General features: G+C 43.8%; 3 protein-coding genes across 7 annotated transcripts; 1 reads left to right on the top strand and 2 right to left on the bottom strand.

The window, feature by feature from the left end:
* Positions 1 to 69796: 69796 nt before the first annotated feature.
* Positions 69797 to 133909, bottom strand: SETD3 (SET domain containing 3, actin N3(tau)-histidine methyltransferase). 2 transcript variants are annotated; one of them, XM_082317532.1, is made up of 13 exons: positions 133805 to 133909; positions 108873 to 108982; positions 107128 to 107220; positions 103731 to 103879; positions 102581 to 102653; positions 101774 to 102030; positions 84915 to 84973; positions 82893 to 83007; positions 78451 to 78525; positions 75568 to 75734; positions 74842 to 74927; positions 72949 to 73109; positions 69797 to 72321 (listed from the first exon to the last, which is right to left on the bottom strand). In XM_082317532.1, exons 2-13 carry the CDS (start codon positions 108973 to 108975, stop codon positions 71878 to 71880), a joined length of 1782 nt encoding a protein of 593 aa, XP_082173658.1. In that variant the 5' UTR covers positions 108976 to 108982; positions 133805 to 133909; the 3' UTR covers positions 69797 to 71877. The 2 variants fall into 2 exon arrangements, with proteins under 2 accessions (XP_082173658.1, XP_082173659.1); XM_082317533.1 differs by lacking the exons at positions 69797 to 72321; positions 72949 to 73109; positions 74842 to 74927; positions 75568 to 75734; positions 78451 to 78525 and adding an exon at positions 78998 to 80099.
* A 347-nt stretch (positions 133910 to 134256) lies between these two features.
* On the top strand, positions 134257 to 152850 carry CCNK (cyclin K). 4 transcript variants are annotated; one of them, XM_082317674.1, is made up of 11 exons: positions 134258 to 134463; positions 136310 to 136576; positions 137638 to 137719; positions 138325 to 138456; positions 139286 to 139391; positions 139531 to 139588; positions 141932 to 142101; positions 143717 to 144003; positions 148035 to 148068; positions 149155 to 149229; positions 151522 to 152850. In XM_082317674.1, exons 2-11 carry the CDS (start codon positions 136380 to 136382, stop codon positions 152142 to 152144), a joined length of 1764 nt encoding a protein of 587 aa, XP_082173800.1. In that variant the 5' UTR covers positions 134258 to 134463; positions 136310 to 136379; the 3' UTR covers positions 152145 to 152850. The 4 variants fall into 4 exon arrangements, with proteins under 4 accessions (XP_082173803.1, XP_082173800.1, XP_082173801.1 ...); XM_082317675.1 differs by lacking the exon at positions 134258 to 134463 and adding an exon at positions 134583 to 134784; XM_082317676.1 differs by lacking the exon at positions 134258 to 134463 and adding an exon at positions 135961 to 136097.
* A 3750-nt stretch (positions 152851 to 156600) lies between these two features.
* On the bottom strand, positions 156601 to 267657 carry CCDC85C (coiled-coil domain containing 85C; the record flags this gene model as incomplete). The annotated part of the gene is made up of 6 exons (XM_082316919.1): positions 156601 to 156690; positions 158353 to 158451; positions 165257 to 165352; positions 181712 to 181816; positions 198265 to 198341; positions 266946 to 267657. 6 exons carry the CDS (start codon positions 267655 to 267657, stop codon positions 156601 to 156603), a joined length of 1179 nt encoding a protein of 392 aa, XP_082173045.1.
* Positions 267658 to 276723: the final 9066 nt, after the last annotated feature.

Here is a 276723-nt window from a genome sequence, read left to right as displayed (position 1 = left end):
GCCTCTGCATCCCCTCTGTGAAGCACCGTACGGTAGCAGTAGCAGCAGCAGGAGCACGCTGCCAGTCCCTGCCTAATCATCCCCCACCGTGCCATCCGGGAAGACCTGCTCACCCCCTCAGCCTCCTGTCCCACCGACCATCACACAACTAATTGGGGGAAGTCAGGCGCTAGCGCCGCAGCCAGGGCGCTCGGGCGCCTTCTGGACTCGCTGTGGTTGAGGACACAAGCGTTAGGCAGCGGATGGATAATCTCCTCCCCCAAAGACCCCACCAAGGCTGTTGTTGCTGCCACACCTGCGATTTATTGGGCGATCTGGAAGGGAATCTCAAACAGCCTCCATGAGGCACTTGGACCTACTATCCCCTGTGCTCTGCAGCACCTCGCTGGGATATTGAACTGCTCTGTGCCCTTTTTCAGGGTGAAACCTCACAGACACATTCTTCAGGGTGGATTTCACTGTGGTTAACCCCGTGCCGGTCACTCATAGTGACAGCTGTTGCTTTATCACCCTCTATCACAGCCGCACAACTCGGGCAGTTCTTGGTGGTGGTGGGTGAACTTTGCTGAACTTCCCTTTGGCTGTGGGGAAGGTCAGAGGAGGAGCCGTGGGACTAGCAGGAGGGGAGGTGGGGTGCTCCGGACCGCAGCTAACACCACTGATAATACTTTTATCACTCTGACAAACCAAGAGACGCCTTATCTCTGAACTTAAGTACAGCCTATCCAATTGCTGCAGGCTGGACGTTGTTCTGAGATGACCAACCCATGCAAATCAACTTACAGTGTCAGCGTGCTACATTCTGCTGATATTATAAAGGATATAAAATATGAACACAGTAAAACCATCGTGCCTAAAAGCCTCTGTGTACATCAGCTTTCCACAGACAAAGCCTGCAAATAATCTCACCCCTGTATACACACCTTCCTCGTGTTTGCAGAAGGGCATTCAAACACGCTGACGAGGGCTGGGCATGTCTGTGGGCTCTGCACAGGCAGCTTCTGCCTGTAGGCAGCCGTGGTGGGCAAGCACTGCTCTTCCCAACACAGGGCTGGACAGTCCTACTGGAGAGGCAGGGCTTACCAGCTCAGCCACGGACCCTTCTAGACCCAAACTGCCAAGTTGTGAGACCTTACAAACTCAGCTTAGCAGTGGGCTGGGGATCTCTTCATTGTATGATGCAAACCTGCCCTAGAAGCTGTAACCATAGCCTTGCTACTGTTTCATTGCTGCCACCTTCAGATTTTATTAAGATTTGGGCATTTTTTTTTGTGGAAAAAAGTTCACAGTTAAAAAAAGAGTTTTTCCTAGCTGCAGAGGGAAAAAAAAATTAAATGTGCCAAAAGCCCAAACTGTGCCAACCAAAAGGCTCAGCATTCCAGAGAAAAAAAGGACACTTTACTAAACACAATAAAAGGAACTAAAACAGCAAATGCTTCTTCAGTCACATGCACAGCGCTGAGGCTTACCTCGTGAATCCCAAGTGCCTGTGGTTACCATCTTGCTCTTCTGTATCAGCTCAGGCTTCGTGTGCTTGTGAGAGTATGAACCCTGAAACCATTCCCCAGCTGGCCAGCATCCACCAAGACAGAAACCTGCAGAGTTGGGGGGCTTTGGCTGACCAGAAACCATCTTCTGGGGCACAGCAATTAAGAGGACAGTAACGAAGCTGCAGTAAAAGCAGACTTTCATGGGTCGCGTGAGAGGTCAAACTTCAGCAGTGCTCCTCTCGCCTTGTGGAGTTCAGTGGGTGAGCTTTGATGCAGGAAAGCAGATTGGAGGCCCAAGGCTGGCCTGGTGCAGCCTGGCATTGACCTGACTTTGGCTTTTCCAGCCGTTTGCATTGCATGGTGTGGTGCAGAAGTGTCTGCTGCTCCCTGACACAGCGTACGTGCGCTTGTACGCTGCTGGGTACTGCTCGGATTTAACCATACATCACCACAGGCACATTCCTGTACGCTTGAGGTCTTAATTTTTCTGATGAATATGGTGAAACATTTGGATTCCCCAAGGAGGCTCATTTTGTGGCCATTTGGGACATTTGGTATTCAAATCGCATGTCTCTGGGGCATGTGCAATTCAACCCTTTCAACTTTCGGAGCTCTGCCCATTGCTCTGGAGTGCTTGGATTAGTTGGTTTGAAGGCCACTTACATAATGCAGGCAGCAAAACCTCACCCAGGCTTTTGAGCAACCAAACCCAGAGCTCCTGTTTGAATTGTAGAAAGCCACCCAGTCTTGACTTAAGGACAAGTCCACAACAACCCTAAGTGAACTGTTTCCATAACATATTGCTTCCCCTATTAAAAAGCCAATGCACCTTATTGCCAACCTGACTTTGTCCAGCTTCAGCTTCCAACCAACTGATCTCAGTAACTGATCTGTGCTAGGACAGAGAACGGAGTCCTTTTCCCAATACCAGTCGTTCCCAATTTCTGGTCATGAAATTTCTGAACTTTCTCACCAATAAATCAGTTGTGGTCCCTCAATAAAAGGTGCAGAATCCAGAATCCAAATCATCTCCTTACCTCTTTTCTAAACTTTTTCCAGCACACACAAAATTACACAAGACTTCCTTTACAGTGCTAAAAAGAAACAAAACTGGTGTTCTCACCTCATTCACAGAGCCAAAGAAATCAGTCATCAGGAACTAAAATAGACTTATTGTGCATAACAGACCTAGAGAGCTGCTTGTATTTATTTAAATGGACCAGTGAAGGAAGGACATTCAACACCCATTTTAGAACCAGAGCTGTGCTATAACCAGTCTGCATCAAAGGCAGATTTACTGAGGAGGATAAAAAGGCTCAAGCCTCATCCTCCCTAATTAGCTCTAATCAGTGAGAGATATTCCCGCCACAGGCTAAGGGAATTGCCACATCACTGCAGAGCCCCCATATCCTTATCACTGCTGTCTCCATCCTGGTGGTTCCACTGTATTTACCCTTGTCCTCCCTCTCCTTTGGTTATTATCTCCACTTCACTTCAAACCAGAGGATGCCCAGTATTTTTCTGTTTCTATTGAAACAGATATCAACCAGGAACTTCTGCCCTTTGAAGACTCCACTGAGGTGTTAATTACATTTTTAAGGGACACATATATCTTTCAAAATCCTGCTGGCCAGAGCATGAGGCTGGGACTCATGAAGGGCAGGTGCACTTAGTAACAACCGCTATTGGCATCAACATCCAGCTTAACAAACTTCTCTTTTTTTTTTTTTTTTTTTCCATTAGATTCTAGCCTAAATATTACTTAGAGCAGAATGAAGTGACTGTCCTCGGTACACAAGAAACTGATTTGTGCTGTGTAAGCACTTTCTGCAAAGGATTGTCTTCTTGGATCTTGCTTGTACCTTGCCAGCACAAAAAAATCCGCAATTCCTCGTTGAAGAATATTGTGAAGCATAACTTTTCAAAGAGAATTAAATACTGTATTTTTATCTACCATTGTTGCAAAGATGTCTTATCTCAAGTTGTGCTTCAAAATTTGTATTTACAAAAGAAATACAGGCTTAAATATATGTTTGATGCTTTACCTAGTATGTATTGGAATAAAAAAGCAGATGTTCAATGAGGCTGTGTTTTAAAGGTTGGTCATCTGTGCTGTCTTACATCTATTGGAGAGAATGTCCAGCTTAAAATCTCTGCCTATACCTGTCCTGTTATTTCTCGACCATTCGTACACAGTCTTCAACACAGGTCAGCTGAGCTATTTTGAGAGTGAGAGACAAACTTCACATAGGTAAGGTTTTGTTACTCATTCTCATTAAAAGAAGGGCAGAGCTGATTCCTCTGAAATTTCAGCTGTCAGGATGTGATGATTATTGTGTAAGTTATCTTTTGTTTATTGATAATTCTCACATGTCAGTTACTTTGAAATATATAGATACCTGCATAGGAAGTGTCAGATATTTATACGTCCTGATGCCAAACAAAGAGGCAGTTGGTCCCACTGTGACTGCACTTGAGCTCACGTAGACGGAATTGCTTCAGCTGTAGGATGGCACCACTGGTTTTAGAATTTGACCCCATAGTCTGCAAGATGTGTGAAAGCACGTGGCCATGTACCAGGCTCTTGGCACAGTGGGCAAACCACAAATTTAGCCATCTCTTAAAAATACAAGCTGAAGAAATAATTTTTGATGATTATATAAATCAGCAGTGTAAGATCTATTGTAAAGTATATAACGCGCTTTCTGAAACAGGAACATATAAGGTCTGGACCTGATTCATCTCTGTCTGGTACCTTGTGTAGGCATTCAGACATGTCCAAAAATGAGTGCCCAAAGCTACCAGGTCAGGATAGAATATTTTATCCCCCCTTTACCCTTTGTACACGATGCACAGGGACATGCAGTCAGGAGGTCTCTGATCACAATGCAGACAGTGTCTTGGCCAGATTCTCTGGGCGATGCTATCTTTTCTGACGTGGCACAGGAAGCAGAGCTATGCCCTTTAGTCCTGTTCGAATCCTGGACGTGGCCCACAGAGACTGTCTGTCTCCTCGTACAAGCTGAGGGTACCGAGGGTTTGTACTGTGACCGGAGGAAGGCCGTGCACTGCCCTGGTGCTCTGCCCTGGGTGGTGATCTTGAATGTCAACTATTATAAACTCTGAGCGATAACATCTCTTGTTTCATGGATTTATTACCAACAGCCTGCATTGCCCGTTGACCTCAAAGTGGTTTTATTGTACATCACCATGATGTGGTCACATTTCTCCTGGTTAGAATTGCTGCTTATTGCTTCTTTCAACGACATCGCAGCTTCATGACCCAGCTGGCTCTGACCTGGCTGTTGATGTAAGGGCAGATGCAGGTCCCGAAGGCTGGTGGCCATGCTTCACCGGGTGTGCGGACCCCCAAGGTCCCTCCTGCTGCTGAAGCCACGCTGCGGGTATCTGAAAGGCATTCCGCTTTTTAATTCCCCAGGGAGTTGCAGTATTGAGGCAAACATTTTGTTTCTCCACTTGTCTTGCATCTTTGCCCTTGCCAGGCATTTTTCTTTCACCTTTTGTTGTTGTTTCACTACAGAGCTCCTACACTGGCCTCTGCTGCCTGCGTTATTGGTAGGCTGTTCCCTCCTGGTTGCTGCCTTCCTTTGCTGTATTGGTTTGACCTTTTCCTGGCATAGCTAGCTGTTCCCTTGCTATCTGGAGGTGTTTCTCTAGGGCTAGATCTCCTCTTTTTATACTTTTCTGTAAGAGGGACTCATGTGTCCTACAGATGATCTTGGCTCCATTTAGGGAGTGTTTAACATCTTCAGAGCTATAGATTTTGCAGCTCTGCAAGGCGGGTGTCTATCTCAGCTCCTGCTTCTTGGGGTGGGGTAAAAGATACAGTATTTCTCCAGAGTCTTATTCTGTCTGCAGGGTCATGATTCTAATCAAACACCTTTATCAGCTATTCCAGTGTTTCAGGCATTATTCCTGGCAACAGCATCTCACTTGCTTCTTGTCCTTTAATTCCCAGTGAGACAGTAAAAATCTTTACCTTCATTTTCTCATCTTTATCTCTCATGGTCAGCTCTGCATACAGACTTGGTTCTGGCTTCCCTGCTGCTATATGGGGTTTTTTTTGTTTCCCTTCACGTTACTTGTTTGCTCTTCTTCTAGCTGCTGCTCTATAAAATTGCTCTTCCTTGCTTGCTGTGGGTTCACTACCTGGGTTCACATCCCACATGTTGTGTGATCCCATGAGAGGACTGTAACACTTCTAGGTGTGGCTCTCTATTAAGACAATTTCTTTGTTTATGCTGATTGGCTTCCTGGTGCCAATAAACTCTTCAGTCCTGCAACTTGTGTCTCCCTGCCGTGTTCCCAGGAGGCAGCTGGAATTGTCCAGCAAGGCATCGTCAGTCACAGTACCCTGAGCTGCTGCCAGAGTGGTGGCGTGGGACTTGCAGGGACAGCGACTGCTTTGCTGTTTCATTCTGTGCTTGAACCCAATAAGGGGTCAAGATCTTTACCAGACAGCAGGATAAAACTGGCCAAACATGATGGGACTGCCCAGATGAAATGGTCAGGGCTTGTACAGTCACACACACACACATTTGCAGGGTTTGTACTCTATCATACCTGGAGAGAAACAGGCACTTTCCAGTGCAATTCATCTCAGCCTAAAATGCATCCAAAAAATTACTCCCCAAAAAAACCTTGTTTCCCTCCTTCCTTCATCAAAGGAGCAGAATATCTCCAGAATGGAGGTAGCATAAGGTGAGAGTGTCTGGGAAAGAAGGAAGCTTAGATAAATGACCCAGGGAAGATTATTGATTTTGCTCTGTTTTGCTTGGAGAAGAAGGATAATAATTCCTTTTCTTTTGTACTTAAAAAAGAAGAAAACTCCTGCTGCTGTTTGCTGCAAGTACTCAGGGTCCAACTCTTCTTTGCTGCAGCTTTTGATGTAGTTGCTACTTCCCTGACTCAGTACAGCTATCCCAGTATAAGACCAGCAACAGAACAGAGAACCAGGCCATGTATTTTTTTAAAAATAGGTGAAAAAAATAGATGAATGAAAAGCCCTGCTCTCCTGGTGTTAATGGAAGGCTTCTTTGTATTTAATACTGTGGAGAAAATTTGTCCAGGAGCAGTTCAACCAAATGTAAATACTGTCCCCTACTAGTACTGCCAAGATCAATGAGAAGCTGGATTATCTGCCTCATAAGTGCTACCATTTACGTTAGATCAATGCTGGGGCTGGTTACATGTATGCACCTGATTTTCCAGTACTTTTCTTTTGTGATTCTTTTTTTTGTAATTTCTTCTCAGTGAATGCAATGCTGATGAAAGCTCTCAGGTTGAGATCTCTGGAAACTGAAGTCATCTGGTTATCAGCAGAGCAGCCTCAGGTGTGGCACCAACCTCTCCCTGGGGTGTTTCCAGGAGACACCCCCAGGTAGCTCCAGCCTGATGCCCTCTGGACAATTGGTCAGTCTGACAAAGACACTTATATGAGTGCAAACTGCAGGACATGTCCATACCCCAAGGTTTCCTGACTCAGGTTAACAGACTGCAGAGCTCATTCCTCACTGTTCATGTAAGCTTAGGTCCTTATTGCTATGTTGAGTTGTGTGGTGAACACAATAAAGAAGTGGAAATTCATTTTCATTGCATACGCACACATTTTTATTAATTTTCCACAAACATTTATAGAGGAAATGTCTTTGTTTCCTCCTTCCAAGAGCATTCCCAGAAAGTGAAAGTCTTGCAGTAACTACCAAGAAAGTTGCACCCCAATCCAGCAAAGCAATTAAGCATGTGCTTAAAATTATAAACTATCCCACTGACTGAAGGGCTCTGCCAGAACCAGGACATCTTTCTCCAGGCCTGAATTTTCATTTTGTGGTTATAAATCATCAAAGTAACAGAAGACAAGGTAGTGGCACAGGGTAAGCTTACACCACAAGTGCACAAGTGTCATCCCACACAACCAAATCCAGGACTAGCTAGTCGGGGCCTGGAAAGCACATTTGTGCTTTACGTCACTTCCAGATCCAAACTCTTGTGTCCACTTAGCACTGCCCCCTCCAGCCTCCAGCTGGACCCATGGAGCTTTGCCCAAGCACCCCTGGACGTCACAGACCCCATGCAGGTGCTCACAAGCTCCCTATACCACCAGGACTTTCCCTGCAGGGGTTCCTACACATAGACTAGAGGGAGATCAGTGCCAGTTCTTTGGGAAAATACCTGTGAGGCTGGGTGCCTACGACTCGGCCATGGCCACAGCAACATTTTCGAGCAGCTCAGGACACAATTGGCAGTGCCAAAGCTTTACAGGAAATCTGCACTACGTGGAGCAAAAATGGTTCAGGACACCCTGAGGAGCCTTAAAGCAATATGACATTTTGTCAAATTTAATCCAATTCCACATATTTTGCCAGTGCTTTCCAAACTTCGTTGTCCTATGAATTTGGCAACCCTTCCTTGTCTACCCTTACAAAACAGGATCAGCTTTCAAAGAGAAATGTGCCCAAGCAAAATCTGCATCTTCCTTGCCAGCAATTATGTGAACATTTTCCATCTCCTTTGGTTGTCTGTAAGAGCCTTCTCCCTGCCATTCAGAATAGCCTTTATAGGACATGCAGTCCTTCACCCTGATCTCCTCCAGAAGGACTTACTAGCTAAGGAATTTCCTGAGCTTTCTCTTTTGGAAGCTGAATATCCTTCAAGAAAAGGAACACAGTTTGGAAAATGAGTTTTTACTTATTGCTGAGACAAAATATCCATCTTCCATAACAGTGCTGAAAAGGTGGTATCTCTGATAAGGTAAAAGAACCAAATTACCCTCATACAGTCCAATAATAACTGAAAGAGCAGTGGGCTATGTATGTGCGCTCTCACAGGTGCATTCATACCTTGCCATCTGCTGAACAGAACCTGAACTGGCAAGTTGTGTTGCCTAAAAGTGCTAAGAATTAAAGGAAATTTTCCTTTGGCTCATGTTGACTAAGTGTTTGTCCTGAGAATCGGAGAACTAGGACCACTGTTGTCACAGTATAGCAGCAACTCTGAAGATTCAGTGAGCCAATACTCTTGCAATAGTTTGTATTTTTAGTGCTTTTTCTTGCAGAGGTTTTTTTTGTTTGTTTGTTTTAAATCCCATCAGTGAAGGGATTAGGTGGGGGTGAGGGGAGAGATAACTATCCAAGAAAGTAAGAATATACATCTGTGAGTCATCACTTGTCTTAACAGACCAGTCCTGAGAGCAGAGTGCTATAGAAATGTCTATTTTAGTCCAATAGAAAAAAAAAGTTTGGAGAAGTGAACATTTCTGCACAGATTGTCACTACTTTGTGAATACTCACTGAAAAAGCCATGAATCTGGTACAGCTCTACAGCAGACAACTTTGGAGGAAAGCTTATTCTCCGGCCGTGAATTATGCACAGATAATTATACTGTTCTTTTTTGGCAGCCCACTCTGTGGTTCCCATCTTGGCACATCATCTTCTGTTCCAAGTCGTACACCCATTAGCTCAAGCCTGAGAGCCCTTCCCCGGGTCACACGCACAACACCCTCTGAAGGAGTGGAACCATGATGACAATTTGTCAGATATGATAACTAACAAATTAATGCCTCGCATCGCCGTCAACGTTTGGGGTTTCTGATACAGTGCATGTAGAGCTATTCATTAGGCATGTTTGACAGAGGGTGGGAGTGGAGAGGTTGTTTTGTCTTCCTTCACTTTTAATTCTGACAATTGCAAATATGCTGCAGGCTTCTCAGCTCAAACGCTCATTGCACTATCCTGGCTAAATCCTAGTGAGGAGAAGAAATGAGCTCTCTTGGGTGACCACTCCAGTGTGTAGGAGTGAAGCATCCTTTTCATATTCTGTCAGCGCTACAGTAAAAGCAAAAATCTTTCAAAACATCCTTCATATATATATTCAGATTCCTCATACTTTTATTCCACTTTAGGAACATAAGATCATTGGAGACGTCCTAGTTCTAACAAGTATTGTGGAAATACATTGTCAAAACCTTTTAAAATGTTCCCTTAGATACCTCATCTTAAGAGGCAGCTGAGCTTTCAACAGCTGTGAGGTACTGTAGTTAGATACAACTGCTACAATTTGTTGCAGCTCAGCCTCCTGGAATAAGTCCTGTCAATGAATCATTATGGATTAGGCCATACTTAAAAGGTTAATTTATATACAACTGCTGGAGCTTGTATTGACCCTTCTTACACTGGTCTAAGGCGCTGAATGTTTTATTGCCTCTCTGTATAAACAAAAGTTCCAGATAACTGCATGTCCTTGACAAGATATTCTTAACTCTTTCAGCTATGGGCAGCCTTTCTGAGACAGCTCTGCCCATGAGGACACCAGGAACAGTGCGTTCGGGACATATTAAGACCTCCTATTTGGGGTTCCCACTGTGCTTGCAAAGACCATCCCATTACATCACGAGACTGCTAAACTGGATTTTGTAGTTTTGTGTCCCTGATAAAAATCTAAGAAAGGAAAGGTGTGCAGGGAGAGCTAAAATCTTTCATTAGAGGAAATTATGTGATTTAAGGGATATACTTATTGTTTGTTGCTCTTGCTTCTGCCTGGAGGAAAGAGTTGTGTGCCTGGGAGGTTGTCCATTTCTTTCCAAGTCTATCACCTTTCTAATAAAAATATGACTCATCCTTACAAACCTCATGTCACCTGATGCATGGGTAGCCTCAGCACAGGTAGGTGTTAGAACCTTAAGTGTTATTCATGAATAAAATTAACCATATGTCCTGGTTATTTCTCCACACCGTAGCCACAAGACGACAGGTAGTGTTCAGGTACCCAAGGTATGCTTTAATGCCCAAGCACGCATGGTGCTAGTATGGCTTGGGAAAACAGTAAAAACACGCACTGCAATAAAAGCTCAACAGTGGTTTAAATGTCTACAGTTGCTCTGTGCAGTAGAGATGATTGTGTTTGCAATCCTTCATGGCCCAACCATATGTTATGGGAACACAGGCTGATCTCAGCCATCTTCTCTGTGCGTCAGCTGCTACAGCACTGCAACCCGATCCTCCCTGCAGAAACGCCTGTCGGTACTGCGGCCAGGACCTCCACCATCCTGAAATGATTGTGGTGGAAAAATCAGATGAGAGACTCCCTGGGCTGCATTCATGGGATCTAGATGCAGCATTTCAAGTTTCCAAATGCTCAGATGCTTACTGGAACCTGCAACCTCATCCCAGCTGGAGTAGCCCTTGTTGTAACGGCTGTCCTGCAGCTTTCTGTGCTACACAGATCAGGATGCTTGAGCACACCCTAGACATCATGTGCCTCATATGCCACCTGATTTCATTGTACGTATAGCGCCAATCCACCATACATGCTCTCAGCCATCCATTACTAAAGTACCCACTACCCACGTGTGAAAGCATCCTCCTTGCTGTTGCTCCTCTTCCGAAGGTTTGAGAGGCAAAGAAATGGGATGCAATTCCCATGTCAAGTCTTTCCTAGATGGAGAGATCTAGCCCTTCTGGAGCCATTTCAGACCATGTTTGCCAGGATGTTTCCATCATCTCTTCCTTCTGATATGGACCAGGATCACAACTATGGTGTACAACTTTTTTAAAACTTTGGATGTTTTTGGTGGGAAAAGGCCATCACCTTTTCTTCCCAAAGGGATACCAGCCATCACAGTGTCAGGGTACAGAGAATACGGTTTCTGCTGGGTGCTAAGGTCCCCGAACTCCTGTGAGACAGGTGTTTCAAGGCTAGTCCAAGGAGCTTGTAAGCCAGTCCGTATCCATCTCTGCATACCTGGGCAGTACCACCACAGCCTGGTTTCCTGGGGTGGCAGGCAATGTGCACAGCCATCTGCACACGTATGGCTCAGAGCTAAAACCAAAATAGTCTTAACATACAACGCCTTGGGCTACTCAGGTTAAACTGAGCTACCTTATCAGTACTCATAAACCCTACCCTCACATATCTAACAGTAGTCCTCCCTTCTCCCAAGACAGTAGAGCATTGTTCTCCTCCAGGTACAAAGGATATAAGCAAGACCTCTGTCTCCCCTTCCCAGGTACCCAGAAAGCACAAGCATACAGGGCCCTGCTCTAAAATATAAACACCATCCCTCACACAGACCCTGTCCTCTTCTCCCCACAAACATCCTGAAGATATAGAGAAAGTTTTTTGTCTCTCCCAAAGAAACATTTTTCCCAAGTCTCATGCTAAGAAGTTTCCCTCCTTCATCTATGAGATTACCAGAGGGCTAAGGGCCCTTTTCTACAAAAGCCATGTATTGGTCCCATGCAGTGGAAGGCCTCTGTCAAGCCCAGCACCAAACCTCCCTGGTCAGGTTATCAGGACCTCTTTGCCGCTGTTTGCCCCCGTATCTCTCCCCTATGTAGAGATCCTGTGTCTCCCCCAGGCTCAAGTGAGGCTGCAGCCCAATGCTGTCCTTCCTAGGGGTATTCACTCATGTAAACGAGGAAATTAAGAAACAAAAGCAACCTCCCCAGGTCCTCAGAGGTAGGGAGGTGGCACACCACTTTATACCAAAATGTACATTTAATATCAACTGTTCACTTAGATCAGATAAAAACTGCCAGCGTGGCTTAAACATAAATGCAATGTCAATCTGGACAAGAACAAAAACAACTCAGTGTGCCCAGGGTGCCCTGTTGTGGCACCTTGCTGCTGTCAGACCCCTAGCAGGGCTGGATGGGCTGGTGGCTGGCACAAGTGTTGCAGAGGTTTTGTCATGGGAGCATGACTGAGCAAGCACAGAAGTGCCTCTTGCTCCTGCTCCTATTGCTGCATCTCCTGCTCTGGATGGTGGGGACAGGAGATGCCTGTTGGGGTCAGTTTTGCTTAGGGACGGTTCACTCACTGCTTATTGCCATGTCCATGCCCAGCTCTTGGCTGCCAGGAGTGATTTGTGATGTGGTGGGTTATTTTTTCTGAAAGCAGGTATTTCTGCTAGGAAAAAAAAAATGGACCTAACTCCTGCCTCACAAAAGCAGATAAGGATCCATCTCTCTTTGAAAATGGGAGCTGCTTTAGAAGCCTAAAGCAGGTCAGCCTTTTCTCATAAAAACCATGTGGAGAGAAAAAAAAATCTCCCATATCCCCTGGATAGAGATGCAACACAGAAGGGGAGGCTTGCTTTCCCCTTACCATCCTGCCTGAGCTCAAGGCCAGGTTCCCCCCGAGAAGAGGCCCAATCCATCGTACACTGTCTTCAGCAGCGAGACATCTCTTGCAGAAACCCTTCCACTTGTTGTAGATAATAAAATATTTATTTGCCCAGAGACTTGGACCTCTCTCTTCCTTATTTCACATTAGTGCGCTAATCTCTGGCAGCAGAGCAAGTCTCTCTCCCCCTCACATGTGCACAAGTGCTCTCCTCCTCCGGTTCAATGGATATTTATTTTTCATATAAAGTAGACTAACTGGAAGAACAGAGCATCTGATTACCTGGGGGCAGAGCATGACGCTGAGGTGACATGCAGTGAGCAGGCAAAGAGTTTAAAAGGTGGTCTCCACATCCCATTTTAAATGGTGTGGTTGCCATGGGGTAAAATGGGATACCTGTATGTCTTAGCAGTCTTCTCAGGCCCAAATACAGTGGGCATCTAAATAGTTTCAGATGTAACTCTGCTCCTCTGAAAGGACTTCCTCTAATGTAAAGTGTACTGCTCTGATGGGACTGAAGTCACATTTGGCTACTATCCAATCTTTTTCCTTAAAAATGGCATGGAGCTTAGGGATGATGAAAACCCAAAGCCACAATGACCTCCTTATCTTTCTTGGCTTAGATAATGCCTCTCTTCAAAACAGAGAAATTTCTAGCACATTTTTGGTTCTGACACAGACCTCTTTCTAGGGGATTGCAGGTTTTTTATCTGAGAATTTGTGTCATTGAATTTTGAGTCCAAGGTTGGCACAAAAAGAAGTTCTCAAAGACCTTTCTGAAATTGCTCTGCATTTGTAGACTTGAAAATCTCAACTGTATCATGAATGCTGTGTTCTCCTTCATACCCAATAATCTTAGAAAGTCTCATGGGACCACCTACATGAGTGGACAATTAGAAATGCAAGCAAGAACACCACAGTTTGTCCCCTAGAAAATCTTTCAAACTTCAACAGAGGGCAAGTCCTACCCCTTATCACCCTTCCCCAAAGAAATCAGCCATTGTAACTACCTTGAAAGTTGGCTGTACCTAGAATGCTACTGAGAGCATTTTTCCAACATTGCAAAAAAAATTGTCATGACAACATATTATTAATAACTAAACCTGCTGCTGTTCTTCCTGTGTGGCACCAAAATGCTAGAAACTACTTAAAGCAGGAAAGATAATAATCTGTTTAATAAACATGTTTGATTGTAGAAGACAGGGCTTCTAAAGCTTTTCTAGTTGAAGAATCACCTAATCTGTATTAAAAACAAAGAACAACAGGGGAAATCTAAGAACTTTTGGAAATCAAGTTCATTTATTCTTGTCAAACTCTGTTGTTAGTTTATTTGTGAATGAGAGAAAACATATATTCAAGACTTTATGTTTATTTTTGCAGTATGCCTACAGTATGCCTCTGACCAGGGTGGAGCATGGGTGTTGGCTCCTGGGCTGGATAGTGAACATTATGTGGCTTGGGCGATAGGATGCTTTGGTGATGAGAATTACTGATGCTTTTTGCCTCAGTTACTGGTTCCAACACAGCCCTGGTTTGCAACTGCCCACCTCTCATGGCTGCCCTCAATAAACTGATTGCTATCTCAGCCATGACTAACACTAGGATTTGGCTTAGTTGAAGCTCCACAAACTGCTATGGCTGTAAGGTGCTTATTTTCAGTGTAGACCAGCAAAGCCATGACTACTGTTAATGACTGACCACCTATGCAAATCTTGCCTAATCTTGGTCTCTGCTCCAGGAAGTGTGCTGATGGCCACCTGCAGCGGCAACCTCTAACGTACACAGGACACGAGGGCACTACCGCCTGCGTAAGCATCCCTGTCGCTAACCCTAGTAGCTGCAGCAGGCATGCTGGGGCTTACACAGAGAGGGGCTCTTCTCCCCCCACCAGGCACCCTTTCAGAATAGGACTGAAGCAAGCTGGCAGGGTGTGAGAGAGCAGTTTGCACGGTTATCGTTCAACCTGCACCTATGTTGTGACTGAATATATGGCCTCAGGTCTACAGGGAGCAATACACAGCCTTTCTTTAAAAAATATGTTATACTGGAAAGCATTTAGTGTACTACAAAGCCAGTAACTGGGTGTGTCCGTTGAAACTCTGAGTCATTTCTCAAGTCCACTCCAAAGCCAAATCATTTGTGTCCTAACGGTCAAAAGAGCAGTTAAGCAATTACTGCAGCTCTGCAGTCCACCCTGCTGCTAAAAGAGAAGGGCTCAGGTTGTTGTCAAAGCTCAGAGAAATGGCCATCCCCATTTTGATATTAATCAACAGGGCTAAGGTTTTAATTCACACCCTTGTGAATTTTGCTGCAGTAGGGTGTAAAATAAAATTGGATACAGATTAATTCCAGTCAACCCCAGTTATAATTATTGGTCAAAAGTCACAACACCAGACACATTTATTGTTAGTTATCTCAGTAATCTTTAACCTTCCATGGCAAAAGATCTCCAAAGAGGAATAGAAAACAAACAAGGGTTGGGCATTAAAACATAATGACTCAACTGAACCTGCACTAGCTTAAGGCACTATTTTCTCTTCTTTTGTTTTAAATGTCCCTCCAAGCTTGTAAAGCAAGCTTGACATCTGTATCAGGACACAAGAGGTGTTAGCTTAATAATGATCTTGTTCATGGAGCATCTGTGAAAGCATTAAGTTATCTGAAATTCATGGGTCTGGTCAATCAAAAACAAAAGCATCCCCTACTGCTGTGTGATAACTTCACACATTGCTTAAAAGTCTAGTTTGAACTGAAGATGTTCATTAAGTCTGTGCATAAGTTCCAGCCTCTTTGTTAGGTACTGAAAGGGTACTTCAGATACCGTGCAAAAAGCTCTGAAAAAGTGCATATCACTGTGCTGAATTCATATGCCACTTGGTGTTATGTGCACCAGAGCACATAAGGTATGTCCAGAGAGAGATCACTCGCCTATTCTTTAAATATGCAAACTGAATCATGAAATGTCATTGGCACAAACAGAACTAGACAGCGCTTCTGCCAGCAAGGCAGATGAGCCTGAGTTTAAAGCTCCAAGGAGACCTGGGTTCAAACCTTAGTACTGACTTTCGGTTTGACCACACATCAATTAATTACTCAGATAATCTTTGCAGAGTGATGTGAGATCTTTGAATGAGGGATGGTGTAAGAGCAAGGTGATAGAAACTTTTGTTGGTCCATGGTGTCTCTAAACACAATACTGAAAAGAAGAACTGTGTGAAACTATGATTTCATTTCACAGGGATTCATTTCACTTTTGTCTGCAAAGGAATTACACCCCCATGTTTCGTTTTGACTTTTGGGGTTCAAAAAGTCCAGCTTTGGCCCTAATACTACGACAATTAGTAGGATTACTGAGACGCTTTCAAAGATGTTCAAGCCCTTGATGAACCAAGTCTGTGGTTCACAAATGTGCAGGAACTTACAGAATGTTAGTTGGCTGTTGGGTTGGGTTTTTTTTTTTCTTGGAATGAATCACCTATTTTCACCTGGTTTTGAATTGACACCATGAGAGAGTACTTTTGGCAGGTTTTTTAATCCAAACCTGTGAGTCCTCCTAGCTCCTAAACACTGTGGAAATAGTTTTAAAAATTCAGGCAGATTAGAGAGAGAAAGAGAGAAAAGGAGCGTGCAAGGGAAAGAAAGAGAAATTTCTCAAAGGGCTAGCAAATCTCAGTAACCTTTTGACAAACGTGGCCTGAGTTCCAAGTTTGCGATGAAACCTGAAGCCAGGCAAGTTTCTTGTGATTTGGGGCTCTGCTATGAACATTTTGCACAGCTCTAGCTAAAAGGATCTGTCCTGCTGTGCTGCACTCTGTGCCCTGTGTGCAGTGCATTTGTCACTGTGCAGAACAGAGGAGGGGAGTACAGATCAAAGGCGGCAGAGAAAGATGGGCTCAGCAGCATCCAAGGATCAAGGTGCCCCTTAAAGTTTTTGTGTTTTTCTATTTGTTGTTAAATATTTTTATTTGGGGGTGGAGGGGGGGGGATGCAGAGAGGAATCTGCAGCCCTCTAGTTTTATGTTTTACTGATCATTTCTGTCCTTGCCCACTGAGCCTTCTCATCAATTAATGACCTGACTCCCATATAGCAGTACATTTGTGACCTTCACATACAGCAAATCAGTCTGATTCCTTTCTGGATAAACCCTTGTCTCCCAGAGCAGGCCAGCTCTAGAAGCCCTTTTCCAAAACAGTGTTTGTGATGCTGCAAAGGAAGGATTTGGATTAATTTCTGTTGCCCTGCTTATGTGCAGAGATCTTCAGGCAATCAGAAACATCACCTGCAAATCTTCCTGACAGTACAATTTTGCCTGTAGCTATGAGGTTCAGTCATACACAACATGTCTTCCTTCTAGTCTCATTGCTCTTAGAACAGTGCCGGGCACATTTTTTGCTTGCATTATGCTTAATTCATAGACTCAGCATTTGGCATTGTTTGTAAGTCTATCATTATCTTTGTTCATATTGACATCAAAAGCTTCCCTTCATGTGTGTGTCTATGAGCTCGGTGGAGCCTCTCTATCAATCAATCAAGCACGCAGGCAATCAATCAGCATACAAGTATCTGAAGCTGCTAAATACAACAAGAGAGCATGTCAGGCAGATACCTGGCTTCTAATTAGGACTAGGTATTATTCTAATTTCTCTGACTTGTTCTGTGCTTCATAGGACCTGGGGAAGTACTTTGTCATTAACATGTCAATAAAGCAATACAAATGAGGCTGGAGGGAAATACCAGCTCCCAGCACCACAATGTCAGCCCTGGTCTCTGATGCATTCTTTTGCTGGGGGGCGGGAGGGGGGAATGCACTTTCAGACGTAGTTGATCAAAGAAATATCATATACAATAGATTTTCTTTTCTTCACTCTAGTGGCTGGGTGGCCCATTGCGATTGATTGAATTTTATGAATTAAGTGAATAAGTGAGCACACAATGACAAGGAGGTTGTGTTACAAAAGCTAGGATGCCAGATTCTGCATCCCTTAAGCCAGTGTCAGTTGGGAATAATTCCACCGACAGCAATGGAGTTACACTAGATTTCTTCTGAGGCAGCCTGGATCTGGCCTGCCTTGTTTTTTGATGGCTGTAATTTAGTTTAATTATTTATGCTAACCCTTTATGCCATACTTTAAATGTACTATGATATATTTTCTCAAGGTAGAGAAAATTTAGTATTATAGGTCATTACTGCAACATTAACACTACTAAATCTTTGCAGAGAAGAGATCCCACTGCTGATGGTGTGAAAATGATGAGGTATGTAGATTAGCATAGAGTAAGATAAAAACATTCCACTGTAAGAGCAGGGAAAAAACCAATTCCCTTTAACATCTTCTGCTATTTGGAAATATCAAAACCATCTTATTTCTTTTTTTCCTTATGTGATATTTGTAAAATAGAACAAAAAATAAGGAAGAAAGTTTAGGGATCCTGAAAACATATGTCTGGAATTAAAAGTATCCATCTAAAAACTCTTCCCATGACAATGTGCTTCCCCCTGCCCCCTGAAAATTTCTGCACTGCACTGATGACAACGAAAAAAAAAGCAAAAGAATATGAGAAATAATAGCTTTGATGACCGTAGAACCCAGGTAAGCAAAATTATTTTGCTTAGTAAATTATAAATCTTTATTCTTAGGTGGTTGCATAACACAAATAACTTTAAGGAAGAGCTGTTCTGTTCATGAGATTTAGGGATTGTTTAATGCATGAATGAACTGCTGCCATCTTCTGACTTTTCTGAGTTCTGCAAATTAAAAAGACAATTTTCTACTGTAATGAAGTGCCCTGGGGAAAATACTTGTAGTGTTAGAACTTGGAGGCATCAAGGGCTTTTTAAATAATTTTTCAAGATGATGAAGTCCTTCGGGTGTCTTTTACGAGTATATAAAGAAAGACTAAAATTGGGGTATGGATACAGTGGTGGGTTACCACGAAGAGAAGCAGATGAGAACACTTTCATTGTGCCTTATCACAAAGTTAGACCCTAGTTTGCTTCTTTACAGCCATATGGACAACTCTACTAAACCACTGGGCAATGCCCATGTGTAAATGGGGTGAAAACATGACTTAATGACCTGGAGGTGATACCGACATTAGGATGCCAATGCAGGCTCTAAGGGAAGGCTCATACCTTGCCCTTCCAAAAAAAAAAAAAAAAAAAACAGGAGCAAATGAAACGTCTGGCTGAGAAAAGCCTTGAATTTAAGCAATTCCGTTTCAAATTTTTCATGTGATTCTTCAGCTTTACAGGAGGCCAAGCTGGAATCTCAGTTCTAAGCATCCACAGCCTCGGGGGCATTTGAAATGAGAAGCCAAATTCTGCACTTGGAGCCCTTTTGAATATCAGTGCCTTTTTTGTTCTTGTTGTTTTGGGTTTTTTTTGTTGCAGTGTTTGCTCATACAGGCTGGATATGTAATCCTATTCATTTATCTATCAGTCTCTCATCTACCATCAGGGACATTCAGGGCTCTGTTAAATTTAATAGTTGGTGAGAAATAAAGACATTATGGGCTACTTTAAGTGAACTGTGGCTACTGCCTGCCATATTAACTGCTTTTGAATTCCCTTGTCCTTCCACGTGGACGCTACTCAAGTAGGCTCTGCGCTGAGTCCAAAGACTGGCTATTCACGTGCGTCAGGAGGAGATGTGAGGATATGCCTGGGGAGAAAAAAGGTTTTGAGAAGGAAACTTTAGGTCCAACAGTAGGACATTTTTGGCTGCCGCCTCTCAGTTGTGCTCAGCACCAGCTGTTCCCAATGTTTACAGCTGATTTTGGAGAGGTCCCTGCACTCAGCCCATAGGTCTGGGTATCTGGACACTGATTTGGTACTTGACGGGGCTAAGCCCCACCAGGCAGCTCCTGCTATCACACCCTGCCAGTGGAGACACCCGGCCAGGGCAAGCACATTCTGCAAGTGGTCATCCTGCTTTGGGAAACAGCTGTTTAAAGGAAGTTCCCCTGGAGCTCAACATGCATCCAAAAGGGAACTGCTTTGGATAATTTAATAAACCAGAAATTCACTGGGACTGTGCATATAGTCATAAGGAGCAAATTACATGTCAAGAATCACAGATACAAACATTACCTGGTGAGAGCGCCTTCCTCTACTTCCCTGGGAGGCGTACCTCTGCCTTCTTTAATTTCTTTGGCTCTGAGGAAGAAGAACAAGTTGACAAAGTACATTCTGATCTGCAAACCAACAAGAGTCAAAGGACATAACATAGCTCTTTCCCATATGCTCCTTTCCTCTCTAGCAGCTGCCCAAATCATGCAGAGATGACGTGGCTTTCAGTGGGACTCCCATACCCACCCTGGTGCATATTCCCAAGTGAGATGGGGTGAAAATGGAAGATTCCCTTTGCCATGTGAATAGGTAGGTAGACCAGGCACCAGAGCAGGTACAGGACAGCAGATACGCAAGGGTACTTCTGTCAGGGCAGGGAGAAACCCCAGGCCAGACAGTGCCTCTTGAGTGTGGAGCTTTTCATGGTCACAACCACAGGCAGCTCCTTGCTCCAGTGAAGTAGCAAAGCCCCAAAGTCTTCTGAGATGCATCTCCACTCCCAGCAGCATCTGTCTTTGTCAGGCCAGACCTGATTCAACATCTCAGTTACCCACCCTGCCCTTTTCCCTTCACTTCAGTTAAAAAACAGCAAAGCACTCTTTATCGTGCCTTCCTGCGGGTGGCTAGGAGCCCCTTGAGGCATGGTGACCCGCTCTCACCCTGGCAGCTTGCACCATCATGCCTACACAGTATTTACAGCTCTCCTGTGCCAGCCCCACTGCCAGCTGTGAGACTGCCAACATACTTCCTTTCTATTGCCTGTGGAGAGCCACGAGACGAGAAGGCTTCTGCCTGTGTGCTGAACCGGTGTTGGCTTATGAAGCGTATTTAACATCCAAAGGCCAGCTGTGCTCCGTTCCATCCCTGAAATCTCAAGCCGGTGAATAAAATGAATGAAATGTAAGCGCTGCTTTATTAGCTTCTTTTATGTAGTCACCTCAGGCTGCACAGGTGTGCTAGGAGCTGTTGGGATGTTAGATGTATGCGCTCGGTACGTGGTTAAATGATGCGGAGGCATTTCAACTCGGAATCACACGACGAGGGAGAGAAGAGCTCCCCAGTTCATCTGCCTGTTCAGAGAGACTGTTGACCCAGGCCTTTAGGAGGTATAAGGCTGAAATACTGACCGTATGTGGCTGTCAAAAATACTCTCTTCTTAGCCCTGGCTAAATTCCAGAGTGGGTAAATATATTTTATAAATTCACATTCTTTCTGTATGTTCCAAAAGAATACAGTATCTTCTTCTTCCTGTCTTAAACTATTGGCAGTTCTGCCTGAAACACCTGTGCCCTCCTGTCCCAGGGATGCCTGCAGCTTTTCTGTGCAGCTTCGCTGTTTGGAAAGACCTTCCAAATACCTTAGCAGGTTTCCACGTTATCTTTGGTTAGGAAAGGTGTTTCTGCCATGTTATAAATCCCAACCCCAAGAATCCTGGAGGAGAATTTTGTGTTATTAGCTGATACTGCTAAGGGATGGAAGTGACAGTTTTTCCATATGCTGTTTCCCCCCCCATCTTGTGCCATTAAACTGAAGATCCAACTTTTTGTCATTCTCCCCAGGAACATGCACAGCTGCAGTCATCTCCACAGCTTCAGAAAGTGCCTTCTTGGTTGATGAGGAAAGCTCAGATTCCCTAGGACCCCCTTGAAAATTTGTCTCCACTTGCCCAACAAATTTACTTTTCATGATACCTCCTGCATTTATTGACTGTGAAAGAAAAGAAACCAAGATTTTAGAAGGAAAGTACGTTAAAAGTTGATGTTTTTTCCCCAGCCTTATGAAGGTTCACTGCAAAATATTTTGAATCTTGCCCATTGCTTTAATATATTGAGCCTTCCTCAAGAAATCTGGCAAGACCTTCTGGTGATTTACAGCCCTTGTTTGTAGATGTCTAAACTCTGGTCTGTTAGACTAAGGAATAGCTGTACAACCTTGGGTCTTAGAGCTTCCATGCTTACAGCCTCCACCAGTGACCGAGCTTGGCACAACATCTGATGAGCGTAGTCATATGAAGCCTGTGTGGAGCAGAGACCCAGGAGCCCAGGGTGGCCACAGGTCTCAGCTGGGCCAGTTCAGAAGCAGATGCTGCCTAGGAGAGTGCAGTGACATGTCTAAAAATTACAAGTCCCAACTTTGCTTTCCTCGTTCTCATCTCCAAGAGTAATTCTGATACCAGGACAAATTCCTTCCCCTGGTGAAGGGGGAGGAAAAGGAAAATTTAAATAGCTCTCAAGTTCATGCATTGTGCCTTTCTACCAAACTCCTATTGCTGTTCACCCGGGGAAAAAAAATAAAAATTCTACTTTCTCTACTCAGAATGGAAAATGGTTGGTCTTTAATCGACCCCAGATGCAGCTGCTTTCCAAACACAGCAGTCACTGCCACATCTAGCTGCAAACTGTTTGTCCTGAACTTCAGTGCTCAGGGCACTTTGGGTACTCAGGGTCCTGTCGTTGAGGAGCAGGAGTGAGAACTGTGACAAAGCTTTGCACAAACTCTCTGTCCCAGCTCCAGACTGACAGAAGTTTCATCAGGAGAAAGCTCTTTGCCCCCATGTGTTTGCAGATAGGGGTGGGAGGTAACACGGACAGTTTCATTTGCATAGACTTTCAGTGCAGAATTCATTTGGTGACATTTTAGGAATTGCTATGAATAAATGCTAATTCAGTATTGTCAAAGTAGTAAAACTGGAAAATGCGGAGACATTGCATAGTGCAGCAGGAAATTTTTTTAAGTAAGTGTTCAATTGCTTATTCCGTTCCTTGAGAAAGTCTTTTACTGAAAGGGAGGTTGACTTACATGTGATTGAATAAGCCTGGGTGATATATATATCTCTCTGTGTGTATACTATAAATAAACACCTCAAAGATTAATATGTGTTTCTTTTTCCAGAAGATATTCCACAGTTGATGTCTCTTTTCACAGATCCCACCTACACCATAGTGTCACTCACTTATTTACCTCCATTTGGAATGAACGTGTCTTTGGAACATCTTCAAACGTAACTTATATAGAAGGTTGTCCAGCAGAGACAGACTGAATGTTCATTGTAATAATTTGGGTTTGATGACTACAACTCAATTAGTATGTTAAATGCCGTGGAAGGTGGAAAGGAATTCCATACTCCCAAGCACAAAGTACTTCACTAGAATTGGCTTGAACCTACATGGTGCAGCGTTGGTGTTAGAAGTGTGTTGAGTCAAATTTAATTCTTATCTTTGAAATCCAGAGAAATTCAGGCTTTACCCACTCTTACTTTCCATGGAAGTAAGCAAAAGTGCATTAAGGTTCTGACTAACATCTCTCATGGGCAGTTTGTTCTAGAATAAATTGAGTCTGCTGTATTGCTTTTTAACTCAAGGATCTCTTCCTTCATAATGCTGATAAGAGGACAGCAAAGAGGTGCATGGTGCCCAGGCAGCAGAGGACCATCTTGATCTTGATGGTCTTGGCTCTGTCTTCCATGACTGAGCAAGAGCTCAGCCCCTCCTCAGTCCAGTTTCAGTCTTACAAAAGCACAAGCCAGGGAGCCCAAGGCTCAGAGTTGCCAGCCAGTCTTTATCTAGGAGGTAGAAACAATAGTCTGGATTTTTTGGAGAGCAGTAATTTGAGAAAGTAGCTGAGGCTTGACATTTCCCTTGATGTAGAAAGTCAAAGATCATGGAGGACTTGATGTATTTTTGATAATCTGTGCACTGCTGTGGAGTTTCATACCAACTGCTTTGTCTTGACTGGGCTTTTAACTAGACTCAAGCTGTATATTATAAATTGATTTGTCAAAGGACATGGGGGAGACTGTAAACATCAGGAGTGGTAACCCTGGACCAACAAACATACATGCAGTTCTCTAGCTTTGCCTGGAGTTTCACAGTCCTCTGGGTGAGCAAAGTGATCTGCTTACCAACGACCCCAAACAGATTGTGAAAAGACACAATAGGACTGAAATGCTTTCTGCACACGGGAAATAATTAAGACATTAAAAAATTGTTCTCTACATGTTATGTGAGAATGATTCCTCCCCCTCACTTTCCAGTGCACCAGGGAGATAGTAGCTGTAAGAGAAAGCCAATGTTTTTTTGTTGTTTGTGTTTGCTTTCAAATTGCAGCCTGAAATGTTTCTTTAATTAAATCCAAAGGAAAGAAGTTGCATTATTGATTTCCCCAGAGATGTTTCTGGTTGATACAAAGGTGGTACAAGCCTTCTCACCTCTTCAGAGGCTAACTTCAGGCACCTTCTCTGTGTGATCTTCTTACATTGCTGGACACGGACACAAGCTATGAAGTAGATAGCAAAAAGTTGTGGAGCTCTAAGTGTTCTGGCAAATAGCAACACAAACCACTGGCCTAAACAAACCTTAAATCCAAGCAAATGTACCAGTGCAGTACTGAAACTTTTAGCACTTTCCTGCCTGCCCCGTCTTTTGCCACCTGCTTTGTCTGTCCCTGAGGGCATCGCCACTCCTTGCCTGGCATTTGTCTTTTAATTATTGTTTTCTGAATCTCTCTCCTGATCCTGACCAGTACTGGAGGGGCAGAGTTGTAAAGCGAGTGAGTCTCAGTGCCAGAAAATCACCTGAGAAACAACTGTTCTTACAGGGCTTCTGACAGGATAAAAAGCAGAAAAAGTAGATATTTTCAGATTAATTTTGCAGTCCCTGTTGTTGCAGGCCAAAGCTACTTGGACAGCCCACATAGCCATCTGCGTTTCAGAGTGCTTACCTGAACTGTCTTTTTTTATTATTTTATTTCAGGTTTATCATTAGCTTTGAACAGAACTTTGTCAGGTCTAGGCAGGGAAGGCAAGGACATAGCTGTTGGCCGAGCCTGTCTCCCGCCACCTTCAACAGAAGGGATGAATCTGTCAGGGGCTGATTTGCCTCAAGGTATCCTGTGGCAGTTATTTGTTAGTCCTGTTACCATTGACCCACTGGCAGTGACTCCGGCTCCTGGTTATGGTCATACAGAAATTATAAATTAGGCACTGGAAATCCAGAGACAATGATTATTTTGCAAAGACCCAGCTTCCCGAGTATGTGTTTCCACACACGCTTGTGATTTTGCAGTGAAGGCTTTCTCTGCCCGTCATTCCTACAGACGACGAACCCCAGTTGTCGATGAATCTCTCAAAGATCTGAAACTAATCTTTCAGAGACCTGCTCTGGGGCCTCCTGTATTAGAAGAGAATTTACAAAGGAATACGTTAGAAGATCTTACAGCCAGAAATGACTTACAAGGAATCATGATTTAAAAGCAAAAATATTGTTTAATGGTGCCAAAATTCATTCATTCTTGCAAAGCCTCAGATTTTCTTGCTGCAGCACATTCATTCTTAAATGTCAGACTCCATGCACACAGCCCAATTTGGTATTTATATGATGAACGCTGCAAACCAATGCTCCTTAATATAGTTGCAGCCTTGTGATGGGATTATTTCCCTTGTGAAAAAGCAGGATATTAAGTCCATTAAAAGATATGTGAAGTATGGCAGGTGCACAGCAATTTTGCGAGACGGAGGGAAAAAATGATACCTTGATATGCTGAGTTGAGGCCTTTTCTAATTTTTGACAGTTTACATTTCTGAGCTATCTGGTAAAAATCCTCTTTGGTTAGCACCACTGGAGCAAATTCAACTCTCAGCAATGTGGGTGTAGATCTGGAGTAATTCCATTCTGAACAACAGAGCTACTTCAGGCGTACTCTAGACCCACTGTTACACAGGTGACACAATGGAAAAAGACTAAGAGAGGAATCCAGCTCATGAAATGATGATTACCAATGGCTTGAGCATCGCTTGTGTTTATCCCCAGGGAAATTACAACTGGTGAGGCGAGGGACCCATCCTCTGAGAGGAAAGCGCCTTATTTCAGACTCGTTTTGTAAGAAACAATTTGAAACAGAGACCTTGCTCAGAGCCATACAACTCTGCGTCTCATGCGGGTTTGTGTCACTGGTCCCACTCTGCCTGGTGGGGAACTGGGGCGCAGAGACAGAAATTGCTCCAGGGCACTGGGAAGCCACAAGCAGAGGGAGGACCAGAGTCTGGTTTGGAGGGTGAGGCAGGTGCATCAGCTGTATTGGAAGGAAGCACTGAGGTAAAGGTAGGTGTGTACAAAACAACCAGTTGGGCTTTTGCATATGGTTGGACAAAATCTTTGCAGGACAGGAAGAGTGTATGTGTGTGGGGATCAAGAAATGATTGTTTCATGCCAAGTTTCAGGCTGCCATTCAGCCAAGTTTCCATTCTTCTTCCACCCCCCCCTCCCAAAACAGTCAGTTTAACAACAGGGTGATGCAACTTCCCACTTGCCAGGGCCGGATTCTGCAGGCCCGTCCATCGAGGCAGCCACTGGCTTCCACAGGGGCCATAGAGGCAATGTGAGTGTGTTTTGGGAAGGGGAGGAGAGATGCTCATCTGGAAGGGGGCCAAGGCCAGCTGCCCGATGGCAGGTGTCCCCTCCGCCCCACCTTCCCCATTCCTTCCCTTCCCTTGCTGTGGACCTGCTTGTCAGTCAAGCTGTGATTTTGCCTTCACAGGCAGGGCTGGAGTGTGATGTTGCTGTATGCCCTCTCCAGCTCATGATAGCTGCCTCTCATGATTGCCATGTTGCTAAGGCTTTCGTGACTCTTGTCCAAGCCTAGCCGCTGGATTTTGGCAGCCTTCCAGGCACTTCCACTAATGTAACTCAAACTTACTGCAGGTTTTCTCAGGAGGTTCAGGATGCTGCCGGACTCTTAGGGATGCTCGCTTTTCCTGGCTGCCTTTCTCCAAGGCTTTAGCTTTAATTCTGGGTAGTTTACATCTCTGGAGTCGTTAGAAACGGGACCCGTGTGCTTCTCCCTAATTATGTATCACACCAACATTTCATCAGAGCAAGGCGCAGCTCTGGTGATGTATGACACTAGTGCATCATCAGTCAGCCATCGCAATAATGATGCATTAGCGTAATATGCCTTCAGGATGGAGTTGTACTGATGATATATTTTCAAAAAGACGGAGTCCCAGAGAAAAGAAACAGTCTGGAGCTAATTCAGTATGAACATGGCCACCGAGAGCACACAGTGTGCAGCTGATTGGGATAAGAAGGATGACTTTACATTACCCACTCTGACCCTGATCCTTTCTTTTTCCCTTTTAATCTTTCCTTCTTCTTTCCCCCCTCCTTGCTTCCTTTCTCCTCCACTAGCACTTTTCCCCTCTTACTCTTTGTTCCTCTTTCTCTTCTTCTTTCTTTTTTTTTTCCCACTGGTGACTCTCATGGCCACTGGCTTTATTCATATATTCTTGTCTCTCACAGCCTGACCTTGTGTCATGCTGTATAACTTAATATTATCCCGCTAGAAACTTTTTCCCGCCTCTGAGTGAGATAATATTAAGGTGACCTGTAAGTGCAATAGATAAAAATCTCCAGGCCATCTAGGCAGTGACATTAAAAATCATCACAACCCTTAAGTGATAGAGGGGGGGAAATCTTATGGGATCTTTCCTTGGCAAAGGCAGCAAATGTGGGCTGAGGAGTGGCTACCCCTGGGATTTCTCATAGCCTTCAGCTTCTGGAAGATGAGAAGTGTGTTAACCCATTCACACAGCTAACAATATTAAAACAACAAACAGTGCTCAATCAAACCCAGATTGTCATCTTTCATTGGATAAAAAGTAACCTTTCTAATAAACATTTCAACTAATAAAGACTACAAAAGTAATTATACTATTAGCTCGCTAGCCCCTGACACCCAGACATTCATTTCAAAGTAACTTTCCTGCAGTGTTTAGACCCAGACAATTGAATGACGGGAAGATATTATACCAAGACGAAACATAAATAAAATTGGCTTCAGTCTCCTCTGGAATTCAGGCTATACATGGAACTCAGATAATGCCCTCAGTCTAGTACTAACATGTTGTTAGCATCCACCTCAAGAACAGATGAATTCTAGGAATTTGATCTTTCAACACTTTCAAATGTATATGCTGTGAAATAAAGTATTTCACAATACCTCACAATACCAAAGCGTTTTGGAATAAATATCCACCACAGGAAATGCAAAAGACCTTTCGTGACATTTACAGTTATTTTCAATTTTTGTTTTTACTTTACCTCCTGGTTTATTAGTACTGTTATTTATTCAGATTATATTAATAGTCAGAGATTCCAATCAGGACACGGCAACCCGTTGTGAAAGGACCAGGGCGCACACACATAAAAGGGCAGTTCTTGCTTGGGCACTTAATCACTACATCCTACACAGTGCAGAATTTCTCTTTATGTTTAGAGTGAGTTAAAAATCTTCTGAAAAATGCAGGGGCTTGTAGCCCTGGTGGCTGAAATCATCTGTTTATTCATGTATAACTCAGGCACATCAGTGTGCCTCAGCACTGAGCTGAACTGACACAACAAGTGTTGATTTTCCATGTCTAGCTTGTGGCCTCTCTGCTATAAAAGCTACTAAGCAGGTCAGCTGTGGAGACATGCAGAAAATGGACTGAAGCCCCCTCTGCTCATTTTCCATAGCCTACCACGCTCACTGCAGTCAGGACAGGGAAGCAGTGACCTGCAAGCTTGATGTAGTTCTGCTCTTGTTGCTCCAAATTCATTTCCAGTTAAATTGTTCAGGTGGGAAACTGTGGTATCGCTGGAACGGATGTCTTGCTTTTCATTTACTTCCAGCATGAACTAATTCATCCTCAGCTCATCCAGATGGAAAACCAGGTAGTTTTATTCCCGTTTTACAGGTAGTGAAATTGAAGCAAATTTAATTGACACACTCCGAGTCATGAAAAGAAGGAAGAACATGAAGTGGCTTAGAAGTAGGAGTCTGCTATTCTTAAGCACCAATTCTGCTTCAGCCCAGGAAAGCCAATTCCGCATTTAGCTTTTACGCCTTCTGAAATACAACTTCTAAATATCTATTCATTAAGTATCAGCATGAATAATCTTGCAATTCTTTGATGTTCTTTTCCCATAAACTGTCATGAGTTCCTCTACCAGTATTAGGTCATAAAGGTTTGGCTTGGACTATAAATGCTGCCATATATAGCTAAGAGATGATCTCTGTTGCTCTCTAGCACCAAAGCTCTAATTGGCTGGTGAGATTGATTAACATGTGAAGCAAAGCTAAGGTCTTTAATCAATCTTAGAAGTCATTTATTGAGAGGATATGACAAAGCCATAAAGGTTATTGCAAATGACATATTTTAATATTAAAACCAGAACCTTCTGCCTTTGTAGAGGTTTGAATATGCTTTTTTCCCTGTTTATAATAAATTAAGATTAAAATTAAACAGATAGATACAAAATAAAAGGATGAGTTCAGGAATGTAAGCCTCTTTATCATTAGTCAGTAATATCCAGAGCACTGAAATTCCTTGCCCCAGAATGCCTCAGAGCCCAGCCCAAGGTTCATTCACCCCAGCTAACACCTACTATCACTCCAAAGTGGTTACTTATCATGTCTAATCTTGATGAGAAATTGGAAAGCACTATGCACACTACTCTCATTTCTCTCTTTGTAGAAGTAAGGTTGAATAAAGTATAGGCGGTTACACAAAATGTCGGTCTCAGTGTATAAAGAAGTCATATGCTGAGGGCTGATCCCCTGCTCTGCAAGGCAGAAGGGAGCATTTATCCTGCATAGATATCAGATTCAGAATGGATCCTCGGGGAAGGCTGGGGGTTGTAAAGATAAACCTGTTCCTAAATCTGAAAGCTCAGCCTGAGACTACACTTCTATGTAAGGAAGGCCTGTGCCAAGGAATTGCATAAGCAAGCATCTGACAGCTTGCTAGCTGGATGAAACAGAGAGAGACACCTCTTGGGTGATCTAACATATAGATAGTTATAATTATGTTTTTCTATTTCTATCCACCTGTCTTGAAATTGAGTAACTATGCTGTTAAATTTGGATTGCAATAAAAACAGTCGTCTTTGCATTTACCTTAACATTTGCCTTATGGTAAGAGTGACTTTGGAGTAACTGGAAGTCATCCCATTGTAAGGACTTGACAAGCCTCAAAATCAGAGCCCTGGACCAACACCTAGAATTATCTCATAGGTAGAGCTGCACGGGACTGCTTAGTGACTTGTAGTTCAGGTCCTCAAGGACACCCAAAGAAGGTGCCCATTGCTCCTCTTGGCCCAGGAGCTTCTCCAAAGGACCAGAGCAGAAAGCAACAGCTAGGATAAGAATTTACTGGTAGTTATCAGTTTTCCAAATATCACATTTTCAGTCTTGCTCTGACTACAGATTTCTTACCACATACTTTTTTGTTTGTTCAGCTGCTCTTCAGCTCCTTTTCAGTCACCTCAGGTGAAATGAAAGGCCAGTCACATTCAAGAGCAAGCAAAACTGTCATAACGAGGATTTCCAGGATGGTTCAGGATAAGCCTGAATTCATCCCCTAATGCAGATAATATGATACAGGGAGCAGCCAAGTGTGATTTTCAGATACCTTGCAAAGAAGAAGGAATTTAATTCCACAAAATTTGCAACCTAGATTGTCAGATGACGAAACTGAGGCACAGAGAAATCTACATTTTTTTTTCCTGTGACCACACAAAATAGCAAAGGAAATCCAAATGTCTGAAATGCAATTCCAAAACCTTGACCGTGAGACCAACCTCCTTTTTATTTTTTGACTATTCCCAGTCATTGACATGCAGAAGAAGCAACTCTAAATGCATGTCCTCAGCACTGAAGCCATGTGCATAAGAAGTGAGGATTTCCATGGGCCATTGAGTGACCTGGCACAAAAAGACTAAAGTGAAAGACCCTACTGTTGATTGCCAGAAAGCCAGTGCTTGACCTAAGAAGAGTAAAACCCATACCTTTGGTTTTGCTGTCCAATGTAAAAGTCTCCTAAAAGAGGAAAAGGCCAGCAACAGATAAGAAAGGAGATGTGCGATTTTGTTTCTAATGATGGAGTCTGTACGACCCTTAATGACCTCCTCCCATCTTTGGGCTCTCAGTGGCCTGAAGAGCAACAGATGCATAGCTCCTAAGGCTAAATCAGGGCCAACAGCACAGCAAGATGGCTAGGGGAAAAAAGAACATTTTTTCCAGATGCTAAGCCTGATCCTCTGCCTTTTATTGTACAGGAGTGTCGTAATGAGGAAAGTGTGCATAGAGAAATTAGAGATGGGAAAGGCTATCAGGTCATCTTGTCCCTCCTCCTTACAATGAGAGAGGTTCTGAAAGAAATATAGTATTAATGTGGGGCCAAAGAACAGAAGAAAAGGCAGGAATTAAGTGAAATAAGTTCCAAAAGCATTAGTGGCTGTTATAGGTAATACAAGTTAATAAGTAACATTAAGGCAGATGTGGACATTAATTGGCCATTTAGATTTGCGTATGTGTGCGTGTGTGTGTGTGACGTTATTAATGACAGACAAGTTCTAATATATCCTGTCCATGTCCACAGTAAAAGCCAGAAAGAGTCCTCATTCAATAGGATAATGAGGCAGTTAATGGATGATCCAGCTATTTGATCTGTATTTTTAGTGCATTTAAATAGAATAACTATAATATGGTAACTACAGCTGATATCCAGCAAGTAAAGAGAGAGAGAAAGAGGAAGATGACATTTCTTTGCAGGAAAAAGGGCTGGAAGCATTACTTCAAAGTTCATGCTATGCTCCAGAGTGGCAGGAAACACGGAGGAGAGGATGTATCACATGAAATACTGCACTCCGGGAACCTCTATCGCGGCACAACCTTGGTCGCGAATATCACCAGGGAAGAATTATGCCCTCATCTAGTTCATTTTACCAGGGTTCACTGCAAGGCAAGGCTATCTGTTGTGGAACAGGGGGTTGCTGGTTGCTGTAGTTTAGATGAGTCGGGGGCTCTATGCCTGAAACACCCTCAAACCTGCATCACAGCGGTTGTATCATAAGCAGAGAACAATTTGTGACAGCTAAGGAGCATCCTACAGATCTGTCTGGCTCTTACAAGCTCTCAGAAACCTCCTCAATACAAAAAACAAAATATAAAACCGAAACTTGGTCATAACATTGCCTCTACACACAGTCTATGACTGTAGGTGACACAGCCTATAGTCTTTGTAAACATAGAAGCTAACAACAGTCCTGATGCTTGATGGTCTTAGAAATTCTGCGTGGGGCTCATTTGCAGAGGTGATGCTGTCACTACCTGAGTAGCAGATTGCAAGTAACTATATGGTCGCAAAGTGCTCTGTCCCAGCAGATGGCCCAACCTCCTTGGCAGGCACCAAGATAGCCTGAGCTCAGCGGGGCAGGATCAACTCCACTGGCACAACTGGGCTTGTGAGACAGGAAGGCAAATCTCGTGGTGTGTGAACACAGCCCATAGTCATTGGAAGCAAATAGCATGGGTATAAAATGTGGCCAGACTTTTTGTGTGACTGGGGCCAGAAAAAATGTGCACATGGAAGAAAGATGGAGATTGTCAGCTACTAGGAGAGACACAAAATGGTTCTGTAATGAAAAAAAATTGGCCCTACAGCTTAAGTAGACTGTCCAGTCCTTTTTTGAATTCAACCTCCTGGATGATGAGTGTTTCTCGTACCATTGTTTACAAAGGGTTTGGGGGAAAGGAGGTGGTTTAGTCTCATGACCGACCTTTACAAAGTATTTACATACACAAATATTTAAAATGTGCATAGCACCAGTTTGCCAATTTGTCTGGCTCAGTAAGCTCCCCCTGAAGTGCCCTTTGCACCTGCAGCAGTCCTGATTCCCCCCCCATCTCCGCTGGCCTGCCAGTGGGACATGGGTGTCTTCCTGGGATGCTGACCCACCGGGGTGATTGGGCTGCATCATCGTGTGGGGCGATGCCAGTGCTGGGGTGTCTAAAGAGGGAGGTCAGTGCAGCCTGAGCACTGGGGCTTATTCTGAGGCACCGATCTCAGCTTCTGAACAAGGGGATGGGAATCTCTCCAAAGAAGGAGTTAAGTAAGGTAAATCCCAGGTAAATCCCAAGATGCCCATATCTATGCATCTGAAGAGAAGGCTCACAGTACAGATATTAAAAATGTGGTTTTTAAGAAGGCAATTAGTGTCATGTGACTTCCTCGTGGGGTGTTTCGCTCTCCCAGAGGTTGTAGGTGAGGGACTGAAAAGCAGTATTCCCAACCTTTTTTCCCAGACAGCCAAGCTATCGTATTTCCCACCCTCCCGCAAGGGTTAACGAGAAACCTTTTCCGTGCCCCTGACTTTGTCTCCCCCCCTTTCTATATTCTTGCTTCCCTTGCCGAATCCATTTGCAAATGATATCACTTGTCTGCATATTGTCACTTGCCGCCTGCCCACCCATTTATCAAGTGTCTGCAGCTCGGCGCAGGCTTGCCCTGTCCTCCCTGCTCCATTGTTCCTCTTGACCCAGGGGAAGGTGTGTGCGTGTGAGCCGGGGAGGGAAGATGGGTCTCTCCCACAGCACCGGGAGCCGGGGCCCGGGCAGCGGGGCAGCGGCAGGCAGGCAGTGCAGCTGGGAAGACACAATTACAGGAGGAGACTGACAGCTCCCCCTCCCCGTCTGGCATTGACAGATGACCTTGCAGGGACAGCAGCCCTGGGCCTCCCCACAGACATTAGCTGATATAATGGGCTAGACTGGACATGCCATACTGAGAACGTAGGAGGTAGGTAAATCATCCCAGCTCGGTGGAAATAAACTCCGCCATTTACTTTCACAATAGGTTTCCCCTCAAACTCATAAACTTGTTTCTCAGTAACCCTAAAGCAAAATGATCATGGAATTTGAACACAACATTTACCAAGTCCTAATGAATAACATAATTATCACTTTATGCAAATCAAAGCTCATTTGCATCTGTGAATATTTAACTATTAAAAACAACCCTTTGATCTTGAATAAAAATATGTATATCACATAATCATAGCCTTATGGAACATGGAAAATATCTTTTTTTCTTTCTTTTTTTTAACTGTACAGTTTTGCTGTGCTTGGGTTTGCTGTTTGAACCTTCTCGGCAGGGACTCCATCTATGGAGCTTCTTCCCCGAGGATGTCCACTGGGGTCTCTCGGTGGCTGTCATCCCAGCTGGGCACGTCAGGCCTTTCTCTTCAGGTCACTTCATCGTTGAGCATGGCAGCCTTCCTTCAGTTCGCTTTTTTCTCCCTTGGTACTGTCCACTTTGGTGTCAGGAGCAAATCCCAGTTCTGGAGCCCAGGTGGGCTGAGTCCTAGTGCGTTACACACCACAGAGATATTGCTAAGAGACGGGTACTTTATACATTAATTAGAAAGTAAGGGAAGAAGTCAAACTCTGCTTGCATATTTAAATCAAGCCACAGTGATGCAGATTTTTCTCTTAGGGAAAGATTACCACGGATGACAGAGGAAGCACGAGTCTTTCACGGGACATTGCCCCACTGAAAGCTCTGAACTTGGTTCACAGGATAGCCCAGTCACTTTGGGCCAAGGATCTAGAAGTATCTAGGTGCCCAACACAGACTGACATCACCTTAAAATTGCTAAGAAGCAGCTCTTTGTGCCACTCTGGAGATTCAAGCCATGCGCAGTGAGAAGTTAAATGATAAAGCTTCTGTTTTCATATGCTGGAGCTATTATCACTAGCTGTTGTCCTTGCGTTATGCTTCATTCACAATAAAAATCAGATTTAAAGAAACCCTCCACTTCACCAAATAATTCCTTGTCTGCAAAGATCTTCATCTGTTATTAAACCAAATGAATTAATAATGTGTATCTGGCCATCCAAAATTCCCCCAAAGGCTGTTGTTGATCAGCCCCTGATCAACGAGGTTATCTAGTAAGTGGTCTCAAATGTGCCTACCAGACTGGGGTGGGTAAAGAATATCAGGGCATTAATTGCCCTCTTCTATCTGGTGGCTTAATGTGCCTCACCCAGGATGTGAAAGAGTGGCCCCTCCTGCACTGATGGAGACATCCCTTCTCTGCTCCCCTGCCCGCCATCGCCTCCAAGCTATCGGTAACTGCTCTGCCCTGCCCTGCCCTGCCCTGCCTGCAGTAATCCTGCACGCTAACAGAGCCAGACAGGGACACAAAGCATGTGCTTGACACTAACTTAGCGAGGACGTAGGTGTTCACCTAGGAGAAAAAAACATTGGTTCCAGCTCTTAGCTCCAACCTCTGCTGAAGTATTTTGCCCTAAGAAAGTTTTTCCTGGGGCAAGGCTTGGTACCCATGTCTTCTTTTTCCAGGTAATCTTTCCTGGGATAAAAAAAATCATGCTCAAATTCCCTTCTTTTTTTTTTTTTCCTTAATCTGGCATTTGATTATTACTCTACAAAATGGTGTAAACACCTTTAACAGGACTGACTGAAGGAGTCCCTCCTGAGGATACCCTGGGAGTCTGTGGGTTCAAATGCTTTTCCGTCTTTCCAGAAACGGAACTCGGGTCATCCCCATCCTGGCGGAGCACAGTAACCGCTGAGCTGTTGCAAAAACTGGGAGTGGTGAGGAAGGAAACAGGTGGTAGCACTTGCACCTCTTCTGATATTTTGTAAGCAAAGGCTGGTGTAGAAATTTAACTCCAGGACTGCTTGTAGTGCCATGATTCCCAGTTGGACTTCAGTGACTTTAAAGTCTGCGCTGTTTAGAATTTGAGTGTTGGTTTGAACTTTGCAGTTTGGGCTTCAGTCTAGCAAGTGCATATTTTAAACAAAGAAAACATTTGGCAAATAGTTGATTCTGCATGCAGGCAATGTCCCTCTGCTCCACACGATTTATTTTTACAAGGGTCTAAGGGAGACACGTTTCTCTAAAAATAAAAGGCATCCACATGAGGCTGAATTATTCCTTCCCAAACACAAACTGATCTTTTGCTTGTTTCCAAGCTCTCTATCAAATTATAACAACAAAGCCGCACTGTACTCCTAAAGTTAATGAGTCTACGACTGCACCTTTCAGTCTTACCCTTTCCAGCCCCAAGACACACGCATTGCTCCTCTAATGCTTTTGTCCATCAGAATTGATATCATGACCCCTGGCCTTTGAAACTTTACAAGTTACTGATGGGATTTCCTACACACTATGTAACACAGTAAAGTCAGCAGCTGATGCAAAAGCAAATGATTGGAGAAGAGTAAAATACTAAGGACCTTAATTATTTTTTAACTATGGAACTTCCCTTTGCAACAAGCACAGGAAGATGATTTTCTTCAAATCACCCAAGGCTTCTTAATGTGCATAGCTTACAGTTTAGTGATGCGTAAGAGAAAAACCCTTGTAGATCTGTGAAAGGGACTAGAGAAAACACAACTCAGATACCAGCACTGATTTGGTATTTTTAATAGAGTGCCAAAAATCTTCCAGCACATTTTGAATAAGTGACTCTTCTGTTTACCTGCCCAACACAAAGCAGCACGCCAGTGCTGTATGCACAAAATCACTCTGCTGGGTTGTCTCCCTCCTTCGCACTGGGGGCTGCCCCTTAGGAGGGCATCCAGAAATGCCCAGCAGAGATTTACACTTGAGCATCTTGATTCAAAACTTGTAGAAAACCAGGTGAAAGAGGATGTGAATGCAAAGTGTGTTTGTCATTGCCCCCCTTTTTTCCAAGATATAGAACAATGAGGCCCAGATGTTACAATTGCAGGAATGCTAAAAATTTCATAAGTTATTCTGCAGGCAAGAAAAGCCACAGAAGGTCAGGCCAAACAGGCTTAGGGTTTGTGTGGGGAAGGAGCTGTTCAGAATGAGCCTTTTTAGTGTGCAGTATCCATTACCAATTGATGTCAGAGATCCTCTTATAGATGGATCATCTAATGTTTTTTCTTAGAAGGCAGAAAAATATCCATCGCAAAGTTTCAACACATGTATTTGAAGGGAAAGTTGGAGTTACAGAGACAGAACTTCTGTTTTGACCAGCTAAGAATGGCAAGTTCAAGTTTTATCCTGCTGTCTTTCATTCCCATGGTAGGATGGTTACCATTAAAAAAAAAAAAAAAGTTGGAAACTTCTGTGCTGTGTAAGAAAAATCTTCTGGAGCTCTCTATTTCTGGATGATAAGTGAACCAACCCTGCTTTCATCTAGTAGCCCGCTGTCAAGTAAGCGGGTTTGAACAGGCTTGGGTTTATTAGTACATAAAGTGCAGCATGTGTCGGTCTGTGTTTCTAGGACAGAACCCCAGTTTAAGTAAAGTTCAAGGTTATACCCAAGGCAGAACCATGTGGATAGTTTGCAAAGAACCACTAGCCTCCAGCAGCTCCCAAAAAACTGCTGGGTTTGCTCAAAATGATAGCCAAACTACAGGCATACTGCTGTCTCCTGGCTCAAGCATGAGCTGCAGCTTCTTTGCCAGGATGTTTCCCGTATCACAGGGGTTTCCCACATTAATGTACCTACATGCCAGCATCTGCAGGGGTGGCTGCAGGAGCTCCTACTGCCCCAGGCCACATCTGAATCAGAACCCCACCTATGCCCTCTGCTTTAACCCCTCTTGCAACCTCCCCAGAAAAGTTTCCTATCCCTTTTCCCTTACATCCAGCACAGTTTTAGGAAAAGACCGCAGGCCTGATGGTCTGAGATAAAGATGCAAGGGTCAGCACAACTCTGGCCTCCTCCAGGAGTGGGAACCTGGACCCACCCCCGGACTTTGGTGGCTTTCCTGCAGCACCCACCTCTGCCTCGGCCATCCCACTCAGAATGCAGCCATCGGTGGCACATCAGCCCCGGTCCCCGAGGGCAGAGGGACCATACACCCCAGGAATTTCCCCGGCTCCTCCCCTTTAGTGCCAGCACACCTGTAAATGTCCCTTCCTCCAAGCAATGTTTCCCCATTCAGAGCTCTCATTTCCAGTCCATCCCGCCCTGCTCATCTGTGAGGGCCACCCTCACACCCACACCTCACACTCTCAATTACCCACTGTCAGAAGAAACTACTGACATAGAGAAGATGAACCAAAGACAAAGAGCCAATTAATGTCTTGTTCCCATTCAAAACAAAGCAGAGTGCAGGAGCAGAGGGTTTTCTTCTTGGCTAACTGGGATCATACACTCAGCATTTGCACCATTTGCAACCAGCCCTATCTCTTTACCTTTCCTATGGCACCTCTGCAACAAGGGCTGGAAACAGGTCATTCTCTGCACCAGCAAAGCCAGCCTCTGAATGGAGAAAGGCAAAGTTTCCCCAGTGCAAACACCTTCCCCTGGCTTCAGTACAAGCATGTACCTCTTGCTAATGAAGAGCCTTTGCTGGCCACAACCTTTGGAAGCACCAAAATCAGGGTTTCATTTACTCACACTTCCTAGGATTTCTCTTTAGGTTGTCCATAATTTCATGTAGGCATTAAGCTTTCTTTGCTATATATATCTCAAGTAGAAATTCTTTCAACCAGAATTCCCTTAATAAAGGTTAAAAGATTTGCAGTGAAGAAATGTCAAAATATACTAGCTTATAATTGCCCTCAAATATGCAGTTTTATATATTTACTTCATGGAGAGGAACCTTGGCATATATTTAATTAAAGAAATGGAGCCTGCAGGAGGTCTTGGAATGGAGCTCATTGTATTTTGGTTTGGAGTGAATTTCACAATCTACTCTATAGTTTTATTAATCTCCCCAAGCATGAACAAACTCCAGCTATTTCTGTAGAAAATGGGAAGGAAATAAAACTTAGAAGCCTTTGGAAGTGGTTTTAAACATAGCAGGAGAAATTACAGTATTTAATGTCAGAATCTAGAAAATTATTACAGAATAAATGGCTGCATGCAAGAGAAATAAACTTTGAACGAAGACTGCTAATTGATACTTCAACAAAGGAGACATTTTTATGAAACAGAAATTCTGAAACAGACTTTTAGCACTTTTGTCAATTAAGCAACAATAAAGGTTACAATCAGCACCAGTAAAGCCTACAATAAGATTCCTGTTGACATCATCTTTTTTGATTAAAGCTAGGAGGGTTAACCTGAAGACCTGCAGAATGGGAACCCAAGAGGTGAAGCTCTAGTGAGCTTCCTACCACCAGCTACTGGATCTAGGAAAGAATGCAGAAATACGTCACTGAAAAGGTTAGTTGGTGGATGATATATAGCCATAGCTCAGCACCACAGAAAATGGTGCCATGCCAACTGGAAGGTCACAACACTTGTGGACTGCCTTTGGCAAGAGGTGGGAAACCTGATCTTGTGATGCAAGTAAAAATGGGAAATGCACACATGCGATGCTATGTGTGCCAGGACCAGGGACATCAGCGTGTGGGGAGCACCACTGTGAACTTTGAGTCTGAAGACGTGTCACATCGTCAGTGAAAATTACCCTCCCTTCTTCTGAAGGGAGAGAGTTTTAAGACCTCAGTGGGGCCAGCAAGGGACGGGCCTGGGGTATTTATGGGGGAATCTGTGACAGGAGCAGGCTGCTATAACCTTTGACTTGGGTAAGGGAAAAGGGGGACTCTGTCCTGAAACAAAGACTAACACTTCCCTCCTTCTCTTTCTTCTTCCTGAAATGCCAAGGCTAGAAGAAGAGTGACCAGAGTGAAAACAGTGAAATAAAATGTTACAAAATGTGACTAACTCTGTTTGTCAAGTAGGCTCAGGTTTCAGAGAGTTACAGGTCTAAAAACCAAGCCAACCCTGTTATTTTTCACTGCTTTACTCCTCCTCACTTCTACTTTTTCTCATAGGAAAGACAGTGGAGGTTAAAATGTGTGGGAATGGGGGTATTTTCCACTGAAGTAAATGTAATTTAAGTGTAAGAAGGGAGAATATAAATTTCCATGGCAAAGCAAAGAATCTGAGAAGCATCCCTTACAAAACCAACCTGTTCATTAAGAAGAAAAAAACTTTAAGAAATATATTTATCTTTCCCTGGCTGGTAACTGAAAAACTTCTTGATCTATAAAACCAGAGTCATGCACCAGTAGGAGTACAAGCATTATATCTCACCAGCTCCCTTCAAGTCCCATACACATGGCAGGAAGTATAAAGTAGACCGAGTTTAATAGCACAAAGACCTTAAGCATATAATTTTAGCCAAAGGGAACTCCTTACACAAGATCTGAGACAAACAGCTCTGTGTCATAGGATCACAAGGCTTGATTAATTGTGTGCATGCTTCAGCCAGAAGTACTGCTTTCCTCACTGTTCAACATGCTCATAGTTGAGGTAAAAGGAGATTTCACACTAAAAGAGGAAAACCACACTGTTGTAATACCAACTTGCACCTACCCCAGTGCATACTGGAATCCTCAGCCCTGGGTTAGAGACACAGGCATCCCAGGGTGCCAGGTCTGGCGTAGGGAAGAGAGTAAATCTGATACCTCAGGATGGGATTAGAGAAGCTGGAGAGGAGAAAAAGAAGCTATCCAAGCTGACGGATAAGAAATGTCTACAAGAGACCTTGTGGTGTGAGGTATTTAGCGGTGAGGCAATTAAGCAGAGGCAGTTACATAGCTACCGCTGGGAGAGAAGGTGGCACCTATCTCCTTTGGGAGTCCTGGCTGTAAATCCTTTCCTGGAGATAAGAAAAATACTAAAAACTAACTAACAGTCATCTCCCCCATATTTTTCCCTTAGCCACATAAGAGGTAGGAAATCTGCTTTCAAGTCTTGCTCCTCTCTCCTCGCCCACACACCTGATTAGAAAGCAGAGATTCAAACCTCGGTCTCCCATTGAGGAGACTGGCCTCACCACTACCCTCCCAGGTATTTGGGAACAGGACTTTCCTTATACCCTCTGCTGAATCTGATCTACTTTGCTGTAGCTAATTAAATACTTGCATTCAATTATAAACCAAACCTGACTCTCCCACCTTTCTCTGTAAGGCCAAAGGATGAGGATATTCCCCCAGGATGTGAGAGACTCAAGTTTAAATAACTGCTCCTGAGGAGATGGGCTCAGATGGCTGAGTTTTAAAGGATTTTAAAGGTTCCCAGAAGACCTTAAGGCATTTCCCACTCCACTAAGCGTGTTCAGAGTATGCCAGGAGGTGATCCCGTGTGCTTTCCTGCACCACTGTAGTATCAGCTATACATGGAGCATCCCTTGTAGGTTCTTAAAATCTCTGGGGATACAGAGATGTCCCCAAGCAATCCAGTCCAGTGGTCCCCTTGGGGCAGCTTTGAGCAAGGCCATCTCAGTGACACCTGAACACCAGGCATAAATACCCTTTGTACAACTGACCCCTGGCTCAATCCAAGGTACCCCATTTTCAGAGGTGGCTGTTACCTATTGATGCTCTCAGTGGATGTCTGATGGCTCACGTACCTGCCCAGGAAATCTAGCTGGAGCATTGCTCCTCTTCCTGGATCACTGCAACAGTGAGGGTGCTTGTGCTCATTGCTCCACAATAAGTAACAGCGCCGGAGAAACATTTTGCCAAGGATAGGAAAGACTGGCTGTTCCTCCACCTACTTTCAGTAGCAAGGGGAAGTATTAGAGTCCTCTTAAAGAGGAGAAAATGCATGGACATGAAAATAGGGTGGGAGGATGAAACCTGTCTGCATCAGGCATCCTCCTCCCTCCGGTACTACAGATGCCCTATCAAGAGGAAAAGGTTACGTAATGAAAGAAGTCTGCCTACAAAGCCTGCTGCTACAAGAGTTTGCCAAGAAAAGAGACTCGAGAGAGAGCGCCTTACAACAGCCTTAAAGCAAGACATTGCAAGCTAGAACCTCAAAGCAGGATCTCTGACTAGTAACCTAGAAGGGATTAAAAGGATAGAAAGACCACTGGATCAACCAAAAAAACCCACATAACAGGGCATCTCTGGAGATTCTCGCTCATTAATGTTACTGCTATTGCAAATAATAATACTGTTTCTTTTCGGTTACTGTAGAGTGTGGAGGCCTGAGTGACTGGGGCTGGTTGTATTTGGAATTCAACAAGCAAGGAGAGAATTTGAATCTAACAGGATGATGGACAAATTATCACACCAAACTTCTCCAGTGTTCAGTGCCATCTCCTTAGGCCCATCTAACAATGAATACTATGTGACTCATATGACTGATACGACCATGACTCATGTAATAAATATGATTGATGTGACCAATAAATCAAGAGAAATAGTGTTGCTGCCCACTACCTCCATGTTGTCCAGGTAGTTTTGTCTTGCTCTGTTTTATTTCACTTCTGTTATTCTTGCAGCCAGGACCTGGATATGCATTGGCACGAAGGAAGGAAAATGGAGGTGTTTAAATACTTAGCTGCCCAGTGAACCATGAAATAAAATACTCAGTCCTGGTTTGATTCAAATTTTGGTTAACCGTTTGATATTGCCAGAGACAGATGACAGTAAGACTCTTACTGTTCCCAAAAGTGGCCAACTTCTGATACTTCACTGATACTTCTGGAACCATTCATCGTTTGTACACCCATGTATTAAGTACACATTGTTCTCTTCCCTTGAGCGTTGTGATTCACATGCTGATGGTATCAAGAGATCCTCAGCAAGATGAAGGCCCACATGGGTTAGGGGGCACCAGTGCACTTGCTCTGTCTGACTGAAAGAAAAACTAGGAGCTAGAAAGCTCTGTGCCCCCTTTTTACGCACAAAGAGTGGAGGTACAAGTGAACAGACCTACTCAAGATGCCACAGGCAATCTATGGTGGGGCTGGGAACCGAATCCAGATTTCCTGTATCCTATCCAGTATCTTAACCTCAAAAGCATCCTTTCTCACTAATCAGGTATATCAGACAAGTCATCAGACACCTATATGTATATCTGCTTACCCTCAGATTTGTATACCTCTGTGGTCCTGAAAACTAGTTTGTTCTCTCCTGCCTCACCCATAGAGGTTTGATAAGGTGGTAAAACCAGCTTAAAGACTTCCTTTGTTCTAATGACAGGTGCTGCAAACAGCAACTCTGCCCAAGCCTCTGACCTTGGTTGTGAGGTCCTGAGAGACAAAACAGCTGTTGGATGGGCTAAATCCATATGGAAACTTCCTCCCGGTTTGTGCTGTGTTAGGTGTCTGTTGGAGTATCAGTAGCCAAACATGTTGTCCTAATGAAGGCACTGTAGGCAAACTGCTGAAAGAGGCTCATCAGCAGTTCTCCAAAACCACCTTACCTGTAGACAGAAGGTAGGAAGGACAAGGTCTGCGAGACAGAAAGTGCACAGGTCTCAAAGAGAAGCCAAACAGTCTGGAAGCTGCCAGAAATCACTGCTAACATCTGCAACTGAGGATCCTGTTACCTTACCCTCAGAAATCCTACTGGATTAGAGAAGCACAGACTCAAGAGCCATATGAAAACTCCAGGTGAATTCGTTAGCCGTGGCTCCATTACCTAGTCAATCTTCATGAGCAGAAGATGTGTCTTTCCATTTCCTTTGAGAGCAGGTGCCGCAGACCCTGTCTCTAGGCACAATTGAAGTCTGCTGTGTTGAAAAGAAAGTTGACAGAGGTAGAAATAGGCATGAGAGGAGCATATGAGACTCCTTAAGCTAATCATTAAAGCCCAGGATCAAGAAAGCAAGTGCTTACATGTGCCTCTGACAGTCTTGTCAAGCCAAGAGAAAAAGAGAAGATGGGGGATGAACTCCTGAAAAAGTAACAGCTGAAAAGTGAGGCTGGTGTGATAAGATGGCAATTCCCAAAAAAGATGGTTCAGGCAGTAATATATGCTGGTATTAGCTAAAAACATGAAAAGCGCATAAGGAAAATGTTGTGAACTGGCAAACCTTATGGAATTTAAGAAGAAATCAACAGTTTTGAGAGATTAGCCCATTATGACTGGAAAAACACTTTGACTGGAAAAATAAACAGGGAATAAAGTTTTAGAACTGCTGTAGCTGGTGGCAAAACTTCTACAGATCTCAGTAGCACCAACACTTCATCCCAGGAGCCTTGTTGTAGGAAAAGAAAACACTGCTATTTTGACCAACTGAAAATCTTGAGTGGGGAGACCCCAAGCTTCTCAGCTTTTCCACTGTTCCCACCACCTGTGGATTTCCTGAGCTCCCCGTAATACCAGCGTCATTCCCAAAGACTAGTATAGCACGTGGGTACATGTGCACTGCACATTACGGTGCTAAGTGAGTTAGCTCTAAAAGAACTAGCTTGAGGACGAGAAGCAATCCAGACTTATTAGCATGGTGCTCTACCCATGTTAATTTATTGTATTAATGTAGCTATACCACTTCTAGGTATCCCTGAACAACACAGTGTTGTGAGATCCAGATCTGCCAAGAACACAGATGTGTCAGTAGGTTGAATGAGGAAGGTCTGAGACTAACAGGTTGGTTGGTAATGTGAGGTACACCGAAGGAGGCTATTACTTTGTGCTGCTTTAATGCCTTCTAATTTTTTTAATTAAAGCTCGGTTACAATATCCCGTAGGAAAAAATCCCTTGCTGGCAAAAAGACTAGGCCAAAAAACCTCACAAGCTCTTTTCTGGCACTAACGTCTATTACTCTAAGTAGCAATCCAGCCCAAACTTGTAGGAGAATAAAGCTACCACACTCCTACCACAAAGACTGTTGCCCTTTGCCAGTAATTGCTGTTTTTCCATATACAAGGACCAGATCATCTACTTTCATTCAAAATGACTTCTTTTAGATTAAGGGAAAACAGGAGTGAGAAGACGGAGGGGGAGGGGAATTAAAATAAAATGCAAGGTCTCCAAGAGAGATCAGCGCGCGTTCGCTTCCGCGACAGGCTGGAGCAGGCAAGAGGAAAATGGCTGCTGCCTCTGCACACACACAGAATTTCTTTGAAATTCCACGTGTTGCTGGCAGGCTTAAATGTTTCCTTTATTACATCGGCCTTTCAGGGCTCCCAGTCATTTGGCTGAGCTGATATCAAGCCTCGCAAATGGCTGAGGTCCAGTAAGGTAGCAATCGGATGCATCTTTGTACTTGCGATCAAGACAGGCGCCCGGCTACATAAAGGTTTGGTTCCAGAAGACCAGCAATGCTGCTGCCACCGGTGCTGTCTCCATGAGCACCCTCCAACACGGTTAGGTCTGAACTTCCCCACCTGCCCGTGGCCAGGCGCTACCTCGTGTTGCGCACTGAAGGAGCACATCGTGGGGGGAAGAAAAGCAGCATCTTCTTAATTGTGTCTGTACCGTCTCAGCAGTGGTCTATGGCTGGATCCTATTGGTGTTACTGTAATACAGCACTAATAACAACAATCCAGAGAAATAATGCAATCGTAGTAAAACTTTTGCTGGGGTTAGTCCGGGGGCGAGCTGGCCCCAGTGAAGGCAGCGGGGCAGGGCTGCCAGCAGCTGCCTGCTCACCCCGCCGGAGGGGGATGGCAGCACCGTGAGAAAGCGATTGATCTGTGAGGCTCAACACGAGAGCAACAACCTGATTTATGGTTATGTAGCTGCATTAGATAAAGGAGCTGTGGCCTTTTCCTTTCAGCATAGGTGTGGTCATCACTTAATTATCCCCGAGAAGGTGGAAAGCATTAAAACCTCAGGAAACTCTTGTGTCTGTGAGTGTTAGAGTGTAAGTGTTAGGCAGCTAAAATTACCTGCTAAGAATTAATTTTACTTTCTCTGAGGCTCTGCTCTTGTTTCCACCCCACACGCACGTACGCTCTGGCACGCACAGACAAATACATGCACGCATATACTAAGCAAATACGTTCACCTTGAGAGCATTATTGACTATTTGATATAGTCGGATTGCTTAAGTTAAAAACTCTCCAAAGAAAAGAGTTTGCAGATTTCTGTCAGCCAGAGATCTATTACTCATGCTCAACCATCTGGTATTTAATGAGAATATGACAAGCTGATTGTTATTTTTTTTTCACATGGCAAATTGAAAAATGCGACTTTTTGATCTGTATTTTAATTACACCCCCTCTGATCTCTCTCCCTTGCACTTTCTTAGTAATAGGAATTTGGAGAGTAAACACACTCTGACTTTCCCTATTAGTCCTGCCTCTTGAATGGCTAAAAAAAAATTCATTTCTTGACATTTCTCTGATTCACCTCTGGTCTATGGAGGTTTAAAGAAAACTCTTTTCCTCCCAGCTGAAGAACCAGGGAAGGGCTTCCAATGAGAGGTGAGACTGCTTGGCTCTGCAACCACCCTCGGTCCAGCGCGGCTCCCTGGCACCCTGCTTTTGCCATGTCATTGCAGCTCGCATGAAGGGGAGTTATTTCATGTTACATTTCATGTTACAGGCGTTGCTATTATTGAACAGGCTCATAGTTTTGCTCAAATGCTGGAAACATAACTAAAAAAAAAAAAAAAACCAACAAAACACTTTTGCCACAAAAAGAGGGGAAGATGTTACAAGCCCTAGAAATCGGTATTTTTATCACACTGACCCCGTTCAGTTCATGACAGGTTGCTGCCTGCTTAGTCGGGCCTCGTGCCTATAGCTGCAGCTAAATCAGACTATATATGAAAGCATGACTTTAAAGGGACCGGACCCAATCACATGACACGTTTTTGTCCAAGTTCCACTATCATGTGACAATCTACAGTAGATTTATGAAATTAAGCACAGATGGCTACTTTGTTTTTGTTCTTTGAACTGACAGCTGCTGGTGTAAAAATAAATTAAATTAAATTTCATATAAGTCAGACTTTGAGATATTTTTTTTTGGTTAAATAATCTTTAAGGTCCCCCCCCCGCACACACACATACATTTTAATGTTTTACTAGTTCTCGCCTCTCACCCCACGCTCCTGGCATACCCCCAGGAGCCTTCCCCAGTCGCCCTGGCAGTGACCTCCCTCCTCATCTGGGCACACACCTCCCAAGGGACACCGCACATCCAGCCCCCGTCCCCAAACAGGCACCAAGTGACAGTGGGGACAACCTGTGCCAAGCCTGGCCAGTGGGCATAGCTGAAGGAGGGCCATTTAAAGCCACTTTCCATCAGGAAATCCAGCTAAAAGAAGGGAAAACCCCATGAATTCTCCACCCTTCAAGCCTGCGGGAGAGTATTCCTAAACCCTTAGGAACTGTCAGCTCTGAAAGGCTGCATCTGCCAACAAAAGTGGGAGGATTGTTATTAACTTAGCTGCTAATAATCCAATATATAGGGAAAAATGAAGGAAGCCACTTCTAGGTAAGGAAAGTGTAATGGCAGGTGCATAAAAGAGAATGAGCTGACTTTTTAAGAAACCAATGTTTCAGGATTAGCCAAAGGGTTCTCCTGTATTCACAAATCTCCATGGAGCACTTTAAAGTCTTCTGTGTTTGTATCACTTAAAGTGCTGCTATTTTAGGTCAGTGTAAATAAGTCATGTGTGCCGTCAGCCTTGTACAAGTGCTTTCTGCTGCTTAATAATACATGTGCTTGTCCATTATAGGGGCTACACGGGTATGTGCTGGGATCTAGGGGCAGTCATGCAAAGATCCTGTCTTTGGCATGGCTGCTTAATGCTTTGAGTGAGGACATAGGGTATATACTTGTGATGACCCAGAGCAGGGCAGAGGCTAAACCTAGCTCTGATCACAGTGCCCAATAAATAATTCATAAGAAACCATCCCATGGTATCACTGCTTTCCTCCCCAGCTATGCCAACAATCCAGCACTATTACCTTTTATTTTATTTATACAGATATCAAGGTTTGAGGTAGCAGGGGGTTAACTGACCACATCAGAATTCTGCCATTTCAATTGCATTGCAGCAGTTTGCTGGGATTTGGTGGGTGTTTGGGAAGTATAACATCTCAGGTTCCCTCACGGAGATGCTTGGCAGAAATGATGCTGCTTAGATGCAGCATCCTACAGGACACAGGCAGCAGAGCATCTCAGGCCTGACGTTCCCTTTGAATACACGTAGATGCTGAGCTCCAGTCTCAGCTGTGGCTTGGGCATCCAACAGACTCCCACTCCCGTGAAAGCTATTCAGATGATTGGCCTCAAGTGGGAGCAGGACACTGAAGCTGAGATCCACTCTGACCTGATAGCCACGGCTCCTGTACTGTTCACTCCCTTTTGTGTCCCCGCTCTCTCTGGGTCTCTTTTTCCATTTATATAATGGTTTCATCAGTACGGGAACTCTCATTATGTGCTTATCGAGAAATTAGCACAACAGGGTCCTGTTCTTGTGACCTTCTAGGCAGGACAGCAGCAAACACAATTAGTTTCACTAACGATTTAAATTGCACAATAGTGTCATGCAATAGTCTGAATACAGGATAGAGAGCGTAAACTTTCTAGATCTCAATCATTTGATCATTTTGCCAAGTTATAGTGAAATGTAGAAGTGATGGTGAAAAAGTAGGCCTGTCCATGTTGCATAATTACTGAGTTAGTGCTGAAAAAGCACTCAGGTGTTGGGAACCGTGAAGTCCTGTTAGGAAGCCGCTGTGCCACATTTTCTTCAATCCATCTGCATGTTGCTGCATCCAGCCAGGTAGCCATCACTGTGAATTAGATGAAGGTTCTCATATTCTGAACTAGTTGCTTTACCTTGGAGTTTCTGGGGAGAAAATGGGTTGAAGTGCCCGTTTTTCCTGATGGGTGTCTGCAAGTGTTAGTCAGCAGATATTTGTAAAGGATTTTGCCTTGTGCTCCTGTGATTTTGCTCCCTGAGAAGTCAATTCAGATTTGTCGTTCCTCCAACAGAAGGAAAATTCAACCAATAAAAGAGCAAACTATCGTACTGGAAAAGCCGAATGTCTGAGTCTGACTTGCTGAGAGGGAGATGCCAAAATACCTTTACAAATCTGCGCCTCGGTACCAGTATCAGGTTTGCGAGGTGCAAACGCTGTGCTTCTGAGAAAAAAATGAAGAGGGTTTTGCTAGCAAAAGGCTTGCCCAATCACACCTCAACAGACCTCTGCAGGCTACTGAAACAGCACAATGTCTGCGAAATTAATAGCTGAAGAGTAATTTGGTAAAAGAAAATGGTGAAAAGAAATAAATAAATTTAGTTTAAAATGGTACTTTTCTTTCCCCTTCAAATGTTACAGATCTGATTTCTTTGACAGAAAAATAAGTATGTGCGTGCAGCTATATGGTGAGTTTTAAGGAGAGGTTTAGAAACAAGATTTTTAATAGAAAACAAAGGCACGTCAGTTAATAAGCATGCATTAATGTTGAAAAAGCCCTGTAATAGTGTTTCTTGTGCATATGTGGGAGTGAGGGATTGTAAGAACAAGTGGTGGCTGGTTGCCTGGGTTTATCAAAGCCCAGTAGGGCAGGATCACCTCTTTGTCTTTGCCGTGCTCAGAGTCATCGATCCCTCCTGTTTCTTCCAGAGCTGTGAAAATGTCAAGGGAGAAACTCCTCCTCCTCTAACAAAACCCAAGTGCCACAAAAGCCCCAGCTTCAGGCAAACACCCACCGTGCTGCACGGCTTGGCAGGGCCTGGGGGGAGGCCAGCCAGCCGGGTCCCACCGGCTCTGCGGGGCAGAGAAGGTGGGCAGAGCTCCTGCGGATGGGATCCCACAGCCCAGTGGCTGCGCTCCCTCCAGGGCTGCGCTCCCTCCAGGGCTGTGCTCCCTCCAGGGCTCGCAGCCCTCTGCAGAGCAAGTAGGGGCAGGCCTGGCTTGGGTGCCATGGGAAGAAGAGGGACTTTATGTTACCCCTGAGCAGGGGCTGGCCACATTTCCATGCCCTGACAGGTCAGTGCTGGAGGCAGTTTTGCTTTATGATTGAGCTCACACCTGAAACCACAGCTCCCAAACAGCCTCAAGCCTCGAGCGCACCCTGCTCCTCAGGGTTCCTGCCCCTTGCTCCCCTTCCCACCGCCTCATCCACTCAGTCACAGACCCCCAAAGTCTACCCCTTTTTAACAAGGCAACCCCCAACCTGCCTGCCCTCCCTCCCTAACCCTGAAACAAAACCCTGCTGGGGGGACGCACTGCTAAAATCTGCCTCCCTGAGACTGCTCTAGTGCTCATGGAGCCCCGGGAGGGTTACAAGCCACCTCAAATACAGCAGGAGGGAAACGGCCCTTGTTGCCTGCTGGGGATCAGCGCCCCATGGAGAGCTGTAGGTGACTGCCCCAGTCCATCCGTAGAAAGGCACGGTCTGTTAGATGGTGCGGTTGGAGACAAACAGGGCAGACAGAGAGGAATGCAGACAGGGAGCGGGGATGGCTGGAGGGGCGGCAAGGCAGCAGCAGGGTAGCCAAGGGCAGGAGGGGAGAGGAAAGGCTGGAGGACAGGGAGGAGGGTGGAGAGGGTGATGAGGTGCGGGATAACGTGGGAGATGTAATCTAAGGCAGAGCTGTCCAGAGCCTCCAGGCTGGGAACCAGGTGACTGAACATGATCTGGGGGAAGCAGATGCCTTCACAGCACCTGCAGCGCAGCCCCCACCCAGAGGTAACAGAGCTCATTAGCTCGCCGCCAAAGCGCTCTGAATCAATGCAACCCACGTGTGAAAGGCTGAACACCAAAGGAAGTTCACACAAGCATTGCTCCATACAGTAGTGTTGACGAGCTGGAAACAGAGACTTTCTCTTCTTTCTTTACCTGGTGCGATGCTGGGACAGCATGGCGGGGGTTATGCTGCTGGTTTCCCCAGCAGGACCAGAGGCCTGAGCTGGTGGCTGGGGGGATGCCAGTCCCTTGCCACAGTATGAATGAGTGATGGTTTGCAAAGGCATCTGTGCAGCTCTGTGGCCTTCTTCCCGCATTCAGGTAAGGACTGTGGGCAGAACAATATTTTCCCAAGTGTGCTCAGCCTGAGAGTCAAATACTTCTTTTTTCTCCATCATTTTTTTTTGCAAAATAATTCTACCAAAAACATCTAGCCCAGGAAGTGATTTCATGAGGAAACAGCCAAAGATGAGAATCTGAACCAGGTAAAACCCCAGATCAGTAGCACAGGATTAAGCATAGGATTTGCCCCAGCTTGATAGTGTTATTGTGCTTGTAATTAAAAGACTCTTTTCTTCTGATGGCAAAGATAGATAACCTTTTATGTGTGCCAACCATAATCCAAATCAGTCTCATATACTTAAGCTTGCATATATCCTGGAACAACAAATACCTCTGAGAAATGTATACCACCCTATGGCTGTCAACAAAGCAACATTGCTAGTGGCAACAGTTCACTGTTTAAGTGTTCAGCTCATGTTTTTTCTTTGCTGCTGCTGGACATCATGGCAGACACTGATGGTAACCTTTTCAGTGCGGTGGTGGCGGCTTTGCCAGGAGAGCTCATGACCCTCAAATATTTTAGATCATGTGAGATCATGTGTAAGGGATAGAGAAAAAGGAGATTCCTCCTTCTCTGTAAGTTCTACTTCTTAAAATTCAAAATCCGACATCATTACCTCCTACATCACCTACATTGCCCAGATCCCCTCCACCCCATCCAAAGCAACCAATAGCCCACAGTACCTCCCTCTTTGTCACTATGAGTATTGAGAGTATAGCTTAGGAAGAAACAGTATTTGCAAAGTAAAATATGAAGTTTCTACAATGGCAAGTGAGGAATCAGGTGGCTTAAATGAATCTCTTGAGGTGTGTCCCACACTAAAGGATGATGCCGTGTCATGCTTTCTTCCCAAAGGACACTGTTAGACAGTGCACCTGCTATGCTCAACATGGCACATCAGTCCTAAGGATCTCGTCTTTGGGAAAAAGAGCTGTATCACCATATTGCCTTCAGCATTTCTAGGGAGAGCAAAGAGGGAGCCACTCTGAGGGGCAAGTCAATAACTGCCTCACCGCACAAGCAGAGATAGGGGAGATAACCTTGGTGGGAGGCTCAACAACAGCCAGGGCTGGCCCACATCCCTTCTCTCTGCCCCGTGCATGCTCTTGGCTGCCTCTGTCAGCCCCTGTTTCCTCCTCTTGTGCCAACCACCTCTGAGCAGGCAGGGGAATAGGTCAACCCAGTTTCCTAGAATAGAGACATATACTTCTCCTTCTGCACCACAACTAGCTGCTGCTGCCTTTGGGAGTTGTTAGCCTCCCTGCACAGGAAAAATACAGTGAAGGGAAGAGGCTCACATCCCACACAGTTTTAGGAAAGAGCTATGTTCTAGTCCGGGGGAGCAGAATGTGAGCCCCACCGTCTCCAATGGCCACTCCAGTTCAAGAAAGCAAAACCTGTAAAGCTACCACAGATTTCATTGCCTTCAACAGCTACTGATAAGCAATTAAAAGCTACTTCAAATAAATCAAACTAAAAAATAGACCTAGATTGGCTCATGGCTTCAATACACATTAAGAATTTATGCCTGCCAGCCCAAAGTTTGTAGTAAGAGATGTTTCTTAGTGACCTGGGAGTAGGTATGTAAATAGTGAATTAGCAAAATGTCTGGATGACACAGAATTTTTTAGGTTACTCAAGACTATGGGGAGCTACGACGTGTTCCAGAAAGACTTGACCAGACAGCATGATGGAAGATGAAATTCAGCGTAGACATGTGCAAGCTAATGCACACTGCAGGAAATAATTTAAGCTTTCATACATGCCAAGGGACTGTGAATTAGTGATGAGAGGCATTATGGTGGACACACAATGCCTTCAGCGAAGCTGGCTGCTGAAAGTATAGGCCAGGTCAAAAAACAAATGAGGGAAAACTCAGCTATCTAAAGGTGAGTGGACTGGTACTTACATTGGAGAAACCTTCTGGGTCAGGCTGGAATATAATTTAAAGCTACCTGGGAGTGAGGCAGCTCTGGAATCAATTCCCTCTCTTTGCCTCAGCCAAGTCTTCCAGGGCTCACGTTTTACACATCGAGAAGGTCAGAATTAGTTGTCAAGCCTTGAAAAAGAACTGGACCTCACTGAATTCTTTATCCATCCATGAAATCCTTGAAAAGTGATAGATATCCTGACAAAGGCTCAAACCTGGCAATTAAATTCCCATGAGCTAGAATTAGAAAAGGTGTCCCACTTACATGAATAGATTGCATAAATTGTATTTGGCGATAGTTTCAACAAGACAGGTTCCCTGGGTTTTGCTGTGAATGAGCTAAATGCTCCTTCAACATAAGGCACTATTGCAGTATCACCAAAACCAAATCCCCCTTACAGTGTGGAGTGGGAAATAGACCTTTTTTTTTTCCCTTTAAAACAAGAGGCATAAAACAATGGCTGGGAATGAAAGCCCTGTAAATTAATTTGTATTATAATTTCTGCAACGCCTTTGTATATAAATGGAAGTTATGTACATAATTTATGGAGGATGGTATATGTGAATTGGAGTCTCAAACCCCTCAAACACAGTCGTTCAAGCATGATGTGTAGAACACTAACACTCTCAGACAGTGTGCAGATTGCAATAGTAAAAAAAAAAATCACTTTAATACTGTGCGTTACAATAATAAATGCAGGAATTAGAGGTTTTTACCTCTCTGTAAATAAATTATGCATATGTAGCTTTAAATTAACCAAATTAAATGATTAAAGACACTCCATTCCTTCATAAACTTGTCTCAGGAGTAAGGAATGCAGCATACAAGCAGAGGTCTCTGGTTCCTCTGAGCCTCGCTGTTTCATTGAAGCAATCATCTTAGATGCACTTCCCTTTCCTCCCAGCTTTGCAAGGATAGAAGGTGTTTTATTTTCCCTTCAGCTAATTATTTTCAGATAAATGCAAGTGTTGAGATTAGAAGCATCACTTTTGTTTGCATGCCCTTGGTGGGGTGTTGCTGATGCTGGAGAAGTACTGCATGGTTCCTCAGAAGTCAGCCTGCCCACAACTGCTGGTTCCAACATTTCTGCCTCTGGATTTAACCAAGGGAGTCACATAGGCGCAGCTCTTCAGGACTGGGCTGGCAGCGTAAGTGGACAACATTCCTGAAATGCAGGTCCATAGTGCCTTCTCTGTACAAAGTACTGTTGTGGTATTTTTTCAGTGATGACATGATTTGTTGTGGTATGTGGCACCATGGTACGTGGTACCATGATTCACACTTGGCTGCAGACATTGTTGCCCATTTTAATGTGGGAGGGAGTTTAGGCCATAGCTCAACAGACTCATTTCTTACTCATTTCATGAAATGGCACTGTAGCCTAAACCTGCCAGTCGCAAGGAGAAGAAACTGCAGAGATTTGAAGAGTGCTTCTTTCCCAGTATTACTAGTGCTGTCCTACCACCATATTACCAAACAGGGCTTGACTCTGCTACATCCCAGATACCAAATTAGTTTGGCTTTTCCAGGGAATCTCTGGATGGTATCTATTACTCTCAAAGCACTTAGCTCAAAATCCTGATCTTTTTATAGGTGGAAAAGCAGGCACAGAAAAACATAGCACCTTTCTCAAGGTCACAGGGTAGGGCAGTGGCAGAGGTGGGATGCTTGACTTTAGTGTGTGTCCCACTCCTGGGCAGCACCACCTCCGCACGCTGCAGTCATTTCATCAGCTGAGCCACTGCAAGATGTTGTTTAAACTTTGCTCAACAACCCCAAGTAACTTGGTCCATAGACAGATCAAGCATTTCCAGATGTTAAAACTTCCCAAAGCTGTATTACCAGAAGGGTCTACTGAAATCTGCACATTAAAAAAAAATCAGGAATGTCCACATAATATAGCTTTCAACTGGATTTTACACATATCTGCTAGAGAAGACTACACAAGCTTGTCACTCTGTGTAAAAATGTGTATTTTAGTGCAACTCTCTCCACACAAATCAGTTCAAATGCTGATGCTTGAAGCAGTGTGAAAGCAGAAGGAGTTTAAGTGAAGGCAGTGCAGGTACGTCACAGTTCACAGAGCTTGCTAATATTTCTTCTTTAATTGCATCTGTAACCAAAAAGTGTGCTGATATATGCTTTCATTCACTGCATTTTGACTGTGTTTTCCCTTCTTGCTATAAAACCAGCCTCAGCCTTAACGAGTTGCATGTAAAAGACAGCAATATCTCTTGAACCATCTTGGTGTTTTGCTGAAGAAGCCTGTTTTCAACAGCAGAAAAAACTGACTCTTCACATCTACATCAACAGGGCTTTGGGAAGCAACTCCTAAGTACAGGCAGTGGGATCAAGAAACATAACTGGTTTTAAACTGTAACTTTATGAGTTAATGAATGGGATTATAGATAAATATGAAAACCAGTAGCTTCAGGGAACCAGACTTACTAACACAGAGGTTTCTTCCTGTCCTCAGTACAATAAGCGTGCCACCCATCTTGGGAATGAGGGTAGCTGTTCCAAGGTAACTAAATACTAAGACTTCTATGATTCAGACACAAGGTAGTTACAATGGGCTGAAGTCAAAATTAAAAGAGTTATTTTGAACTTTAAAAAAAAAAAGGATTTATTCATTTGTTTAAGCTTTGGAGTAAAGTAGGGAGCAATTTTCATCTCAGAGTGCCAATAATGATTCTGCGCGATCCTAAGCAAACCAGGTTCAAACTTCTGCCAAGATATTTTTTAAATGCTATATAAATCTGTCATTGAGATCTTTACTCCAAGTTTCTGAGTACAAATAAACCCTCATGGTGAAATGATGATTATTAGCTCATTTTGTTCATAGCATGAAACAGGGGTTTTGGATATTAATGGGGCATATACACTGGAAAGAGTTGTGATCTTTCATTTAGAAATCTTCTCTTCCAGAGCTTTACACCTCTCACTAGGTGACTTTTCATTAGGATTTGGACCAGTGGAATGTAATGTTCACACGAAACAATGACAGGCCATTAGGCTACGAGCTCTTTGGAATTTTTTCTAGTGTGATGGGCCACCAGTCTGCCCCTGGCCTCCAGCATCAGTACAGTACAAATAATTAGAGTTACATTTTCCTTTTCCCAGCTGTTTGCAAAACTTACTAGTACACTTTTTCAACATCACAAGAAGCTGCTACAAACTGACATCCATGTGTGCACATCAAAATGTGAATCATATGGCTGTAAAAACTGGGAAATACTTCGTACTTTTAAATCACCTAGGTTTTTGGGTTTGTGTTTGGATTCTGTATGTGGAGGACATATGTGAAGGACAAAGACTACAGCATCTGTGACAGCAGGTACACAACTGGGTGGCTGGAAGAAAACACAGGAGGAACTGAGAAAAAATTGTCTGGAAAACAGAGGACATGAAAAGCATGGCCTAGGATGGAGAGGGGTGGCAGGCCTGCACCTCTGCTCCACGTGTGTGTTGTCTGACAGTATCCCACTCAGATCAGATCCCACTCTTACTTGTATGACTTCAGGTCACTCGTGGCCATGGTCTTTTCTGCAGGTGAGTTTCAATACAGCAACTCAGGCAACAGCACAGGGGTTGTCTACTGGAGTGAAAGAGGAACTAAATCTGTATGGGCTGAGCTTAACCCTCACCTTCAGTGGGAGGTGAACAGGGCCTAATCCCACTTTTTGTGTCACTTCTCAATGTGTTAGGAAGCATGGGAAACTGACAGCTGAAGGAAGGTAGATAATAATGAAGGCCAAGCTACTTTCAGCAGACACATATGAGAAAACATTTGTTTATAATTAATCTAAATATTCTATAACATTGATAGAAAACAGAGATTATAAAGACTTTCCTCACTCATCAGAGCTTTCCCATTCTCCTTTGCCTGGTCTCTACCCATTTCCCACTCTCCAGGGAGTACTTCTGCAGTGCAACTTCAGTCCTTAACTCCAGAAACCGCTTTAGGTGAGCAGTTCCTACTGCTCTTCCAGAAGTTCCCACTTGTTAAAAGGAGCTCTGACTTAGCCTTCCTCTGTCACCAAAGGCCTGCCACCCATCAGTCCTTCATATAAGCATGTCTAAAGCCTCCATACATTTTGAGATTTGTAAGTCAATTTGAAGGTGCAATTTGTCTTTGAGATTCCAATCGCTCTTCTCCGTTGTGAAGGCTTGTGCAGTCCCTGGTAAGAAACCATACAGCTCTGACACGGCTTGCAAACATCTCTGCCCTGACGCAGCCTGACTGAGCAGAGGCATTTCTTTCAGACCATTTCTAGGAGATGTCTGCCTCAAGTATTGCCTAGTGCAGATGATCCGTGTTCTTCCTTACTGAATGACCGTCCAAACTAACTGCTGAACATGAATATATTTAACAAGAGCCATAAACACCCATGCTGTATAGTCCTTGTCCACAGTAAAAAGTGAAAGTACCTGGAGAGACAAGTTCTGATTCAACCCACTGCTGGGAAAACTGAATTTGGAGCTGAACTTCACAAACTTTGCAAGCAGTTCTGTACTGTTTTTTTTCTAAAATTATGACTAAATGTGAAAAGTGTGGAGTTTAGCAATCTCTGTTCCAAAAAAATGTACTGGAGAACATGTCCCTATTTTTATCTACATAAGTAAAAATATTCCAGAAGACATTAAACTTGACTATAGAGCTTCTTGTCAGAATATGGCATGCAGCACACGAACTTAGGAAGATTAAAAAAACCCAACACTGGACTTATAGAAATAACAAAATTCATCTGAAAAAAGAATTGAAGAAGACATAACAATTTCAGGCACGATAAGTGAAGATAATCATGGAGCTTTTACATTCTGGTCCAATTGCTAAAATGGGAGCATGAAACCTGACACCTTTTCAATGCACCTGAACTCAAAAGCCAGATGTCTAGAAATCAGAATACAGGCTGCACCTGTGAACTGTGGAAACTGTATCATCGACAGTAGTGATTCAAATGATGAGCAAGGAACTCAATGGGATCTTCAAAGAAGCACTGAGACAAAGAGGACTACTGAAACACTTTGATATTTGACTAGGCAAAATGGCAATTAAAAACATAAATACCACCATAAACAGCCTTGGTGTTACAAGTACCAGCATATATTCCAGTGGAGGAATCTTTGAAGAGTGCTGAAAAATTAGAGGAACACAGAGGGGACACCCCAAAATGACACTCAGGCTGGAGGAAACAGCTTACAATGGGAGGCTTTCTTTGCCTATCTCATCAAAAGAAGAAGCCTGGGAGGTAAACTTGATTATTCCATACAAGTATATTCACAGAGGGAAATTTCCAGGGACTAGAAAGAGAGCTTTTGCATCCAGCAAAACAAACCAGTACAAAATCTACCATTAGGACCTGAAGCAATAGGAAAATTTTTTTTTGAAAGTGAGAGTGATCAAACGGTGAAACAAGCTGCCAAGAATAACAATGGTATCACCATCTTTTCCTATCTTTGTATCAACATTGGATACCTTTGTCTTAGCCAAATGTACATTAGGGACATGTAGCAGGTAACTGGATGCAATTGAGGAGGTCAGAGTCAGTGATCTAGTGGACACTTCCAGCCTCAAGGTATAAATCTAGAGTTGGATTGGTTATTCCTAGTGCATTCTAGGAAGGATATAATAACTTCTGCTTCAGGGCTTTCATCAATCTCTTTAAAGGATCAGGATAAGGGTCTTCACGGAAGCAGTTTCCCAAATCTGCAGGTTCCTGAGCTGCTTGTCCTACATTTCCATTAAGCATCAATAGTGTAGATTCTGCCTCCTTGTGCTTCATCTGTCTTTTTCATGGTCTTTTTGGCTGCCTGGACCATGTCTTTTCAGACATGTCCCTAGCTGAGAGCAACTGCTGGGTTATGTCTGCAAGACTTCTCATTCCTACAAACTTAACGAAGATTCACAGAGTTGAGCTTGTTTCCATAGGAGTTCCTCTGCAGTCCAGGGTTAGCTAATGAACACCTCGATTACAGCATTTTTGAGAGATGATTTACATTTTTTCATTAAAAATGTCACTGGAAGTCCAGTCTTCCCATGCTACAATATTTGAAGCCACTGCCAACAGCATACACGGCTGATATTAATTAAAGTAGAAGATGACAGCACTTGGAAAATGAACACTTTTCTCTAGTCGGATAAATGACCTTTAACAAGTGCTTGTTCTTTAGTTAGACTAGGTCATTACTAGAGATTACCAAGCATTTTCAATAAAACTGGAATCTCTGACTCATCTTCAGCCTTAAATTTGAACACTGAAAAGTGATGGAGACTCTTCTCCGTGTGGTACACAGTATTGTCTACCACTGTCACTAGCCTGCCCCACCACAACAGCCAGCCAGTAATCCCCGAATATCATTTTGCTCTGAACAGCAGAAGAAGGGCAGTGGTGAGCTTAATTTTCTCCCTCACAAGTAGAGCCTTTCGTTTGCTGTCAAGAATCAGGCTTGGGAAGACTGAAGACAACCATTCCCTGACACAGTTCCTTTTATCGTCAACGCACAGGTTGTGGTAAATGGAAGAAAAATAAGCTTGTAGTCTGTGTTGTCACAGGCTGCAGCCACATCCAAAATACAGGCAGAGTAAACTTCAAATAGCTGCACTGCTGCACGTAATCCCCGGGTAGTATCTGCTCTTCATTATGGCTTCACTCCTGGGCAGTGAAACTGCAGTTGGTTGTGATCCGAGCTCCTCATGCCATGGTTCTTCCTAGTTTCTTCTAGGGTGCCATCCTCCTTACAATGCTGGAGTTTCAGAGTGCTCTGCTGGAAGAAATCAATTTAGAGAGACTCCCTGTGCTCGTACCTCAGTTGCACACAAGATCTCATGGAACTGAGGACAAAGCTGCAAGCATGACACACACCATGCAGAAGAAAGGGCAGTCACTCTGTTCCAGTACTTCTGGACAAGATAGGGCAAGGGAAACAAAAATCTCCCACCCAATCTCTTTTTTTAGAGAGGAGGGCTTCCCACCACACCCCACAGCTAGTGGGCTCCATCAAATCCTGCAACTTGCTCCTTTCTGTGCGAGACATTAAATAGAGGTTCTGGGCATACATCGTGCTGAGAAATTATGCTGCAGTTTTAGACAGTCAGAACAGAGGGCCTGCTTAGGAAGCAGTTTGAAATTATTGAGAGCAGCACTTCACATTTCCACAGCAGAAGCCTTTATAAGCTGGAAGTCTCAAACCTTGATCAGTTCCAATTGAACCACTTATAAAAAATGTGCACTGCTGGAATATTTTAAATGACTGTGTGCAATGTGTACTGACTGAACATTAGGGGCTTCAATTAAATAACAGTTCAGAACATAATGAACTGAAAAATTTCACACTCTCTAAAGTGAGATAAGTATGAAGTGAAGGAGAATTAAGAAATAGTGCTCTGAATGTGGCACCAGCCACTGCCTGATGAGATTCAGCCAGAAAGACAACAGAACAGCTTGTGAATTAGGTTTTTTTTCCAGACCCTTCAGAGGGCACAGGAAATGGTCAGGTCCTTTTTTTAAAAAAACAGGTGACGCTACTTGTACGGAAATCAGGGATGCACCTACCCTGTGAGTTTGGCTCGGTCATGTCTGAAGTGCACATTTAGAGTCTGGATTCACATTTAGAGTCAGCTGTTCCCTGCTGTGGGCTGAACGGATAATCTGGAGCCCATATCTAAGGTTCTGGCCTGAGATTCAGCAAACACTGAGTCCTTCTGTGGTTCTTACATTTACTAATGAAATAATCTTCTCCTATGACCCATCTGAACCAGACAGAAGCAGTACAACATCTGAAACTCTGCTTACAGGTATGGAGAATGATGCAACAAAGACTGTCCATGCTGTAGTTTTCTCTGCATGTCAATGAAAGGAGAAGAGGGGCAGCAAAGGTAGAGTTCCTGCACTGCAGCACGAGGCGCTTGCTACAGAGTAGTGCAGCGTGCTTTCCAAAGGAAAAAACTGGCACTCAGAGTGCCAACATACTGCATTTTGGTAACCACTGACTTCAAACAAGGGCTATTCTCCCTTTGTTCCATGAGTGGTTTGTTAGCTTTGGAGGTAAATCCGTTTACAGACTTTCCATGATCTCTAAAGCACACTTATTTGGTTTGAAACAGAAAAAAATGAGATCTCATTCCAGTAAGTACCGTATTTATCCCTTTACCAGAGAGGGCACGGGTGTCTTTAGAGATCTTGCAAATACGAAAGATGTTTAAAAAAAACCCAACAAACCTAAACAAACAGGAAAATTGACACACACCAGATTTTTAGGCTTATTAGGCTTAACATTTCTGTGTTTGAGGCTACGCTTTCAACTGACTTATTACTATTGCTCTATCTGTATTATTTCATCCCAGCCTTTTCAACGACCTCAGTGGCACCTGCTCTATGCACATTCTCCTCCTTCATGTTAGTAACTGGTGAGGTCTTATAGCCAAATGCCAGCTGACCAAAGCAGCCGTGCTCTGTAGGAGCCTGTGAAGGCTGAAGATGATAGACAGCTCTATCAATCAATCTCTACTGATGCTGGTATACCACTTACGTGCTCCGTTTTGACTTGTAAGTAGACCAAAAAGGTCAGAAAGATGAAAAGCATGTGGATCTTATTTAGTGGCTATTTCAAGCGGTAGAGAGTTAACCCAACTTGCCAACAAGTGTTCACGGGGATATCGAGAATCAGGTGGGAGTCAGGAGCCTGCATTTATTCCAGTTTACCTGATATAAACCCAGCATATGAAAAAAGTGAAGCAGACTACAAAAGCCATTTATAAGCATATGCAGAAGGTTAATGATTTAGGAGTTCTATAAAAATTGTAAGCATGCTCTGATCTTCAAAAAAAGGTTGTCAAATAAAATAAAATAGAACAGAAACTTATGCACACTTCCTCAAGCTCCATATTGCCAAACTGATGAGTCTGTTATCAAAGACTCAGTCTGACTGGTCTTTCGAGGAATGTAGGAAATCCAGCTCAGACCACTGAACTTCCATTCTGCCATGCATAGAAAAAGCATCAAAAGCAATGCAAAAACCTTTCTGCTTAGACAACTGCGTAATTACCTGCCCATGGGATAAGATTCTACCTTCCCCCCTCAATTTGACTCTGCTTGTAATCTTAGGGCTGAGGGCTAATTATCTTCTTAATTATTGTCTATTTCCTTTAACAGAAATCTGAAGCATTAAGACCAATGTTTTGCCTTTTCAAACTCCTCCTGAGTGGTGGGTTTCTTATTTTCTTTTCTATAGCATGAAGTGTCAGTGGTCAGCTATGTTTTGTTGGGTCAGTTTGAAGTTGCCTGCCCTTCAGACATAGGGAAGGATGAATGGGACCGGGGCTGGACCAAAAAGCAACTTTCCAATCCAGATCCAAGTTTTTTCTTCCATTTGCAGCAAAATTCATTCTTGACCGCTTGCAGTGAAGGACAAGAAGTTATTAATCTATTGATCACTTTGAATCTTTGGCTTCAACATTTCAAAGAAAGGGGTTGAAGTCTTTAAATCATACTAGCTTACACTCTTAAATAAAAGGTCATTTCAAACTGAAATCAGAGGTTTTAAATTTAAGTGGCTTTTGTGAACAAGGCATGGTTTTCTTCTGGCTCTCATGGTTGACCACGAACTGTGATTGGGGCTGTCTCCACATGTTTTTTCTGTAGGCTAAGAACATATGACTTTATGAAGCGGGTCTGTCCTTTAAGCAGGGCATTACCTGGCTGGTGATTTTCATGGAACTCAGCAATCTCTGAGATTTCCACCATTTTGTCAAATTTGAAGCTGAGCAACAAATTATTAACACTTAAGAATCTTAAGTAACATGTAGGGAAATGAGAAGAGATCACATCACTGCTCAGGTTTTGTTTCTTTAACAGATCAGCCTTGAAACATCAAAATAGGGATGCTTTAACAGATCCAGTCTTTTCAGAAGTATTCTACATGAGGAAAACATACTAAATCTCACCCTTTCCTGCAGATGTGTGCAGTTTAGACCAATACCTTCCTGAGAGAACGTTTTGTCACTAAATCAACCAGCTGTGTCTTTCCCTACAGCACCTTTCATTGCTTCATATATCTGTATCACAACTACTCTTTACCTTAAAAAGCCTTTTTAGAGGCTCTTTCATATAGAACCTCCACCTTGACTTTGTTGTCTATATTTGGCTCTTTATATCTTCTTGGAAATAGGATGACCAGACCATATCATTATATGTTCTTCAGTGCTTTCCAAGCTAACACTTTATTTGAATTTGCCATCACTGAACCCAGAGAAGAAGTCTCGATCAGAACAGGTACAATTACAGCCGGGAATGCCAGCCTGTCCCTGGGGGAGGCTTAGCACTGGTGTTACAGCATTACTTTCTTCTCCCAATCCATGGCTAGGGAGGAAAAAACCCCAATGCTTAATGATCTTCTGTTCCTAAAGATGAACTGCTTATTTTAGTACACGTTTGTTCTAAACAAGTAGCAGGCATGCCTTTTTTTCCTCTTTCTAGAAAAAATCATGTAGTTTGTTCACAAAACTATTTCACATGGTCCTGAAAACATTTAACGAAGGCATCTCTTGTGACCAGAACCACAGATTCAGGCTTCGTCACCCTATTGTAGCCCCTTCTTCATCTCAGAAAAGTACTGCAAAAATTCAGCTTTGTGAGAGCTGCGAGGCATTTGGAAACCATTGGGAGAAAACGTGCCATGAAAGTGAATGTCTTCGCTGCGTGATGCAAATATATGTTAAGCAATAAAATCCTTGTTCCTAAATAGGCTTGTCTTGTTTTGATATTCAAGGATATGAAAAAAGACACACATACTTCTCATTTAATCCTGCCAAGATATAAAACTTGCCTATTTTTATATAGTTGCCCAATATGGACAACAAAAATAGCTTTCTTAATAAAGAGAAAGAAGAGGAAAAGGCTAGATAATTTATTGTGATGCAAAATCATGAGGTCCACCCCGAGACTGCACATCATTTTTAGCCTGAAGTTCTACCTGTTGAACCTCATTTCACTGAGGAAAAATGCTGCTGCTTCTTGAAACTCAGCTTAAGATGACCGAACTGTTCTGTCAGAGAATATTACTACTCCCAAAAGTAAAATCTGAAGAAAAGATTAATATACTTGGCTGAGAGTAAGCTTGATAACTATCATTGTGCTGCGTATTTGCTTCTCATGGAAGACGATATTTGATCATTTGAAATGATTACTGAGCTTTAGCTGAAAATCTTTTGAATCAAGTGGCTATAAATCATCTGTCCCACAAGTATTGCTACTAAATAGTGAGCATTTATACAGCATTAGCACAGGCTAATAACTCCTCTCAAAGGGAGAAGGGGCAGAGAGTACCTCAAGTGTGTGTGTGCGTGTGTGTAAAAACCTCTGGGGACACCACAAGAGTTTTTAAAGCAACAGCTAAACCTCTCCCCTGAAAAATAAGCCACATCAGTGCCAAACTGTATTGCAGTATTTTAAACTCAAAAGCCACACTTTTTTTTCCAGCGGGGAAATAATTTCATCTAATCTTGAGTAATGATATTAGAATATGAATGTTGTGCAATTACATTGGTGCATGTGTTAATAGTGCCAGATACTTCATACCTCTGTACTTGAAGTGAGCCTCTTCAGAGGCTTCAGAGCTGCAGCTTCCACAAAACAGGATTGAGAATTTTTGACAATATCTCCATTTCTAAGGTTTGGGTAATAGTACTTGTACCACTTCATGAAAAAATTATACAGGAAACACTATTATTTTCAATACACAGCATCTTATTCCTTGAAAGATTTGTGTGTCATTCCTGCTTTAAAGTGTTCAGCATCAACCTATAAAACTGCTGCAATAATACTCACAATCTTAGTCAATATCTAAAAACTATGCAAAAATGTATGTGAAAAATAGGTTTCCAAAAATCACTCAGCACTGACATAATACTAAAGGTGCGATGATTTTATTAACATAGAAAATTACTACTTCTTATTCATCTGCAAACACTTCCTCAATGGATGATGCAATTTAAAATTAATAAATATGCTTTTTAATGGAGACTTTTCAGAGGTTTCAAAAGTGACAACATACTTCAGTTCTAATTTTTAAGCGATAGCTTAAGAGACCCAACATACCAATGTATCCTTTAGGAACTGATGCCACTATGTAGAACCAAGGGTTTGTTTTTATCTGATCTTGTGGCTCATTGAAATCCAGGTATTATTAAAATGCAGCACAACTTGGCTTTGGTCATCTGAAAACACCACCACCATTTCCTTATTCACTTTGCTTGTTTATGCCTTTCAGCTGTGGTTAGATGCTGCTGTAGAGCTGTGGGAAAAATCACATGTATATTTGAAAAAAATTAAAGGGACAAATTATGGATTTGCATAATTAGAAGCTAAGGTAGTGTGAGTTAACAGGGATGTTAGTGGAAATTATTTTAAACAGCTTACTGTGATCTATACTTTTCCTGCAGTCTGTTTTAGGCTATTCCTTTTACTTCAAATCCATAGCAGTTCTGGTCCTTTTGTTGCTAACCGTTCAATAGTACCTTGACAGCAGAACTACATCTTCGTTCTCATTTAATAACTATTTATCATTCTGTATCTGCCCATTTTCAAGAAGGAATAAAGTTAAGTGTTCCAGAAATTGGAAAAAATTGAAACTTGACCTTTATTAAGTGGGTTAATTGTCACAATCTCAGCATGTATGAAATTAATGACCAAAAAGTGGAACTTCAGAGTTTCAGAAGACTAGGTTAATGTCCAAAAAAGTCTAAACTCTGACCTTCTTGACATATGCCAAAAGAAACAGCCACCCTAATAAATTACTACCTGTGTGCAATTATAATAAACCATTCCTAGCATCCAATCACTTGAATTAATTGCTGCAAGGCAGTAGGGCTTTCTTACAGATATTCAAGTTAATCTAAAAATTCCTTTGCAGTTCACAGGAGGCTGTTTGTGCGTGCCTGTTTCAGTACGGAGATTCAGTTTTAATATTTCATACCTTTGCACCACAAATCTGTATACAACCCCGCTTATTAGCGCTGAAATTAGGAGCCTTGGCTGAGTGACTAACAGCACAGAAAGTGGTGAACCGGCATGGAATAAAGCAAAGGGAGATGAATTTGCCTTAACCCATACCATAAAGCAATTGCTGGATGCAGGACACCTACACAGTTCCCAAATTTCAGCCTTACAGAGGAGAAACAGACAGCTTCTGTAAATGTGACAACAAACTGCAGAATATTTAAAACAAACGGCATTCACAAAAAGAAAGTTAAAAACAAAAATACTCCATTTGCACGGAACCAAGTCAGCAGCACAACGCGGAACCTGCCGACTTCCACATCGCCGTGCCCAGCACGGGTGGATCGGCCAGGAGGACAGCCGCCATCTCTCCTACGGATAGCGAGTGCATCGAGGGAATGGGTAGGTGGCCCCAGCCTGACACAAAGTAAGAAGTTACCTGGCCGGTAACATCTGCAAGCGAAACAAGGCACCGCACTGGAATTCGGCTACTGTTGGTCTTGCCATGCAGGGGAAGAGCAGTGGGATGCTGCAGGAAAACTTGGGTTTTGGCCCTGTTGATTCTATTTGGAGGACAAATGACTTGTGTGTTCAGGGCTGTCAAGTTGGCCCAGTTTTCAAGAAGAATATATGTTTAATATTAAATAAAATCCTAAATGTTTAAGTTCAGTTATCTAATTCTGCTGGTATCTGAATCTGTGCATAAGTAATGCTGATTCAGTTGGGAAATCAACATACCTCACACATGCAAGATTTTATTCCCTATCCTCATGCAGATTTTAAACACCTCTCTGAAGAAGTCTCAAAGGGCTACAGATCTTTTTCACGCCAGTTCATGTTAAGGTGCTTAATGGTACAAGTTGTGGTGGTCAGCATTGCTTATTTTGCCATGTCTGAACTGGATTTAATTGGAAAATGATTGTCTAGTTTCTTCAAATTAGGAAGTTAAAAAAAAAAAAATTTGCAGGGACATAACCAAAAATCTTTAAATAATAAAAAACAGAAAAACAGAAATAAAAGTTCCGAGCACTGTCAACAGAAGGAATCACCTGGAAGATGGAAGACTCAGGTTCAAAAGCCTCTTCTGTGCTTAATCAACTTTATATAATAAAATAGTCCTATACGCAAAAATATTATTTGAACAAAGGTCCCCAAGTCTAGTCACATCATATTTCAGGTGGGTGTCCTGAATACAACAGTATCTTCTGTTTTCATTTTGCACTCTGTGGCTTTGTCCAGTCCTTCCATGCTGGATTCCTAAAGCCTTTCCTTACCCCCTCGGTGCCGCGTGTTTCTCCCACGAGGGCAGAGGAGCGAGGCAATGGACAACAGTGACTCCAGCCCAGGCTTCACTCAGGCTGCCCTCAGCGCCGACAGCAAGGCAGGCAGCCACTTACGTCTGTTCTTCACTGCCAGTTTAACACATTACAACAGCTTTTAATTCATATGTTTTTACCTGTTCCTAGGGACAGTGAAGCCCTTGTCTAATTGTGAAATGTATGGCTTGCCTAAAAACCCACAGTAATTACAGTATTAATTGGAGATACTCTTTTTTTGAACACTCACTGAATTAATTCCTAAACTTATTCTTCAGGATAGCAACCACTGCCTCCGAGACAAGCTAGCTAGTGTTCAGTTGTCCAGCTTTTATTTTCCACTTAAGGACATCTCCTTGCTTTCCTCCCCTATCTAGCTTAATCTTTCATGATGAAAAATGGCAGAAGCTCCAGCTGCTAAGGCTTCCTAGCATGACAGATTGTGCTGGTTTTGGCTGGGATAGAGTTAATTTTCTTCACAGTAGCTGGTATGGGGCTATGTTTTGGATTTGTGCTGGCAAAAGAGTTGGTAACACAGGGATGTTTTCGTTACTGCTGAGCAGTGCTTACACAGAGTCAAGGCCTTTTCTGCTCCTCACTCCACCCCAGCAGCGAGCAGGCTGGGGGTGCACAAGAAGCTGGGAGGGGGCACAGCCGGGACAGCTGACCCCAACTGACCAAAGGGCCATTCCGTACCATATGACGCCATGCTCAGCATATAGAGCTGGGGGAAGAAGAAGGAAGGGGGGACGTTCAGAGTGATGGCATTTGTCTTCCCAAGTAACCGTTATGTGTGATGGAGCCCTGCTGTCCTGGCGATGGCTGAACACCTGCCTGCCCATGGGAAGCAGTGAATGAAGTCCTTGTTTTGCTTTGCTTATGCACATGGCTTTTGCTTTCCCTATTAAACTGTCTTTATCTCAACCCATGAGTTTTCTCTTTTACTTTTTGGATTCTCTCCCCCATCCCACTGGAGGGGGAGTGAGCGAGCGGCTGGGTGATGCTTAGTTGCTGGCTGGGGTTAAACCACAACTGAGACAAAGGCAGAAGTCAAGTGCTTTCTGGTTTCCAACTGTTCCAGTACTGACTGTGCAACACTTTCTGGGCAATGCAAACACTGACGACCAACTTGATTGCTTTTGTAAAGTGCCATGTCCAGTTCATGCTGCTACCAATGTAAAAAAAAAAAAAAAAAAAAAAAAAAAAAATTTAATTTGTAAGTGAAGTTTGATGTCTACGTACACTGAAAACAGAGATAATTGTTAATGACAAAAAACAGCATACAAGGCAAAAATCACATTTTGTTAGAAGTACATGGGTACCCTATACCACCCCATGTACACTGCTACACAAAACAGCTTATGCAAGCATATTTCAAAGCCTGTTACTGATAATTCAAGGAGTATAAGTACTAGAGCACTCCATATTCAGCAAAAGGTACAAAAAAAAAGGAAAAAAAAAGAAAAAAAGGGTGTTTTGGTTTCTGCTTGGTACCATAGGATAGGCGCTTTGGCATTTGGCAAAATCTCAGTTTGTGTTTTTCACTGAACAAGTTATCATAGATAGATTTCATTTGTAACTAAAGCTCAGGTTTATGTCATTTACACTAACTATACAGCAGTCTCTCATTCAGTTTTGAAATACACTGAATACACCAGTGAACCTAAGGAGACACAAACCCCAAAAGAATCCAGGACCATTTGTGGCTTTTTTTCTTAAGTATGGATTGAGATTTATTTATTTTAACTGAAAAATCCTCCGCATGGTTTCCAAACTTGTGGCATTCATTAGGAAATAGATGCAGAAACCGAGAAATGCTAAGGAAGCGCTTCTAACCGTGAGTCACCAATTTACATGCTGTACTTCGTACGGCAAGCAACGCACTCGAAGAAGGAAGCATGTTAGAAACTATTAAATATAGATGGTAATTATGTGAAAATCGTGGTCACAGCTGACTTCAACAAGGATCAGTTAAAAATCTTCTAGAGAAAAAGGAACGGGTGTTGCTTCATCCGATACGTTTGGTAGAGCAATGTTTTTTCTGAACGCTCCTGTTTGGCACAGAGGACGAGAAACAGCAAGGACTGACTTTCAGTCCATAAAATCAGAAGAGGCCAGTGGATTGTGGGAGCATCTTTTCTGTGTCAGACTAAAACACTTCAAATTACGTTTTATAATTACTTCACGTGCCTTTCTATAAAATAAGGGTGGTAGAAGTGGCAGCAGCAGATACTAAATATTGTTTCTAAACACGTGAACTAGAGAAGAATGGTTTGTGCAACCTAAATCCTCCAGTGTACCTTTGAAACATGCAAATTTCATGACTCCATGATGATCATTCCTCTCTAAAGGCAAATCAGCCTCCAGAATGCAGCTACTGTTGAGCTGCATAGATTTGCTGTACATACCGCCTTTTCACAATGTCCAAAGGCAGGAATACTTATTTTAGACAAGATGCTAAAACACAGCTTATTTTAGCCAAGATCCTAAACCATCTTACCTCCACAGCCAGAAGGCTCTAAGCTCCCATGTACTCGTGACAGCACTTAAGCTACGGTTGAGTTTATAGACTTTATAAGCATTTTTTCAGAGTGGAGGTTGTTGCTCAGCTTTGTATATTTGTTTTTATCAACAGGGCTATATGGACAACCTCTTGCAGTATAGAGCTAAAGAAGTCACAGGTTGTTAGGGAAACAATTTGTCAGTAGGTAGGTTCCTGCAAAATTCAAAAGGGCTTTTTATCCCCTCTTTTGTTTTTGGAGAACAGTCCGAGAAATCCAAGTGATGTCTTTCTTACAGGAATACTTCAGATAGCTAGCTAAACAGAAGCAAGATTTGGCATTTAGCCTGGGATTAGTGTGAACAGCCTCTTAACCAAACATTATGAAGAAAGTTAACTTTAAAATGCTTTGAAAGGTCTGTTTTCATGACAGATGGTAATAAGGGCTCATCAGTGCCAACTTTTTTTGTTTCCACCTCAGTTTTCAAGAGCTTAAAGTTTTAGGTTAGTGCTTCTGAGAAACCATTACATGCAGAGAGGAAAAATGCAAATTACAAAATTAGATTACTCACTATGTTTATTGTGTGCAACATATTTTTCTAAATAACACTAACATATGAAGAGTAAGAATTTGACCGTGTGCTTAATAGACCACTTTCCCTTTCTCTTTACTAGAATCCCTCTTCCCCCCCCCCCAGCTATTTCTTCTTTAATCTTTATCTGTACACCTGGACAGTTATTCCTCTCCTCACAGACCCCAAAAGACACAGCAGTCGGTAGCAGGTAGAGGTTTTGTTTGCATAATACACTCACTAGGGAAGACATGGTAGAACTATATTTTATTCAAGAAAACCCACACATTCTGTCCTGTGGTGACCACAGGCTTTGCTAAGCCATAGATATCAGCAAATACTGGAACAAAATACAGTGTATCAGATTGAATCAAAGCATTTAAATTCTGAATTACAGTTATAATTTTCAGGGAAGGCTAGTTTCAGAATTGCATCATAGTATCTAGTACAATGTTGTGCAATGTAAGTGGCGGAAAGAGAAATGGAATATTGGTCCTAATAAAAACCGAAATGTAATGACTTTTGTATGACATTTAAACTGTCAAGACAACAATTCATAACATTCTACCAAAGGCAGCATATAGTTACAAAAATACTGGTCCAGCATCTTGTTAGTGGTGAAGCAATATCCAAGGTGCAATGGCAACGTGCCATTCTTAGTGAAATATTTTTTAAAAAACTATTTTTTCTATTTTCCCCACACTGATGCTAGCTGAACACTGAAACTGCTATGACAACCTGAAAGTCACTACTTATCATGTGTATTGCACCAAAGATTTATGCAAAAACACATTTTCCAAGTTGCAGTATAAAAGAAGCAAAATCTAATAAAACTATGAATATGCGAAAAGACATTTTACTGCAACTGATTTTGGATGAGCAGGTTACAACATCTATTGAGCTTTAAACAATTGTCCAAGCTTGTCCATTCTATCCATTATCTTGAACTTAAGGATACAAAGGTAAAAGACAAAGTCCTTAATATTGAGAACAGAACTAAATCACTTCATACTCCTCTCCATTCACCCACCAAATAAAAATATTCCGCCCTCCTCTCCTCCCAATACCCAGGTAATTTCAAAGTCAAGCCTTGGAATTACCCTTGTTCTAATATTGCACTGTGCTAGGATTGTATTGTTTCCATCTAGAAGTTAAAACGTATAGTATGTGACCAAAACTGCTGGAGACAGTAGACCTGCTTAACTTGTGGAGGTATCCCAAGAAACGTGCATCAGATGGAGACATAACTTAAATGGCAAAGCGTACTGCAGGCTTGGCTGTGGTCTGGACTTGGGCCAAAAATAAATTAGCCTGCCTGCCATTTCCTTCAAGAAAACAGCATCAATTAATATCTTAACCAAAAGACGAAGTTGAGTAAGATCAGGTAACCGTGTCACATTCAATGTTACATCCAACAACACAGAAATGAAGGAGTAGCAGACAGGAATATTAATCATAGTTCCTTTTAATAATGGTTTAGTCAAAAGTGTAGCTTTGAAAATCTCTAGCTAGTTGTGAAAACCTGAAGAAGCTGGGAAGCGACCTCACTTTGAACAGTACAGTTTAAAGCTGTGGCTTGGCCTATCTGCTTTCAAACTCTCCAGTAGCACTGCCAACCTTCTAAATAAAAGGTACCGCCTGGAAATAAAACGAAGTCAGCTTTTAAAAGTTGGTGAATGTGGTATTGTAGCAGCCTAACTCTGACTGAAGAAGAAAGATGAGATATTTTTATACAGTAAACAAAAGACAAAGTAAACCGAAATCTTCAGAGATCACTTTAAGTGTATACAATTTGGATTCTCATCAACATTTAAAACTACCAATCATAAGGTTGCCACCTTACCTTTTCTGGACTGGCACACCTGATTTTAAACAGGTTTTCCTCCAGTCTCCCAAGTTTCTGATCCTCTTATCCAGTTTTCTGCTGTAGTGCTCTCCCACCTTCATGCTGAATACCGAGTCAGTCCTGCCTTCTGCTTTTCTTGGCAGGAGGCAGAGCAAGCTTTTAATTTCGGTAGTCAGAGTGACAGAACAACAAAAGCACAGCAGATAGAAGAGCTTAATTCTTCCCCAGGAAGAAAATACATTTGGTTCAACAAAGGGCTGCAAAATCTTCCAAAGGCACCTCTTTCCCCAGTTTTTGCCTGAAAGCAAGATGGCAATCTTAATTGAAAAGGGATGCTAAATCTTTTAAATAACTTAAAAATTCTTTTTTATATAAAGCAGCAAAAACATTTTTCTCTGCAGAAAGAGAAATGTTAACAAAGAAACACGCCAACATAAATGCACTGTTCATAAACTTCAGCTAATTTAATTTCACAAGAAAGTAAACTTTTAGGACTATTCTTTAACCTCATCAGTACTTTCTGAAGAAGATTCTTTGGCATCTTCAGTCTCTCTGTCGCTTTTCTCTTTATTTAGATTTTCACTTTCTGATTTGGTCCCATTAAATAGAGAGTTTTCACCATTTACAAACCCATTCTCTGTGACTTCAGCATCAATAGCTTCATCAATCTTTAAGTCCCCTTGCTCTTCCACATCTTCTAGGTTTCTCAAGACAATAGGGAGTCTAGAGTCTGCCACAGTGTTCTCCAACAAGGCAATATTGCTCTCTTCATATTTAGGAAGCGGAGCTCCATCTGCCATTTGTTTGGTATAATACTCTCGGCTAGCAGCTGCACTCTTTACTGCCTTCTCCAAGATCTCTTTTTCACCTAAGCGTAATTTGATAGCCATTATCGCATGTGAAGTAAGGTCATGGGTCTCCAAGAAGGACTTATCATCCTGTTAGAAAAGAAAAAGTGAGTTTGCTAGTAACAACCAACACAATAAAAAAAAAAATCCTTCAACTTCTCTCTCTATGAGTTAACAAAAAGCAATGCTAGGTTCTTCAGGCTGAGCCAAATGGACATATATGAATGAGGGGGTCTGCATGGAGTCCCAGTGAAATTTGACAAGAATTCATAAAGAAGCCAAAAATTTCCCCACATAGATCAGCCTGCATAACAAGCAAAGTCAGGAGACTTCACAAATATATGAAACACGTAGGTTCACAATGCTTGCAATAGTAGCACATTTCTTTGCAGCCTGGAGAATGCAACTACTAGACAACAAGTTGAAACTGATTCCCCATTTTACTTGCAGAGAAAAAGAAGATAGCCTGTATTTGGAGAATCAAAGAAAAAATACATTAACAACATTTCATTAACAAAATTTTCTTTTTTGCAATCTTATTTGATTTTCCCTAGATAATGCAAATCTGTTTCTACACTTTAAAAAAGTACAGAATGAATTATGTACTAACATTCAGATTAAAGTTTGTAAAAACAAGATGGGGGACAAAATATCTTTTCCTAGAATCATAACACAAAACTTTTCAGACATTTAAATTACATATAATGGTAATTTTACCTCCACAGTTGTTTTATAGGTTTTCAAAAGAAGGGATGCTCTGGCTTCTAGGAATGTCCAAAGTTTAACTTCATTGTCCCAGCTAACGGGAAACTCAGAGTTCCCCAGAGTGAAGATTTTGTCAATGGCATGCTCGCCTATCAAGTGTTCCTTCAGCTCTTCTGCAATAAGTATAAAACCAATCTGTTAAAAACAATCTCATCATTCACTATGTCAGTTGACAAACTGCAGAAAGATTTATTTTCAATAGTACAGCTTTGAGCAGCTAACAAAAAAAACCCTCTCCTCAAATAAGAATTATCAGATATGCTGGTTATTTCTAGGATTCTCCTCATAAGAGGCAACTGGAAGTTTTGAGGTTAGCAGAAAATGGACCTTCTGCTCCACTCTGAAATAAAGATACCTTATGTATCATAGCCTCTCATACACAGCGTAACTCTGACAGTGAGAGGGAATGTTTTGTGTAATACTTGATAAACAAAAGGCAGTAATTCTTTAAAGAGTTCAGTGAACTTTTTGGTAATAAAAGGAACAGGCCAGAGTATGCAAATAGCAATGGAATTATTTTTCCTGTTGTTTTCGTAATCTTTTTCAGTAGCAGAAACTCCCTACAGTTGGTCAAAAAAGACATCCATCAAGCAAACCTCACACAGAGTAGAAAATGTTTAATCAGGTCCTTGACATTACACAAATTCCATTAATCTTTTAATTACCAAATTTCACTCCTGCAAAGCAGCTATCACAAACTTCACAAACCACTTGCATGTAGTTTCTCAATAAACAGTTTTCTTATACAGTATTTAAGACATATAATCTGAGCACAATCATATATCAGAGTAATGCAATTAAAATGTTCACTAGCTATATTTTCTTCTCTGAGCCAGAAGTCACCCCCTCATCAGCATCCTAAAATTTTCTTTACTTGAATTTACTTCCCTGAAGTAGTCATGCAGTTGGACTGGCTGATCACTGTAGGTCCCTTCCAACTGAACTATTTATTCTATTCTAATTTCTTAATAAGTTCTAAAAGATAGATGACAGGACACAGTGAAGGCATGATACTAAATAAGGTAGGTTGTTTTTATTAAAGAAAGCAAATAGAGCACATGCAAAAACGTAACTTCAGTATTCCTACTGGTATTAAAATCCACATCATCTGCACAGCATCCCTAACTGCAAGGGAATTCTCTGTCATGAAAAACTGTCACATCTATAACCTCCAAAACTGCATCTAACCAGCAAGCAGCTATTGCAAACATTTAATCGGAAGTTTCACACGCACAAATTAGGTGAATATTTATTAATTGCACATATATTTTCCCCATAAAACTCCCTAACATAAGGGAAACACTACAAAGACAGTTTGCAAATACATAAGTTGGGTTTAGATTACAAACTACCAAAATATTGAAAATACTCAACTTTGAAATGTCTCTTCCATATTTCTCCTACAGTACAGAATATTCCAATTCCATACCTAAATGATTCTAGCAGTGATGGCTAATATGCTATGATTTTAAGCATGTAAACCCCTAGCTCTCACATGATCTTGTTCTGTGAACCATTTTTAAACCTAAGAGCTAAAGGTCAAGCTCCAAAGCTCACTCGTTCACAACAGCCTGGGAGATTAAAAAAAAAATAAAAACTGCATCACCCCATGCTTTAGGAGTTCCAGAAAGGCCTATATTACTGAAATATTCCCTCAGACAACACGGTCAAAGACTGGGTTTCTCACTAGCTTATACATCCCCTTTTAACCTCAAATCCTCAACTTTTCTGATTTTCTGGCTTAATGTCTTATATAAGTGTCTATCACGTTCCTGCATTAAAAAAAACCAAACAAACAAAACCCAAACCAAACGTAAATTAGGTTATCTTCATAAAACATCTTACCTTCACTCATACAAAACACTCGAAGGAAAGCCAAAAGCTGGGCAGAGATTGGAGGCTCAGTGGAGTGCAAGGCAAAAACACTAGAACTGATAAAAGAAACAATCAAACAGCAACAGTAAATGAAAGTTCTATTGTCATACCTTTGAACTTATTTCAACATAAAAGATCTTAAAGTATACAACAAATGCACTGTTACAAAAGTAACTTTTAAAAAATTAGGTAATACTAGTTCAAACTGAAGAAAAGCTTCCCTAACCTGTATCTGAAGAATTATCTCTACAATTTTACACTTACAATTATTTTTATATGGCTTTCATAATAAATTCATGAAAATGCAATGTTTCACGTCTGCTGCTCCTAACAGTACCCTCTGGACTGAAAAGACTAAAGGAAAATGCTGTGGTTCACATACTGAGCATTGGAATATGTCTGCAAGGGACAGGAAAGAAAGGAAAACCACAGATTGCTTCAAATTAATCCTTGCTCTGTTTTTGTTCAAATGGTTATTAAAGAAAAGGCTTTTTTCCTTATATATGGTCCAAATTAGATGATAATATAGCTCAGAGAACTTCTGTAAATATTATTACAATAGCTTTAATTTGCTATACAAACAGGAGAAATATTGCACCTAAGAGAACTACCATAGAACGGCTTTATATATGCTCTACTGGACACTATATACTTTGGAAACGTTTTAAAAAACCCATGGCATTGTGTTTTACTTACGTTGGGATACCAGCACGAGCTAAGACCTCTGCCTTCATAGCATACAGCCTGTCACTTTTACTCACGCCAAGCTTTATTTTCACTCTGTCATGTGAATTATTATCAAAGAAAAAACCACTGTGGATCACAAATTCAGCGTTTGACCGAGTGCCATAAAAAATGTAAATCTAGAAGGATGAAAAGAGAAGTGAAGGGACAGGAAAAAAGCTTAAGATCAGCTCGCAAAACTGACATAATTTAAAAATTATTTCCCGAAATAGTTACTATTCTGAGTACAAGGTATATTTGGTTATATAAAAAAAACACGCTTTGTTTTCTGGTATCAATTCAAATGCTGTATATGGTGTGGCAATATACTTTAGAGGTAGATGTAAACATACTCGTGTAACAGAGACTTTGAAAGGAGAGAAGAGATTCTTATTCTATACTTTAAAATAAAAACGCTTTTTTTTCCTCACACTGTCATAAAATACCAGTATGATCAGTAAGATCCTATGCCTTTTAAAAGCTAAAAAATCTGAGACAAGGAGGGCCCATTAAAAGAAACGGTGTTTCTGGGGTCATTTTCCCCCCCATCTGTCCACCCAAAAGAGTAACCTACACTGCTGATGGATCAACTTTGCTTTTGTTTTTATGTTACATTAAGGCATGGATATACCAAATATACAGAGAGATCTGATCTGTGTTCAGCCAGTATTTATTTTTGTGTTATACTCTGAACTCTTTATCTAAAGCAAATAGGTTACTTTAATTCACATTAAAAAAGAAGTTCCTAAATATAACCTCCAAAAAGTGTTTAATTTGGGGCTAGGCTGTATGAAGTACATGGGACAAGAGGTCAGAGTAGCTATTCTCTTCTCCCGTATTCAAGAGGATATTTTTCCCCTTTTGTTTGATAATGGAATTGTCAATCAGAAAAAAAGTTTCAACAGTTAGAGAACTCCCTTCTTAACCTTAGGGTACAGCAATGCTCTGGATACCTGTAAGCTCCCACTCCTCTCTAACTGACAGAGAAAGGCACAGTGTTCTCTTAAGGGCCCAACAACACTAACGATGCCATTTACTTTCTTTGTTTTCAATCTTAGGTTAGAACTGTTTATCCTAAGCACCAAATGCTTAAGCATTATATTAAATTATAGTAAACATTATACTGTAACACAGTCATATAATGAACAAGCGACCTGCTTAGGTACGTTAAGGTAGTAGTTAAGGAGACAGTTGCTAACCCTCTCAAATTTTAAAACTACTGCGATACACCTCATATTAAACTAAAAGTCACATATCATGTGTAGACTATACAGTATGCTCTTACACTCTAAGACTGTTTTACAAAAAAGCCAATTAAACAGAATGAGAAAGTTGCTTTATTCAAGGCCAGTGTTTGATAGATTCTGTGGACTTCTGCTGCCTCACATTTTTTAGTAGTAAAAGCAAGGGTCATATACTCTTCCTGCTGAAACTGTAAGAAATAACATCTGCACAGTATATTAAAAGACTGAAGCGTTATATAATTAAAGTGCTTTACTGACGTCGATAACAGTTAAAGTTTGCACAGAAATTCTAAAAACTCTGATAAATAGCAAAGTGAAACTACTAAAATAAAATCAAAATAGAGGAAGCCTCTATAGTTGAAATGGAGAGAGCAGCCAGAACAGCTATATGACACATCCATTGCCAGCTGTGGAAAATTATAAATTGGATCACTTCTGGAAAAACTGTGGACCCCTTTTAACTCCTCATACCGGTCTTGGGAAAAACAGCATATATTTGACTACCGTAACAAATTCTAAGTGCAACACAAAAAATGCACAATCACTGTAAACCCCAGCAGAGCAATGAAGATAAATATACCTCTGGAAAGACATACTTAAAAAAATTTTTCAGACACATCTTTCTTAAAAAAAGAAGGTAACAATACATAAGAAAAATGAAAATCAAAATATTAAGTGTAAGACTGGCAAAATAATACACACTAAAGGTAATAACTCAGAGACTGAGTTACAAAACATTTCAGGACGTTTCATAGGCAAAGTCTTTTTCTGGCCATGCCGACTACAGTTGCACAAGCAGTAGGAAAAAGAGAGCGCTACTACACTTGAGGGCTTAGGCTGGCTGCTGACACAGCACAGCAACCCTCCTACCAGGCATTTCCTACACTCCTGGAACCACTGTCTTCAATACATCACTAGTTTTAACACTCATTTTTGTTTCTTAGCAGTTCTGAACAAAATATTGGATTCTGAACTGTTCCACGCATCTTTGCAAGACTCGCCCTTTGGTACTCTCTGTTTCAGGATGACGGGGTGCGTACATGTGTGCGTGCCTGTGTGAAAGGGAGGGAGTATACTTTTACGTCCTTTCTCATTTTCACTAAGCATGGGAATGGCGACATAGGTAAAATGACTGGCAACTGTACTGCATTTAACTTCTTGTTAAATGACGACTAACAAGAAACAAACCATCAACCTTTTTAAAAAGACTCTACAATCTGCTGTTGCAGACAAAGTGACACCCCAAATCTAAAATATATTTATCTTAGTCCTTTGGATATGGCCTTTTATTAATCTTATCCACAATACCAAACTCAGTGTCTGTGTATGTCCATTTACCGGTGATTAAATATTTCAACTAGTTCTCTAAAATATGAGGAACCAAAACTCTCCTAAAGTTGCAGTCTACCAAGTGACAGAAAATATTTTATTCTGAAAAACGTGCACTTATTTAGTTTGGTGGTATTTTCACACAAAATTAGCTCAGCATAATAAAATTCAAATGTAGCAAGGCTTAATCCACACCACTCTGCTATTAAAATTTTGTAGGGAGTTACCAAGTGTCCACAAAACTTAATTAAAGAATAATTATGTAGATAGTTGTTCACACTACCTGTTCTCCAGCCTTGAAATCTTGAAGTGCTACACATTCACAGCGGTCATCTTCTAAATTGTAGCCTGTAGTGATCTATCCAAGGAAAAAGTTACAAAAGCACCTTTAGCATTTTATATTTATCTCCCCCACTGTTGACAAAACATTCTCCTACTGGAAATAGATACTAACAATAGCAATTGCATACATTTCTTTCTCTGCACAATATAATATAGCTGATAGTAATTGTTTTACGATTCCTGAGCAATCTCTTTTTAAAAAATCTCTACATTAAAGAAATCTAAGGGAAGAAATAACTTACCTGAAATGAACGGAAGGCTCTGAGGAAAGTACCCTCCACAGACCACAGACAGTCCCATGCTAAAGCTGGCAGCTTGTTACAAAGTTCTGGAGTTTTCAGTCACTCCCATGAGGCCCAAGGAAGCAAGGCACTGACAGCTCTATATGTTGTGCTTTATCCTTTCACTGCCAGCACATTTTTGATCTCTCAGTGAAAAAGGATTAGATAACTGTGGATCTTTAGGGGATACAATCTTCAGAGAATTATAATTTACTTGCAAATAATCCCTTTATCTAAAGTTAAGTAATACTCTTAAAATGCTAAAAGGATTTTTTTTTTTTATGGTAGCAGGCAATGGAAGAGGATCAAGTCTCTTAACAAACCTACACTTCTCCAAAAAAAATTAAAAAACCGTAAAGTGGTCACACTAACAAGTAAAGCTATTCTAAAAATGTAATACTTTTTTAAAGTGACAAACAGCATGTTCTTGAACAGCATCACGAAAGGTGCAGGCACAGATGCAGCCACAGGATGGACCATAAGCTGCTGAACCATCAGGAAGCAACTTTTATGGTATGTATTCTGCATTCAGTAGTGGCAGAGCTAACATGGAAAAATATGCTCTGGGCCTGGGGAAGACCTAGAAGAAGCTGAAGATTCTCTCTCAGCCTTTGTAAATGAAAACATACTTTTTTGTCAGATGACTTACATGTGAGTTGCGGTATACCCTGGTTCCCATTTTGGATGCAGTTTGTCCAAAGACAGAACTCCATGGATTATTTTGAAAGCTAGGTTGATGGTTTACATGTTAATAGTTTTACACTGCTTGCATCATCAAGCGCGCATTTGTCAGCCAAAACAGTGCTTTCAAAGTGAGCACAGGGAACTTGTCTACAATGCAGCAAATCCAAAACGGCAGCCACGAGCGCGGGCAGCCTGGCCCTGCGGAGGCTTGCAGAACTGCTCTGCATGCGGATGCCATCGCTTCAGGTCCATTAATGGGTTTGTGGCGTGTTGAGATGAGAACACAAGAGTCATGCAATACAGCCTACTGCAAAACACAGGCTGTAGTACTTGAACACAGAAATTCCTGTACATTCATGATGCTGGACTGAACAATTTTAACTAAGATCTCTCGTTTAGAAGGTTATTTAACCCTGAATTCCAGGTTGCAGGTGCTAGAGGATTTACCTTTGCTATGACAAATGTACCTTCCAAATTCAAATACAGTCATCTTGGGAAAAACTGCAACTTCCATTCAAAAAAGGGAACTCTTGACAGCACTTGACCCATCCTGAAATATTCTTAGTAGGTGAACTCAATGAAATACTTCTGAATGTGACAACTCCATTCCAGTTTCTTGAAATGCCTGTGGAACAGGAGGCTTTCAAGGACTGGGGAAACTCCGGTATGTTAAGAGAAGGATTCTGTCAGTTTAAGCGTGCTTCACTACAGTACTGTTCGGTTTTGGGATTGTTTTTTATTTTTGCCTTTTAAAAAAACAAACAAACAAACAAACAAAACCAAAAAACCCCCACAACACAAAAAAAACCCAGCAGTGCTTCTGAAAGGCTTTTCTATAAAGCATAATGGAGTGCTAGACTCTTATTTCCTCTTTCTTTTAATAGCAGTCATGTAAGAGAATTAACAGGGTGTTTACTTCTCTTCCCACATGATAGCTGACAAATTGCATCCCTTCAGTTTTATTTCTGAAGCAGACTGATACATGAATTTCAAGTTGTGTATAAAGCATGCAATAGTCTGCTTGGTCAGTGATTAAGGATGGACCCAGCCCAACAGGCAGAATGTAGCTTATTTAAAGCTCTGGCAGAACTGGTAATCAACCTCTGACTGTCAAAATACAATCCCACTAAAGAATAACAATGAGAAATGCATGAAGACAACCATTTTGATATAGTTCTTAGAGGCAGGTTGATCTAATTAATAGTGTCAGAAGCAAGAAAAGCTGGACTGACCTAGCTCCAGTTAAAACCCAAAGAGCATTTTATTATCTAGCTCACGGAAAGGGGCCCTGTGGAATAAAGCAAGAACAGGGATCTATAGTAGCTGACTGACTCAAGAAGTATTTCAGCACTACATTTGGAATAGACTAGACAGGAGCACATACAACGCCATCTTTTGTTTCTTACTTTCCTGCAATGAAGAACAACTCCCTTCATGTATTTTAAAGGGATGTGCTATGATTAGAGTGGAACCCACCCTCATCTCACTCTACAACAACATAAACTACAATACAGCCAGCTTACAGTTACGTTAGTAGCTTACAGTTACCTTAACAGTTTTTTTCCCCTATTTCTAACACTAGAAGGAAACTAACACACAACAGAAATAGGTTTAGTAGCTTTTCTTAGCCCATTATCAATATTACAGTTGTCTATCCTTCCTAAATCTAAAACGATCTAAACTAGTTTCTGGAGAGAGATGAAACAAACAAGTAAAGTCTGTATATACATACAAAATATTTAGTGTTCAGCACACACACAGACCTCCCCCTCCCCCCTTTAGGATACACTTCAGCATAAAAAAATGCTTCCAGCCCTGATATACTACTGCACTAGCAGGTTTGGCTCCAGAGGCTGGCTCCATATCAAACCCATTGTTAAAGAGCATAATAAAAATAAAAATTACTTTATCAATTTAAATAGAAGTTTGACTGATTAAAACAACATAACTAGCTGCTCTTTTAATATAGGCTACTTAATTTTTTCCCTCCCAGAACCTTAATTCTCTTCCTCTTTCCTCTAATCCCAACTTTGAAGACATTCATTAAGAGTTCTCTAATGAATACAAACAAGTCTCTGCAAAAGCATCTGAAAGAGATGCCCAGCAGGAAAAGGGTACAGGAAGTACTGATACTTGCAGCTAAGACTTATATTACAAAAATATACATTCCTGAATTTTAAGCAATTTTCTTTACATTGGAGACTCTCATACAAGCTTTACTGCTAAATCAAAGTTATGAGATTGTATAACAAATAGCAAAAGGCAAGAATCACTGTTAAAGAACAACGTGTAATCACCTTCTAATAGGGAAAAACAAATAAATAAAAAAACCCAAACACTTGCAACTCTGTAGCCTAGCCTACCGTGCTGTATCTGGTACAATCATAGTAACAAGGAATTAGCTAAACGTCGAGTGAAAACCAACTTGCTTTACAATTTGTTCATTTGAACCAGGCTTTTCTCATACCAACAGTACTAACACATGCTGCTGTCCTAATAGTCAGGTCAACTCTCCCACAGAAGACCCAGATGACTTGAATAGTATGGTCATATTCACTGCTTACAATAAATAATACTATCTACCAGAAACACAATTAGAGGGTATGAATTTTGGAGCATACATGAGACTGGCTAAACAACATTGATAAACCATCGTCTTACGGGTTTCCATTTCCTCACTTCAACATTAACTATGCTATTAATGAAATCAAGACCTCATCTTCTGAACTAGCTCATGTAAGCCAAAATGTCAGCAGGTCTGACTTTCTAGATACATATGTCACCTTTTAAATGTTTAATATGCCCTAAAGTAGTATTTTTGCATTTTGTTTCTTTGATGTAGTAACAGATGTACTGTTTTTGTTGAACTAGGCTTTGTTCTTGTTGTTGCTGTCTCCATAAACAAGGCTCTTTGGGCATGGTTAGGAGAGCAGGCAGTATTTCTTAGTTGCAAATTTCTAACCACTTTCCCCGGTGGTAGCTACAAGAGACAACCTTCATCATTGTCTGCTTTCCTATTCTCAGAACAAATCTGTCCAGTATTGTGACTCTTTTTCAGCCCGTCAGAAACAAAACTCCATGTCAGCAGAATATTCAAACTTGGCTGGAAAAAAGATATCATGTAAATGAAAACTTTTAAAGACACATTTTATGTATATGAGACATAACTGTATGCAACTATGCAATCACTTCTGAAGTTTTCTCTAGATGAAGGAAGTTCCCCCTGAGAAGCTATCATAATACATTTAAGAAACCGACAAATCTTTCCTTCAGATATTAGTTTTTTAAGGTCACTTGGGAAGATAAAATACCTGTGTTAAGAAGTATAATGAAAAGTGTTATTAAACTGTTCTACAGCAGTTCAAAGGCTTAATACGTAAGCCCTAAAGCCTTTCAGCAACACTGAAGAAATCCTTACCAGTCCATTAGTATGATTACACATGTCCCATAAAGGTATTAGAGCCAATGTAACTCTGGAACCATCTTCTGTTGGAATCTGGTTCTGCCGTGTCATAACAGAGGAAACCGCCCATCTACAAAAATTAAAAACATTAGATGGTCAATGTTCAAAACATTAATACACGATTGGCTGTAGTCCAACCTTAAGCAATCATTTAGGCTGGGAATTTCCAAACTAAGTTTTCTTAAAGATCACACTGACTACAGTAACAGTAGAAGGTAATGCCACTTGAAGGAAAAGCAGCAGCTCCTAGGTTTCCAAGACATGCACAGAGACCAATTCCCAAATCAGGATTGCAATCCCACCCCTCCTCTGCACCCTTTGCAACAGAACCTTCATACCTTCCATGACCTCAACCAGGACCCACTCCCACGTCACCTTCTGCTTCCCCAACACTTCACTGCACACATACCTCTCACCACACATCCCAAACCTGGGGTCAGCTATTCCTGCAGCTTCAGAGTAGTTCACAGCTGCTGCTTGGCAGCAGTAGCTCTTATCTACGTGTGCTCTTGTAAGAGCCAGGAGGTATTTTTCTCCTCGCTCCCTAAAAAGCCTATGTACTGCATGAACTGGAAACCAGTGTCATCACCTGACACATGCATGATATTTTGGCAAGGGCTTCTCTTCAGCTTGTGAACTTTTGGCTTAGATGAGTATTGCCACATTTTCCACTTAACAGAATAAAGAGGAAAAAGCACCTCAATACCCCAAACAGATATTCAGGTAAAAAGAATGAAGAAAGTATAACATAGTTTAGCACACAGACATCATTCAAAACCCTTCTAACTCAGGTTATGCAAAGGAAATGCCAGCTACCTACTCAAACTTAAGAATCTTTAGAAAAGCTTAACATTTCAGTATTTTCTAAAATTTCATTTTTATTTCAGACAAAAATGAATATTAAATACCAGAGGAAAAACAATAATCTTAGTTTCACTATGTTCTGGCCTTAATACATATATTTGTTGTGGGTTTTTTTGATGGCGGGGGGGGGGGGTGGGGTGGGGTGGAAGGGGGGGAACACCACCAGGACAAGGTCAAAATAATTTTAACACCTACTGACTCCAATACTAACAAGTATCTAATACACAGAATGAGACTTTCAGAAGGATTTTTTCAGAAGAACTAGAGATTGCTTAGAAAGATACCATCAAATTGAAATCTACTTAATTTCTAGAAAAGCAAGTTAGAATTGTGGACAATTCTGATATACATACACTGTTTGAAACATAATAGCAATATGTTTCTTTTTAATTGTTGTACTTTATTTGCAAAATTTTAGACCATTTCACATGGAAGTTGGCGTGTTCCTCTGTGACCCTATAAGTGAAGGAGGCGTGCTTTGGAAATCCCACTTTCATAGACTTACCCAGAAGTACAACTAGACTGAAAAAGAAATCCCTGTAAGACCTCATGAACGCCTTTTATTCGTGCTACTTTAATCACTTAACAGAATTAAAGGTCTTGTTATCTTCATTATTCTTATTTTTATCTTAATTATGTCACCCCCTATAGCACCTCCAAATGACACTCATGCTTCATATGTACAGCTTGAGTTCTCCATCTCTCCTGTTTAACAGCCACTGTAAATACTAGCTTTTACTACCGTGTGCTGGTAAAGCCTTTTATAAAAAAAAAAAATAATAAAAAAAACCAAACCCCAAACCCAAACCTCCCGAAACGTCAACTGAATTATTTTCTTAAGAAACATCGGATTACCTTAGTAATCTCAGACTATGTGTGCCAGTTGGCTAAATTAACAGCTCATAATGATTATTCCTTTGTAACAATTAAAATCTGCATATTTATTTTACTTTTTTCTTCATTAACAAAGTGTATTAGTATCAAATCCTATATTTAACGTTTCAATAACAATAGGGCTTTCCTACCAATGAAGCATTTCCAGGGTCCCACAGTTCACTATACTAAAAAAAAAAAAAAAAAAAAAAAAAAAAAAGAATTAAAATACAAACCAACCTGTAGTCGTCATAAGTGAAAGAATCCTTTAAGGGCAGTTTGCTGGCATTAGGATGGGTCTGGGAAATGCAAGTTTCAGAAAAAGGTGAAAAGAGAAAGAAAAATCAGAAATCAGTCAGCAGAATTTCATTATTTAGCTGCCTAACAGATCCTAACAAGAGCCAAATGAAGCAGGAGGCGTCCAGCCGCGCTACAGAGGGATCATCATGCTATTATGCTCTCATACATCACTGTCAACTTAATTTGTTGTGCCCAGCAGCCGCCATAAATCTGTTTCTTCATATTTCAAGACTGGAACCCACAGACATCGTACAAAAATAAGAAATTTAAGGTGGACTGAGTACATGAAGGTAAAACAAAACCCAGGCCGTGGTACAGGGTGGAGGAAAGAAACCAGACAATAAGCACATATTAGGTTTCACCAACTTCCACATTTTTCCTTTTCTCTGGGATATCAGTAAGGTATTTCACAAATGCAAGTAAAAATTATACATACAAGATTTTCAATTCTTCCTTGATACCTGTAAAGGTTTTGTTCAGTACAAGATGCACTACACCTCCGAAATAAAACGGATTAAAATATTTAAATAGTTTTGGTGACAAACAGCGATTACATAGTAGCTATATTAAGCCACCTCCACATATTCCCATCTAAAAGTGGAGCAACGCCACTTGAGAATGCATACTGTAATTGTCATTAACAAGTACAATATTTAGATTTTAAAAAGGCTTTAAGAAGTGGTGATACCTGTTACTTTTCTGATCAATTAACTTATTAAAAGTTTCAAAAATACAGGTAGCTTTAAGCCCACACTCGCAGGCTTTCTTTAGAACTTCGTCCCAATTCACAAATGGAAAGCCATAATAGCATAAATTTTAATCTTCAGGTTCAATTAGGTCTCAGAGACAAATTGAAGTAAATGATCAAACGGTTATTTCAGAAGATACAAATGATTTTTTTGCATAGCTCTATCTTTGCCACACTCTTAATGCATGAAGCTCCATGTAGCATGCCGTTTTTTACTCTTGATGCATTAGCATCACAAGTGCATGGTAATTTATCATTTCTCACTGTAATGTACTTGCTGGCACTGTGTGCAGGACAGTAGGGGATGAGGTAAAAGTGGCTCAAACCGTAAATCAATTAGAAAACAAAAGCTTGTGCTCAGTGCGCAATTTTAGGCAAATTACATGTTACAAAAGACTGCCAATTGGGTGTTAGGTCCCAGGTGTCTGTTCTCCCTCAGCCCCTCCGGTTAACCCTTTGGATGGGCTTTCTCTGAAACATGACAGAAGTTAACAATTCCAGCGACTGCTGCCCCTGCCCTCATTTTTTTCTGTTTTTCGTTTTAAAGCACTCTACATTTCCATGTAATTTCCATTCACATCGACGATATGGTCATTGCAGAACAAATTCCCTCGAGTTTAACTATAGACACACATTTTAGATAGTTATTTCTTCTCACAAAAATAATCACTACAAAACCAGAACCGAAACCTAAACCAATAGATTTCAGGAGGTCTCTTTGCTGCACGCAGAACAGTTCAGATTCGATTGCAGAAACCAACGTAGAAACTTAGCTTTCACCTCGAAATAACAATTCTTAAAAACAAACACTGCCCTGCTGTTCTTGATGTTGTTCTTCAATTTAATTTCAACTTTTACCGCTAGTGTTATTCATCTGTTTTACAGTAGCTTGACATAACAAACTAAGCAGGGGAAGTCGACACCGGCAGCGGGACACACCCGCCCATCGGTTTCACTTTTCCAACACGACAGTATTTGTGTCTGTTTCAGTTCTGTCGGTTGTGAAAAGCCGGGATCCCGTGCTGCACCTGAAGTCTGTAAAGAAGACGACGTTTTACACGACCAGAGCAGCTGGGACCGGTTACGAACCCGCACCTTCGCCGCTCCGCCCCTCTGCGGACCGAGCGCTGCCCCGGCCCGGCCCCGCCGCTCGCCGCCCCGCCCGGAGGCCCCGCCCCCGCCGCCCCCCGCGCGGGCCAGCACTGCCCCCTGCCGGTGGCGCCGCGTCCCGCCCGCCGCCGCCCGGCCCCGGCCGCGGCCCCGGCGGGGCCCCCCCCGGCCGCCGGCGGGCCCCGGGGCGCGGCCGCCCGCCTCCGCGGCTCGGCAGGGCGAGAAACGCAACGCGGCAATGGAGCCGCTGGGCAGCGGCCCTTCGATGGGACCGCAGCGTTCGGAGAGCCCGGGTTTGGGTAGCGTCCCCGCAGGGGAGATGCCTGCTGCCCCGCTTCGGCTGAGGGGCTGCCAGGAGAGACCCCGGGTACGCAAACAGGGAACCCCGGTCTCTCCTCTCTGCCCTTTCCTGCTCTCCTCCCTCTTCCCGAACAAGAGCTTCCAACGGAGTAAATTATTTCGCAAACGGCAATAACTGCCCCGGTCACGACGCACGAGCAGCCAAGAGCCATTACAGAGGGCACCAGGGGCTCGGCGGGGCAGAAGCGGCGGCTGCAGACCGGGCGCAGCGCACGCGCGCCCTGCCCACCCCCGCTCGGTGCGGGCAGCGCCCGCCAACGGCCTCGACTTGGAGCGCGCGCCGGCAGGGAGCAGGGTCCGCACGTGCTGCCGCTGTCCTCGCCGTGAGAAAAATCTGGATTCAACAGCAGATTGCCGGGAGGTTAATTGTTAATTGTTAATTGACATGAGTAGCCCCTCTGCAACGGGTCAGCTTCAACACGCAACCCGTGGGCAAAGATTCTGGATGCCACCGAACGCTCTGTAACCCTCCCCAGGTGTAGATCTGGGAAACTTGGGGACTGCCCCGATATGGAGACCATCCAGACACAAATCACATAAAATCACTGATAAATTACAATAAAAGACAAAATATATGGTCTTAAAAGACACAAGGCAGAATAAAATCCCAGTGTACATAATTACCATATTTATAACATTCCGTGGTACAATATCCTAGTAGCTATTTTAAAGTTAAGATACGTCAGCATATTTGATCACGTTAGATTTCTGACTTGGACTATTTTACTACGTAACTTAAAAACCCTATAGATTACAAGAATCTGAAGACACACAGAAAAGAACAATATTCTGATTAAAAAATTGATTTAGTATGCAGCTTCTCTTTACGGTCCCTTGGTAAAAATGAAATCTCCCTAACAAACACTTAATAAAACCTGTCAATATATCTAGAAAGAAAAATGACACAAATGCATTAAGTATTAAACACCCTTGAAAAAAGTCACATATTCCATGAATTTTTGATGTACTATCTTGACATTAATGTAAAACCTTGATATTTATAATTGACAGATATTTAATAAAGTATAGAAGATGACTGCTGCATAGCATGCAAATTGCTCAGGCTGATCAAAAAAGATACAGACATATTTAAACTAAACAAACACTTAATACGTAAAAAAAAAATCAGACCTAGCTTTTATAGGTTCATGCAGCTAGGTCTCTACAGATTAGCTTTGAAATGTGACAATATCCACTACACGAACCCTAATTTTAAGTTACCAAGTCTGTATGAAGTAGTTTCAGAAAGTTGGGAGGGGAAGCTTTAAATAAAAAATGGGAACATGAAAATGTGAATATATTCATTTAGATGCAGGTCCTGACATTCTACTGAAAGAGTTATTATAAAGAACAAATACCATCTATTTAGTTACCCTTTCTGTGAAAATATTGTCAGAGCTGGCAATCAGGGTGATGACCACTGCAAAAACAAATAGTGGCACGCTGAATTTCATTTTCCTCCTGATGCTGCTATTCCTAAAAAAAAAAAAAAAAAAAAAAAAAAAAGCTTCTTCCCCTTCAGCGTTCCAAGCCTTCTTTGAGACATTTGGAGGATATCTCAAAATAACCAGAAATATTAAAAAGTAACAGTGACTGCTGCCAGATTGTCTGCAGCCACTGCGGAAAGAGACAGACTGTTATTCTAGTCACCTAAAACACTATCAGACTAGAAGCCAGTTACTCAGTATGGCAACCAGAGAAAAGAGGGGGGGAAGGAGGAAAAAAAAAAAAAAAAAAAAAGGAAAAGACACTTTCAGACATTTTTCTGTTTCTGGGAAGCAGTAATATCCAGTGGTTCATGTCTCACGTTTAATGTTTCACAAGAAAGCACAACTCCTGATGCCCGCACAGGGGTCTTTGCGCTAATAATTTTTCCATTACATTTTTGGATGGACATCACAAGATAATGATTCTCAAGTCTTATAAACTAGATGTTAGAGGAGGACTCCACTTTTGAGAAGGCTTGTTTTTATTTGGACAGCGTGAAGGCTTCAATGTAGAAAGGGTGGGTGCCTTTCCAGCTGAGAAGCCATCACAACCTTCACTTCTGCTATCCAGCCTACGAGGGCATTAACCTCCTGTAAAAGAGTGGCCAGACTGTGAGAGGCAATAACTCCTTACCCCATTCAATCACAAAATGCCAAAGCTCACTTATCAGAGCTCCTGATCTTGACAAGGAATTTCCATTAAAATTACCTTAATATTTTCTTTTTTACCAAGTGATGCAAACTACAAGTCCTATTACTGTAACATGAAATAAAATGTCTGAGTAAAAGTTAAAATTTGAGTACAAAAGTTTACACAGTGTTAAATTTGTGTTCATATCCATGCTACTAGATGTCTTGAAAAGAACTGATGCATTTTGGTGTGAAGTCATATTGGCCAGTATATTCCTTTGTACCATTAGCCCTTGTATACTCCAAGTAAGAAAAAATTAATTGAATCATTGGATGTGATCAACATTAGTGGTTTGGGGTTTTTTTGTTTGGTTGGTTTTTGTTTCTGTGGGTTTTTTTGGGGGGGGGGGGTTGTTTGTTTGTTTGTTTGTTTTTTAAAGACACCACCTCTCAGCTGAGATAAGCTGACCATCGGAATCATCTACTACTCCACTATAATACATAACTGAAAAAAAAAAAAAAAAAAAAGCCTTGTTTTTGTTGGTTTCTTGAGTTTGTAGACGCAGAGATGGTTGCATTTCTGTGGAGAATATTTCAAGTACACACAAGTCCAAGGCAAAGTTGTGGGCAATCACTGCATCAATATTACTAAATCAGATTTCAATATTCTCTAAAACCTCTTGTGTACCGTTGAAGTAGAGACAGCTCCATTTCCATCTCAGGAAACCATCTTACTAAGTGTTGAGATTATACTGAGGCCATCACTTCACTCCCCTCCCCCCCCCCCAAAACACTAAGGGTACTTGAAACAGTTAAAGCCAAAACCAGTTTAAGCTTCTACCTTGTTAACTTTCATTCCTTTGAACGTAAAGCCCAAGGGTTTGTTTTTTTTGACCAAATAATTTTTTCCCTCTCCTTTGCAGATTCTCCCCTCTTTCCAATGTACTCATTAACATGGGGAGATTTTGTTATGAGCCTTGTTGGATGCTACTTGATGGTTTCAGGCCAATGTGTAGGTGTACAAAAACACAAACACACACCACACACACACACAATTTCAGGGCCAGAAGCAGGAAGATCTGTCAGCATTTGCTGGTTACTGTCCCTTTCCCAGCTCTAGAAATCCTTTGAAGCAGCAGCCTTGAAGAGAAACTCCTCTCTGTGGAGCTGCTGAGGCTTCAACTGCCCTAAAGCTAAGTAAAATAAAGAATTCAGAATGGAGGATCCTAGCGATCTACAGGGAAACAAGAATTCGCTTTTTCCATTGGACATATGCTGCCTAAACTAACGAGGGAAAGCCAGTTCACTGTACAGGACAGGAGACAAAGCCAAAGATTATTTTACTTTGTAATAACAGTTTATAACTACAGAGGCATGCTCTCGAATTTTCAAACAGCCCAATTCATGAAGCACTAGGAATTATGTCCACAAACCGGTGCAGTTATATGACTTCTCTAATGGAAGGAAGATCATACAACTTTGCAAAACCTAACAGAACAAATCTTAAAATTAAAAAGGTACCACAGGATTGAAACTTATTAAATCTAAATAACATTCTTGCTTATTCTTTATGTCAGCAATTTTTATTTACTTTCACCAATATACACAAGAAAGCACTGTTCCAGACTATTAGGGGATTCATGCAGCGGAAGCAGAGTGGAATGACTCCTTCTGGTGCAATGCAATTTAACTGCACAGTCCCTTTTTCTGTACCTTCTACCTGCAAAAATTGTTCTTAGTTAATGAGACAGCAGTGGCATAACAGACAACTCAAACCATGACATCAACTACTAACTCAAGGTTCTGAAGGACTGACAACCCACTTCACATGCAAAGGGGACATTAGCATTTGGCTGATGGAGTACACAGAAATAATTTTGAACTGACTGCAAACGAGTACCCTGCCTACAGTCCTGTGGCATCTCTTTTATTAAATAGAGGCAAGACAGTGATGGACTTTTTAACATCCACTTCTTGATCACTCCATTTACAGAATACTTCTTAACATACAGAATTCTAAACCAGTAATCTTTCCCAGAAAAGAAGGCACTCAGATATGACATTTAAATTAGTGACCAAGTTTTCTATACCTTTTCCTGTCCTTTCACAAAATCACTTAGAGCTGAATGCAGCCCCACTAAGGGCTGAAGGGATGAAGTGGGAGAGCAAGCTGGGCTGAGACTGGACATGTTTTGCAACAAGACAGCCTCCCCAGTCCCTCCCATCCTTGTTCATGTAACAGAAAGACACACTAAGTCCATTATCTCCTGTGGTAAATCTCACAAAATGTGAGTTAAGTGTTCATGTTGAGCCTTAGATTGATAGGTTCAGTCTGTAGCACTTCATTCACACAGGTACAATAAGATAGCTACAGTAAAGAGTTTCCTTGCAAAGGTCTATGCCTGCATACTGGGACCTATCATTTACTCTTCAGGCTGCTCCTGAGGTACAAGGTTTACCTTGTTAATTTTGTTTAGTGCAACACGCATGCACTATGTTCATGCACAAATTAATCACCCAACTCTACTATTAATTCAGTGAATCACAAGCCACAAATAAAATGCTGTGATGGAAAGCCTGAAGCTTTAAAAGGACAGGGACAATATTTCCTATTCACAACCACTTCACATCCAAAGAGTTTCCTAACAAGCATTAATATTATGCAGTATAGCCAAAGTTTTGTTACCTGTGAATCGACTACTCAAGTTTACAGATAAATCATATCAGGAGCCACGTAGGTGGAAGCTTGGATCACGATCCTCTTATATCCGAGGTACGGCGCTGCACAAGTGGCACGGCACGCGGGGCATGGTAAGTCCCAGAACCAGATGTACTGGGACAACAGTGCGCACACATCCAAAACTAAAAACTTATCACTTCCTCTTCAACTCGCATTCAAACCATAGTACAAGAAAATAAACTTTGGTTTACTTAGCAACATATCAATCTCCTACTGTGCAGAGTATTAGCATTGGGTCTGACTGAAGAGGATAATCCACTTTGTAATTTAGTTAAATTACTAATTTTAACAACGATAAGTCCCCTGTATAATTTTGCAGTGCTTAAAGAATACATCCTTTGAGTATTCCATTCTAAGAAACATCAGCTTGTTATCATATTTTAAATTTATGGAACATTTGTAACTGCTGTTATATCAGGAAAAATATTAAATCTGCACAATAAGTATAAACTTTATATGAGAAAGTATACTTCTAAGTGTGTGATGATCTCCTGATGTCTGCTGAGGCACTCACTTCCACAAAAGACACAGACAAAATCTCTGGGGATAAACTCAACTGCCCCAGAAAGTGCAACTCAGTTAAAAAATAAAAATAAAAGCAACTAACAGAAAAGCAAACAAAAAACCCTCTCCACTCTATTGGCTGTAAAAACAGATGCTTATCTGCATTCTCAACTAGGAGAGTGGTTGAGAACCCTGTCTTCCAAAAAAATGCTTTAAAAGCCCATAATACTAACAAGAGAACATATTACTCCTCCCAAACGTGGTTTAAACTGTGCAGAAACAAATTTTGTTTAGCACTGGCACATACGCTTTGAAGTACATCTCTGTTTCTCTAGAGGAAAGAGGGCGTTTAGGCTAGTGTAACAGAATCCAAACCATTCAGAATATAAAACAAATTAAAACCTACTGATTAGGAGATCTTAACAATGAATGTCCAAAGAAAGATAACATCTACATCTAAAAAGAAAGATATGTTTTATCCTGTCTGTCCTCCTCCAACTTTAAAATATTCTGACTGTAAGAAATAGCAGACACCAAGTGGGACGTGCCTGTATTTCGATCTAGGCCAGCATGGTCCAACTGGCGCCCATCGGCTGAATCTGGACCACAGGATGCCTCCATATGGCCTGCCACCTTTTCCTTGGAGGAGATAGGGAACAGCTGTTTGAGGAGCAAACGCTGCCCGAACAGCCAAACACCTCCTCCTGTGTCCGGCTGGCTCAAAGCCCAGAGCTGTCGCTGTGTTCCTGTGGAAGGCAAGGAAGGAACGGGGGAAGAAGGCAGCAGACCTCCTACCCACGCAAGGACTTGAGCTCTTCATTTGTCTGAGACGGACAGACGCAACCCAGCGAAGCCTGTAGCTGCTTCTGCTATGGAGAGAGGCAGCCACAGGAATGGCTCAACAAAGCCCCAGGATCTGCCGTTACCATCATCATAGCTGGGAGCGGGATATACCAGAAGTGACAGAAAAATCAGGAATTTGCCCCATGTTTGAAGTCTAACCCACCTTACAGCAGATACACTAAGTGGTACAGTACAAGCATACAGTCAATCCTCAGTTTGCTGCCAGCAAAACAGATTAATACAATATTTTGGCCCTCACAGAGAGGAAAAACACAGAAAGGTATAAATATATTCCATTATTAACTGCCTATTGATTTATTACTGATCAAGCAGAACAACTCAGGCGTTGAAATTCAGACAAAGCAAATTAAATAGCAACACTATTTTACCTTTGTAACTGCCCACTCATTGGAATTTTAAATCTCTCCTTAAGGTGACATGTATAGTAGACAAGTAAACAAAAGGGAAAGATTTTATAGGGCTTACAACTGTGCCATCTTTCTTCCACTCACTTTTTACAGTGTCACTGACATCACTTCTGAAAAAAGCTATTTGATTGGCATGCCAATATGTGTAAATCAAGTAGGGGGGAAAACTGAGAACCCTAAGGACCTACCTGGTACATGATCAAAACTGTATTCTGCTTCCAAATACATTTGCTTTTGACTGCATATTGGTTGAACTCTTTAGAAGCATTAAAATATCCTCTATTATATTAACTTAAAAATAATAAACAAATTCCAAATATTTGAATAGTATAGAGTATTTTAAAAGGCAGTATACTTGTCTGCATTCAACTCAAGCATTATTTAGCATATGAAAGTTAAATGGTGGTATCTTAAAGCCAAGTACAGAGAGACACCAGACGTTCTACTTCACGCTGACCTGGAAAATCATATGCTTATTGGAGTAGGATAGATTAGAAACAGTACAGAAAAATAACGTAAGAGCGGCATAAGTCATATTGAAAGTATCATCACAACTTCAAAAATCGGTGTCAAAATTAAGCTAGAGATGTGAAATCTCACCTAATACACCCAATATTGAAGAGTCAAATGTGATACCAGATTTTAAAGCTGCTGTAATATTATTTTGAGATCTAGAACTTAATGTGTTAAAACGTCCTAACTAAAATGATATTCCAGTGCCCAACAGCGAATAACTGGATTTTAGAATTTCATTCACGCTAAATCAATTAGTCAAATTTTTATGAATAATAAATCAAATTTAGTATCTGATCAAAAGGTATTACAGCCTCCAGGAAATTAAGTTCTCTGTCCAATAGCGCACACAAACAGATCAAAACAATTTTGGATAGATTACTGCAAGGATTGTATTCACAATGGGACTACAATAACACTTTCACAAGCACTGTCCAGGTATCAATACACACTAGTCAGAAAACTGGTATGAGAGTGTTTCTGTGGAACACTGGATACAAACCAGACTACAGATACTATCTAAAAGTATTAATGACTTCTACTAAATAGATTCTATTAAAAAAAAAAAAAAAGCGTGATTCATGGGGCAGCTTCTGCCTTCTTCAGTAACAGTAGCTTGACAGAAGGCGAAGAAAGCATTTGCAAGTATTTGCTCATTAACTTGGCAAAGAAACATAAAACTGAGTCAAAGAAAATTAAATTTACTTGCTAAAAATGTTACTTAAACAGGTGACTTTGCTTTCTCCGTTTGGTTTAATTCTAAAATTCTTACTTACCAATCTCTCTTGTACTGGGGAGCCCAACACCGGACACAGTACCCTGGGTGTGGCCTCACCAGTGCTGAGTAGGGGGGAAGGATCACCTCCTTCAACCTGCTGGCAACACTCCTAGTGCAGCCCAGGATGCCATTAGCCCTTTTTGCTGCAAGGGCACATTGCTGGCTCATGTTCAACTTGGCCCCCAACGTATTCATGGGATTATTCCACCTCAAGTGCAGGACTTTGTATTTCTTGTTGAACTTCATCAACTGTCAGCCCATTTCTCCAGCCTGCCAAGGTCCCACTGGATGGCATCTTCCCAGGGATCAAAGTGAAGCTGACAGGCTTGTAGTTCCCTGGGTCCTCCTTCCTGTCCTTGAGGACAGGAGTGGCATTTACTTTCCTGCAGTCCTCAGGCACCCTCCCAGTCATCATGATCGTTCAAAGATCATTGAGAATCACAGAATCATAGAATAGTTTGGGTTGGAAGGGACCTTTAAAGGTCATCTAGTCCAACCCCCCTGCAATGGGCAGGGACATCTTCAACTAGATCAGGTTGCTCAGAGCCCCATCCAGCCTGACCTTGAATGTTTCCAAGGATGCGGCATCTACCACCTCTCTGGGCAACCCCTTCCAGTGTTTTACCACCCTCATTGTAAAAAAATTTCTTCCTTATATCCAGTCTAAATCTACCCTCTTTTAGTTTAAAACCATTACCCCTTGTCCTATCGCTACAGGCCCTGCTGAAAAGTCTGTCCCCGTCTTTCTTATAGGCCCCCTTTAAGTACTGAAAGGCTGCAATAAGGTCTCCCTGGAGCATTCTCTTCTCCAGGCTAAACAACCCCAGCTCTCTCAGCCTTTCCTCATAGCAGAGGTGCTCCATCCCACTGATCATTTTTGTGTCCCTCCTCTGGACCTGCTCCAACAGGTCCATGTCCTTCCTGTGCTGAGGGCTCCAGAGCTGGACACAGTACTCCAGGTGGGGTCTCACCAGAGTGGAGTAGAGGGGCAGAATCACCTCCTTTGCCCTGCTGGCCACTCTGCATTTTTTGATGCAGCCCAGGATATGGTTGGCTTTCTGGGCTGCGAGTGCACATTGCCGGCTCATGTCCAGCTTTTCATCCCCCAGCACCCCCAAGTCCTTCTCCTCAGGGCTGCTCTCAATCCCTTCATCCCCCAGCCTGTACTGATACCGGGGGTTGCCCTGACCTAGGTGCAGGACCTCGTACTTGGCCTTGCTGAACCTCATGAGGTTCACATGGGCCCACTTCTCAAGCTTGTCCAGGTCCCTCTGGATGGCATCCTGTCCCTCAAGCGTGCGAGTCACCTCACAATAACATCAGCCAGCTCCCTCAGCACTTGTGTGTGCATCCCATCGGGGCCCACGGACTTGTGTATGTCCGGTTTGCTTAAGTATTCCCTGACTTGATCCTCTTCCACCAAGGGTACATCTTCCTTGCTTCAGCCTTTCTTCCTGGCATCTGGGACCTGGGATTCTTGAAGGCCGGTCTTGCTAGTAAAGACTGAGGCAAAGAAGGCATTTGGTACCTCAGCTTTTTCCATGTTCTGTGTCACCAGGTCCCCTGCCCCATTCAGCAGGGACTGATTGTCATCAATGCTCTCCACGAACCTCCTGGATTGCTTATACCTTGCTGTATTGTCCCTTTAACAGATATCGGGGTGGTTGAAGTCCCCAAGAGGACCAGGGCCTGCAAACACGAGGCTATTTCTAGCTGTCTGTAGAAGGCCTTATCCGCTCCCTCCTTCCCCCTGATCAGGCAGCCTATAGCAGATGCCCACTGTCAGGTTTTGGTTTTTTTTTTTCCCCCCCAGACAGCTAGCTTGCTGGTGCCCTTCAGGAAAATCTGCAGTCCCCAGCGGTCCAGAGACTACAGGCTGAAAACACTGTCTAAATCAATACCAAACTGCCACCCTGGACAGGCCTGCAAAACTTTTCCAGCGCGTGAGAGGCAGCTACATACAGATACTACTTACACATAGAGTGCCACTGAATGCATACAGCTGGCTACCATGGCAAAAGCTATGGCTAGCTGATGGGCTCTGCTGGTTTCAGACTCACCACTTCAAAGATGTTAAAAGTTAACTAAAATTATCATAAAATTGCCTGTTAGTAAAGCAGGTAATAACAGCCTTTACTACACCTGAGGAAAAGATACAATGCTGCTTCAGACTCGTAGTGTCCAAAATGTAAATAGAATTTGGGCACTTCCACCTTCTCTAAGGGCACTCCTTGTCTTGATGTCTTGTTTTGATTTACAAAAAATTCTCTGCAGTAGACTACAAGCAGGCACGCAGATGCAAGTGAAATTCAAACACGAAGACCACTGCATGTTCTTTTAAAAAAGGTTCAAACTTGGTTCTATTTTCTGTAGGAATTTTCTCACTGTGAATGTCTGTAAACTATATGGCTCCCTCTTGTGCCTATTATACCACATTTCAGTGTAGGAAAAAAAATTTAACATCAAGCCATAAATATTTGGGCTCTGTTCACCCTTCAGTAGGCATGCAATGCCCATAAATGTTAATGGAAGTCATACGCATACCTTCCAGGGGAAGAGAAAACCCTGCAGTTTACAAAATTTCTCTTTGGAACAAACTACAAAAACATCTTGCAAACTACGAGTCTGCTGCAATAAAAGTCCTCTTTTGACCATTCGCTGTATTTTGATAGCAATGCAGAGGCCAAATATGCCTTTAAAGTACATCTGTAAGAACTTTTAACTATTTTTTAGTTATCAAATTACATATGTTTAAAAAGGTGTCAGTGTGGTTTATAGAGCCTGGCTAACATGCTCAAAGGTTTATTTTTGTCTACTCAACATCCCACCTGTTTCTGCTTATCAAACCAGACTACAGCTTAGCTTGCAACAGCTGTGAAATTCATAAATCTGCCCATTCTTCATGTGTAGCCAGACTGAGCACTTGGAGAAAGAGTTAGGACTGCAGCCTTCTGAGAAAGCCACCCTTATGGAGAAGAGCTAGGGAAATAAAACAGACCAGCACTTGTCAAACAATGTTTAAACCCACACACCTATCAGAAAACAAATTATCTTAATAGCAGTCTAGCAATCCTATTTGGAAAGAAAATGAAGCATTTGAAGAAATTATTTGGTAACCCTTTTATTCCCCCAGACATTAGAAACATTTTGCAGACTAAAAACGCTGCAAAGGAATTCAAATATTTTGCCTGCAAAAATATTCCCTTTTTCAGTGCCTTCAAATACCAACAGAACGCCTTTTATTTCAAGATGCTACTAGTTTTACTTTCTGCAGTAGAATAGCTATCAAGAAAGTAAGTATAGTTATAAGATTTTTGTATTACAAAAAGTGTATTTGTGTATTTTAAAAAATATTAGTCTGCATACCTGAAGCAATATCAAAATTCCAGTCACACAGGACGGCTTTCATTAAAACGCTTATGCTAAAGCAGTAGTAGTACTGAATGAAATTACGGTATACAAAAATCTAACATTCACTTTCATAAAGTTTGCAGAGTACACTGCCTTTAATAGGAAAGTGGATTTGCTTTGCTTTTTTTCATTTATATGACAAATTTTTCTCTCCCCACCTCTTCTTCCCTTTTCCATATGCTCACGAATTACCCTTAGCACTAGTATTTTGTGGGTCAACTTTGTTCATAAAATGATATGAGTGCATGCAAGATGATATTAAAATTAATTTCAGCTTTTCTGAATAATGAAAAACGGTACTTTGTTTTAGGTAAGAAAGGTGCTTTTTTTTTTTCTATGAACTTTTTTTCTCCACGATTTCATAAATTACAAGCTCTTATTTTTGAGAGCAGAAACAGAAATCAAAAAGTTTTAAAACTTTTCAAAAGTTTTAAAAGTTTTCATCAAAAGCATTAATAAAAGGTACCCAGTACATTCACTTGGCACTCCTGGAGCCAGCTGAAATTATGTATCTTCCTAATGTGACATTTACTGAATACTGGTAAAGAAACATTCAGCTGAAATTTTGGTTATGTGGCAGCGCTGAAGCATGGCACCAAACCACCAGAACACACCTAAAATTTACCTAATATTTATTACCACTCATTCTCCAAAGAACAAGTAAATAAAGCAAATGATTCCTACCTGATCTACCTTCATGCCCACGTTCAACATGAAACAACAGCTATATTATACAAGAACATAATACAAGCAATAAAAGCATTTGTCAGGAGTATAAAAAAAAAATCTGGTCTAGATTTCTGACCACAACTGACCAGAACCTACATTTTAACAGTTCATACAAAAGCCAACAGTACAGTACTAAACACTTTTTCGGGTATACTAATATAAAGCTCAAAGAGAAGACAGCCATTTATTTAAACACTATTTCCACAAAAGTTTCCCATTGTTGCAGATCAAACCGAACAGAATCAATCTCAACAATATCAGACTGAGAAGTCTTCCTCCATGAGCTGCCATGTCAGCTTCCATAGAATTGCAAACGTAAAACAGAAAATAAAGCAGTGCAGGGTAGTAAAGGCTTGTTACCAGGTACAGCACATCACCATCACTGGGGTTCTAAAGACAGCCTGCCCCTTACGTCATCTCACATACATTATTTTCTTTGCTCAAACTGTAGCTTTTCTGATTTTTAATGGTCAACAGCATGGACTTTGATGTGGAACATAAATTATTTTTTAGTGAGACATTACTTTGCCCACATTAGCTTAAATGCTATACAAATGACTTTTGATTAGCTTTACGAGACAATAAGAGAAATAGCGTCTATTTGCCATCCTTAAGCAGATTATGTGCCACATGAAACTTTCATAAACAAAAAATGTTTTGTCAAACAGTTAAGCTGCTTTTCACATATTAGGTATGTCATGCTTCAACTGATGTTACAACACTGGATTTTATATACATTCTTCAGTTGTGCTTGCATCACTTTGATATCAGTCTACATGTATTCATCAATCACTGAGAAGCTGTTCTGAAATACTGGACACATGGCAGTCAAAATCCAGGGTTCCATTCCACATCTCATTTCTCTGTAAAACTGTATTTCAGTTTGGTTGTGACCACATAACCTCTCACATAATACTACTAGTGCAGGATTGGTCAATGAAAATAATGGAACTAGTCATAGTGAGAGTTAGCTATCTGATTAAGTACTGCAAGAGCATGAATAGCAGCTGGAAGAATTGGATAATGTTACACAATATTCTGCTAATAACTCTTTACAACTATTTAGGGGTAAAAAGATATTCTAAAGAAATAAAATTGAGGAATTCTGTTTGTTCAGGCAGCATACTTTGAGAAAAAAAGTGAAAAGCTGGAAGGTCAAGTGTGGACTGGCAGCCTACAATAGCACATGGCAAGAAAAGAGAGTTGGCTAAACTATCATTTCCTGAATTGTGACACCTGGAAGGAAGATTTTTATTCCTTCCTGATATTAAAGCCACTGTTCTTACTCTACTCCTTGCCTCAAAATGAAGTGCATCTTATTTGGTTTTCACCCACTATTTTCAATGACTTTAGTTTTCAAAATGTGTCCCTCTGCTCCTTATACTTGCTAAACTGACACTGTGTTTGAAACAAAGTTCTTCAAACACCAAACAGCTACGCAAAATAATTTAACTTTTGTTGACTTAAAACAGTTAATAGAAAAGCTTTGGAACTCTGACAACGTTAAAGGAAAACAGAATTGCTTTATGTCTTCTGGCCTCTCCTATGGCCAAAAAAAATGTCTCTAGATCACACAATTGTGGAAATCCAGTACATAGAGTCATATGCTTTTTTACACAGATTGTGCCACAAAAAGCTTTGGATGTTTGAACATTGAGCACTACCTTGACAACAACACATCACCATTCACTTACAACATCAATTAAGTCTAGACATCAGTCAGAGTAACAGTTCTATCTTAGAAACTCAATTTAAATCATTACTTCAGAACATGATGAAAAGTTCACCCATCTCAACCTTCCCCATACTCAAATTGTTACCAGATGGGTTTATCTTTATATTTGAAAGCAATCAAAATAATTACGTTAAATAGAATAGAAAACAACAGTTAATCCATGGTCATTGGAAATACAACATATGCAATGGTTTCATTCTATGTCAATTAACAATTATAGTTTTACTTTGCTTACTGCAAACTATACATTTTTCAGGGAGTCAGAGAGGCATAGGTTGTAGATCTCTGCAGGTCACCTAGTCCAACTTCCCACAGGTAAACTTCTGGAGTCTGGGTACCAGTAGCAAGTTGAAAGCAATAACTGGATCATCCCTTATCTCCTTTTCCCCAGAATAAACAAATCCAGGTCCCTCAATCTCTCCTTGTATGGATAAAGGGCTGAAGCAAATGACATCTTACTAGTCCTCCTCTGATCTCATTCCAGTTTGTCAATGTCTCTTGTACTGGTGGGCCCAAAACTGTATGGTATTCCAGATGAAGCCTCACCCAGTGCCAAACAAAAGGCAGTAATCACTCCTCTGAACCAACTAAATACATTCTTATATATTCATAAACCTACTGAACTGCGAAATTTTAACAGCAGTTCAAAAAACAGCAGGAAATTGCTTTAATGATTCAAACCTTTAAGAGCAATACCCTTGCTCTCTGATTTAGCATCACTGTTTTCACACCTTCCTCAATAATCATCATGAGAACAACATATACTACATTTAAGATGCTTACCTGAATAACTCTGTAGAAATAGGCATACTGTCGAGCTGTATTTTTATATTGGCTAAAAACATCATGTATGGCCTGAGTTGACTGAAGATACTGCACTTCATCTTCTTCAAAATAGAGAGGAGTGTCATATTCACTGGGGAGTGTCTGGATGTAGGGCAGCCAGAAAGAGTTGGGGTTGGCTCGCTCACAAAGAAGATGGAATGCCAATGTTATATTGCCCATGGCTTGAAGAATTCGATCTTGAGAATACAGGGATCCTGAATTAACCCAGAAAGGTGAGGCACTAAATCAATTGTCCATAGAAAATATCATCCTAGATTTACTTTAAATGAATATGATAACATGTAAGAATTTTCAACCAAAAAAAAAAAAAAAAAAAGCTTTTCAGGTTTCTAAAATACTTAGCTGCTCACATTGTATTATGCTGCAAATTATTTGACCCAGTAAATGCGTCATGTACAATTGCATGATGGAAGACATGAAGAAACTATAACAATACTCTCAGTACCTCAGAACATTTTTATCTCCAAGTGTTAAACAAGCTACATGATATGTGTTCAAAATAACACACACACTTCTGGAAGATATCTAGTGTGCTCAGCCAGAAACAAAGAGGAAAATTAAATTCTTGCCACTAACACTTCAGGCTTTTAGGTATTCCAAACCTGATGGTCAGCATGATAAGCAAGTCCTGTAATAAAGGAGATCAGCAAAAAAAAAAAAAAAAAAAAAAAAAAAAAAAAAGTCCCCTACTGAATGATCCCATACATTTCAACTTCTTGCTTAAGAACTTCCTTAAGCTCTTACCTAATACTGAATTTTTAGCTGACTCAACTGTCATCAACAATTTTCTAGGAACCCACAGAAACAACTCTTCAGCCTACAGAAAGGAAAAAATGCACAGAGGGTCAGTTAGCATTTATATGATATGCCAAGTGTCTCAAATATACATTGTCTTTAAATTACAGGTTGTTTTCATTTTTAAAAAAAAATCAAAATTATTCTGAAGCAAAATTCTTCCTTTTCTTCCACTGCAAATTAAACAAACATGCTATGTTTCATATTGTGGTAACCAAATGTTCCAATCTGCATTACACAAAGCTTAAAACAAAGACACTTAGTTTACAAAATAAAGTGCTTCAGTTTGGAACTGCTAACATGTAGATCGCCCACACCACCTCAAAGCTACCAGATACATTATATTGCTATTAATTACATGATCAAGTATTTTCTCCCAGCAGACGTCTTTTCACATTGCCCATTCTTATTTTAGAAGAACTGTCCAGGATTTTTATCAAGCAGTAGTGCTACCCTTATTAACTATGTGCTGCTAAACCCCTAAAATGAATAATATGCTCATTTTCTTATATTCTTTCTACGACAGCTGATTGTTCTTCAAAGCTGTTTCCCGTCTGTAAAATGGGAACAGACAGAGGCAATCTTAAATGCTTACCTTTTAACAGTTAGCTAACTGTGTGTGTCTATACTCCTTACCTGATGATCAAAAGATATTCTTTAAAATTATCAGGTAATTTTGGTTTTTTTTCATTTTCACTGGAAGTATTGCAAGTACCTCTTTCTGAGGCAAAAAAACCCAATGCTTTAAAAGAAGGGACATGAAAGAAGAGGAGAAGAGACGAAGTAGTTAGAAAACACAGAAGGGAGGGATGCATGAATGGGGTAGAGTACTCTGGTGATTAGGTAAAGAGTATAGGCAACAAAGAAGAAAAAAAAAAAAAAGACTGATAGTACTCACAGTACTATCCAACAGTCATCTAAAATAATACTCAATTTCATCAATAATTTTATTTCTCAAGTACTCTGAGTTGAGAGCATTTCAGAACAGCAGTTTCATAAGCAGTCAAAAGGGGAATGGGAAGGTGGTGAGTGTTTCAGAGCTCTGCAGCTACATTCCAAACACGATTTTCTAATCTAAGTCAAATGTTCACAGGCTCACCTTTATCTCTCTTGTTGCTTTCAATCCAAACCCCTCCTCTTCAAAGTTAGCTATTTCAAAACCCTCTGTGGATGCTCCATTTTCAGTTGCCCACTTTATCAATTCAGGGAAATAGTCATCTCTTTTTCCATCAAAGACAACAGACAAACCTATATACACAATTTGTTAAAAAACAAATGCAGAAATAAGAAGATCTAGAAAGATAAAGAAGTTCAATATAAAAGCACATGTAGAAAGCTATCTGCTATCCCACAGCAGTTCTACTTTGAAGTAGCTGAGTCAGAACTGGTCTTTGTTAAGCGTTACTCAATAGTATAAAAATGCCATACCCAATTTTCATCATCTTAAATATTCTGCCAAATTGGCTTACCAGTCATCTTAAAAAACACAACCACCTAAACTGAGCTGTGATGAAATATGAAGCTCCTCTTCTCTTTCCCTTTTAAATAAGCTGAGCGAAAATATTTCCCAGCTTAATATTGATGATAAATGCAATCACCACAACATGTTAATACAGACACAAGGAGGAATTTGAGAGGCAAGCTGCAATTTCATTAATTCAGCACTGGAAATGATAAGCAGATCTGAAGCTCCTTCTCTCACATACAAGGCAGTTAGCTTTTTCCTGTAGCATACAGATCTACTAAAATAAGGACTGATCATCCTCCTGACATCACAGAGCTTGTCCAAATTTTTACACTTGGCTTCTCCAACTGGCATGTGGTCCACCAGTGAAATTGCAACTCTCATTCATTTCCTCAGCTTTCCCCTTAACCTTCATCTGATTTGAACCTGTGCATTAAAGGTTCCCAGCTATATTCTGCCAGCTTTTTCTGTACCTCTTTGCCTCTATGTTCTCTTCAACCCAAACTCTAGTGTCAGATCACATAAAGTGTCCAAATGCCCCTGAAACGCTAAGGCCATTTTATGAGTGACAAAATGTCATCAGCAAGTTGCTTACATCCAAAGATGTTTTGGTTAAGCACAGGTGATAACTATATCTTTAGATTAAAAGGATTTTAAGAGAGTAGCATTAGTGTATTTGAAATCTTCCCCCCCACCTCCAAATCACACATTTCAAGCCCCAGAACCACTCAAATTTGCAGTTAACATAAAAGTGCAAGTATCATCTAAAATTTAGTCTTTGATGATGCAGTATAAAAACTCAATATTGATCAAGTGTTTTTTTTTGAATGCAATAAGAATGTGGTGCATAGTGGTTTGGCTTTTTTTTTTTTTTAAAAAGAAAAAAAAAGCTGGCATTTCTCCTTTATTTCATACTCCCTTCAGTATGCTGTTTTCTGTGGAATATATTTAGAGCTAGGCTTCACAAATCTAGTAAGACTAGTTACATAGCTTCTAAAGAACTTGATAGGTGTTTATACTGTCCAGGACTTTGCTCTCTTGATTTCCAACATTGAGTACTGTACAAGGATATTGGAAGCTTTTAATATCCAGCTTGTATTTGGAAACATTCTGTAAGCATCTCTGAAATTCTACCTCTGTTCCTCATATATGATGTGGTCCAATACGTCCCACATTTTTCCAAATTAAAGAGAAGAGCAGCTCCTTTAAATTACAAGCACTATCGGGGAACAATTTATTTCCATACTGAACAAAATATAGCTATATTGATGAAAACCTATATTGAAAAATTAGTTTTATTTAAAATTTTGCTAATGAGTCAAACAAGGAAAAATTTTAGAAAGTAAAAATACTCAGTTTTCAAATTAAGAGTTTTCTATAATCAAGATCATTTTAGCTCACATTCTGCAACCCAGTGTTCTATTCAAGAAAAGCACAAAGTATGACACTTTAGGCAATATATATTCATTTATACATCTCAGCGTTCCCAAAAGCAATTTATACTTCCTTTTCTAATTGTTTAGATTTTATTAAGCTAGAAAACTGTGCAGTATAAATTACTATGGTCCATTAAAAATAGTTTTGAAAGACATCATACTATTCATACTCACTATGTATGTAAAAATGTTACATTAAAAACCATTTGTATGTCAACAGTGCTGTGGTTAGTAGGTTTTGCATCTTTCAAGGAAAAAAAGATGTCCTATTAACATAATACTGTTATACTAATTCTACCACTTCTGCCAGCAGCCATTTTCCCCATGAATGTTTCGATCTTTCTGGCACAGAAGAAATCAGTGATTAGCCCAACCTAAGTGCTAACTCTGTTAACCTGAATTATGTTTTACCATAACACATGTATTACCTCATAAAAACCAGGACATGTACCATATGTTTATAGAAGTCACAGGACAGCAAAACAATGAATCAAGTTCACCTCTACAGAGCTACAGGATGCAGTCACTCAAACATCATCATTTATTCTTCTATATGCCCTCCACCAATAACTGACATTCAGAGGTTTGAAAGTCTTTTCATAACGTAGGATTCTTATGCGCTAAAAACAGGTGTGAAAAGGACATTTCAAGCCTTTAAGTACAGTCTTCTACTTTTTCAAGCAAGTACATGAACCACTCGAGCTCCATTTTAAATGCAGTCTGGCTTTTCTGCCATTACCATATAAATATCAGAGAAGAAAGAACTGTTATTTCTCTGCCATTAAAATACAACAGTCAAAAACCAGTTAATTTTACTAAAATTACACGAAAAGCATTTTTTAGAGCATACCTCCAAATAAAAATGAAGCTAATATGAAAATAAAGTATCAACAACAGTGAATTGTTGCAGAACATACTGGAAGAAAACTGTTCTAATCTGAAAAATAAGCATATCTTAAACTTAGGAAAATTGGCAATAAAGTTCCATATTAACTGTGGTACCATAAGCATATCTTTATTTCAATTATGTGCTTGATTTATAGCAGTTAGATTTATTAGCTGATGTATTTATTTTGTGCATTTATATATTTTTATGTTGTCATAATTTAATGTCATGAAGTTGAATTGCTGCAACTGTTTCCATGTCCAGTAAAGTGTTCAGGTTAAAATAAAATAGTTATAAAATTAAATTCAAAATGTTCAGATTTATAGAGGCAGAGGGCAGACTGTGCAATCAGGAATCCAAAAGGTCTATTATTCTCAAAGGATTTTGACTTCTAGTCCTTCAGATTGTCATCTCATCACAATCTCAAGGTCTTTTTTCTACTTATTGAACAGAATTATCACAGGATCACCTGTCTGTGATATTCATTCAGAATTACAAGTATTAAAATAGTTAATGCCAGTGGTCATGCCCACCAGAATATTTCAGAAAGCAACTGCATGTCAGAGAATTAAGATTTTTATCCCAAAATAATAGGATTGCATAATATTTATATAACAACAAAAAAATATTCCTTTTAGCTGTCAACAGACAATTCTTTAGGCAAATCAATACTCTGAGCCACCCTCATCTTACAGTCTTTCACATTTACCTTTTTGCTTTTTGCGAATTTTCTCAACAAGTGAACGAATCTGTACATATTCTTCCCATTCCTTACCAGGACCTGGGGTAGGACTGCTGCATTCTGGAAATAAAAACGCCAAATGAAAATGTTTTCTTTAATAAAGTGTGTATATATACATATATATATATATATGTATTTTAACATCAGAGAAAAGGTCATGGTTTCACATCAACTTTAACTGAACCTTAGTACTATCTGTCCTTCAAACATGTTTACATGGGAAACACTATAATCTCCATTGTTATAAATATCCGATTCTTTGAAATGTAATTAGTAGAAACTTTTAAAATTTTCACAGTATAACTTGCCTGAAGTTATTTTATTTTCTCTTTTTTAGTATTCTTTCAGATTTAAGAAATATCAAATATTTAAAAAGCTAGGAAGAAAAAAAGGTAAACAACCAGACCATTAAGTAGGTAGTCTCTCAGATAAGACAAAAAAAGTCTGTTTTCAATAATCCAAGCAAAACACTCTGTTTACATTAGCCTGCTTGCCATCATTCTTGCTGCAATGAAAGCAGATGATAATAGCACAGAGCTTACCTTAAGTAATCGAGAAATTTGCTGGTACATACATTTGACCTGCCTAGTCAATACTGTTCTCATAGATGCACGTGTACTGGAAGGACAAGCAAAGGAACACTTAGCCAAGCTTTAGCTTTAGATTATATCCACAGTGTCTCTGACAATATTCTAAATGCCAGGGTGTGGATTTCTTGATCTAAGCCGCATAAATCCAAGTGGACAGCTGAAGATTACCTTGCTCAACTGATCTGAAAAATCTTTGCATTGAATAAAATATGGAAGCTTGACAAAAAGAACAGCTGATACTTGTCTTTGCTTAGAAAATTAGATCTACGTTTTATTTTTGGTAGCAAAGCAAAGGCCAATTGTAGCATAAGCATCAAAATGCTCTGCCAACTCCTTGTCTCCTCTTTGTGAGCAATGCTAAAGAAAAATTCTAATTTTTCTAAGGCAACATTTAGATGTGTCTAGGATATGAAAATTTGGACTCGTGTTTCAACAAGAAGTGGAGCTCAGCACAGTTACTCATGACAGAAGAAAGAGCGAATAGTATTTTAGCATCATCGAATGAAATCATGCTCTGCTTTTCATATTTACCAGAAATAATGAATGAGTTCCAAGTTCCTCAACAAGTGGAACAACCTTTGGTCTATACACAAGAACTAAGCACTACAAAAAGTTTCCAATCAATAACTACAAAAAATTTTTTATTTAAGCAACAAAAATATCAGTGCAGTGGAAATGAGTTGTATTGCTGCTTTCCACAGTTAATTACTCTGGTATCAGTTCAAAATACTGTTCAAATGATAAACAGAAACAGTGCAGTTCTTGAGGTTGACAAGAAAAAACATTTTTGACAAAGCTTCAATGTCAAGTTATCTAGATTAGGGGTTTTTCTTGTTTAATCTAATCTCCCTCAGTATGTATGCTCATGTTGAGATGTAAAGCCAAAGGCTGCCAGAAGTATGGTATGTCCAATACACATACACGTATAAATAAGCCAATAATGGTATATACTGACAGAGACAAATACTATAAGATACATACTATTCTACCTTAAGCAGGCTGAAATAGCAAGCTTGGCCACTTGCATGAAATTAATAGAATTCACGGGCTTCAACAAGAGAAGGTTTTTGAGTGGTCTGCACATCATCCCTTTTCCCAGAGAGGCATAAAAACAAAACTTACTTTGCAATAACTCACTAATTAGATTCAACATTTCCTTTGGAGATACTGTCGCTGTGGCTCCTGTACCTGACTTCTGAGTTTTTACTCGGCTCTTCTTCCCCATCTTCCAACTAAAACAGATTAAGAAGGACACTGTCACCAATTACTAAGAAACAAAATACAATGATGATGAATGGACAAGATCTTCTCTTATTAGTCACTTAAAAAAAAAAAGAAAAAAGAGGATGAGTAGTTGTTTCTGGCACATATATATGTGCCAGTATTATTTATGTGGCCTGAATGTAAGACAACCATACAGTGCAATCTAAAACAATATTTCATGTAGTTGCACATTAATTACCTCAGGGTAATCAGAAACTAGAAATCTTAGAGACAAAGAAAAAACATTCAGATCACTTGCAAATTCATTAGTTGTGAACAAATATTATGGATACCAAAGTATCCATGCTATATAAAACCAGGTTATTTTACCTTATCAGCTGCACTGTGGACATCAGCTGAATTAGTATTTGTGACTGCACTAAAGTAGTAATTAAAAATGAATAGAAAATGAGTATTCCATTCCAAAATAAAAATCAAAATACCATAGTATATCTTTACAGCAGCTTCTTGTGGTTCAAGACAACTAGTTAAGGAAAATTTATTTTCAGTTGCCACAATAAATGGAACATCCTCCTAGGCTGGTTTTCCAATATTCAGAGCCCCTCATTCTCATGGAGTACTTAAATCACACAACATCTACTGGAAGGGCAGCATAGCTGAGCGTGAAATATCCAGGGAATTTCTCGCATGCACTAGGAGCAATTTTTGATGCTGGTGCTGAACAGGCTCCTAGAGGATGGGTTGTACAGGTCTGGTACTCATGAATAAGGAAGAACTGCTCATGCATATGATGGCCAACAGAAGCCTTGGATGGACTAATTGTGAAATAGTAGTGTAAGATCTTGAGGAAAGGAAGGAAGGAAAGAAGCAGACTAAAGACTCTGGACTCAGAACAGTAGAGTTGGGGCTTGCTCAGGAAATGGTAAGCAGAACGCCCTGGGAAGCTACAAGGGAGCCCATGACATCTTCCTGAACTCTCTTCTCGGAGCACAAAAAGTCGTCTTCCCAACGTGCAAGAAAATCAGCAGGCACAGCAGGCAGCCAGCTGACTGTACGTGGGACTCCTCACTGACTGAGCATAAACAAAACAGAACATATGTAAAGTGGAAGCAGGGACAGGGAACCGGAGGAGAATATAGATGCACTGTCTGGGCAAGCAGAGACTGAGTTAGGGAGGTAAAGCTTGTCTGGAGTTGATATTGAAGAGGGATGTGAAAGGCAAGAAAACACACTTCTACAGGTACACCATCAGCAAAAGACAGATTGGGGAAAGTGTAATTCAGCTGCTAAATAGGGAAGCAACCTAGTGGTGAAAGGTACAGAAAAAACTGAGGTACCCAGCAGCTTGGGCATGGTCTTTACCAGCAAGGTCTGCTATCAGGCTTCCCAGGTTTCTGCATCTGGTAGCAAAGCTTGAGGGAGAGGAGCTACCAAGTTAAAGACTATTTAGGTAAGCTGGACCTACACAAGTACCTAGGACCAGATGGGAAACATCCAAGATATTGAGAAAGCTAGCTGATGTCACTGCAAGGCTGCTGGCTATCACCTTTGAAAAGTCATGGTGATTTCCTATGATAGGAAACAGGAAACTTAAAACCAAACAAAACCCAACAGAAAAGCAAGTTGGGGGCAGGAGGGGATAGAGGATCCAGGGAACTAGATAGTAGTCAGTCTCACCTCATTTGCTGTACAAAACATAGAGCGAGTCCTAAAGGGAAGCTGTTTCCAGGCACGGTGGACATCAGTGTGACTGGGATCAGACAACAGACTTCCAAAGGCAAACCATATACAACCAACCTGACTGCCTTCTAAAGAAATAAGTGGCTCTCCACAGAGCCAGGGACAATCAGTGGTTGCGAGTTGCTTTGACTTAAGCAAGGTTTTTAATACTGTCTTCCACAGCATCCTAGTTGTCAAAGTGAGGAGACATGGACTGAATAGGTGGACAACAAGGGGGACAAAAAATTCCTTGGACCATGAGGTTTAAAGAGTTGTAGTCAATAATTCTAACTGCGAACTGGTTAGATGCAGTATTCCTCAGGAGTCAATACTGGTCAACATCTTCATCAGATCTGGCTGCTAGAACAGAAGGCATCCTCAGCAAATTTACAGATGATATAAAACAGGGAAAGCAGTCAACATATTGGAGGGCAGGGCCACCGTTCAGAGGGACCTCAACAAACTGGAGGAAGTGGCCAACAGGGACTTGATAAAGTTAAACAAAGACAAATATAAAGTGCCCTGCATTTGGGAAAGAAAAAACTCTATACAGCATTACAGCTGCAGACTGGACAGGCGGCAGCTCTGCAGAAAAGGACTTGGAGATTCTAGTGGACAGCAAGTTGAACATAAACCAGCAATGCACCCTTAAAGCAATGAAAACTAACTGTAGTTTGAGCTGCAAAAGCAAGAGCATAAACAGCCAGCCAAGGGAATGAATTATTCCCTTCTGCTTGGCACTGGTGAGGCCACATAGCGAAAGGGCTGACACATGAGATGAAAGACACGATGAGGGAGTTGGGTTTGTTCAGTCTGGAAAAGAAAAGGAGCGCGCTACTGCATTCACCTATGTAATGAGGAGTTACACAAAGGGTGTAGGCAGATTCTTCTCAGGCAGGCACAGCAAAAGGTCAACAGGCAACAGTCACATGATGCTGCAAGGGAAATTCCAAATAGATGTAAGGAAACTCCTCACCATGAGGGTGGTTAGGCAGGGGAACAGGATGGAGATCTAACAGCATCTCCAAGCAACCTTGGAGAATTTAAAAGTTTGACTGGGCAAGGCCCTAAGCAACCTGATTTAACTTTGAAGTTAAAGCAGAAAATTGAGCCTCTCAATCTCCAGAGGTCCCTTCCCATCTACATTTTTCTATGATTCTACATGTTACTGCAACTGATGTTTTCACCTCTATATGGGTAGCCTATGTAGTCTATACAGTATATAATATCTTCCTATACAGTATAGAAGATTCTATGTCCAGTTACTTCGCAGTGAGAGGGGAGCCAGACACATTCAGGTAACTTTGGACATCTGAAAGATTTCAACTGCCCGAGTCATCAAGATCACCTCAGCCATAGCAGCTTTAAGTTATCACACTCTGCACAGTAAAATCCATGAAAATGCTAAAACCCACTGTACAGAAGTAGTACTTTGGATTCCAGGTGTTCTGAGCCCTCTGTGTATATAAAAGGGATCTTTTTATCCTTGGTCAGCGTAGCTAGCTTACCCAAAAGGAAATGTTTCCTCTCATACTCTATCAAAAAGTTTTGTTCTTTGGCAGCTGGTATTAATACTGGAATGTATTGACCAGAAGCTGAAACGCTGCTTCTCCACACCAAGGCTGACCAAGGCTGAAACAATTGCAACCCATATGTTAAGTAACTGTATAGGGAAGATCTTTTAAATATAAATGCTATATGTTAAAAAACTTCTAGTGGGGAAGGTACATAATCTAGCTGCTTTAATTTTCCATTAACATTGCAGTGAACAAGAAACTGCCAAGCCCAAGGCTTATTTTAAATACTAACTTTGATCAGGAAGCAAATTAAGGTTAAGTGTTAACTTGTTGACTTATTAACTCAAAATTAAAGGAGCTCAAAACTGACTGAGAAGACAACACCTCGTAACAAAAGGGAAAAAAATCTAAGGCAAAACTATAAAGTGTTTTCAAAAAGGAAGGCAAACAAACCAAATTCTTTCATCTTCTGACATTAAACAGTGCAAGGAACAAGACTACCCCTGAGTACATGGAGGCTGAAGTCCTGGGGCATCCCTCCCCTCCCCCCAATTTTAGCACTTTCTAGCAGATATCAGAGGCTCAAACAACCCACCTGCGCTGCTTAATTTTACCAGTCCCCCTTGAGCTGCATAACTTACTTTTCCAATACAGCTTCTGCCATGAAAAGCCCTTCCATGCAGGCTGGCAGGGAGAGATCCCACAGGTTCAATGTAATCAGACCGGCTGGTCAGGCCCCGGGAAGTTTGTAAATGACCACTGGACACCCTCTTGACAGACACTGCTCTGCCACGAGCAATTACATTTGATATGAGATCTGATAACATTTTTCAACTCATATGAAGCAAGGAGTAACGCTCATTATGAGACCCATGTTTAATTTATAATAGTACAAATTGGAAATAGGATCAATATAAATGGCCAACCTGCCATAATATAGTGTAAGACAAGCCACAGAAGAACCAACAAAATACTAACAAAAAAAGAAACTTAGAAAAGGTTATTTTCATGGTCTTCCCATTATAAACTTTTTCCTTTTTTTTTTTTTTTTTCTAGTAATGCTCTCATACTTGCAAAAAGATAAACAGAGCTCTTGGTACAGGAGGGCACCTTCACAAAGACGTTATCTGCACATCACCTATTCACTTGAGTGTTCCACTCTCCCATATGCCATCCTGTTACATTTATTTTAGACCCTTCTGTTCTTAAGAGAAATCAAGTCAGACGGATCTGTAATGGATCCAACAGCAGGTTCAGGGACAGAGTCCAAAATATTCAGGGCAAGAACAATGCAGTTCTGTGTTGATTCATACAAATGGTTTTCTGCATTCCCTCTAAGCATAGTCCCCTGCATCTTTAGAATCATCAGAAAATTAAAGCACTCACACAGTGTATGCCATGTTACAAGTTATAAATTATGATGGCATACAGTTTATATCAGTAAAGATGCTCATAAATATTAAGGTAAATAAGTTGAACAACTGAAATTATTTTGAAGGATTTTGGTTTATCATTTCTAAGAACAAAGTATGTTTATCAACCAATAAATTGAGGAAAAGCAGTCTAAGTAAATGTTCTGTATACACTACTACCAAAATACTGTAGGCTTTTTTTTTTTTCCTTTTTTTAAGTTGTATTATTTATCTGCTTGGAATATAAACATCCATCAGTAGATTTGATAAGAAAAAACCCAAAGACAACTATGCACACATTATACATGGAGACATGAAAAGTGCCACCCTGCAATCAGAACAATGATACACCAGTACACGAAGCTCTATGAATATGGCACACGGTCAGCACTACATTTTAATTTTTCCCCGTATGAAACACATTAGCAGTGAGAATCTATTTTTGCAGTGAAAGCATTGCCAAGAGTTATGTCTAAAGATAAAGCTGATTTCAGAGTATGTGAACTTCAGCTTCCCAAATACGACAAAAAGACAAATTTGAACATTAAGTATTTGCATTACTATCATAGGTGAATATTGTTTTAGAGGCCAAAAAAATATTCTCTAGCTGAAATCTGCTCTACACAAGTAAGAAATTCAAGGCTAATATGAGATCTGTCTCAGCTCCTGCTGCTCAGATAACATGCAGCAAACATATCAGAGGAAAAAACAAGTTTGCGGAACACAACTCCTTAGATTGATGGCACTGTAATCAGAAATGCATTTTTTCAGTAGGATGCTAGCAGTATATGAACATGAAATAAGCTCTGTAAGTATCTTCGCTCTCTCCTTTGATGCATGTACCTTGTCTAAACTATTGCTTCTTAGTCATCAGAATTTCTATAGAGAAAATATTCTGCATGCATGATTAAATCAGCAAGTCTATCTCACGCAAAAAAGCAAAACCAGCAGACTGATATCTTGAGATACCTTGTTATGGAAGTATTTCCTTTTAAGGAATCATCTATCTTGATCAAAACTACTTTTTTATCTAATTCCCAATCAGAAAAATAGGTGTCCACTTCCTACATTACTTATCTCCATTCACTGTTCAGTTACATGAAACAGATATAACTATTTAAAATCTGTCTGATGTATTGTTTAGTAAAAGCTGTAATTTGAAAGGAATTGCTGCTATACATGGTTGTCCAGAAAACATATTCCAAATACCAGTCTAGCAGATCAGCCTACTATTAAAAAAAAATAAAAATCACATAATATATTTTATATAATATATAAAAATAGATTATGAAAGTTTTCTCAAAATTTTTGAAAACTAACACACAACACGTAATCCAATTTCACACTCGGCAAAAAAACAGTTTGGTTGAGCAATGCTCTCTGCGACATTTAACCAGCAAATAATGAGTTATACCGATAATGAGACCCAATATGGAGAAAGTAACTATGCCTCCTTTGTGAAACTACTTTTTGTAATTAAAATTACATTAATAAAATTACAGTTCATGAAACAGATTTGAGAGTTAGATTTCAATTCCACAGAAACCCCTGAAATTCCAAGAAGATTTTTAACTTCAGAAAAAAACAGTATTTTTAAATTTGAAATAAAATTTCAGCTAGGAAGCATCTTTTTTTTGCAAGTGACTAAAACTATTGTTTAGAAAGAAATAAAGTATAAGCCTGCTTCTCAACACAGCAGTGAAAGAACAGGCTGTTTGCCAGTACATGCATGACAACAGAAGAAGCAATATAAAAATATAGCTGCATGACATGCGGACAAAAACAAAACAAAACAAATCCTTCAGGACTGAGATAATCTGCAGACTTCATAAATATCTGAGGAAGCAGCAATACACATTTCAGTGGAAGAGTGGTTTGGGCTTTTTTTTTTTTTTTTTTTTTTCCCCAAGTTTGCTTTTCTGGTTGTCTTCTGGTGAATATTTGTTAAGTACTATGCCATGTTTCCTTCCAAGTAAATCTTGTTGAAAATTCCTGAAAGCATTCTGCAAAGAGAGAGTACGCTGACAGCAATGATGAATAAGCTTGGTAACACACAACACAGCCACATTTCCAAATATAGTGTATCAGCTGGCTTGGCAAGAAGAATCATGCCCAAACTGGCAGAAAGGGGCGTAAATGATCTACCTCCCCCCTCTAATACTGCTATCAAAGAGCAGTTGTGTTGTGTCAGACTTTGAACTTGTTTCCGCATCACACACAAATAATATTTTAATGAGTTGTAAAATATTCCACCCCCTTTCCACCAGCTTTAAAAAGTGAGCATGTTCACCTAACAGCTTTAGAAGGTAACCATGAGAAGTCTGTACAAAAATCCCAAAAGAAGTACTAAAGAATTGCTACTGAGCGTGTGTGTTTGGGTTTGTTTTTTTTTTAGGAAAAAAAAAACAAACATGACTGCTTAAACATTTTAAGAAAGCTGTTACTTATGGTATTAGAGAACTTGACCACATCACAGGACCACATTTCCATATGGAAGCAATGCCAAGCTTGGATGATAAAATTTGGATTTTCCCAAACCATACTTCAGAAAAAAATTAATCTGTTCAATCATTAACAACCCCCCCAAGTTTTCACATTCACATGACCACTAAGAAGTTCATTGCAGCACCATGTAGAGCTGCAGTTAAGTTTGACAGAAAAAAAAAAACCATCATAAGGAACTATAAAGATACCTAGTTCTCACTCACTGGGTAAAAATACAAGCTTGCAACCTTTGTCACAACACTGTGAATGTAATCATTGTGCTCAGCAAACACCATATTAATTTTTAAGTATTTAACTGTGTTAGGTTTAAAGAATTTATCCTACATGATGCAGAATACATGAATTCTGATTTCTTCTGGATGTGCACCTCCCTTTCTTACGCATGCCTTTTCCAATGGTCCCAGAATCCCTGCAGTGCTCCCAGTTACCCTCCTCATCTCTTCTGGGACTACACATCGCTTTCAGTTCCCTCCCTACGTGACCTTACTAGCAGCATCTTCATTTGCAGGTTTCGATATAACTGCGCATGTTGGGCAAAAATATCAGCAGACATGTTGACTGACTAACAGGCCAAGCAGATAAATTGTTCTCAACACAGCTTTTCCTCTAGCAAGCAGACCAACTTATGTTTGAGTTCTCCCACTCTGTCAAATTTGATTAAAAACGTCCAACAAGTTGATGGGTGAAGCGGGAAGACCTGACGAGCAGACAGACCTGACATGATCCTATAAGCCTTATTTGCTTCAGCTATAACTTTTTACTTTACAGAGTAGCAAACCAGCTTCTCAAAAACGCACGGAGCTTTTACAATAACAACCAAGTTAGGAATTCCCACAGCAAGAGTTATCAGTTCAAGTTTAACTTTGCTTCAAGGACTCAGTATATTTCCAATGCAGTATCTTAACATTGTATCTTCTTTAATTCAGATCCTTGTAGATGCTAATTACATTATGTTCTCATTACATAATAGTTCCCACCCCACGCAACTTCTTGGCATATACTAGCACAGAAGGCGAGAGGTGCAGATCTAGAATCAGTATTAGAAGGACAGATACGGGTCGACAAGGGCAGACAAGGAGAAGACAAGGGAATTCTCAAGCCATGCAAAGAGCACCAAGAGGTGAGTATAGTAGGTGGTTGTGGGATATGTTCCTTGGCTGCATGGAGAGGGAGGACAGATGCGTAGGATGTACACAAACCAGGCTTGCAATTTTTTTTTTCTAGTTTGATTGCCTAGACTAAGTAATTTTCCCCTCTACTTCAGAGAGGGAAGTGTATCATCTCTTGTATCAACATATGTTGAGCAGCCAGGGTCTTAATGCTTACAGGCAATTGACAGGAGTTCTCCAATCTGTATGTAGGAGAACACAATTTTACACTTGATATGACCAGGTTTACAAGGAATGTGATCTTTTGCTTCCACTGATCAAGTTTTTTTTCCTCCTAAACTTGAATCTTATGACTGCGAGTAAAAAGATAAATACATTTTATAGCAAAGAGAAAGCATGAAATCAAGAAGTGTAAGAACAGTGTGGGTGGAGGAAGAGATCTGTGATCTTTAAGAAAAATTCAGTTTATACATTTACAATGAACACTATGTTTGCTTGTGAAAACCACCTACATCATGTCACTTGGAAACCACATTAACACTCTCATCACTCCGAAGGTATTAATCTAGATGTTCCCACTAAATAAATGACTAATTAGTTACTGATTCAATCCCTTTCCCCCCCAGCTCTCAAGCTCTCACCTTTGCTGTACTCCACCCATTCTCTTCTTGCTATTAATTCTCCTCTCCCACCATTGCCCTTTCCTTTTTCTTCCATTTCTTCACTTCCTCTATAAACTTGCCCCCAAAGCTCTACTAAATGCAATGTCACTGCAGTTCACTGTGTTTGTGTACTTTCTTTCTCCAGCATGTTTCTGTTCTTCTGTTTAAGTTGTAAGCTCTTTTGGAAGTAGGACCTCCTGTGATTGTAGAGTGCTTATAACAAGGCAGCCTTTTTTTTTTTTTTAAACAGGATCTGAAGTATTCCCGTAACACTGATGAGAATGCTGACAAAAATAACCTACAGAAAACACTAATAAGATTAATGATAGAAAAGCCCATACTGTTTCCACTTAGGATTGCATTCCACTTAGAATACAATGTAAATTTATGTTTCCCAAGAACTCCCTTAGCCATAATCCACAGTATTTCCTTCTTTAAGAGCTAGGTTTGGTACACTTACTCCTTGTGACAAGATGCCGTACTCAGAAACAGTCCAATGCACAGTCCAACAAATACAGAGTGCCCTAGGTTCTTCTGCTCTTCCAAAACAAGTTGCACCCCTCAAATGTAGTTCCTTCCTGCTAGTTAAGAAACTGTAAACTCTCTCCTATAGAAAATATAAGGACTGCCATGCTTAGATTTTTCATTTGATCATCAAGTCAAGAATGCCATCTCCAGCAGCAACCCACAGCTCCAGACACACATATTCTGCGGGAAGAGGGAGATCCTGGCACACACATACATTGGTTACACACTGCAGTTTCTTTTTAAAGTCTACAGTTTTCATCCTCATCTTAGTCTTCTTTATTTCTCTTCTCCCCCCACTCCGTCTTTTACCAGAGGAAAAGTAACAGTGACAGCAAGCAAGAGCAGGTACTTAGAGAGCTACAGGAAAAGCACGGCAGAGGGATTTTTCTCCAGTATGTTCACCCAGCTTCGTGCAGCCCAAGCTGCAATGTAGTAAGCTTCCCTTCTTCTTGGGGTTACCCAGGTCAGCTTCTCCTAATTCATACAGAATTTCAGTTTTATTTTCTTTTCAAAGACCTGATGTAGCCACGTGACCCATTTGTAATGGGACTCTGCACATCTCCTCTGTCAGGTAAAGCAAATGAAATAGGTTGTCCCTGTCACTTCTTAACAAAAACAGTCTTCCTGAGATAAGCTCTCTGCAAGCCTCATGTTTTTAGATTCAGGTGTTCCTCCCCACACCTCTTCTCTTCTTTCACAATCAGTTAGCAGGTGGATTTTATCCCATCCAGGAGGGAGGTACCTTTTACCTCTGTCTGCACTCTCTGGGCTACTTGCTTCTCCCAGACATCTGTCTTCTTCAAGAAATCTACCAAGCCAGTGGTTGTAAGCCTCACTGTTCCTTAAAGCGGGCACAGTATCATATCAAAAGAACAATCATCTAACTGACTCAGAATAAATTCTTAAACACCAAATGAGCAAAAACAACCAGGGGCGGGGGGAAAGACCAATACTGAAAATGTTTCTTGCGTTTTCACTAATGAAAAGAACTTACTGGCAAAAAAAAATCGTTAGAAATATATGCCTATATTCTTAATGCTTCCAAATGAGTGCTTTATTTCTCTTCCTACAGGATGGGTTTGAGTACAGTTACAGTATATGCATTTGTCACTACTTTAAAAACAGTTAACGTCAACTGAGTACATCAAAAAACATTGAGATAACATTTTTGCTTTTGTACTTATACAGAAAAACACAGTTCATGCAAAGCATCTGTTTTTCAACAAAATCCTACTTCTACTTAATACTACAGCTGGGCTGTTTACTAAGGCATAGGACAGTTGCATGATTGACTTGCATTTCAATAAACCCAGGTGTAAAATACATTTTGATTGTTTGTGAGAACACTGCTTACATGTTTTATGCTGGAAGAGCTGTTTGCTATGACTGTGTAATCCCAAAAGCAACCCCCCGAACATATACAAGAAACTTTAAAAAGGTTTGGTCCACAAAAGGAATGAGATTAGTTGTTGTCAAGAGCTACCATCCCAATGCTCACACAAGAAAATTTCCCCAAACGGTAAAACCATAAATACAGAAATGTTAATACTGCCCCAAATCTTTATTAGCCAGTATGTCATAGCCATGCAAAACTTACAGTTAGAAAGTTACTTTGGTTTTACCTATTATCCTGTACACATACATCAGGAAATAACATACCATACAATGTTTAATTTCAAATGTTCATATGCTAAGACATGAACTAGTAACTACGTGCTACCTTTGCCTGTACTTAAACTGATTTGTGAAGATCCAAAAGTTACATAAATTTCCAAAATAGCTCCTGTGATGGCTTAACACAACCTGCTCTACTTCCCGTTGCAATGTGCCGACAATGCTCAAAATCACTTTAGTGCATCACAGACAGTGATTTCTTGAACCATGCTAGCATGCTCACAGTGTACTTACTTCACAGGGTAAATACAGGATAGTAACCAAAACTACTTTATGTAAACCTTAGCATCAATGATGACTTATGTGATCAAGAACTAGGACCTTTTATCACCGTTTCCAGTATTTTGCTTAGAGACAGCCTAAGTGACAATGGTAAGAAAATCAGTCACTGCTGATGACTATGAAGGCATGAGTAAGAGCTAAAATTCAGCATACTAAGTTAATAGAGGTGCAACAAAAATAGTATAGCATTCATTACACTGCTGCGAAGTGAACAACTAAAAGCAGAAGTTCAGTTCCCATTCAAGACAGCTGATACGCTTTGTAATTTTGACAAAGCCTTGGATGCAATTTAAACCTTTAGGATGATGGTATCTAAGCACACATCATTTCAATGGGAATTGTTTTTTTTAACCAAAAATGTACATTTCACATGGGTCAGCCCTCACTGCAACTGCTTCTTCTAGTTACTAAGAATCATCATAATTTTAACCACCAAAAAAGAGGCAGCACCTCTTTAAAGGGGTGGAAGAACTCCTAACAAGAAGTTAACCCATTCCTCCATGTGTTACTGGGGAAAAAATAAGTGTGTGTGTGCAACATCAGATACATATTTTGTATGTAAATTCTCTAGGATGCACAGAAAAGATTGGATGCATATTGGATATATATCACTATGTATTACTGCATCTGCTTCATGTAACAGCTAGAGCAGAAGAAACTGAGCCTGGCTGAACAGCAAAAAAAAATATTTCTTGGGTATCACTGCATAGATTTTTTTTTTTTTTTTGAAGTCCTTTTTTAATTGCATTATAGTCATTGGCATAAATAATACAAAACTAGGCAATAACATATATTCCAATTAACTGGACTGTCTCCAAGGAAGAGATTTAAAGCTGAAGATGCTTAACGCCAAGGACTACTGTTTAATTGCAACAATAATTCCCCTTAAGTGGAATGCCCTCAAGCAACCTAGTAGCAATTGGGCCCACGATTATTTCTATGCACTGAAAAATTCTCCTATCAGTTCTCTTTATTTTTTGTCTTAACACCTTTGCCTACCCTCTACTTTCTACACATATTGCAACTCCAGTATGATTTACTATTGCCTGCTCGGCTGCTCCTTTCCAATCAGGTAACTATGTAGGGCCATCATACTGACATCCCACATCTCCAGTCACGCCATAGGCAGCAGATCGCCACAGTTCCTGGGCCCTTCTAATGTCAGTAATCCACATGTCGAAGTTTCTCCCCCAAGCAGCTAGGTGATCTAGATGTAACCGTACATCAGATATGCCATGTCCCTTTCATTCAAAAGGAATTCCTACCCGTGCAGTCCTTGCAATACTTACATGAAGTGACAAAAAACATCTTTCAAATCTCCCTAACAAAAAGGAGGAAGGGAAGACAATATCCACAGCAGAAAACAAGTTTCTGCAAGCTTTAAGACCTGTTCTATGCTATGTGGCAGCATATCCAATTCTTGCCCTCAAAATGAGTTTCATTATACATTCATGTCTTGTAACAACTTAAATTGGCTGAACATTTCAATACCACTGCTGGAACCAAAAAAAAACGCTTAAGGACCTATATTTGGCCACTGAATTGACACTACCCAGTGTGCACAATTAAATTGTGCTTGAAGTTATAAATATCTGAATTCAGCTACAGTTTTGTGTTGTTTCCTGGAATACCCTGTCCTTCCAGAAGAGAATCTAAGCAGTTTTAAAATAACTGCTGTATTTTTCTCTAGCTAAGAGTGAAGCACAGCTGTTCCATCAAGCTTCTGCCCACAGCAGATTAACTCCCTAAAGGTGTGCTCAGAGACGGTACTGCTGGCACTTCACCCCAACCAGCAGTGCTTAGGATCACTATCAGACCACAATGAACAAAACACACCTGAACAGTACAGAAGTCTCTATTCAATGCATAATCAATGCCAAGGTCTTCCGGGCTGCGGCCAGGAACCACAGTACAAACTAGTGTGAATGAGGAAAAGATAACAGTATGGAGAATTCCAGTGGGTATCTGTGTGCCTTTTCTTAACCTTTCTAGGACATGTGGGAGTATCTACACCAGTTAACATGCTTGCTGTTAAAGGATGTTGTGTGCCTTGTACAATTCTGAAAGACACCAAACAGCTCATGTTGAAAGAGGATTGAGTTCATGGTAGTAGGGAGGAAAAAAGAAGTTTGGAGTGGCACTCCACCTCCGTGAGAGCGTGCTGCACTTTTTCACACCCAGATAGTACACTTGCCTGCTTTCCTGCTGTGGGTGCGGAGTGACAACAGCTAGTTGTATATTAAAAAAAAAAAATCACTGGTCATTCTTGGAAATAACAAATCAGCATTACTATCATTCATTCCATATGTACCCATGTGAAGTTTGAGAAAAATTGAGCTCTTCGTTATATGGTAAGGTCATGCAATGGTTGCCAACGTATAAATTGTAGCAGTGCACAGATTTACTGCTATGCAAGTGATAAAAAGAGCACCTCCAGAGTATTTCTTAATAGCTCAAAGGAAAACCTTTCCCAATAAAATTATTACAGACCTGCCCTGTAGCAGGTGCTAATGCTTAGGGGCTTTTTTTGCTGGGCAACCCTCACTGGGCTCGAGGGCTGTGATATCTCCAGTTACGATTACACTTCAAGATACTGTAATTTTAGTGTCCTTAGAAGAGACCCATGGCAGACCAAGCACTCAGCATTTCTAAATACCAAAAGAATACTATTTTGACAGTTTGGAGAGGAACTTCTGACAACATTTAAGTGCTATACACATTATAAAAAAAGAATTTAGGAAGCTTCTGCTATGAATGCCTGATAAGTGATGTAATTGAGGGCTTAATACCAGTTGGAAAGTCTTCCAAACCCACTTGCCTTAAACTCACTCCCTATCTAGTGGTTAAAATGGTGACTGTTCTAGAAAGTGTGACTAGAATTTTCAGGCGAAATACTGGCAGTTTTCCGATCTTTTTATTCTAGACCTTGAAAATAAAGGAGCAGGTTCCTCCAAGTCCATTTTTATCTTCCAGCATTCATAGTTGGCAACTTGAGCCCTTGAGAGTCTCCTCCAGGTTTACTCAAACTAGTGACACTGCAGTGGTTTGAAATAAGAAAGCTTTTAACATAGGCATTTACTAGGCTGTCAGGAACAAGAAAGATGCAGCAGTAGTATTACTTGGTTTCACCTCTAACCCTTCAGATGTTTGATAAAGTAATAACCAAAATGTATACAGACCACAAGGCACTGTAAACTGCCATCAGGTTCTCAGAATTTTAATCCTCACAATTCAGAAGAACTATGGTAGAACTGCTTGGTAGCACTTTTTTTTTTTTTGTATGTTTGCAGGTGATGAAACAGACCAAAGCAGAAATATTTTGAACATTTATTTTAGCACACACATTAGAGTAAATGCATTGCCCCCTCCAGTCCCAGAACACATCCAGAAAGTCCATACCACTTTCTGAACAAAGCCCTCTTCTCTGTATTAAGGGAGAACGATTGAATGGCATCTTTTCACAAGATAACTCTCAAGTATACTAATACACTGTTAACATACCTGCTGAAAATCAGTTTTCCCACCCTGCCTTATTTTGATGCAAACCGCTAGCCATGTCACCAACCTATCCCTCCGACCCCTAGGCAGGCCATGCACCAAAACCCAGAGTAGGGCTACCCAGACCCTACAAGCAATATTCCAAAGTGTTCAGATAAGGAGCTGCAACCATTTCTGTAGTCCCCCTAGGAAGCCTGGATATCACTTGCCTTTGACCCCTCCAAACTGACATGTCAATGTTCTTATTTCTAACTACCTACATTCCTATTTTCCTGGGGCTACCTCATTCCTGCACAGCCAGCAAAGAGAACAGACTTCCCTCAGATTCTCAGGGTTTGGACTTCCAGCAGTACCAGGTCTCTGGAGATCCAGCACCGTTCAATCTCATCTTAGGCCTGCATGGCTTCCTGAGCTGCAGCAAAGAGCCACAGCTCAAGAAACAGCTTGAAGGCCTGCTGCCACAGCTAGATCCCCATCTCCTTCACCAGGAATACTGCTGTTTCTTCTTCTCCAGTAAATGACCATGAACTGGACATTGCATTAACAAGCAAGCCACATCTGAAACACTTGCAAGATGAAATTTATATCCATGAGCCCGGAATGAAAATTTGTGTCTACCTAATATAATCTCAAGAACAAGAGAAAAAGCAGCAGAATGACTCCTGACAAGAGTGGCTGGTACTGTTAATATCCTGCTTCCCAGTTCTTGTAGCTGAGTTTCGTGCTTCCACAAATAGAACCACTATCTACTAGTCTGGCAAATTTCTAGATAGAGACACATGATGTCCACTCTGACCAGTTCTTCCTTACGGAACACAAAGGACAGAACTGAACATGAACACCGTGACTATTATCATAGAGAAGTCGTTCCTGACATCTTGCTGCAGGTGATATCGGTAAATAGCTATCCACCAGAGACAAATGTATTCTGGGAGCAGCAGTTCTTTCCAAAACTAGACTGCTCATGTCCTATGCCTTAGGCCAACGTGTCGCATACTGTCAGGGCAGTAGTCTGCAGAAATGTGCTCAAACCAGCTTTTTGTTATTAACCTGATCTGGCATTTCTGAGAGTTTTCTGGAAAAGATAAAAATTGTATCTTTACAGAAGATAAAATGTTCCTCAAAGTTGCAGAGAATTTTGCTTTCTTCAAGTACAACAGTAAACCCCCGCTGCATCACTACACTAACTTCCCACCTTCGAAGCAGGCATACACTGTACCTTTAAGACTATGACCTTTGTTTACCAGAGTTTACAAGTTTTTTGCTGTTCATATCACTACATGAAACTCTGCACTATACCTCCAAACCACCTGCAGAGACCACAAAATACAAGACCACCACAAGACACCACAAAATAAAGAGAGCAGTTATCACATTAGGCTATCGTTTCATTTTAGTCTTCTAAATGCCCGAACTCAAAGTGCAATGGGACAGTTTTTTATATTCAGGCATCAATTCAAAGATTTAATAAGCCAGAGAAACAGGCCGTACAAGCCAGGCATCCTACAGTGACAGAAGGAAATCACAACATTATCTGTCATTGTCCTGAAAGCAGGAATTCTATTTTTTAATAGAGCATTGAGAAATGCAAAAATTGTAATTTCATGAACCCTTATAGAGCTCACTATTATTCCCAAGCATCAGCTGGGAACAAAGTGAGAAATAACTCTTTGAATGCTGACTTTTAGAAAAAGGGGCAGAGAACAGATACGAATCTGAATCTGACAACCACATGAAAACCCAACAGTCATTTTCTGCAACTCTAAGCTTTACAGTTATATCAGCTTCTTCACTGTTTCAGCACACAAAGCCTCTCAAATTGGTCTGACAACATCCATTTTACTTACTCCTGACTGACAGAATCAGGTGCAGCATACTCCAGAGGGAATGGATGCTTCTCTATTTTAAGAAGAGTTAATATATTAATATGCTATCAATGCAACTCTGCTTAGCAAAGTGGAAGATTAAGCATTGTTGCTAGTCATCCAAAGTAGAGAGCCATTTTTCCTTCTTCACCAGACAACTCTTGCTACTTTCTGCAAGTCTGAAAATCCTATCTCAGCAAGCAAAGTTCATTGAGGAAAAAAATTCATCCATACACAGCTCAGCTTCCTGCTGAGACCCACTTTATTTGGAGAAGGCAGCTTCCAAAGAAAAGATTATCCAGTTGCAAGATGATAGATAAATATACAACAGCCTCCAAACATTAAGACATACCAGGAATATCCAAACCCAGGCAGTATTACCCTCCACAGTGAGCTGTAGTAGTTATAGAATTGTTGCTGGCTTAGAGAGGTTAACGATGGAGTACCACAAAAAGACTGTTGAAATGCGTTAGTCTCATCAAGTTCCTGAATCCTAGCAGCTCTAGCCATGCCACCTGAAAGCTCACAGACCACCCAGATGCCACAGCCTCTAGAAGGCAATGGAGCATTGACTCAGAAGGTTGTGAGCCTATTTTGAGAAGTCAGTTTTGTTTATGTAGAAAAAAAACCTTAGAAACTGGACAAATAGATCCCAGGCTTTTAGGCACACACCAGTAGCTGTTTCCTAGTAACATGTTCAACAAAAAAGAAGCTACGCAGACACAGGGTTCAACTGGTAGAACTTAATTTATTAACCTGTAAATAGGTGCAGGGCATCAGCAAAGACTGGAAGATCTGAACATTTTATCACCGGTTTTGAAGAATTAAGAAGCTCAACTTTGTGAACATTGATATCAACCTCTATTCCATTCCATTAATAGTCAATGGAAGAGCATATTGGCAATAATCCATTACATCCCAGTGAAAGTCTGGAAAACCAACTTAAGAAAACAGAATAAGGTGTAGTGTCTATCAAAGCAGTAAAACAGAACAATTTTTACAAACACTGAAATGCTGCCTATAAAGGTATTAAAAATGCAAAAAATCATCTATATGCCTAAACAGAACACTTCTACTTTTAGACAAAAGTTTTCAAAATGATAAATCATAGTCTGTTGTATTTATAGAAGAAAAAGTAGCATCAAATGCTCCAACAAATTTTACATAGCTTCCCAGAACCAGAGATTTGATACTAGAGGATAACTCGGTATCTGCTAACTTTGGCACCTGTTCTTAGTTTCACAAAATATGCTCTAGTGGCCTACTACTTTCACCTCTTCTAAGAGCATGCAGTAGAAAACTGAAGGATGGAAAGAAAGCTATTCTGCTACTACTCCATCATTTCTAAAAACTGTAAAGAGGTGATACTTTCAGTGATCACTTCCTCCAAGCTCAGGAATGGTCCATCCCTACATGCAGGATGTTAAGCAAAGGTGGCAGGAGGCCTGCATGAATGAACAAGATGCTCCTGAGAAAACTCCAACAACAAAACAGAAGAGGTAAACGTAGGGCCAAGTGACCCAGGATGAAGCAAGACGCGTTTGAGCATGCAGGGATGGGGTTAGGAAAGCCAAAGCTCACTTGGGAGTTCAATCTGGCAAAGGACATGAAGTACAATAAGACAGTAAGAATGGCTTCTACAGGTACATCAGGAGCTAAAGGAAGGTAAGACTAGGCAAGGTGTGAGCCTGCTGCTGAACAGGGCAGGGGACCTGGTGACAAAGGACACACACACACACAAAAAAAAAAGACGACTTCAGTACTCTATGCCTTCTTCACTGATAAGACCTGCCTTCAGGAATCCCAGGCCCTGAGACCTGGTGTAAGGAAGACTTATCCTCAGTGAAAGAGGATCAGGAAAAGAAACATTTAAAAAAAACTTAAAAAAAAATCTCACAGAATCTCACATTGGAAGTGTCCGCTGGGGGTCAACATGTCCAACTCCCCTGCTGAAGCAGGGCCACCTAGAGCCAGCTGCCCAGGACCATATCCATATGGCTTTTGAACATCTCAAAGAATGGATACTCAGTCACCAGCCAGTGCTCAGTCACCGTCACAGTTAAAAAAAAAAAAAAAAGTGTTTCCTGATGTTCAGAGGGAACCTCCTGTTTCAGCTTGTGCCCATTGCTTCTTGTCCTGTCACTGGGCACCACTGAGAAGAACCTGGTTCTGCCTTCTTTGCATCCTCCCTACAGGTATTTAGACACACTGAGGAGATCCTGAACAGTCCCAGCTCTCCCAGCCTTTCTTCGTATGAAGAAAGTCCCTTAATCATCTTAGTGGCCCTCCACCAGACTCTCTCCAGTAGCTCTCTCTCTCTTGTACTGGGAAGCCCAGAACTGGACACAGTCCTCCGGGTGTGGCCTCACTGGTGCTGAATGGAGGGAAGCTGTTGAAGCAAGTAAACTTGGAAACCATTCCCAAACATATCAAGGGGAAGGTGACTGGGGATAGTCATGCCTGACTAACCTCGTAACCTTGACAGGAGAGCAGTGGATGCTGATCATCTCTACTTTAGTAAGGCTTTTGACATTGTCTACCATCATATCCTCATAGACAAGCTGATGAAGTACCAACTAAATAAGGGGACAGCGAAATGGACTGAAAACTGGTTGGACTGCTGGGTTCAAGAGGTTGTGATGAATGGCACAAAGTCCAGCTGGAGGCCAGTCACAGTGGTGTACCCCAGGGATTAATACTGGGACCAACACTGTTTACCATCTTCACTGAAGACTTGGACAATGGGACAGAGTATACATACAGATTCACAAATTATATAATTGCAGACACTAGGACACTGTTCACTTTCATTACCTAGAAGCAAATCTGCAAAACTAGATCTTTCAGAAGTCCTTGTCAGAAATATTTCAATACAAGAGTTCTTAAACCCAAAAGCTCCTTCTCTCAGTACTTGAAGTTATTATTTGCCTACATCTATAAACTTTGTCATCAAGTAAAGATAACCAAATGGCTCCAAGAGTGGCCACAAAGACAATTAATCCAACCACCCAGAAGGCCTAACAGGGGCAGGAAACAGCCCGCACCTCATGCTTGGTTGCCACCATCCCCTCCTGCAAAGTAACTCATATTCCCTTAAATTATCATCAGTATGGGCACACTGGGCAAGACCCAACATATGGGAGGTACTGGACCATCAACACAGGTTCCATGGAAGTGGAAACCCACACGTTACATCTTCTTCCCACTCCACTAAAACAATACCACGTGAAAATTTCAGGTGCTAGTGCTATAAAGCATTAAAGACAAAGGAAGGTCCTGCTATTTCTATTAACTACTTGCTAAGAAATACAGGCAGCATTTGCAATGTAAGAGACTTAGTTTTATTGAGTTGCATAGTTCCATCACTGTATATCATATCCTAAAATATATACAAATATATACAAAAAGTAAAACCTAAAAATCGATCCATGTGCAAAAGGCTAGAATCAGACTGCTAACACAAGAGCCACAGAGAAGGACTCCCCTCCTTTCAGTGCAGGTTGATCGCACTCTTAACAGAAACAACTGAAAAGCAACATATTAGAACTAATACGGTTTACAGACTATCTTCAGCTACAAAGACAATTTTGGCCTACGTTAACACCCTGGCTGAAAACCATGGTGGTTCAAGCACTGCTGTTGAAGCACTTGGAGGACAGGTCAGCCAATTCCATCAGAGATATTGGGAAGACATCCAAGAATAAAACAAAACAGGAAGTAGATACTAATCTGTCATCCCCTAATATAACAGCCTTTAACTTTGGGCTCAAAAAACCCTTCTGAAAAGTAAAAGAAATCTCTCACATTAGAAGTTATATTCTATTTTGATTCTTAATAGGATATTAGCAGCTGCAGTCTCAGAAACATGCCTTTTGCTTTATGTCTGCCTTATGTATTACTTAGATGTGTCCAGCTTCAGAGCATGTAACCACCTGTTCGTAAATACTCACTTGAGATAAAACTGATTTCAAGCACAGTCATTCACATCTCAGCATGCTTCAGCCCATGGCTAGAAAGACAGGTGGAATCCTCCCTGCACCTGACAGGTCTGCTCCTCTAGCCTGGTAACATATCCCAGAACTGAAATGCAAGACTTTGGTGCTAATTCTTCCTTACTTCAAAGAAAGAAAAAGCATTAGCAGACTTGCTGAACAGTATGGGAAGCGGTGAAGGACAGACAGGGATAGACGGAGCAACTGGAATAGTCATTTGGTGGAAGAGATGCAGGCAAGAGCTAATGTAGGGCAGAGCAGCTAAAAACAGAAAAAGGGACCAAAGAAGGTTACAGCAGAGGAAGGGCAAGAGCAAGAATGCAAAGCAATGTTAAAACACTCTTGGGCACTGAACTTGCCTTTTAATTACTACAACACAAGACTCTTCAAAGTCTAGCTCCAAATACAGAAGACTAAAGCCAGACACCACTACCAAGCCATTTTTTTTATGGTACAACGAAGAACTCCTAGTGTACTTTATTTAGTATTCAGAGGTCCTTTCTCATAGTTTACACTTAGTAGTCTTGGTTAAAACATTATTAAACATCTAAAACCAGGCCCAGGAAGCTGAAGTGTCTCTAAGAAGTTAGCTGGCAAAGGATGGCCAGAATTAAATTAATAATCCCCTGTTTGCTATAAAAAGCTGTACCATCACAGGTTTGCCAACATTAGCACGAGCCTAAAGCATCTGGAAAAGAAGAAAGATTGAACCACTGCTATATACACTGCATGCATCTACCCTGCAAAGAAAAAACTTTATTAATCCCATTTTGGTTTCAGGTTAAGGAAAGAATGATAGTATATAAATATTACTGTGGTACTAGGAAGAAGCAACTCTGCAGAATAATATAAAAAGAAGTTACTAAAAATCAACTAAATGTTTATTTGATGCACTTACAAAAAAACACCAAATCCAACAAATTTAGCTAACTGTTGGAAAGCAACTTCCAAAGACATTTAGTCTTATAATTAGAATCCAAGAGAACACATCTTGACAATATTCTGACTTGGGATGCTCAAGATACTCCTAGGTCTACTAAAAAAACAAGTAAGTACCATCAGTTTGACATTATTCTCCCCCCCCCCCCCCCCCCCCATTGCAGTTGAGCCTAGTTAGATACCAAATACAAGACTGCCTCATAAATTAAATATAAACTTCTGGTAAGAAATTATTAATTTGAAGGCAACACAAAATGCTAAAGGGCAAAGAAGAATGGATACATCCAAGACAACATCCAAAATAAAAGTATTTATTTCATAACTACTATCACTTTTGTCAGCTTGCTAATTCTGAACTATTACATTAGTAACTATAGGATTGTCCCTACGTCCCCCCACCTTCCATTGCAGCTTTCTTAGGCAGAAGGAGTGCTTCTTACTATGAACACCTCGCTGATCTTCTAGGGAAGATAGCTTACTTACTGCCCTACAGGAAACAACTCAAGCTCTTTCGTAATGATTAATAACCCCCTTGCCTCTCTTTTGAACCAACTCCTCATACAACTATTTGACTGGAAAAGAAAAAGTATTTACTCTCTGCAGAAAAGAGGCAATAAATGGACTGTTAAACTCTACCACTTTGCCAACCTACTTATTTCATTTCTTTGCTTCAGTTTAGCTCTTCCTGAAGACTCCCACACTTCTTGTTCCAAATTCCTTTTGAGCAGAATTAATTAAAAAAACCCTAATGTACTGTTTTTATTTGCATGTTTCTAAATATGTTCTTAGTTTAGAAAATATTAACCTCACTTTGTAAAATATGACTCCTAATTGAGAATGAAGCAAGTCACTCTGACTTCAGTCATCAGCATGGGCAGAACACAACAGCCCAGGCCTCCAAAAAAACTTGATGCTTAAGCCACAGGCATCATGATGTGTCCTTTAACAAGCACTGAACACTGTGACATTCTGGTAGTAAAGATACAGAACCTCTGAGATCTCCAGTACCCTTAAACTGCCTCTTTCTTTCCAAGAGCAACCACTAGAACACTTATTTGCTGAAAACTGCCCAATACATCAGTTTAACTGTATAATCAGCACCACTATGATAAAGTATGTAATACTTTAGATACAGTAGACATGTCTAAGCTCATTATATTTATTACAATAAAAATATGATCAAGATGTACATTTTTCCATGCAGAGAGGCACAATATGGCTTATTTTTAAGTTATGTACAAAATTGAAATTAGAAGTGTATTTCAAGACTCAGATCTGACTTCAGCTACAGATCAGGCCATGTCTAACTGGGAACGTTAACATAGAGGTTACAAATGATTTCAGGGTTTGTGGCATTTCTTCCCCCAACACCCCAAATCTATTTCGAGGCACACCATGCTACGGATGTATTTTCAACTCTGCTTCAGCATATACTTCAATCCAGCTTGCTAAACATAACTGAAAGCTCTATTAAAGCGCTAGCTGGCATGCATGCTTGAGTCTCTACCGTATTAAATTACTTAACTGAGCAAAAATATCTGGAAACACCCCCGCCTTTGTGCCCATTGCGCCATTCCCTCCAACAACTTGTACACAGGCTTACTATTTTATACCAGGAACCAGATACCGGACGTGCAGAATGCTACAGCTGTTTACTCCCCTACAAAATACTATGTTTCACTTTATAGTGACAAGCTTACAACAACTGAAAGCAGAAAACACTTGTGAGACATTAAGCTAACATTAGTAGCAATCTTCACAGAACAAAGCTGTCACCTGAAGAGACAGGTGCTTACGGTACATGCTCTTAGAAGGGACAAACGCAATTTGCTTTCAACTTTATCTCCTGAGCAAGTTTAGGTTCTAAGGAGGAGTCCATCCAAAAGAGCAGATACCATGCTTGGGAGAAGAGCAGCCTTGAACTCTTGAAGCTGTGAGGGACAGCTTCTGAAAGGAAGAACCAAGCTTGTCCTGACAGCTAAATATTGCCTTTGGGTAAAAGCCCGAATGCCACTTTAATTCAAAATTTAGGAAGTTGCTAAGAATTCAAGACAAATGCAAAGCACAGCCCCAGCTTAAGCAACTCTAAGCAAGTGTTGCTGGGTAAGAAGGAAGATGAGGAAGGGTTCACGAGAAGTTCCGTCTCAGCAGCTGCTGTAGTAACAGGGGGAGGCTGAAGCGCCTAGGCTGTTTCAGGAGTAGCACCCCTGTAGATAGACAGTTTGCACGATTTACTCTCATTTTAAAACCCACCTTTTTTCCTCCAAAGGTTTAACCCCTTTACTAAAGCAGGTTGCAGACTGGGTGAGAAAAGCAAAGAAACCAGAGCACTCTTCTCCCGCCAGAGGAGGACCCCGAGGAGCCCCATACCAGCAGAAAGGCTCCTGCGCCAGACCCCGAGAGCCGGAGGCACGGCAGGCTCTCCGGAACGCTGAAAAAGTAGGAGCAGGGAGTATTCAAAGTGTGTCACGCACAAAAAAAAGGAATTACATCACGGGGAAAGCAGTTTTAAGCCATTTGTTTCCTCTGGTTTCTGATCAGCCTCTCGGGGATGGGGGGGATGGGACAAGGGAAGCGAGCGTGAGGACGCGAGTGTCACCGCCTCGCTCCCCCGACACCCGCGCAGCGCGGGGCGAAACGCGACCGGCCCGCCCACGGCGGCGCAGGGGAGCGAGGCGGCGGCGGAGCCGCACGCCGCGGCCGGTGGGCGAGTAGGCGCCGGCAGCCGGGCCCGCGCCCCCGCCGGGGGAGGGGGCGGCGCTGGGCGGGCGCGGCGCGGCCCGGCACGCGGAGGGGCGTGGCGCGTGGGCGCCCCGCGCGTGGGGTAACGGCCGCTCGGGCCGGGGAGGAGGCCGGGGCCGGGGCCGGGGCCGGCGACGCGGGGCGGGGGCGGGGGGGGAAGGAGGGGGCGGCGAGGCCTGGGCCCGCGGAGCGCGCCCCGGGGCGGCGCGGGAGGGGGTGTCCGAAAAGAGCGGCGCCTCCCGCGGGAAGGGAGGCGGCGGGGCCGGCCGAGGCCCCCGGGAGGGCTGAGGCGAGGGGCCCGGGACCCGCCGGGGCGGGTGGGGGCCTGGCCGAGGGGGCCCCGGGCTGAGGCGGGAGAGGGGGCCTGGGGCAAGGCCCCGCCTTACCTCCCGCGCGGCGGCAGCTCCGGCCTCGCCTGCTGGGAGCGGCGCGGAGCCCCAGCCCCTCACGCCGGACGCCGCTGCCCGCGGGTGGGGAGGCGGCGGCCGAGCCCGCCCCAGCCCCGCACTCCCGGCCCGGCCCCGCCCGCCGCCGGCCACGCCCCCTCCCTGGCCCCGCCGCCGCCATTGGCCCAGCCGCCTCCAGCCGGAAGGCCCCACCCCCTTCGGGGCCCGTGGCGGCCAATCCCTAGCGACCGCCCCTTCGCCTTCGCTACCGGTCTTAAAAAAGGGCATGGCAGCGCTCCCATTGGTCGGGATTTAACCCACGCCTTCAGGTTTCTACTGGCTCCCACGGCTTGTAATCTTCTCCCTCCGGCTTTCTGATTGGCCTGCTCCAGGACGACGGGAGCACGTCGCCCGCCTGCTTCTCGCGCTGCGTAGCTGCTGAAGGAGACGGGATTGGCCGGGGGGTGGGGGTTGCCGCTTCTCATTGGCCGCCAGGCGGCAGGGGCTCCGTCCTCGCGCGCTATGCCCTTGTGATGCCGACGTGATGACGCACGAGCGGCCTGGCCTGGTTCCCAAGATGGCGGCGCGCAGGGCGCGGAGGCCGCGCTGTCGTTAGAGGCTCCGCGCTCCGGTGGAGTTTCCTCTCCCGCGCCCGGCCTGTGAGTGCGCCGCGCCCGCCTGGGGCCGCGGGGCGCCGGCGGCCGGGGCCGCCCGCCCTCCCGGGCCGGCCGCTGGCGGGAGCCGGGGCCTGGGGAAGAGGGGAAGGGAGCGGGGAGGCCGGGGCGGGGAGCGAGCGCCTCCCCGGGCACCGGCAGCCTCGTCTGCGGCGGGCGGGCGGGCCGGGTCTGGGAGGAGCTGAACACCCCCGCCGGTTTGGGGGCTGCGGGGGACGGAGCTGGGCTGTCGGTCGGCCGGTTCTCCTGAAGTAGGGTGTAAAAAAGCCGGGATCGAGCTCCCGAAATCTTCTCCCTACTAACGGGGTGCGTAAAAAGGCAGAAGAAAAACTTCCATTATTGCCTTCGGTCGGTACGGTTTGCGTTGGGCTGCTCGAGGTGGTTCGGTCAGGATGGTTTCGGGTTGGTGGTTTTAATTCCTGGCTTTGTGTTCGGCAATGCTTCTGCTGCTGATAGAAGCAAGTCTCGTCGTTTCGGGCGATTTTAATGTTAATTGGGTTTTAAACTGTTCGGAACGTTAGGAAGCGAAATAGCTTGTAGGGAAGAAGAACCCTAACACTTGTAAAAAATAACGCTTTCTTGGTAAATACGATGGGAACGTGTGGTCGTGGCACAGCGCTCTTTTGTTGGTTCTGGAAATAGCTTTAAGTAGGCATTCGCTTATTTGTGGCGGAGTTTGGATTGGGCTGTGACCGGCAGTATTAGTTGTGAAGGTTCTTCCAAAACCAGCGTGGAACCAAGACGGTTTCCTTTATTCTGAAAATGAGAAACTTTTTGAAGTTGAGCGAGACACTGATGGCAGGCATCGTTTTTCTGGCAGTTCATATGATCTTCTTCCGTTTTCAGAAGGGAAACATCTGGAAAATTAACAGCTTAATTTTAAGAGCTTTAAGTTTGGGTCTTCCTCTGGCTGTTTTGCTTAAAGCAAATATATTGCATCATATGTTAATCATTATTTGTTATGCAAACCTGTGCAGGTGACTGCGGTAATTTGTGCACAATGTGTGTAGGGTATTGAATTACAGTAAGAGTAGTTTTGTGCCTGAAAGAAAGGCAGCAAGACAGTCTTCGTTTTGGCTTTAAATTGAGGCATGGCTGAACATCAGTCATAACTCAGACACCAGAGAGTTGCCCGCGGAGCTTTGTGATGTAAATATACATACGCTAAGTGCTGGTAAACACGAAAGCAGCGCGCTCCTTGAGTGTAATGAACTGCCTCGTTTTGGGGACGATTTTAGATGCCACCATACCATACAGACTCGCATCAGTTGTCTTGATCTTGGTATGTGAAAGAACACTACTTTTGTTACCTTTTTTTCCTTCAAGTAGTACAAGTACAGACCACTTTACAAAGCTTTTTGCCAAGTGGTTGCTGCTATCTTACCACCCAGGGATATTCGGGAGACCAAGTGGGTATTTAAGTTGCCATTCACACTGACCTAATGAATGTGTTTCCTAGTTATGAATAGTGAGTTGATCCCCGCCCCCAGGTTTTCAAGTCTTGCTGCTACCCTCACGGAATTGCTCTTTATTTTGTGGACAAAGTAGGTGAATGCTGTTCCAGTAAGACGTAGCAGACATTGTTGATAATGCATTCTTGAAGTTTCTTTATTAAACAGGTAATAGCAAAGATAAGCTATATCTACATCTTTGAATTGAATTTGTAGTATATGGGGAGGATAAGGGCAAGGTTAAATATTACTTGTCTTTGAGTGTAGAAAAAGTCCCTTCCAACGGGCAAGGTTAAACACTATTCCTCTTTACTCATCTTTGAGCTGGGGTGGGGAAGTCCCCTCCATTTTTAAAGAAATCCTTTTGTCTTTTCTTAAAGGTTCTGAATCGACTATCTGAAGACTTCCTTTTTGAAAACTTAAAAAGCAAGAACAATTCTGTTTTAATAAATGAAGGAGAATAAAGAAAATTCCAGCCCTTCTGTAAACTTGGCAAACCTGGACCATACAAAGCCATGTTGGTACTGGGATAAGAAAGATTTGGCACATACACCGTCACAGCTAGAAGGGCTTGATCCAGCTACTGAGGCACGATACCGCAGGGAGGGGGCCAGATTCATATTTGATGTGGGAACACGTTTAGGGCTGTATCCTTTAAACTTGTGTTGGTATGAAATGTCTTTGTGAATGGGGATTTTCAGAATAAAATGTACAAGAAATGTCGTGCTTAGTTAGCAGTCCAAATGTTTCTTAATCATTAATCAAAAATCTTTTTGAGTTTACTTGCCTTTTGATGTAACGTGTTCCTACACAATTTTTATCCATTCATTGGGTAAAAAAGGTTTCAACTGAACCATTTTGGCAATACGGAAGATGATACAGATTTGCCGATTAAGGATAACTTTTGGCAGTTACAAAACTTGGTCTCTTACTGCATGAATCTACGTAACTTCTCAAATTTGAACTTTGCATTCATTTTTCTACATATTTTGCCTCTGAGGCTTCTAAACTCTGCCCCCCCACTCTTGGGTTTTTGTTTGTTTGTTTTGGTTGGTTGGGTTTTTTGTTTGTTTTTTTTGTTGTTGTTTAGGTTGGGATTTACAACTTTGTGTATATTAGTAAGTTCTCCTCACTGTCCTATAGACTGCTACTTAAACTTTTTGCTTCCTATATTCCTATGCTTCTTTTAATCTCCTGAGTTCTTTGTTTATCTTCACCTGGTGAAGGTGAAATCTTACTCTTCTCCTTAAAGAGAAGACTAGGGAGGATGTTTAGATTTTACTTGCATTGGTAGGTGTGAATGGTTAGTAACTTGCCTCCACACCAACAGTTTAATGTGAAGCGATAATTGTTCTGGTCCTTCATATGCCTACTGCTGGTTTTGACCTTCTCTGAAGCAGGTATGGTTTAACACAAGGATGACCTTGTGTGGATCCTTCTAGAAACGTGATCGGGACTTTGCACACTTTGAATAAATGCTTTAGGTATCAGCTGCATCTGTGCTCAATCACAGTATTTACAGAGCGTCAAGGGCTTTTGTGGCTTTTCTTTCTAAAGCTCCTGTTTTACTTGCAATGTTTTCTAACTGGTCACTGAACAGACAATTACTGGAGGTACTTGATACAGCAGAATGTATCTTTTCCTTTGTGCATGTTTGTTTCTAAATTCGTTTTATGCCCTGTTTGAAAGTCCTTATTCTGCACCACAGACATTATGATACTCTAGCAACCGGAATAATTTATTTCCATCGGTTTTATATGTTCCATTCCTTCAAACAGTTCCCAAGATATGTAAGTATTTACAATATTGATGACTTAATACAGTGATTGCACTAGGCATGGACTATTTGAAATGGTGATAAGTCACTTGGGTACTACTGCTGGCCACCACTCTGAATGATGGAAAATAAGCATTTTATGTTTTAATCATTACAGCTTAAAATACACTGTTCTTGCTTGTTTACATATTTCTGTTTATGCTTAGAAACATTTATATTGACATTGCAGTTATGTCTTGCTGATAATACTGTTCTTTAGAAAGAGTAACAGCTATAGTTCTGGCACTCCTGTATTGGCTAAAAGAAAAAAAAGAAGTGTAATACCATCTTAAAACTGCCTGACAGACAATGCTGAACCAGGACAAATTCTGCTTTGAGTTTCTGACCTTGAAATAAGGTTGTATAAAATGGGCAGTCCTTCAAATTCTGTATTTTTTCCTTTGAGGAAGTGAAAGTTTAAATTAACCCTATAATAAAATTAGAAATTAATATGCTTACTAAGTCCTTCCTGGGACACTTCTACAGAACTGTTAATGGAAACTGACAGTGCTTTTACAATGCTATACTGTATTGTATATCCGCATGCAGACAACTTTATGAAGGCACTTTCTTTTTTAGGTAACAGGAGCCTGCTGTCTCTTCCTAGCAGGAAAAGTTGAAGAAACACCTAAGAAATGTAAAGATATAATTAAAACAGCACGTAGTTTGCTAAATGATGTACAGTTCGGACAGTTTGGAGATGACCCAAAGGTAAAAATACTCATGTTGAAATTGACTTCATCCTGTTGTACTCCAGCAAAGTGACATACATTCATTAGAGCCCTGGCTGATTTTCAGTTGTTCTAAATTAAATTACATGTTCAGCATACAGTTACGGCTCTCTTGGGTGATGTGATAGGTAACTAAGAAAATAATTCTTTCTAATACAAGTAGCTTTGGGAGCCTACTGGGATAATTGTTTGTATAAGAAGTTTGCATCTGATTTCATGTAAATTCTGATGTTATTTTGCAAATTAAGTAAATTCGAGTAATTCTGGTCAGAGCTAGAAATGTCATCAAGACATAAATCTCATTTGACAGTCTTAGTGTCGTTTCAGGAAGCAATTAATAGCAAATCTTAAGTAGGAGAACTACATCTCAAAAGTATTGAGAAGTTTTCTGTTTAGAATATTTGACTTAGCAGAACTATGCTTCTCTCAAAATTTGCTTATTATAAATAGCAGAAGGATCTGAAACTCGGAGGAGAAATGTGGTGAGAGCTTACCTTTTTGTTATGCTTTTGTATATTCGGCACTTTCATGCTGTGTCTGATTCGGTTCTTTCCTCCATGGAGGAAAAGGGGTTTTAAGCACCACATCCCCTCTCCTGACTCAAATAAAAGTGAAGAAAAAGTATCTGGGTTTAAAATAATGTTTTAAGTTGGAGAGATTTCTGTTCTCCTTGGAGACAAACTCGAATTGAGCAGAAGCAGACAAACATGTCTGCCTCAAGATGCTATGTAGTCATGCTTTATACCAGCATAAAATATTTGTGAGTAAAAGAAAGAATAATATTGTGGTTACCTTGTAACATTTGCTAGGAAGAAGTGATGGTCCTTGAAAGAATCTTACTACAAACAATAAAGTTTGATTTGCAAGTGGAACATCCATACCAATTTCTTCTCAAGTATGCCAAACAACTCAAAGGTAAAATATTACAGGGTGAGCAAGTAATGCCTGTTATTAATTTTCAGAACTTAATTTACATTGCCAATGCAAAAATATTCTATTCCAAACTTTGTTCTTCCTAATTTTATTTCTTACAACTTTTCTGATTGTTTTTCAGGAGACAAAAATAAAATTCAAAAACTGGTTCAAATGGCATGGACATTTGTCAATGACAGGTAAGATACTTCTAGGAAGCCTTTTGAAAGTGAAATAGTTACTGTTGCTTACTTTATTCTGGGATTAGATATTTCCTTGACAAATATTTGTTTTCTGCTTGTTATATACTTTCTTGATCGTGTTCATCAGTTTTTCTTTCCATCATTACTATGATAGTTCCATTGAGCAGGGAATCTAGGATGAGTATAGAAGTAGACCATTAAGACCTTTGCAACTTTGTGGTAATGATTTAGTGCTGCATTAAAAAAAAGCTACTGTTTGAAAGGGCCAAACCAAATTATAGATCTCCAGGATAGGAACTGGCTTCTTGCCCAATCTATGTGGCACATTCTGAGGAAAGAAGTCACTTCCCAATTCCATTGTGTTGGTCAATCTTTTTTTTTTTTTTTTTTTAAGCAATATTTTGGTAATAGTAAACTAGCCATTAAATTCAATGAGGAATACAGTTTTTAGCGCTAGATTTACAATTTCTTGAATAATGGATTTGCAATACAAGGATCGCATCAGTTAAGAGGAGTGTGTATAGAAGCACTTTTCATGTGTCGTGTGGTATTGGAAAAAAAAGCCCAAAACAATTCAATACGCTTTAGTCTTGTTAAGGAGGATTCTACAGCACTGGGCAAGTTAATTCATCAAGGACAGTTAAATGTAATTTTTAATTTCCATAGCAAACCCTTAAGAAAATGCGTAAGAGGCCTCACTATTCAGAAATGCTAAATACATTGCTTTCAGTTGCACCTACAACAGTAGAACAGTAAAAGAGGTGCGCTTTTATTCATATGCGTAGTTTGAAGTAGCCCAGTGTGGGTCCAAATTCTGTAGGTATCACCTAAACTCTCCAAAGTAATTTGAGCAAAAGGTTGCTTAGCATATGTGAATGTCAAGAGATGTTTACTTCAGCTGCTGTCAGTCTTGCAGGTGGGGATCTTACAGGTGGAACAAAAATACGGCATGACTGTCATTGCTAAGTTTGTCAGGGAAAACTTCTGTTATGTATCCATCAAACTTTGGACACTACTGTGCTTCGAATTAGATGGTGTTTAATAATTCAAGAAGTTTAATAATTAAAGAAAATGCGCTTCAGGAAAACATTAGCATGAAGTTGGAGCGATTGTTTCAAATAATACTTATCTCTGTTCTTGAGAGGCTGTCTTGTGCTGACTTAATAGGCACCATATTAGAAGTGTACTTGTTTTCTAGGATCCTGGGAGAATAATTCTGTACTTTGCACTACAGGCCTTTAGAATAGGGCATTCTGTTCTTATGCAGCCACAGTACGCCCCCCCAAGTAAATGTCATGAAAGTAATAAGAAGAAATCAGTGTTTTAAGAGCTAGTTCTTGTGTCTTTTTTACTGTTTACTGCTGACCTGATTCTGCCAATGTTTAAGTATCCCATTGGTCTTCAGTTACATGTAGCCCACTGGAGAGAAAACAGATTTAAACCACTGTCTAGGCTACTGTTTTGATGCATTTAAGGATATAATAATGAATTCGTCAGTGAATTTGCAGAAACTTAGCTGGATAGCTGGTTCTAAAATCCTTTAAGCAGATCCTATGTTACAGAACCTATGGAGGAAAAAGAAAAAAGGGAAAAGAAAAAAGAGAAAAACAAAATTTGTAATTAAAAATTAATATCAGGAAGCAGTAACTTTGATTATGACAGGAACTTACTCAGTTAATATTAGTAATACCAATAATATGAGTTATTTTAGCATTTGCTTTAACAAAGGCTGTTCAAGAGAGAACCTTTTGCAGTTTTTACAGCTTGATCTAAAACTTGCATCATGCTTGACAAGTTTCTTTACAAGTTCAAGTTGGCTGTTCTGCAGAGGTTTTTTTGGTACTTAAAACATTTGGAAACTCTCAAATCCAAATGTGGGCATCGTTCCCTAACCACTGTAATGCAGTGACAGCACACTTGTAGCAACGAACATAAACACTATATTTAGTTAACACTACAGGTGAGACTAGAGTGGAATGTAGCTGCCCATACTTGGAATATAATGCTGTGTTTTCCCTCCTCTTCCACACCTATATAGTGTTAGGTTTTCCATTTTTAAACTCCAAACTTGATGTTCCTATGTGGTGTATTGCTTATGTAGGCATATACCCTCTGTATTATCTGTGTAAAATTACCTTGTTTCGTGATAGCAGTAGTGCAGAAACAGTTTAGTTTTGTAGACTCTTTTGTGTAACAAGGCTCTTTAATTAAAATTGTCTGAGATGTTAAAGTGTGGTGGGATTTTATACCCGGTTAATTATAGCTGTCGTACATTAAAGTGTTGTTCTTTGACAATCAGAATTATCTTCAGGGTTGTGTTTTGGTTTTTTTATATTCCAGTCTCTGCACTACACTGTCACTGCAGTGGGAACCTGAGATCATAGCTGTTGCAGTTATGTACTTAGCAGGCCGTTTGTGTAAGTTTGAAATACAGGAATGGACATCAAAACCAATGTACAGACGATGGTGGGAGCAATTTGTCCAAGATGTTCCCGTTGATGTTCTGGAAGGTATGAAAAACATTTGCCACAAACAGAGGAGCATTTCCTTTAACTGTGTGATCTAGGTCATTGGTAAATGCAAATTGCTTTATATCTGGGTTTTAGTCAAAATAATCGTATGGAGTATGTAACTCAGGACATATGTGCTATGCCTTAACCAGGTTTTTAATTAAACTTATAAACCTGGCTTAGTCTGGCAGCATCTTTAGTTATCATGATTAGTCTTCTGGTCAATACTTGCTTTTCTACTTGTTTATAGTTTATAATATAGCTAATTAGCTGCTACATTGTTGTGGTGTGTGTTTTCTTTTTCTTTTTTTTTAATGATTCCCTTCTCCCCATTTTAAATAAGCAGCTCTATGAACACTGGAACTAATGGAGCCTGGCTTCCAGTGGTTTTCTCATTGATGGTTGACCTCTTTAACCAAATTATGCTAGGGTTGCAATCACATTTTATGGTGTACCACAACTGAGGAACAGATTGTGGGGAATGAATGCTGGTGTGTGTGTGGGGGTGAATTCTGATACGGGATGAATTATGGGTCTTTTTCATCAGTACAGATCTCTCAATACTATTCCCTTTGTGTGTATATATTGCTTATATTTACCTGCTGCTTGTCCTCTTGAGAGAACTCTAGGAAGTTCATAAAATAAAGCAGGACCTCTCTTGAATCTTAAGTAAATTGTGGTTATGTGGCCACTAATTTGTTTTTATTAAAGTTTTTACTAACTTACCTGATCTAATGTCAGGCTGAGCATACTTCTAGTTCCCTAAATTTCTTTAGAAACTTTCTTTAAAGACTGATGCTTGTCACAATCTGCTGTTTGGTTCTAAGGAAGTTTGAAATGAAACAGTGTGTGTTGCCGTTCAGGTGGTCTAGCCTTTGTTGCTCTCGGAACTTTTAGGTGAATACCATACAGTTCTGGTGATTTCTTAAATGATTACTTGCTCTGCTTGTATCGTGGTTTTTTTTCAGAGTTGCTTCAGTTTCAGGTAGATCTCTGCTGAATCCCTGCCAAAGAGGGTTATAGAATGGGAGTATCTCCAGTTTCTGCTACTGCATCAGTGAATGCTCATTGAAAGAACTCATTTAGCTTTTCTAGAAAGGTTTTCTTTTCCTTGAGTGCTGCTCTTGCACCTGGTTATCAGTTGATCCTACATGTTTTCTGACAGACTTTTAGTTCCTAACACGTTGGAAGAAGAATTTAGTACTAGTCCCTTTACTTAGTTTCCTGAAACTTTTTTGACTGACCTAACTAGATGTATATTTTTTAACATTCCTTCGCTCGCTTCCTTACTATATTACTATCCTGTTGTTACACTGTTACTTGGCTCTCCAAGCCAATAATAACATGTGGTATATTAATACCAGGACACTTTGTTCTTCTTGTGGAAGGTGTGCATATACATCTACATACTGTTTAGCATAGGCAGAAGAAACTCAGAAATGCAAGTATAAATTGGAAAACGCTGTTTTTAAAAAATCAAATATAACAATGAGTGATATTTACAATTAATTTTTCTGAAGTTGATGTCCAGTAAAAAGCTTAGTTGATTGTTGTGTATTAAATGTATACTTGTACATTATGGGTTTATAATCTTTTGCATAATTTTTTTTTAAAGACATCTGTCACCAGATCCTGGATCTATACTCACAGGGAAAACAGCAAATGCCTCATCATACTCCTCACCAGTTGCAGCAGCCACCATCTCTTCAATCTACACCCCAGGCACCCACGGTACAGCAATCACAGCAATCCCAGGGTTCAGAGCAATCACAGACTCAGCAGCAAAAAGACTCGCAACAGTCAGCACAACAACAACAGCAGCAGCAGCAGCAAACACAAGCACAGCAATCTAAAAAGCCCTCTCCTCAGTCAAGTCCTCCCAGACAGATTAAAAGACCAGCAGTAAGTTTAACTTTGAACTTTAACTTGCGTTTTATTTTCAAGCTGATCTGATGTCCATTTCATTTAAAAGCTGCAGTGTGCAGAAGACTTGTGTTTGCTTTAAGAATGAGCCTGGTATTAATTTTGTATGGTAGACTTTTGTTGGTTATATGGCAAGTATGTTAGTGTAGAACAGCCTTTACAGTTTTGGCATACCACATTCTCATTCCACTTGAGGCAAAACCAGTGGAGAGACTTTTAAGTCAGCATGAGCTATTAAGGTTCTAACTCTCTTTGTGGTTCTGTGCTATTGAATTTTGTTGCAGGCTTGATTTAGGGAAGGTCCTTTGTGCCATACCTTAATGTAGAGATGTGCACAATGCTGGTGAAGATATTATTTGACTTCATGGTCTTTGATTACAAATTTAAGAGAATGGTGACTTTTCAAAGTACATCAAAATTCTTAGAAGTCTTTCAAAATAATCTAATAACAGCAGAAGCCCATAAATGCATCATACGTTAAAGTCTCCCTTCATATTACCACTTTATCATTGAAAATAAGAAAGTACATTGGCAGTTGGATAATACCACAAGTACTCCGAGTGCTTTTCCACAGTCATCAAGTCCAAATGAAGCTTTCAGACCTTAACGTACACTTCTTGTGGTGGTTTTTTTTGGTTTTTGTTTTTTTTTACATGTAAGTTATTAAAAAAAAAAAAGTGTTAAAAGTGTTACCCAAATCTTCTTGCACGTACTTAGTAAGAAGAGTGTTTTCAGAAGTAAAATCTTTGGAACTAGCCCATTTAGGAAGTAAATTTTGTACAGCATTTACAATTTCTGCTCTAACTAGTAATTAAAGCATGCCCAGACTAGAGAACAGACATCGGGGGGGGGGGGGGGGGGGGGAGGATGATAAAAACAATCAAGACAAAAAACCCAGGAAGAAGCAACAAATGATAGAATGAAATGGAATTGGAAGAGTGCGGCATCTTCATGATAGCAGCCTCCCCCAAAAAAAAGAAAAATGCAACTCTAAAACTTTGGTCTTGTAATTACAAGATATAGCCTACTACTAGAGGAAAAAGTCTGCACTGAAATACATAGTTCTTGCACTGAACTTCAGAATTGTTCAGGATAGAAACCTGATAAAATGTGTTAATTAGCTTAAAAATTGGGAGAGCCCTTTATAGGCAGTATGTATTTCTTTTCATACTTTTTCTACCATCAGCATAAACTCAGCTTGGGTTGTCAGATTGGTAGGGCAGGGAACTCTTTTCTGATTTTTTTCAACAAAAATGACTGGGACAGTTTGGCACATTAGAAACTGTAAATAACAATTTGGATTTTTCTATGGGTGTCCATCTGATTGTAAATTGCTATGAATGCTTGCTCATTCAAGTAAAGGCTCTACCTTTACAGTACTACTGATTTCACCCCATCCTATGGGTTAATGAGCTACCTCATAGAAAAAAGTGGTGCCTTTTGCATGAATAGTATGTGTTGTTCTTTAACAATCACCTCTGGTCAAGCCCTCAGAGCAACTTACCTCTTCTTGAAATGAAGAGTTTGAGGTCCACCACCTAATAATTAAGTGAATAGTACAGATAAAAAGGTAGGTCCTGGTACACTGTAGGCATCCAGAACAAATATAAAGCAAAGGGTGACTCCCAGGAGGAGTTTTGTAGGAGAACAGCACAAACAGCATGAGTTTGAGAAAAGCAAATGTGATGATCTAAAATCATTCTTTCTCCAGAAAGCAGTCTAGGAGAACAAGATGTATAGTGTTTGAAAGATTTGCTTGGCACTTCTAAGATGTTCTTCAGTTAGATGTACCATAAACGTTACTTAAAATGTTTGCCTCCTTCTATAAATAGGGCTTTGCATGACTTCTTTGGTTTGTACAGAACATAAATACACTTTGTTCCTGGAGGCCAGATTTTCCATTTACATGAACTCTTACAACTCCATTACCTTCTACTGAGCCAAGATACTTTCAAGCAGCTGAGGCATTGGCCCATGACTTCAAGACCCATACCAGATGTCTAAAGCATCTGCACATCCTCTGCATCTCTGGTGGTGAAGAGCACTTGAATGTTCAGTTGACTTCACTAAAAATATACTGGTGAATCATTAGATGTAAATAGTATATTTAGTTTGATTAAACTAAAAATTGTTAGTAGGAACAGTTTTAATGCACATAGAAACAGCACTAAAAGAACAGTTCTGTTGTGGTATGGATTGAGCTTATTATGAAAGTATTAAATAACAATCAGCATGCTTATAAATCAGTAATGTTGACCCTGGGATGTCATGACTGGAGCAGTACAAACTACAGTGCAGTAGAAGGACCAAAAAAAGCTCATCTATAGCTGCTGCTGTTAGAGAAGTGATTTAAATTCTTACAGGCTTTGGTTTTGTTGCTTCTTGATTCTTTCTTTTTTTTCCTTTAGCATCAATACAGTTTAAACTAATGTTTGTTTTTCTGTCACACAAGCTGTTTGGCTCCAGTTGCTTGTTCTGTTCTAATGGTACACCTCAGTGACACTATTTTCTGAACATTGCTCCATGTTAACAAATGCACAATAACCAAATTGGTTACCACTTGAAGTGATCAACTGACTTCACAGAATGAGTGAGTTTTGGAAATGTTGCAAGTAGTGGAGACTTGCTTCTGTTTGAAAGTGCAGGGAGATCTGATGTTTGCATTCAGTTTTACAAACAAGGAATTTAGTGCTACAAAATTGAGAAAAGACTGCCCAAGTAAAATGAAGGCCAGATGAGTCTGTGAGAGTCACCAAGGAAAGTATGTCTGTTTGGAATGGGAAGATAAAGATTGTCCTTAAAAAGTAGGAAAGCAGCTGGAAGGTGGCTGAAGATGAATTGAAATGTCTATCAAAGGAATGTAAGAATGAGGTAGCCTCAAGCAGTCCTTGGGTACATTTGTATTAGACAGCAGAAATCTGGAAAATACCCAGCAGAATTAAGGAAAACCCAGTGTTCAAATTGGAGTGAAATGCAAGTCCATTCTTGCTGCAGGAAGTACAGTGATGGGAACCAAGGAACAGTTGGTGAAAGTAAAGCCACTAGATAGTCCCTTAAAAAAAGCCCTTTCATTCAAAAGACAGAGAAGCTATCTACCATTCCCCTCTGACTTTTATCATTAATTTTAAATACATTTGTAGCTAAGCTTATTGTACTTAATTTTGGTTAGGTTTTCTGCTTTTCTCAAAGACCATCAACTAGCCATCTCAGTTGGACTAAGGAAGCTGGAAATATTTTTCTTACTCCTTTGTCTGTGATTCTTTAAAAAAAAAACACAACAAAACAACAACAACAAAAAAAAAGCAACCAAAAACTTGTGATTGGAAGGATGATGTGAGGTTTTGCACAGTGTGCATGAATTTTTTTTCTGGCCTAACATTTGGCTTTTATACAATGCTTTTCATCTGAAGGCTTCTGAAATGTTTTAGACTGAGCAACACTTTCACTGCCCTCCTGTCCTGGTAAATAAAGCATAAAGGCCTAAAGTGATTTTGGCAAAGGTTGAATGACAGGTCAAAGCACAATCGGGAACAGAGGCCAAGTCTCTTGCTTTTAGCTCAGTGAGCAGTGTACTGGACCAAGACATATGTGCAGTGGATGATAAATAAATTAAACGATGTAATACTCAACAGTGAGAACAGCAGGAAATGCTGTATCTAAAATAGCTGCTTTTTTTTTTTTTCAGTCTTTTCATTCTGCCAGTTAAGCTGGGCTTTCCCAATGGAATTTGACATAGTTCAGAGTTTGTATTGGATCTGTCTAAAGAGATTGGGCATTATTAGCCCCCTAATAAAAATATAGGAACAAACAAAGAGTTTGTCATGGTACCTTTTAGGGTAGGGAGGAGGAAACTGGTTCTGAGTTGGAAACTGGTTCTGGTTTAGTCAGATCTGTACAAAAGTTCTTCAGCAGGCTGTAAGTTTTTTCCTATTTTGCTCGCTTGTTACCATTTTAAAATGCTTAGTATTTTGCAGTGGTCTTATTTCCTTTTTTTTTTTTTTTTTAAACAGGCTGTCTCTCCAAAAGAAGAAACAAAGGCATCAGGTAAATATTACTATTCTATTCATGTTGCTTTTCATTTTACTGTTTTAACCAGAACAAGTCATTTGCCAATGTGCACTTAGTTTGTTTGCTTACAAGCTTGGCAGTTCTAAACTATTTTGGTCCTAATAATGCATCTTTAAATATACACTGTAACTATTTTTAAAATGTTCCTAACTGTAAAGCTTGAAAAAATGGAGTATAACTGTGCCCCGAGAGTCCCTTAATCCAGTCTATTCAGTAGAAGTCTTGCTAAACTACTCAACTCTCAATGTATAACTCCATGCATCATTTGGAGTAGTTCTTCAGCAAGCTGTGGGACCTTGAAGTGACTGAAAGTAGCATGCCATTAAGTAGCTGTACTAATAAGAAGTCTGTTGGTAATCAGTGGCATTTGTAATTGGTTGTTGGCATGGCTGCCAGTAAAAGGCATTTTGTGTCAATATATGGTCTAGCATAAGAAATGCTTCACTGCAGTGATCACATCTAGTTCTTTTTGCTTGTTTCTTTGTGTTTTTTTTTTTTTTTTTTTCTTCATTTTGCTGTTTTGGAACAACGTATTTCAGGATAGCTAGGCTGTGATTCTGTAACCTTTCCTATACGTCTGGCACTTCTGCCTCTCTGGCTTTGCAGATAGATCCCAGAGAGCTGTCTCTTCTCCCTCCTCTCTCCTGTGCAATTGCTATTTCGTTTGATTTCTAGACACATTTCCCTAGCAGAGCATAGTTCAACTTCTTCTGAGATTTCTTTTAATTATTTACAAGTTACAGTTTTGTGCTAGAAAACGTACACGTGCTCATCTTCACTTACATACTATTATTGGGACAATTTGTCTCTAGTTATAAAATACATAGCTTGAACTTGTAGGTGTGTGTTCTTTTGGAAGAGTTGTATGTGATACTTGATGCCATTTTATTTATACAAAGGTCTTGTTTAGTTTTCTTTATTAACCATGCCTAGTATATAGGATTTCCACTGTACTTTTGCATAGTGTAATATGATATGATAATCATTAGTATGAGACCAGAGTTGGAATTTGGAAAATACTGCAGAGCAATAGCCAATTAGGAACTTCCAAATGTTTTTTAGAACCACCACCACCATCTAAAATTCCTAAAATTGAAACTTCACATCCACCAATACCTCCTGCACATCCACCTCCAGGTAAGCTTTTATTTTCTTGAACACATTTATTCTTGCCATTAATTGCCTTCCTTTTCATTCAGATGGTGGTAACTGTGTGGGGGCAGGCGTTGTTGCCTCAATTAATCAGCTTGGCAAGTAAAAGTGTTAGGCAGATAAGCTCCAAAGGGAATTTCATCTTAGTAGCACAGGCTTTTCCAGACAGAAGCAAAAATGTTATGATGGAAATAAGACTATACTAGGTGGACAAAGGGAAAATAAAGCTGTGACTGTTAAAGGCATAGAAGACTAAAACTAATTGTCACTAGCAGGCAAAAGGGGACTTATGTTCTCAAAAGGATGGCAGCTGCTGTATTATATTAGTAGAGTAGCTTCCAGCTGTCCTATAGAAGTCCTCAATGTTACATCTTTAGTATAGAAATTCTGCAGGAGTATAACTTCTAAACAATAAGGAGGATACTTTCTTTGCTGTCCCAAAAGTGGACTTTTATCTGCCAGAGAACTTTAACACTGCACACATGCCTTATGTTTGCAAAATAAACTGTACTGTTTTAAAAATGTGCTTCCAGAGCCTTGATGCATTAGGTGTCCTTCCAGTGACCCTTAAATATGACATAAATATTTTATAGAGCACGGTCCATAATGTAACTGTAAGATGACAGCTTCTAACAGGGAACTACAAGAGAAAAAAACAGTGCTCTGAAATATAGTAGGACCATTTTTCCTGTTTGTTAAAATCTAATTAAGAATGAAGGGGTTCTTCTAAATATTATGGTCATTATTCCTTCAGTTGTTAAATCTTGAATGCACATCTTGCATCCAGAATGATTCTGAAAATGAGCAAATGGGGAAATTATTGCCTGCCATAATTGAGGAGCTAGAAGTCATTGAAATCATAGGTATCACAGCCAGCATACCCACTTTGCATGATCTGATTTTGTAGCTGTCCTAGGGGACAATTTTCCTGTTAAAATTATGACTGCTTAGATAAGGTAAACCCTATTTAGGCAGGTAACGAATTTTTTTCCCTTGTTATCTAAAGTCTTCCTCTTATAATTTGTTTATACAAGCAAATCATTGTATAAGCACTGAAACATTTTAAGAACAATCTTTGGAGGGCAACTCTTGTCTTTTGGGGCTCTGAGGAAAAATCAGGCGAAAACTAAGAATGTTTATTGACCAAATGAACAGAAGCACCATAAGGTGGATTTACCTCAAATTCCATTTAGCATTGTCAGTTTAGTTGTTGCATTTTACTGGAAATGACTGCCCTATATCTGCTTCTAAATAGTTTTTCTTACTGAACAATGTTTTAGATGTTTATATATACAAGCAAGATGGATGTCAAGATGCCCCAAACTCTCTTTTTGTTGGGCATTTTAATACTGACTGTATGACCATACAGAGATGTTGCCATTAGGTCAGTCTTCTTATTGTGGTATTCCTTACTTTATAATGTCTGCATTAAGAGGAAAAAAATAATTAAGATTCTTATTTAAAGAGAAGACAGCTTAAAGCATGCTCTTCCCAGAAACGGCCAAGTATAATTCTGTAAAATTCTGACCTTTTTTATGAACTTCCCCAGACTGTCAGGTACTGCGTTCCCTGAAACTAGTCAGTGAAACCAAGCTGATCAGATTTCATGTCCCAAGCAATCTATCGCAATTCCTTACTTATCCTCCGGTTTTCTTTTTTCTTTCATTTGGTAAACAGGTTTAGAACTAAATGTTAAAGACTTGAGACTTTTCGCCTGTATTCTCAAATAGTATTTCACAACATGGGAGACGTGTGTGTGTGTGTATATGTGTGTGTGTGTGTGTATATTTATATATATATATATAAAAAATATATAAGAGAGAGAGAGATATATATACATTATATAATCTTAGAGAGAGATATATATATAATATAAGAGGTAGAAGGGAGGCCTGGACTAAAGAAGATTGAAGCACTGATCAAAAGATGTTTGGTATCTTGGGTCCCATGACTTTTTAAATCTGCTAGTTGTGATTCTGTCCATCCAATCTGCTAATTTCTGCTGATTGTAGAACAGTATTTAAATTATAAGAAAATAGTAATAAGAATGGAAGATGTATTTAACTTTTATAATGGGAAAAGCCAAACTTGGAGCTTTGTTACGCAACTTAGTTATTTTCTAGTGATAGAAGGTGGTCTGACTGGATACCATATGGCATCCAGAGACTTAGAGAATTGAGTCCTCTTTTGATATGTTAACTGGAAGAAAAATAGGAAGTAATCAGAAGCTGTTATTGCCACTATCCTTCAAAAAATAAATGAAATTTTCCTTTCCAGAGCGCAAGCCTCCTTTGACAACTGCAGTTTCAATGGGAGAAGCAGAGCAATCTACTACTGTGGACTCAGTAGATATGCCAAAGGTCCAGATTCCTCCCCCTGCTCATCCTGCCCCAGTACATCAACCTCCACCTCTGCCGCATCGTCCCCCACCCCCACCCCCCACCAGTTATATTACAGGGATGTCTACTACAAATTCTTACATGTCAGGGGAGGGTTATCAAAGTCTTCAGTCAATGATGAAAACAGAAGGACCAACTTATGGAGCTTTACCACCGGCCTATGGACCACCAACTCATCTACCATATCATCCTCATGTCTATCCTCCCAACCCTCCACCACCAGTTCCACCTCCACCCCCTACTTCATTCCCCCCGCCCAATATTCCACCTCCTACTCCTGGATATCCTCCTCCACCTACATACAACCCTAATTTCCCACCTCCAAGACTGCCTCCAACTCATGCAGTACCACCTCATCCACCTCCAGGGCTGGGAATGCCACCAGCTAGTTACCCCCCGCCTACTGTTCCCCCAGGTGGACAGCCACCTGTACCACCTCCAATTCCACCGCCCGGTATGCCACCTGTAGCAGGACTTGGACGTGCTACGTGGATGAGATAGCATGAGGTAATTTGCACGATATCCCTTTATGTTGATTAGGCAGGAGTAGCTAGCCAAAACCTACTGTGTAAAGATGAAGAGAAGGGTAATTTGTATAATTTAGATGAAGAAATGAGGAGGTGAAATGAAAATTTAGCTGATCTGTTTGCAGTATTGTTTATGGTGAGTTATATAGGCTTCTAGATTTTACTCAGCTTTGCAGTATCTATTCTAACTTTATACATTTGACTTAAGTTTAAATTGTCTTGAGTTATTCCAGCACTGGATTACTTTGTACTAGCAAAACCAGCCATATTGGCTCAATTATACCAGTAAGAAGAAAATTTCCTTCTAGAAATCAGTGCCTATTTTTGAGTATCAAAATAGCCAGATACCATGAAATTTGATCTATAGTAAGAAACTTCATTTTTAGTAATAATTAAAGCAACACGATGTCAAGCATAAAAGCTACTTTATTTAAGAGAGATTCTGAATGCTAGCTGACTGGGATCATTTTGAGATGTTTGCCTTGCTGATATTTTTGTTTTGGAATGTACTGGTATCTTAAAGTATTGTATGTTTACACCTATTTGGAAATTCCTGTACATAATATATATATTTTCTAAGTGTGAAAGTCTGAATGTAACAACCTACTGTGATGTACATCCTGGTTATAAATGGGACTACTTTGTTCACATCTACCCAAATAAAATTGGTTCTGAATTTACTGGATTTCCAGGTTTTTCGTATTAGTTCAGAATTCATAACTATGGTACTTACTGCAAGATATTTCAGCAGTGGTCTCCCAAATCTTACTCATCAGTTTATTTAAAAAGAATGTGTTTTATTTTATTCAACTAGAAGTATACACTATCACAATCAATCTCTTACTTCATTTTTACTAAAATATTTCAAATGAATGTTTTACACACATTATCAAAAAAATCTGTACTATTACTTTCCCTCCCCAAAAAAGCCAGAGTGGTTCAATAACAGGTAAAAACGCGTGCTAAGGTCTAAAGAATTTCGCTATATACACAACAGCAGGTGCTAACTTTTCCAGTTCTTTGTAAATCATATACAGAAAATATAGCAGGGCTGTAAGATCACATGTTTAACAGAAATCAAACTTTAAACTGATTTCTAAAGCAGCACAAATAGACTTTCCCCACATTATGAAAAATATACAATTTTATCACTTTACAGTCATGCACTTTGAAAAAGATCAGTAGTACTCTTCCCCCACGGTTTCTAAAAAGATAAAAGGTCACTTTAACACTGATTTCTTTTAATATCTAATATTTGGATAAAAATGTGCCATTCTCAAACAAGGTTGTGCTCAGCAGTCTTATCAAGGTGCAAAGAGCCAACTGAAGCTGGTTACACTGCGGCATTTCAGAAACTTTTATGGAAACGCCGTTCACTTCAGTCACTCCAACGAAAGTCAAGGATGTGATTTTACTTTCCTTAAGCAAGCAAAGTCCGTTTGTAAACAGTGGATGCTTTCTTTGCCAGAGGATTGCAGAACCCAGGGCTTCAATCTTGAGGAAATTAACTTGGACTATTGCCCCACATATCTCAGTTTAATGGCTGCTATTTCAAGGGATGCTCCCCTCCGACTTAACGTACAAAGCTCCTCAGGCAGTTTTCACTGAAGACTTAGCGCATAGAGAAGTGAATTTAAATATGTATATAAAACATCTTTTAGACAACTGAAAGTTCAGCACCCAAGTCATCCCGTAAAGTCATTGAGTGTCATTTTACCTCAGGAAGACACTTTATAGCTCCAATGGAGCTAAGTATAAGGGTAGCAAGCCTCCCCCCCCCAAAATAACACCCCGAAGTACAGCACTGTCGTGTTCTTCTGCAACGTCAATGATGCACATCTTACATTGAAGATTTATGCTGCCAAATAGCATCTTAAAGAAACAGGGTATACCCTAAGAGCGTCGAGGCTGCTCGGCTGACCTACGGGCCACCCTGTACCCCGGCTCTCCAGGATGTGCAGCACTAATGGACCTCAGCTGCACCGCTATTTCCCTTCCAGGTGAGATCTGCAGGTGGAACAAAACAAGCTTTGCTCTAAGTCCTTGAATAGATTTTGAGAGAAAGTTGATAGCAGGGAATATCTGAATGAGAATTACACAGCTGGTGAGACTACTAGTCTGATTAGTATAGCTCTTGTCTTGTTGAGCGGACCTGCTAGTCTAATACACTCCTAAAATAGCAAGCACGTCATCAACACAATTAACGCTCTACAAGTGCTGGCAACATTTGCATTGCTTTAGTTAAAATTCACTGACGTAAATTAACCTTGTTCCCAATATGCTTAAATTCTCTGCTTCATCCAGCGATTAGATGTCACCGAAATTAAAATGGGCTTTCAAGCAGACAGATTAAAGTAACCCTCTGTTCGACATTAGATGTTAAGGAAGAATGATGCCTCTGTGTTGTATCACCTTTGCTGGTACGAAAATCTCAAGGTACAAATTGTACAGGAGGAAGACAACTAATCAATGGTGACTAGAAACTGGAGGTCAAAACAAAAAGCAAAGAGGAGGAAATCTGGAATCCTCTAAAGGTGCCTTATTTTAAAGGAGAGAGACTCTCGAATGGATTTTCCCAGACTCACTGGATGTAAATAAATACTGTTAGAGTTAGCTCGCGCAGCGTTCGCTGACTGAGCAGAAGTAAGAAATAGACTGCTGGTGAAGAGCGTGTGTGTGTGTGTGTGTTTGAGTTTTGGGGGTGGTTCTTGGGGTTTTTTCCAAATAACCTACTCATCTTGACTGTTACAGTTTTATTTCTGCAATGAATACTGAAGCGGTGCTTACTCTTACTGGTTACTATGTATCTATCTGGGGTGTATTCCTTCTCTGTTTTTTTACTGCTTACAGAGCTTGGCTCTGACACTCCACATCCTTCACGCAGGCAGCTAGATCACTGTATTCCATGGGTCCAATTACCGTTCATAACCTGCAGCATGGGCTCCTTCGAATTGTATCAGTGCTCCACGTTAATACAACACCACAAGTCGAGACCTCAACTGGTAGAACAAATTGGTTTAAGAGGAAGAACAGCTGCCTGTAGCTGGGACGGATTCTTACGGAGAATGAAAAGAAAGTGATGGTGTTTGAGGTCGCTAAATCTTCAAACTAATCATTAAAATCAATGCAACTTTTGAAGAGGAGGCTTTGATCTTTTCACATGCCTGTCTTTAAAATCATTTTACACCAATTATTTTAATAACCAATTCTCGCTTCCTTGGACTACTGGGAAAGAATATCTAATAAAATACAGGGACAGCTGCTGTGACAACTTGGAAAAGAAGGGGGTCAGATTCTTACAACTATACAAGCAGCTACTCCACAATAGCAAAATATAAGTCCCATTGTTTTATATACAACCCTTAGAGAAGGAAAAACCCACTTGTTTTGGTTCATTAACAAAAATAAAGCTTGAATGGCAGGAAATAGTCTCACCCGACAGCCTGTGTTTATGGAGATTTTATTCAGCTCTGCAGGGTGGTTGGTTGGTTGCCTTACACAGGAACCTGTATAGGTGAGGGATCCAGCAAGAACATTAAAAAAAAATACCCAAATCTTCCTCATGTGAAAGATGAGCTGCTCTCGAAGATCCTGTGAAAGCCATAAGCACTGTTAGGATGACAGTTTCTGCTGAATTATTTTGTAGTAAAAGCTTTACAGGAAAAGTGTTGCCATATTTGTAGGGAATACTGGTGTGTGGCTAAGTGACTTCAGTTCATTCACATTACGACTGCAGATATCTTGTGTCATTTGTTCATGAGAAATAGTTCATTAACAGGTGATACGGAGTCTCAAGCCTTTCTGTACGCTTGTGTGATGAGTACCACCGTACACCGTAGAGAGTGGTACCAGTGCTTTCAGCTCGCCACTCAATATTGTACACAGCGCCTTGGGAAAACAGTTGCATTTCATTCTTCAAAATACGGATCTCCAAAAAAAGCGTTAGCAGCTCAGGCAGTAAGCCAACAAATTCAAATTGCTCTTTCCTTCGAAGGTGCTGCCTGGAGCCACTAACCCAGCTATGAATCATTGACAAGCAGGTGGACCGGAGCGATACAAACTGACTTCTCCGCAGGTTAAGGGTCCTTCTTGTTCCTCTTTTAGAAATTCTCTCGAGTCAGTTAATTCTACAAACAGACCATTACCACAAAGCAGGTTTGAACTACAATACAAATGATGCAAGTCTGGCATTATTGGATGGTTACCCATTGAACAGTAGTTCCAGAGCACCACAGCCTGAAATCAGGCCTTTAGCTGCCATATTTACACTATTGTTACAAAAAAAAGCCCCCAAAAAAAAAGAAAAGAAAAAAGGAAACCCTGAAAAAAACTCAACCCCAACTCCCAAAGAACAGGCAGCCAGAAAACGCTGAGCTCTGCCTCTTTAGTCTTCACAGAATCCACCACTTCCAGCCTCCAGGACAGTGTTCCTACAAGGGACCCTTGAACTGGTTTCCCGAAAGATGTTGCCTGATGGAGGGTTTGGAGCTCGCAGCATCACCCAGCTTTCGCCAGACAACCTGTAAGGAAAAAATAAAGGGGTGGGGGAGAGAGAGACAGGGATTAAAAAAAACCCCAAAGCCTCCAATGGGTTGCAGTATTTTCATAATTGCAGTTCGAAAGTCAAACAAGCAGCTGTTTCCTAGAGCTGGGCTGTAATTCTCAGCAGAGCCACAGGATGGCATCAGTGCACCAGTTTCCAAGGGAAAAACCATTGCTGCATTTTCCTAATTAATCTGTCTGGAAATTAGAACCATTTTTGCCTGGGGTAATAGTATAAAATAAATACACTAAGTTCAGAAGTTAGTTAAGTAAGTTCAATGGTAGGTCAGCCATGCCATGCTTACAGAAATGATGTTACCATGAACAGAAAAGATAATGAAAAAGATAATGATTGAAATTATATACATATATATATATTTATGACTTTCTAAAAACATACATTTTATCACTCTAGGGCCACTGGGGTAAGGGAGGCTTTTTTTTTTTTTTTTAAATAAGAAACTGGAAAGCACTTCATAGCTGCCTTGAGTCTACATGAAATGAATATTTAAAGAAAAAACAGCTGATGAGACACAAACAGAAATGAGTCCATTTGGGAGGACAAAGTTACGGTGCCTTACGTTTCCCCCTGCATCGCTACAAGGGAATGTGGCATTAAGCAGACATAATATCCTAAAAAGCAGGCCCTCCTTCACTCTGGTCTTGGCTTTGCTCATAGGGCTCCAGCAACCAAAGTGAAGTGCCTCAGCCCTTGCCAAGGATGCTTGCAATGATTCAGCTCTGCAAGATGCACTTGTGTTCTTTACACCCTCTTTTTAGGGTTGAGGTGGTTTTCAGAATTCAAACGTAAGGTTAGGCTCCTCTCTGCTGCTGTGAGGCACTAAACGATGCCACCTGGGCTGACCTCCAGTGTGGACTCCTAAAAGAGAAGGCTCCATAAGCATCCTCCTCCCTGCTGCGGGCACTGCTGGTACTGTGGAGCAGCACATCCCCGACTGCAGGCGACATGCAGCTTGAGCCATGTTCTAGCAGAAATCCCAAACTCTTTGTTCAAAGCCAAAGTGTGGCCAAGGTGCTTGGAAGCTGGAGGCCGTGCCACAGCAGCAGACACCGCAGAGCAGAGGTTTGGTCCAAATGCTCCCCGTACAGGACGTGGCAAGCTCAGTTAACAGTGCATCCGCCCAACATGTCGGCAGTGCTAAAAGCACCCCGCACACCACAGTGCTGTTCAAGGGCTTCGGACACGAGTATTCTCTCTCTCATGTTGTCTTATGGTTTAGGCTTAAACCCATTCAAGCTGTACAGCTTTAAAGATATAGCAACCAGTTGCTGCTCAGCCCAAACCAAGTCCCTAAGGACACAGTTGGAGTCAACTGCTAACAGGACTCTACAAGCCAGGGAGAGCCCTTTGCACCGCGCTCGGTCAGCCAGACTAGCTACTCTGCACCCTTGAAGGCAGCAGAGTGGGAAGTATTTGCTGAGCCAAAGCTGTGCTGTTCAGTGAGCAGGGCACTCGGGTTACTGATACCCAAAGCAGCGGTCAGCAGAGCCTCCACTCCTCCCTTGTGCCTGGGGATCTCGCATCAAACAGGGCTTGTACACAGCAGACCCCTGCTCCTCTGTACTTCTAACAAAAGACCAGGAAATAAACCCCTAGAGTTGCTGAGAGGAGTTATTACATTGCACATTTCACGAACAATCGCCTTCTCCTTTTCACTCAGGTCTTCTTCATAGTTGTCTTGCATTTGCCTGTCCAAATTTTCATGGACCTCAAGGACCTACAAAAAACAATATTACAAAAGCATTATGCTTTATCTCTTCCAGGAAGGCTGCTGGTGGCCCCCCCTTCCAGGCAGCTCCCCCAAGCCAATCCCCCAGCAGCTCGTGCTCCCTCCATTCCCCTCTTTCGCAGGAGCGGAGCTTCTCCACTGCCTTCTACTAATCTGGGCCATGAGGCAACTGTGGCCAGCCCAGACCAGCAGCTTTTAGGTCTAAGAGGGTTTTAGCCATCAGAGAAAGAGGCAAACAGAGGTTTGTACCACTGAAAAGCAGAGTATTACCCACTGTGCAGCTTAAGTGTGTGGTCTCCAATCAGCCATGAACTTTCAGATCTTAAACAGACATGGCCAATTTCACTCACCTTTTGGCTGAAAATTGTTTTTAACCCATTTAGTTTCTCAAGGGAACCCCTTGGAGGCCCATGATGACAGTGAGCAAGAGACGGGCTGCTAGCACAGAGCCCTGGGAATCAGATCTCAATTTGATTCCTGGCTCTTACCCACTCCCTCTTTGAGCTGGATGCAGCCAGGCTGTGAAGGGGATGGGAACAGGACTGGGAAAAAAACCTACTGCCTCCCAGGACCCTGCATGCAGATTGCAGTCCTCTGAAGGCACCGTCCCCACCGAGTGCTGAGTGCCGTGACGAATCTGGGTCACCCTCTCCTTGTGCCACAGACGCACTCTGAAGATGGAGATAATCACCTCGACTCCCCCAGCTTTACTTTAATCTCCACCAGCACTGTTTCCACCCACAGCGCGTGCCCCGTAAAGGTAAGGGAACAGGCGGCCCCTGGCCGGGGCTGGCACACACACGCATCCCCTGCACACACACCCGCACCCGGGACTGCAGCCACAGCTACAGGGTAACATTTACCGGCTGCTCACCGAGTTCAGCTGGTACAAACACTGATGAATACAGACCATACGAGCCAGGCCTGCCTGGTCCTCCACAAGCAGCTCCGTTCTGCTGCCTTTCCTCTCATGCCTGGCTACAGGCAGCGAGCCCAGGTACATGCCTGCAGCACCCTGCCCGCAGGAGCCTCTGGAGGTGTGAGGCATTGTCTTTCCTTTCCCTCCTGCTCATGACTACGGGGCTTTTCCTATGATATTAACGGGAGGAAAGCACTGCAAAAAATGGAGACGTGGCTGCAAAAGCATAGGAATAGCTTGAAAGAGGGGGCTGGGAGGATTTGAGACTCTCCAAGGAGGCTCTGCTCTGCGGCTTGGAGGGTATCTCCAGCAGGCGCTCCCGGATCTGAGAAGAGCCAGGTTTCCTTGCAGAGACAGAGAGGTTACAGCTCCAGCACTGACACCCCAGACCTGGCACATCCAGTGCTCGTGTTTATGGGCCCGCCGGACGCCACTCAGCCTGGTGGCTGGGCCACGCCTCCAGATTTGCCTTGGGAAGACAAGTAGATGTGCTGTGAAAGCAGCTCAGGACACTGCAAAAAAATAGTGGAAACATCCTGCCTGTGACTTCGTTTCTTAGATTTCAGGTTGACAATGTTTGAAAATTGAAAAAGTCTGATTTTTAACCTCTTTCTTCTAAATAGCACTTGGAGACATATTCCCCAAGCGCTGATCCCCAGGCCACACATGGCTGGTAAGACGCAGCACATCCACGCGGTTGCTGTGTCCCACCATGTGCTGCCCATGCCCCGCACCCCTGTAGCAGCTGGGCGCCAGCCCTGGCCCCCCACGTCCCGCCTGCGGCACGCACCGTCCCGGCCACCCCCGCAGAGCACTGCCAGGGAGGCAGTGCCTGGCTGCAGCCAGGCGGTCCCTCCATCACAGAGATGAGGCTGCCAGGGGCTAACGGCAGCCTTTGCTTCCCGCTGGAAACACACTGACCCACAGAATATCCCCTCCAACGCATCCGCATGCTTTCAGACAGCTCCTCCGGACGGGCATGTTGCACAAGTCAGGCATATCACAGCGCAGGACTGCCTTGAGATGTTACTGCTGCATCTGTGCTGAGCTACAGACCTCATCCAGGGCTTTGCCACCGATGAGCAAGGTGGTCAGCTCAGTGCGCAGGGTCAAAGCTCCTGGAATCACTCAACGCCGTCAAATAGCACGTGGTCTTATTCACTCCAATACATCCACACACATATAAAGCTGTACACCAGGTGTATTTGTGTGCATAAATATTCCTACACCTCCTAGGGAAGTACAGAGCTAGATGCAGTGCCAGGATGGGTTTCACCCTTTGCTGAGGTATACAGCACCGGCTGCTCCACGAAATGGGATACCAGGGTAGCTTATCCCCCGGTCTGCCTCGACACAGCAATCCTGCTGTACTTGAACTGCGTTGCAAACAAAAATAGGTCATTCTCCTAGGGCCCTTAACCTACTTCTAAAATGCACCAGCTAGTTTAACCAACATAGCTGGGACCAATCTTTGCACAAGTAAGAATTATCCACGTCCTTTCTAAGAGCAGAGGAAGGGCAAGAGGGATGCAAAAAGCATGTATGTGCTGACAAAGAGAGCATCTGTTTTTTGCTAAAGAGGAGGGAATTAATTATTGATCCAGCTGGACTTGCACATCGAACTCACTCGTCTGGAGTCAGTGTGCCTGCGACGCCTGGCTGCAAAGGCAGCAGCCTGCAGGACCACATCCCCCTGCAGAGCGCCAGGGCTGCCTGGCTGGCAGCTAAGCAGCGGCTGTGTCCACAGGGCAAGTGTCAAGGATAACCATGGTTCAGATTAGTTGAAGACCACATCAGCTCCAGCCTCTGCTTCCACCAGCCATCAATCTTGCAGGCACAAGAGTCTCAGCAGACAAAAATAAACGTTTTTTCTACAGCTTGTGCTTAAACTAAAACCACATTCCTTACTCCAGGAGGTGTGGAAGGGTGGCGCAGCCCATTTCTTTCAGTGGAAATGTCTTTGAATGGTGTAAACCAGAGAGAGCTGGAGCTGAAAGCTCAGCAGATGGAAGTTATGGTTGTATTTCATTTCTAAATGACTTGGGACTCATTTACCCTGGAAACCATCCTGCCCCCCAGGCCCACCCCACGTCTGGGTAGGCACTATGTAAAGATGTGTTAGTGTCTTGAGTATGGGAAGAAGGGGTTCAGGGGGATAAAACTCAACAGCCTATCCTGGAAAGGCATCCTGGAAAAAAATAGACTCTGAAGAGTGAAATTACCTCCTGAAGGAAGACAGGAAGGCCTCTTAGTGCTGACCCAGCCCCAGTCATTCTCAGATCCTGCCAGGCACCACCTCAGCTGTTTGGAAGGACCAAGTTAATGTTCCTCCGATTACACTGCTGGGGACTATGGATGTGCCTTCGCATAAATTGTCTGTGGCTCAGCTGAAGTTAAAGGACTGTGAATTCAGTGTGGATCTAAGAAACTGGGGTATATCCTCCCATGATTTCTGCCACATCCCAACCCAGGAGCCTACAGAAAACAGACAAGTGTACCCTGGGTTCAAAGCAGCTCAAGCCATCCCCTCCTTTTTACTCTTCATCAGGCTGCACTGACAGCACTTGGCCCTTTGCAGACACACCGGCGCTACGTGATCTCCCTGGGTAAAACGCCCGCCAGCGAGGGAAGCCTGCCCCGCTCGGGCATGGGGCAGTTCCCCATGCAGGGGAATGGGGCTGGACTGGGTAACGCTGCTCTTCTGCCTGGGGGTGCCATCTCCTGAAGACAACCTGGGCCTCACTCTCACTGAGCACACTGGCTCATCTGGCTTTACATATCCCTGACGATATGTAAACTGTGAGGAACACCTCGGGTATATTTAGTTCTCCTTCGTGACTGCACTGACGTCTGTGACCAAGCCAGTGTCACCTCAAAGTCACCCAGTCCATCACATCCACCTCCCTATTGACTTGCTGTACTGGCCCTGCATAACCACGCAATGCATATTTAAAAAACAAACAAAAATCCCCACCAAAGAGTCGGGATGACTGCAGTAAAGCTTTGGAAGGGGAGCTGAAAGTTGAGGTAAGCATTTCTGTACCAGGAAGCACTCTGAGATTGAGGGATGCTTTCTGAAGGGTGCAAGCCTCACTGATTTTGTTGATTTATACATCAACCGGAATGGGGCTGGAGTGCTGGGGAACACGGCATCCTGCTTCTGCAAGGGAACAGTCTATATGCCCTGCTAGGACTTTTCCCTAGTTTTGGCAGGGCCAAATCCTGCCTTACCCAACATCAGGGGGAGCGATTGATCACCTGCTCGATGGCTCTGCGCACATGGGAGAGGTCCGGGCTGCTGCCGCAGGGGGGCTGGGTTATAGGCTAAATGTCGTTCTTGTACGTTTGTCTCCTCCTCACCTCCCCACGTCTTTAGCAGGTTTGCTCAGTTCCTAAGAAAAGTGCTTTGATGTTCAGCGAGATACTGAGCTGTAGCATATGTACCTTTTACTCTCGTTAACAAAAACAGCTGTTAGGAGTGCCAACCTGTCATCTTGCTCCTTATTTAGTAGGTGCAAATAAAAAAAACTATTTCAGAAGCAAAAATAAAGAAAATCCCTAAATGTGCTCAAGGAAGAACTTACTTATGCTAAATGGCAGGCAACACTTCAGCCACATAGCTAGCGTTCAGCTGCCGGAAAAAGCCAAGGAAAAAGCCTAGGGGACATTACATAGATGGTTGCAGACAAAGGCAATCCAGAAGCCCTGCAGTTCCATGCAGAGTGCATAGCTCCTCAGTGACCTTTGCTTGGGCACAGAGCCGCATCCTTGCAGCCATACCACTTCTGGGCAGACTTGCATTCAAGCAGCCCACAAGACAAGCAAAGCCAACTTCCAACTGTCCTTGACTTTCCTCGTGGTAAGGAGCTAGCCTGCTACAGCCATAACGACTTCTTTACACAACCAAGAAGGGCTTTTTCTAATATCTGGTGTGCTATAGCCGAAGCACAAAGTCTTGTTTGTAGGCTACTTCTTCTTCTCCTCAAGGGAGGGTCATGAGCTGTACCACAGGCAGTGAGGGTCTAAGCTGGTAGCTGCATCCAGTTTCCCACACGCAGGGGCTGGCACTGGAAAAGCTGCCCAGTCCTGCAGGGTGCAAATAAGACCTACTCCATATGCTACAGCATGCCATGGCCAAAAACCATTATCTTCTACCCAGTTTAAGATCCGCAGCTGGAGACCAACAGCCACAATTTCACTGTGCCACAAGAAGAGAGGAGGAGAGATTGAGACCATGACCAGTTTCCTCAGTCTTTTCCATTTCCAGCTGATCCTTGGAAACGGGCCACAGGATGAAAAAATAAACACCTTTTCATCCTTCCCTGCCACACTGACCTACAGGAGAATTTCCTGCTCGCTTCAAATGTGAGAATATTTTTAACTCTAAGTGTGTGAGCAGGACACATCGTGTGAGATCATTTTATGCCCCATGAGATGTGACTGCTATGCCACCTGCTTCCTGACCCAGCCGTGGCACCTTCCAGGGTTTTGAAGACAGACAAACATACCCCACCAGCCAAATTATGAAACTGCAGAGGAGAATTCCTTCCAGCCCTTCTGGAGAAATGTCACCCACAAGCGCAATGCAGCACAGTACAGGATGCACAGAACACAGGATAGTACAGGATAGTACGCAACAACAGAACCATTCACAGCAAGCAAAGAAGAAACTTTTCTGGAAAACACAGGACAAATATATGTAGGCAAGTGAACTGCCACTTGTGTGGTCAGGGCTCCTTTGGGAACTAGTGAAAACTGTACTAAAGGTATTTTTTAATCCTTGACGGTGCTGGACACCCTTCTCTTAAGATCCAATGAGAGTTATACAATCTGGGTGTATAAAGCCTCAAGTAAGCTGAAAGCTCAAAGCTACAAGCAATATCTGTGCCATTTATTTAGCTGTCAGATGTGGAAACGTACAAAGCAAAGAGCTTTGTAAGCACCAGTCTCCAGGTCTAGGACAGTCTAAGCTAGTGCTGATGCCACTGCTGGACCTTTTTTCCACCTATGATCATGGGGAGCTGAGCTCCAGAGCAGCCATCCCGGAATCCTCCTTTGATTTGATGAAAGCTTTTTAACCCTGTACAAAATTCTTCAGCTTCAACAAATCCGAATCTATAAATCAGTAAATTCCAACCAGCGCCTAATTTAGTTAGAGACTTTCCAGCCATCCCTATGGCACTTTGGATAGGATTTGTGCTTCTGTGTCCCTTAGATAATCAGAAGTCACTTGCTTAACTAGTTAAACATGTAACACCAGGGTATTACGTTTTTCCTGCTAATGGATGGTCACTAGGACTTGAGAACTGCCGTGAAATTGCAGTGCAAGTTTTCTCCTTTAACTCAGCTAGCAGTGTCCTATGTTTTTTATTGCCGACAGTCCTGACTTTAATCCCTGATGATGATGCACATATCTACATGGGTATGATGCCATGGTTTTCTGTGTATTTCCATAAAATAAAGTCTTTCTCCTTTGAAGACTGCTGCAGGATTTTCAATACCAAAACATATGTAGGAATCACAGTTTTTGTGTCCCTTTTAAAAACAGCGTTTTGGTCACCGCTGTCACCCCAGAGACCCAGTTTACGCAGGACTGATGAACAGAAAGGGCAACCACCACCTTCAGCATCAGCAGCTCGTGTTGGAGGTTTCCACCCAAAAAAATAGTCATGCATGATCTTGCTTAACTCTGCAACTATTTGAAGCAATGATTATTCATCATGATACACGTGCTGGTTACCGATAATCTGCCTGAGTACTGACTTTCTGTTTCCAGTTGTTGTGTTTCCACAAGAGCAAACGTCCAGTTCTGCCACTTCGGTGTTTGTTGCTCGACACCGCACCGCGCTGCACGGCTGTGTGTGGCATCCTTACCTTCATGGCATGCACAACAGCCTCTGGTTTCTGACCAACAGGGACATATCCTGCTGCAGGAGAAGATGCAAGATCAGATGTCATGCGAGCTGGTCCCTGTCGAAGTAAGAGAAGATATGCTTTAATTCCCTTTGGGCGATTTAAGCAAGGAGAAAGAAAATACTCAGAAAATTTGAGCACTAGCTTCTCTCAAATTCAATCGCCATTAGCCACTTGCAAAGACAAAAGGCACCACTACCCCTTTCTCACAAGTCACTTGATTTAATGCCATTTAAGCCTCCCATCACTCAGTCTAGATGTACTCAGGCAGGCGATCACCCTGGTTTAAAGTCATGTTGATTCAAGAAACACTTTTTGCTCATTTAGGATAACTTTCTACAAGGACAAGATCAAACAGTTCTCATCCTTCTAGCCAAGGGAGCAATGCAAACAAGATGATCTTCCAGCATAAAGCGGTCATTTCTATGAAGCTGCATTCATGAAAGAAACAGTTGGCATAACTTCATTGCTTTTCTGGCAACATTTTCACACAGACATCAAGTACCAATCTTCAGCTACAGAGAAAATTGTGAAGGCAACCTTAAAACAAGCAGATGTCCAAACCTAATGTTGGCTGGGTTTGTTTCCAAAATGCTGGCCAGTTCTTCTGCACGAAGGGTCCCGTTGGGAAAGATGCCGAAATTACACTTTACAAAAGATTTCTACTGTCCAAACAGCCTTGTAAGCACTTTTCATAGGGCTTTCCTTTTTTAAAGGCATCCGACTTGGATTATGAGAGACACAATACCTTTATTCAGTGAGATGCACCCTGCCTGTCCCTAATATTTGTGCATTGCTTTGTAGCAGTGGGAGAAATCAACAATGAAACCATTGACCAAACTCGTATTTAGTCTTCACATCCTTTAGGCAACACAAAGAATGATCTTACTGGGGGCCTCTGAAAGCAAATTAGGATGGCAGAGCGGCATGTAGCACCATCACAGGAATGCTTTCACATACAACACACGAGGCACTCCATTCTCATCTTTTCCACGTTCAAAAACACAGCATGTTTTATGCTTCATCTCATTGCTTTGCCTTCTAAGCCAAGACCAGCAAGCTAGTCGTGCCAGAAAGGAGGACTAACGGAGGGGTACTTCACCACCTCTCGCTCTTCCAAATGTTTTAAGTTGTGGGGGCCTTTTTACTAGTAAAAGTGTTCATGTGCATACATTAAAGAAAAAGATGGGCCAACCATTAGGCTACAGGCAAAAATGGAGCCTTTCATACCTAGGCCACTGATCTGTGCTTAACCCATGTCATGACGAACAGCCATTTACCCATAATAGCGACCTTCATGAACTGAGTTGCTGGCAATACAAAAGCTTACGTCTGAGATGCAGGCATCTCAGAAAAAGGAAAATTAGACTTAAAAACTCCACAATAATTCTCCAAGGAGATTTAACAGACTGCTGAAGCACAGAGACCAAGAGACACTGACAGGCTGGGCATGGTTCTGGACCTGCTGGCAGAGGGTTACAGCTTGCTGGAGCTGTGGCCAACTGGGGACATGTCCTCAGGCACCCTGTCCATAACTTCACACAGAAAAGGCAGAGGCTGGGGAGGGAGCACCAGGGACTGGGTCCAACCAGTCTACAGCTGCAACTTAAGACTGCAAAACGCGTTACGAATTTCTCACAGGGCTGGTAAATGCAACAGAGTCCTTCCAGAATCAGTCTCCCACAGAGGTCAAAGACACCAATACACACATCATTCCTCTGGCTTCAGCGTGAAAGCTGCCTTCTTTCCATAAATGACCAAGATCATGACAACTGAAAGCAGAATATTCAGGAGTTTGTGGCTGTGAACATACTTGATATGGATCTTACCCCACGGCCCTCTTTAGAAGTAACACAGGAAATACCAAGCAAAGGGCTAACATCGAATATTTCTTCTGAGTTGAGAATAATATGACAAAGTGAAAGGAATTCTGCTGGACCCTGCTGCTGACAACATTTTAAATACAGTTTTCTGACCGAACTGGAGTAGATCACGAGGTCTCCTGTATGACAGGCAGCGGCAGCTTCTCCTCACAGAACTGAAGTCACTAATGAGCTACAAAGCATTTCTATGATCGTAATCACTCTCACAATTATTACAGAATACAAATGAAACCAGAATGATTAGAGAGAAATGTTTTCTAAAGAGCTTGATCATACTTAACTGATCACCATACTGACACGATAAAAGTAATCTTGCAAGCATGGGGATGCACTGGATATATCATATCACAGAAAAAATACTCAAAGGGTCACTTTCCCTCTCGGACGAGTGGCTGAAATTCGGCAAGGGCCATCAGCTGAGCTCCACCTGAACACAGGTAGAGAATTTGACTCAAGAAGACAAAAAATAATGTTAAAGAATGAGGGATGCAACAAAGGAGGTAGACCCAAAGCTTGCTATCAGAGTCTCAGTAACAGATGACTTCATCTCTAAAACAGGCATGATCCTTTAGCTTGGAAGCCAAAACCCCCAGCCAACTGAAACAGATGTCCAAATCACTGAGTGCAATCGTCAGCAATGGCGAGTGCACCAAACGACCACGCTGCAGGCCCGCTATGCCCCAAGTCACAGAGACCTCCCCACCATGTGAGACTGTTACTACACAAGGCCAAACATGCATGTGAAGAAAGTGGGGGAGCAAGCAAGCATCTCACCAGCATCCCCGCTCTTGGCAACTGCAGGATGCAACACGTAAAAATACCCACACTGCTAAGGGTGGCTTAACATTTATCATTACACTTAGTGCTTTTTGTGCAGTTGCACCCTTAGAAAAGGCTCTTTCCAGACACACACGGAGTCGGAGTTTTATAAAGGGGGGTAGGTGCTTCATTCCCACTGATTTCAGTGTGGTTCACAAAAAAAAAAAGCTTCAGCCAAGCTCCTATCAGCTTCCTGCACAGAGGCATATATAAAGGAGGCCAGAAAAGAGGGGACTGTAGTCAGCAAGGAAAGAAATGACAACATATCCAGCAGGATGCATGGCCAGCCTTTGGAGGATGGAGGAGAGGAAAATGGGCAGAGTTCACCGATAGTGTTAGCTGAAGGGGAGGAAATAGAAGGAACTGGAGATAAGGTCAAGGTTGCTGGACTGGAAAACTGCCAACAGCGGGAGAGAAGGGAGGGAATGGGAAGAAAGAGGAGGATGTGCATTTTACCCAGCAGGAAACCAGTTGAGATGAAATGCAGGGGAGGGGGAACCAGAGAGGAGATTGGAAGGGCAGGAGGGCAGGAGGGAGGGGGAAATCTCAGGAAGTCACTGTTAAAGTAGGAGCTGAAATCACACAGATGAAGGAGATTCCTCATGCCTAAAATAGATGCATTTGGAAACCGTGGGTAAGAATCACCACAGCCTCACCCCAGCACTCTAACTCAGGTACTCTGAGGACCTCCATCACTGCAGAAACCCATGCCCTTCCCATTCCCTATAGCTGACATTTTCACAGCCATAGGAACACGACTGACTCAGCAACCTGACGGACAAGAATAGCAAGGTTAATCTGGTTACATCCTAAGGAGCAGAAATTGTCCATATAGGCGAAAAGCAATACAGTGTGTTTTGGGACATGCATCACTCTCAGTTTCCTCTCCCTGTCTGGTTTTGTCAAACATGCACTCTCTGTATTAGGTGGACATCTGGCTTTTCCACTTGCTAGGTTTTCATAGCATTTGGTAGCTCAGAGATGGTTCACTCTTCATCCTCAGACATGTGGCTGAGGTGTCACATAATTATATAAATGAATGATGCTAAAAGACAGCTCAGAAGTCACCAAAAAGGATGCCATTATTTTTATAATAAAGCTGTTGAGAAATACCATCTTGATCGTTTTTCTAGTTTACTTCTGCTGAGGCTGAATCTCAGCAGAATGAGAAGCTAAGTCATTTCAAAATGCAAAGTTTCTTATTCTCTTTGGTCCCAACTAGCTTTTGAGTTGCTCCAGGTTTACAGCAGCAGAGATGAGACTGGAAGTTAGCTTGTTTAACTCATCACTTATACAAGGAATTTATAATTCAAAAAGAAAATAACTGTACATCTATGTTGTGGTGTCAAATGGTCACCTGGGTAGAATTACATTGCACACCGCTTTCTGTTTCATCCACAGCCACAGTTACACTGCCAAAAGAAAGAGCTGCCCAGCGGTGACGTTACCAGCCTAATTAAGAGTGGGGGGCTGTACGTTATGTATCTGATACACTGGAGTTCCTGAGTGCTTGGAGGAAGCACCGTATCTTCCCTATGCACAGGGTCTGTTGACCACTGCACCTCTGAGACCCAGAGACCCTTCTCCAAGATATGTATTTAAGAAGCAAAAGTCCCAGGGAATCAAAGGCTGTGGAGCCGTGTGTGACCCATCCGATGCTTCCTAGGTAAGTTGGTGCTTTTGCTGCTCTGCAAACCACCGTGGCAGTTCAGAGCATTCAAGACCGCTGTAGCGTGGATCTCTGATGAGTTCAGCCCTGGAAAGAACAGCCTTATCTCTGCTGCCAGGACAGCTCTGGGACTGCAGTGTTCCAAGAGGCTCCTGGTGAGGCTCTTCTGCATCCCTCATGGGAGGCAAGTGCCAAGTACCCACATGCCCAGCCCCTCTCCCAGTGGGGAAACCATGACAAGAGCTATTCCTCTGCCGCCTCTGTGCAGACAGCAGTACTGAAGCACCACTGAACATATTTCCCTTTCAGCCCTCGCCTGCTCCTCCATTTCAAGTAGATCAGCGCTGGATATTTGCTGGTGTCTGTGATGGGACCAACACACTTCTCAGAGCTTACTGTTGCCACGTAGCATAAGCCCCCTCCCCATCCCACCAGCCCCACGTTGTGCATGCCCAAACCACAAATCCACCAGAGAAGCTCAATTCGGTTCGAGACCCTCCCAGAAACCTCTCACTGGAGCCTGTAGGGCTTGTGGTTCAATCTCCAAGTCTGTAAAGAGACTCACAGTCCAGCTGCAGCATTAATAGACTAAGAAAAGAGAGGGGAACTCCGCAGTCTCTCATGCCAGAGCATCCTTGAAGCAATATGCTACGCACAGGGGATAAATCCCCCAGTTCTCTGTCTCTAAGAATGATGCTTGACCCGGTGACAGCCTCAAATCCAAAGCAGAAAACAAACTAAACCAAACCAGCCCTATCCACTGCCCTGGCCCAGAAACCAAAGATGATCAGCAAAGCAACAGCACTGATGTGAGAACAAAAACCCAAAGACCACAAATACTGCCAATGACCCTTTTTAATCTGACACCAAAAAATGAAGAGCAGAGGCCTCAACTTGCAGCTGCTGAAGAACATCTGCTGCTCTGTATCAAGCCACGATGGCACTGCCGCTGTCTAAGACCAAGTTGCCTAATGAGTCCTTGCTGGCTCTATCTGGTTGCATCGGATGTGGTCCAGCACAGATGCTGGCAAGCACCACCCTCGATACTCCATTCCTACATGTTTGGAGGAACAAAATTAATAGGACTTTCTGTAACAGGGCATGCTGGGAACTCCTGATAATGACGCACCTCCACAGAGGCAAAATAAGGCTCAAAACATGAACATTTCTTAATCAGTGGGAATACTTTGGAACCCAAGAAGAAAAGAGCCTAACTGGGGACAAGAGGTGTCTGCTCTTTTAGAGGTTTTGGGTTGGAAATCTCAAAAAGGAACAAAGAAATTGCAATAAACAATTTATCCTTGATTCCTCCAGGGATCTGAAAAGACATGAGACCTTGGTCCTGCCATCAGTTTTCAATCTCTTTCTGCTCAATTATATTCTGTCTTTTAATGACATCCTTTCCTACTTCAGCTCTGAGAGAGCTATTCCTGATCTGCAGAAAGACTGCAAAAGACTAAGTTTCAAAACCCAGAAGAGAACGTCATGCTGATTTCACTTCACCTAACAGTCACAGCCCAGGCACTGAGGATGCTTCAGACCAACGTGGAGCACGCGAGCAAGCGTTAATGCTTCTGAACCTCACATTTTGTCCTTGCCCTCTATTACGATTTTTGTCTACCATTTCAAAAAACAAGCAGACACTCAGGGTTCAAACTCGATTAAATAAACCACACTTTTCTAATGGCATACCTCAGACAACATGAAAGCTAAACGGAGTCATATCAGACACTGTGAAGTTTTTATTGCCGAGACAGAACAAGGAAAATTACATTATAGGCAGGCACTGCCAGACAACTCACAATAAAATTCCCAGGGATGTCTATTTATCTCTCAGTGGTTTTGTTTGCAGCCTGCTTACCCAGGTCTAAATTATACTTGGGCGCTTCCTTAGGACCTGTCACCATCCAGGTGTTTTACATGAATAAAGGTGCTGACACTGCTCTATAAATTAGGAACTGTTAAGGGACAAGCGGGAGGCAGTAACATGCCCACAGCCACATGGAAAGCAGGTGGCAGGGCCAGGCAGTAACATGGAAAGGTGCTGCACCTGGCTGCAAACCCCAGCCCCAGTGTGCTGGTGGAACGGGGGACCCAGCACATTTTGCCTTTGTGAATGTGCTTGTGGCTACAAAGTTTAGCAAGTGCCTGGAGCAGCTGCAGCCAGATCCAGCGCTGGGGGGCAGATGGGGAAAACCAGCAGCAAAACCAAGGACCGAGAGCACAGGGCCACTCTGGCATGGGGGAAGGATTGCCAAACCCTCACAGGGAACACGCTGAAGCCCCGAAGCACAGTGTGCCCATCAGAAATGTAGCACAGGCTGGACCGAGGGCAAGCACCGAGCTCACGCAGGCAGTTGGTCCGTTCAGAAAGAGGAATCTCCCTTCACACAGAGCTGAGTGGCATCCCTGGGAGATCACACACAAAAAAAAAAATCTCCCGTTACCACCAGCCTGAGAAACTCCCTGGGCCCCACAAAGGCAGATCAGACCCCCTCATCGATTTGCAGCCCAGGCCATGTTTCCCATCCTCCGCTGCCTTGCAGCTGCAGGGGGGTTAATGGCTGAAACAAAGCGACGGTGCCGCGCAGCGCTGAAGCGTGACATGACTCCGGGCTGACATTTTGCCCTCCCTTCCTTCGAAGCCCCTTCCCTCCCTGCTGCATCTTCACATGCCTGTGGCAGCTCTGCCATTGCCACCGTGCATAGTACTCCTGAAGGGCTCCGGCTCCTCTCACGGCCCCGCAGGGACAAGGCTACCTGAAGGCACCCTGGCAGCAGCCCCAGGGCTCTTCACTGGCTGCAAGAGGGAGATTTCCCAGAGGCACGAAGAAGCGACTGGCACCAGCTCCTCTGCAAACCACACTGTGCAAAGAGCAGTCTTTTTGCCATCCTGCTGCGGGCAACACCTGAGTGCGGGACACCCTCGCCAGAGCCGGGGAGCACCCAGGTCCCTTATGTGTCTAGTCTGCCTGGCAGATGATCCAAAGCGATGGTGACACTTGGTTATTGTTATTCCGTGCCTACTGCACAGAAAGCCTGCCAGCATCCAGCTCAAAACAAACCACCGGCTCCCCGCCCTGTGCACTTAAATGGCTGCACGGCCCTACGTTCCCGAAGTCACAGCGGGCTGCCTCGCAGCTGCGAGCGCTTGACACCCTGCCACCAGGCACAGGAGAAGGAACACGTGGGAGATCCCGCAGATGGACACCGGCTCCCCAGCACAATATGGGTCCCGGCCACCAGCGGGAGTGAGTGCAGGAGCCATCAGTACCCCGTATTAGCATCTTCCCTATCAAATCAAGGGACTTTATTGCAGATGCTAATCTCTTTTGGCATTACTTAATTTGCTGCCTTTAATCATAGAGAGCAGCTGGTCATGTAAACATACAAATCCATGAATTAACTGCTGGGTCCACACAGGAGCCAGGCAGAGCCCGTCTGTACGGCTCGGCCACCACCTCCTGCATCTTCACGGCCTCTGCTGCGTTCACAGATATCTACGGAAGTAACAACAAGGGCTTACACAGCCCTTCTGATTAATGAAGAAACAATTTAACTGTTTCATTGCTTTCTGAGCATAAACATCAAGGACATCCGACAAAAGAATAGCTCTTCTCCCCAGCAGGCATGACACAGCGCTGGCTCTATGGGCTGTGCTGGGGCACCAAAGGAAAGGCAGGATTTCAGGGACTGCCCCGACAGAATAAACAAAGTCAGGACATTGTTTGCAACTGGATCTCATCTACAAACAGGAAGGGTGGCTTTTCTCAGCACCGCAGTAACGGCGGATCGCAGCTCCAGCCCTGGGAAACTCCTCGGCACGTGCAAAGCCGGTGAGCCAGCTTCCTCCGGCAGCGGAAGGGGAGCGGAGAGCGGGCGCTGTTCGGGTCAGTAACAGCGCTGCGGAGCTGGAACGGGTGCACGCTGTCAAAAAGCCCCACCGACAGCTGCAGCTGCCCCCTCGGGCTGTGAAATTATTACCAATGTGACATATTCAGAGGAGTTTCAGCCCGTAGCTACCTGATACAAGCAAACAAGAAGCCTGACTGTTACAGACAGAGTGAGCCCATGCTGTACCCATGGACAGGGTGCACTAACTCCGACTGACTCACAGGGGCACTATCAGCGTAAGTATTTTTAGAGGTGCTAGTTCTTTTAATAAAGAAACGTCAAGTGCATTTGATTTCAGAAGGAAACAGTGGGTATTTTTAAGACTTTCCTGATTTTGAAGCAAATCTGATTAGGGGATGGCCCAGGTGAAAACCTCTGGGTGGGTGGAAGATGCACGCAGATGCAGGAGGATGCCTGCGCACATCTGTATTCCCCCTCCAGGTCTCCATTTCAGCCTGGCTGCCCTGGCCGTCACTGGCGAAGCAGCCTCCTCCTGGGCCTGGGGCAGAGCAAGGGTCTGCCATGTCTCTCATGCCCCACACAAACACAAGCAACAAGTGAGCACAAGAACCTACAGCAGATCCTCAAAGCAGATGAATTTTTCTCACCTCCTGTCATTACCTGTAAGGGCAAATTATGGATATGGCCCGTCAGTGCCTCTTTTGCTCATCAAATCCCCAAACCTTGTCATTGCCAAACTTTGTGTCGGTTGGCTGCTATGGGGAAAAAAGCCACCCACCGCTCAGAGCCGCTGCCGTAATTGCTGATGAAGGGCAGCTGCCTTCAAAAATGGATCGGCTTGTTCTCAGCTGCTGGCAATACACTCTGAAGCTTCACAATAGCACTCCCCAGGCTGCAAATCCCAACAAACCTTTCATTTTACTTTCCCCTCTGCGGCCGCTGTTGCCGCAACAGCAAAACGGCTGCCTTGAATTTCTCTCTTTGTCTGCTCAATAGCATCCTGGTGGTATCGGTGCTGCCGGCAGGAACTGCCGCGCTCCCCGATCGTTGTTTCTCCCTGCCTAAAAAGGGACCATGGCCATCACTGCTGCCAGGGGAAGGCAAGAAGCAGGCCTGGGGTCATCCTCTGACAAACGCCGGCAGCGTTCAGCTCAACTGACAGCCATGGGGATGGGGCGCGTGGATGGGAGAAGGTGGGGGGCCATCGGGGCACTGCACAGGATGGGCTTGGAGCGACAGAAGGGGCTGAAGGCATTTTGAGAGGCTGCGACGCGATCCTGAAGCTGCAAAGAGCAGTCCTGGGGATGCCAGAGGCCCCGGGCAGCCCAGGGATCCCCATGCCCAGGGACTTTGTGCAGCACAGCAAGGGACTGGGGGCTCCGTGCTGGTGATGCCAGGGTCGCTGCGCTCTGCAGGGACACCTCAGGGCCATGCTAAGGTCCCCGGTGCTCCGAGTGACTCTGCAGGGGCATCAATGCCCAGAAGGCTCCTCTGGCTCTTCTGGGTGCTTCTCCTGGCATCATGATGGGAACAGTGGTCTCTGGCCATTTCAAACTTGATTTTAAAAGTCAGGTTGGCTTTAAGAAGCCAATCCAGTTCTCCCTGAGAGGAACAGATTTACTCCCACGCAGGCTGAGAAAGGGACTAACAAACAGACTTGCTCTGGGTCCCCCAGTGAGACCCGAGACCAGGCTTGGGCCACAGCCACGTCTCCCTGCCTATGCCGGGCTGGCGCAGGGGCCAGCTTGGTCCTTCCCCTGCAGGGAGCTGAGGGAGAGACACCGAGTCACCTTCTCACTTCTGCCTTAGCCCTTCTATCGAAGAGGATGGAGACCACCATCTTTCCAAACAGAAGGAAAAGACAGGACTGTCACTGGGGCTGGGGTTTAGCTGCTATGTGCCCTCGTATCACCTCCGCTCGCCACAGCTCTCGCAGGCTCAGGAGACAGCCAGCGCGTCAGCCAAGGACTCTCTTATCATCCCTTCCCACCCCATCTAACGGCTTCTCTTTACACCTACAGACCACAAACATTTGGGTTTGTTTTTATAATAGCGTGCATGCCATCTGTCAAAACGAAATACGCTTCTCGCAAGTATCTCTACAAGGCAGAGCTACAAAACACAGCTGGTTGTGGCAGTGGAATCAAGGGAAGGAGCCGAAGAAGCCGGTGCTGCAGCCAGAGCCATCTCCCAGGCTTTGCATCCTGCACGAAACAGGCACTGGAGAAAAATGGGGAGAGGCTGTGCTGGGAAGCCAGGGACTCAGCGGTCCTCCCAGTCAAATGCTTTCCACTACCTAACCACACTTGTCCTGCTTCTTTGCATTTTCCCATGCACCTCGCTGGTTTTGGAGTAGGTTTAAGGAAAATGGAATTGTCTCTTCCCAGCCTGGACTGTAGTCTAAACCAGACTCCTGAGAGATGCAGCTTTGAATGCCCTAATGGAAATCTCACTTTTTCCCGAAGATACTTATTGTAGTCCCTAGGGATGTATATAAAGGCTGGGCAATGGCACCATCATCACTGTCTTCTCAAAAGAGGGAGCTTTGCTCAGGCCTCGCAGAGCATGTCTGCAGGTGCTTCCCCCGGGGACCCCCAGCTCCGGACCCCGGATGAGCACAGCACCCGCAGACACGTCCTCCCGCACCCGGCCAGGGCACCGTTGGGAGCTCCTGCTCCTCAGACAGGGGTCACGCAGAAAGCTACCGCAGTACAAGCTCAGTACAAAAACTTAAGGAAGGGGAAGGTGATATTTATTTTAACCTAAAACTGATTTCTCTAATGTGTCGCTCACCCACACACCGACAAACTCCCACTCACGCATTCACCAAAAGGTATATGTCCATGTGGCGTGGTCAGGGTCACTGTGTGCGACACAGAGGACAAGGGACACCCACCAGCAAGTCCTAACAACAGCTCTGGCTTCCCTCCTCACTGACAGCAAAGAACTGGGTTTTGGACACATTTTTCACATGCTTTAAGAGTCAATGGTTATTACAGGCTGATCTTTATCTCAGCATCTTGCTTACTCACCCCCCATAAACCCTAGGAAAGCTGCTGCCTGTTGTCTCCTTTCCCTCATTTTGGGCACCTTATCTAAGCCTTCCTCTTGGAACCACAGGAAGCGCAACGGCACATCACAGTGTAACCTTGCTCCCGTTATCAGGGCACAGGTCTTCTGTGATGAGCCATCTGTGCTGCGGCCTTATCACAGCACCTCCCGGTCCTAACGCAAACCACACATCCCGCAGTGTTTACCCATTTGTCTGCTGTCGGTTGTGCCTTTGGTCATCAGCACAGGCCATCCCTGCATCCCTTGCTCTAGCATTCCTCCTGGTGTTTTCACACACGCTTTTCCATTCACGCTCCATCCACACTAAGCTTAATATTTCCACTACAAACCTCTACCGTTACTTCCACCAAAGGCAGGATTCCTATTATAAATCACATGAACGCTGCTATTAAATTTTAAGTCTAAGCCAGCCAGGCTACCTCCAACTGCTAGTAACAGGCTGTTTCACATTTAAGAGTGTTTTATACCAATGTGGATAAATGGCTCCTTCTGGCAGCTGGCTTACAAGCTTCTCAAGGTGAAGGTACCTCCAACCATAGGAACATGAGCAGCCCTCAGGCCACCTTCCCATGCCTGGGCACTGAGACATGCCTGGGGCACAGCTGCAGGGCAGCGGGCAGGAATGTGAAGGTCTGCAGGGACCGTGTGTCCACGTGGGCGGCCTAAGCACCCAAGAAGAGGTCAAAGGGAGCAGAGAAGAGACAGAGATACAAGCTCTGTGCCGTGCCTCAGCCACTGCGTTCATCCTCGGCTGTGCTACAGGGGCCTCGAATGCTCCAGAAGTCAGCAGCTGAGATTCCACCTCTTAGAAAATGAATGACTGAAACATGACTATTAGTAACAAAGTAAGAGCCTTATCGCTGTGGATGGGGAATTTCATTTTCCACCATACATTCTCCCCATGTCAGAAATGTAACTCAGCAATCATTAGATATGACCAAAGATTAAGTCATGTAGAGTGGCTTTACGGAGAGTGAGAGACTTGAGAACTGACACCGAGTGGACAACTCCACCTCCCAGTCATCACTCATAATTCGATTAATGCTGGAGAAAGCCCATGAGAGAAACAAGTGAACTCTTCAGCAACGCTATACTGTTCCAAAAATTAAACACCACTTTTTAGTGTCCACCCCTGGAGCATCCTGGAGGGGATGTGCTCTTAGTGCTATTAGTGCTATTCAGCTTAGTGATAAAGAACTGCCTGAAAACCATGCTATGGAATGGGTGACTTCCCACCCAATTCCTTCAAGAGAAATACTGAGGCACAGAGGTGAAAAGAAGGTATATATGTTTGCGGGAGAAGAGTCCTTCCATGGTGGCAGGCACGGTTCCCAGCCCTGATTCACAGCACTGCACCAACAGGGCTCTTCCTCCCCCTGCAACAGCAATTACACAAAACTGTCATTATTCTCCCAAAACTCACAGTGTTACTGAAATGTAATTTCCACCTCACTAACCAGAGGTGAGACCTTATGACTGGGCAATCCAGACTCCTTGGACAGTGCCAACAAACAAAATTGAAAGTCGGTAACTCCCACCTGGTACTGTTAAACTCCAGAAAAGCTCTGAGCTGGAAGAGTTTCCAGGACAGACTGAGCATCACCTTCTCTGTGCACTCCAGCCACACATCTGAGACTCCCCAACGTTACTCCTCCAACAGCTTCCTGCAGTAGATCAGCGGGCTGCTAATCCGAGTGCTAATAACTCAAACCAAATGCTGCCGCATCCACATGGAGGAGCCATGAAGGGAACACATGCAGTGCAGGTAAGACATGAATGCAACATGGGTGAAAAAATCTGTTCTAGCTACCATGGAGAACCAAAGTACTGAAGACATAGCAACAGCCTGGGCTAGCAAATGCAAGCACGAGCCCTCCAAGGATGCTTTGGGATCATCTCCATCACTGACACCCAGACACCAGGCTGGCCACTGGGTCCTCAGCAGTGCACTGCTTACAGGTACCTCAAAGTCAGCTCCCATGCCCAGGACATCATCTGACTCAAGGCTGAGCAGGTCTGGAGGCTGCCGGCGATGGCGAAGATCGAGCCAGCCCAAGCAGCTCGCCCTGCAGCCTGCCTCTCTCATCCCAGGGGAATGGCAGGTCCCATAGGGAGCTGCTTGTTGCCACCTCCTTTCATGCCTCACTCAGAGTCCGAGCCTGAGGGAATTGCTCTCACATCCCAAAGGACACAGGGAGCCTCTGGTACACCATGAGATGACTCTGGTTTGCAGTTCCCGAGGCTGAGGAGTTTGACCAGCCTGCTATCAGTTCAAGCTAACATACATGTCACACCTTCCCTTGCAATGGCCAGGGGCTTGTAGGTCAGAACTAACTCCCTGGGACTGCTTTTCCTGGATATTTGGTAACCGCTGCAGACCACAAAGCAAATCTATAATTCACATCTGCATGATGCATCACTGACTAAACAGCACACAGATTGCAATTATGAGTGTCTTTCGATTCTGCATCTTGAGTGTGTACCAGTGTCCATGATCCAGGACGCATTAGAAACACCAAGCTGTTTTATTAACTGAGGTACGTCAGGGCCATGGAGAGCTGGAGTGATGCCTACGTGCAAACTGTGTGACAGACAGCAAGGGATGCGCTGAGGAACTTCCCCAAAGAGTTGCACAAGCAGTGATGGTGATGAAACCCTGAATGGATGTGACAGCTTTGGAGCCGACACCAATTGTCCATCACTCACTCGCCTGAAGCTTGTGCAGGCACAAAGAGGAACGATTTCTCACAAACTCATGCCTGCTGTCAAAAAAAAAAGGCTGCAGAAAGTCAGGTACATCTAACTGTCCCACTTTCTGGGAGGTGCCTGAGACATTCCAAGACATCTGCATGAACTAGTGATCGTTATACTTTGTCTCAAAAACAATATTTCACGTCAAGCCACAAACCAAAGGGATTTTGGTTGGAATAAGTAAATAAATGGCTATGTAAGTATCCCAGATAAGGTGGATTTGGATCCAGAGCTGGTTTTGGTTTTTGTCTCTCATCTTCCCGCAAAGAAGGCAGAACACAGCCAGGGTGACAGATGAAGGTGAGTGCCACGCAGCAGCCGGGCCTCTCTATAAAGACCAGGTGCCACCTCTTCCTTGAGGAAGGAGGGAAAGCAGGGACAAGTGGCCGGGAAGAGCTCCAGCAGGCAGCACCGTCTGCCACCAGCCCTCATGCAGCCCCACTGGGCTGTGGGGGCCGATGCTCAGGCAGAGCAGTCTCCTGCCAGCTCCCAGCCCAGGCACAGCTCCTCTGCAGAAAGCTGCCAGCTGTATCCCAGCCTGACCACAAGATAAACGTAAAATTGTGTGTAGCGGCACTCCTCGGGTCAACCAGCACAGGCCAACTGAGCGTCTCCAACCTGGAACCACGCTGGGGATCAAAAGCCTGAGCACGAGGGAAGCGAAGCAAAATCCCCAAAACCGTAAGGCACTGACACAGTCAGACAAACATCTCCAGGCTCACATCTCTCTGCCCTCCTTATAAAGATTCCCGACTTCATATATGGGGCACAAAGTTAGAAAAGTGGATATTCAGCCACAGTCTTCCATTTCATTTGCATTGTTTTGTCCCGTTTTTTTGGCTGGGAGGTCTCCATCCATCCTGCAGTTCAGCAGGGATAGAAAGGGGCTCTGCTTTCACACTGGAGTTTTATTTATGCAAACTTTCTTAAATTATTATTACCCCCTTTTTTACAGCTCTAAGAGGCGCACTAAATCTACAGAATGACTTTTACCAAAGCAGGCAGCCAACATACAACTGGTCCTACAGTACCTGGCAGCTCTGCTGACCAGTGTGGCTGCACAGCAGTGATCTCCCCTTGAGCTGGGACACCTCTCAAGGTTGCTCCTCGAGGAAGAGAGACCTTTTACCAACGAAAGACCTTTGGTAAGCGACTGATATCGTGCATAACCTTGTAGTATGGTAACTTTGATTTTGTCTTGGTAACTTAGCATGCTGAATTGATGCTAATGAAACATTAGATAAACTTTCATGTATAATCCCTTAGACATAAACCGTTGACCAAGTCTGAGACTAAGACTGGACCTAGCCGCATCTAAACTCTACCAGGAGTTTAGAAAGCAAGGGGGTCTGCTCTGAACCTTGTGACTCAACAAGAGGGTATTCCTTACTCTTTGCATCTCCAGTCTCTCTGTGAATCATTCTAACTTGAGCGTTACTCAATTTTCCTTTTTATGGTTCTTCCATGCAGTAATTAATAGAATGAACCTTGCCATCGAACTTTGTTAAGTCGCACTTTTACAACATCATATTTAAACCACTTTTGCTAATACCTATGTCAGTGATTCCTTAAGCATTCTAAATCACCCATTCACGACATGCTGCCATCAGGCTTTTGCTCATGTTCATGACGCTCACAGTCCACTCACAGCAGGACTCCCCGACTGCATCCACACTTTTCCTGCAATCTGGAAAACAATGTCACACAGCAAATGTAGCGTCTCAGGCAGCCAGGCAAACATCTGGCAGACAATCATCTGGCAGGGCTTGGCCTCCTCAGCCATGCCTGGCACATCAGTGCAGGAGGAGCCCTGGCACAGCAGCACAGTATCCATCTTTTGCAAGAGGCTTTAATCGAGATTCTTCTGTTGTTTGAGAAGAAGCAACACAGGCAAATCTTAAGAAACAAACCTCATTTGTGATACAGAAAAACCTGCAATGAAAGTCCTAAGAACTTAATCACTAAAGCAACCTCGACCACGCGCTGCCAGACACTTGGCAAACCATCTTTCGCCTCATCCACAACCAGCTTTTTGACAGCAGGCATACAGGGCATTTACGAAGAAGAAGCTGCAGGTATAACAAGACTCACCCTTGCTTTAAAAGATGCACAACAGTGACTGCCAGTTAACTGAAAAAACCTGTACTGGGAATTTGATGATCCAAAGTCAGGTAAAGATCAATGTTTCCAGAGGCTCCCCATCCTCCCAACAGCTGCAGGTTTCAGCTGCACATTTGCACCATCGGTTTCAGGGTGAATTCTCAGCTGGGAGAGCTCCCCCGTAATCTTCACATGCCCCCCTTCAGCCATGCCCACTTTCAGGGAAACCCGCGGCTCTGTCTGTATAGGTAAGGAAGCGTCTCTTACGTTTTGCAGGGCATCTTGATACTGCGGCAGTGAGGAGAGCTGTGTCTCAGAGTGGTACGGGGACAACCCTTTCCTCAGAGTCCTCAGGTCCCCCGTGCTGGTCTGCTGCAAAGACAAGGAGAGAAAACAGGACACTCCATATTAACAAGACAAAGGAAGGCTGTGCCCCTCCTGCTGTATTGGCTTTTCCCCTGACCGCTTCTGTCCCGTGACCGGTTCCCATCACTTCTCCCTGCAACAGCAGCGACAGTGAACATCATTGTAATAGAAGGCTTTTTCCTTGCCCACACCTGGAGAAAACATTTGCAAGCAAGTTGGAGGTGAACTGTTCAAGGTCTATCCACCAAGTGATACAGCAAGAAGGCATTTTTATTTTACCTAAGTTCCTACATGTTTGTTAAAAACATTTGTTAAGATGCAAAAGAAAAAGTATTTTTAAGACTTCAGATTTATATCGAAATCAGCGAAAGAATTCTAGATTTTTCTTTTTAAAACAGCACAGGTAATACCAATCACCTGCACGTGGAAAGCAGAGTTTGTAAACAGTGCTACTGTGATTGACCTAAGCTTGCAAAATGTGTGTGACAGGAACAGTTTCTTATTTGGTTATAAATTTGCATGCACCCACAGGTCTTAAACAAAGTCAAATAAATAAAGGTAGTCTATATGACCCTAGAAACCATATATATGAAATCAATAGTCTGCGCTCAAAGGGAGAAGCAGCCCTGGGTGTCAAGGGTACTGAGTAATCTCTCTGGGACAAAGTTTCTGCTTCATGTTATTAGTTTTCTCTCACTGTGATTCTGAAACAGGATGGTCCTAGAACAAGAGGAGTTTCTCATTTACAAAAGTACACCCATAAAAAGCCACTACACAAGTAACCAAAATCAAAGGTCTGGGAGAAGATTATATCTTTTTATTACCAATAAACATCCTCATTAACTTTTCATATTTTTAAGAGTATCAAGCAGTGCACTGTCTTCTATTTTAAAGCTATAAAATCATGACTTTTTAGATTTTTATGCTCCATTAAGACTTTTGACTTGCATTTGCAGCAGAAATGATGTTTTCTACTTCAAAAGAACCAAAGAAAAGCCACTGGTGCAATAAAATTTAACAGGAAATCTCATAAATCAGCTCAACTGTATATAAAAACCCCTCAGTAACCCCAAAGGCCTGACCATAACTGAGACTTTGGGGACTGTGGCCGTGCACAGATCTCTGGAAATATGGAAAGTTCATTTCCATTTCTTGCTGCCATTTAGCAGAGAAGAATTCGTGCATTCAGAGCGGATACATCATTTTCTATCAGCATCAGAAACATGTTCTTGTAGCTACATGGCCCATTTTCAGACATGTTCAGCTTTGGTTTTATTTCAAAATGTTGTTTTCTTAGGTTAAAACATCTAGTGTGACCCAGTGCTTTCACAACCATTCTGGCGCACTCACCCTATCAACTTTCCTTTTACAAGCTGTGAAGAGAAGGGCAGTTTTCAAGAAAGCCATCATGAGAAATGGATGCTAGTCCTGTATCACCCAATCTGCTGGGAACCGTTGTGCCTCACATGGAGTCAAGTGATACGGAATGACTTCAGCATATTGGATGTCTGGGATTCCCTTGAATTTACAAGGTGGCATCAGAGAAGATCGTGGCCTATATTTCTTTTGAATTTCACAATAGAGAGTCAGAGACAGAAAGATCTGAAGGCAATAACTCCTTCTGAAGCTAAAAAATCTGCTGCAAAACTGAGTTTCCTCCACCATGCCTGGAAGGTATATACTTTCAAAGGAAGGTTAGCAGGTCACAAAGGAAGATAATGACAAGACTCTTAGTCTACTGGCATTGTCCCAGGCATGTGATACGTAGGGGTCTCTTGGTGGTTATCCTGAAAGGATTTTACCCTGGCTGGTTACACTTCCACTGCCCTGCTGTGTGCAACCTCTTCTTCACTATTGTATGTGTACAGGGGGACAGCAACCTCCTGGAGAGGTCCCGCCACTCTGCTACCCATTCCTTTAGTTTGTCAGCTGAGGAGCTCATGCACCCTTCCCTGACATCTGTGTCAAATGGGAACTTGCATGGGCAAGAGAAAAGCAGAATAAAACAGCAGAGCGAAAATGTGAGGTTGTAGCTTTGTGCTGGAGAGCCCAGTGGTCACAGATCTCCTCGAAGGCTCTGCTCCAGAAGGACGTGCACTGCCTCGTCGGTGTTTAGAAGCCCTGGATTGCTCAGGCTTTTGCAAACCGCACAGAGACTTGCAAGATGCCACGTGCTTATGGGGCACCAGGAGTGTAGAAACAGGCATGAGAAACAGAGATTTGGTGAACATTTGTTTGCCTCCCAGAAACTTGTTCTCTTGCCCCCAAATCTGAACGGGTTGGTCTACATTAGACATAGCCATGTGTTTCATCACACTACAGCTTGTCCTCATACAAAGTCAAAATGCCTCGCCCACCAAAGGAAGGAAGGCAACCAGACCTAAGTCTAGTCAACACACAATATCATACCGCTGTGGCTAAAACTACGCTAGTTTAAATTGATTTAATTTAACTGCCCTATGCTCCTGCCTGGAGCAAGAGTCTGCATTAATTTCAATTTGGCTTAGATCGGTTGAAATTGTGTTGGTAAATATACAGATACAGTCAAAACTCTGCTCTAACAAGTGTTTATAATGGATTAGTTCTATTGCTTTTTTTAAGCAAATCCCATTTAAGACAGTGCACTTGTGTGTGACAAAACTATTGTTAGGTTGTTTCAGTGACTGCTGATTATGAATCTGACCTAATGCATTCAATTTGATGGAAAGATTCCCACTGAGTTCAATGAACATCGAAACAAGCTCTTAATTAAAAGACAGGGAAAAGGAACAAAAATAAAAGGAAAAGAAAAAGAAAACAAAAGACATCCAAGAAATAAAAATGCTGAACAGAGATCTATCCAGAAGAGGAATGAGATGTTTGGGGCATGGGGTGGGTTTGGTAGGGCAAGAATCTTCACTTGCCATTATTTATAATGCATCTGTGTTGCAGAGAGCCAAAGAACCACTTTTTCCTACCGCTGTTAGCCGTAAAGGCAGTCCCTTTTGCAAGCACTCCACTCAAGGCAATTTTCTTTCCATATTTTCTAGAATTTGTTTCAAAATGTATCTTACTCTAAGTATTTTTTACAACAGCCTACCAATCACAGTTCTGCACTATTTATTTTCCTTGCAATAAAAGCAAATGTGTATTTCTTCACCATAGAAGGAAAACTGCTTTTTCTTCCTTTTTTAAATTAAAACGGTGCAGTGACACGTATTCATCAGACCTCCCTAAACATGTACGCATTCATTGGGCTTTGCTATCAGTGTTAGAGCTAACCAGGAAAAGAAAGTGAATCCCTCATTAAAAAGCAATATGACTAATGATGCATCAGAATGAGTAGCCATTACTCCACTTAAACCTAAATTAAAAATCCTGGTATTTGCATTGTCAATTCACTCACAAAATGAAATCTCTTATTACCTTACCCAATTTTCATTACTGAGATGTAAGTGGATCTCAAATTGCTTTTCTAGTCAGAATGGCATTTTAAAAGTACAATCCCTGATCATCTCTGTTCATCATCATTGTTGAAGATTATCTCAATTAATGGGCAACATGTCTATAACAAATTACCCTTCAGGTAAAATCACTTCGCATTTCTGGAGTTTCAAGGAATTTATCAGCAAAATCATTTTCATCTGATCTGAAACTCCATGGGAGAGTGCTGTTTCGATTGAACTTTTGTTGGGAACGTTTTCTAAGCTGAGGAGCAGAGAGAGAGGGAAGGACATAGAAAAGGAGACCAAGAGAGAGCTGAGGAGACTCACAGTCAGTCTTTACTTGACTTGATCAAATTTACAACTTGCATAACCTGAAATACACTTGTCCCCAGCAAATGGCAACAACTGATCATTGACTACTCTGGAGTAGCTCTTGCACTTTTACTGTGAATTTTTTTCAAATACTAGTTTCATGCAAATGTTTTAAAAAAAAAAAAAAAAGAAAAAGAAAAGGAAATAGAGAAAAAGAAAGCATCTCTTGACTTTCACAGTGGTACAAAAGTGCAAGACCTCCCCTAGGTCTAACTCAGCATCAGTCTACTTGGTGTAGCCTCCCTTTACCGGCCGATGAGCACAGGGATGACCCTGCAGACCCAACGCCTTCGCCTTCAGTGCAAACCTGTGCTACACGCTGCCAATGCTAACAGCTCCACAGGGGGCCCTCAGACACGATAACTCTTCATTATCTGGAAATACTGACATGACATTTATTGCTAAATTTTTCAACTAGGCAGAACTTGAAGTGACCCCGGAAGATACCGCTCTTGGACCAAAGCCCAAGATCTTTGTCAGCTCTGTTATGAAAGAAATGGACTTAGACATGCCCCTCCTGGCAGGGAAGGGAGTTTTGCCTACTCGTATCAGTAACAAAAGAATAAGACCAACAAATCAGGTTTTTAGTAAAAATAGACTGCAAACCCAACTTTTTCTCTGTCTAGAAAACAGAAGCATTTTGATTATTAACATGGGTGGAAAGTGGTAAGTATTTTCCATTTTTAAAAAGTATCATTTTAAATACTTTGGATAGAAATTAAAGTCTTGGTGCTTACCAAAGCCTAAAATTACATTTTTAAAAAAATCAGCAAACACTTGTTCCTATCAAAGCTTTCTATCCTGCTAGCAGGGAGAAGAAATGGTGGCCTCTGACTTTTTGACCTGATGTGCTGAGTGATTCAATTTGAAAATAACACAAATAACACAAGAAGATGGATGGTGTTTGTGGTATTTTAAGGTCAAAGTACTAAGAAGCGGCATTTATTTTCCTTTCTGTTTCTGTCCAGTAAAGTCAGATCAGTGCAGTGGCCATGTTGAACCAACTGTGAAGATAAAGTGTTGAAAACTTATAGACAAGTTAGACAAATCATCTTTTCTGTTACCCTTCAGTGTTACTTCTGCTGGAAGGGAGAAAAAAGAAGACAAGTATTTAATTCCAAAGCACTTTGATGTAACAAAATGGACCATTCTTAACAGAAATTAAATACAGAAAGACAGAAATTCACTTGACAGTTATTTCTCAGCATTTATGAAAGAGATTAGCAAAAAACCAGGACGATTTCAATTAGAATTATGTGCTGAAGTGACCAAGGAAAATTAAAAAGCACCACTGTCAGCTTCCAGTAATTCATGAATTAGCATTCAAAACAGGGTTGTTACATAAGTAGCCTTTAATTGAAAACACTATTTTCTCCTTTCGCATAAGTTGTAACAGCTGAAGGCTGAACAGAGGTTAAAAAAGAAAATAATCATAAATTATCAGTTTGACCCCATGCCCTGCGGAAATATTAAAGCCTTTATAAAGAGTCACAGCTTCCCTTCTCCCCGTGGGCTGCAGGGTGACCTTCGAGCAATTTGGGTGTCTACACATGGGCACCCCATGCCTGAGTGTATCCAAGGCACCCACAGAGGCTTGGCAGATGTGATGAAGAGCTGCTAGAGACCCACAGCCTTCTGGTGCACGGCAGGAGCCCGGAGGGACAGCCCTGGTGGCACCTGAGGACTATGTCTGAGCACCCGAGATGCTGCTCTCGTCACTTCTTCATAACTCATTTGTAACCTCCTGCATTGTGAAAGCTTCCTCTCCTGGTCCCCATGCCATTTAAAAAAACCAAACAAGCACCAATTCGAAGGCCAGGAGTCCTACAAAGCCCCGTTTTGTTTACCTCTGGGGAGTCCCTTTATAAAGGGATGGAAAAATGTGTCCAGAATGAAGAGAAGAATCAAGCACACGAGAGTCACCAACAGCAGACTTCCCAGAGGACTGTCATTTCAGAGGCTTTATAATAATCAGCTTCGTTTTCCTGCAACGCAGACCCACTGGCACTAAGCTCAAGAGACAGCAGATTACACACCGCACCACTTAAATTTATTAATATTATATCTGCAATTCAACATAGTATTAGAAGAAATTATGTATCTTAACATGAAATGCAACGAGATGGAAAGGAATACTGTGACGAACTCAATACCGGCAATAGAAGATACCCTTATTGACACCAGTTCAGAAGATTTTCTTTGGACAAATGAATATGCCACACCATCACCCAGCCCTCAGAGAGACAAGCAATTTCCATTTTTTTAGTGGCTACTCCGCTCGTTTACAGGATTTCCTTTAGCTGTCATTTAAATATCAGGATGAATCTGGGCCTTAGCAATAGGGCAAGGGCATCCTATCCTGACCATGTAAGCCCATAAGGATTTGGGCTTATCATTTGGGTAATTCTCTATATGAAAAAAAGCCTATATGAAAAAAATGTCGTTCTTACTTCATATTCTAGTTTTACCACATCTTGGATGTTAGATGGAAAACTCTGCTGAGACCTTGGCTTTTGATTATATATATTTCTGAAGAGAAAAAGGAGGAAGGTTTTATTTCAGTCCACTGGGTCAGGCTGCCTTCATCTTTATGGACTCTTGAACTGCCCATTACCTGAATTACCTGCCTGTCACTGTAATATAAATTCTTAAACCTACCGGCAACAATTTTCTAAACCATAATTGTTCCAGTAATTGAAACTGCCTCAATTTTAACACTCGACAACCCATTGTTTGCAACTGGGTAATTAAATGGGAGGTTTAGCTCAAAATCTTTTCCTGTTATTTCCTGCAGTGATTTAGCTAAAACTACCAACTTCTCTTCAGGTAGGTAAATGGCTTTGATTTGAAGTTGGCCAAAACTCAGATGTTACTTACCAATGTCTTTTGCACAAGTACAGGAGGAAAATAAAAAATAATTAGGGACATATTTAATACATTCAGATGATTAAAAAATGGAAATCGCCAACATTAGCATGTGAAAGAACAAGCAATCAGAGCCCCGAACAACCAGCAGCAATATTAAAAGGCAGCCCCCAGATCCAAGTAGCTGTTTGTGGATGCATTAGCTCTCTCTACCTTACTGAAATTTCATGGCAAGCTGTTGCAGTCAGCCAGCTAGAAGGGAACAGAAGAACATTATACATTTGGAAACTTAACAGAAAAAAGTTATTTTATCATCTTCGAAAAAAACTCCACCTTTACCACAGATGGCCAAAATAAACTGGTCTTACATGCAGCACTTGACAAGATAGTAATATTATTATTTGAACTTCAACCCCTTTTCCCATATTAATAAATGAAGTCTTGCAGAGCCCGCTATTATCTGCACAAACATTGACATCTTACTATCCTGATTTAGAGCATGGTGTCCCCACAAACAATTGATCAAGCTTGATCACCTTACTCTTATTCACAACTACGGATATTTTACCATACCCACCGAGTTCAATGGCACTACCAGAACACACCACTCTGTAAGAATGACCTGGCCCAAGGTGTCCTTAGTAAGTCCAGCAGAGCAGTGATATTTTGCTGAGGTAAAACAAAGCAGAAACACATCTCAAATAACACGAAGGAGATGCTGCAAAGCACCTACCTTGTGCAGCTCTCACAGGGGCACCAGAGCAATGGCCCCGCTTTCTCGTGACCCCAACACCACACGCGAGTGGCCCTTTCAGGAGGCCTTGCACCCCAGCGAACATCCCCTCCCACACAACCTTGCACAAAGATTTCCTCCTTATCTCATTAATCCGTGTTTTAGGGTCTCATGCACCAGGAAGCTGAGGGATGGGCAATTTCACTGTGTGAAGCTAGCAAATAATTGAATTAAGGTTCAGTAATTGCAGTTATCACTACAAGACATATTCAAGCAAAAATAAGCTCAGCAAAGCTCATATCTGACTTTAAGTATATGTGAAGAGTCCCATTAGCTTCAACAGCATTTATCAGGCAAGCTGGAAATTACACACATGAGAGTGCAATAAAAAATCAATGTATTTGATTTTGAAAGAACCCTGCAAATAAGAAAAAAAATTAAGAGATGAGATTAAAACTATTTAATGTCTTCCATGTCATGTAATAATATGAGCTTTCTGTAACAGGAGAGATTAAATTCCTTTACACTTTCATATCCCTGTTGTACATGCAGCGCATCCAGGGATCACTCCTTAGACTGGTGACAAAGGCTTTAGAGGACGATGGTCTGCCAAGACACCTACTCTCCCAGTTCCCTCTCTAGTATTCAGCCAGCAAGCCACAAACACAACCTCAGCCAGTTTCATCAGTAAAGCCATTTTCAGCTGCTCATGTGGAATTGGAAACGGTACGATGCCGAGAATGAGGTGCACAGCCCTTGTACAGCAGCAGCACAGAGAGCTGTAAGGATGCACTTGGACATTGTGCCATGGCTGGATCTCAGCCATTCGCAAACACAACGCAGGAACGAGCATTCCCAGTTTTGCCTATGCTCTGGCTTTCCCCTCATATCATGAGCTGCATTCGCACAAGCTGGAGGGGCAGAGCAGCAGATTTAGTCTGGTTGCAATGATGACAACTGGAATTCTCTATTGTCAGGGGAGCTAACACTTTGGGAAAGGCTTAATAAATAGCAGTAGACAGTCAGTAAGAGGCTTAGCAGATTTTGCCATGTAAAACCACTCTTGGAAAAATATTTTTGTTAGTATCTCAGTGGGGTACAGGCAATAAAAGCAGTGCAAGTTTCAAACCTCTCCATTCTCTGTAGCAACTGAGGTAGGGAACTTTAGTACACTGTTAATATTCAAGAGTGTCTGTATTTTTTTTCTCTTGTTTTAGATCAGCAGAGAAAGATCAACCCTGTATGTCATGGGAGACTCAGATAATCAGCTCAAACCAAATTGCAGTATATAATTATAATCACACAACTGGCAGGCTTTGCTCAACAGAGAATATGGGCTGGCACAGCTGAGATTCAAGCATCACAGCCTATAACCCAAACAGAAATGCAGCTCAATAGTTAACAAAGCCAAATGGCGCTATAACCATTGACATTAGGTGTAGCCCATGTCTGGTTTGTGGTTTGTATGCAATGAGTTTAGGAGTCTCAGACTAATAGAGCCCATCCATGGCTCATTAGCACCAAAATCAGTCTCTTCATTAGGGATGTCAATGGAGAAGCTAAGGAATGCTGCCCCAGTTCCACCAAGCAAGTAGATGTAGATCTGGATGTAGTATTAAGCACACAAATAAACTCACTGGACCATCCCCTGGGGTCACCTTTCATTTTCTTCTGTCAACTGCACTCCAGGCAACGAGGGCAAAGGGAACCACTGCACCTCCTCCCAACATTGCTGGGGCTGCACTCCCCACATCCCATAAAACGAGGGAGCTGGGAATAAGGAAGGCAAAGACCTGAATCCCCTTCTCATAAATCAGAAAAGGTTCCTTGCAGGCTTTAACTAATGCTGGGACCAAGCTGGCCGAGGGCTCTGCTGGCCTCTTCTCTCTTCTTTTGAGCAGCGCTCAGGGCAGGGTGGACACTCAAGCCCCTCTCTTCTGGAGGACCACTCAGATGTTCAAACCTCTCTGCTGAACCAGGACTCGAATAGCTGGGAAGAATCAGTTACAGCCAGCCTTAATTTTTATGAGATAGTTTGAATATTCTTTAAAAGTCTCCTATAAAGATTTAGATTTGCATTTTTGGCTTCATGAAAAGCAAAGTAAAACTGAAAATTTTGTCACAAACTTATAGTTTTGGGTAAAGCCTCTTTTTTTTTTTTTTTCCCCCAAAAGAAATGAATGATTAACATCCTTCCCATACTTCCCCAAGTTGTTTTCAGATATCAGACACTGAATTTTTCTTGAGCTGATCTTGAATTTGGCATTTAACTTATTGCAAAAATCTGTTTTTAAGCCTCTGCAGCTATTGCTTAGTTTCCCCTCAAAACATTTTTCAGTCCTTCTCAGATGGACTGATCACTGAGAATCATAGCCTAATCTAACTGCAATTAAGAGCTTTTGCCCTGACCCTGTCCTCACATACAGAAAAAAGTGGAATCCAGTAAAATTATTACGAAGCTGGTGAAGCATAGGATATGGCTAATCCCGTATTTCACAGCTGGAGGTTAAACTGAGCCTCATTAAACCCGATGTTCTTGCTTACCCACAACAGAAACAAATGGGGCATGGCAGAGCTTTGCGAGTGTGCGTCTCTCTCACACTCACACTCTTACACAGAAATGCAGCTCCAGTCCTTCAAAAATTCTGAGTTAAGTTGCAAGAAATTATATGATTGTCTCAAATTCCTAAGATTCAATGAACAATGTATGTTTCTGTCTATCTGTTATTCGACCTCTGGATTCAGAACTTCTTGAATTATATTTCCTAAGGTTTTGGGGAACTCTATTTATATGTGCCAGGTGACATTCTCGTAAGATGCCTCGATTCCACAGGTGACAACCCCCAGAACACACAGTAAGCCATCCAGCTTTCATCACAAGTTGCAAAAGCTCATTTCTGTCATTGATCCTGCTTTTTAGACATGCTCCTACCCAAGAACGGGAGGTGAATACCAAGAGAGTATTTATTTTGGTAGGTAGCAGCCCAAGACCCTTATGTCCAAAGTTAACAGAAGGAACTCCATTGTCTTAAAGGGCTTGAAAGTATTTTGGATGCAAGTCTGAGACATCTTTGAACTGCTCTTATAAAACTCTAGATATCTTATTTGGGGGGTGAAGAACCATTTTATTCAATAAATACATATTGTTTACTTAAATCTCAAGTCCACTTACTTGATAGCAAATTGGTCAGATCAGTCCTGTCATTTTAATTCATAAAAGAAGGAGGTGAAATGAAACACGCTTGGACATAGCTTGGTTTTGCATGTTATGTCTTCTCGAAGATTCTGCTGCCACAGCTAATGAAGCTACATTTGGGGGATTCTGTTAACATTTTTTGCATTTACACATGTAAGCAATGCGATGCAACTAGAGGCCTAAATCAAAGTTTGGAGAGTGGTCTCATGAAAGGTCTCATGAGAGAAGGTCTCATGAAAATCTGGTTCTGCATGAGCTGTACTCCAAAATGCATGGAGTCCTGTACAAAGTCTCACCATTAACTTGAAAGGAATACTTGGATGAGGCCCCAAATATGCATCTCTTTTTTGATTAGTTAAAATTAATATGCAGCTAAACATTTAAACAGCACATAAAAATGGTAATATAGTAACCTAGGGCATGTCCCCTTCAGTATTCTCAATTTAAATGGAGACCAAATACACTGGAAAGCTTTCATGTTTGAGTTGCTCTCTATTACAAAAAAAATCCAATTTCCCTTGTGAGACCTTAAATTAAAGCAATTATACTTATCCTCCTCACACACAAACAGTAGGTAGACTTGGGGGAAATAAGACAGGTTTGTAATTTTGTTCCGCTCGTGGTGAGCACGTGCAACGCTCCTGGCGCAAGCCATGGCCTCACAACAAAACTCCAGAGCCGCAATTCAAGAAGAGGCCCAAATGTTAAGACCCTATAGCAACTCCAAGAGCCGAGAGGCAGCTCCACAAGCAGGAACTGTTAATGGCAGACTTGGCACAAAAGCAACTGATAATAAAACAACAGAGGAAATTGCACTCTGCCTCTGCTGGAGCCAGCCAGTACATTGTGGGCAATTTCTTTTTCTCCTCTGTCCTCTGCTCTTCAGGAAGAGATCAAGCTCTCCGCTGGATGGCATTTACATTCTTTGTTCTTTGCACTGCTAACGATTCGCAGGCTCTCTTCAGCCCTGGGGTCCAGTTTTTACCCCCTCACTTTCAGAACAATATGCTAGAAACCGCCTGCTGAGCGCACGTTTGCGCCAAGTTCACATTTGCCTAAGAAGAATTAAGGCAGCCTGTAGATGCCCTTATCATGGAAGCTCCTAGCTCAAAAACCTCAGCTCTGTTTCAATAGCAGCGTTTACAGGCATTATTTACTATCATTTTACTATCACCTCTACAGCTGCAGCCTTCTTTTAATTCAGGCTAAGCATGTGGTTTCTTAAAAATAAGACTAAGCACAGTTTTCAAGACCTTCCAGGGATGCTCAAAAGATCTTCCAAGGATACTCTAAATCCCAATTAGCTAGCACACAGATACTGAAATGCAGTGAAGTGCTTGCAATACTGAAGTCCATTTGGCAATTTTAATTAAATACTCTGATGGTCCTCATAAATCCCAAGGGTTGTCCACTCCCTAGAGAAGAATTTTTTGCATGAAATGTTCCCTGAAAGATGTACCAGGACCTCACTGTAAAACATCCAGAGTCTCACCTGCCCAATACGTCTGCTCTGTTCAAAGCTGGGCTTTTTGAAACCAAGGTGTACAATGTGCCCTGGGCATCCTTGAGTAGGAAAATGCCTCTGGCATTCCTACTCTTAAGGAAAAAGCCAGACAGAGCTCAGCAGAGACTATAAAACAAAAGAAGTCCCGACAGCCAGCCCATGGTGTGCAGGACTTAGTTACGAGGAGAGAGAATAGGGTGGTGAGCCCACAAAGCCTATAAACTCCAGTTTTAGTTAAAAGTGCCCAATCCTTGCCATTGTACAGAATGAGCTGAAAATGCAAAATAATGTGAAAGAATGGCCAGAAGTTTGTCACTGTTATTATCTCTAAAACGTATGTATTAGTTACAAAACTAACCAGAATTGACCTTTGGAGCTCCCGAAGCTCATAAACATGGGTTTCTCTAATCTTGAGGGGAAAGGGTGTAATTATAAATTCATTTTTAGTTTAAGGGGCAGTGTGAGGTGGCTTAAGGGGTCTATTTTCTGCTTGGATACTTTCAGCTCAGAGGAACGAAAAGCAAATATGGTGTCCCATCTCAGGAGTTATATCTTAGTAATATGGAAGGTACCCTCACCTAGTCAACCAGACACCGCGAAAGAGAGGTTAACACCAGCTCTCCTGGGCACTCCCCACAATGACACAGAGGCAAAACAGGACTTCTCCCACATGATGTTGCATAGATTCATTGCAGGCACACAGCAGAACTTACTGCACTTCTTGCCTAGAAAATTTGAGACTACAGAAGTGATGCCTGTGAAGCTCTCCAAAGCCAACACCCAACATTCCTCAGAGCTTGCATTCATCTTTACACCTCGACTAAAGCTTCCAGAAACCAGCTACGCTTGTGAGAAAGGCTGACACCATCAACCCCAGGACACTGAGGTCCCCACCTGGTCTGTGGGGTCTTTGCCACTGTGGTTACACCACAGACACCTACCAGCACCTGTGAGCAGGCATCAAGGGGCCTTTTCTGGTAGTGGCATTTGCTACAGCATCTCCCCAGCCAATATAAACCAGGGCAACAAAAGCTGTATGTTGTCAGCATTGCTGCCAGGGATTTCGCCAGCACAGCAATGCCATCCAAGAGCATGGCTTCTAGCTAACACGGCCATGCCAGCAAAACATTACAGTGCAAACCTGAGTCAAAGGTAGGTACGAAACCGGAGTCATTTCTCCTCAGAGAAAGGAGAATGGGCAGAGCAATGATTACTGATGGGTTAGCAATGTCAGAAGTTCATTTCCCAACTGGAAATACACATCTCCTTCCCTAGGAAGCAAAAGAAGTCAAACCCCAAAAAATCCATATACAGCTATCATAAATAACATCCACTTCTCCATTTACTTTCCTCCCACTGCAAAGTGTGGCTCATGAGATGGTACTTCTTGATCTCCCAAGGGGAGGAAAAACTCCATTAATCTGCTCAAATGTGGCACCAGAAAAACAGAAGTGTGAATCCCAGCACACTTGCGCTGCAGGTAACACATATAGCGCAGAGCAGCTGCCTCAGCACGGGCTGGAGAGCTCTCGCCTCTCCCACTGAGATTTTCTTCTGAAGTGCTTATGGAGAAAGGAGATGTTGGGAAGCAGGAGAAAAAGTGCAGGCTGGGGACCCCTGCACCATCTTAATTCCATGCCTGAAAGTGGTACAAAGACACCACCTCTCAGCATAGCTTCACACCCCAGATGCCGAAGAAGATAAAGTAGCAAATGTCACTCAGGATGTACCAGCTAGCAAAGGGGCATTGTGTCACCGACCACTGTAATATAAATCCTCCCGTAAAGCTTGCAATATCATTTGCAGCACCGGCCCTCTCGGGTTTCTCTGGATGAAGCACTATTTCAGCTCTATGTTTAGCACTTGGAGAGAAGCCAGGAAGACTTCCATAACCACCACTGATTTGTTAATCCCTTAATGCACAGGCACTGTTTGTTACTTAGGCCGTCAGGTTTCATCGCTCCTCAGCACGCTGGTGATAGAACTTCTTGACACCAGACTGCAAATATTATTGCAATGTCAATACTCCCAGGGAGAAAGCCAAGCCGAGTTAAAATGTGACTTTGGTGTTGACAAGCCAGTTTGGCATTGCAGAGTTCAAATGGCCAGGATCACCTGGCAACTTTAAAAACAGGAGGAAAGTTTGCCAGGATCCTTTTTGACTACTTATCCCAAGATCCGCATGGTAACAGCTAAACACCTTCCAATCAGATGAAGCAAGAAAGAATAGAGTAAGTGGATTATGCTTTTCCGGGAAAGGGCGTGTACGTATGCATGTGAGTTTTTGCCTATACAGATTTTCCTCATCTTTCTCATTAAAAGAGAAAAAATCCAAATCTAGGTTTATAGCATCACAGCTTTGGAGGCGATGCAGCTCAGTACTCCCAGGGAGTTCACCCAGACCGTGGCAGCTTCAACACTTCTGTTGCCCTAAGGAGAGCTGTCTCAGTGCTACGATAAAAAAGAGGTAGTTCCTGAGTGCGATCCTGGTCTTTTTGGAGGGCACAGGCGCTGCACAGAACGTCAGAGCCAGGCTGCTGTCGGTGGCTGCTGCCGCCAGGGAGGTGGCTGGCCCTCTCCAGACCACAGAGCTGTTCTGAGATCATTCCCCTCCCTCCTGGATTCAAACGTTTGCAGTGACGCAGCCTGAAAGGTGAGGGCCCCTGAGGACAGCTGTGGGCGTGGAGGAAGAGGCACAGCCTTCCCACCCAGGACAGCAGGAAGGTGAAGGGCTGATGCGCGGGGCTGCTTCAGGCTCACGCACCCGGAGACTAACTGGGCTTCATCCTCCCGATGCAATAAGCACAGGCAGCTATTCAGCCCCTATTAATTTATCACCCATTAATTACCAACCACTTTTTTGACCTCATAAGGCAGATCCAACGGAGTAATGTGCTCGGCTGCGGCAGGACTAAGCTGGGCCAAGGGCACATCGAGCCCGTCCCCGAATCCACGCGCATCCCAACCGCCCATGCACAGCCTGCCTGCTTATCAATAGCTCCAATTAAATAGTCTCGGGGCTTCAACTGCCACCAGCTCACTCCCGGGTTGGGAGAAAGACAGGGGGAGTTAAAATTAAATTAGCAATTGATTAATACGTGAAGCCACTCAGTAGCTGTTGAGTTGAGCACCCTTTGGGGGTTTTAACCCTTCGGTGCCCTGTGAGTTTTGTTTCATGGCTAGCAATGCCAATGAGTACATTGGAAATTTGGGGTAATCTTTAAATAAGCCCACAGTCAGGTTGAAATGTATATTTCAGTAAAAATAAGGTTTAACAAAATTATTTTATTGTAATTTCCGTATGCATAGAGCCTTCTGTTCAATTTTTTTTTAAAACAAGACTGTTTTAGAAACCTGTGATCCTGGAGCAGTCTTTTCAGACTTAGAAAAATGCAAAGAACAGCACAATATAAACTGGCAAAAAGGTATTTAAAAAAAAAAAAAAATAATTAGGAGGGATTTTTTTACTTCCAGTTCTTATAATTGGAAAGAATCTGGAACAAAATGACTGTGAAACTCCGTGCTTGAAATAAGAAGCAAAGTATAGAAAAAAACCTTTAAAATGCCAGGGAGGTAGAATAGTCCAACAGTTAAAGGATGCAAAGAACAAGAGAAAAAGGGTAACTGGTTTAAACAAATGGTTTAAAAATGGTTTAAACAGACAGTGTTTCACTGATTTCAGCAGAGCTGCCCCTGTTTACACCAAGTGCTGTGTTTTACAGGGATCCAGGGGACATACCAGACAGAATGACTGTTTTCTTCCCGCTGCTTGACATTCCTATACACAGACAGGTAAGCACCAGGAGTGATCAAAAGCCCAGTGGCACATGGAGTAGACTTTGAAAGGCAGATGCAAGAAAAAAGTGCCAGTTTTAAAGAGGTCTGTTTGGTTTTAAGCAAGATCTCAAATAAAAGCTGGGAGTCAGCACTGCACAAAACTATTCCCAAGGCTGTCCTTTGACTACAGCCTTCTCTTTTAACAGGATAAAAGTCAATGTAAATGGGGAAGCAGGACAAAATCCTACAGCAAGGGCACAGGCAGCGCCGCAGCCTTGCAGCATCCCCGAGAGCAGCGGTGGATCAAGGTGTTCTGCAGGGAGGCGTTAATGCATCTCCAAAACACACAGAGACACTAACAGAGGGTATACTTTTTTTTTATCTTCTTTTTTTTTTTTTTTTTAAAAAAAAAGGAGACCCAATTCTATCAGTGGGGGGTTGATATGAAAAGACCATTAAGCTCTTCTCCTGGTAGGGCATCCTCCGAAAGCCCTTGTGCATTCAAGTGGGCAGTCAGACACAACTATGCAGAAACAGGAGAACCGAGCCACATTGATATCTATTAGGCAATAAAAAACCTACCTGGGAAAGAAGCTTGTTGTCATCCTCCAGCAGTTTCACTTTTGTTTCAAGTTGCCTGATGTAGTTGGAAGACGAATCTTTAGGAAAAGAGAAAAAACAGGTTTAGGCTTCTTGTGTGACAGGCAAGTACTGTCAGACAGCGATATGTTATCCCCTTCTGTGGAAGGACAGTTTGGGAAAAACCTAATGAACAAAACCCAAGTGTACAGGGTGAGGAGGGGATTCTGCCAAAACCTTTTTTCACTAAAAAGCTGAGATTCAGCAACAACAATATCTTCTGTGAATCTGTATCAGTGCCACCAGGTTGGGGGGTGGAGGGTACAGAAGGAAAGTGAAGTCGAAATATTGTGTTTAATAACTTTTTAAAAGTAATTTCCTAGCTTTGAAAGCCATTCTCATTAATCTAAAATGCACCAAAATACTCAACAACAGAACAAGAGGTCTCCTTTTAGGTTTGAATAAACAACCCCTCCACACACGTCTTTTTTTCTTTCAAAAACAACTGAAAAACTCACAAAAATAAGCTGCTGGCACAGCTCTACAAGGAGGTCACTGCCACAACTCCCAGTGCTGTAAAAGGGCAAGAAGTGTATACAGCAAGACCACAGAGCTGCAGCATGCACGCAGCCTGAGATACGCAGCAAGTGCCTACCCAGGACATCTGTTTTTTCTACTGGGAGCACGTGACACTAAACAGAAAAAATACCAGGACAATAAAATACACAATAACCTCACATAAAATGGTAATATTCAACCTGAAGGAATGTAACGGCCAGTTTGCCATTGCAGTAAGACAGCAATATCAGATAGGGTGACCTGGCGTAGAAGATAACTTGCTGGAGAGCTCTGTGGGTGGCTTACTGCTCTCCAAAACATCTGGGTTTTGTTTTGAAACATGCTTTGAAGCAACACATTTGCAAATTTCACAGGGAAGAAAATAAAGGAACCTGGGAAAACCTTTTCTCCATTTTCATTACAACATAACAGTTTGCAATAGTTCCTTCCATCCATCTGGATGTTTGCAAAATTTCTCCTCCACTTGTACTTTTGGTAGCAGAGGTTGTGAGTTGTTACAGCAGGAGGAAAAGAGGGAGAGTGTTTTGCAGCTTAAGCATATGAAAAAATTCAAAAGCTTTCCACACAAATGTGAAACGGAATTATATTTTACGTTGTTTCATTTATTACGGCGTAAGTGCAAAAGCCACCGTTCAACCACAGGACTTCTTGCCAAGCGTGAATCAGCGAGGAACTGCGCGTTCATGCAACCGTGCCTATGCCGGCACACATCGGCGATTGCCAGCACCTTTCAGGATCAGCCCCACCATGGTTAGCAGGCACCACTGGCTGCGCCTCTGTGCACACAAGCACACGCCTGTGCCCACGTGTAAGGTTTAGGCTGGCTCTGTGCTAAACAGCTTATCTTTCCCTTTGCCAGTAGCTGCCAAACGCACCGGGCACAAGCCTGAATGCCATTTCTTGGCCACTCTGCGGGTAGTTTAGCAGAAGAGCTAGCATGCAAGCTACAGCTAATCACTGAGAGTGCTTTGACCATTCAAGAGAAAAATTGGAATATGCTTGAAAAAGTACTGCCATAGACAAGTGCCAAACCGCACATAAAGGAACAGCAGGACGGATCGGAGTCAAGTGCCCATCTAAAGCACAAACACTCAGAGGAAATACGCTCACTTTTTTGTTTGGATCGTGCTTTGTCCAAACCCAGGAAAGCCAAACGTGTCCTCATGAAAAAGGTTAAGAAGACACCGTAGGAAGCTATGTAAGTTCAGTGAACAGTTTAAGTGGTGGTAAGGTTCACAGCAGTATCACCTTCAGCTGCAGGGATCACAACCTCTGCCCAACAACCACCCCTACATGGGAAGAGTCTCCAGGTCAGAGGAGAAGAGGGCAAACCGAGGAGGTTATAGAAGCATTCCATAGCACCTTCCCCGCGAAGGCTTCATGCCAGCAGCGTTGTGAATTTAGTCATGCGTATCAAAAGGTGGCGAGTATAATGCCGCAGAAGATCAGTGCTTAAGTCAGCAAGAATTCAGCATCAGCTTGAACAATTTGCTGAATTAGTAATGAACCTGTCCTCCAGCAGGGTGAGAGGGGAGTTTGAGATTCTTAAATACAAAGCCAGGAAGACCAGGGACCCTTTGGTCTGACCCCCTCTGTGCCCCAGGCCACAGCACTCTGTTAACTTAGCCCTAAATTCAGCGCAGAAACACCCATTTGGCTAAACAGTTCTCAGAACAGTGTCCAGCTCTGTCTGAAGACAACCAGTGACTCCACCATTTCCACTCTGTGCTGGTTACAACAGCCTCCATCGGTAGATCTGGTCAGATAAGGTGTTCTTCCCACCCGCCCTCCAGCCTCACCGGTACCCGCATGCTGCCAGGGCAGCAGCAGAGCTGAGTGCTCTACACAATGAATGCGGTGATCCTGATACAGCAGGTCCCGATTTTTATCTCAAAGTACCAGGGCATTCAAAGCAGCTTCAAGGAAGGATTCAAAGCGGTGTCAAAGGAGAGGCTCGATCCACGCCTGCTTGGGAATCAGAGATATGCCTCTGGACCGAGCACAGTCTCTGCGTGCGTAAATTGCACAGACAGCAACGCTTGCGTAAACAAGTGTAAAAATACTACATAATGCTGAAGAAGATCTCGATGTGATGCCAGTAACAGACACAGGCTGCACAAGAACCACAGTTATTGACTAAGCCTGTTGCCTGTTAGCAGTCCAAGCCTGTTTCCCAAGCGGCAGGGAACCTGCTATATGCAGTGCCCCCCCCCGCCCTTTGTACTCTCTTGTCACTACTAAGCCTTTATATTGTGGACCACCACACCATGTCATGTGCAAAGAACAGCAACCAAAACAAAAAGCTGGAGGGAACTATTTCTGATGCAGACAAGCTCTTTTTCCCAGTTCCATGCCCACGAAGGGCAGAGAAACTGCAGGAGGTCCTCTCCAGCAGCTCTGCGTTCAAGCACAGTGGAAGTTACCCAAGGGGGAGGCTGACAACCTGAACCTCAGGAGTAATCTCTTCAACATGTGTCTGTCGTGGGTTCCAGCACTGCTAACAGCTACAGGAAATTAAGGTTAAGCGGTTGAATGGTGACACAGAAGCTGTTGTGTTCAGGCCCTGGATACTACAAGGACTGGCTGCTGGATGGAAAAACTTAAGCATGGCTGCCAAAGAAAAGGAAACGGGGAGAGAATTATTTCCTTTCTGGTTTCATATCCCTTGCAAAAAAAGGGTACTCCTTGGGAAGGCAACCCCCACATCCCCAGAAGCCAATGCACACCACAGCTACCTCCAGCCTTGAAAGCCTGTTCTGAGATTTGCTCAAATTCTTCAAATGCCACCGTTCAACTCCAAACCATGTCTGACATCTGACCTCAGCCAGAAAACACCCCACAGCAACATAAAATACACGGAGGAAAGAATAAAAGCAGCAAACAAGCTGTTTTGTGAGCAGAAGATGCTCCATCTCAGGCAAAGGCTGAGAAACAGTGCTCAGAGCCATCACCATCCTCACTGCGCCCTCAGAGATGAACCGCCTCCATCTTCTGGACCTGCCTGTGTTGAGGTAGGTGCCAGATGAGCCATTTGCACCTTGATCTCAGGTTTAAAAAATCCCATAACTCTCACGACAGCAGGCAGTAACGCTGCTGGGCTGAGTAGCGAAACCCCAGACTGGGTCTCTCCCATGTTAGATCAAGAAACACATTCCCAACATTTTTCTGCCTCTGACCTTCCTCTTATCAGTGAGTTTCCCTCCTCCCCTGCCTCCCTCAGAGCCATGGGGTGAGGACGGCCTCGCTGACCCACCCAGGAGAGGTGGTAGAGCTGGATCACTGACAGCCTGGACCCCCTCATCCCCTTCATTAGAAATTAAATGAACAGTCCCCATCACCTTGTCAAAGCCTGCCACCAGCCATGAGGAATGCTCCACCTTCACCAGGCCAAATGCCCTCTCCTCGGTGGAACGAGCGACTCCCAGACTTGGGTACTGGGGTGTACCCCTGGTACACTTGCCTGGGCTACAACTTCATGGCACCAACTTTGAGTCCACCCACGCCTGTTGGTGCCTCACTGGTGACCCGACACTTCATCCTACCCTGGCCAGACAACCGTGTCAGTTGGCTCTGTAGAAATGTGGCACAGTGAAGGGGAGGTACAGTATCAGGGAAGCAGACAAGGATGGTGGTCAAGGCCACATGGTCAAGGACACGTGGCCAACGATCAGCTTTTTGGGGGAATGCTCTGGCACTCGGTGCCGCTTAGGATGCCAGCAGGGCCAACATCCTCCTCCAGTTACTCCTTGGGGCCACAAGCAATAGCTGCATGAGCAATGGGTGCCTTAGTGGATCAGATGATACCTAGAAGGAAGGAATTTCCCATCAAAACATCTCACCTCCCACCCAACACCTTCCCTGTTGCACTTGGTGCAGAAGAGGAGGTCAAGGAGAGACAGTGTTGTGCCCTGCCAGGCTGCTACCCGCAAGAGCAAAACGGATAAAAACCATAATCACCATCAGCCATCACTCACTTGTACAACGTAAATGCTTCAAGCTAAATTGTTCGCAGAGCTGTAAAACCTGAAGTCACATTTCTTTACAAAGCCTTTGAAAAACAAATTGGATGTCGCTCCGCACATTATCTCCACGAGAGGTAGAAGAGTTGCATTCCAGCCCAGGAAGGAGCATTACTGTTATCCACCCTCCTCAAGATTTACTGTCTTAAAAAATATACTCCATCTGGAACGGGGTGTAATTCAACTTGGATGTAATCTAGCTGAGTAACTTTTCTCCACATAGATAAACCACTTAATACTCATTACAGCTAAATTGAGGCAAGACAAATCACTCTACCTTGTTTTAACTCGATGGCCTCTGAGAGAGCAGGGAACAGCCTGGCTCCTGAAGCTTTTTTAAAACATCAATTAGAAACTGTTTTAACAATCAAAACAATCTTTCAGCCTGCAGAGCACAGAACAGTGTCATTTTAAGAGACACTTGGAGACACTGGAGCCTTTCCGATCCTCATCTGAGATTTCAGAGGAATCTGTCACAGGGGTAAATACAATGAATTATACATTTATTTTGACAGTAGCAAATTTCCTTGTATGCCGTTTCTTCAAACCACGAGTACACAGAGCAGAAGTTTGCATGGTAGCTAAATGGCTGGGATCAAGATACTTTTATTAAAGACCTTTTCATAATGAGGCCTTAGCACTTAAATGAATCTAAGAAAAAAATGCAATCCCTTTACTTACAGTGGTTCACAGCAGAGATGCAAGAAAAGGTTAATGCAGGTGTCTGTCAGATGAGGAAGCTGTGGAGAGCCCTCCCTCCGACGGGACTCACTCGACGGGACTCTCACTCACAGCAGGACGGTCCCTACACCCAGCCTGGGCAATACGGAACAACCTAGCACAAGCAGACTTGAGACAACAGAGGTGCCTTAGTCCTCTTCCATGACATCCCACTGGGGTTTGATTTGTCTTTGTGATGTCTGCTACAAAGAGGGGGTTACGCAGTGTCCGGCTGGGGTGCTGGCTGGCAGGTCAGGACCGCGGTGCCCCACTCCAGCACCATCTCTCTGTGCACCACGGAGGTGCCCCACACCCCCAGCAGCGAGGCTGGACACCCGCTGCCTCCCACTGCGTTTTCTCCCCAGGAGCTACTTTTACCCAGTATGATTTAAGACAGTAAAGCACAGCTATATTTTGTCAATGATGTCCTGCAAACAAGGCTCTTCCTCCCCTCATAAAAAACAGCGACCCTAAAGGGATTCTCCCAAATCCAAATCCAAGGAGGGAAGGCACAGGAAGGAGTGATGCTTCGCCAGGTTTGCACCTTGCGGCCAGCTGCCGCCTTCTCCTTCAGGTGATGGGTTGCTGACATTTTCGCTTCCTCCCCTTCCAGCAAAGACCATCTCATAAAAAGACCTTCACCTGTGCTCAATAAAACATTTCGCTGTTTGTCAGCAGTTTCGTTATCACACCTCTGCTCTTCAGCACCGTATTTCAGATTCGTATTGCTCTGCTGGTTTTGCTTCTTGACACAGACAAGCAGGCTGAAAAATGGGCCAGCAGTTACATCTTGTGAAGAAGTTGATTTATTAAGGCAACAGAGCTCTTTCAGAGCAGCTGGGAAGCAGATGAAACTCACATCTCTTTATATATTGTCATTAAAGGAAATTTTTGAGGTGGACAAACCCACAATGCTTGCTTTTTCCTAGGCAGCCCCCATCTTTCTGCTCTTACCAGCAAACCTCATTCCCGATGCCCTGTTTTGGACCGGTGTGTGAGGCAAGTTTTCATGTCAGGCTTAACTCAGCAGATGGCTCAAATGTGAGCAGGGACACCACAAAGCCACCGCTGAGTTACTTGGCTTTTGCAGGTGCTGCCTTCAACTACAGCACGACCAGGGCTTTCAGCCACTTCTTCCAGCACCTGGAGGATGCTGCCGGTGTCAGAGGGACTTGGCCCCTGTCCCCACATCAGCCCTTGTCCTCACTGAACAAAGGCAGCTCTCCAGCCTGAGTAGAAGTGGCACCCAGGCTCCAACCCAGCTAGTCCCTGCTGAAAATAACACTAAACACAGCTGGGAAAGCGTGCAAGTGGATGGGAGGACAGGTCTGCAGACAGAAGGCAGGTAAAAGCCAAATGAAGTATTCCAGCAGTGAGGTGAAGAAGCTCGCCGACCTAAACCCTCCTTCTCTTCTCTCAGGTCCAAAATACCATGCTCTGCTAACCCCAATCCCCACGTCTCTCCAGTGGGAGCCTGGGTGCAATTTGGGGTCTCCCTTGGTACGTAGTAAGAGAATATGCAACGACAAGGTCTATGGCAGACAGAAGCTTCCAGCCTTTTGTAGCTTTGCAGGATATTCTGCAAGCAAACCATACAAACCTGCTCTACCTCTCACCCCACCAATTCATTCACTGTGGGTTGTGCAGGGAGCAGTTCCCCCTCTGCCAGGCAGCATTGAAGGGGGGGCAGGAGGGCACTTACAGAAACAGAACTAAGGCCAAATCTTGATTATTTCCATAGCTGAGGTGCTGCGGCACACTTTTACTGAATAGACACTGCCTTAGACTACGTTAAATAAATAAAAGGCCCATATGTAGCATCCAAAGCCACCCACGATAACATCTGTCTGAATAAGACTGGTAGGATCAGGCCTCATTTTCAAGGTGCAGGTAATAGCTCAGGTACAGAACAGGTATTCAAACACTAGTCAAAACAACAGAGAAGTGTGTTGTCAGTCCAATCGCAAATAACAAAGAAATCTGGCCTCAGACTAATAGATATATTTTTAACTCTCACAAGGGGTGGTTACGCACTGGCGACACGGCTGTGCTGCTGCAAAGCACTGCTCCAGCAGGATGGGACATATGCCGCTGCAGCTATTTAATTAACATTTCATAGCAAGCCTGTAACTACAAGCTCTGAAGTTTTTCAAGACCACATGTTCCCAATGCAGTTCCAGTTCATTAGGCCTGTCTGGGAGCTTAGCGGCCTCAAGTCAGTCTGTAACAGTCTGATAAGGTCTCTCCTGACTTCGGCTTTTACAGCTCACTACTGTGACTTCCAGCCATGACATCATCTCTGCGCACAGCAAAACATCTGCCCGCGATGACTGTCAACAGGAGCTCAAGAGCTCCTGATATCTTATCGGGATTTCATTAGGAGGCAGCTGATAGGGAAGGAGCAGCGTGTGCATGTGTGTGCCCGTGTACTGCGGTGCAGCCGGGAGGGAGCTGTCTCGTCCCATCAGAAAGTGGCCACCAGTTTCCCCTTCCTTGCTTGCATGACCTTTACATTACAATCTTTGTGGGGGCCATCCTATCACGGCATAGCACAGCAGGAACCACTGGAGATTGCTTGCATCTGAAGATGTCTAACCCACTCAACCCGTAAAACCTGCTTAACGGGAAGGTGGTAAAACACCTCCCAATCTTGTAGTCTGACACCAGGCTTCCCCTCTGCTGAGGGGGACAACGGGTAGCTGCTCTTCTGCTGCTGGGAGTGGGCAAGGACAGGCAGTGCTGTGCGGCTCTCCAGGGCTCTCCATCGCTCTCCTTGTGCCCACAGAGGCTGGCATCTTCACCAGGCTGCTCAGATGCTCCCCACATGACGTGCTGCCTGCATGACACACCGCCTCAGCCCTCATTAGTCACTACTGTTTGTCCGCGTTTCCTGGGGAAATCTTCCCTTCTATACCCCAGAGACTGTGAAGGTAAACAACCAAGCAAAAGATTGCGTTTGTTTTACAAGTTGTGTTTTAGCACCTGACTGTGGGCATCGCTCCGAGAACAAGCAGCATGAGTGTTTCGAGGTTCAGCCTCAGACTGAGCTTGCAAGCAAGAGTGGACAGACTGTAATTAGATGCAATAAGCAAACACAGTGATAGAAATAATAATGTCCAAGACACGCACAGCCAGACAGTCTTGACTGGTGTATGTGGAACAGAGGAAAGGTGATTTACATCCACTGCAGCACTCTTGCTCCCTGCACGCGGCAGCCTGCGCTGTCCGAGGGAGCAGGTGCTCTCTGGATCAATTCCAGGTGCTGCAATACCTGCAACACCCATCACAGCTCAGTGACACCAGGCAGAATTCAGGTTTTCCTTGGCCTCTTTAAGAAGCCATTTGCTGTGCAACCACGTACATGTACTCAATGAAGGACTGCCTGAATGCAGAAAGGACAATTCTAGAGAAAGTAGGACAATGTTCAAATTGCAGGTGGATCAGAGTGATCCTCCCTTCCAGACACTGTGGTACTAGCATTTCTCTATCACTACGTACTAGTTGATATGAAGGGAGACAACAAAAGATGCAGAAGCTGGAGGAAGGACAGAGGAAGATCAGACTGACTACTGGATGTGATGCTGCGCTCATGAAAACTTGCAAGAGAGGAAAAGATGAATAACACCAACAAACTGGAGGCTCTTTGACTGCCTCATCCCTTAATCAACATAGCTCCATCCAAAAAGCTTTGCTTCCCATGTCAGAGCTGCACTGCAGCAGTGCAGGATCTTCTGCTTGTCACCAGTCCCAGCAGAGTAAAGCCATAGCCCGTTGACCAGTGCCAAAGCACTGAATTAGGAGATCATCATAATCTTCCTTATCCTGTACCTCTCTACTATTGCCACAGATGGGCAAGGGCTGATCTACCACAGCACGGCCTAAGCAGGACCTTCCATGAGAGTCTAATTTTAGACACCAAGAGATAAATCCTTCGCTTTTGAAAGACCCATGGATTGCTTCTCGTTGGTGCGATGGACTCCTCGGTGCGCAGGAAAGAACAGCCAGACTCTGCTTGAAGTTTGGGCCCTACCAGCCAGTTGTGCCTGACTCTCCCTCGGGGGAAGGCGGAGGTGAACGAAAAGTTGTGTCACCAGCGCTCGTTCCGGGAGCAGAGCTGCAAGTCACTCACCGCTAATGGGATTCTGCAGCTTTAATGATTATGAAAAGGTTAAAATGACCTGCCAGGCACCCTCAGCTGTTTAAGCCTCTTTTCCTTCCTCGTGCTGCTTTAATCTTGGTAGCACGGTCACGTGACCCGGTCAAAAAAAGCCCCGAAGCCGATTAGTGGCTTTCCACCAGCTACAAACGACTCAAAACATTTGGGATGGTGTGGACACTTCAGAAAGAGAAGCCTGCTTTGCTCCACACCCTCCTTTTGGGGGCACCTCAACAAACGCTGCAGCCTCTACAAGTCACCAAGACAGTACGGTCCTCGGGGAAAATCCCTGAAACCAAAGGGACAGGCTGTACTCGTGTCCACCTGTATCAATCCAGTTACTTAATTCCTCCCTCCCACCTCCAAAACCCAACCCTTCCCACCTGACTTTGGCTACCGCTGCAGTAGCCGCTGCCCCTGTCTCTACAACTGCAAGCAAAGGCTAAGCCCATCCCATTGCCAGCGTGCTACGCTCAAAGCCTCTGCCGAGGTTGACCTCAACTTTTGTGGCAGCATCCTTCGATTCCTCACACACAGCAGTTTTGTGAAAAAGGATCTTGGGGGCTATTGCCCCATAAACTGGGCACGCATCAGTGTCACACTGGGGCAAAAGCAGTATGTGGGATCGTACCGTGATGCAGAAACAAGAGCATTGTATGTAAACAGGGGAAATAATCCTCCTTCATCAGTACTACTAAAGATCTTGAATAGAGATCTGTGTCCAGTTTTAGGCATCACGCTTCAAGACTCATGCGGACTAGCTGGAAGGAGTTCAGGAGAGAAATAAGGAGGATCAGAGTGTGGAAAGCATAATCTAGCAGGAGAGCCTGACGGAACCCAGATTGTTTAGAGTGGCGAAGAAAAGCCCGAATATAGATGTAGTAATGGATTCAAATATGTAAATGATTGCCAGAAAAGGATGAAGTGAATAAATTGTTCTCCATGTCCACCCAGGAAGAGCAAGCTCTCTAATAACAGGGATATTTAAGGGCTGAAGAGATGGCCTTGGGAGGTGGTGGAATAACGGCTTTCCCGAGCCGTTTGTCCCGAGACAAACATCTCTCAGGAGTAGTTCAGGTACAGCTGAGTCCGTCTTGGGCAAAGGGATGGGTTAGGTGACCCCAAGGGCCCTTCAGTTCTGTTTTCCATGCCTAGCCTGTACAAACATCACATGAGAAAATACGTGGCTATTTCACTTAAATTCCAGATAGCAAGCATCACAATTATTTGAAGGCAAAAATGAAATCACTAAACAGCCCTTGACTGGCATGTCAGATTCAGTAATCCGAAACCATCCACGCATTTTGGTTTCCTGTCACCTGCAGAAAGTCTCACCTAACTGCGTGGTGGCTGGCAAAGAAGCAAGCAGGGCTGGCAAGAGCGTGTGGAGAAGAACAAGTGCTGGGGTAGGGCCCTCCAATACTAATGGGATGTTTGCAATAAAAAGGTTATATTGGAAACAGCTGGCTGTTTTAAAATACAGCCAGGGATTTCAAGAGTTAGTACCCCCCCAAAAAAGAGAGTTCTTATCTTTAACAGTTATTGTTTCCAGCTTTTCCACAGAAATTCACAGTCTGAAATCATAGAAGGCCAACATGCACGAGGCTCGGTGTGACTATAGTAACAATATATGGTCTGTAGCCAGAAGAGCTCAAAAAAGAAGAGCTCAGTGAATGCAGGCAAGCTGGGGAATGCCAGGAAACCATGTGGGTTAGGAAACCGCCTCAGCAGCGCTGACAGTCCAAGGCTCGTAGGCACCGTGACAGAGGAAAGGGCTGGAGAAGGCTACGGAGACAGCCATGTCCATGTCTATAAGTCTTAGAGCAGCAAAAGAGAAACTACAAAGGTGCTAATTTGAAAACTGGGTATGTGGAGAATGGAGACCAGATTGTCCTAAGCTATTTTAATAGGCCAGAAACCCCCATAATAAGGTGCTACCTTCCCCAAAATAACCACATGGTCTTCCAAGATAGGAAGGTAGCTATCAGAAGCCCAGACTCTTGAGTTTGCACTAGTGAAACCAAAAAGAGTTGCAAATGAAAGTCAAGTTGGGTTCAGAGCCCTTTGTCACTCTGTCACAGCCAGAAAGCTCTGGAAAACAGGCTAATCTGAAACATTTGCACGCCCAGCTGCCCTGTTATAGTTACCTCTTGCAAATCCACTAAAATGAGTGCAAGCGTATCCCAGAATCTGCTCCCTGGTTTCCATTTTGCACTATCACCTCTCAGCAAGGAGAAACAGTGAGCATCCACAATCAGTATTTTTCTCTTTGCACTCGTCACACAGCCCAAAGCTGCGCAAGATGTTCGCCCCCAAATCTGAACCCACCCAAACACATGCAGCTTTGATCAAAAGATTTGGGGGGGGGGGGGGGGGGGTGTTGCAGTTGCAAAAGCTTCACCATATTTGACAAGACCTTTGCTGAGTTTCTCCATTTTTATGGCAAACTTCTAACCATCAATGGTTCAAAAGCCTGTGGAAAGACATCAGGTTAATCCAAAGCCTTGTGAAACAGAACAGTTATGAATGAGTTTTGCTTTGAAATTGTAAGTTTGTTTGAATCCTTCAACATTTTCCCCTGGATAGATTACCTCCTAGGTAAGAACCACTGCCAAGTTTCAGATGGCTGTAAATCTTATATTCGACATTGTACATACAAATGGGCCGGTAGGTTTTACGCAGAAATTCCCACTGCCTTCGAAGGAATCCTGCTTAGAAACTAATAGCACAAAGCAGTCCAGCTGCAGAAGGGCTCTCTTGAGTTCACAAAACTACTTCCTAAGCAACCTGTGGTGGGAAAGGCAGATTACCAGATAAATTGATGGGGGTTTTTTTGTTAAAAGGGTAAGTAAGAAGATCTTAAATATTTGCAAAAGTCTTTCTTTGCAAACATCAAGTTGAAACTTTTGCAGGCTCTGAAAATGCATTTCAGGTTGTAAATCTGCTCCCCCCTTTTGCTTGGGAAGATTCTTCTGGACAATAAATGCAGCGAGCTCGGGAGAGGGCTGCATAATTATCCACTCCACACAATGGAAACAAGCCTTTCCAATGCGGTCCTCAACCGTCAGGAATCCAAGCTGCGTGATAATTAAAACTCAAAAATCCTCTTCCACCACGTCCAGAGAGAAATTAAACTTTAATTTCCACTCCTCAAATACCCTCGCCATGTTCAGGGAGCCCCCTATTAAAAAAATCTCATAGATGCAAACGATGTCTTTCTGAGTACCGACAGGCAAAATTTAATTGGCAGCAAGAAAAAACTAATGATTAGGTTAATGAAAAATAGGCTGTATTGAATCAGGCCACTCGACCATCCCTGATGAGGGTAAACAGCCGCCCCCCCGCTCCTTCCCCACTCCCCTCGCCTTTGTCTGCTGTGCACGGCAAGGCTGAGAGCAGGAACGCATTCAAAAGCGATGCCTCGGTGGGAAAAGGCTGGAGTCAGATCAAAGTCCTTCCACCCAGGGGCCCGCTGGAGCCCAGCACTTGCTGAATGGCCTCCGTGTGCCCAGGAATTCGGTATCCCCCCGCCCCGGTCCAGGCTGCCCCGCACCCCCTCAGCCCCAGTACTGGCTGCCCCCATCTCTCCCCCTGAGCCTAAAAAAGTGCAAGGTAGCAAAGGTGTTAAAAATTGCTGGCCTTTTTCCAGCAAAGCATTTCTCCGATTATGGCTAGCATTTACGTACTGGGCAGGATGGTAACAAACCTCATTCCCCCACCTGGGGCTGGCAGGGGAGGGCTCTTGCACAAGTGACGAGCAAGACACGTGGTTTCACAGTGTCACCCGCTCTTGCCACGCTCCTTGGGATGAGGGCTGGTTGGGAATTTTTAGGCAAAGCAGTTTTTCATAGGAAATTGCTGATTTATCAAGAGAGCATTTTTAACACGGACACATCTAATTTCATGCAATTTTTAGCTCAGGATGAAATTTCTGGTCAGACCCTCAGAGAGAGAAAGGGAGAAAGCCTAAAATAGCCGTGAGCCCATGGCTTAAGTCAATCACCAGGGAACGTCTAAATCCCTGCACGCTAAGCTCTGCTGGAGTTGGGGATTGTGTGCATCTGTGTCAAAGACACACAAATTTCTATGGCCGAGGATACGGAGCCTGGCTATGCTGCAGGCAGAAACCCCATGCCCAGTCCTATTTGCCAAAAATAACTGCAGTTGTAGAGCCAGCGGCTCCTTCCAGCTAGGACAGGCACCTGAACAGGTCCCAGTGTTCACCCACATTTCAGTTCTGGATCTACATGTATTTTGCAATCAGCTGGTTTAATGTGCTGGTGTCTCCCAGCAAGCCAGTGTTTCGGGAAGCAAAGCTCTGCTGCAGTCCGGAGCACCGAGGGGACCCCGTTCCCTTCCACGCAGTCCCCTCTGGTTTGGGTTATTTTCTGAGTTGGGTCTTCTCTCTTCCCCTGCCCGGTTCCTCCTTTCCACTCAGAAGCAGAAAACCACTCAGCCTCGCGCTCTGCTACTGCAGACCATAGTTAAACATTACGTGCTGCGATTGCCTAGTAATTTAACTCACTTTTGATAAACACATTCCAACGGCAGCGTGGCTGTGGGAGGAAAGTGTGTTTCTTCCCAAACACCCTTAAGGACTCAGTACACACAGGAAAAACAGCCGTGCATAAAAACAATAAAGTGTGCCCAGTTAATTCACTGTACAGCCCTTTGGTGTCAAGCTGGAAGATGGCATGGATCCAATCCCTGCCAGCTTTCACCTGAGATAAAATTCAATCAAAAAAAAAAAAAAAGTGTTACAGAGGAGCCCCTTCGTGCCATCAAATTGCACAAACAGAGCAGAGACTGTTGCCTATGTTCTTACACAAGGGAACGAGGGAAATCCTCGTTTGGGAAAGCAGCGATGCCCCACCTCCTACCTGCAGCCCTCAGGATCCTGCCTGCAGCCGCTGCCCTGCCGCGGGAGCTGGCGCAAGGAAATTAAACAGGAAAAGGGCTGTCGAGTGTAACGTGTTGGCTATGCCGAACCGGTGCACACTTTGTCAGGGCCAGCTGGGAACGGCGGTAAGTCAGCCAAAAATATGCTATATCCAAAAACTGAGCAGAACAGAGACTCCAGATACCTACAGCAAGTGACACGTGGTATGGCTTAAGAATCTGAATACAGTAAACCTATAATTAATGCCTGGAAAGAAAGGCTAGACAATACCTAAGCATTTCCTAACAGTACAATGTCCATAGGGAGTAGAAACAAGATGGAGGAGCAGATTACAATGTATCACTGAGCTGGATTGAAATAATGAGACAATAGGAAACAAAATCTGTTTTAAAATAAGTTAATAGTACAACGTTACTGCGACAAAAATAGGAGAAATCATTTAGAAATAGCAAGTCAATCCTCAGATAAATCTCCCTGATAACTGTGACTCTCTCTCATCCATGCTACCACCCTCAGCCAGGAGTTTTAGGAAGCGCTCCAGAGCTGGCCCTTGCCAGCACTGACCCTTCCCAGGGGACGCTGTGAGGGAAGGCGGACGGGAGCATCCCGCAGGGCGAGTCCCCGGGCGATCAGGGCAAAGCAGGGAACTGCGCTGTCACCTTGCCTGGGACAGCCAAGGAGAGCCCAGCCATTTGGCCATCGGGGACAATAAAACCAATCCCACAATGATTCAGAGACCAGGCAACCAGAGGAGACTTTCTGCTCCCACAAACCGCATGAGTGCTCGCTACAGCTTTGCAAAAGGACTGTGCAAACCTTTACCATGTTTCCCTGAGGTTACATTCAGAAATTAAAAGTATGCAATGCAGCCAGCTTTCCCTGTTATTTATTAACAGGTTTATTACCTCCCACTCAAGCCCTTTGGACCGGTGGCTGGCCGCTCCCCGCAAGGCCGGTTAACACGCACTTCTCTGGGTCTCCAAAGCAGCCTCCATGGCTCACTCTCGGCCTCGCCGCTCCAGCGGCACGCAGGTGCCCGCAGGATCTACCCCTGCATGTTGGCCTTCAAATGCTTATTTTGCATTTCAGCCTTGAAGAGTGGGCTCGCAGCAGTAAACCACAAGCTTGGACCCCTGCTCGCTCTGTAGTGTCACATCCATGAGTCAGTTCTGGTTACACACATCATGGCAGAGCTGGGACAAAGGGAAGGGATACGGAAAGGGACCCTGACATGAACGGCTTCCCTCCCAATCATGTGTAGCCCCAGGCATCTCCTCTCTGCTCACAGCAGAGGGTCACCTGGGGCTCCTCTGCGCCCGCATCTCAGGACTACCTGAGAACTAGTAGAGGGAGAGAAGATGATCTTATTTCCACAAAATACCTCTTCATTACATGCATAAAAAAGACTACTAAGCACAGGCATCCTTTCAATAACCAGGTGGACTCATTTTCTAGGGGTGCACATTGCATGGAGATGGGAAACGAATCACTACATCCAAACATAAAGGGGATTGCTTTGGTTCAGGCACAAGGACATGGAAGGAGAACACATGGACATTCAAGGTAACGCCACTCATAAAAGCGTAAAGATGTTTCAGGTCAGCTAGCACAGAGGTTCCCAAACTATTTGTTAGCCAATTGCTCCCACTCTTGAGACCTCTGTCCTATACTCTCCTCCCTCCTTACAAGCCAGGCAAGTATTTAGAAAAAGGAAGGGCAACAAATTTGGGGAGCACTGCTTCAGGGCCTGCCATAGCCCTGCCTCACACCGGGACAAGCCCCTGCTGCTGGCTTATCAGTAATATCTTGCTTGGGCAGACAGCAGCCCCCAGCTCCCCTGAGTTCAAACCTCAGCTGAAGACCTGCCCTGCAGAGAGGCAAAAGTCCCATTTGCAGCCCCCTCCATCCCTCCCAGAAATGCACTGTTCCTGGGGAGGTCATGTCCCACCAGAGCCCCCTGAAGCCGCTGATGTTGCCCGTCTCCTCTCCCCAGCCAAGTTTTTCTCACATTCTCATTTTAACATGACCTGAGTAAGCAAGCACCCATTGCTTCCCTCGAGAAACTGCCCCAGCCTAATAGCTTTCACCTTGAGAAAACATTTCCTGACAACTTTCTCCTTCGCCTAATTTCATCCCATTAATCCTAGTTATACATGCTCGGTCCACCCCGCACCATGCCTCCCTCCCCCACCTTGCAGACACAGGGGCTTGGCGAGCACATCCCCGCCGAGACTGCTTGCCTTTGCTGCCAGAAAAGCGGGGACCCGACCCTCACACTCGCTCGCCATAGGCTCAGCCTCTGCAGGCACGTGAGAAATGCCTGGAAAGTCGCTTGCATGGAGGGATTTGTCTTATCCCCCCGCAAATGTCCACTGAATGTGCTTTTAAATGACAGGTCATCCCTGCCTTTCTCTAGGAAGTGCTTTGCAATGCCAATTTCCAACCCATGAACACACAGCCTGTGCAGCACTATTTGTGTTGACCAACAGGAATTTAATCAACCAACAATAATAAACTGGGTTATACTCAATTGTATGAAGCCGCCAGTCAGATGAAAGGATTTACAAAGGCTGGATTGCTCTCCAAGCCCTGGCAGCTTTCCCACGGTCCCCCTCTAATCTGCGGAGCCAGAGAGAATACATGAAAACTCCAAAAAATGGGTTTTCCTGCGGGGTGTGTTAAGTTCAAATAAGTCTCTTGACTACAGATGTGTATTTTTTTTTTCACATGCCCCTGCTCTGTGGCTGGCTCTTACCTAACCCTAAAGGAGCATCACGCCAGGGCAAAGCCCCCTTGGAGACAGCCAGCTTATGTAACCGCTAATGCCATAAGCACTACAATGTCTTTAGTGACAAAAAGGCTCAGCGCAGGCTCAGACCAACGGCAGCCAATTCACCGCGGAGAATTAAAGAGAGGAAACCCAGGTTACTTTGGGAAATCAATCAGCATGGCCACCATTGCTTTAGCAGAGAGCATCTTTCCAGCAGGTATGGGAACATCTTCTGACATTGCAAAGCATTGGCAGGGTGGCGCTTGCTTACTTGGGGGAAGGAAAGCAAAGAAATGCTTCAGGCCACCTTTTGGCTGCAAAAACCCTCGGGGAACAGCAAACCCAAGGGTGTTCCCGAGGGTGGCTGCTTGCAGAGCCACAGAAGGACCTTACCGAGGTATCTATACATGCTCCCCCTGGCTCTGCACAGGCTGCTCGCACCCTCACCTTCCTTCTGCAGAACCTGCCCGCGTTTCCAGCTGGGAGCCCTGCAGGCCAGGGCCAGAAGAGGGTGACACTGGTCACCGCTGCGGGAGCCAACATGAGAGAGGGACAAGAGGCTAATTCAGGCATGCTGCCCCCCTGCACGCGTAGGGGGTCCACCGGCATCGTGGGTCTCCTCTTCCAGCGCCTCGGTGGCTCCCCTGCAACACACAGCCAAGCAGTCCCATCCCGCATGGTTCAGAGGAGTGGGTGGCTCTGCAGGTGGCCCGTTGCTCACATTGTCCAGGCAGCTGCAGTATTATGGGTTTTACAGCCATCTCCCCGCAAACCAGGCGAGCATCTGGGTTTGGGGGCTGTGCTGCAGGAATTGGAAGCAGCTGTGATGCTGCGGATGGTGGCTGCACAGGGGTCACCAAACCTGAAAGTAACACTCCTGGCTTGGGAAGTCCTCAAGCAGCAAATCACTGGAGGCTGGGCAAGTATCGAAGGGAAACACATCTCGTTGCTCTAGTTTTAATTCCCCTGGGCACTGCTGGAGACAGGACATCAGGCCAGGGGGATCTTCGGTCCAACCCAAAGCAGCTGCTGTCACAGTTTTAAGGCTATTGTCACCTATGCTCATCACACGGCTCGGAAGCACCGAACTGGAGGAGAGGACCAGAGCAGCAGCGTGTCCATTGCTCTGCCCCACATTCAGCCAGCTTGTAACCACGCTGACCGGCACATCAGGGAGATGGGGCAGAATTAAAAGGAAAAGAAAAATTAAACAAACACAAAGAAGTACTCAAGCAAGGGGGAAACACAGCAAAAAAGAGCAGCACTGACCAGCAGTACAGGCAGGCTGGCAGTAGCTGCTTTCCAAGGGTCAGCTGCAATATCTGATTCATCCACAATCCAGCCACATCCCTGTCAACTGTCATAGCACAGCACCTAATGAAAGACACGTTAAAAGCCCAGCAGAGTAATAATTTTACTAGGAGTGGTTATTCAATCAATTGATGAAGAACGAGATGGTCTGGGAGGGCCCTGCAAGCAGGGATGCCTCCCTGGGCTAGGAAGCAGCCGCGTGAGTAAGCTGAGAGCCCACAACGCAGGCATCGGCTCTGCTTTGTGGCCAGCTGCGGTTTGCGGTAGGAAGAAAACAGGGACAGAGGTTTCCTGTAGTGGGAGGAGGTTTGGGCAGAGGTTGGGCAGCTTTCACCCCCCAAGCCAAGGTCGCTGTTTTGGAGGTCATAGTCCCCTGTCCACAGAGGTATTCACCACAAACACTCATCAGAAAAACAAAGGAAGCATCTCTACCCAGTTGTGAGCGATCCCCTCTCCATCTGCTGCTTCTTCAGTTCTGGAGACCGAGAAGGCAAACCTGGGAGTCATACCTCCATCCCACCCCGGCCAGCTCACACCACCACCACCAGCTGGCTCAAGTGAATAAACACACACATATATGCAGCACCTCGTGGCATGGCAGGGCCCTCCCTCCCCTCCAATCTGCACTAATCTCCTCTAGCGTCTGTGCTGCAGAAGATAATTTAGAGGCAATGGCATGCTCCCGAACACATTGCCTCTCTCACACAGCAATTAAATGTACATCATTGTCTGGCTGTCCTGTATCCTTGGGGCAGGAGGGATTGTCATCATCTTAAAGTCCTGATTTACAGAGGTAATAATCATGGCACCAGCCTCATTACATGCCAACTTTTGGGAAATTAGGTGATAGATATTATTCATTAAGTTGCCACATGATACCCATATCCATCCGTTACGGCTGAGCTAACATTTTGGTTCGGAGCATGCAAGCTAATGGCTTCTTTAGGAAGGAAGCAGGAGCTGTCCTGAAAGGCAATGGGGAGAAAAGCATAAGATTGCAACTGGGTAAATCATTTTCCCTCAAAAATAAAAAATAAATTTAAATTAAACAGAGACCTCTCAGACCTTGGAGGCTTCGTGAGTACCCAGCAGCAGGACACTCAGGCCAAAGCAGAGCAATTGCAAGTCATAACATGGTGCTTGAAAATGGCGCAGCCCAACCAGCTGCACGTGCCACAGAGTGGATCAATTCTGGGTTCCGTCAGGCGGCTCCGTCATACTGAGCTGCCTGGGACCCTCCAAGGAGCTCTTCGGACTTTGCCCAGCACAGGGTGTCCGGGCTGTGGGCTGCTGCTCCCCTTGCAGCAACCGGGACGGGACTGCATCGGGGTACGTTTGCAAAAGCCCAGCTGCCCTTCATCCTCAGAGCCCAGGGATCCTCCAGCCATCCTCGGCTGCTACCAGGAGCCAAGACCGGCCTTTGAAAGCCCCAGAATCATGGAGATACGTGTACCTTGTCCCTACGCCAGAGTTACGCTCTGTGTCACCCTCCTGCCTCCACACACAAGGGAGTGAAGGAGGAAGATGCTGCAGATCTGGCTGTCACCCATCACTGGGACAAAACCCCCCCAAAAGTGCAGAAGAGTGCATCTCCCAGAAGAGACAAGGGCCTCCAGTGCCTCTCTGTTTCTCCCCCAAAATTACTTATCACCCAGTTTTGCCTCAAAAAAGCACTGAGCTGGGCATTTTCAGAGAACTCATTTTCAGGATGATTCACTCGCAAAAAGGGGGAATGAAACGGATTCCTGCAAAATATTTTTCATTTTTATCTTTTTAGGGAAGGCCGTGTTCTTGGGCACAGAGAACAGAGGGTAAGTGCTGAGACCTCAGACAGGCACAATCCTACATTGCACAGATATCCACTCTCAAGTATCAGGCATCATTAGTTAAATAATACAAATGGTTTCCCATCAAATTTCTTGCCAGAAGGAGAAGGAAAGCAAGTGCTGGTGGTGCTGCAGTAGCCGATGCCAGCCTTTGATATGACAGCTCTGCAAGTCTCTGACAGAGGCACAGACAGCAAGAGCTTCATGCCCATCAAGCTACAGAACGCCCAGAGGCCCAAATTTATCTTCTCTAACCCTACTTGATCCTTTTAACAAATGCTTCCTCCAGCAAAATGCATTAAGAGGTATCACAAAAATAAAAGGGTTCCTACTTAATCCCTCAATGCATAAAAGTGCCGTTTTCGGCCACGGAAGATACCAGAGCTGGCTAGGGATCTCGGATCTGGGAAATCCTGCAACAGGGATTGCAGGAGGGCAAGGACTGGAGTATGAGGGAGGCAGGGAGCCAAAGCCTGGGAGCTGGAAAGTCTACGTTATACTTAAAAGCTTGCCACTAACAATGGGCAGGACATAGGCTTTTGTGCCCATCCAACTGCAGGCAGCTGCCTCAAGGGGCGATGTTACCCCACGGCATCCTGCGATGAGCCGGTGATGCACAGCATCCCCAGCTGGGGCTGGCACGAGGCAGGAGGGGACGTGCAGCTGGGCATGGGGAGCCAGCACCGGCCCTTGGCAGCCGCCCAACACGAGGTCAATCAAAGCCACTCACAAAACCACATGCCTAGCGCTTCATCTCCAAACTGGAGCTAATAGCTCCCCGCTGGTTTTTCCCCTCTGTAGCGCAGCATATTCAGCTAAGTGGAATCAAAAGTGCAACGTGGTGTTGTACAGCGGTAGTTCAGTTCAGGTAGCATCCCAACCACACTGGGTGGCAAACCTGTTGTCTCTGCAGCATTAGCAAATCCAGTACTGCCAACAAATCTGGTACTGCCAATATGCTACATAGTACTTACAGCACTTCCCACACAACTCGATAAAGCTCTGGGTACCAGGCTGGCACTGCTGGGCTCCAATGGTGCCGCACAAACCGCCCCCATGAGCTCTACCCTGGGTCTCCCCATCGAGAGGAAAAATGTGAATAAACTACATCTCAATAAAGCGAAGCGAAGCTTCCCGCAGAGGTAAGGAGGTGTTACACCCTGGCTGAACAGCTCAGTAACCTGAGGAATGATTAAAAAGCCAGCGCCTAGAGTCAGTCATACATCCATATGCTTTGCTGGATCAGAGTTGTGCATCACAAGCCTTCAGCACAGCCATGAGCAGAGTCTTCCTTGCCTACTCCCAAGCCCTGCGCTTCAGGCAGCAGGTTGTCTTCTCCCCGCCATTCCCCACGTGCCTGGCACAGCCAGCGGGGCAGGGACACATCCTGCTCGCTAGCACAGGCGAGGCGGGGGACGCGCAGTGCTGCACGTCCCCGGCAAGACCCTCAGCACCGATGTTCATCTCTGCTGAAAATCGCCCAGGGAGGGCACCCCAGGTAAAAACGCTGAGCAGAGAGCTGCAAGGCACAGCAGCACGGTGCACGCCAGAGGAGTTACACTACCCTTTTTGTGAGCTAAGATTACCTCAAATAGGTTTCTCTGTAAATGTAACAACCAACCAGGAATTTTAAGGTGCCCTTGATGATGCTCCTATAGGTCTTCTTCCAGCATACCGCACTACCACAGGTTCCCAGGTGGGAGCTGAAGGGTTAAGAGTCATTTTGCAAGGCTGCCTATGACATCCTTAGCATATATCATGAGGTTAGATACTGTTATTAGGATGAAAGGGACATAATGATACCAGAACTCAGGCTTCACACCGACAGATTTGTGTTCCTTCAGGACTCATCAGCATTTGCCTTGGGCAACAAGGTGGCAGGGAAAGCAAAACGTTCAGCAGCTGAAAGGGGTGAAAATATGAATGTAGACTAGATTTGAAGATGTTTAGGCTAGAAATTAGGAAAAGGAGGTATGAGATTCAGGAACAGCCTTGCAATACAAGCAGTAGGGGCAAAAATTTCAGAAGCCAGGCAGCATCAAGTGAGAGCACTCACTATGGCACAAGACCGCATTCACCAACCCCAAAGGTCCCTTCTGATCTCATACGTTCTTTAATACTGGTGCATGTTGCGTATCTGTATCTATGTATCTATATCATCACCACAGGTGACACACAGCATCAATATAACATTAATCTAAGGGGATGGCCATACTCACTGTGCTTGTTTTGGACATTAGAGCATTCCTCCCTTGTGATAGTAAATCTGCTATAATTAGGTAAGGCATAATTAAAAGTAGATTCCACCCAAATTAATTTGCAAACATAAAGATTCAGGAGCAAATTCAGTCTTGGTTTAATTCTACTGAAGTCACTGAAATGACTTCAGGGATGAATTTGGCCAGCTTGAATACCCATGTCTCGTTACTACCAGATGAGCTGTGCGCCTAAAAAGGGGTAATGGGTCTTTTGGACAAACGCGATCACATGCAGAGATGGACATGTCCAGGATGGAGACAATGGATAAAAGTGCTTCTTGGCTTAGGATCCTCTAGCACTTCAACTCCTGGTTTCACTGATGTTTTTGGTTAGGTAAAAAATTTAGTTTCAGCTTTTCTACAAAATAACACAAGTAACACACTTTCCTTCAGGTCACTGCCCCAGTATAGCAAGCGCTGGGCGGCCCTTGGGAATGTGAGCTTTCAGACAGATTAATACAGCTTGACTGAAGAAAGGAAGATGACAGACACTACTTAACAGACTCCAAGTTGAGCTCATCCTTGAACTGAATTTTCTTCACAATCTCACGATCCCTCAATCGGAAAAGTCAGTCCCCATATAATGAAGTGCAAATACTTTTGCTCTTGGTAATTACTTTTCATTTAGACAGTGGACAAAGGGTAAAGATTTACTCTTTGGGTCTTTTTGCTTTTACTGGCATTGTCTTCACTTTTTAAGAGGATCTGAAATATTCAGATACCAGAACCACAGGTTCAGTGACAATAACTTAAAAAACACCATAACAAAACATTTTACAAATATTGTCATGTTTCCATGTAACTACTGGCAGCTTGTTAAGGTACTATACGCTTACCCAATGAATTTGCAATCACCAGAAGAGTCATGGGGCCTTCATTACACAAAGCCCTTGGAAAGTTTATCATAAGGAGTTTACCACAGTTACTGGGTCATCCTTGACTTTGTAAAACCTTTTGCAAATTATAATTAAAGATATGAAAATGATGTATACATAATATACTTGTCTGTGTTTTTGCCCATAAAGGACACCATCAGGGGCAAGAAAGCACAGACATAAAACAGAAAATATAACTCTTCGTCCTCTTCCCTCTTGGCCCCCAAATTGACGGTCAATGTGTTGCACAAGAGCACAAACTGGTTTATTTTGTTCAGACCATTGGTGTGTCAGGTGCCGCCGAGGCAGCAGAGCCAGGGGTGCGGGGCAAGGCAGCTGCCTGGCTGCGCTCTGCCTGCAGAGTGGCTCTCCCAGGCTGCAGGCAGCCCTGCCTGCAGCATTGCCGCAGCAGGGAGCGGGCAGCCCCACGGTGAAGCACGTGCCGCCATCGGCGTTCAGGGACCCACAACCCGCTGCTCTAATTTTAGCACTAACAGCCTTGCTAGCATCTGGGGAAGACGTCTGCCGTGCAGACGCGGGCAGCCGGCAGGCAGTGGCAGAGCCCCAACAACAGCAACAGCAAACCCCTGGTGAGATCCACGGAGGGCAATGGCAGGAGGACACAGCCGGGAGCTGCATCTCAGCTGACAGGCGCGTGGAGAGCAAAGGCAAGAGGAGGGCAACGCTGGCCCAGAAGCGCAGGCAGGCTCGCAGCTGGAGGCGGCAGACACAGCCAGCACCCGGGTCATCCCGCGTGCCACCCCAGGTGCACGCAGAGCCCACCCCTTCCATCCCTTTCCCTGGAGAACAGGGAACTGTTCAAAACCCTGGTCAAAAATTACGCACTCCCAAAACCTTGTCTGATTCACCCACTGCCTCTTCCCCCAAAAGCAGAGCTCCAGCCATCCCCAGCTGCCAAGGATAACACAGTTGAGAAAGGGATGTTATATTGTGCACCATGCTATTGGAGAAAATCCCACTTTTATCTTAGCAAAACAACTTTCCCTTTCTACCACCGGCAGAAAAAAGGCCGTCCCCACCTATCTGCGTTGCATAATCCAGCTGCAGCATCTAAAGTAATGTTTACCTGGGAAAAAGATACTGGGCAAGTGCTTCGTGCCTGGTTCCCAGACTGCAATGGGATGCAGCACTTGGAAACCAAGAAAATAACAACAGTGGCGGGTATCAGCCAGATCCAGGGATCACCAGTTTGGAAAAGCAGCTGCCTGGGAAGACTACGCACATTAGAGGGCCAATTTGATATGAGCACTGGGGAGACAGGCAGGACGAGCCAGTCGGGCTTTCCCACCACTGGTAGGTGGGATCCCACAGCAAGGTTTCTCCGCTGCCATCGCAGCCCTTGAGAGACACCAAACCTGCTCTCGCAGCACCCGTCTGCACATCAGCACTGTGCCCTGCACCTCCCAGCCCCGCTGCCCTCCTCTCGCCCCGGGGGCAGCTCCTCACACCCTCCTGCGTGGTCACCCAGGTTTTCATCTGCTCGGCATCAAGAAGTCAGTTCAAAGACATTGATATGAAAACGCCAGGAGTCCCAAGCCCCAACAAGATGAATCCATCAGTCCCTGCTCAGGCAACGTGCCCACGCAGCAATGGGAAAGTTCATGCATTTTGTTCCTAAGAGGAGGAAACTTAGCTAATATTGATGCTCATTAAATAAAAAGAAAAAAAACCAACCCAAAAACTCTTTGCAAGGCTAGGGGGAAAAAAAAAAAAAGTCCTGCTGTCTTGGGAAATGTCTTTCCCACTGGCTTCTCCTTAAGGAATTGGCTTAGGCTTGTGGGAACTTAACACATTAGAAACTCACCCATAATTTGCATGCCCCAAACAGCAGGGAGATATCATGAGATCTGGTATTACTGAGATTTCTTTCCTTTGGCAAAACATATTCCACAAGATTTACTTGGAGAAAAGTTCACACATCATTACAACTAAACTGTATGTGCCTAGTGAGTGAAGAAAGGGCGCAAGATGACACATTACCCTGTGGTTTTATTATACTGGCTTTGCTTCCTTACCTCATTTGCAAAATTAGGGTTGGTCATAATCCTTCCATCAGTCTTTCCTGAAAATTAGGAAGGGACCGAACCAGATTTTCCAATTAAAAAAATCTTCCCACAGTTTCAGAGATGTGAAAATGGATTTGCCAATTATTTCATCCAAAGGAGCTTTCTGAAGTACCAGCTCGGCATCTGAATGCCGAAATGTTTCTTTGCAAGTGATTTGGGAGATGCTCTGGTAAATATTCCCCAGAAACACACACGTCCCGAGCGATCTCTTCTTGCACTTCACCCATTCCTCTGTGAGGGAATGAGAAGAAACATGGGCCAGAGGGTAGACAATGTTAAAAATCTTTAAAATATGTGCTTTAACAACAGCATTATTTGAGAGTGCCTCTTATTTCCCTGCAAATGCTCAGCAGCAATAAATAGGTGCAAGATTGAGCAAGAACACAGAAGCCTGCAAACCCCTCAGAGATGGGGACCACAATGCAGCCACCTCCAGTGCCTCCCTTTTCCCCCTGAGCTCGGCAAACTCAGCTCAAAGAGGTCCTCCATGAGAGATGCTGAAACCCCCTCCAAGCACATCTGAGCCACCCATTGCCATGAAGGACCTTAAATGGGCTAAGCAGTGGTTCTGCTTCTGCGGGGAGGAAAGAGGCTCTGCAAACCCAAAATGCAAATAGCAAAGCTGCAGAGCAGGGTCTCCTTCCGCAGGACCAGGGAAGGAGAGATGTCCCCCATACCATGCCGAGTACAGACGACCAGACACTCGGCACCTCAGCCCACTGAAACTCACTGGTGGGTGGCAAGCTTTAGGAAATGTGTCCCCCTTGCTCATAATGCAATCTTCCCTATTTTTAAAGCAGTGGTCTACCCGAGCGTGTTGGCCTGGGAGCTGGGTGTGACACCAGTACCCCGACAACCCACAGCAGAGTCTGAAGCCCCATTTTGCAATGCCCAGGAAAGCCACCACTGCCCAAAGAGCTTACGGTTCAGTTGGACACAGTGAATGGAAGAAGCCTTGCTATCCCCATTTCACAGATGGGAACCGAGATACAGAAAAGCTAAGTGACTTGCCTAAGGTCACACAAGAAGTCTGTGGCCAATCCCAGTCCCTTGAGGCCCAATCCAGCACCTTAACCACACACCAGCTCTTCTCTTTCATGTGGTGACCAGTCTGAAGCTTAAGAGCTGCTGACATTTCACAGGGCAAAGCCACATCCTCGAGCCCTTCCTTGGCAAGTGCCCCACAGCAGCCGGCAACTGAGCAGCAGTGAAGTCTCATGCAGCCATTGTAGCTCATAGCCCATATTTTCCCCCCTAGAAAAACCAGGCCCTCAGCCCCAGCCCCTGGCCAACGCCGAGCTCTCCATCACCTCCTCTCCCTTACCTGCAGGCTGCAAACTCAGAGCCAGCTGTTGCCATAATAGACTGTGTCACCAAGGACATACAGTATGTTTATCAATAAAAAGTGTTGGGTGTGTAAAGCCAAACTAGTTGGGGCTGGAGCCACTCCTCCTGCTCTCCAGCTCTCCTAACCCACATGTGACCTTCTCCTCTGCAGCTTTAGACATCATTACATGCACCAGCAGAGACATAGAAAGACTTATTGGCCTGTGGAGCTTCCTCATTCCTTCAGTCCAGCATTGCAACAGGCTGCCTGGAGAGGCTGTGCAGTCTCCAGCCTTTGAGGTTTTCCAGACCCAACAGAAGAATGACCTGAGGAACCTCCTCTGATCTCATGGCCAACCCTGCTTTAAGTATCAGGTTGGACTAGCGATCTACTGAGGTGCCTTCCAGCCTGAATTACCCTCCGACCCGTCCTGGCCATTGCTCTGCCTCCCATTGCTCCCTCACTGCCATAAAATGCTCATCCACGGCAGATGGTGGGACTTGAGCATCTCAGTCCCCATTTGACCACCCCCATGGGAGCATCCCCTTCCCTCGCTGTAGCTCCACGCACACATGGATGTCATTACCCATGCTTACAGCATGGATGTCATTACCCGTGCTTACTTGGCAAGAACCGGTAAAACCTGGTATAGAAAGGTAAGAAAGAGCTAGATTTTGTAAATCCTCGTCAAGAGAAATAAGTCCAGGTTGTTCATAGACATGGAGCTGGGTGCAACTGGCCCAAAGTTAGGGAACAAAGACCAGACCCTCAGTCTTAACACTGCAGTTAACCAAACCACGCTTCTTGAAATCTACCATCCTACAATTCCCAAACAGCAAACGAGGAATATTCCCAAATCCGCAGCAAATAGGAAATCCCAATATTGACTTAAAAAACAAAATTCAAATATTTGAAGAAAAAAATTTAAAAGATCTGAACACATGATATAATCGAGCCAGTAAAAATTTTGAGGGCAGTGTTACAACTTAAAAGAAAAAAAAAGAAAATAATCTATCTGTAAAGCTCCTTCCCTGCTCTAGGATACTCTCCAACGCACTCTTATTCTCTAGTACTTGCCTATTGCAGTGGGCAGGAAAGACTGCTACCAGCAGTGCTTACCACACACTGACTTCTCCTACCTACTGCTCTGTTTTCTTTTAAGGCTTGGATGTTTCTAAAGACCTTACAGGAGACCTAGGGTTTTCCCCCATATTTTTGTTAAACAAAATTTTAAAACCAAGCTACTTGAGTGCTCACATTCTTCCAAACAAGTTCACACGCACCTTCAAAATCAGGAAGAGGAAATAACCTAACTTGTGAAACAGGCTGAGATTTACTTTATTTTAATTATTAATATGACAGTGTTAATTTCAGAGCCTTCAATAATTCAGCTTAATTACCCAGGAGACAAAACTGTCAGACCGAACCCTGTAAAATATATATAAACAAAACAAAACGTATCAGTAGCAGGCAGAATGACTGAATCTATTACCCTGTCCCCAAATAAATGCCACGCTGCCAAGCGCTGGCACGGCTGCAGGTAATAAAAGTGATGCTGAACGTTTCGGGAGGGAACAATGCTCCCGCGTGCAGTTAGAGGCGGGTGACAGCATCCTTTCTTCCTTCCAACTGGGGGTTTTTAAAGCCATAGCCCCTCAGCCCCTCCAAATCCTTTTGTTCGGCAAACAAGGCGCCCTGCACAGATGGCAGTGACTTGTGAGACAAACCGCTCTGGGTAATTGTTCGCCCTGGCCGTGAGCAGCAGGAGAGTGCGTGAAGCCAGGGATCGTGCAGCCACAAACCACCCTGCGACGGGCATCTGCGCCTTCCCCTGCCTCGCAGGGCTGTGTACAGAGTGCACGGGGCGAGGAAAGGCTGGGAAAAAAGGAAGCGTGCCCTAAAAAAAAAGCTAATGTACCAAAAAGAGTTGAATTGGTCGTGACAGCAACACACCCGGCATCTTTGCTCTGCCTTACACGGGAAACCTCTCAAGCACAAAGGAGCACATCCCGCTATTTATACAAACCACCGCCTCCCTCCGCGCCAATCAGAGCCCTGCGCTCACCCACGTTTCCCAGCGTGCTTCTCTTGTTGTCAGTGAAAATGGACCCCTCTGTTTCATCTAATTAATTTATTTCTTCTACCAAGCACATTTCGGGGGGAGGGAAAAGAGGTAGGAGTGCCCAGAGACAGGACCCCAAAGAAATCTGCATCAGCTTCTTGTCACTAGACTGTTCCCCAGAAAAACAAATGCCAAGTTAAATTCCATAAGCCACCATAACCACAGATTCCTGCAAACGGAAATACCATCAAAAAAAGGTCACATCAGTAGCAAGGGTGACCTGGTGCTCGGAGCAAGGCAGAGCCCTGCCCTCCTGCACTTGCTGCTCTGGCTCCCGCATCTGGAGATGTACCTCTGATGCTGCAGCTCCATTTAGAAAGACACTGGGAAATCTATCCTTTTTATTGATGGTGCTGTTGTGGAATTCAGTAAACGGATAACATGCTCAGTATCTACTAGCATGACTATAAACACAAAAAAGGAAAGGAAAAGCCTGCGGCAAGACTAATATTAATACCCAGTCATGTCACTCTCAATTAAGTTCATATCTAATGAGCACATTTTCTCCTTGCACTGTCCACTGATGCTGTAAGCAATGTCCAATGAAAAGCATAAAATGCTGCTTCTTGAAAGCAATGATCTGTACTGGTGAATTTTGAACCGACCAATTATGAACATTATTTTTAATGGAACGAGCAGGGTTTCTACTGACTATAGTCCTCAATGCCAGAAAATGTCTGCATCCACAAAATGCCCAGACACACTTCTCTCAGGCTGCAACCACTATTGCTATTACCTCATTTGCTGGTACTATTACCTCTGTAAATATATATATATACATATATATATATAAATAAAGTAAATAAATCTCCTGTGCACCCTAACTGACAACCACTCTCACTCAGTATTGCTATTGCACTGTGATTGCCTGTTTTCCATGAACATCAGCTGTTTCTCCAGATTGCACAAGATCTGAAACTAAGCGGTCAAATCTATCCAAGCACTACTCTTCATTATTAGGTAGGGTGTAATTTTGCTTTGTTGCCCTAAAATCAGCGTTGTAGCATTCAAACATGGAAAACCTTACATCATCCCCCAGAAGTGCTTATCTGCTCCCTGCAGAAGGTGTGGCAGGGAGAACCAACATCAATGCTGGGCAGATCTCAAGCAAGTAGAGCAGCATAGCGCTGCGGCCAAGTGAACAAGTCCTGACGCACAACTTTCCCCGGAGGAGCTTACGTTATGCCCGGATCCAGTGCTACAGCCTTCATAGGATCATAGAATCATAGAATCGTTTAAGTTGGAAAAGACCCTTAAGATCATCAAGTCCAACCGTTAACCTAGCACTGCCAAGGCCACCACTAAACCATGTCCCTAAGCACCACGTCTACACGTCTTTTAAATACCTCCAGGGATGGGGACTCAGCCACTTCCCTGGGCAGCCTGTTCCAATGCTTGACAACTCTTTTGGTGAAGAAATTTTTCCCAATATCTAACCTAAACCTCCCCTGGCGCAGCTTGAGGACACTTCCTATCGTCCTATCACTTGTTACTTGGGAGGAGAGACCGACCCCCACCTCGCTACAACCTCCTTTCAGGTAGTTGTAGAGAGTGATAAGGTCTCCCCTCAGCCTCCTCTTCTCCACACTAAACAACCCCAGCTCCCTCAGCCGCCCCTCATAACACTTGTGCTCTAGACCCTTCACCAGCTTCGTTGCCCTTCTCTGGACACACTCCAGCACCTCGATGTCCTTCTTGTAGTGAGGAGCCCAAAACTGAACACAGTACTCGAGATGCAGCCTCACCAGTGCTGAGTACAGGGGGACAATCACTTTCCTAGTCATGCTGGTCACACTATTCCTGATACAAGCCAGGATACTATTGGCCTTCTTGGCCACCTGGGCACACTACCAATACATATTCCCACAGGCATCCATCCATCCATCCCTGGGTTGCACTCCACGACAAGGTACAGGCACACCCTCCAAATCCTTTTAAGGAAAACTAGTTGTAGGAAGAAAGTTGACCCGCCTCCCCAGTCCAGTTCACTTTGTGGCCTTCATAAAATTAAGCTTTGGATTGACTCCGTTAATGTAATTCATGTTAGTCTGCATGGCTGGAGACTCCTGGAGGCAACATGGAGCTCTGAAGCACGGCGAAGGAGAGCTGCTTTGCTCCTGAAGAGAAGAGTCATCTCTCCTCTTGTGATGCCCTAATACATTCCTCCCTCTCCTTCCTTTTTTTCCAGGAAGAGATCACTTAATCCCAAGGATGTTACAGCACATGGCTAGCTCCCATCCCCTCCCACGGAGCTCTGGAGCACACAACCATGTCCAAGAAGCCTTCTACATCTCTTCTGCGTTCAGGAGACCCAGGAATAAACAGGACCAGCTTCCCGCCATCATATAGACTTGGTGCTGGCCTACCCTTCTTAGCCAGGGAGAGCACACTAATAATGGGTGGTTAAACCCAAAATACGTACCAAAAGCCATCCTAGCCAGTGACAGACCTACCCAGATAGGGGCGGCAACAACCTGAATGCAAGTTTTGAAGCCAGGTACAGGCCTGTCCTTTCCAGATGCATCAATAGTTGTGCCTACACTGTTGGCCTGGCTTGGTCCACAGCTTTGGTCCACCTCCATCCAGCACGTCATCAACAGTATCCCTTCTGTCCAAAACCAACAAACAAACAATCATAGGCCAAAGCATTAATCCCAGCAGGATGTTGGATAGAGTAGACAGACAATGTTGATCTTCCATCCTCCTTTCTGTCTACTGCCAGCAGTCTCTTACTGCTTTTTCCCTGGTTTAGGTACCAGGTGTTTCAAGGCAGGACACTGAAGGAGAAGGGAAAGAAAGACACTACTAAGGTACAGTCCATTTCTCAAAGATTTTAACACACAGGCTGAATTCTCCGTGAGGATTCCCCCAAAAACATTTAATAAATAAAAAGAATTTTTTCTTCTCAGGCTGGACCTGTACTTGCAACAAAATAAAATCTATCCATCCCTTGGGGTGGGAGAAAGGGGAAAAGAAATGTTCTGAGTCAGTTCAACCTGAAAGAAATAATGCTGCTGTTTTAAAATTACCCATCCTTCTGAAGTCAGCCAGCCAGAAGTGATTCTTTCCAAACCTATCTGCTTTGTTTTTCCTCACTGCTTTAGCGAGGTTTTAAAGGAGAGGGAGGATGGAAAAGAAAAGTCAACATTTTCAGGAGGTATCTGAGCTCCACGTGACCCGCCCCATCCACACGCCCATACACACGCTGCAATCTGATACAATCATTTTATTACAGCTTCAGCTCTGCTAAATCCAATTTATCTGCCAGGCCATAAATCTTGCCGTCTATTGGAGCAGAGCCCTGGTTTCAAGCTCCAAGAGATGCTTCACCCAAGCAATGAATGTCCCGACTCGGTTATAGTTTAACCCACGGTGTGGCAGGGGGAAACGAGCGGTGCAAATGGCAGAGCTTGCTTGTCAGCATGAGCAGCTCAAAATGGCAAGTCAGCAGATGATCGAGACCCAAATGTTTAGCAAATACCGAGGAAGTAAAAAAAACATTTGTATTCAACAGCTCCACCGAGTCTGTACAAACACTCCAAGGTCAAATCCACACGTGAACTGTTGAATGATCAGTCATGTGTTATGAAATTCTCCCTCCAAAACCCTCAAGTTTTAAGACTACCTGGCAGAGACAAAAGACCTGGTAGGAAATCAAATCTATTTCACAGGGTAATTATCTTCCATCCTTTAAAACTGTTGCCACTACTGAAGAAATGGGAAATTAGGATTATCACCTCAAAATGCTGCAAGAACAGCCCTGAGTTCTCTTGCGACATCCCCGGGCCTGGCAGCCTCGCAAGGCTGAGCACTTGCACAACTCCCGGGGCTGGCACGGAGCCCACGTGTTCGGGGAGGGGAAAGCACGGAAGCGGCACCCATCAACGAGCAGAGAGAAAAATGCACTGGGGTGTGATCCTGAGCTCTGGGAAAAAGGCTGGAGGGCTCCTTTAGTCATTCCTTTGCCACAGGTAATGCCAGTTGGGACATGGGCTTGATGCCCGGCTTCGGGCAAGCAGCTTGGCTGTGAGGTACCTGTTGGCCACGTTTTGGGAGCTTGTTTTGCTGAGGCGCCTGTACCATACATGTGACTGTATGGTAGGAGGTGGCTTGACTTTGATGCTGGAATTCCTGGTCATTGCAGAAGAGGACAAGGTAAGTTACGGCAGATTGGTGGCGAGGAAAGAGAGGCTGGTGAGCAACCAGTTTTGCAGCTGAAGAAAACACACTGGGTAGCTGGCCTCTCCCATGCAAGCACTTTCTGTGAGGTTTATTTTGAGCCCAAGCATAAACTGTGATTTCAAGGCAGAGGAGGTTCCTCAACCTGTGTCACACTAAGATAATAAGGATGGTCCCTTGGTTTGGTTTCATTGCACAAGGTCCCCCTGCACACCACACTCCAACAGTTTCTTATGAAATCAGCTGAAACACTGGGAGTAAAGAAAAAAAAATAATTTCTAAAGCAATGGCAACCTACCAAGTTTTTAAAGAGGCAAAGCTTGAGAGGCTTTCTGGAAACTCAGGTAAGTCGCTGCACAAGCCAAGGGGAGAAATTAAGTACTCCACTCCCTTCCCTCAGCCTCCTCTTTTTCATGTATTTCTGCTTGATAGAAAAGATAGTAACAATAAAAATGGAAGTCAGGACTACAAAAGCAAGGACCTGCTCACAGATGCTTCAGGGACCCTGTAGCGTTGCCAACAAACTCAGCCCAGGCTGCAAACTCCGCTGGAGCTCCAACAACCTGTTCGGACACGTGGGAACCTCAGAGGCACCAGCCTGTGCACCCAGGAGGTTTCTCCCTCTCTGAGGCCAGACCATGAAGCATGTGTGCCAGTTATGATGCCATGCTCAAGCAGCTTGTTATTCCCCGTAGAGACTGACACACTGAGCTCCTGGTGACCAGCAGACAGCCTGTATGAACTCCTCCCTCTCTGCTTAGCATCACCCTCACACAGCCAGTTGGTTTGGGGCATAACGCTTCAAAAAAAGGAAGCAGATTGATTTGACAGTCTACTGGGGAACAAGACTTCTCTGCAGCCTAGAAAACATGACCTACAAAGAATGACTGAAGGAACTAGGTTGTTTAGTCTAGCAAAGACTGAGGATAGACATGATAACTATCTCTCAAATACATGGCAAGTAGCTGGAAAGAAATGAATAACCTGTTCTCCTTTCCCACGGCAGATCGGACAAGGCGAAACCAGACCTAAATTGCAATGATGAAGATTTAGATTAGAGGTTAGGAAAAGCCTTCCAGTTGGGAATGACAGTGCCACACTGGAAGTCATTGCCTGGTGAGGTTATGGAATTGCCACCTGCAGAGGTTTTCAAGACCAGGCTATAGAAACATCTATTTAGATACAAGCTGGTCTTGCCTTAGGGCAGAGAGCTGGGCCAGATGACCCCTGGAAGACTCTTTCGTGTCTTACTGCCGCTTACTCAATTAGTAACAGTGGCTCACAAGTCAGTATCACAATTTTCACATCAGTTGGTTGCGTTGAGGCCCATTATTGACGTCTGCAATTTCATGCTAAGCCCAGTCCTCCCAGGACTACTGCTCTGTTGGTCCCAAATTCCTACCAACAAAACAGGCAACCACAAGAGCGTATCTACTTTGCGTGTTGGCTTCCACATAGCAGAGAAGGTCCAGAGCAGCTGGCCTTGCTCACAAGGACAAGATTTCCACATGATGGCAGAGCTGGCAGAGAATCACACAAAACTCTGGAGTGCGGCCGTTGCTCTCCTGACCTGGTGTTCCTCGGTCAGCTTGTCACCAATGCAGCCCCAACCTTGTACGCACCAACGGAGGGAAAATCTCCATGAACACTTTTGTTGCCAGCCACCTAAGTCTGCAAGCTGACTTCTGTAATCACAAGGGGTGTATTCTGTCTGCTTGTACATACGTACACTGCACAGATTCTAAGACACAGAACATGACAGTTAACCATCGGGGGGAAAAAAAACAGTGCCTAAGCAGACATCAAGAACATATCAACCTTTTGAACCCAACTCTCTTGTGACATGCATCTGCCTTAGATTCACCTCAGAGCAGACAGTTTCCAGTTAAATTGGAAATCAAGCGCCTTCCACCTCCCCATGCTGAAGATCAGACACAAACACGGAAGGTCCAGCCAGGCTCCCAGCCAAAGACAACAGAGGTGGGCCAGGCGTCGCTTCCCACCACAGCGCAGGCGAGCCCCCAGTCAGCGCGTCAGCTGAAACGTTGGCGTCCCTTCCAGCTCCCTCCTCCTGAGGGCATCATTTCTTCCTTCCAAGGCATGGCAATGGCCAGCTCATATTGGAGAATATACAGTTCTGGAGCTAAGGTGCCAATTCAGCCCACCAAGCTGAACAACCTCCTCCTTAAAGTTCCTGAATCACAGCTCCAAACACAAAACCGTCGCAGTGGCACAGAAAGAAGTGTAAACAAGCCATTGGCTAAAATATGCCCTCAGAAATCAGGTGCTGTGTAAACTAATAAAGGTCTGGCTTTAACAAGGGGGCATAAGGAGACATATTTAGCATCTTATTTTAATTCTTCTAAATTGTAAGCAGTTTTTCAGCTATATTAATTCTCTGAAGCGAGTGGTTCTCCCCTAATCATCCTGGTTTATATTTACATGATGAGGTGTAATGATGCATCTCAGGAATGTTATGGTATTAGTTAAATTAACTAAGACAACTCCAGCTGCAAACTGATGAATTTTAATGTGTCAACATCAGATATGAAAATGCAGTTGTGTGGGTCTCCGGATTCGCGTGACCATGCGGTTTGGAATTCTAATTAATGCCTTTGGATTTCATTTCACATAACTTACAGCTACATTAATTCAATATTTTTTCAGAATTTTGCAGAAACGTACATTTTACCAAGCTCTGGGTTTTCAGAATAAGTGGGAGAAAAACCTTTTATTTCCCCTTTTCCTGACAACCTCATCTTACCTCCATGTGAACTGGCAGTCTTCCCAAACCAGAGGTCAGCTGGAGCTGTTCCTCTGCCCCAACCAGTCTGGAGGGACCCACTTTGCAAGAGCTATAAAGGTTTATTGCTAAAAACAAACTCGTTTTCAAATCGTTATGTGCTGTGAGCAATCAGACAAACTCTCCAGGAGGAAATGCAATCCAGCCGTCTGAAACACAGTGGTTGTGACACGTAGGGATAGCACAGACCCTGAAGCCAGGCACTGCTATCAGCACTGCAGACCATCGCAACTGTATGAGCACTGACAGAAGATTTCCAGCTCCGTGGGGCGTTGCACAGTGCATGGGTTTGCAAGTTCCAGTTTGGGGACAGTGATATTTTCTCTTCTTCATCTGACCCCATTTCTTAATGATCCACATTCAAGATCTCCCTCTAGGCAACAAACAACATTTACTTGTGCTTCCCATTAGTTAAACCAAATCTAAATAAAATGAAAGCACAACCCACATTCATTCCAGAACTCAAAGCAGATCTGGTCAGACATACATGCCATCCACTGTTATTTTAGAAAAAATATTTCAGCACAAAAACTAATAATCCTCAAGATCTACACAGTGTGAACAGAACAACTACAGCATCACTCTGTGGCTTTCTGAAACACATGCAATGTGTTCAAAAGGTACATTAACAACAGCTCACAGTAGCCTTGAAAGACCCCCATGAGCGACCCTGGCAGGCACTGGTTCATGCCCAGTACGGGAGGGTGTCTTATCTTTAAGCACATCTTGGCATGGCTACATTCATGTAGGATTTGAAAGTGACTTCTTCATCAGAAGACTGATATTACAGTTACGCACTTCTCACAGCACAGCAGGGAAAGGATGGCCTTGAGAGGTTTAAAGATTTAAGACGTTTCTCTTATTTTCCTTCACAAGAGCTACATATAACTACAGGCACTATCAATTTAAGAGCTCAACTCTGCAAGAACTAAACATGCTCAGCTTCCCATCCACAGTGGCCTGCAGGGGAAAGATTTTAAAGCATCAGACAATGTTTGTTCCATTTTTGAAAGGGTCAAGAGGATCCAAGATTGGGATTGTCAGATTTGCAATTTCCTGCATCCCTTCCTTCAGAGAATTGCCAGGGAAAAACCGATTGAAAAAAAAAAAAAAAAAAAAAGGCAAGTGCAGAATTACTGGTTGCACTCCCCAAAGTGGTATTACAGAAACACTGGTAAGGGCCAGGCGATACAACATGTAGGGACAATGTGTCCCAGTAGGTGCTGGTTGTCTCCAGTCTCTCAATGGAAATGCTCTGGAGCAAGCACAATGTTTTTGATGCCACAATGATCAGCCCTTGCTTTATGTCTGAGACTCCGGACATTACTCTACTAATATAGCAAATAATTCACCAAAACACCAAAGCAATGGACCTCATTCTCAAAGAGCATTTAGGTACTCGACTCAATTTTCCTTCAATGGGTATGAGGCACTTAGACATCGCTTGAGAATTTGGGCTACAGACCTGCTCTCCAGAAACGGGGTTATTTCCACATTTGCACAAGAGGGGGTAAGAAAAGGTCAGAAAGCAGGAGGGCAAAGGGCCATTGGGGCTAAAGCAGGGACATAACCAGCGTCTGGCAACTGCTGCTTTTCCCCTTCTCTCAAAGGGACTAAAACTGCATCAACACAAGCCACCAGCCTCCCCACTCCTCTCCCCGAGTGGGAGACACTCACCTCTGCCTGGCCTGGACCAAATCAGTAGCACCAGCTTCCCGCTGGCCACCCTCTTCGGCAAAAGAAGCAGATGAGAAAAGAGAGCCTTGTCCCGCAGGGACCCACTGCCTGCCGCCGGGGGACACGGCCAGGGGTTGGGAACACCGCCGGGTCCTTAGGCTCCTTCCTAACCCCCTCCCCAAATCCAGTTCCAGATCTGGCACCTTGCTTCTAGAGGGAGGCAGGCAGTCTGACTTCAGCAAAATAAATAAATAAATCTGTTGAATTTAAAAGGTTCAAACTCCTTCTTTCCACCCCAAAAACCGCCTGCATGGTCATAAGCAAGGACCAGCTTTTGGCCTGAAGCTCCAGATCACATTAAATGCCAGTCTTATAGTCCTGCAGGGACAGAACAATGACGGGAAACAAAACCCCCAGAAGTACTGAACAGAGCATTTCTGAAGTGAGAGAGCTGCACGGTTTCATCTCACGAACCTCTATAAAAAGATGTTACTAATGCATAAGAATCTCTCTCTGTAAATGCTGCGTGACAAGCAGTCAGGTAGAGCCGATGAGCACTTACTTAACAACAAAACCCCAGGAAATATTAAAAAAAAACAGACTGCAATCTTAATCCTGCTACCAATCTTTTGCTTAAATATTGTTATTATGTAGTTGTTTGCATCATAAGCCTAGTCACAGACAACAAGCCTTGTCTAAGCTGTTGTTCAGACACAAAAATAAATATAAGTTTTTCATCCCGAACTTACTGGAGACATCACAGCTAAAGCAGGGACACACAAGGAACTGTGGGAGCCTTGCAAGGGCTGCCTCCCCATTTCTGCTCAGAGATTCATCGCGCCAAGTGCATCTGATCCTGCACTGGTACTCACCATGGTAGAGCATCCCCAGCTCAGGCTGTGATTAACCATCCCACCTTTCCCGTGTACACACCAGGGATCTGCCTGTGTTCTCCTTGATTTGTGCACAACACCTAATTGTTATTTCTCCTCTGGAAGTGCCTAAGGACTCCTAAAGGGTTTACAGCCCCATTACCTCAGGCACTGTAAAAGCAGTGAGCCCAAGGTCAGTTCCCACCCACAGAGACAGGTGGGATTGCATATGTTAACCATGGTGGTCTCCAAAGACTCAGGCAGCCTCAGCAAACCTTTAACTCAGCCTGAGCACAGCGGCCGACAATTCACCCTGCACAACTGAAGAAGACAGGCTGGTTTCTGCTGAAGCAAAAATAAAATCATTTCTTTACAAAAAAAAAAAAAAAGAAAGAAGGGAAAAAGGAAAAAAAGGAAAAAGGAAAAAAAGGAAAAAAAAGGAAAAAAAGGAAAAAAAGGAAAAAAAAAAGGAAAAAAGTTATTCCCAGATCAAATTAAATCTTGTTCTAAATGGCTGTTAAGAAGGAAAAGTTTGCTTTGGGTTCCACATTTGCATTAAAGCAATATAGTTTTACTACAAGAGATTTCTTTTCTAAGGCCCTGGGGCTTTCATACTGGAGCTTCTTGCCCCATGGCGGGACAGAGGCATCGAAGCAGAACGTCACGGACAAATAAGGATGCGATACACTGAAATGCTGCCCTCAGAAGAGGGAGTTAGACATTCTTCAGTTCTGACAATGAAATACTGTTCAGTAAGGTTTGGAGAGCTGTTTCCTGAAAAATATAAACTTTACTCAAACCCCAGAGCAATTCATAAGCCTGATGCTAACTGCCACCCTCATATAAATCCCTGACTACGTTTTAAGAGCAATCTCATTAGCTATTGTATAAGGAGCTCACGTACACATTGATGAGTGCTGCGGATCACTCCCTACCTTCCCACATCTTTTCAAATAGGTGGAACATGCAAAAAGAAATCTTCTGTAGGCTTTGAAAAGACCAAGAAGCTTTAGAAAAGGTTTCTCATCACCATTTTTTTCAAATGCAGGACAAAAAAAAAAATCCACTGAAGTCTCTACTCTTTCACAGAAGAGATGGCAGCTGTATTGCTGCTCTCTTTTTTTGTACTCAGCCAGCGGTCCTTTCTCAGACAAAACCCCTGCTGATGCAAGGGGAGTTAGGAGGCCAGGCCCTGACCCAGGAGACCATCCGCTCCCTCCAAGGCAGACTGATCCCGCAGTGCATCCTCAGGCAGGGCTGCTGCAACCGCCTGCGAGAGAGGGTCCGCACACCCTGCGCTCAAGGGGAGCTATGTCTGACCATGCCTTTGCCTTGCATTTATTTTCTTTGATGCTGTCTACATTTTCCTGACTTCTAGACTCATTTGCTGATGTTGTTCCTCCTCCTCATCTTCATTGCTCACTGCTTCTTTACCTTCTTTTGCTGCTGTTTTATGCTTTATTTTCACTTCAAACATACATATTTAAACAAGCACAATCACAATCTACCCACTCCTCCCTTTACAACAAAATACAGACCCTTGCCCAGCAGTTTGACTGCTTGGCTCCAGTCAAGTTACGTAAAGAGTTCATCCAAGCAATGTGTGAGCACGGCTGATTCTGCTTAATGAGGGACCTGCTCCATTGGCAGATCAGTGGAGCCACTAACCAGCAAGGGCTGGTCCTGCCCTGTCAAGAACAGCAACTTCTTCCACTGGGCCAGCCAGTTCCAAAAACGCCACTTTTCTGCCCAAAGCCTTGTCTGAACACACATGTTGCATCGCCGTAACAACGCCAGTGCAGCCGAGGAAGGAACAGCCCCTTCCCTCCTTGCTCTGATGCCATCACACCGGCATACACGTGTGTTCACCACCACCACCACGCTCTTCCCACCGAGAACAAGCCGGAGTGATGCACGGCATGTTCCTGCAGCTAAAACTACACCTGAGCCAGGAGTACCTACACAGGTTACGGCAAACAAACACAAGAGGCCGGCACCAAACCCACAGCGCCGGGTACATACTGCTGCGGCAGCACACCCGGACACACCTTGGGAGGCTCCCGCTTCTCCACCTCCCAGCCCTGGCAAGCATGTGAGAACAGAGCAGGTTTAGCTCCACGCGCTCCTCCTCCTCCTTCCCAGCACTGCACTCACTCCTGGCTCTCCTTTCAGAGAGGAACCCTTATAACGAGCTGCAGGCACACGCCACAGGAAGAAATCCAAAGGCATCAAACAAGCCACAGCTAAAGGCTGAGGACCGGGGGCTTTTTTCGTTCAACCCTTTTGAGTGAATAATGACTTATTTTTATTTAAAAAAAAAAAAAAACACCAAAACTAAATAAATGCACCTAATTTTTAATGAACTGGGCCAGCTCTGTGACTTAAGTTGTATTCGTTTCAGCAGCATGACCAGGCACTTGAAGCCAGGGCTTCAACATTTACATTTCCCACCAGCAGCAGCAGATGATGCGCCATTATGACATGTCGAGACATTAAGCAGATTAGCAGCAGCAGCCTGTTTGAACCCGTTTTGCCGGCTTGGCTCCAGGGGAAGGCTCAGGCCACGGGAGCAGCTCCAGTTCGGCCCCGCAAGCACAACTTCAGAGCCCGGCAGGTGCTAAAGTCCATCCGTCCGCCCATCCCCGAGTAGGCCACAGCCACATTTTGGTGGCTCTGCAGGGTGATCAGCTCACAATTCCAGCTCATGGGATGGAAATTCAGAGTTTGACGGCCACCCCAGATACATATTGACCTCTGCGTGATGCAAACAGGACCATGTCACTAAAGATTTCAATGCAGCCATTGGAAACCCAACTGCAGGTAACCCCAGGGCTGACTCGCTACCTCCGAGAAAGGACCATTTAAATGCCTCCATCTGCACAACGGGGAACTGCTGTTATTTATTGCTGCCAGCGGGATCAGTCCTGCACGAAATCTGAAGGAAGACGGGGTGCCCGACTCAAGTAGCTAACAAGCGTACTGCTGCCTAAAACAGCGGCTTTGTGCTTTTCTGAAATACTTACAGCCTCCCAGAAAGCATGAGGAGAAATGGAGAAAATAAAAACACCCCTTATCACTCAGGATGCTTTAGCAGAGATTAGATAAAAGTCAGAGGCGTTTCAAAGCAGGAACCCAGGCTGGCAGGGGAATCTGCCAGAGCATCTCTGACAAGCTTGGAGGTTACGGACAGTCTTGGGGGGGGTCACCCTTCATTTCTTTCATTACATGGGAGAAAAGTCTTGAATATTTTTTCTTCTGTTGTCACCCAGGGCCATGCTATGGGAAGGGATTAGAAACACCAGCTGAAATTCTTCTTTCCTACCTAGCACCGAGGAACTGAGCAGCCCAGGATGGATCCTTTGACTCGAATATCTGTTTTTCCAGCTCTGATGTCTGCCTTGCAAGACCCTCGGTGCAGCAGAATTAAGGCTCTTTATTGATCAAAGCAGAGATTGCCTAATCAAAACACAGGCTACCTCTTCCCAAAGCCACATTGCTCAAGACAGCTCCAGAAGCAGCCTTAAACCCTGCAATAAAATAATCAGAGGCCTCTTCCCAGGTCCCAGCACCAAGCATCAGAGGAGGCAGAGGGCTGGAGGGGGCAGGAGGCTAGCCAGGTCCATGCAGCAGTCTCCTTCCAAACCAGGCTGTTTTGGGGAGCAGTTCTGCTCCAAAACAAGGGCCCGGTCCCCTCGTTCCTGACAGCCTTCCTCCAACGCCACAAAGAGGGTCATAGTTTCATTCCATGAATGGTGCGTGAGCTGGGCATACTTTAAACCCCAGGCAAAGTCTTCCACATGCTGCCGTGCCTCACCTGCTCTCCCTCGCCCCATGCCGGTCTCTTCCACAAAGACAATAAAATCAGAAAGGGCTCTGCTATGGTGAAGAGGTGTAAATATATACAAAAAGTTTTGAAGGAGGGGCCAAAATTTGGATACTCTTTCCCTGTAGCATGCCTGGATGCAGAGCATCATTTCCAGCTTCCAACTCTGACAGCACTTACTCAGTCCCTGCACCTCCATCTCATCCAGCACAGCTTAAACGGCCAGGCCACGGAGGACATGGAAAGCCAGCTCAGGCAAGAGTCACCTCAGCTCAGGCAAGAGTCACCTCAGCTCAGCCTGCAGCAATGAGGGGTTTTGTAGGTCCAACCGCTGCAGATCCGACTCCCTGGCTTGCTCTACAAATCAACCTTTCTGGGTTGGACGGGCTCTGTAGCAGAGCGAGCCTGCTTTTCCTTCAGGTGCTTGCACAGTCCCATGAGCAAGCTTATGAGATGGCTGCTCTGAGAGAATTATAGCTCCAGGAGCATTTTCATGAACCAGTCATCTCATCGGCAGCAGCTGCAGAAAGCCTTAAAGCACAACTGGAAAGCAGCATCTTGCCTCGTGGCTTCCTAGAAAAGCTTCTTTTTCCACCTCCTTCACCGCAGGAAAACCTCACTTTCCACCTCTTAGAATAGCAAAAGCTGTGACTGAGGTATTCCTGAATGTGAAGAAAAACTAACACCCATTCCAGATAAATAGCTTCAACGATTGGTTACGCGAGGACTTTTCTGAGCATCCTCACTGAGGACTTTTCTGACTGTCCCCACCAAGGAATTCTCTGAGCTTCCCTACCGAGGACTTTTCCAAATACCCTCACCGAGGACTCTTCCAAGCATCCCCACCAGCGGTGAGGGGCTGGAGCAGTTTGGGCCACCAGGCAGTCAGGCCTGCCTGCTCTGCCCTTTGCAAGATCCAACAACCCAGCAGCTGAAGGCCCGTGTCAGCCTGCAGCAGGGCAGGCTCCCCCAGCTGCGGTGACACTGGTGCTGCCTACAATGAGCAACACTACCAGGAAACAAAAGCTCAAGCCAACACAGCCCTGTAGGGTTCAAACTGCTGCCACTTATTTCCATATAAGGGCTACTTAAATGCGAAGGCTGGTAACCATTTCTTTGCTGATCATTTTGCAATAGGATAAATACACTGGTGAATACAAAGGGGATGTGAACAGAAGGACCATGCTTTGTCTCCCACCCTATTTAAAGTGGCATATCTGGATTCACAGCTCTTCGCCATGCAGTGATGGTTTTGCCGCAGACTGTCCAAACAAGGAAATTCAGAATGAAAACTAAAAAATCTGCCCTAACCTACAAGCTCCGGCACTCAGGAAGGTCCTATAGCACCATGCGAACACTTCAGAGCACTTCTTCTCTCTCCTTTGAACACCACGCAGCAAGAAACCATCTGCAATCAAGAATTTCTTCTAACTCTTGATGGCAAACAAACAATGCTCACTCACTGTTTTTAGTTATGACCTGGGATACTTCACGACTTCAAAACATACGCTTAATTCACACACATGCAAGCAAGAAAAATTACTCACGGGCAATGAGTAACAAGTGTTTGACATTTAAATGTGACTTATTTGTAAGAGTAGTTAACATTTGTATTAATTAAGGCACACTCAATGCAAGATTGTTCTGTGCCATTCATCCTAGTATACATGAAGATTTTTGTCTGTCTCAGAAAAAAAACCATGGAAATTATGCGTAATTACCTGCCTGTACTTTCCACCTGGGTATCATTAAAGACAGCAGAATACCATTGAATTTTAATTCAATATTCTTGCTTAAAACCTCACGGAAATATCAAGTCCTGGATGTCATCAGAATCATGGGACTTGGTGCACAGAAGCAAAATTTATCTACAAATCCTCTGGCGTCAATGCATCAACAGCACTCTACCCCTTTGAAAAAAATCTATCAGCTTATCACTTTTTCGGGAATGCCCATGCATTTAAGCCCAGATCTAACTGGATCACACATATATCTGGATTGGTCCTTTGACCTGCCTAGAGCAGAAACAGCGGTAATAAGGCTGGGGCACAAATAGAGGAGGATACACTTCAACCTGGGGTCTGTACCAGAGAAAGCAAACTCAAGGAACCAATATTCCCTCACCACGCAAAAGCATTTTCTGGGTATCTATTTTCCATTAGAAAGAGATGCTCATAATTAGGATGAGACGAAATGGCCTCAAGTTGCACCAGGGGAGGTTTAGATTGGATATTAGGAAAAATCTCTTCACCGAAAGGGCTGTCAGCCACTGGAACAGGCTGCCCAGAGAAGTGGGCATACCCCATCCTTGGAGGTATTTAAAAGACAGGTAGATGTGGTGCTTAGGGACATGGTTTAGTGGTGGACTTGGCAGTGCCAGGTTAATGGTTGGCCTCGATGATCTTAAGGGTCTTTTTCAACCTAAATGATTCTATAATTCTATAATTCTATGATAATTAATTCTAGTTTATCAACATTACTTTAGCTGTAAGATTATTACTGGAGCAAGCCCCCCAAAGACAATGGGACCAAGGCTCTCTGAAAGCAAGCAATGCCACAAGTTATTCTTCAGAAAAGCAACCACGCTTCTCCAACACCCAAGCCACATCCCTTTCAGAAACATAAACTTTCCTAAAGAAAAGAGCTTCTACACAAATAAATAAATAACAATGTGCCTGCAACCACCCCAGCTTTTAATTAAACAGCAACTGAATAAACAGCTCGGAAGCTGCCGCGCCAGGATGGCCGTAACCCCGCTCCCGCCGCTGCCCTTTTGGCTTTGCGCTCCCGGGGTCAGATTCTCAGCATACCCTTCCCTGCAGCTCTGCCTTTTGTTTTAGGCGGCGCAAGCTCTAGTTTTGTTGGGTCTTTTTTGGTTTGTTTTTAGTGTGAGGGCAAGCAGCACTCCTGCCACGCACCAGGCTGCTGGTGGGGATTTCCTTACCCTCCCTGGGACTGGAGAGGCGTTTGGTAGAAACAGTTTCCAGGACCTCAGAAAAAGGCTGAAAGCTTCAAAATGATATTACATTAATCTCAAGAGTTGCTTCCTACCATCACTCATCATCTTCTAGGCGAGATATTTATAACATCTATAAAAGGATCTGCGGCCAGGTAGAATGCATTCATCAAGGGTACAATTCCACCAGCAATGAATTTGGCCCCCCTCCATCCCGACTTTGTCCTGACCAAACACAGCTCTTGCCTCAAGGAAAGAAAAACCCACAAAAAAAAGCACCACACCTTTGTAGCCTTAGCCTTTAATGCAACACAGTATGTGTTGTTCGTCGTTTTATACTATCAGCCCAAGTTATCAGGGTTTTCCACCATGGACTGCATTATCAGATCTCCCTCATCCCACTATTTTGAGAAAAAAAAAAAGACAGTGCTATTGAAATGCAAGTACTTTAGAGTGAATTTGCATTGTTCCTAGGAGAGCAGGGATAACGTTTAAAAAAACCCCAACCCTAAGATACCAGGCATCATTTTCACTTCTTTATTAAGCCAAGGATCTGTTAAAGTGCAGATTTCCCCTCTGTGCCAATAACACCTGGCAGTACATAAGAAACTAAGCATTTTTACTGTAATGACATTTCCATTGAAATACATGCAGGCATTTGACTACATTTCCAGAGAGGTGGAATATTATTCAGTGAGGGAACACAGATAGGCTGGGAGGTGAGAAGGGGTAGAGGCAAAATTGCAGGCAATTAGTATTTTCTTGACATAACTGTAATTTGTGAATTTGCGAAAATCCTCTTCTAAAACGTTGGTTAATTTGATCCAAGATTAATTCAAATGTGTCTGTCGCATTCCTGCCCCTATAAACACAGAACATCACGCCCATGAGTCAAACCCAGAAGAAAAAAGCTGCCAGCCCCCTCGGCCCGGCACATCCATCCCCGCAGTGGGCAACCCCCTCCCACGCCGCCTGGGGAATCGTGGGCTCCCCGCAATCTGACCGAGGGCTGATGCACTCAGCGAAGGAACAAGGGAGGAGGCTTCAAGAGACTAACAATGCCCTTCAAAGAGAAAAAATGTTTTCCCATGGTTTAAAATTACCATCTGAACTTTAGGAGAAAAGTGATCGCAGGGCCGTAGCCAGAGGTACCAGATAGCATTACCTGGTCCCCCGCCGCACGGGAATGTAAACTGCGGCCCCATCGCAGGTAATCCACGTTCTCAAAATATACTGCTGACCTACGTGCCCAGGTGCCCCATCACGTAGGTGGTCTGCTTCCTTACAAGAATGTGGCTGGGATTTCTTTGCTTTCATGTCTGCCCTGCTTGAGAGGCTTTGGGGGGGTCCCACCGCACACGTGAAACGCAGAGAGAGGGGCTGGGGCTCAGGGGGGTTTCAGGTGAAGCCCGAAGAAGGGGAAGAAGTTTCTTTGACAAGATAAACAGCAATCACTTCCTAACAGCTTAGACACAGGACACCACTTCTCATGCGAATGTATTTACACTTTAATAATACATCTCTATGACTAAAGGCAAGGAGTAATCAAAAGCTGACATTGCAGCTGTGCACCGCAAAAGTAAACCTTCTTCCAAAGTGGGATGCCAAAGGGAGGAAAGCGAGAGATATGCTTTGATTTATGGGTTATTTTAAAATTAGTGGTGGGGGAGTTCTCCCGGTAGCCATTGAGAAGGTCTCTGTTTATTTGAGAAGCTCACAGGAGCACAGCCACAGCACAACCTCCTGTTCAGCCCCGTAACCCAGATGGAGCACGATCTACTCCATCAGTATTTATTTACATTTAAATACAAAAGGAAGGCTATCCAAACAAAAGTTGAGAGTGACCAGCAGATAATTAAGTACGCTAATGCACAAATCTATTTAGACAAGAACAAGCGTATTGGTACAATCAAAAGGCAGGTCACAGTTTATAGTCCATTCCCAGTATAAACAAGCTCCAGAAGCGCCCCTCACACCAAAATTGTACTTGGGGGATAGCACCCTCTTCCTCGTGAAATGCTGACAGGTGCAGGATTTTTGCAGTGGATCTGCAACGACATGGTACTTGGGCTGCTGGATGTGTGCATTTGCCAGTGCTCAGTCCTGGCTGAACAACCCCCAGGCTTTGACCCGCTCCCCATCCTGTCCTCCCGAGCGCCCAAGCTCCGGGAGCCCACGCCATCCATCCTCACGGAGCTGTCAATGCTGGCGGCACGCAGGAGGGCACCAGCAGGCATCACAGAGCCCAAGCAACTTTTTGATATAGGAGCTGGCTCAACTGTTTTAATGAAATCACAGCTTATCTATTTTTATTGTTCTCTGTATACCTGCTCTGTTTTCCTGTACATAAATTATTCTTCACTTCCTTCCTGAAAGAGCTATTATTTAACAGCATAGCCAGTACTAACTATTGCATCACGTTCCTCCAGAGGTCCATTAGAGCAATGATAGAGTGCAACACCAAACACAAAAACACATGCGCAAACACTCCCTGAACTAAACCCTTGCAACGTAGCCCTTTTGAACGGAAGAGGCAATATAAATAGAAGAGATCATCAGCCTAAGCCAGGATACAGTGCAGAGTGTGAACAGGTTACTTCTTCCCGTTTACAAAATTAAAATACATGGGCTGTAATCATAGTTCTGCTTGTTCTTCCCATATCTAATCCTGAATGGTCAAAGAGGGATATTGCTGGGCTTTCTTCACAGATATTGACGGGTCAGGCAGGGCTTGCTTTGGATTCTCTCTCTCTCGAAAGCTGTCTTTATTTAATCTTAATTCAAATTATCTGAAGCAGCCCTCTCACCTAACCCAAAGAAATAACACTGGACTTGGGCTTGAAAACTGTCCTCCCTAGTATCTCAAGGCAGAGACATCTCTTCATCTATGGATGTGTTTACACAGTTCTCTTGCTGATGTTGCACAAAAAGTCAACTAAAAGAATAATTCCACACCCTGACTGATCTGAAGTAATACACCAGCTTTATAACACATTTAAAATGGTGGGTTTATTTTACAGACATCTTTTTTTAGATTTCGATCTCATTTCAGCCTCTGTCCCCAAAGCAGCTTCTTTCAGTGGATGATTCCTCCACCTTAAGAAAGTTACACCAGCTTCCAATAATACACACACAACTGCTGGTCTCTAATTAAGAATTCAACCGAATTAGTATTATAATGAGCCCCAGAAAGCTGCCTATAGGCATGGATTTATTTAACTGAGGCCACACTGTCTGGAGATTAGTGAACAAAGTATTCCCCTGGCCCCACGGGACACCCCAGGAGCCCCCATCACCGCGGGTGGGTAAGGGGCTGTGCAACGCTGCTGGCTCAGAGAAAGGAGATGCCGGCAGGCGGTGAAGAGCACGCTGCTCGGTAAGCCTCCTCCCAAGACACGGACCCTCTCTCACAGGGCGAATACAAGTTATCTTGCCTATCTATTGCTTGGGCTGTCCTTACCACCAAGGAAGTGGGTGGGAAGAAGTCACACCACGACCTTCCAAGACAACAGAGCAAACAGGGAGTTCCCCTCTTCTGCTGCAGAAGGCTTTAGGCTTCTCTGAAGGCTTTAGGTCCAATCCTATTCTAATCAGCTCCAGCAGAAGTGTATGGCATAGCAGGTGTCTACTGCAGCAGTAACACTGCTCTGGAGCAAAGCATGCTCCGGCTGCATCAGGTGCAAGGAGAAAACAAAACCAGCAGATATGCAAAGCCAAAATTTGCATCAGTCCAGGAAACCTTCACACGTACCGCCCACCGCAGACAAGCAACAGAGGACTTCAGCTCCTGCTACACCTCCTCCAAGCACCCCCAGAACCAAGTTCAGTCCTACCCTGAGGGAAGGTGATGCGTGAAACACAAGGTTGGTGGAATGATATTCATTTTACACCTGCAGGCAAGATGCCCAAATGGCCCTGGACATGCCACCTGGCACCAGACATGCAGTTTGTATCATTGTTTGCTGTCCACAGATTTTGACCTCAACAACTCAGGCTGGATCCCAGATTTGCTCACAGCAACAGAAACTTCCTCCTCAGATTCACACCTCTTTAGCCAGAGGAGGGGACTAGTTAATGCAGAGCTTCCCTGGACAGAAAGTGAAGTCAGTGGCTCCTCTCCAAAACCCTGGAGGCAAAAGACAGAGACAACAAGCCCTGAGGGGTGATAAAAGGGAAAACAATGCAAAGCTGGAGGGAAGCTGACACAGTAGCCCAAGAAGATGCTCTCCCAGGGACGGGGGCCCTGACCTGGGACCTACCAAGGTCTCACCTACAGCTCAGCCTTGGCCAGGTCATTCTCCAGTTCTGAATGGACCATCGGAGAATTTAACATCTCCGAATTACCTCTTAACAAACTGGAGAATTTAACATCACAAGGACAAGGTTTTGGTTTCTCCTAGGAAATTTCTGTGGCCTGCCACCTCTTGGGGGTAAATGTTATCCCAGTGATAATTCTCTTGCAGCAAATGAAGCTTCTCACCCCTTTTCACCCCCAAATACAGAGCCAGTTGTTCCAAAATACAAGTCACAACACAGTTACAAAGGGCTAAGAGAAAAGCAGAGAAGCAGGAATCCAAAATGGGTTTTGCCTCGAGGCAAGGGGCAAAAGCAGTGAGATGCAGTAACTTTAACAACATCATTTTACAAGATTAAAAAAAAAAATAGGTCACCCTGTCACTACAGAGATCAGGTGGGATTAGTTTAACACCAGTTTGTCCAAATAAAGGTCAAAAAGAACTCCTCTGATCGACAAAGTTAAGAGGGTATGGCTATTAGCAAGCTGGTTTCCTACATCATATTTGTGTGGTTGTCTAGGTGGGTCTGAAGACAAGGCAGATGCCACCCAAGAGCATCCAGGACAGGAAGTTTGCAGTGGCTCTCGGAGGCAGGTTTCCAAGTCATGGATCTAAAAGTTAGGGTTCCATGGGCTTGTCTGGATTTGCAGAGTGAAACTGCCAAGCATTTCAATGCATATATTTGTAACACAGACCAAGATCTGTATATGATCGAACCGGAGGCTCCCACATTATGTTTAAAGGATGGCACCAAGCAGCAGGTCTCAGCAGCATGCCGTGAGGCCAAAGCTCCTCAAAGAGCATACCACAGCATCAGACTTGCCGTGCTGTCTTAACCTTTGGCCTACAGTGATTCATCTTTGCTTGCAACCTCTAACATTTTCCACCACCATTCATACAGACACATTAGTAGGAATTCAGCCACAGCCTAAAACATTCAGCATGGATCAGTCACCATGGGTGAAACCCATCTAAGCATTTACCCTGGGCCGCAGGAAAGGGAACCCTGTCCAAAAGAAGACAAGAACTCAGAATAGCTCCAGAGCACCCAGAAACAGCCTGAGATGGAAAAATGGAAATATGGAAGAGTTTGTTTCCCCCTTAAATACTCCACTTGACAAGCTGCTTTGGGCTGTAGCCTTCATCTTATTTTTGTCAGGAAGGACCAGTCCTTGCTAACTGCGAATACTCTTCTGATCAGCCATCACAGAAGTTAAGGTGGGTTTGAAGACAACTGTATGACTCTCTTCCCAACTCCAGACTTCCAGTGCCTGCCTCCCTGTCCCAGCACCCCCACAGCAGAGGCTCATCAGAATCTGCCCTAGACCCAGGTTATCCAGAAACTCCCCATCATACTGTCTGCAGTCACTCCGGTTCACTCAGATGGAATGGGCGCTCTGTCTGCATCAGCATCCCTGGCTTCAATGCCTGGAATTAGGCTCTGCAGATTAGGCAATGTGCTGAGGCTTATCCCTGTGTCTAATCACTAATAAAGTTGCAACCTGGTGCATTCGTACCGTACTAGGTCTCGCTCAACAACAGGGGGTTTAAAGGTCACCTGCTTCCTCCAATCACTGCCAGGTTTATTGCGGCGGCATGCCTGCCCCGGCAGGTCCCGCTCCCGCTCCCACCGGCTGGCCACCGCCAGCAGAAATCCAATTACGGGCACAATGGTCCCAGCCCGCCGAGGCTCCCGGGCCCCTCCATGCTCCCGCCCCAGCGCCCCCTCCACAATGGCTGCTTTTGTCTCAGCCTCGCTATTGTTTGGGATTCTCTCGCATCCCTGGACACGGGATAAAGAGTCCTGTTTGGAGAGATGTTTATGAATGAGGTCTCAGAGCACAAGGGCGCAGCAACACAGGGCTTGACCGTGGACAAAAAAGGTCATGGTTTCTAAAAGCCACGTCAAAATGAAATCATTAAAGAAGTAACATGCACTAGCCGGGAACGAAAAGTTACAGGCAAACGGAAAATATGAAGTGAAATCCTAGTCCTTCCAAAGCCAAGGGAAGTTTTGCCACAGACCTCACTGCAGCCAGGGTGTCTCCCAAAATATCTGTACTAAGTAAAATACCTAGCAGATCCCATTGCTCTAAGCCATTGTGTTGAAAAGATTTTACATCGTATTGATTTCCAAAGGGGGAAAGAAATTATTTTAGTTTAATGAGAATGTTTTCTGATTAAAAATGTAGCAGATAGCAGCAGTAAATAGTAGAATCTGTGCCAAAGCAACCAGGTGAAAAATACCAGCTAATAAAAATCTAAATCATTCTCCTAATGTTAGAGAAAATACTCTGTTCTGATCTTCAGCTAGTGTAATGAATACGTTACACTAAATTCATCAAGAGGAAAGACCTACACATCCTCTAAGACCTGTAGGAGTTACGAGGATCTTCCCAACTAACAGCCTACAAGACCAGGTCAGTTCTGCAGTGCCAAACTTTGTGAGAGCTCAGGCAGCTGGCAAAGTTAAGCTCAACTTCTAAAACACCTTCAGCACAACAGTACTACGAGTCCTGCTAACAGCCAAAACCCACAAACCCCATCTGTCACGTTGGAAAGTGCCTCTTTGTGAGGCTCTGCTGAGCAGAAGAAGATAGTAATATTGTGAAACCTTTCTAGCCTTTAAAGAGTTGAGGCAGACATATAATTGCATTCAATGAAACATCATATGGTAATAAGCAGCAATGGAATAGCCAAGTATAAATCTCCCATTCAGTAGAGTGTCACATGTATAAATCTATTTACCAAGGATTACTCTGTAGCTCCTACCATAATAAATCACCAGGAAAATGCCTTGTGCACCGCTGGCAGAGCAGGGATTCAGAAAAGCAGGCAGGCTATTCTTCATAAGAAGGCATTGATAACTAGCCAACCTGAGAGTTTGCTATAAATATGATATTAATTGCACTCTGCTTATTTGGTCTGCTTGCTTGGGTGCTTGGGGGGATGGAGTTGATTTTTTTTTCTTTTTTAAACTAAGACTTTCCTCTTTGCAATGAGAACACTGATAGACATAGACTGTAGTACTAAGCTAAAGTCCAGGGGTCCACAGGGTCCACTCAGCCAAAGTCCAGGGTCCAAAGTCCATTCACTGAAGGAACTACAAAGGCTCTTTTGACTTCAAAAGACTTTGGATCAGGTCGCAATTCATCATCACCATTTACAAAAGAATGGTATTTTGGCCTAGTTTCTGCTCAATGTAAATGTTTTATGTAGGCTAATCCCAGATAAATAACTGTTTTCTTGCATTATCTAGATCTTTCACTACACATTCTGGGTTGCATTAGAAAGATTAAGCACTGCACAGTCAACTAAGAGCTTCTCTATAGGATGCTCCAGTTCCCAGCTCTGCAAGAATGCCACGTCACATACTGAAATACCCTGTGTATCTGCATGACTTGCCAAAGCCTCTTGCTAATCACCTGAAGTTTGTTATTTGTAGCCATGAGCAAACAGAGTTTCAGAAGAGCTTTTGTTCTGTGCTGAAGAGCTGAGGCTAGGTTGCATTCCAGAAGTAGCCAGATAAGTAAAAAGGTCACATGCCAATATAGCATTTAATAGTCCAGAATCAGATTAAAAACACGGGCTAGTGATATGGAGCAGCCAACAGCTTGAATGCCATTTAATTCAGTGAGACACACATCTGAAGCGCAGCAACACACTGAACACAATTCCCGCACCAGAACATACAGTGTAGTATAGCTCTCATAGCTCTGGGTCTATGGGTGTCATGGTAGAAGGGAACAGTGATATTCCAGAGACTGTCTTCCCAAAATCATTCAGGTAATGTACATTATCGTACACTTCAAATCTTTCCTTCCTTCTGCTTATGACCCCAGCTGCCATTCATATGCTTCGTATCAATTTGACAGAAACTAAACAACCCTCTTCATGTTCACATGGTCACAACCTGCATAGCACAAGACCGTGAGCCAAATTCACCCTTGGTATAACTCAGCTAACTGGATGTAAAAAGCCTCAAAAAATGGCCTTCTTCAGTGCGGTAACATCTCAAAATCTGAGACAAGTTTGGTCTACATGTGTAAAGACATAGAGTCAACAAAGCAGTTGCCTCTGAAAAAAAGAAAATCTGTACCTTTTTTCAAGTGCTTATTGCAGTTTCCATTGTGCCAACAAACTAATAATCAACCACATGTAAATCTTCCTAGGAAACTCCCCAATTCTTTTCTAATAAAACTATTGTAGAAAATACAGGTATGTTCTCCTGCTTCCAGTTCTCACCACCGAACTCCCACTACAGTCACCATCCCTCCCAACCTGGAGCTTGAAAACAGCCTCAGGAGCCCCTTAGTCTCCCGGCTTGACCACCTCCAGCAAAGAGGGAGTATCTGAGACCACAAATGCTGCTCATCTTAACAACCAACTCTGCTAGTAGATGTATATCCATATCATGAAGATCACCACCTCCACAGCTAGAGCTTTACAGCTGAGATCCTCACTGGTCTCAAGTCCTTGAAAAAGCACTGAGATCTGGAAGGAGCTTTTCAGGTTAGGAATGTGAGAGCAGTATGTGAAATGCCTGCTTGCATATGCTCATCCTACAGCTAAAGAGGGACTTCTCCCTCTAGAACCATCTTTCTGGTAATTGTCACCAAACACTGACTTCACATGCAAAACATTTATAAAATTTATCTACAATCCAGACTATGCTCACGTTGCAGAACATCCCTCTACATAAATGTGAAGACATTCTGGGATGAACATCTGAAGAAGCTGCTAGAGAAAAATCTCTGTGTGTCTATCGCAGTGCTTCATCCCACCAACTCTGCAGGGCGCTTTTCACAGGCATCACTCTCACTGCCCTTTGACACGGGCAATTATCTGCTCCCAATCCCGGCTGACCTCACATTCCTTACCCACCTGCAACTCCCATGTAAAGATAACAGGAGTTTTCATTCATGTTAGCTTAGCCTCTTTGTTCTGGGCATGGAAACGATATTCATAATGCCCAAACTGATTTCATTCCAGTAGAGGATTAGCTTCAGTCTCTGTTGCTGTAGAACGAAAAGGCGAGCAAGAAATTACCATCAAATAATTACAATGCTTTTTGCTTTACAATGGATACCCAGAGGTTTGCAAAAAACAACCCTTTTGCTGGATTGAATCCACAGTAAATTTCTGAGCATGCCTCAGACACACTTAGAAAGCCTACCGAGTCCTGCAGATAAGGCCCAGGACTGAGGGTTGGAAGATGAAAGCTCTGTTGCCTGCTCTTTGCATACTTAGGCTAGTCAACATCCAAACCATAAAAAAGGGGAATAATGCTACTTCTCGGGCTTATAAATATGCTATGAGGCCAAACTCATTAGCGTTTACAAAGCACTCCTAGACTCCTTGTCTGGAAGGAGTTATACAACCATAAAGTATTATTCATGTTGTTCTAAGGCAGAAAAGTACGTATTACTGCAAATCCAGCAGTAGCTTTTCATGCACCATTAAGGTTTACTACACAGTCTTAATCTAATCATAAGCACTTCAGAACCCAGATCTGTCATTCGAAACACACAGATCAGACTTCAGCATTGAATAACCAACTGGGTCAACGACATACAGCACAGGACACACAGGTACTTTTTTTGCTCATTTACCCCACACATCTTCAACTGAACCATTTGTATTTTGAAAACTCCATCATTACTGGTTTTCCTGCCATCTTGCATTATGTCTACTCAGGATTCCAACAGGTTCAAAACTCAGGTACTAGATCTGTTTGCACATTTTTAAAAAGCTGAGATGGGAAGGAGTGCAAAGTTCAGGTCTACACCTCCTCCAGCATTTATCAAGGAAACTGGTCCCTTCAGGCAACTTTTTCTGCCCATTATTATTCTGGGATCTCCTTTGCTTGCAATTCTGAAAATGTATTCACAACTAGTGGTAGACTTGCTTTTGACTTGCTGATCAAAATACAATCTTTATAGCTCCAGGCACCATCATCAATGCTGTGCTGGAGGGAGTTCACTCCAGTTCAATGAAATAGGCTGTTAAAAATAACAGCTAGCTCCCAAACCACATCTTTGGAATCATTTACTCCATCTCCTCCTTCGGGCTGCTGCCGCACCCCTTTGCAGTGGTCTCCAGCTCCATCCTGAGCTAGGCAGGCAACTCTTGCCACCCACTCCTCACCCACCGTGAGGACATCTTCCCCCCAGCTCAGCACAAGGGCTCCATGAGAGCTTCATGTCAGCTTGACAGAAGTTCTCCCCCAGCTGCCCTCTGGCTCTCTATCCTCCCGCAACAGGTCCAGGATGTGGGCACCTCCATGGCCCCCCATGCCGGGCCACACACCCCATGCTGCCCAGCCCTTCCTTCCAGCTCTACAGATGTTGTTTTTGACAGAACAACCCTCTCCCCTTGTGTTTGATATGGTTTTGGTTTAAGTCCAGATATGAAATATCTCATTTAAAAAGAAACGGTCAAATTCAAATATTGCCATCCTTAGACAACACAGTCAGGGAGTTTTACCCTTTAGATAACATTCCTTTTACAGGGCCAGTTCCAAGCCTTTCCCAAAAATACTGCATTTGCTTCACTTTGAACTGCCAAATAAGAAAAGGACAGCCCTCTAATTTTTATCCAAATAAGGCAGAATAAAAGGACAGGACAGCAGATTTTCCATCGGAAACCTTCCCTGTCCAACCTGGCCAAGAGGCTATAATGGGCTGAAAGGAAAAACAGCGGCCTCTCCAACAACTGCATCAGCTGCCGTTTACGTGATCCGTTCCTCATCTTGCAGGACTCTGAGCAGACTTGTCTCCACAGCTGTGGGATCAGAAAGCTTGTTGGACCTACGCTGTCATGGATGGAGGGCATTTACAGCTCTGCAACAACGCCTTCTCAAGTACACAGCCCCATGGCCAAGAAAATTAGCTAGTCACCTCAGGTACTTCCAAGAGCAAAGTTTGAATCACGTTCAGAATACTTAATACTCTGAAAACGGTGAGCACCTGTCCTTTGAACAGAAGATGCCCTTCAGGTATCCCAGGTGGATCCCCAAAAACGGAGATGCTCCGGATCGCCTGCCGTTGTGCAAACTCTTGACCTGCTGTTGCAGAGCCAAAGCAGGGCTGTGACCTGTACCTGCCACCCCCACCTACACACCCACCCGCTGCTCTCACTTGCGTTAGGCAGCAGGTGCTACTGCGCTACCAAATGCTCTCTTTACTTATAGGAAAAAAAAAAAAACAAAACACACAGAAGTGGATAAACACATAGCTTTACATTTAAGCATGGATTAAACAACATTGCTGTTTAGAGGAATGCGTTTTTAAAGAACAAATTTCCAGAGGAACTTAATTATGCTCCTAGGGTTAACAAAAGGATTTGCATGATCCAGTTTTTCTTCCTTACTACGCTGCGAGTGATGGATGTGACTGAACACAACAATCCACGTAACCCCACAGGATCTACACCCATCATTTTAAATAATTAAATAGCATTCATTTGGAGCGATCCTTTTTCTCCCCCTCTCTGCTGCTTAGCTTTACATATAGAAAACATTTAGTGTATAAGGCAAACAACAAACAGGAATATAATTAGTCCTTTCGAACCCAGATGTTGTTTAAATTAACTAATTGAAAAGAGATAAAGCAAAAGCTCGCACTGCATGGCTAGCGGTGAAGTCATAAAATGTCACTTTTCTGAGGTTCATACTCCAGTAATTATCTTTTATACAAAGAACAGTGACTCATAAATCTGCTTTTTCATAAAAATCTTGCACAAAAACGTCTGCAATAAAAGAGCCCCCCCTCCCCCCTTTTTTCTTGGTCAACTTGAGGCTGAAACAAGGTCTTTATGAGCTGTGGGAGTGGAAAGTCATTAGGGTTTCAATTCCAAATGAAAATTAAGGCTTTTAACTTCCCATACTACTCATACTGACAACCTTTCATACATAATTGCCTAGGAAGAGTTACTGCAGTCTTGTCACCCTCCTAATGATTCGGTGATACGCTGACAAATAGATCCGCCCTACAAATTCCACTACGCAAATGGGAATAAAAGCCCAAGGTGGTTAAGAAACATTGGGTTCACACCCAAGAGTGATTTTCATGACTTTTCAGTCAGGGCTTGTTAGGAGTTACCAAATTATCAACGTCAGAAATAGAGCAATCAAGGGATCAGGAAAGAATTTAATTGGAAAGAGGAAAGGTGTCTTCAGCAGTTACGGCACAGACACCATTGCTTTGCGGTGACATGGGGAGCAACGCGACAAGGACCCGTCCACTTCACAGCTGTGGTCTTCACCTCAGCCAAAACTGCCAGATAAACAGGATTTTAAATACACATATATAATATGATACTCATCTGGGCAATGCAGATAGGATGAGCCAAAATAACAAAAAATGCTGTCCCCAGTCTCTGAAAGGTATAGAGGTAACCTGTTGCTGTGACAGCAGCAGCATCTTTCTGCACTTGTCTCTGGCTGTGGAGAGGCAAGCACTGCTCTTTAACTCATTTTGCTCCTTGTCTTCTCATTTCAGAGAAGAATTATTATTTGACAAATTTCTGGTTTTGACAGTTGGCTGGAGACTGTCCATACTTCATCATCCTGCGGTCCCAAGAAGTATATACAATACAGAAAGAAGCACCCCAACACGTAAAGTGCTTTTTGTCCCAGTAAAGCTGAAACAGGACTTGAAGCAACTCCAAAACTGGGAATTAGAAATGTCTGGAGTTACTATAAAGGCTGCTCCTTCCTTGCTAGCTCATTATAACTCAAAACCTGTGTTGTTTGTTATCACTGGTATCATAGCAATGGTTAGAGGCCCCATCTGAGGGAAGGGTCTAATTCTCTGGAGCACTGTATGAGCATGTTATAAATGACCCAATGAACCACAAGAAACTTGGAGAAGACAAAGGAAATATATTATCCTGGTTGACTAAAATGAGAACCACAGATCACATCACTTACCTAAGACTACACCAGAAAGTCATGTCACAGTGAGAAAGAGCACCAAATCTGCATCCCGATCCAGTGCTTTAAGTTGCAAAACCATCCATCCTTCTTTTGTTATTTTAAAGCTTACACCTAAAACAATACAGTTTTAACTGACCTTGTAAAAAGAGGACTGTATTTTTACAAGAGGCCAGGAGACAAGCATGGGAGACTTCCAAATAAACTGCTCATAATCCAGAAAGCAAATAGCTACACCAAAACCTCAAAAAGAACAACTTTCAGAAGATGGCTGAATACAGTCACACTGGTGCAGCTACATCAACATGGCCTGGAGGACTCAGAGCTGCAGAAATCATTATTTTCCTGAGGTGGAACCTGCAGCCACTCCACAGGAGAAGATCTCCACAAACAAGGCGTACATTATCATGTTTCAAGACATCAAAGAGAAACGAACGCGCAGGCTTTAAAAACTGATCCCCATCTTTTAAGAGCTGTAACAAGCAGTTAGGAGGATGAAAAGGGAAAACACCGCAAATGTTATCAGAATTGGAAGACAGAAAGCCTGCTGCACTGGCTGAAAAACTCAGCTGGTTTGTAGCCTCAAAAATAAACATCACAAAGGAATGAATGACTAATTGAAATAAAGCAAGTGAGTACATAGGTATACGTAACAGCAAAGGACGGGTGTATCAGCAGCCAGCACAGGAGCGAACGATTGACTTACTCCCATGCTGGGTTTGAGTTGCAATCAGGAAAACGAACAAGGGGACATTTTATCAGAGTTTTTCACAATATGCCATCTTTGTGCGATGCATGAGCTGCTGGTGAAGATCATATAACCTATAACTACATATCACATTCAACAGCAAACAAGCTTTTAACTCAGTGGAAATGGATTAAAAGCTCCGCAGATCCAGAGCATAGATCAAAGTTATATTCAGCTGCTGGGAAATATATAAATATGAGACTGCAAACCACAGTAAGGGAGATTAGAAAAGGAAAGCAGGAAGACAAAAGAATACTGTGCATCACAAAAGTCCTTTAAGATTGTACATAAAAATAAGATTTTTTTAACACCTTTGTTAGGAGCTGAAAAAGATTCAGCATCAACCAAAATGAGGGGGTTTTTATTACTGATACTCTGCTAGCATCTGATGATGCTACTCCAGCATAAAACAGTGGACTTTTTATGTAGATTGTCCTGGAGCCGTTTCTAGTAGATTCTACTAAAAACAAAAATGGGGGAAAAACGGTGAAAACATCGACAAGACAACAGTGAATAGCTCCACGTGTATAACCAGGGGTAGTCCTCTGGCTACACAAAAATCAAGCGGACTATGACCTAAATAGGCCAGACTATGTCCTTTTGTAGAGATTAAAGACATTATGAATCTCCTTTGCATAAAAGACCAAAGCAAGTGTAAAGAGTCCAGGGCTTAACTCCATTCAACTCCAACAGCGTCCCCGCAGTAACTTCACTGGGCACTGAGATGTACCACACTACTAATTGGTCCACGGCCTGATACAAAGTCACAGCCATCCTTCGAGGAGCACAGTGGCACAGGAGTGGCATTTATAGGCCATGACATTCTCAATAAGTGTCATAGAGTGAATGAAATGTACCTTAGCAAGTAAAAAACTGCAGATGAAAGATGGATGCCAACCCTCCAAAGACTGCCTAGCACTTAATGGAAAGTCAGAAGCCAGGAATGCAGGTTTTAACCCTGCATTTGTGACACGCAGCAACCTGTCTTCAGATGATCCAGGATGGAAGATGTGGGGAAGGCCAAACATTTTTTAAATCTAGTCAACCCCACTAGATCAGAGACTGACAGCAAGCCTCCTGCCGCATTGGTTTCCATAGAAATATTAAGCTTTGGGGACTGGAAATGACGTAAGGCTTACTTTTTCTTCTTTTCTGAAATAATGGTTTGGTTTTACTGCTCTACTTTGAGTGGTCCTTTTGCCTGCTCCTTCCCTCTCCACGGGTCTTCTGCAGCGAGAGGACAGAGCAGCGCCCGCTGCGCAGCTCTCCCCGCCGCACCGGCGCGGGGCTCTCAGCACCACGTGGCCTCATTCCGCTGCCCCGGGAAGGCAGGGGCAGGTCGGACACGGCTGCCAGCCCCCCAGGCACAGGCAGCCCTGGAGCATCCTACTGCTCTGGAAACAGTTTGAACCAGCAGCATCTCCTCTTGCCTCCCAGCCTGAGCCCTGCTCCATCCATTTGCTCTACACACTACATCCTCCATCTCCCACAAACATCCAAATGCCGCTGACTCCCCTGCACGCAAATGCAACCCCAGCAGCAGAGGAGTTTGGGGATGAAATGGGAGAAAAGCAGCAGCATGCAGTCTTGAGCATCACTGCACGGAGCTGGGGGACGGAGCAACATCTGAAGGGCTTTTCAGAGCACTCCAGGTTTGATTGAACTAATTCTGCCAGCAAGCCGGGGTTGACGCAACCACACAAGACAGCTAGCGTGTCACCCCCACGACTGCAGTTTACAGCTGGCCAAAGCCCTGATGCCATAAGCCCAGCACTTGCTGCGGGTCCTCCGCTACAGACAGCACAGCCCTCTCCCACCACAGCCACCCCAGGCAGACAGGAGACATCCCATCTTACAAGCCTGTAAGACAAACTCATGCAGACAATGAGCTAATTCACATCAGATTTAGTATGGCTTCAATCTCACCACAAGATCCCTGGAAGTGGAGGGTCTATAGCCACTTGCTAAGCCCGGCGATACAGCCGCAATATTAAAGCATTCCATTAAGTGCTGTCAGAGTGCCCCAGTCTCAAATCTAACTGAGAAATAACCTGTAATCTACTTCGCAAGGACAATCTTTCACAAAGACCCTTTGCAGGAGAGTCCCTGAGCAAGGTGAACATTTGGCACCACCACTGCTCGGGGAGGTAAGACGTAAGTACAAGTAATGAGCTTTCTGAGAGGGGCAAATAGCAAGGCAAGAAGCAATTTAAGGGAGGGAAGAGTATCCATATACCTGTATGCACGGGGACCAAAGTAACCTGGCATAAATGGTCTCGGCCCAGACATGAGTCACTAGAAAAGTGTTCAAAATAACTTGTACAGCAGCCTTCAATTGCCATGGTGATAAATGTTCCCTAATGCCTAAGAGCAGCTGAGTCCTGGACTCTACACACCTCATCCACTAACAAAAGCACTCATTATATTAAAAAAAAAAAAAAAAAAAATCACAAATGAATTGTGGCCATTTTAAGCCCTCCTCAGATCAAGGGCTGATTTACACTCTCATTTCAATGGGAAGTACCGAGCTCACCTCACTGTTAATTCAGAAGATGGAGCAGGCTTGCTTTTTGCTTCACAATTCAGTAGGCAAGGGAAAGACAGATTCTCTGAGACAGTGTTACTTTTTCTGCCAGGAGTTATCTATTTGCAGAAGTGGGTCAACTTTCTCTTGGTGGACATGTTCGTGTGCGAGTGCCTAGCAGCGCTGCCTGCGAATTTCTGCCCACTCCGCGTGCGGAGGAACCTCTGCACATAACTGTTTATGGCAGCCAAGTGTTTCATGAATTGCAGCAAGTTAACCACAAGGGGATGATGACATTTGGCGACAGGGCAGGATGAATTCTGGCTGGCAGACAAAAAGTCAGGTTAAAAATGCAGAATGCAGAAGCAAACTCAGCCAGTCGCTGCTAATTCGCAGGAAAACTGGATGTGCAGCCCCCAAACCTTCCCTCTTCCACGCGAGCAATGTTGTGTGTTTTGCAGCGGGATGCATTAAGACCTGATTGTGAGCGTGGAAAGGACTTCACCCTTCCTGTGGCCAAGCGTTTTAAGTGTATGTTAAATGGGCTTATAATTTTTTTCATTTGCCTCACTCCATACCTTCTGATGTATACCAGACTTTTTTGCCAGTTTAAGCACCTCACCTCCATCTTGCCTACCAGTGAGATCAGCCATTGTCCATCCTTGTGCTCCCAGAGCATCTCCAAAGGGCAGCCCCAATACAGAAGGATGCTGCAGGGCCAGTCTGAGAGGACAACATCAGCAGACTCTGCCATGGATATCTATGCGTGAGATGCAAGCAAGGCCACAGCCATGCCAGGGCAGATAAAAAGCCCAATGCCTCCCAGGGTGGGCCTCCAGTATCACCCAGGTTGCATGGATGTGGTCAGCCTCGTCCCCACAAAAGCATTAACCCTCAAGCTCTCAGATGCAACACTACTATTAGTGTCAGTGTTTGTGCCCCTCATCTCCACACACACTGAGTGTAACACCTGCCAAGGCTGCATTTTGGGTTCCCATGCCTGCCACTTAATTAGATCACCATTTAATTCGATCCTCAGCTTTATTTGATGAAATGCCTCCAGAGGACCAAATCATTTACATGTAACCAACACAGTTTATTCCCCTTATTTTGATTGCTTTTGACAAGTGTAAGTGGATAATTCCATCAAAGGCCCATAGAAAATTGCCTTTTAATCAATACAAGTTTTTTCCTTCAACAGGACAGCTGAGAACAAGGTATCTCTATAGAAAATTGAAAGAGGAAAACCAATTTGAATGCACTACTATGGAGAATATATTTCCAGATACGGCCCAATTTTAGGACCTAGTTTAAGTGTCTTGAGCCTTGTTTTCAGGGACACCAGCTACCCTGAAGTTCGGCAGCCCAGCGGGCTGGCACGCAGCCAGTGCCCCAGCAAGAAGGCAGAAGCAGGAAACGACAAAGATGCCTCAAGTGGAGCACTCCACTGAAGCCCCTTGGACGAGTGGCCAACGACTACTGGCTACAAGAAACTCAAGCTGTACCCTTTAGTGCCTGAGACCTCATTATTGACAAGCCTGTTAGCAGAACTCATTGAACTTACAGAAGAGATGGAAACAGGTGTTTCCACAGCAGTCTTGCATCTAGCGTACCGGCCCAGGACAGCTTTCCTGGCTTGATCACAAGGAACCTGCACGTAGCAGCCTACAGCACCAAAAATACCGACAGGTTAAATATGGCAGTATCAAAAAAAGAAAAGTTAAAGCAATGTTCAGAGGATGAAAAGTGCTCTTGATATAAGATAGATATTAATTGGGCAAGTAGCCGAACCTCTGCTCAAGCGTGGCAGGGTCCAGTGAGCTCTGAGAGGTCTCCATCGCAGAGAACAGGGCTTTCTTTGAGCCAGGCTGCTGTGCCCAGGCAGTGTGGGGACTGCAAGGCGTGACATTGACTGCTACCGAGAAAGGCAATTTCCCCTCTTTCACCAGGGTTAGCACAGCTGCACTGGAAGAGTGGACGAGGGTCACCACAACACCTTGAACAGGACTGATCTGACCTGACTTTAGATGGTTGCATATGAACCAGCCATCCAGACTGCCTTCCCATCAGCAGAGAGAAAGAGCAGGATGAGCGTACAACTCCTCTCCCTCTAAAGCAGACACAGTTGACATAAATCATGACACCAAAGTGCCTTTCTCCACATGGCCAATAAAGGAAGCCCAAGGGGACGCAGATGTTAAAGTCTATATTGGAGACATCTCAAATTAAATGGGATGAACCTCACCCTTTGCTTCTGCCCCTGTATCTTCTCATCTCAAAGGCCTCATTAATACATCATAGTAAATAATATGTATATTGATTATAAATACACTAATAAAAACAAAGGACTTTGGTCTAAAGGATGTGTGAAGATGAGGAGAAATAAGTACAGGGTAGCTGCATGTCCAATCAATACCAACCCACAGGGAACAGCTATTTCTCTTTGCCACCATTTTAACTGTAATATATCATACCCTCTAGGTAAATATGTGGACATTCACAAGTGGGAATCAATAGAAGCAGAGATCTTCCCACCCCCTCACCCGGAGAGACCATTCTTCTTCCGTTGGAGCAGACAACAGCAAGAGGCCATAGATTAATGGCTCTGCTACTAAAGGCTATCTGCCATATCCACGGCTTTCTTCTGGGCCTCTCTGACCACTTTTTAAGTGTTGATGCTTTTAATAATTAAAAAAAAAAGAAAACAGAAAACAAAAAAACAAAAAAAAAACCCAACTGTTCATATTGATAAAGAAATGCATTAACATTTTACTCAACTGGAATAAAGCAAATGCCCATTTGGGGAACGCAGAGCAAACAGCTTCAGTGGGAGGTGAAGGAGAAGCTCTAACAACATTCAGCTGATGGGGGGGGGGGGGGGGGGGAACTAAAGCCTGAAAGCTTTGCCTGCATGCACAGGATTTTGTCCCAGGCACATCACCAGCTAGTGAGTCTGTATGCCTCCAGGCTTGCAGATGGATAAACAGTTGTCCCAGTCAGATCTAGATAAGGCTAAAACCAGTGGAAGCCATTGCCCTGGCCTCAGGGAGTCACTCCTCCCAATGTTCCCACATACCTCACAGTCCTGGGACTTATCCTATGGTACCTGAAGGCTTTTTCCTTCCCCCAGGCCATGTTAATATCACCCAATGTGGCTGTCTTTTTTTTTTTTTTTTTTTTTTTTAAATTATTCAGTTTTATTCTGGCAAGAACCCCCAAAGGGGCTGCCTAAAGCTGGATGGGCAGAAAGACTACATACGCACACAGAGACTCCTGCCATGCATACAAAGGAAAGCCAAAGCACTCGCAAGCACAACACAGCGACTGTGCCTGGATTTCTGCCCTGGATCCATAGGTAGATTTATGGGAACTGAGGCATGTCACTCAACACGGATGCAGGTGGCCAGCTCCCATCACGTAGCTTGGAGGTGCCCCTGTCCCACAGCCCAGGTCCCAGCTCACACATGGAGAATGGAAACACCATTTACTTTCAGACTGAGCAGACTTCCTCTTGGCTCTCAGCAGAACATCCAGAGCTGCGTAAGATTACATGTGTGATCTAATATTAGCCGTTTTCACGCTATCAGTTTACTTATTACCTTATCTTCCATGAGTGGATAACTAATCATCAGGTTCCAGGTATCAGCTTCCAAAAAGCCAGTTTATGAGAGTAAAGAGACTTCAGAAAAATGAAGGGAAGGTGGATCACAGGTTGGTTTGGTTTTTTGTTTTTTAAACTCCTACTATTTATACTGAATTCACATTACAAAAATAGAGTTCATCACCTCACATTGGTGTGCGTCACTGGGGCCAATAAATCAAGCTCTGGCTTACCAACTCACTTTCAAAGGATTGCTGAAGAGAAAATGAGAAATATTTAATCCACCTTTGCTCGCTAAGATTTCATTAAAAAGCTACCTCCCTAGGAGTGTTTAACAGCTGCCATACTCTTGACTCCTTTAGAAAAGCACTAAACAAGTGAAGCAATCCTGCTTAATACCTAGAAAAGCAGAGCAGCACACGAAGCCCCACTGATACCCCTAGCAGGGGCAGCACATTTCAGGACTTCCCAGCTTTTCTGTATGCAAAAGTGCTCTAGCAAACAGCTCACCATGCCTTGCCCCCATCAGGCGTCCAAGGCTTCTGCTGTGTTCTTACTACAGATGCTAAATTCTGCCCTGCATCCATTTGAGATCCCCCTCCGCCCTCTGTAAGAAGGTACTGGAGGGCTGTACGTTGCCATATCAGTTGAGCTGGCCGGGCAGCTTCTGCTCTATCCACTGGTTAGTTATCCAGTGTTTTAAAGATGTGACAACAGCCAACCAGATGGAAGTTTGCAACCTAAAAATGAAAGGCCACACTTTCTCCTCTTCCTCCCTTCTGTTTTATCCCAGGGGGGAAAAAGATCATCAGGAAAAGAATATAAAAAGGCTGAGATCTAAGCTGCATGCACAGAAGGCAGAGCCGGCACCAGGAGACACGGATGCTCGCTGCCAGGGCCGCTCCGTGACAGCTCCACTACCCACTTGGCTCCTGGGTTGGTTCTCCACATTCACCTGCCCTGCTCTTCCACATTGTCACAGGCTTAACACAAATGCTGCTTGGTCCCAGGCAAGCTCCCCTCCCAGACTTCTTGCTGTCAGTCAAAAAAGAGGCCTGATAAGCTCTGCATTTGCATATGTATTGAGAGGCATTTCCAAAGGCACAGTCAGGGAAATGGCCCTGCTGAATACCGATGCTATCTGAGAACGACAACTATTCAAGTCAGTTTACAGCTTCACTACCTAAGTGGAGAAATCAGGTTTGTTTGCATCTTTATGAGGATTATTAGCTTTAAAAGTGCTGATCATATCTGTCCCACCCTCAGAAATGAAGCCGCAGGTTCAAAGCAAAGAGCTAGCTTCAGTGCTTCCCACAGCGACTGTCTTCCACAGGCACCCCAAAACCAGAAGTCACTAAAATCTAAGGTCACATCTGAAATGCTTGAGCCCATATGCCTCCTTTGTATACAGGAGAAGGAGAAAGGGTGCAGAGGAATGCATGGAAACATGTGCACGTGCAGATGCTCTACCACCCCTCCTACACTTACCCTACATAGGCTAGGACATGAGACTCAGCTCAGTCCCCTCCACATGATGCTGCTGGGCACCGTCCCGCACACAGCCTTTGAGGATGGCAATGAGGACTGAGCTCTGCAAGCAGAGCCTTTCCTCTTTATGCAGACAGGGATGAGTTGAATCCCCTGCGAAGAATCCCACGGTGCCTCACACCAGGTTTAAGGGACAGCTCTGATGAGGCCATGGTGGTGTCCCATACACACAAGAGCCCTGGGTTAACAGGAATGAGTTCAACTGGCTTTGTCCTAGTCAGCTGTCGATACCTAAAAGGGATGCGGTCTAAGGTTCGCAAACCAGAACGGCAAAGCCCTTCTGTCCCAAAACAGTAACAGCACATTCAATACCTGCCAAGTGCTCTCCGGGCCTCTGTGCAGAGCAATCAATGCTTTATGAAAAAGTCAAGTCACATCAGGAGCAGAAGCTATCTGCAGATTTACAAACCAGATACTTCCGATTTACACAGCACTGGGGGAGAGAGAGAAAGAGAGAAAAAACAACAAACATTTAAAGATGCTTGCTGTACCCTGCAACATCTGGTGACTGGATCAACCCTTGAAACCAGCAATCCCTGTCTACTGGGCGAGGTGGCCGGAACATCTCCAGCTGTGAACGGAGACCCACAGCTGCGACAACAGGACCGCGCATGGCAAATTCATGAACTTGAGAACTGGGATGATCGGTGCTGCATGCCCTCAGATCTCTTGGGGCATAAGGGCTTGCCATAAATCACCAAAAAAAGAACCAGCACTCCCTGGTCCCACCACGACCACCAAAAGCTCTGGGAGCTGAAGGCACGATTATCTGGTAAATACATCCACTGCTGACACCCGTCGGAGCCAACCTCTGGGGCTCCAGCCCCATCTCTGTGCTTGGAGGAGGGCAAAGGGTACCCCAACCAGAAAATAGTCCTCTCTGGTCAGAAAAGAGGATTAAGAACATTAAAAGGAGTCTTATATGCAACAATTAATTAGACTGCTGCCTGGTTTGATTCCTATTGAACCCTCTTGGCCAAACGACTCCTTCTAGAAGTCAAGTATTTGGTCTTCTCGGTTTCAAAAGAGAAAAAATCTCCATTTTAAAGACATTCCAATATTATTATTTTAATGCCTGATCACTATTAGACAACGGGAGGAACTTTGCTTGAATACAAACTGTCAGAGGAGCCTTGGCACGATTTCACAGTGGAGCTTGTTTCTAACTTTAATGACTAGGCTGAGCAAAATTGTGAGCACAGCGTCCCTTCGAGAGCAATCTCTTCTCTACAAACAAACCTCCTGTTTCTGAAGCGGAGCCGGGGGGAACCTTTCCAAAACTGCGGAGCACACCAGAGCCAGCCTGCCCTGCGAGCCCACGGAGCTAACAGGTGATGCTCTCTGGGGCAGACCGGCACTTTCATCAGATGCTTCCAAAATCTCATGCAGGCTCTTTATCAATCTTATCAAACTAGCAAACAGACAAGCCAAACGTAAACCAAAATATCTAAAGGGGGGGGAGAGAGAGAGGAGGAAGAGGTGGGAAAACCGGTGTTTATTTAACCCTGAAAACTCGGGCTGGTTTTTGTCAAAAAACACCCCAAACAAACAAACAAAAAAAACCACCAACCCTCCAGATAAAAAAGGCTCCAACCCTCAGCCCCAGACACCGGTGACACAGCCAAGGAGCCCCCCCCCCCGGCCCCGGGCTGCTCTTCCAAAGCGGTCAGGGCGCCGGGCGGGGGGATGGCGGGGCTCCCCGCCCCGGCACCCCTCACCCCGCTGCCAAGGGGAGCGGGCCTGCCAGGGCGCGGGGAGCGGGGAGAGGCTCACCGTTGAGGCCGTTGGGGATGCTCCGGTGGTGAAGGGGCGCGGACAGGTCATCCATGGACCTCCGCATGGCCCCGGCCTTGCTGTCGCCGGCCTTGTGGTGATGGAGGTGGTGGTGATGGTGGTCGGGGCTGCCCGCGCTGCCCGTGCTGGAGGTGCTGCTCCCGTCCCCCACGTCCCTGGTGGCCGAGCCGCCGTTGAGGTTGGTCAGGCTGGCCTGGCTGTCGATGGAGCTCCGTGAGCCGGCCCCGCTCCGCTCCTCGTCCAGCATGAGCACCATCTCCTTCAGCTCCACGTTCTCCCGCAGGAGGGTCTCCTGCCTCGCCTCCAGGTCCTTCAGCTTCTGCTGGTACATGCCCACCTCCTTCCACATCACGCTGGCCGTGTGCCTCCCGAAGCGCTGCCATTCCCTCGACAGCTTCTTGCCTTTCTGCCGGTCGTCGTCCAAGAAGCAGCAGAGCTCCCTCAGCTCCTGGTTGTCGTCCTGCAACTTCTGGTTCACCTCCTTCAGCCCGCGGATCTCGTGCAGGTGGAGCTGCAGCCGCCGGTTCACGTCCTTCATCAAGTTGCCGTGTTCCACCATTAAGTTCATCTTCTCGTTCTCCACTTTCCTCAGTCTTTTCACCAGCTCCTCCTTGCTCCACCTCAGCATCTCCTCTTCCGAAATTTTGCTCAGGTCTTCTTTAGACCCTTCCAGGGAATTTTTTGCCATCATCTGTGCCTAGGCAGCGTTTGTTCACACACGGTAACAAATGGTCCGGGTTATTCGGATTATTTTGTTTGCCTGATTTCCTGGGACTCAAATTCACTGCAGCATCTCGGGGAAGAAATATTATAGTTCTCCGCAGACCGCTGGACAAGGAAGAAGAGCAACGCCGGACTGGAAGATCAGCTCCCCCACAGACCCCATAATAATAATAAAAAAAAAAAAACAACCCGGGGTGGGGGGTGGGGGGAAAAAAAGGCGCCCCCCCAAGGGGGCCGGGGGCGGCAGGGAGCCGGGAGCCAAGCGCTGCCCCCTCCAAGCGAAGCCCCCGCAGGGGATCGGCCAACTTACCCCGGGCACAACAACTACGCGGCGGCGGCGCCCCCCGCTCCCGGGCGCTCCGTCCACTTGTCCTCCCGGCCCCCCGCCGCCCGCCGCTCCCCGCCGCTCCCCGAGGCCGGGCCCCGCGCACCCGCCGCCGCGGCCGCTGCCCCGCTCCGCCGCAGCTCGCCCGCAGCCCCGCGGCGACGTGGGGCCGAGCCCGGCGCGGCGGCGGCCGATGCCGGTGCGGCGCTGCCGAGGAGCGGTGGGGGAGCCGGCGCCTTCCCGGAATGGCTCAGCCCTTGGGAGGGAGGGAGGAGGCGGGCGGCAGCGCCGGGGCTGGTCCCACCTCCTGCCGGGCAGGGAGGCGCGGCCCTGCCCCAGCCCCGCCGAGCCGAGCCGAGCCGAGCCGAGCCGAGCCGCGGAGAAGGAGAGCCGGCTGCTGGCGGCGGAGCGGAGGGGCGCCGAGCCGAGCCGAGCCGAGGCGAGGCGAGGCGAGCGCCGCCCTCCCCCGCCCCCGAGGCCGCCGGGCTGGGCGCTGGCCCGGCCCCGGTGCGCCGCGCCCCGCCGCCGGCTCGGGTTACCGGAGCCGCGGCCGCCGCAGCCAATGCGGGGCCGGCTGGCGCCTTCAAACGGCAGGTACAAAGGGACGGGGCCGCTCCCTCCCTCTGCCCGCCCTGCCCTGCCCTGCCCTGCCCGCCGCGGCCGGCTCACCGCTGCCCCCCCCGGGTCTTCCACCCCCTTTTTGCCTTGTTTTGTTGTTGGGGTTTTTTTTCCTTTTTTTTTTTTAAAGAAAAACTACCGGAGGGAGCACCAGCGCGGGGAAGGGCGGGGTTGGACAGGCAGGAAAACGCGCCCGCCGGGGAAGCGGCGCCGGAGCGGTCCCGGCCCCGCTCCGCCGAGCGCGGGGAGGGACCGGGAGCCGCGGGCGGCCGGCTCGGGCCGGGAGCGGAGCGCGGTTTCACGGGGCATCGCCGCTGCCGCCCCCCTCCCGCCACCGGCTTTGTCACCGGGGCCCGGCCCCGCTCCGCCCTGCCCGGCTGCCCGCCCTCCCCCGGGGCGGCCGCCTTTGTCCCCGGGTCCCTCCTGCCGCGGCCAGAGCCTGCAGGTTGAAGGAGCCGGCTCCAGCATCCCTGCCGCCTCCCTGCTCCGGGGGCCGGCAGGTCCTCCAGACCTCGGCCCCGCGCTGTGGGGTGGGAGGAAACTGCCCTGGAGACGCAGATACCGCTTGTTCCTCGGTAAAATCTGCCAAGGGCCCGATGGTCCTTACGGTCAGGAGCACGTGTGCCACCATCGCTCCTGCACACGTCAGACAGAACCTGGTAAAGGGTACAGAAAGTTCATAAAGTGGATTTCCTAGGCAACATGTGGGCAGATTTCCTGTATCCTTGCATCATATCCCCTGACTTTTAATCTAATGCACTTTTCCTTGGGCTACGCTATCTCTCTGTAGGCTGCTTTTGGCCAGTATCGCATTGTAAAAATGAAAGATGCACCAGGACAGACCAGTGCTGCCAGCTATTTCCCACATGGGTATCCTTAAAAAGCCCCAGGGAATCACCAGCTTTGTGTTTCTGAGGAACCTTGGTAAATGATTTGACGCCAGGGTTAACCTTGGATTTCTGACCACCCTGGAAAGCCAGTCAAGACACCCTCTGGCTATAAAGAAACATCAAATCCAATGCCAGAGCGTGGGATGCAGAGCAGATGGCCTGTGCATGGAGGGAACATCAGAACAGAGAGGGATGGGGGATTGCAACTTCTGCCTTTTGGTGTTATCTTCCTAAGTCTCAGTCAGTAAAGCTGCATTTTCTTGGATGTTTTTCTGCACAAGTCTGTGCTCCTTGGTTTCTGAGCCCAGATATATCCTTGGCAAACTAAGACAACTGCCTGTTCCCTACTGAAGCAGAACAGCAGGACTTCCCCACTCCTGTTGGAGTTCATCCCCTCCATGGGCGCTGTTGGCCCTTCTCTTCTCCCAAAGTAGCTTTTATCCCTCTGCTCTAGCCACTCTATCACTCCCCTCCCCAGCTGGGCAGGGGAGAGAAAATATAACGAAAGGCTCATGGGTTGAGATAAGGACAGGGAGAGATCACTCACCAATCACTGTCACAGGCAAAGCTGGCTCGACTTGGGGAAATTAGCTTAATTTATTACCAATCAAATCAGAGTAGGGTAATGAGAAATAAAACCAAATCTTAAAAACACCTTCCCTCCACCCCTCCCTTCTTCTTGGGTTTAACTTCACTCCTGATTTCTCTACCTCCTCCCCTCAGTGGTGCAGGGGGACGGGGAATGGGGGCTGCAGTCAGTTCATCACCCGTTGTCTCTGCTGCTCCTGCCTCCTCAGGGGAGGGCTCCTCACACTCTGCCCCTGCTCCAGCCTGGGGTCCCTCCCACGGGAGACAGTCCTCCAGGAACTTCTCCATCGTGAGCCCTTCCCACAGGCTGCAGTTCTTCACAAACTGCTCCAGTGTGGGTCCCTTCCACGGGGTGCAGTCCTCCAGGAACAGACTGCTCCAGCGTGGGTCCCCCATGGGGTCACAAGTCCTGCCAGCAAACCTGCTCCAGCCTGGGCTCCTCTCTCCATGGGGCCACAGGTCCTGCCAGGAGCCTGCTCCAGCGCGGGCTTCCCACGGCGTCACAGCCTCCTTCGGGCATCCACCTGCTCTGGTGTGGGGTCCTCCACAGGCTGCAGGTGGATCTCTGCTCCAGTGTGGACCTCCATGGGCTGCAGGGGGGCAGCTTGCCTCACCATGGGCTTCACCATGGGCTGCAGGGAAATCTCTGCTCCGGCACCTGGAGCACCTCCTCCCCTCCTTCTTCCTGACCTTGGTGTCTGCAGGGTTGGTCCTCTCACGTATTCTCACTCCTGTCTCCAGCTGCAGTTGCGTGGGGTTTTTTTTGCCTCTTCTTAAATATGTTATCCCACCGTCACTGATGGGCTCGGCCTTGGCCAGCAGCGGGTCTGTCTTGGAGCCGGCTGGCATTGGCTCTGTTGGACATAGGGGAAAGTCCCAGCAGCTTCTCACAGAAGGCACCCCTGTAGCCCCCCCACTACCAAAACCTTGCCACCCAACCCAATAAAAAGGTAAGAGGAGCTTAGGACAGAGCATGGACACGTTCACTTCATGTGGGATAAGCAGGTGATGGATCCCTGGTAACACGCTGCACAGACATGAAGATGTGAAGAGGACAACTCTCCCCTAGCACATATCCACACCAGGGTAGCTCCCTAGAGAGGAGGGAACCGCGCTGTGCAAGCCAGCAGCGAGGCCTGTTTGCTCCCTTCAGAGGGGATTGCTCCGAGTTGGTAAAGCAGGGGCCACCTGGGACCAGCTGTGCTCTGACCTGGGTGCCCACCTTGGTGGCAGCTCTCCAGAAGGTGCAGTCCTGGCCATGGCTGGTCAGCCCCTCCTGACGCTACCACCTCAGCAGCAGAGTCAGCCCTCAGGACGTGGAAGCCAGGCAGGTGTCTGTGCCGAGAGGTCGCTGCTCCTGGGTCTGGGACCCCTGCGACAGGTCCCAGACAGGCCACTGGCAGCATGTTCTGTGATCAGGCGGTGCCCCATCTCATGCTTCTCCCCACCCTGAGCCAGGCCACCAGAAGGCAGCACCCTCTGAAATGGGGCATGCTGCCGCTACTTGTGGCTGCATCGTGTCCTGAAGGCACCCAGGCATTTTCTGAGCCAAGCCTTTTATTTACAAGGCTTTAATCACATCCTTCCCCACAGGAAGCGGAAAGTGCTTCTCCCAGACCCTCCCAAGCACTGATCTGACTAGCAGATTCCCGGACGGTGGCTGGGGGAAGGAGGAGCAGAGCAGGGCGACCCTGCAGAGCAGTTGTTCATCGCTGGCCAAAGTCAACAGGGCAGGAGAAGCCTCCGGTGGCTGCACCACAGACACAGGTGCAGCTATGCTATGGCAGTGCCCGGCCTGGCCAGTGTATTGCTGGGCCTGCCTGATGTCTGCTTCATCTTTTTCCCAGGAAAAGCTGTTTTTTCTAGGTGAAACCTTTCAAAGTTTGAGCTTTGTTGATGCTTCTGCAGAGACTGAGCCCAGCAGACAGGGGGGCTCCTCAGAGGAAGCGAGGAGGTTATTAATATCCACAGAGGAAGTCCCTGTGATGATTAAGACTCGCTTTCAGTACTCGGTGGGTATGTCTGTGCTTTCGGAAATGTTAATGGCACAGATCCACCCTGCCGCCATCCACAAGGGGTTTTCTGTCATTCTGGTGCCCAGGTGGCCGTTGAGGCACGGTGACCTGTATGCTCTGGAGGTGGCATTGAAGCTGCCAGGTGTCCAGATGGCATCTGGTCCTGATTAGTACCCAGTGAAAGACTCCTCCATTAGCAACAAAGAGAGTGGGATGGGGTCAGGGGGTCTGAGTGAGAGAGACCTGAATCGAGTGGACACCATGCATCGTCACCTGTTTTGCTCCCTTGTCTTCTCTTCAAGGTGGACCTTGCATTGCAGTAGAGGAAAATCCCTTCATCTTGGGAAGGCAAGGCAGCAGTGCTAGAGCAGAGGGGCAAAGCTGGGAGGTATCAGAAAGTGTCTGTGGCCCAGATGATCTATGGGCACAGTGGATCCGAGGGCTGAGATGAGGTAGGTTTTTAAGTGCTTTGACACCTTGGAGGGAAAGGACTAGGTCAGTGCACAGTTTTATGATCAATAGCAAACCCAGTGTTGCAAGCAGATTTTTAATCAACGCAAATGATACATAACGTCGGAGTATTTTTGATGGGTTTGTGATTTTAGTTTTAGTGAATAAACCCCGTTTCCTGGTGTTGTTCAGAAGGCGTTATGATTTCCCCGTGCCGATTTAAAATGAAGCGTAGGATATGTTGGTAAACAACACGCTACAGATTCCCTTTTGTAACATCTGGCCATGGGGCCTTCTGCAAGCTGCCAGTGAAAAGCACTTTTAATATGCATGTCATCTTAAGCTTTTGATGCCCATATAAGACGGCATCAAAGCCTATTCCTTGCATTGAATCAAATGGACACTTCCACCCTCTTCAGTCAGGGATGAAATTTTAAAGCGAATTATAGTATGATAAGAATTTTAGAAAAAAAAGCAACCTACTGGGTAAAATTGCTCTTGATGTTAACTCCTGAACTCAGCAGGTGACAAAAAGAATGAATTTGGTCCCTGATATAACACAGCGATACACAGCCTCATTGAAGTCTTAACAAAGCATTCCCTCTTCAGGGCTACATTAGTATTACAGAAGGCACAACCACAGCTCAGGTCTGTGCTACCGTTCCCCACCCCCTGAGAGGGGTGGCTCTCCCAAAGCCCACTCATCAGGCATGGGAGTGGGCAGAGGGGCAGGAGGAATCCCAATGGGACTCTCCCAGGACCCTGCTTTTCCAAGGCAGCCTAGGAAGTACACACCACTGCGTGTGCATCAAGGCCATGCTCCAGTTTACACGTGCTGAGGACCCATCTCGTAAAACATGTACTCCATGAATCATTTACATGGGTTATAAGTTGTTTGCGGCATTGGTATTTTCTCATAAATCAGCGCCAAGGACTAATCCTTGATTAATGTTTTGAAATACACCATCCAGATTGCAACAGTGGGAGCTCTGTTTTGTGCAACAAAGCTGTGCGATAACAAAAAATGGGCAATGCTCCTAATCTCTGCTATTAAGATAGGTACCTCACTTCGAGCCTGATTAAGCAGTATTTTCAGCCAGAACATTTTTCCAGGTAGCAGCTACTGAAGAACGATCATGCGTCATTCTTCCTTCTTTTCCCAAATCAGCTGAACCTTCCTGTGAAAAGCCTTCGTGCCTCCATTTGCCCATCTGGCTGAGCTATGAGGAAAAAGCAGTCTCTTAGGAGGTTATGCAGCACTCCTTAATGCTGGCTTCTGGCAATATAACTGGGCCATCCAGTTCATTCACTCTCCTTATGAAAGTAGTATGTTTTAGTGGAAGGTTTCATCTTGTGTCCGCAAAGTCTTTTTATTTTGTGCCCTGAAACTGCTAGTAAAATTCTAAAATGCACCAACTTGTTTGAAAGCCTTCAGGATATTCAGAGAAGAATTATGGTTGTGACCAGCAAACTCTTTGCCATGCCAGAAAAACAGGTCCTCCAAAAGGCATAAGCAGTAGCCTCTAAACACTGCTACAAAGAGCAGCATCCAAACTGGAGACCAGGGGCAATGGAGAGCTGGTCCTTCAAGGAAGGCATGGGAGGTGTGTGTGCTCAGGGTGTGCCTTAAACTATAGCTATTTTTCAGTTGCATTTCAAAGTGTCCCTGCATTCCCCCAAGAGGTCTGCATTCACATCTTGGGTCCAAATCTGCTCCGTGCAGGCACCCTTACAGGCCTGTCAGAGCAATATCAAGTCAGATCTTTTGTCTTAGCAGCAGCTACAGAGTAGGCATACATGGTATGTTTGAGTCAAGTAGAAAAAGCCCATAAAAATCCCTTCACACACAGCGTTCACCAAAACTTCATTTTCACACAAGTTTCTAACCATTTCTTGCAACGCAATGGAGTTTTTTTCCCTCATCCCTAATCTGTATGTTGGTGAAGGACCAGAAGCTAAATCCTAAGAAGCAATAGGCATATGCTGCTCCTAGCTGGGGGCTACAGGTGATTGACACTTCCCAAACTCATACATAATAGCTAGAGCAAAAATTTCACTGCTAGTTTAGTGCGTGGTGGGGATCCAAATTCATGGTACAGTCAGAAGGCTGCATACAATGTCAGAGCGATTTTTTTCAAGCATTAAGAAAAATCCCCAAACTCCTCTTACAACGTTTGAATCGCCAGGATTGCCACGTGCCTGTGAGCTGAGGCCGTGTGCCGGTGAGCTGAGTCACCTCCTCCACCATTATCTACCCAAAGAGGAGTGCCACTGAGACCTTGAATACAAGTGCGTGTCAAGAAATAAAAATTCAACAAAACTTCTTCTGAACAGGTAAGAAATCAGCCAGTAGCATGAACAGGGAGGCAGGCATACTGGATCAGAGCACTGGCCTGTGTATTGTCTCTGTCAGTGGCAAATACCAGATGCTTATGAGAATACTGTGAAAAACCTGCCCATAGGGTGAGTTTCCTCCTCTCTGCCATCTGGTACCACTTGGCTTCTTCCCAGAAGCATTAAGGTTTACATCCCTTCCAAAAATATTTACCAGCCTATCTAACATGGGAAGAAGGCCAGAGATAGCTTGATATGTCTTTGCCTTTTGTAAATACTCCTTTATAAACACAGGTAATGCAACAAATAGGTGGGAGAAATGGAAGGTAAGGTTTTACATCCATGTCGGCATCACTAAACTGCACCCCTCAGTTACCGTCACATCAGGGTACATCCTGGAGGCCAAATTCAGCCCTGAGCTACATGCAGAGCTCACAGAAGGGAGCTCTCTGAGGGCACAGCTTGGTCCCCGCAGCCTGGAGGTACTTGCAGGAGGTTGTTTCACAAGACAAAATCACCACTCCCAGGTTTTAGTTCCGTCTTTCCTGGGTGCGCAGCACCCACCCACTGCGCAAGGCCCAGGAAGCTCCTGGGATTTAGACTTGCATCATTTAAGACACTGACGATTTAAACACTGGCTTTGCTGAGAGTATATTCATATTACATGCATATTTTTTTTTCTCTCACTGCCTCTGTATTTTCCTTACATCTCTAACAACTCTTTCCAGATGTTTTGGGTGAGGCAGAGTGCTGTTCCGTGTGTGACAATGGATTTAGACCAGTTTCAACTGAATGATCCTTGTCACTGTTGATTTAGAAACAGGAGAAAAAACTAACACAAGAATGGAAAAGTATCCGCGGTGTTACCAGAGAGCATTCCGTTTCATGGCGAGTGGTTGTAGCCGGATCAGTCTCCGAGCTTGGCAGGTTGCCCCCGAGCAGCCCGTGCCCTGGGAGATGCAGCAGCCCCCCGGGCTCTTCTGGGCTCCGCCGCTCCACGCGCATCCTCCTTTTCCCTGGCACAGCTCCGTGCCTGGGCCGGGCGCTGAGCTTGGCACTGGTGGCTGCAGAACAGACACCTCGCTATTCAAGCAGATGAGGCCATTGGTATTAGCAGCGTGAGGCCGATGAAACCTGAGTGGTTCTGCAATAGAGGAAATAGACGATGTTACACTATCCCCCGTCTTCTGTACACTCGTATTTCTCATTTCTAAATGAATGAATGACCTCTCGGTTGTATTGATGGACCACAGACATACAAATACCCAGTTTTATAATATAAGCTAGGCCTGTTGGTACCCTTCATTCAGTGGTAAAGTGTATTTTCTGCTTGCAAGACAACAACGCTGCTGAGGACCTAGTTTTGTCTTTTATAGCTCACTGAAGCCACTGGGATTTTATAGCAGATGAGAAAGGAGAGTCATGCCCTAAAATGCTGACACCACTTCTATATATCAGAGATATCTGAATAATTCATAGTATCAAGCAGCGCAAGTTAAAGGAACAGTGGCATAAATGACAACATCCAGTTTTAGTACATCCTATGCAAAAATAAAAACTCCACAAATTTCTTTCTTACTCAAAAGCTGTCATCAGTCTTTCCAAGGAAGAACTACAACAGTGTTACAAGATGTGGGGCGATACACCAAAAACGGGGATTTGCTTGCGATTGGACACATTACCTTTTACCTTTGCCTTGTGTAGTGTTTGAAACAAAATTAAATTGGACCCAGATTGGAAAAAGGGACAAAGTGTCCTTCCCCAGCACCCATTCTATGAGATCTCGTGGAAGACCTCGGGTTGCTGCCACATGT

This window comes from Platalea leucorodia (assembly GCF_965183815.1).
Source record: "Platalea leucorodia genome assembly, chromosome: 7".
NCBI classification, from domain to species: domain Eukaryota; kingdom Metazoa; phylum Chordata; class Aves; order Pelecaniformes; family Threskiornithidae; genus Platalea; species Platalea leucorodia.
Note: the sequence above shows the minus strand (reverse complement) of the source record. Positions and strands in the feature narration are given on the sequence as shown.

Bases quoted from the DNA above. Each gene is read 5' to 3' on its own strand.
- SETD3 (XM_082317532.1), bottom strand. From the start codon at position 108,975: ATGGGGAAGAAGAGCCGAGTAAAAACTCAGAAGTCAGGTACAGGAGCC. The intron at 107,221-108,872 runs GTAAGTTTTGTT...TTTTATTTCCAG, and splicing joins AATTAGTGAGTTATTGCAAA to AATGCAGCAGTCCTACCCCA. The intron at 102,031-102,580 runs GTAAGAGCTTAA...GGGTTAATTCAG, and splicing joins AGCTAAAAATTCAGTATTAG to GATCCCTGTATTCTCAAGAT.
- CCNK (XM_082317674.1), top strand. From the start codon at position 136,380: ATGAAGGAGAATAAAGAAAATTCCAGCCCTTCTGTAAACTTGGCAAAC. The intron at 136,577-137,637 runs GTATCCTTTAAA...TCTGCACCACAG, and splicing joins GTGGGAACACGTTTAGGGCT to ACATTATGATACTCTAGCAA. The intron at 148,069-149,154 runs GTAAATATTACT...AATGTTTTTTAG, and splicing joins AGAAGAAACAAAGGCATCAG to AACCACCACCACCATCTAAA.